Source organism: Triturus cristatus, chromosome 4_2 (assembly GCF_964204655.1).
Source record: "Triturus cristatus chromosome 4_2, aTriCri1.1, whole genome shotgun sequence".
Classification (NCBI taxonomy): domain Eukaryota; kingdom Metazoa; phylum Chordata; class Amphibia; order Caudata; family Salamandridae; genus Triturus; species Triturus cristatus.
Genome location: NC_140586.1, coordinates 328,887,898 through 329,171,931, shown reverse-complemented (window position 1 = coordinate 329,171,931; position 284,034 = coordinate 328,887,898). Strand labels below are relative to the sequence as shown.

Sequence of the window (284,034 nt, the reverse complement as noted above, 5' to 3'; positions counted from 1 at the left end):
AAGGTCACATAATTATAGATCCGAGTTTTCTACTTGATCAGCGTCTAGTGATCGAGGCGTAAAGTAGTTGCAGCTGGAGCAATTTGTGAGGGTCTTGAAGATAATCATTTGTTTTCCTGGTAACCAGGGAAAGCAGCAGAAGATGTGAGTCCGTCGATTAGTATGGCTGCTTGGTTCAGGATCATTTGGAGTTTGAGGATTGGTTTTGCACCATATTGAGTGTTTGAGTACTCTAGGTTTAAGAATTCAAACACTCTGAAATGATGTCTGGCATGAGTTGTGAGTCAAGGGGTCAAGTTTTTAGCTCATTTCATTTCCATAATGGCCTGCCTGGAAACTGTATTCCGGTTCTGGTAGAGAGGACCCAGTGAAATCCTCTGCTGTCCCTGAACCACTAAAAGGGCACATCAAGGTAACAACATGTAGGAAACAAGTGAAAAACACAGAAAGAGACTAGGGAGAGACACAACTGCATTTTTCCTGAGGATAAATTCATCTCAGGCTGAAGGAGGTACAGGTGTTTCTCATCTGCGGGAAACTGGCAGGTCACCAGATCAGCTGTAAGGAAGTGTGAAAATACAAGGGACTTTGTACCGTGTGATTGGAAAAACATAGCGTTTTGATAATATACATAGTGCTAGATTTATTTACTTAGCATTGAAATGAAAGTAGAAAGTAGATCCTTAAGGATGAAATGGTTTTGGGTTTTAGATACAAAAATGGGGCAGACTGACAAACCATGAGAAATACCCTACCTTACTGTGTGGTTAACTAATGCAATATTCCCCACAAGTGAACTAGATCCCAACAGGAAAGCAATAGGACAGGGATAGAACCTCAATTAAGTGGTGCGAGTGTGAGCCTAGCGTATATGGTTGTGTATAGCTTCAAGGTATGTAGATGTGGAGTTGAGAATAGTAAATCTATACTTTTATTACATTTTTCAAACACTTTCTTTATGAATCTTTCCCCTTTAAACATCAAAGACATGTATTCGAGAGGATTGTTGCATTACAGCATAGGTTCAGATATACGCATACAGTTCTTGTTGTAGGCAGTCGTCCTATACATAGATTCCTCCTCAACATTTATATGTTCGGCACAGCTGTCTCCATGTTTCAGAAACTTCATTATTCGCAAGAATACAACTGTCACGTTTGCTAAGGGGTTGTTCTACTAAATTGTCAGATAATTTCACAACGAGTCCCAAATATCTCTGGGCATAGCTGCTCTGGTAGCAGTGCACCATAGTTTACTGAATTTATGCTACAGGTAGTTAAGTCTTTGAGCCAATCTTCATTTTTGGAGGTGGCCCCCTCCCCAACCCCATGTCCATGTCATGGCCACTCTGCGTTTTCCAAGTAATAATGCAATGCTCACAAACTCTCAGTTTTTCAGAACATTTTTCACATATCCTAATATTGTCATTGTCCTTTGTAGGATATTGCCCCTGCCTCTATAGTTTAGAAAGCTGGCTATTTTAGCCCATGGGGGAACTTTGGCCTTTGGGATCGGTGCAATCCTCTTAATTAATCTTTCAGAAGTATGCTATTGGAGACGCCTTAAATCTATAGGATTTTGAGGATCGACGTTTGTACAAAGAGATCAACAGCAGAACACTCAGCTTACTTAGGAAATCCCAGATAATTGATATTGTTACAAAGGGATCTTACTTCAACATGTACATTCCTCTTATCCAGGGCTCAGTGGTCTCTTGTAGTTTATTGATTGATGCTTTCATGTCAGAAACATTTTCTGTGATAACCTCCAAGCCACCTCTGTTGTGTTCATTTGTTCTGCTGTTTTCTCTTTCTAAAGAACAGTGAAACAAAAATATAATGGATCACAGATATCATGGCCACAATATCCTGATGTAAGAAATATCTTGGGGCTTTATATCAAATGTAAGAATATTGCTTTTTCAGTACTTAATATCATTTTATAAAATATAGTTGCATTTAGTATTGTTTTATTTAAATAAGTTGCATAAAATATAATCTTTTTAATTATTGTGGCCAATATTCGTTAAGTAATGTAAGTTGTTAGTTTTATAATAACATTTGTTTTGAATTTGTTTAGTGTAGTCTGTAAGTTATTAGTGGTTTTTTTAAATTAGTAATTGTTAAGGTATTGGTGGGTGGGGTCCTGGTTTCAAGATGGATTCTAGGTCTAGTTCTTCTTCCCCACACCAAGAGAGCAGCAGGCAACAGGTCAGCACAGCCAGGCAACAGTTCCTTCAGAGTGACAGTCCTTTCAGCAGCACAGCAGTCCTTCTTCCTGGCAGAGTATACACAGGTCCAGAAATGTATTGAAGTGGTGGTGTCAGAGGTCCAGTACTTAGATACAGTTGTGCCTTTTGAAGTTAGGTAGATTTCAAAGAGAAGCCTTTGAAGTGCACAGAGTCCCTGCTCTCCCTGCCCTTGCTCCAGGCTCACTACAAGGGGGGTATGCAGCCCTTTGTGTGGTGACAGGCATAGCCCATTCAGTTGTAAGTGCCAACTCCATTCTACCATCCTGCCAGGATGGCCCATCAGGAAGTTGATGGCCCATCAGTCACACCTAAACTCCCTTTGTGTGTGGTTGTCTGGAGAGGATGCATAAAGTCTGTCTGTCACTCACCCCAGATGTGTATTCAGAGACATGCAGAAGGTACAGAATGGTTAAAGTAAGAAACTGCCAACTTTCTAAAAGTTAAATTTTCAGACTTGCAACTTGAAATCCAACTCTACCATAAGTTGTGATTTTAAATAGTGAGTCCAGTGACACCAAACTTGAAAAGTCTATATTTTCCCAATTGGAAATTACATTTATAAAGTGGCATAAGGTAATCCCAATGTTAACCTATGGTAGACACATAGGCCTTGAAGTTTTTCACTACCAGGGCATGTAAAACTAAAAAGTACATGTCTAACTTTTTAAATACGGGGGTGTGGCTGAGCCGGTGACCAAGATGACTGCACGGCATTGAAGCTCTGCCAGCTCGTCCCCGAAATGACTGGATAGCTGCTGATCCAGGGACCATCCACACCACCCGAAACTGTTTCCGCCCTCTCCGTGGTGAAGCAGACATGCGGCTTGTGTAAAGATTTGTCTGAGTTGGAATGGGCAGGGACGAGTGTGCTTGCTGTTCGGGCCCGTTCAGCCTTGGAAACCCAGCAGCAACAGGGGATGTGGTTGCTCTCGAGACCAGGGCTGCTGAGCCCTGCCAGGACCTGCCCCTACACTCACATCTCCATCGCCACCCCTGAGCTGCTCCAACTGATTGGAGCCCTGCTGGGCATAGCAGTGGACTGTTGAGCCCTTGACTGCTGGCTGCGGCCTGCGGGTGAGCAGAGTGGTCTTGCTGCCATTGGTGGCCATTTCGGATCGGGATGGACAGGCTGGCTGGTCTGCCTATCCCGGACTGCCTGAGCGCTCACATTTGCTAGCTGCCACAATATTGCCTGAATCGTTGGCGCCGCGAGAGGTTGCGGCTAGATACCCTGAGGGAGCAGTGCGTTGTGGTCCTGCTCGCCCCCCCAGGATGGGGGATGCTGGTGGTAGTCTAATCCACTACAGCACAAAGCTTTGGGAATTGCCTGGTCCTGGGACGACCACGGTCTGGGGACCCTCTTTACTGCAATGGTGGGCTCGACTACATGGGGTATTATGATCCCATAAACAAGGCATACCCCGAATAGAGACTGGGGGACTCTGTCATTGGCCAGGGACCTAGGATTTTGATCCCCTGGCTTGGCACTGCTGGCTCTGGTGTGTGCCGACCACAACATATTCACTCCTGAATCATTAACAGAATGGGTCGCATGGATGCCACACAGCGGAAACTTCATTTTGGACATGCAGCTGAGCAAAACGAGGCAGCGATGCCTGTCAGACTAGCTGAGATGGCAGAGGGATCCTCCAGGGTTGCAGTTGCACAGCCCATGACCACGGAAGACCTGTTACCAGAGATCCGAGTGGGGTTTAAGGCTATGGCACCCGCTTTGATACATTATCAGGTAGATTAGATGGCATTGGCAAGCGCCTCCATCAACCAGGCTCGAATAGATGGGACAGAGGAGCTTATCTCCACAATCGAGGATGGGCCCTACACCATGTTGAAATGGCTTGAAAATCAGTAATGGCAGGTCAAAACTGTAGCTTTCACCTTGTTGACCCAGGATGCTCATCAACAGGCAGCAATCGGGGGGCTGGGACTGCATTATGGCATGCTGGACCCAGCTCACCTCCGCGTGGATGTTCGGGGTAAACCACGATTCTCCGATTTCCCCTACAGATGTCCTGGCCTTTTGTAAAAGTTAAGCTAAGGAACACTGACCTGATTCCGGAGACTCTCTGGGGTGATCCACCCCTGACCTCCAGTCTAAGAACAGCTAAGACTGCTGCTAACCCACTGGATGAATACCACGGGCCTGCCTTTAGGGAGGCTCGAGAGCGGAACATGGTTGCAGCAGATTACACTATTATGGATGCATTCATTGACTTATAGTTACCAATTTCATCTCACGTGTGTCCTTTATCCAGTTCTATAATTGCTGTTCTGTGTACAAAATGGGGATTTGCCTTTTGATGTGTTGCCTACCCTCTGAGGTGTACCCCACAGTGGTATTTGTACTCATTGTTTTTTTGTTTTTTTTTGCTATAGAATGGGGACTAACTGGGCAGTTTATGGCCTGGGATAGGTGGGGGCTGGTGATGGAGTAGGGTTTGTTTATTACAGATATGATTGTGTACTACACAGGATGCACATTTCTTATTATCAATTGCAAACGATCTATATGGATAACGTAGGGAGTGCCCATGTCACCTAACACGGCAACCAAAGGGGTGGAGGTCCCATATGACTTGGAACATAAGAGTTATTAATAATCCCCAAAAGGGCAAGTTACTACTACAATAGCTGGTCCAGCATGGGATTATGGTAGTGTTCCTACAGGAGACGCCTCTCTCTCCTGGATTATCCCTGTCCTATGCCTTGGCTTGGGGCCCACACAAATTCTTCTCCTCTTTAGCATATACTCTTGTGGGGTCTGCATCTTAATACACCGCCCAGTTCCCTTCACATTCAAAGACTGCTTCAACAATAAAGAGCGGAGGTACATGGTGGTCGTCGGCCACCTGATGGGCCAGAAAGTGTTGTTATTAAACATTTGTGTGCCAAATGTAAATTCACCAGGATTCTGTCAATACTGGAGAGAGTGGATGTAGACCATGTCATAATGAGGGGCGTTCTTAACTTGTGTATTAATCCAGCTCAGGATTCAGCAGCAAGTGACCCGGGTGAGTACCCCCGCGCACTTCAGGTATTGCAAGTTTTTCCTTAGAGGTGCATGCCTGCATTGGCACACCCTAACTCCCGGACACACCTTCTATTCGGCACCACATGGTACCTGGTCACGCTTCGACTATTGGCTACTATCGGTGTTGCGTCTGCCCTGGTTGGGTGAGGTGAACTGCCTTCCCTGTATGCTGTCAGATCATGCTACTTTGTACATAGTGTTAACAATTCCATTCCCGGGGGTGCGGCATATGTGTGGAGGTTTCCATGTCAAGCTCTCTTCGACTCGATGTTCAGTGAAGAACTCTTCTCTGCTATCATTTAATATTTTGAGCTCAACAAGGGCACCATTGCAAGCAGGCCATGGTCTGAGAGGCTTTTAAGACCTATATACGTGGTGTAAATATAGCTAAACAGTGCGGAGTACTGCGTGGTATGCGTCTTTCCCTAGTGCGTGTTGAGGCTGCCCTCCAGCAACTAGATGATGCGATGACCCAGGAACTTGACAGCGCCCAGTTCCGACTCCGGGCAAAGGTGATTGAGTAGTTTCACAAACTTGCAGATCGAGAGATTAACTTCATTGAGAAGTACACTGGGCCCGCAGTTATGGTGAGGGCGAGCACCCTGGCCGCACATTGGCTAGATTGCTCCTCATCTTGAGACATTTGGGTAAGGCTGGGACAATGCTGCAAGTTGGATTTCAAGTGGGTGATCCAACCTATACAGCAGTCACCCTTAATACTCACAGCACAAACCAGGAGGCTATCTTAAACCTGTATTCTTAGAGGCTTTTGAGATGTCAGAAGGGCAAATCCTTATTGGAGGAGATATTTACTTAGTCATGGATCCTCTAAGTGATCAATCACATTAAAGATATAATGGAGGAGGATTGGCCACACCGCTTTCATGGATTGGTTGAAAGAAGCGGTTTTAGTGGATGGGTGGAGACATACACACACAGATCAACTTTTTTTTTTTTTTTTTACTCAGCCTCCCACTAAACATATGCCAAAGTGGATCACTTTCTCATACGAATTAGACTGGTATTAAATATGAAAGAAATAGATATTGTACATATTGCTATATCCGACCAAGCCCAGATTACTATAAGCCTACATACATCACAAATCAATGCCCGAAGACACACTTGGGACCTAAACAAATCCTTCTTATGGGGCCCAGTGGCTAAAGATCAGATTAACCAAGCTATTGTAGTCTTTATGACTCACATTGATAAATAAGACATCACTTCATGCACACTTTTGAACTCCCTTAAAGATTTGGTGAGAGGAAAGTATATTTCTACGGCCTCACACCTTAAAAAGCCAGGTAACCGACAGAAGGAAGCTTAGAAATGCAAATGTCCATTTCAGAGATGTGCAAAAACAGACCACCTAAAATAAAATTTGACAACAAATATTAGCTCTGTGAGCTCAAGTAAAAGCATTACACTATGATAAATCAGTGTACGCACTATTGCATACCAAGCAGAAATATTACTCGGCTAGCAATAAAGCAGCAAGCTCTTGGCATCCCAATTAAATGCAAAGAATAACTCCGAGAACAACAGATCTCCAGCTATGACGGGATAGAACTATAGCAAATGCATTTAGAGGTTTTTGCAAATCACTATACTGCAGACATCAGATCACATTGGCCTAAATTAAAATCTTTCTCTACAAGAACATTAAATTTAAATTACCTGAGACATGGAAAAAGACTGTAGACAAGCCCATTGCCACAGAAGAGTATGGGATGGCTACTTAGCCAATTTCCACAAGACATTCTGTGGTGGCTTGGCCCTCTATACTGACAAAATAATATTATAACTTTGTGAAAACATGAGAGGTAGCCAACTCATTGAAGGACATTGTGCAATGATACAACACACCAATTCTCTTAGCAAAAAAAGGCAATTTTATCAAGAATAGGTTTGTAGCATCATTTCATTAAAATTACATAACACATTATAAAGACCCCAACTTTGCTAATGCATTACATTTCTGCCACTCCTCCACCCCTGCAACTCCTAACTTGATAAACACTGCATCAATAAAAAAAACATACTCTTCCACCTCTTTCCTTTCTTCTTCCACTCACTGCCTTTTCCTTGCATTCCCCAATCTCTCTCGATCAAACCCCAGCAACCTTTTCCCAAGTAAACAGTGTGTTCAAAGCCCCAAACGTTACTCTTCCCGTCCCCTGTGGTCTTCCCTCCCTCTGAGGGATATATACGCCCACTGGAAACTCTCCACCCCCACTAATACCACCACAAAGAAAAAATAACTTGTGTTTACCTGCCCCACCCACCCCATTTTGCTCTGAATACCTTAAAGGGATTGTTCTGTGCACCACAATTTCTCTTTCCACTGTTTTACCAAAAGTTCCATCAATTCTGTTCAGATTTTGATATGTTTATGCCATCGGACCGAAACAGAATTTTATCCTCCTCCTTCATGTTTTTATAAGATAAGACTTTTATTCCAACAGTCATGCAGAAAACCCTCATGGACCTATTTAATTTTCTGCCAACTTTATCCGTAGCTGCATGTTTGCTTGCCCCTCATCATTGTCTCCTAGGAATTAATTCGGTCCATACGATGCACACACCCACGCATTGGCTGTTTATTACTTTTAAGTCCTCTTTCATTTGTTTATTCAATGTTAATCCAGAAAATTTAACCAAATAATTTCCCCCTACAATTAATGACCCCTCTGTTCGAAAAACGTTCAGCTAAAACTGGCATTAAACTGTCCCAATACATTCCAATTTTGTCTCACCATACCACTTCATGTCTGCTACTTGGAAGTCCAAGGGATGAACCATGTCCAGGGCTCGAGTCGGGGTACCACGCGGGTGGACGGCGTCCCCCCACTTATTTTACCGGGTTTTTACCGGGTGGACGCCGTCCACCCTGCCCAAAAGATGGAGCCGGTACCCGAGCCTGCGCGCGCGCTCAGCACTCACCAAACCTAACCTTCTATTGTCGAGAGAGGGCGAACAGAGCTCTTTAAGTTGTTTCACGTTGATGGAGCCGTTCAGTATGACAGACGGGCGCTCGTGGCCGTATATTAGAAAAGGTCAGTATGTGTTTATGCATTTCAGACGGAGACCGGCAAATTTACTGTGGGCAATAAATACGCACCGAACAAGCGCATCTTTAATTTCCCCGCTCCTTTGAGTGTCAATACGGTGACTAATTCCAACGTAAACATTCTCCTTTTCCCTTTGAACCTGCCCCCATCGCCTTCTAACCTTTGTTAATTAGTGGGGACTCCATCTCGTGACGTCACTTCCGGCTGTGAGGTCACTTCCGGTGACACCACCTAACTTGGAGCGTCCCCCTACTTCTTTTTTTAGGACTTGTGCCCTGACCATGTCCATGTAAATATTTTAACTGAAAGGGGGCCTTGCACACAACCTAAAGTGAAAGAAAATGACATTTAGAGAAATATCTCCACAAACAGTAAAAATGCTGATTTCCTCACATATTTTTCACAGCATTTTGATTTCTGTCTTCCAATCCTTTTAATTTCTGCCACTTCAGTTGCTGCCCCAAAGCGAAATGAGTGTGTCCCGTATTTCTCTCTAGGCAGTTGTTTCAATGTACTCAGGTTTGCAATGACTTAATAGCGAATATTTGCAATTTGCTATTCGAAAATCGAAACCAACTATGTGCAACAGTGTGTTTTACACTGTTTGTGATTGCCAGTTGTTCTCAAATTGGCCTACCTCATTAATATTCTGAGGTAGGTCACAATTTGCGAGCTGGGGCCAGGGGACCACCATGTCTATTTTTGCTTTTAAATAAAGCAACAGTTTTGGTTAAAATGCAGCCCATTTTTCTTGAAGGAAAACGGGATGCGTTTCATAAAAAAATATTATAAGTTTTCTTTTAATTTTTTAAGAGCTGGCAGTGGTCCGTGGGGCCACTACCTGCTTTCAAAAACATTTTTGCATACATTCACAAAAGGTAAGGGGTTCCCTGGGCACTCTTTCTGTTAGTGAATGGTTCACCACCTACTTCAAGCAGAGAATCAGAGGGCGGGAATAACCAGAGGTTTGGATCAGTGGGCGGAGTCAGAGGTGTTGCCAGAATGCACAAAACATCCCATGTTTTAGTATTTGTTTGGCATTTCACTCACTGACCATTTACAGCTTGTTATGTTATTTAATTCAACCAATGGATATACAGGATTATTTAAGGTTTAATATGAATTATTGAATACATTCACAAAGTAGGATATGTTTCCAACCACAGTATGTCCCAAATACGCTTAAACGTGGAAGCACAAGCCATATGTCTCCGAGCCATGGAGTTTCTATCATCAGCACTTTTTTCCACAAGAGCAGTTCAAACATGAATAGCAAAATATCCTAGTTTGCAAATGTGCTCTGCCATATTTGACACATAGCGCAACATCTGCTACATAATCTGACAATTTTAACTTATAAACTGTTTGTAGCTCAAATAGATCAAAAGCTACAAAAAAATCTGACTTGTGTTGCTGCGAAGAGGACAGCCCTTCGCAAAGGTCGACTGATCACCTTTCTCACTTCTGTATTTGTATGTTACACTGGTACTTATAAGGCAAACTCTTTTCAGAGACTTTTAGCATGTGTAAAATGTCAAAATAATAAAGTTTCAGAAAATATACTACATTACGCTGCAGCCTTTTTTGCTCCATAATTTAGTCAATGCTGCAGTATAATTTTGTCCTCCTTTGCTGCATAATTCCAGTGCCCCGAAAGCAGGCAGCACATGTTAAAAGTGCTTGTGCATGAAGCAAAGAGACTGTGAAGTTTGTGAACTTAGTTTGGTGTGGGTGCAACTCCTGCATTGCCGAACACTGGTGAGGTACAGCTACAACTGCTGAAATAAGGCCAATGGAGGTACCAATGGGTGAGGCAGACTGGCATCAAGGGCAGGGCTAGCTTTAGCACTGGTGGTGCCCTGTGAAACTATGTTTGTTGGTGCCCCAATGACTACCTCTGCTACGGATTCCCTCCCTACCTCCCTTTAACAGTGCCACCCAAGTCTCCATACCTACACTCTTGCTCAGATGCATTTAATTTGATTTACATTTTCATACCAGTGTAGGGTGTCAGAGCACTTTACATCACACACATTACACAGAGACAATCAATTATACGTTCATAAATCACTGTATAGGAAATGTTACATAAGACAAAGGACTACAAAGTGCAGGAGTCACATGACAACCATACTAGTAGGCAATATGGTTTAATTGTGATTGGTCTGGAGAAAAACAAACTGAGAACTTAAAACGTAACACCATGGTTGGGGGTTCTTTTTAATATTCAGGATTGATTTCCACCTGAATGAACACCTTTTTCAACATTAGGATAATCAAAGACTGGGGGAAAAAACATAATGCTTTAATTTATACCTTGCAGTTTTCACGCAGCTCTTAGATGACACTGACTGCTTCTATGTTAGGATTTTAACTTATAAACTGCAAGTAACAAAAGTTATGCAGCACAATATCCTTGATTCAACATCAACTGTTGCATGGCTAAACACTTATAAGATCCCAAAGGCGAGACCTATTGGCTATGCCAATGCTTGTTACACTTGTTAACACTATCTAGGCATTGGTTACACCTTATTTGTTCCAGTTTAACACTCAAATATAGCATAAGCAACCAGAAAGGTGACCAGTCAAGCTTTGGAAAGGGCCTTCTGGGTCAAGCGATGGGTAAGTCCAGGAGCCTTGATGTAGCAGGAAGCAATCAACAATTTCAGGAAGCTCAAAGCAGGCGGGAATGGGTAAGCCAGGTTCGAACAGAGTGTGGAAAATTGGTTATTGTGTTGTGCAACTCTCACAGCCACAGCTAATAAGTCCTAAACAAGGAAGAACTTTCCATAATCCTAGAACTAAGAAGCATATCGCAGTGGTGATTTTAGATATAGCAAGGTCTAAACTCATGGCTATCACCTACTTTGAAGCATGCACCGTGTACATATCTATGTTCCATTTAACTTGCATCTTTGGGTGACCTCACAAATATTTTGCTATGGACCAATTCAATCTGAGCTAAATCAAAATTGGGCTGACCTCGCAAGCATGCACCTGTAACCTGATTCGCTCGCACAATACTCAATGCATTTCCCTCAGAATGAGAGCATGATTAAACCTTGGGCTCTGTATTAGTTCGGTCCACAGTGTTGCAACCACAACTAGAACATGATTCATTCCCTACACTCTCCGATTCATCTATGTTACAAGTAATTCTCTGCATTTCATTTATTATTGTTTGCGTGGGCAATACAGATTAATATGCAATAACAGATTAAGTGAATCCATGGAAACAATAATTCTGAAAGACCTTTCTAGAGCACACTTGTCATGTTGAGGTAATTGTTGTTCCCTTACAGATGGAACTGGGTTCTTGAACACCAAGCAGCTCTCAGCCCTCAATTTCCACATCTAGTACTGAAAATGAACAACTTCCTAAACCCGATGTACAATACTTTGTATTTATCATCAATTTAACGCACACTAACCTCGGATTGAAATAAACAAGTGGCAGTGTTATTCTTAGTGGATTTCCAGAGACATCTTTTATACTTCGGCAGACCCAGAAATTCTCCCAAAAATATTTTGAAGCATACAGAATGACCTGTACATATTTGTAGAATGTTAAGGAGCTATAACATACCAACTGACCGGAACTGTACTGTACCATCAATCATTACACTGCAACGGAACAAATTATTTTTTGCAGCATCAACCTGACAAAATGTTTATTTGTACTGCTCCCACAGGAGAGTCCAATATTAAACCCAACACATTATCACCTGCAGGTATCTCCTGCATCCAACAACGCATAAATATACTTGCCATACAGTCATCTATCAAAGGTCTTGCAACAACACTCACAAGCCAAGAGAGGAAATTACCCCTCCCTATCGGTCTACTTCTATAAATGCCTAAACCCCCATCAGCACAGCACAAAGATCTCTCAGAACTCAAATGCATAAAACACTGTACCAAAGCTGCATGTTAAGGAATGAGTAGCCAATCCCTCTCACCAAACCCCTCTTCTCAGGCAACCGTCCCATAATCAGTTAAGGAAATATATCTAAGGTAGGCATACATCAGTGTAGCACAGCCTTGCGGTTGGCTATTTATTACCTTCCAGAGAGCGCAAACCACTCCACACACAACGTTACAGAATATGCCACTCAAAGCACACAAGAGGACAGCAGTGCTACAAAAGATGCTCAGCAGCACTGACACTTCAGCCCGAAGAATGATCAAACGCTCCCCTGCTTAGAATGAGATAAAGATCAGAGTCACATGGCACAGGCACCCATACACAAAGTACATGACACAGACCTCTGGCAGGCTTGAGCATATCACAATCACCCCACTAACGTATGTGGACAACAACAAAAATCACAAAAAAATATATTTAACATATTAGTCTCCTCTATCCGAACACGACGACACAATAGCCTCCAGTCAACGAGAAATCCTAGAAAAGCGCTGAAACGGTGCCCAGCCTCAGAACTACAGGGCCATGTATGTAGCAGAAGCAAAATTACTTAGCTATCAGAGACAAACTGAAAAACTAGCAAAATGTTTCCCTCCACTAATTAACTAGCTGTAACGCCGACTTGCATGAAGGGTAACAGCTGAACATTATATCTACAATACAGTAAGAGCTTTTTAATCTGGATAATTGGATTGGGGAAATGCTTTTGCAATAAACGCCAGATGTCTGGCCACAATCATGGACAACTCTAATGCCCCCGACATTACTGAAGAAGTCTCTAATTAAAAACTCTATCGTCATGCTGATGCACCTATAATGCCTGATAGGAGGCCGGGGCTTTGTTAGGTCTGTGAAAAAGCCAGACGAAGCACTGAAGCATTAACGTGTGTGCTCTTTTGTGGCAAAAACCACAGCCAGGTACAGAGAATGCATCGCTCAATGTATAAAGGGATACTGATTCAATTACCGTATTGGGCGCGGGTGGGAAAAGTTGTTGTGCGGCGAAAGTAAAAGCAGCGCGATTTAACGGGAGACGCGGCGGCAAGGGTCGGAGAAGCGTCACAGGAGAGGGGCGCGGGTGGGAAAAGTTGGTGTGCGGTGAAAGCAACGCGATTTAACGCGAGACGATGACCAAGATAAAACAAGTATATGCTAAGAAAGAGAAAAGGACCTGAAAAGTTGAAGCTGGTAGTCGCGGGAGGGAGGGGGGGCACAGGTGGGTAAAGTTGGTGTGCGGCAAAAGTGAAATGCTACCGCCGGCCACAGCTTGCAGTGCATGTGTGCGAGTGGTGCGCGCGCAGCAGTAATCCCTCCATATGGCGCCTCTGCTCAAGCGCACGCCCGCGCACATGCACTGTAGCTCTAGGCTGGCCTGGTAGCACTTTTTGGAGCCCTCTCAATAAGTCTCTCCAGACCAGCGCATGCGCTGGGTCTGGCGAGACCTACAAAAGGATCTCTCCGACAAAAGCTGTAACCCACGGATCTATTTACATTGTGTGCACTTTGCGATCTGCATGGTACATGTTCTTTGCAGCAGGCACATTAACCATCTACGCTACCTTTCCATGAGTCAAATCTTCCACTAGACAAAACTCTGATGTCCCTCTCTCTAGGAAGAACATTAGTCACCAGAGTTATCATGACATTTTTAATGTTTCAGAAGGAAGGAGGCAGCAAGTGCTTTTAAAAGCATAATATACTTGCAAACGCAACGCCCCCACACAAAGTCAGTGCTCAGTGCAGTCATACCGGTCTCACTGCCCTAGAACCGGCCCTTCTCAAGGGTCCTGTGACCTCAGTTACAGAGTCACTGTTGGTCTAGGGTGTGCTGATTCATAGGCCTGCCTGTAAGACTGGAGGTGAACTTCAGTATTACTTGTAGTGGACAGGCATCAAGGTTAACCCACACTTGCCACCGCTAGGGTCCACCTGCTGGTGCTAAGACACCAGGGCTTCTAACGTCCTGCATGCCTTCTAAGGTCTAGCATGGGAATGTGCTCCCTCAGGAGAATGGTCTGGGAGACTGGTCATGAAGGCTGAACCTGGTTCCCCAGTTACAAATTCAGCATCTCTGACCATAGTGCCACATCCTCTCCCCCACTGAACACCATACTGCCCCACTCAGAAAAGCTTGCACTGCCTTCAACTACAACCCAATTGTATTCCGCTATAAACACCTGGATGAGACTCAAATGAAATTACTCACTAGACAAGAGTTATATGCTGCCTGAAAAAAAAAAAGTAACAACATCCTGGAAAAAAGTAAACACTCATAGGGAATGCAAGATTAAGTAAAGCAAGTGAAATGTAAACAGGAACAACATGGTTACCATAACGCTTTTACACTCACTATTCAGAAATGAGTGAGTGCTATGCCTGAAAAGTTAAGGACATGACTACAGGGCACGGAAAGGACCCATTTCAATGTCCATTTCTTATATTCAATACTTTAAATGTGCTGGTACTGCCGGATACGGAGTACCGGCACTTTTTTATTTTGAGAGGGAGAGTACCAGCTCTTCTCAAGAGCGACGTAATACTTTTAATTGTAGAGTACTGGCACTTCTCAGAAAAAAGTAGGTACTCTGCTGCAGAGTACCTGAATCTATTTTGTTTCCATTTCAAGCACTGCTTCTATCCTTACAAAACGTAAGCAGTATGGTTTAAAAAGACCACATCCGTAAACTCAGAGCCGAAGTACACATTTTGTTTACCAATCCACCTATCAATCCAGCATCTCTAGGACTGGTGCACTTCTCCACCCCGGAAAAACAATGCTGTTCAAAGAAAGACAAGAAAACAGAAGTAGCGCTTCACTGGCAAACTCTCTAAAGTGACGCTAATGTGTATGGGTGTGAAGAAAACCAATTGGGCCACTTTGCGACCACTCTGCCTTGCTTTATACCGTTTTTGATTTATTTGTCATATTTTGAACCTTTTATTCCAGAGACTGCATCGTGGAAAAGAAAAATGTCAGAAAAAGACGACAAAAGTGTTATTTTTTGGATCCATTTCACAAGGGAACAAATAAACAAAAGGAGTAAAGAAAGGGTGAGAACCGTTTCTTAAAGTCACGGTTTTCAGTAAGTGAGTAGGAGCTAGTCAGAAAGAGGGAATAAGAGGAAGAAAGAGAGGGGTGGGGGCAGCTGCCAGCGGCAGAGCAGAAGTGGACACTGTCCTTGTCTTCTCTGGGCAAGAAGGAAAAGAGTCCCTTTCCTTCTCTGCCCATCCCTGAACCGCCACGAACGCCGAGCCTTCTCTGCAGGCCTTGGCTGTTTCTTCTGTCCTGGGGTGGATGTTTAAAATTAAAAAGTAGGGGGAACGACATGTATTGAATAAAAGATCCCACCCACTGCGTGTTTCCCTTTAAAGTTAATATCAAGCTATAAACACCTGAGCATAAATGTGCTTAATAGTCTAAAAATTCTCAGGTCTCTAGCTTGCTGTATATTGACCAGTTCTACAACTGTTATGTTATCAACATTGAATATAGCTGTCCAATTTTTAGGTTACATACAGTGCCACAAGCAAAGAGAAGAACTCCAAAAAGACACTGCTGCATCCTTGCTGTAACCAGTGTTGTGGCCAACTCTCAGCACACCACCTACTCTCCCAGAAAATGCCAAAGCCCTTTGCTCCAGCAGCATCAGAATAAATCTGCACCTGGCAAATAGTGTCTTCTTCCACAAAATGCAAAGAAACTCCATTAAAATATCCCAAGTGGTCATCCAAATGCATAGGTCTACCCTCACTGAAGCTGAAATTTGTCTTCCGTGATGTGGTAATGATGCTCCAGACACTGCCATACCGAATCTTCTACAATATGTCCTCCTTGTTCTAATTACCCTGCATGCAACATTTAAATAGCTCAATATTTTCTGTACGCTTCTCAATTCCAAATCTCTTTTTTCAATTACCAACTCTGATTTCTTGCACTTTACCTGCAGGAAGCCTTGCCACCATCTTAATGGTATCTATTTCTATGCTTAAAAATGTGATTCTAGTGCTAGGACCTTCCGTCCTTCTGGGAGTTAATGGTACTCCAACTTCTCCAGCTGCAGTTTGAAAATGTTGTAAAACCTTTACACATTCCCTTGTGTTCTTTTTTTTCCCATAACGAGGAAATCATCAAGACAATGGCATACCAATTTGTGCCCACTTATGTGTGAAGAGCCAATGCCAAAATGTGCCAAATGTTTCAAATAATGCACAGGATATAGAACGTCCTATTGGCAACACTTTATCTACATATATTGCTCCCTAAAATCGCATTCCCAACAAAGCAAAATCAGCAGGGTGTACTGGATAAAGCCTGAATGCTGATTTCCTATCACTGTTTGCCAATTCTGCCACAACTGCTCCAGCCCTGACCAATTTCATGGCACCATCTACAGATGCATAAGTGACGCTAGAATCAGTCTGGGAAAAATAATCATTGATGGTTTGCCCTTTTGGCCATGACAAATGGTGTATTAATCATTACTCTCCTGCAATTTTGGGAGAACACCTAAATGAGACATTATTAGATTGTTTAACAGCCAATGCAAAAATGGGCCTGCAATCATCCCTGCTTGTAGTTCTTTGTTCCATTTGTTTTGCACTATATCTTGCAATTCATTTGCTGATTTCAAATTGTCTACCCGTCTTTTTAATCTAAGTGCCTGATACCTCGATCAAAAGCTTTATGTAAATCCCCAAAACAGCTTCACTGCTCTTCTTTATCTGGATAGTGTAGCAGACATCATATTAAAACTTAGATTTTAATTGGGTAGGAGTCCTTTGCATAAACTGGAGTTGTCCTCTCCCTTTTGTATGCTTCCTTGCTGACCCAGGACCATCTCATCTTCAGGAAACACCTCAAGACCTGGCTATTCGAGCAGTAGCAGCACCCCCTCTCCCTTCAGCGCCTTGAGACCCTCACGGGTGAGTAGCGCGCTCTATAAATGTATTGATTGATTGATTGATTGCTCCCTATATTTAGCCACTGCAAATCACTGCGTGAGAGGGTGTCTGTCCCTTAAATTTGGAGCATTTGTGTGTGTATCAACAGATTTGTCTTGGAAAAATTCTTTATTGAAAACCTACTGTTGATGCTGCTGGCGTTTTACAACAAATGCTTGCATAAATTTAAAAAGCTGAAGTAAAATGTTCTATGTTCATAGATACCTGCGGCCTTCAAGCCTTCTCCCATTCCTTCTGTTTGGATCCTTCTTTTGCTTGACAATAGCTATGTAGTGATTTGAACGTATCTATAAACTCGTGTTTCCAAATGTTGCTCTTTGTTTTATCCACTAAATGCGTCCCTAGAGGCATGGAAATACCCATATATGGTAACCTTTTATTGGGCAGGCTCTTTGTCATTGTCCTCACCTATTCCTTCTCCTTTGTTTGAATTGTCATTTTTGTCACTTTGTATTTCTTTATCACACATTAACTTAGTTTTTTTTTTACATGATCTACTTTTTGCTGTTCTATCTTGTTGATGTCTTTTTGTGTGTCCTCACACCACAATCTTTTACTAGAATTTTGTCTCGCACCACAATTGATCGTTTGGTAATTGTAGCCACCTTATTTTGTATCTCCCAAACAGACCATCATAATTCTCTATCTTTTTGCAATTTGGAACTACGCCTTTGCTCCTTTTCTACCTCCGCTATATTCCTTTTTCTTTGTCTCTTGTCCTTTTCAATGTGTGCTCTGTCTGCTTCAGACTTCTACAATACACCAATAACACTTCCCATTCCCTGTTTTCAACAATATTTATTCAATGCATACTGCTATCACATTCCCAATCTCTCAGCTCCCCTACTTCTCAATACTTTTACCACTCACTCCAGGTCTTCAACCTTCCCCAACTCTCCCGTCATCCACTCTCCATTCTGAAGCAGCCATAATTTTGATAAGGCCCTGCGCTGAAGGGAAATCTGTATGACTTTCCTTTTTCTTCAAACCAATGTCCTAGAGAGGCCTGCTGCTCTGTTGGCATCAGCAAACTGTCACTGCTCCTTGGCATCAGTGTTGCTCGACTCAAAACCCCGAGGCCGCTCTGACCTGAAAGTATACCAGTACCAGTGTCTCCATAAGCCACTCCAACTCTTTCTTCTTGTATTTTATAAACTTCTGTATCTGTCTTACACCCATTATCCTGTTCTATGCATGTCCATACTGTCCTTAGTCTGTTCCTTATTACCTGTATCACTGGATACATTTTCTTAGGCGACGTATTAAACCCCATGTCAATACTTCCAATGCATTTTCTGTGTGTGTATCTGCTTCATGGTTTATTTTCTTCATCCTATTAGCCTCAGTATCGATTATATTGTTTGTTCTGCCTTTTTTGACAGGTTTGTCCTTGTTTTTTTATTTATTGAGTGCTGTTTGGTATAGCTACGGGTGCCGAGACGGGACTACATTTCCAATCCTAACCTGCTGTATTCTGACATTCACTCGATCTCCCTCGTGTGTTTCTTTTGTGCAACCTGGATGCCAGATTCAGCCTCCACTTTCTCCACGCCTTCTATGCATGCTGCCTTGCCTGTCATTCCTGCCTCCGCCCCAGCTTCGTCTCCCACTGGGGTATTCGCGTTTTACAACTACCTGCTTTCTCTTCCCAGACGGCTCCCTCTGGCTTCTGCTAATTACAGACTCCAAAGTTGGGGAGCATCCCCGCTTGACAATGCGGTCAGACTGAGTATGTTCCTCCTGAAGGTTCGTGGTTCTTCCCTTCATGATTGCAACTGGAGGTAATGTTGAACTGCTACTTGTCGCAGCACTTATAGTCCTATTCCGACCTCAAGTGGGTAAACCCACAGTGAGCACAGCCGCCACACTACTTGCCGATTTTCTCTGGGGCCTAATTAAAAACACCCATGCTTGACCGGGAATGACCGGTTTTAGTAAATCTTCCCTGCATGCTTCGCACAATGTGCGAATTGCTTTTCAAACTTGCTCACCCTTATCCATCACCTTTCTTTACAAGTGATGTTGTATACAAATAAATGTGTTCTCTCACACTTTTCCTACCTCAGTAAACAAACATCTTACATTTCCCTGCCTGCTGACTGGTACTGGTTCCTTGAAGTATTTAACTGCCTCATGTCGGCCTTATATATAGCTCTCACCTTAAGCCCGCCCCATCCCTCCCTCAACCTATCTTGTCCATTTGCCTGTGCAATTTGCCTGAAGTCACCCAGGGGGGGGAGACTGACTGTCTCCTTGCTCTCCATGGATGCCTCCACTGTGGTGGTGGTTATCCTGAAGCCACGCAAAGACCCAAAGGTTTATATCTTGTATAGACTAACTTCAATCTTGTACATGGATATTAACATCTTCACTATCATATTGGTAACATACTTTGGGCACTCTGATCTCTGCAGATATTAATGCTGACAAAGCTGGCTCTATTCCAGTATGCCAGTGTGGCAACAATACTGAAAAACTCTTGCATATAATAAAACATACCCAAAGAATATGTAATAGTCCCTTGATACTCTCTTTGGATGCCAAAAAGGTATTTGATAGACTGGAGTTGTGTACGTTTTCCAGGTAGCGGCTTTGGGAGCTACTTCCAAAATTTGGCCATGGATAATTATCAAAGCCCGACCACTCGCATCTGAGTAAAAAGGTTTACCTCAGTTAGGCTAAAGATGAGTGGCAGAAGACGGGGGTGCCGCTCTTCCCCCTCTTATTCACTCTGTCCTTCGAACCACTGGCAAATTCTTAAGAAGCAGAGATGAGATAAAAGGTGTCATGATGGGTTCTGAAGCTTTCAAACTAACCAGGTTTGCCATTGATGCCATGACCTCCCTAAAAAAGCCAACTGATCTGCCTTAGGCTTAAATCAACATCAGAAAGTCAGAGGCCCACGTGTTAAACCCACAACATCAACAAGCCAGAACCCTCCAGAAATCGTAACCCCTTCATTGTGAATCCTATGCTACAATATAATTAGGTATTAAATTAGGTCCAGCAATCCCACAAGTTGCTACCCTAAACTCCTCCCAAGGAGCAAAAGGAATAAAGCAAGATTTGCAATAATGTCATCTACAGTAAAAAGAGAATTTTACCAAAGATTGTATATCCGTTATAACCTCCAAGAACAAATGCTAGCCAATTACATGCAATGATAAATATCATCATCAAAGGCTTTATTTCGATATAAATATATCTTAAAAGCATACATGTAAAAGATACACATTAAAATATTAAAAGACATCAGTACAATGCGAAAAGGCCAAACAATTCAGATTCGCTACTAGTGTCAATAAATTAAGTAAAAACCAGAGAACTAGGATAAAAACGAATTAAACAAGATAAGCAAGCCTAATTGATCTAATACGCCAAGCCCAACCAAGGAACTTGGCTAACCCACAAACAAAAAGGGGACGGGGATCGCTTTTTAGTATTCGGATGGCCTCTATATGAGACCTGGTGCCCAGTTTTCTGCAAAGAGGCTTAAGCCATTTACTTCGGGGGGCTGAATAGGCCAAACATTCAAACAATAGATGGGGTACAGACTCAAGCCTGTTTTCGCAGAAGGGGCAGGAGGAGATTGTCTGCCTTGGAGCTTTCCACCTAGATGTCAGTTCACCAACAGGGAGTAAACCTATTCTAAATTGGAAGTACAAAGCCCTATCCTTGCGGATTGTAATAATGTCCAGGTAAGGTTCGCGGAAAACCACATCCTTGATTAGGAGAAAATCCATGGATGTCCTACATAGATTGGCATCACTATTTCTAGTACCCGCTACCCAGGCCCAATAAATCTTTTTCAGCTCCAGCTTAGGAGGAGCAGATCTGTTGGTCCAATTTTCGCCGAGGCCAAGGTTGAAGAGAAGACGCTTGACTTCCCTCAACCAAGGAATCTTGACCCAGGCTGATGAACCCAGGACGTCGGTTAGGCCGTCTGCGTAGCTGGATAGTTCTGGCGTTCTCCAAATTCTTGCCCATAAGAGGAGAGGGTGAAGCCTTGCTTGGTCTCTCAATGGGCGGATTCCTGTGTCCAGGAACAAGGGGAGGTTTGGGGTACTATAGGGAAGCCCCATTAGGTCTTTTAGAAATTTGTTTTCCGAACGGGAAAGAAGATCTGCCTTTTGGACCCCCCAAAGTTCAGCCCCATATAGAGCGGCGCTTACAGCCCTTGCCTTGTAAATGTCCAGAACAGCAGCGATAGGTTTTGAGGATGAGGCGCGATGTTCCTTGAGCAAGGCCCCCACTACCCTCTTATGCGTCAACAACATCTTTTGGAGGTGGCAGTTCCAGCTCATAGAGTCACAAAGTCGGACGCCCAGATAATCGAACTCTGAGACTCTCTCCAGCGCGACAGAATCTAATGTCGGTGGTTTAGCCAGTTTTTTAGGGGGATTAAGAACCAGATACTTTGTCTTTGCAGTGTTAATGACCAACCCTCTTACATCACAGAAGGACTTAAAATTAGTTAGCAAGCTCTGTAGACCTGCCGGGGATTTTGAGATCAGGAGGGTGTCGTCTGCAAATAGAAGAGTAGGTATTCTTTTGCCAGCCAGGGATGGTGCGTCTGCTGGGTGTTGAAGCAGGTGCTCCACCACTCCATTAACGTAAATGGAAAACAAAGTAGGAGCAAGAACACATCCCTGGCGTACCCCTCTATTTACAGGGATGCATGCTGTTTTTTGCCCCTGGCTACCCCACCTGATCTGAGCAAAATTGTCCGCGTGTAGATTTATTAGCAGGTTTAACAGATAGGGTGGAATACCCAGTTCGTTTAATACTCTCCAGAGCTGGCTACGGGGAACTAGGTCGAAGGCAGTCCGCAGGTCTATAAAGGCGAGATATAGACTGCCCCTAGCCAGGAGAACGACCTTCCAGTAAAGCATCATTAATCTGAAGGATTGCTCTATTGTCCCCGTGCCTACTCTGAACCCTGCCTGGAAGTCAGAGAGGATGCCCTTGTCCTCCACCCACTGCAATATCCTGGTTAAAACCACCTTACCAGCCACCTTTTGAGAGGTGTCTAGAAGACTTATTGGACGGTAGTTAGCCGGGTCGTTCCGACAGCCTTTCTTAAAAATAGGAACGACCTCAGCACCCTTCCATGAGGTCGGAAGAGTTGCCCCTTCAAAGTTGGAATTTAATAGGGCTGAAATGAGTTTTCCCCAGTGATCTGGGTTAGCGCGTAGCAGGTCTCCGGGAATTCCGTCCAGACCTGCTGCTTTATTGGGGACCAAATTGTTTATTGCCCCCTCCACTTCCTTAGGTGTAAACTGGAGCTCATCCTTAAGTTGGGCAAAGTCGTAAGGATGACAGGCACTCAGGGTCGCCCCCACTTCCTGAGGCGTTGAGTAAAGTTTAGTGAAGTGATCAACCCATGCAGTCTCTGGGACATTACAAGTAATCATTGAGTCCACCGGTTTCTCCCTGGATCTCAGGAGGTCCCAGAAGCCCTTTGCATCTTTTCTTACGCTTGCGGCTTTAAGGTCACACCAGAACTGGTCTTCCCAATCTGCCTTTGCTTTAGCTAAAGCTCTCTTATAGTTGCCCCTGGCTATACATACTAGGTTTCTGTTCTTAGTTTTTACAGCCTTTAATAGATCCCTTTTAGCTAATCGACAAGAGTCTGTAAACCAACCGGATGGGCCCTTCCTTGAGTCTCCCTTGGCCCCCTTGCCCGCAATCTTGGCTATGAATAGGTCACCTATAGCCTTTGTGGTTTGGGCAAAAGCTACGGATACCTCTAGTGCACTTATGGAGGGGGAATCTAGGCGCAATGAGATATTAGCCATTACTAATTGTGCCTCCCGCATCTTGGTCTCATTGCCACTGAACGTCTTCCACTTCAGGCGCCTGCCACAGTTAGTAGGACATACTTCATGTGAGGATTTCCACACGTGAGGAGATAGGATAGAGGGGCTGCTCTTCCACAAGTGAGAAAAGGATAAGAGCAGGGGGTTGTGGTCACTATCTATAGACGGACGAACCTCCATGTCCTCCAGGAAGGACCACAAGCAGAAGTTCAGCATGGCATAGTCGATCCTGGACGAATGACCTATTCTATTGAATGTATGTGCCCCATTTTGATCAGATTTAGATCTGCCATTAGTAGCTCTCAGTCCGTATTCCAGACAGAGCGCGTTAAGGTCTATGGCATTTTGAGACCATCTTTTAATTGGAGCAATGGACAAAGATGGAATGCCTCTTCTTGCATCGTCATCTCTACAACCCAACACATCCTCAGCTGCGAGCGGTTCAAAAGTGCAATTAAAGTCCCCCGCTAGTAGGACAAGGGAATTTGAACCACAGTTTTTGAGTTCCTCTTCAATGCCAGTTAGGGTGAGAGTGGATCCTCCACCCCTAGAGCCTCTAACATAGATATTCAGTATTTCGAGTTCCGGCCCTCCACTCGGGCCACGAAGTGATAGTCTCTGTAAATCTGGGGAGATAGTGGCAATGCATTTAGCAGAACACCGCAGGGAAATGCTTATCCAAATTAAGAGCCCGCCAGAAGGGCGGCCCTTACCCTCCTTAGATCGAACAGCTGGGACAAAATAGGTGGTAAAGCCCAGTTTATGCTGTGGTTCTAGGCACCACGTTTCCTGGAACAGGCAAATCCCACAGGTTTCAATGAATGCATTCCACTCGGGGATGGCTAAGTTTCTCATCAGACCAGCAATATTCCAACTGACTACCTTCAGGGGCACAATTGGATCCTTTCCCTGGCTTGGAGCTGTCGCTCCTATGTTGGGAGTGTTTATTACCTCACCAGCGCGTATGGCCGCTTCGTGAGTAGACGAGAGGCTCGGGATCTTTATCGTATCCAATGAGTGATAGGAAAAAATTTTGGGTGAGCTGGGGCACCCAATGGAAGGTGTGGGGGCAGCCGTTAATAAAGTTGCGCGTGGACTCGTGTGTGAAACCTGCGAGGGGGCATGAATGGCCGGCTCCTGAAACGAGGGAATGGGATTAGTATCTGTAGAGTGTTTTGGCAATCATCAATGGATAGAAAATGGCTGGTAGGGATGTGGTCCAAAGCCACCATGCTCTGATTTGTGGATATTGATAGTCAATCCACCGCGTCCAGGCAACTATATCTATTGGACAATGGCAAGTCACTCCATCCTAGGGTGAAAGGTACCGTCCTACCCCTTTGGACCTGCCAGCCATCCCACGCCCTACTGCCAGCCCATTTGGAGTCCTTGAGACCATCCCTTAGTAGATCAGGATAACAAGTAGGGGGAGGATAGAAGAAGGAAAGCCTTCGTGTCTCAATTCCATCCTGCTTAGCACTTTTAGCACGGCGGCAGATATATTCCGCCGTGTATGGATTGTCAAAATTTACAACAACACAATCCCCACGGGCCCGTTTTTTTCCACCACCTACCCAGGACACCCTGCGTACCATTAGGATTTTACTTGCGCAAGAAGGTGGGAGCGGTCTGTTTTGGGTGAGCCAGTGTTGAACCTTATTTTTTAGGGAGCCCAGGGGTTCCTCCATGTTGGGCCTTAGGGCAGGAACACCTGTCATTATAATGACGTAGGGGTCAGCCTCAGGTGGTAAATTTAAGTGCTGGCCATTCGAATCCCTATCGTTGTCAGAATTATTATTCGTTCCCCCAGGAAATTTAGATGGTACAGAATTCAAGTTAACGACTGGGGGTTGGGATTTGGCTGGTTCAACAGCCTTCTCACAATCACCTACGAGTGGCTCAGATCTTATATTCGAGTTATTAGATGATAACGAGCCCATCCCGGTGGGTGGGTTGAAGGGTTCCCTAGAAACAGTCAGCTCACCGCCTAACCCTGCAGTAGGAGGGATAGTCGAGAGAGATTTATTCCCAGATGTCAACAATTTTTCAATATTCAGGAGAGACAGTTCCAAAGGTCGTAAGAGAGATTTAATACGATCATCTATTCTGGACAAAAGAAGATCATTGGCCTCACAGGTCCTGCACCCCTCTCCCAATCTTATAGAAGCCCCAGGCATGATTGAATTCAAAGGGGAAGCTGGGGCATCCATCGGTCCTCCCTGACTGAGGATACTGTTTCTGTGTTGGTGAGAAGTAGGGGCTTTTTTAGTAGATTTGCATTTGCGCTTGATTGCCTCCCTAGCCTTCTTAGATTTGGGGATAGCACCTTTCCCATTACTCCTTGCCACATTAGTATTCGTGGGCGCCTGGCCAGGGCTCCTCAGGAGGGCTGGCGTCCTTGCAAGGGTCGTGCTAGATTGTGAGTCTGTAAATGTTAATGATGCCGAGAGATCAACAGTATTAGGAACTCCATGTGTCTCGGCCTGCACTAACATTAAGGGCCTAGACTCCCTCTGGTTTACAGGAGACTTAGATAGAGCTAGTGCCCCCAAAGAAGAGCGTCTTGCCATGGCCAGATCTTGGGACACCCTACGCTCAAGAAGTGATATGCCTTGGTTAATGGCCTCATTCGCTCTGGTGATATATTGATCGATTGGGCCTGTTACATGTGTTGGGCCATTTTTGCTACCCCTCGTCATCATTATGCTGCTTTACTAAGATAAGCTAAAACAGATCCGGCTCAGAGAGGGGATAACAAGACACCAGATATGAGGTGGAAATCAGTGGAACAACAGTTAAAGGAATAATGCTTCCAAGATAGAAGATACAAGATGGAGTAGCAGAAGGGAGTGTCCGAAAACAGTCTTACCCGAACTTCTGGCGGGTTTAAGCAAGTCCACTGAACGGAAGTGCTGCGTGGAGCCTGCTGGGCTTATGACAAGCCCGGGCGCTGCCTGATGTCGTCAGCGGCAGACGCCCGGAGCTATGAATGCTGGGGCTTGTGGTCTCCTGGCCGTTCACCTCACGGCAGTGCTGGACCACTCCCGGTCCCTCGCGGCAAGAAGGCACGGAAACTCTCCCCGCAGATGCCGTTCCCCTCACGGGTCACCCTCGGTTGGTAGGTGCAAGTTGAATCCTCGTTGAATCCCCGTTGTGTAAGTAGCGCAACTTACGGTGAGACGTATTCCTAAGGCAGTTCGTCTTTTTCAGAGTGCTGTGCCTGGCCCGGTCTCGTCGGTCCACGGAGGGCCACAGAGGGCCCGCCCTTTGCCCGGGCTTAGCCCGGCGCCGCCCGCGCGCGTCCCGCGACGCGGAGGGAGCCGCGTTCTCTTAAGCGCCTCCGGGCGCGTAGATGTCGTCAGCGGGCGCTAGGGAGGCTGGGAGCTGTAGTCTCCCCCTGCTCACGGCCGTGAGATGAAGTGGCGGCAGCAGGGGAGACACACAGCGTGTGGAGCCCAGGGACAGCGGCGTTAGCGCAACAGGACAGGGCAGCAGCGGTAAAGTCCAGCAGGTAAGTGAGGCGAGCCTCTGAAACTGATAAATATCTTCATATGGTATGGCAAGGCCCTGGCCAGGCAAAGAATGTCAGCAAACTTAACTTACAGATTACTGTCACAAGAGGTCATGGCGATTCCTCAGATTCTGACATATTACAGGGCAGTGCAATTTTGAAAGCACATCCTTTCCCTCTCCATATACTCCAATATCATTTAATTCACACCAGTATTTGGCAAAAAGAACTTACAAAATTAGAGACAGAAAAGGTGTGTCACAGCTGGTTCAAATATGGTCTGCAGGAGTAGGAGAAAGAAAAAGAAAGGTTTTGTACCTACAAATAAGAAGTTGGGTACTCCAACGGTTAACCAAAGGAAGAGTCTCTCACCAGCTAACTAATTTTGAGTAATGGTTTAAGATGATTTAGTAATGTCCCTAATGACAAGTATATAATATCAGATTTATATAGGTAGGGACCCTAAAAGGTAACACCCTGCCCCAAAACAGATAGGAGAAAGAGTTGGGAGAGACATTTCTAATAATCAATGGTAGAGGATATATAAGTAGGGTCATATTTCACCTCATAGTTTTAATGTGAGGGAAATACAGTACAAATACTCACTAGTACAGAATCCCTCAAAAACTAGCAGGACACCATATCTGCTGGAGAGGCTGTGGGGCCTCTGGATCCCTGACCCATTTGATTTGGCATTGCTGGAAACTAAAGGAATATGGAAAGGTTCTCAAAGATGTAGACACAGCTTTTGAGGTACAGATCCCAAGAGTTACAGGGACCATCCTTCTAGGTTGCACGAATTCTGGGTGAAAGGTCACACAAATATAGAAGAGACAAGTAACTGGCTATCTTTGTTATAGCAAACCAAGCAATAGTATCTCTTTGGAGTACGCAATCAGCACCAACCCTCCAGGATTGGGTTAAGCAATCCTCACCAACCCTCCAGGATTGGGTTAAGCAATCCTCACCAATCCTCCAGGACTGGGGGTAAGCAATCACCACCAACCCTCCAGGACTGGGGTAAACAATCATCACCAACCCTCTAGATTTTTTCTACCCACGATATGATAAAGAAAGGTTTGGGGGGAAAAAAGGGCAGAACCGACTGGAAGGTAGGTAAATGTTTAGAGCCCTTGCAATCCAGCGATTGTGCTAAACATATTTTACAAAGACCAGGGAACCCAATGAAATGGTCAGGGAACTTGGGTACAAGATTATTTTACTAAAAGGTAGTCTAAATGAATTCATAGCCACCTATCCAGAGAGAAATCATTTTGAGTACCCTACTATACAGCCCTCCTGGACTACCCTAAGCCCAGTTAACTTCGTATTTCTCGTACTCTCTGGATAGGTGGTTCAGAAATCATTTAGAGTACCCTACTATACAGCCCTCCTAGACTGCTCTAAGCCTGGTTAACTTCGTATACCAGCCCATGAGACCATAGGAACACCATCCACTCTGCAGATTAAGGGAACACGCTTGCTCCCTTCGGCATTTGTCTCATATGTCCTGAAGTTGATCCCAGTATTTTTTAAAGGGATCAAAATGTCGTCAACTTCATGCACCTTGACACAATAATATATTGTTTATGATGATGTTCTAAGGTGTAGCGATACATGTTCGTCTGCTATATTACTGAATTGTTTCAAGGCCTCGCTTCTACACATGCCTGAGTTTCTCTTTTCTTTTGTTTGATATTGTCCCACTTGTATGTATTTTTGATGATTGTTTACATTAAATAATTACTGTCCAATTGGACAAACAAATATAGACATCTTTGTGTTTCTATATTGACACAGATCTACTTCCATTTTCAGCCGGGTCTGGTGGCTCAGCGGACTAATGCATCCGCTACAGGGGCCTGTGTTTGACCTCATGGTCACAAGTTCAAATCCTGGTGGGTCCACTCAAACTTTCATCCATATGAGGTCGATAAAATGAGTACCATTGAGTTGGGTAACAATAAACATCTGTTATTCAGCGCCAAGATACCTCCGGGTGCACGTGCGCTTTCCAAATACACTTTAGGCTATGTTATTTTGTTGTGAGGGACCACTGTTTTCGTAAAATAACCAAGATATGGGACACATTAACAATGGAGAGAATAAAACAAGCCATTGAGGAGCATATTAAATTAATTGAAACTGACTGGGCACCATTAATTTCTATTACGTCCCATGAACTAACATGTTCAAGATGCTTTGGAACACTCCTCCTAATACCTAGGAGCCATTCTTAACTCCTGACCTCAGTAAGGTCTCCACCCACTAAGTAACATACGATATCAAAAGTTCCCAATACTAGGTTGCTTAACATTGTAATAGAAGGTGGGAAGAACTATACAGGTAGTGTACAGAGAGGGGGGCAATGGAGGAAAGTTCAATAAGGGACTGGTATTTACTTGAAAAGCAACTAAAGTTACTGATGCACCTCATCGGCAATAGAACGTAGGCGAGAGAATGTGCAGTTGTATAAAACGAATAAAATATTTGGAACTAAAAATAGTTAATTTTTTCTCCAGGGCTAAATGTTAACTTTAAAGTATAAATACTAACTGGTGGCGTGGTGTGCACAGTTAATAAGCATGAAGGCTTGCAGAGGTGTGTCATATATGTTTTTAGTTTGCGTAGCAACACATGGTGTGTAGCTACCAGTAGTTTAAACAAGCATGGGCAAAAGCAATACGTCTGGCATTGGCTGCGTGCCTTTTGGCTACAATTTTTGTTGGGGAGCTGCCAGGTCGTCACCAATATAATAAAAAACACTGACCAAAAGGAAAAATATTTTTGCTCTCAAAAAGCATACATAGTAGTTTCTGACACGGAAGGGAGGCACTCCTTGTGTAAAGGCATTGTGCTGTCACTCACAGTAAAGTTAGCCACTGGATGGATCCACTGCCCCATGCTGTGCTGGAGTGAGCAGAAGAATGATGTGAATGACACAACAACAGACTACTGGATGAAGCGAGCTGGCTGAAAGACCTTTTAAGTATATTAGTTATATCTAACTTTTGGTACAATCAAAGGTTCTGGGCGAACACCAGACCTGCAAAAGATGCAAACATCAGTGTCTCTTTGCAACTGAAGAAAACTGTCATCACTGCCATGAAAGGCCACTCCAGGCAGTGGACTGGTGCTGCATGTAGCTATTCGCAATCCACCCTCCACCCTATTATGAGGCCATGGCATGTAGCCCCATCGCTCGCAGTGCCTTACTACACCCTGACACCTCTAGCCTCCATGGTCCCACAATACACCCACTATGCCACTCTAGCACCCACTGGTATTTGTGGAAAAAAGCAGCCTTCCATGTAGCCATTTCCTGATGCAGGATTTTCCTTCCAGGGATGTTCTAGAGATGGAAATAGTTTTTGGGAAGTGGGGCAGCTCCAGGTTCAGACTGAGAAAATCAGAAAACTCTGGCTACTAATCATAGTAGGCCGAACTTTCAGTTTTTTGCAACAGCACATGCATTATAAAAAACACATGACGCACAGCCATAGTGCTAACTTCCAAAAGCATTTATGACAAACATGCCAACCCTCTCAATTCAGGCGGAAACTATCGATTGTGACGCTAGTCTCCCGCCTTCCGATTTCTGCGTGCAAGGGGGTTTTGGGGGACAGCCGACTGGAGGGAGGTTTACCCCCTGGATTATTGGGGGAGATGGTGCACATGGATGACGGCAACTGGTGTTTTGGGCTGTTTTGGGACGTGTTTGGTCTATTTTATAGCCCACATATAACGTGACATATTTGGTGACCAGCCACCATTTTGTCAGTAGGTGACAAGGTGGCTGGTATGGTCTGGGAGTGCTTTTTGTGCTTTTGAACTGCTTACATGTGTAAAGAGCAATTTTAAATGCATGTTCTGAACTTAGCTGTTTTATGCAGCAAAAGCAACAGGTCTTGCAGTGTCTGCATGAGGGTTGAGACACTAGCCGAGGGCCCTCGTAATGCTCGGGTGACCCCAGCGAGGGAGAGGAAAGGTATGCCACAGGCAGGCCCCGTTGGGCGCACTGATTCCAAAAAGGGTTTTTTGGGAGGTAGGAGGAAGAAGGGGCCCAGTGCCAGGCAAGGAAATTAGACCAAAACGTCAGCATGGAGTGCAAAATATATGGCAACAGGGGTCACCAGAGGAAGTCAACAAGGTGTGTGGGACAGTGGGGAGTATGGGAACAGAAAGTACCAGGGGAAGGGGTTGAGAAGGCTCAAGAACAGGATGCCCCCAGGGACCCAGTCTCTGCCATTTGGCCGCCCACCTGGGTGGAGTGAGGGTGAAGAGGTGTCAAAGGAAGAGCTGATGGGGTGGAAAAGAGGTCAGTGCTTGGAGCGGGGAGGGACGGTCGAGCAGCATTGTGAGGGCACAACTTTCTGAGTGGGGGTCTCAGTGGTGCAGTGTGAGAAGCGCTGCAGTTGACTGGTCGGCAAAGGTACGGAGGACCATAACTGCTGGAAAAAGAGGAAACTGGTGAGGCGGCAAGCTCCGGAGTGAGAGCCGGCCTTGGTGCCAGGAGGGATTAGTGGATGGGGCAAAAGCCTCCAGAATGGGTTCAATTGGTGTGGATGTGAGGAAGGTGTTGAAGAGAGAGGACACTAGGAGAGGAAGGGCCTTTAGTTATAGACACCAGTCTGGGCACAGAGGAGCACAGTGAGAAGACCGAAGCTGTCTCTGCGGGGTAAGGAGATAGTAAGCAGCATGTTAGTACACATGACATAGGGCATGAAAAGGGCAACAGGAGGGCAGCCAACATGGAGCAAAGACTTGGAAAAGGGCAACAGTGGAGAGGCAGGGGAGGGGAAAGTAGATGGTAATACAGAATGGCCAGGGAGCAAGTAGCTGCAGGTCATAAAGCTGCAACACAAGAGAGGGTCCAAGCCTTTGGGTGCACACTTAATGTTGGCCACCAAAAAACTGAAAATATGGAAAGGAGAATACGTAGAGAAGCTAATACTTTTACTCAGAGAATTGCGGGCCAAAGAGGGGTAAGAGGAAGAGCAGTACAGGTTAGCCAAGAGACCTAAAATGCATCTGACCATAGCAGACAGGATGGCGGCCTTCTTAATATATGCCAGCATTTATTGTGAAATGTACCCAGAGAGGTGTATTGTGCTGTTTAAATACATAGATGTAAGAAGGAAGGCACAGATTAATTTTTGGGGCTGTGTGTGGGCCCAATATGAGGATGACTTCTGGGCGTGCATGCCCCTGGATCACGAGACCCAGTGGAGGGAGATAGACTCTGATTAATGGCAACATAAGATGGGGCCATCCAAATTCGGGATGACAATCACTACACCAAGTCGGCTGCCAATATTGTACTGACCCTTCAGGGGCACCCTACCCCGGGAGGGGTGGGATCACAGGTTATGGACAATGTAGTCAGATGGGAGCATGTTGAAACTTCAATAAAGGTTGGTGCATGAGGGAATACTGCAGATTGCATTATTATCCAAAACTGGGGACCAGGGGTTTCGTTGTTTAGAGAGGTCCAGTGTACATACCCCAACTGACTAGCACCAAAAAGGGTACAGAGTTCCTCGTGTGCAGTAGCGAAGAGAAGATGAAGGTGGTGGAGAAGGGTCTCGACCAACCAGTGGTTATCAGAAAGTAACCAAGGGAAGACACAGGGGAATTCCCTTGGTGGAACTAGAGCTCTCACACATGAGGTTCCGTATGACACGGGACCGCAGTTTTTGAGTGGTGACGAATATGGATGAGTTTGGTATCTATGAACCGCAAATGACGAGTATAGTGGGTGTACGAAGTTTCGCTATGCAGCCACGTATGGTTCGCCTCATTTTTGGTTTCGTTCATCCGAGCCCTCGGGTTCCATTTTAGATACAGCGTCCATTTTGTTTCTTGCCCTCAGGTAGCCAGCGAACGGGTTTCTTGTCCGCTTCGTGACCCTGGAACTCTCAAGCTTACACGAAGGACACGTGTTCCTTTGAGGTGACTTTTATGATGAGGGAATAACGCGACTAAAGCAGATGGCCCCGCTCGAGGCTCATCTTGCCGCTCCGGCCTATTGTTTTAGCCACGCATACATTAGACACGAGGTCTTTGACCCCTTTATCGAGTTTCCTTTATTGCCCCCAACACTCTTTTCTAACCTGTTGTGCATCCTTGTCCTTTCCTTACATCTGTTTTCCGTCTTTCCTCTTAATGCGTTTATGGTTAGGATGGAATGTGTTTATCGCGGAGGGGATATGTTTTTACAGTTGGGAACCGGCAAGACTGTTATAATTATGTTCCGGCCTCTTGAAACATGAATGCGACCCTTTTGCAGTTTATTGTGGGAACTGAGTTGTAACCTTTGTTCACCATACTGTGCTATGGCCGAAACCTGTATAAAAGGAGCGATCCACTTCTACGAATTTGAAGCAGTCTCCGAGAACCTACACGTTGTGTACTTCTTGTGACCTCTGTATCCCTGCAGTAAATAAACGCTGATCTCTGACGTCGCTGGAAGTGTCCCGTGTCTCTGTGTTTAGTACGCCAGAACAGGTAACCCACGAAGGTTTCAGGTGTTGTTCCCTGGCACCGCTGGGTCTTTAGAATAACCCAGTCCTTCAGTTGGCGCCCAACGTGGGGCGACATCAACGGTACCGGTCCAAAGCCCGACGATCGTGAGGAACTTCGTGTGAAATCTCCGAGGGAAGGTGCACCCCGCTTCATCGATCCAGTTGTCGAAATAAGTGGCCCGACGTCTTTTCCCGCGAAGATCCCCGCCTCCTGACGGCTGCGACGGACCGATGCCCTGACTGTCGACCTGTTTTGGCGCCTGGTGTAGTCCTTTGAACGGCGAGACGATCAACGGGCCTTCCTGGTGACGCCATTGTTCTTTCAGTTAAGTATTTGTGGGTCGCTCCCAGTGTTGCTTTGTTGGTTGCATGGTTCCATAGCATTCGTGGTTCTTAGTTGTTGGGTTTTATTTGACGATTGCAATTGCCAAAAACCGAGGGTCTTGCATTTTTGCGAGGACATCGTAATCCGATAGCCCTTGAAGTTTGTATACTCGGTTAGTGTGCACGATGCCTGGCCGTAGTACTTTGTTTGGGTTTCTTAAATGTTGCAGCATGGATTCCCGGCTGGAGGATTCATGTCCGATACCTCCAGCTGGAACTCCGCTTTACGAGCTCTATAGTCGCCATGGCGTGGGTCCTATCGTATATAATACATATTGGGTTCGTTACACTAAAAAGGATGGTGTCCTTAGTTGGCCACCTCATGGTAGTTTCGAGACTGCCATTTTAGATAACTTGGAAGCTAAATTATTTCAAAGGAAAGTTAGGCCGGCCATGTTTGATTCCTTCCGGTTATGGCGGAAAGAGGCCAAACAGAAAGAAATCAAACAGAATAAGAAAAATAAACGAGAAGGTGTTATTACGGTGATGCGCAATGCAGAACAATATCAGTTAGATAAAGATGAGAAAGAGCAGGAAGTTAGTGCTCGGCTTCACCACATGGCAGTGGACAAATGTTATCCGGCGCTACCTTCTACGACCGATAAGACAGGAGAAGAATCGGTGGAAGATTCGCTTTTGTCTTATCTGATGAAATCGCCACCTCCCTATGCTCCTGATGTTATGGGTCCCGTTCGTCCACCTCTTCCTCAACCCGCTGGTTTGGCGGCTGCTGGTCAGCCCGCCGTTCCTCCCGTACTCCTGAATCCCCTTGGGCCACAGATCGTACATCCTCTTGTCCCGGCTTCTCTCCCTACTGCGCCTTTCCAAGTTCCTCCTCAGCCTGTCGTTCCCGCTACTCCTGCTGCTGCGTCTACTTCTACCGTTTCCAACCCTATGGCTGCTACGCCTGCATCTTCGTCTTCTTCTCCTTCTGTTCGTAGTCGTCTTTTGACTGCTGTTTCTTCTCTTTATTCTCCGCTTTTTGGGCCGATACTTGGCTCGACTCTTTCAGACATTGCTCAAAGACGCAGTCAGCTTCCTGATGGTAGGGAACGTGAATCGTTGGTGAAAACTGCACGTAGGTGGATTCGCAACCCTGTTAAATACACCCCACGTGTAGTGTTCGAAACGTTTTCTCAGTTTAATGTGCCCACGCAACGGTTTGTGTTCGAAGAATTGTGAAAATCATTGAAAGAGGAGTGGGACGATGATATAGCTAATGATATACCACCTGAGGTTTCCGAGCTACAGCTTCGGTTTGCCACGGGTGTCATTGTAGGTGACAAAGTTCGAGAGGCTCTGGAACGCTTGTTATCCTTTCGATGTACAGTGCAACCGCGTGCGCTGTTTAAGGACGCGACCGCGGAATGGATGGCACAACCTGGCCAATATCCTATGCGGGAAGTTCCCCCGGTATGGATGCCAGGTGACGCTGCTGCTAACCCTCCTGTCCCAGGCCATTTCCAGAGGGTGTGGATACACCTCCCTTGGAAGCGATCGGAAGTTTTGCAAGTGAAGCAATCCCTACCTGATCCCCGTAAGAATCCTGCAGGGTACTATAAAGAACTGTCCCAATTGGTGGATGCTACTGTTATGAACCTAGCCGATGTTGATATGTTGTTTGGCAATGTGGTGCCTCAGCCGATTTGGGCGAAAATTCGTCACGAGAATCACGTAGCCGAGTTAGGCGGTGACTGGGCTGCCCTTACAGCGGCAGATGCCCGGCAGGTCGGTGGGGCTAAACCCGAACAGATTATTGTGGCTTTGCCCCAGAGGATAATTACCCTCATGAAAACGCTTATGCCTGCGATGCGCGTCAATTGGGACAAATTATCGGCGTGCAGGCAAAAGAGAGATGAAAGTGTTTCCGATTTCTTTACGAGATTTGAGGAAGCGTTCATTGACCATAGTGGTCAGGACATGGGTTCCGAGGGTGGTCAGCGGCTGTTCGTTGATAAGTTTGTATCGAATTTGTTGCCCGACCTTAGCAACAAGTTGAAGAATTCTGAGAGTGCGTGGGCTGTTTCTACCACTGCCCAAATATTGGCTACGGCCCAATATTATGAGAATAGAGAAAAGGAGGAAAGTGAGCGTGCAGAAAAGAAAACGAAGGATCTCAAAACTAAGGTCTTGTTGCAGCAAGCCTACCCACCGCGTCCGAATTTCAGTGATACACAGCAGCCAAACAGATCGCAATCACAGTTCCCTAGATCACAGCCGCGAAATGTGTCGCCTGCGCCTCGCCTTGTGCTGGGCTATAATCAATGTGCATATTGCCGTGGGGAGGGCCATTTGAAGTTTGACTGTCCGGTTCTCCGTGATAGGAACAATGGTGTGTCGGCTCGAGGAGGACGTAGTGGCCCTCAACAGGTTTCTCGTGGTAGAGGTCGCGGAGTTACCCAGAATCAGGCCGAACGCTTTGCGACGTCTTCGGATTCGCAAAATTGTTTCGATCGCCGCGACCTGCCGTCCGGCCGGTCTACACAGTATCATGTAGATGATTGTTATGTTGAGTGTGATGTTGATGCGGACGGTATCTACTAGGACAGCCATAGACAAAGGAAGGGAGAAGTATCAGTTCCGGTTGATCAGAGAGGGCCATATGTTGCAGTAGCCACTATGGGCGTTGTTGAGCCTTTTCTGTTGGACACTGGTGCGGTAAAAAGTTCCATTATGCATTCAAAACTCCCTGGCGCGCCTTTGTCTGGCTTAACGAATGTTTCCGTTGGATTTTCTGGCGCCCCCGTTAGTAATCCAGTTTCTAGCCCTTTGCCCCTTACAATTGGGTCTCATGAGCTGGAAGCTCCTTTGATTTTGACTACTGGTTGTGGTGAGAATCTTTTGGGTTTAGATTTGTTGAAAAGGTTACATGCGACTTTGTACTGTTCTCCTACGGGTGTGGAGCTCACGTTGGGTAAGAGCGTGATTTCCCCTATGTATTTATCGATCGACAAGCTCCCATCGGAATTGAGATCTCTTCCAGACTCCTTGTGGGCGACAGGTCCCAATGATGTGGGCCTGTTGGATATACCACCTTATGTTGTCCACCTAAAAGTTGGTGCGCGTTTGCCACGTATACCTCAGTATCGTATTTCCCTTGATGGTGAAAGGGCACTATTAGCGATCATTTATGATTTGATCGGCAAGGATGTTATTGAGGAGACACGAGGTAATGTGTGCAATAGTCCCGTGTTGCCTATTCTGAAACGAACGGATCCCTCCAAGCCTCCCGTGTATCGTCTAGTTATCGACTTACGGGAGGTGAATAAAGTAGTTGTTCCGCAATCTCCTGTGGTGCCAGATATTACAGCTTTACTGACTCTGATTCCAGCCACTGCATCATGGTTCTCGGTCATCGATCTGAAGAATGCGTTCTTTAGCATTCCAATTGCTGAGGAAAGCAGAGATTTGTTTGGTTTCTCATTAGGTGGTCGTAGCTTCAGATTCAAACGCGCTCCACAGGGCTACTGTGAGAGTCCATCAATCTACAGTCAAGCTCTTAAGAGTCAGCTTGATGCGTTTGTGTTACCGGCTGGTGCAGCCTTGATTCAGTACGTTGATGATCTGTTAGTTGCTGCTGACACTGAACAGCTCTGTAGAGCCACTACAGTGTCTTTGTTACAGCATCTCTGTGCTTTACATCATAAAGTGTCACCTTCCAAACTACAATATTGTTGTCAAGAAGTTACCTATCTCGGTCACTTATTGTCAAAGGCGGGAAGAAGGTTGACCCCTGAACGAATTGCAGCAATTGCTCGAATGCCTGTGCCAGCAACTCAGAGAGATGTGCGTGCCTTTTTAGGTATCACGTCATACTGCAGACAGTGGATCCCGAATTTTTCACTGTTAGCGAAGCCATTGGTAGCTCTCACGTGCAAGGACGTTTTAACCCCTTTGCCTTGGACGGAGGAATGTCAGAAAAGTTTTTCTGAACTACGTGATGCGCTGTGTTCGGCTCCTGTGTTAGGTACTCCTGATTACAGTAAGCCTTTCACATTATACGTCCATGAGAGGGACGGTTGTGCGTTGAGTGTTCTAACGCAACAATTTGGTGATAAGCAGCGTCCGTGTGCATATTTTTCCTCGACCTTAGACCCGGTGGCTAGAGCGTTGCCAAGTTGCTTGAGGGCGACAGCGGCAGCTGCGGCGTCTATTCGGCAGTCCGCAGGTCTGGTCATGGACAATATGCTCATAGTAATGGTTCCGCATGCAGTTGATACTCTCTTGAATCGGACAAAGACTCAACATCTGACGAGTGCAAGGTTGTCTGGGTACGAGCTGACCCTTTTGGCAAGTCACGTACAGATCAAGCGTTGTAATGTACTGAATCCGGCGACATTGTTGCCGATTAATATGGAATCAGATGATGTGCTGCCACATGATTGTTATTTACGGACTGAGGAAGAAACAAAAGGTCGTGTGGACCTGAAAAACACTCCTTTGTCAGATCCTGATGGTACTTTGTATGTGGATGGCTCTTGCTTCAAGTTGCCGAATGGTGATGTGACGACTGCGTATGCTGTAGTGACGTTGAGTACGGTTGTGGAAACTGCAAGATTGAACCAGAATTCCGCGCAAGCGGCAGAGTTAATTGCATTGACAAGAGCGTGTGTTTTGTCGAAGGGAAAGCGAGTGAATGTGTTTACCGACAGTCAGTATGCGTTTGGTGTTGCGCACAATTTTGGAAGATTGTGGAGAGAAAGAGGATTTATGACATCGCATGGTACGAAGATCCAACACGGGCATCTCGTGAATGATCTTTTGGATGCACTCACATTGCCTAAACAAGTGGCGATCGTCAAATGTAGTGCACATCGGAAAGTGACGGATGATGTTGGTCGTGGTAATGCATTTGCGGATGAGATTGCTAAAGAAACGGCTAAGAATCTTGCGACTCGAATGTATGTCACGAGTTTAGTGAGGTGGCCGGCGGAGACTGGTATGTGTGAAAATACTGTTGAAAGTGTGAAAGCAATTCAGAACGAAGCTACGGAAGCTGAAAAGACCAAGTGGAAAGAAAGTACAGGGAAATTGGATATGCATGGATGTTGGGTTGACCTGACGGAATGCCAGAGGTGGATGTTACCAGACGCATATGTATTAGCTGTTGTGACGATGGCTCATGGGTTGTCACATATTAGTGCGAAAGGAATATGTAAGTTCTTGTCTCCTGTATGGAGGAATGATGGTATCGCTAAGTGTGCCGAAAGAGTGGTTAAGAATTGTATGGTGTGTTTGATGCATAATCCCGGAAAAGGCACCCCCACTCCACCTGGTCATTTCGCTCCTCCTGTTTGTCCCTTTGAGGTTATCCAGCTGGACTTCATCCATATGGAGAGATGCAATAATCTGAAGTATGTATTGGTTGTGGTTTGCGCGTTCTCCAGATGGATTGAGGCCTATCCTCTTAAGGATAATACTGCCCTGTCCACAGCAAAAATCCTGCTGAAGGAATACTTTCCTCGGTACGGAATGCCCCGGATTGTATGGTCGGATAATGGGAGTGAGTTTGTGGGAAGTGTAATGCAGAGTGTGTGTAAGGGCCTTGGAATTCGTCAGAAATTCCACAGTGCTAATCATCCTCAGGCAGCGGGTTTGGTTGAAGGGTACAATGGTACCCTGAAGCTGAAACTTGCCAAGATTCAAGCTACGACTGGTCTGTCATGGCCTGATGCCTTGCCTCTGGCTCTCCTATCGACCAGAGCAACCGTACACTCTCGAGTAGGGCTTAGCCCATATGAGATTGTGTTCGGTCGCCCTGCGAATATTTGGGGAGTCCCGAGACCTAGGGCTTTTGATAGTCTTGAATATCCAATGTTGATCGATTACTTGCATGATTTGACCACTAAACTACGGTTAATTCACCAACAGGTCTTTGAAGCTCTACCAGCGCAGACAGAGGGTCCTGGACACCAGCTTCGGCCAGGAGATTGGGTGGTTACCCGAAACTTTGGTCGAAAGCGTAATTTGGAGCCAAGATTCGTCGGACCCCACCAAGTCTTGTTGACGACGAGGACAGCGGTTCGACTGACGGGCCGGAAAAATTGGGTTCATGCCAGCCACACAAAGAAGGTACCGATCCCCTTACCAACCGACTGTTGGGTGAGAACTGGGATTTCGGCCGCAGAAACTGAGACTCCTTTGCGCTTTGTGCCATTTAGCGACGCTCACCCTGTGGAGGAGGATTCGTCATTGTCAGATCCACAGGTGGAGTCATTAGTAGCAGAGAACCCAAGGTCCGACTCGTCATCTGTTTCATTGAACACTGTTGCGCCATCTGAACAATTGTTCGTAGAGCAAACTCGACCTGGAAGAAGTCGATACTTTCTTCGTTCAAGGACTAATAAAAATTGACAGTATAGTGGTCTTTAACGTTACGAATATTATGAACAATTACATCTTTTCTTTCTGAGTTTTTTTGTGCTTTCCACTGCTAAGAGACTTGTAATAAATCGAGGAAACCTCGCCATCCGGGTCACCGTAGGGCCGTGCGGGTACTTCTTTCTGTTTAGCAGGTTTCTGACGTTAGGTTGGTTACTTTTGTCGATCTCTGGGAACTCCTGGGGATTGATAATCGCCACTCAGAACGAAGTGCGTCAAGTACGTCACGGACGGTTTGTAGAGGATGGCATTCTCTAAGCTAGTGGACGAAGAAAGGGTGTCAGCGCAGAGATCAGAGTTATGGAGGGTTGTACAAACAAGATGTTTTCTGTTTCAGGTGTTTCTATTGTTTCTAACTGTATCTATGTTATTGGTGGGTGGAGTGTATTTCGGAGTATCGTTGTTCTTGCCTTCTGCTTCACCTACCTCTGCTCTTAACCTAAGTTCCCTCACTACTGTTTCCCCACATTCCTTTCATCCTTTGCCTCAACATGAGCAGGTTAGACGTGCGGAATTTATGAATAATTCCTTTATTCAACTCCTACATCAGCATCAGTTGGTGGTGAATACTACCAATTGTTGGGTGTGTGGGTTAATGCCACACACTATGGATAGGGGTATTCCGTATTTGGTCCTTCCATACAGCTCCCAGGGTTCAGCTCGAGCATTCCAAACTATGTTTCGCAGTGCACTAGATTCCTACCCCAGTCGAGAGCCACGGTCTGTCAACTTTGGTCCTGGGCCGTACCACAAGCCTTTGGCGATAGCCATAGCAGATCTGGATAGAGATGTTATTGATGCATCACTCATTCCAGATGAAGAAGTGCAGGCCTATAAGGATCTGAGCGAGACTGAGTATAGTACGTCAGTGGGTGATAGACAACTTAAGAGCTCGTCCCCAATATGGATTGTACCGCACCTTGGAAATTTCTGTTTGCAGGGTTTGGGTCGAAATCCGAGAGCACAACTTGGGAACAGTGCTTGCACTGAAACGTACGTCCTACCGATGCTCTCCTCCCCTGTTTTTCTGACTGCTAAGGGCACCTATTTTGTGTGTTATGAACGCGCATATACATGGTTACCCCGCGATTTTTCGGGTACCTGTTATATTGCGAATCTTTTGCCTCCAACCTTCACAGTTGCTTCGGACTACCACAAAACTAGAGTCATGAGAGGCGTTATTAGCAAAGAGGATACTGCTGGTCAAGAAGCAGGAGACTTCTTTAAGGGTTTCTTGCCGTTTTGGGGACCTATGGTTAATAGTAGGAACCTAAGACAGTTGACCCGTGTGGTAGAGTCGACTGCTAATATTACTGCAAATGCCCTTGGTAATCTAACGGCTGAACTACAGGCGGATAGACTCATGACGTTGCAGAACCGTATGGTTCTAGACGTTGTTCTTGCAGATAGAGGGGGCGTGTGTAAAATTATCCATTCGAGTTGTTGCATTTTTATTCCTGACAATGCTCCAACTGTTTATCAAGCCATCTCGAAGTTGCACAAGATTTCCGAGTCCATACACGTGGACGAAGGTAATTGGACGCTCCTAGGATGGTTTTGGGGCCTGATGTCAACCTGGGGTTGGAAGATTCTAATGATCGTAGGGGCTGTCGTAGCATTTCTGTTCACGTGTTGTCTTTGTGTGCAGTGTGGTCCTGCCTTATGTGGCCTATGTGCTACGACGTGTATAAGGCGGCCATCTGTTACCAAGGAGACATTGATGGATAGAATGATGTTCCAGCAGCAGCTGAACGAAATGATGAATATTGATATAGATTCCGATCTTGACTAGTGCTTGCCTACATGAGGGCAAAAGGAGCGTCTGAGGTTCCGTATGACACGGGACCGCAGTTTTTGAGTGGTGACGAATATGGATGAGTTTGGTATCTATGAACCGCAAATGACGAGTATAGTGGGTGTACGAAGTTTCGCTATGCAGCCACGTGTGGTTCGCCTCATTTTTGGTTTCGTTCATCCGAGCCCTCGGGTTCCATTTTAGATACAGCGTCCATTTTGTTTCTTGCCCTCAGGTAGCCAGCGAACGGGTTTCTTGTCCGCTTCGTGACCCTGGAACTCTCAAGCTTACACGAAGGACACGTGTTCCTTTGAGGTGACTTTTATGATGAGGGAATAACGCGACTAAAGCAGATGGCCCCGCTCGAGGCTCATCTTGCCGCTCCGGCCTATTGTTTTAGCCACGCATACATTAGACACGAGGTCTTTGACCCCTTTATCGAGTTTCCTTTATTGCCCCCAACACTCTTTTCTAACCTGTTGTGCATCCTTGTCCTTTCCTTACATCTGTTTTCCGTCTTTCCTCCTTATGCGTTTATGGTTAGGATGGAATGTGTTTATCGCGGAGGGGATATGTTTTTACAGTTGGGAACCGGCAAGACTGTTATAATTATGTTCCGGCCTCTTGAAACATGAATGCGACCCTTTTGCAGTTTATTGTGGGAACTGAGTTGTAACCTTTGTTCACCATACTGTGCTATGGCCGAAACCTGTATAAAAGGAGCGATCCACTTCTACGAATTTGAAGCAGTCTCCGAGAACCTACACATTGTGTACTTCTTGTGACCTCTGTATCCCTGCAGTAAATAAACGCTGATCTCTGACGTCGCTGGAAGTGTCCCGTGTCTCTGTGTTTAGTACGCCAGAACAGGTAACCCACGAAGGTTTCAGGTGTTGTTCCCTGGCACCGCTGGGTCTTTAGAATAACCCAGTCCTTCACACACCCAGCAAGCTAGGTGTCATGCTTCATCATATGAGCCCTGCCCCTCGTCAAGTCGGCGCTGCAATCCTTGACGGGCTCCCGAAATCGGGGCTCTTTGTCGGGGTTCTTTTGTTCCTGCCGATAGGTGCATGGGGGTGAGGGGCCTATTGTGAGAAGATGTAGCAGAAAGTGAAGTAAAAAGGGGTCAGTTAGTCCTAATTATCCTTTTATTCAGAAGGTAAACTGCCCTATTAAAATGGTGTAGAGTGGCTAGGTGCTAGGAATTAAGTGTCTAGACATGTAGCTCTACTCTGTTGGATCAACATGTTTCATGCCGTTTGTGTCAGAAGGATCTTATTAGGTGAGTGTGTCCTTGTGTTCTTCCATAGAATCCTTTGCTAACCTACTAACGGTTTTTATCTCTCCCCCTCCCCCCCCCCCTCCACTCCCATTTGGCCCGTCGAGGTACCCCACCACAATTAGATTGTTTTTGCACGCCTCCAGCACGGTGATCCTTGCGACACAACTGTTTTATAAATCATGTACAGTATGAAGAGATTTTATATTTTTAGAAGCGTTATCATAATTTTTTCATCTTCAACAGGTAACAGACCTTAGGACGTGGTATGTAGATGTCACTTTACCCCTAAATGTAGACAGTTTTTCTTGATCCTGATGAATTGCCAAGATCCTTCTGACACAAACGGCATGAAACATGTTGATCCAACAGAGTAGATCTACATGTCTAGACACTTAATTCCTAGCACCTAGCCACTCTACACCATTTTAATAGGGCAGTTTACCTTCTGAATAAAAGGATAATTAGGACTAACTGACCCCTTTTTACTTCACTTTCTGCTACATCCTCTCACACTAGGCCCCTCACCCCCATGCACCTATCGGCAGGAACAAAAGAACCCCGACAAAGAGCCCCGATTTCGGGAGCCCGTCAAGGATTGCAGCGCCGACTTGACGAGGGGCAGGGCTCATATGATGAAGCATGACACCTAGCTTGCTGGGTGTGTGAGAGCTCTAGTTCCACCAAGGGAATTCCCCTGTGTCTTCCCTTGGTTACTTTCTGATAACCACTGGTTTGTCGAGACCCTTCTCCACCACCTTCATCTTCTCTTCGCTACTGCACACGAGGAACTCTGTACCCTTGTTGGTGCTAATACTGCAGATTCCGCCATGAGTGTTCCAAATGTTTAGGAAGACATGCCCTTATCCATTGTTACGGAGCAGGGGTTACAAATAGGTTCATATGTGTAACAGTGGCAGCAACAAAAATGGGTTCAGCAGCATGGACAAGCATCAAGGTTCCGTGGAGTAGGGGGACACATGGATCTGGTGGAAAGGGCTCGTACACCAATTAAATTGGAAAGGTTGGATTCCTGGCTCCAACTATACGATCAGAAAGAGAATGCTGGGTTACTGAGGAAAGGGTTCAACAGGGGATTGAGACTGGGGTACGAGGGTCTGAGGATGTGTAGATGGGCAAACACTCTGAAATCAGTGAGTGAACAGATACAAGTGGGGAGGGATAAGTTGCTTAAAGTCATCCATGAGGGCAGGAGGGCTGGGCTGTTTAGGAAGGTGCCCATGCCTACATTGGTCATGGCCCCAATTGGTGTTGCCACCAAGAAAGAAAAGGGACAGGACAGGCTCATACAGCATTTATCATTTCCTGAGGGAACATAAGTGAATGTCTTTACACCGGAAGTTCCAGTATCAGTGACCTCGGTAGATGTAACTCTTTCCCTGGTGGGAGAGGGGGCACATGGCAAAAAGCGACATCAAGTCCGTTTTTCAAATGATTTCGATAAAATTCAGATGTTGGGCATACAGTGTGAAGGGAACTTGTAGGTGGACAAGGCCCTACCCAGGGGGTGTTCTATATCTTCTGCCCTCATTGAGCGTTTGGGTATGTTCTTACAGTGACTTTTCTATTGGTGCACGGGTGATGTAGGAGTGACGCAATCCATGGATGATTTATTTTTGTGAGTAACCCCCATTCAACGGCACTGCCAGCGGCTGGGGTAAGTTTTCAGGAGCTCATGGGGGATCTGGGGTGCCATTGGTGCCTAAAGAAGACCAGGGGAACCAGAACGGTACTGTCTTTCCTTGGAATAAGAGACCAATTCAGTGGCCATGGGGGCACGCCTTCCAGCAGATAAGAAATTGATTATGGGGTGCCGCTCGTAGGAGCTGACTTGTGTTTGTCGCCTTTGGGACCCAGCATTCAGGAACCAGCGCAGCAGTTCCCGCCCACAACTGCCTCACTACACCTCGCCGCTCGTAGGAGCTGACTTGTGTTTGCCACCTTTGGGACCCTGCATTCAGGAACCAGCGCAGCAGTTCCCGCCCACAGCTGCCTCATTACTCCTCGCGGCCTCCGCATCGCGGAACGCGCGCGGGCGCGTGCTGGGCGAAACCCGGGCCAAGGGCGGGCCCGTCTGAGCCCGTCCGAGCACGAACGAGGACGGGACGGGGCCCCTCTTTTCAATCCTACATTTGATCAGCATATGACGGTTCGTACGCATTTGCTGGATTATGCCCCTCGCTCTTTCTTTATTTTCTTTGTTACGAATTATTGGAGCAGTTGCATTGTAACAAAAGTGGAAAATGACTACAGCCAAGGGGAGAAAGTCGTTATCAGGAGGATCTATCGTGGGTACAGTTGATCGATTTATAACCAGGGCATCTTCTGTGCTGCAACATGAAATTGAAATGACTGAAAAGAGGCTATCTATGGAGCTGATTTTTGATAAGCGGTCGATATTGTGCCCTCTGGTCACACTGGTGAGGGCAACCAGTCATCAAAAGAAGTTGGCAGCTTGTCAAGTCCCCCAACTACTGTGGACTCGGTAGTAGCTGGTCCAGTCATCCCCCCACAAAATCACAAGCTTTCAGGAGCAACTAGATCGAGTTTGTTAACTCGGTCTGCATCTAGTTCTAAACTGGGGACTATTTATCAGGTACCAGATATAGCAGTCAAAGGAAGCGTGGTGGAGCCACACTGAAGAATAAAAAAGCAAAAATCCAGAAATGTGGCAATTAGGGGACAAATCCGATAATAGGATCTGTAACTGAACTCGATATACCCCAGCTTACTGCACATGGGTCTTCGACTTTACTAAGTTCTGGCGACATCTTTTCCACTGAGTCCATGGACGACTTTTGGGCTAAATTGGAACACATATTTACTGAGACCTGTCTTCCTATTTATGACAGACTGAACTCTATAGAACTCAGACTTTCACACCTTCAATCACTGCTTAACCCCGCACAGGCAGAGGGTGGTATGCGGGCTGAAGTTGGTAACGGCAACATAGAGGGGTTGTCTAGGACAACGAATGCAGTGTATTACCATGTAATCCCGCTGGCCACAAATGACTTAGTGGATTTATCTGCCCCAACTGTTTTACCCGATGAACACCCAAACCAACCTAGTGATATTGTTGTGCTCAATGATCCAGCAAACCCTAGAAATGCGGAGGGTGGGGGGGACACAGGGGCAGTAAGCTATGATCGATCAGCAAACATGGCTAAGACCTCTGATGTACGAAAGAGTGTGTTTCCACGTATAGATCTTCCTCCTGAATCTATACCTTATGTGGTGGTTCTAGCAGGGGTTCCTGTTTTAAGCCAGGGAAAAAAGGAGGTCTACAGTGAGCTTAAAAACAAATGTATCCACTGGCTAAACTACAACAGGCCTCTCCCAAACCAGGTTTCTAGTGAAATTCTCTTTGCTAGACGTGTGGACTGGGTGGGGCTCCGGGTGAAAAATATTCGGGGCGATTGTGTTGTAATTAATTTCAGGAATAGAAGGGCCGTCGAGCACATCTGTAACTGGGTGGCAGATAGCTCAGCAACACAAATAAAATCTTTTCCCCTAACTTACTTCTATCCGGCTGCGCCTACCAACTTACACACTGATTCTATTAGAAGAAGGCAGCCTTGGGGGGATAGGGAAAATCTGGGTTATAATTCCAAGCCAGGATATCCTAATTGGAAGGGATCCCAAAATTGTTCCCCGGCACTGGCTATGTTCCATCATAATAACAGATTTAGCATTCTGGATCAGGTAGATTGACGGTCGAGGTGTAGTTCACCCCCATTTGCCAAAGTTGATAATATGAGTTTTTTAGTAGCTAGGGAGGGTCTTGTAATGAAATGTAGCATTTTTCAATATGGTCCTCTGGGGGGAGAGAGCACTCCTGCGGCATCTAGAGGCAACAGCAGAGCGGGTAATACTAGCAAGCACGTTGGTGCCCCGTCTCCAGTAACACAGGAGGGTGTAAGCAGCATGGGAATCAGCACAGCTACGAGAGGGGTCGAGGGAGAAGGGGCCCGACTCGGGGATGGGGGGGTTGCACATGGATGATTCACCACTTGGGGCAGTTAGTTGTACTAGGACACATAAGAATTTTAAAGCATGGGAGGCAAACAGTAACATCAAAATTCTCTCATGGAATTTGGCAGGGATCAAGAATAAATTATTATGTCCAGATTGGGGTCTATTTGTAGAAAAACATGATATTTGTTTAATGCAGGAGACGTGGGCCCTGGAAAATAACCAACGGAGAGGTTTTGCCACTTTTAATATACCAGCCACAATGAGGGGTAGTGGCAGACCATCCGGGGGGCTAAGCATCTGGGTGGGCACGCACCTGGGTGCTAAAGCAGAGCAGCTGCCAACAAATTCCCATGATATACAATGTGTCCTCTTATCCCTCCCAGCTAACAAACAAATTGCCCTAATTAATATCTACTCAAGGCCAATGCAGAGTGGGCAAGAGTCTAGAGTCATTGAACAATTGAGAGACTACTTACTAACTCTTGACCCAGAGAACATTCTAATAATAGGGGGCGATTTTAATTGCCAGTTTGAGCCCCTTAGTAATGTGAGCCTAGATGATTCAGATAGTGAGAATCAGTACTGGAACATCCCGGAACCCCTGATCCCATCTGTTAGAGCGTGGACGTCGTTGGTCCTCCAAATAAATTCATTTATTTTTTCTTTTTCCCTGAGGGCTTGTAATGGGAGATTACCATCAGATAGACCTGGCCTACCAACATTTAACAGAGAAGGGCAAACCTTGACCATAGACTACATTATGGTTGAATCCAGATTTTGGGATGGGGTCTTGGATTTTCAGATTTACCAGCGGAAAGACAGTGACCAAAATGCTCTGGTTATGTCACTTAAGCCAGGGAGTTGGGGCCTGTCTAACTACTCAGTAGTGCCCACTCTAGTTCAACAACCTCTCCTGCTACATAACAACAGGCGGAGAGTAAAATGGCCCTACATATTGGGTTCCCCAAATAAGTTAGCACACATATACCAACAGGTTGTGCCGTATCTTAGTGAAATGGCTGGGGTTGGACCATTGGGCACTCAAGTAGGGCTGGACGCTAGGCCGGTAGAAATACACAATCATCTGACCTCTAAGATGCTTGGGGTGTTCTATCCGGAAGTAAGCATTAAGGAAAAAACGGTCCTATCTCATCCCAGGCACAATGCCTCCTGCCGCAAAACGAAAAGAGATTTATTAGAAGCTATAAAGGCCAAGGATAAGCCGAGGATAAAGGAACTTCGGTTGCAGTACAAGCAGGTTATTCAATCTGAGAAGAAGGGCTGGGAAGCAAATAAATGGGAAGATCTGAGAACTGCTCTCCAGTATAAGGATTTGAAATCCTTCTGGGCAATAGTCAGTGACGGTGGGAGGGATGGTGGATTAGCGATAGTACCAAATATAGCACCAGCAGTATGGGAAGCCCATTTTGGAACCCTGTATGCACATTCGGGCATTGACGATTTAGCACCTTCAACTTTTGGCCCCCTCCATGAGCATCAATTGGGGGGGGTACAGGAGATCACTATTGTTGAAGTTGAATCTGCTATCGCCAATCTATTACCTAACAAAGCGCCCGGTCTTGATAAGCTTCCAGGGGACCTATTTCGGTCAGAACCAAAAATATGGGCCCCTTATCTCTGTGTCTTGTTTAATTCCATCTTAATGGGAATGGATCCACCAGATACCTGGCGAGGCGCAGAGATAGTTCCTATTCACAAGAAAGGCTGCCCCCTACTACCGTCCAACTACAGGCCCATTAGCCTGATATATTTCCCAGAAGCTGATGGGACGAATAATCCTGGAAAGAGTCCAGGCCTGGGTTGAGGAAAACAAGATCTTGAGTACTCTTCAGGCTGGCTTTAGGACGAGCACGTCAACTATTGACCAGATCTTCAGACTTCAGGTCCTGTTTTGGAAAACAGTGAGTGTGGAGGGTGGCAGCCTCTACCTCATTTTTGTGGACCTGAGGTCTGCATTTGATCTGGTCCCTAGGGGGAAATTGTGGAGTGTACTTTTAGATCTTGGCATTCCAAACATACCTCCTGGATGTGTTAATAAGGCTCCACACAGAAACCTATGCCCAAGTCAGATGCGGGAAGCATGGAGAATTGTCTGCTCACTTCCCGGTAAAAAAGGGGGTGCGCCAGGGGTGCGTTCTGGCCCCTACCCTTTTTAGTTTATACATAAATGGGCTTATAGATCATTTATTAGGTATAAAGGATATTGATGCCCCAAGGTTAGTTACAGGCCGGGTACCCGCATTGATGTTCGCAGACGACACCTTGTTGTTGTCCAAGACATCAATCGGTATCCAACATACCTTGGATGGCTTCGCCGATTTCTGTGCATCAAGAGGCCTGGAGATAAATCTTTCTAAAACCAAATTTATGATTTTTAACCCACCCAGGCAGACCCGCCCAAATCCAGTATTGGATGGCATACCTTTGGAACGAGTAAAAACCTTTGAGTATTTGGGCATCATCCTTGTGGAACATTTGGAATGGGATACCCAAGTAGCAACGGCTGCTTTAAAGTTGACACAAACGGTGGGTGGGATTTCGAAAATGCACAGAGTATCTGTGTACAAGCCTGCTGCTCCAGTTATAGAAATGTATAAAGTAAAGGCTAGAGCGGCTTCTATGTACGGGGCGGAGCTTTGGGGGCATTTTAGGCCCACAAGCCTTACAAGGGTGGAGCACTCATTTATGAGGAATCTGTTGGGATTGCCAGTTAGCACCCCGTTAGTACCTCTTCGGCTGGACCTAGGGCTTCTCCCTATTGAGGAGGAAGTGGCCTTAAGGCCACTTACCTACTGGAGAAGAATATGGTCAGTTCCTGAACTAGCTCCCTTTAGAAGTGAGTTCAGGGATGTGTGGGCTGAAATTAGAACTAAGAAAATCCCGTGGTTAATTCATATTAAGGAACTCTGTAATACCCGAGTTATGGGGAACACCAGAAGTAGTGTGCCCGGCAATATCTAGGGCCGAGCTGGTATACCATTATAGGCACCAAAATCTATTGTCGCTTCACGTGAGCTCTACAGTCGGTAGACTGACATCTCAATTCCTCCAAGTAAAAGAGGATTACAAAAAGGAGGATTTCCTTGACCTGATTAATCCAGCTTCGGCAAGGAAACTGTACATGCAATTTAGGATGGGTAGTCTGCCGCTCATGTTATATACTAGTAAATGGGACTTAAATAAAAACACTGAGTGCCCAGCGTGCAAATATCATCTTGAAAATGAGATCCACGTCCTGTTTTTTTGTCCCAAATATCAGACTGTATGCAATCGTTGGGTGAAACCTATCTGTAGGAACCTTGGCTTCAGAGAATGTTATAAGGCCTTGAGAGTATTAAAATATGATACGCGCCCTCCTATCGTTTTCGCCGTCTCCCGCTTTTTAAATGGGATGTGGCTTAAACGCAGGAATTTTTTAATGAAATAAATTGTTGACTTACATATTTATAGGAAATTTAATGTATACCTCCGATAACTACTTTCAATGGTTTAATCTGATTTTAATGTGACGGTTTTAAATTTGTAATGTAGGTGTATATATATGATTGTGATTGTTTTTTATTTGGTGCATGTTATTTATCCTCTGTAACATAGTGTTTGTGTGAATTTTACTCTGTACTTTTATGGTCCGTTGCGACCGAAATAAAGTTATCGAAAGATTATGCATTTGCTGTAGTTGCTGTATTTCTGAGGAACTGAGATCACCAGTGAGACCCAGTACAGGCTTCCTTGGATATTATGATTGGTGGTCAGACCCAGGATAGTGCTTTCTTTCTTAGGTATTGAGATCGATTCTGGGGATATGGAAGCATGCTTTCCAGCAGATAAGAAAATAACAGTGCATTTTCCCTCGGATTCCAAGTTGGCTAGGGCAAAAGATTCCATCCAAGAGATAACAGTGTTGCTTGGGAATCTGAACTGTGCCTGTGGAGTAGTGAGAACAGGGAGGACTTTCTGTAGTCATCTGTGTCTGTCCATTTATGCGCTACCGTTGTCACTTCACTATGTATGACTGACAGCAGAGGTAGGGGAGAACTTATGCAGCTGGTGTTTTTTCTTGGAATCATTCGATGGAGTGCCATGAAGGAAAATCAGGGAGGTTTTTTGGGATGCTCAGGTCTATTCAAATGCCGGTGGGGGGTTGGCTTTGATATGTATTGGCAGCGCCAGTGGTGAGCAGGCGAATGGCCACAGGGCTGGAAGCCGGGGGTATGGCATTTCTAGATTTCTGCTGGTGGTAGTCGCTCTATGTGGGAGGGTGTTGGCACACAAAAAGTAATGTTTAGAATTGATAACATGGCAAGGGTGCAGATGGTGAATTGGCAGTCTGCAAGAGATGCACAGGTGTTGAAGCTGCTGAGGGCTTTTTCTATCATGGTGCCTAAGGTACATTATTTTCTTTTGGGCTACAGTGATTTTTAGGGTACTGATGATATGAGGGTGTGAAGGACATGGATGTTCTTTTGTGCTATTCATGTGTCAAAGTTGTTATGAGGTAAGGGGAATCGAGGTTTTGGTCTGGGGGGTAGTGAGGCGGTCCGGGACGGTGTGAAGTTTGGTTATACACGTTGAAAACAAAGCAACAGGGTAAGAATAGGTAGATTTGCCGTTGGGAATATCCAGTTGACAGGTTTTTGCCTGGTGAAGTGGGCTGTCTCCTTATGGGGTAGGAACAGGGTCACTGTAGGGACAGTCTTCAAACATGAAGAAGGGAAGCCAGGACAGCATTTCAGCGGTTAGTGTTTCTGTGCAAGATGCCTTCTCATTTGGGAGTTGAGCCAAGAGGTTGTGGCATGTATTCCTTCCAAATAGGAATGGAGTCATAGGCGGGTAGGAGGGGTAAGAATTGGGAGAGGCTATTGAGGCTGGTGCAGGTGGTCTTCAGAAGAGATCCGGTCATCCGTGGGCGATGCAGGTAAGAGCGGTGTGTGGGGGTTCAACAGACGACTAGGTTGGCGATGCGTTGAGCACAAGGTAAGTGTTCTTTTTTGTTGTTTTTTAAAAAGTATTTGTCGACCCCCCACCCCGTTCTCCCGTCCACCACTCTTACCTGCACTGGCCGCAGCTGGCTCCGGTAGTATGTTAGGGAGAGGGGAAAGGGATTGGTGAGCCATTTCTATATTCTCACTTGCTTTTACTGTGTTTCAGGTTCAGGCCCGGCCTGGAACCCATGAGTTTATCTATATAGATTGTGGGTCACTCATTCATGAAATGGGCAGAGAGGCGGAGTCATTGAGTGAGCTTGGAGCTGGATCCCATCTTGTTCAGAGTGTTTTCTTATGGCAGGAGAAGAATGTGTGCGCAAGAATTGTGGTCCTACCTTAACAAGCTTTCAGTAGGAGGGAAGTGTCCAGATGAACTAGTCTTAGATGTGGGTGAGAACAACTTGGTTGTCGAACAGGGGTTCAGCAGTGATGAGAGCAATGAAGGAGGGTTTAAAGGAGACAAAGCTGCAGTGGTCAGGATATTAGGTTGTTCGGATGTAACTCATTCCTCGAAGAGCTTGGCGGGTGGGCTATCAAGCCAGCAGCGGTAGATAAAGCAAGGATGAAAAATAATAAGGAATTAAGTGCCATTTGTAGTAATTTTGGTATTGATTGTATTGAGAATGTGGACCTGTGGTACGACGATGTTGAGTTGGTCAAGAGAGACGTAGTTCACTTGTCTCATTAAGATACGGAGTTGGACTTGTTGCAGCTTGGAATGATGTTGGCCTCCATATTGAATTTGCATCTTTAAGCTGCAAGAAGGAGGGGGCAGAAAAGGTCCAGCTAGGGTCTTTTTCTGGGTGGCAGTTGGCTGATGAGTTGCCAGGATTTTTAGCGAAATGTATTGTATTGACAGCGGTGAGCCAGCCTGAAAGGGAACGGGTGTACATGCTCACTCGTGTACAAGGCAGGAAGTTTAAGGCTCATTAGGAAGTTAAGTTAGTTAGAGGCTAATAGCTGCAGTAAAATTGTATGGGAGGTTAAAGGTCTGAATTGAGAGACCTGCAGGTTTAGGTTTTGTGAGGGGATGGACATTTAGGGGTGGGTATAGTTTAAAATATGTGAACATCTTTGCATAGTAAGGTTTTAGTTTTGTAAGGTGAAAAGCCCAGGGATTATATGTGATGTGCAGCTGATTCAATACAGCAGCCTTTTTCAAACACATCTGGTGTCAGTGGTCTGTGCTGTGCTTCCTTTCCAACAAAAACCGGATTCCTCTGTGGGTTTCAGCTGACAGGGACTGGTCTTCTGTCTTGTGTGGTTTGGAGTATGCACTGCCAGTAACCTGCTCCAGGACAATGCACAACATGTTTGTCACATTCCCTCTGACTACCAAAGCCCTTTCTCCGTGCTCCTGACAGGTAAGGGGAAAAAAACATGTTTGCATTTCAGTTATCCGATCCTACAGCTGCACACTTGCAAGGTATACATGCCAATAGACCCGATTCAGGCCTCTGTGGAAGTCAATGGAGGAAAAAGTGCTCCCCTAACAATTTCTTTTAAAACTACCAATTTAAGGTTCTAAAATATTGGCATGTATTTTGTTATGATTATCAACCAACCATTTTACTTTTTTTTTTTTAATTAATCTTTCGCAAATATCAGCTATGTCCTTGTTGGATGCAGGCCCTAAAACTGGGTCACTCCTAGACAGAAAAGGGAGGAGAGCAAGAGGGGATGACAAAGCCGAACTGATGCCCCTGCCGTTACACATAAAATGGCGGCTGCCGTGAATCTGCGCCACCACACCTGTTTTTGGAATTCGAAGGGTGTGAGAACCGTTGGGGCCTTGGCAGGTCCACTAATAAGATTCCACCCGTCATCACAAGGTGTATAAATCAGTTTATGATTATCCAGGATTAGACGTCACGGTGAGATTTGCCACGGTTAGATTTTGTATAATTATTTATCCTTGCTGTTTAATTCACGTTTACGGAAAGCATTGAAAGTAGTAGTAAAATGACTCCCTTTTGTTACCAGGAGTCGGTGTAGACCTGTTCCATTCGCCTACTTGTACAAAGTCGCCACCTGTGCTTATTCAGGCGTGGGGGGGTAGCGAGTTGCGAGGGAAATTGTACCCATCAAACACACACAGCATTCGTCATTCTTGCCTACTCTATGAAAAAATTGCATTGTGCGCCCACAGGTGACAATCAGTTCTAGTTGAACAAAAAACCTGTGAAATTGGCATTTTTTATCCGATTAGAGAGGGGTCCACTGTGTTTCTTACAATGGAGCAGAAACCAGAACCAAACAGCATGAAGTGAAGATAAAAGAAAAGTTAGAGAACAGTGTATTTTACATGCATATAATGTACTCATAACTATTCTAAATGCAGGGGCAAAGAAAAGGGTTGGATTGGCAGCACTGAAAACTGGATCGCTTCCATTGTCAATTGCGTGTCAAGCAAAACCCTCATGCATAATTGAGACAAGTAATTGGACTGATAGAGTACATTCAGAAATGCAAGTTGTGTATTAGGAAGTGACATAGTGAGAAAAAACAAGATGGGAATACACAAAAACGTGATAATTGCTTTAAGCGTATTTTATTATTTATACTACTTTCTAGTAAGTAAGTAAAAAAAATATATAGGGCCCAATGCCAAATGGCGTCTTGGCGCTAAGGTCCTCAAAGAAGCCATAAAGTTGCATCCTATTTGGAAAGAGACGAAAAGAGCCATGTTTAAACATTTTCCTAAATCGTGTCTAGTTAGATTGGGATCTTAAATAAAGGGCTATGGAGTTCCATAGTTAACAGGCGGAGTAGGAACAGCTCTTAGCTCACCATCTAGCTTTAAAAATTCTTGGGATGGCAACCAATTTAGCTGAGCTGGCCCAAAGATCAGGGCTGTTCACATGCCAGACAAAGATTTTTTCAAAGTATTGTGGGCCAGTCTTATGAAGCTCCTTGTAGACCAGGCAAAGGGCCTTAAACTTGGTCTTCTCACAAACTGGCAGCCGATGAAGGCCAAAAATGCTTTGAAAGGCAGAGTTGAATTTTGGGATTTTCAATAGCAGCCATGTTTTGCATCGATTTGCAGAGATTGGAGCTTAAGCAACAAACGCTTCTGTTTACCCATGTACAGAGCATTGCAATAATCGATTCTTGAAATGACAAGAGCCATGATTACTATTTTTTGCAGAGCTAGAGGAATTTAAGGAAAAAACCTTTTCCTGTGCAGATAAAAGCAAGAAGATGTAGCATGATTAATTTCCTCAGTCAAACACTACCCCTAAGTTCTTAGCTTTCTGTACATGTGCAGGAAGTGGGCTAAGATTGGAAGGTTACCAGGAAATGTCCAAACGTGGTATTATTTCAGAAAAGAAGCAGCCCAGGCTTCTCACAGTTCACTTTAAGACAGTTCTCCTCCATCCATGCTACAATTTGTGCCAGGCAGTTGTTAAACTTGTTGGCAACCTTGTCAACATTATGTTATGTTACTGGCTATTTTATTTCTAGAGCACGCGTTCACCGGGAGGGGGGGTGTCTCTTGGCGCTATCACCGGGGTAGGGGGGGCTCTTGGCGCTAGATGACATTAAATGAAACTGGTGATTTCATAACAAACACTGTTATGTCCTTTTAGCTGTTGAGGCTCGTGTTTTCTACTCTGTGGCAGTCGGTCCTGATTCTGCCCACTTGACTTGCTTGGTGGGGGGCTAAAGGCATGTCACAAGGCAGGAAGTTGTCACTGCACACTGAGCAGCACACATTCAAAGAGGGAACATTTTGAAGTTTGTCTGGGCATAGCAGTTTTTACTAGAAGGTTAACCTTCCGTACAAAACCTGTTCGACCTGACAGCCTTAGGGTCGTCTTCCTGCAATTTTTTGCTGCCTCCCTCAATTTTTCTAACCTCGTTTTTGCTGGCTTTATGACTCTGCATACTTTACCACGCTAATCAGTGCTAAAGTGCTTAGCCTCTCCCTTAAACATAATAAATTTGGTTCATCCTCATTTGGCATATTTAATTTACTTATAAGTCCCTAGTAAAGTGCAGTACATGTGCTCAGGGCCTGTAAATTAAATGCTATTAGTGGGCCTGCAGATCTGATTGTGCCACCCACATAAGTAGTCCCTTAATCATATCTCAGGCCTGCCACAGCAGAGTCTGTGTGTACAGTTTCACACTGCCATGTCGACCTGGAAAGTAAATCCAATTGCCAGGTCTAAACATTCTCTTTTTATACACATAAGTCACCCCTAAGGTAGGCGCTCTATAACCCATAGGGCAGGGTGCAGTGTATTTAAAAGGCAGGACATGTCCTTTTAAACTTTGCATGTATTGGTAGTGAAAACCTCCCAATTTTGTTTTTCACTACTGCAGGGCCTATTGCTCAAATAGGATAACATTGAGGTTACTTTATTACACCTTTTAAGTGTAACTACCAATTGTGAAGAGATAAACCTTTCAAGTTTAGTGTCACTGAACTCATAATTTAAAATCACAATTTATGTTGAAGTTGGATTTTATATTCCAATTTAGCAAATGCCGCTTTTAGAAAGTCACTATTTACTTTCTTTAGCGTGCCGTTCTCTTGAATACACTCTGCCAGGAAGAACTGCTGTGCTGCTGAAAGGACTTAACGTGGCTTAACGCTGCCTTTTAAATAAGGCCCCCTGTAACGCTACACTTAGCGTGAAAGGGGCATGCAATAGGTGTTGTGGTGAGCGTTCCATTGCAACACCCATTGATTTTGATGCTGCCCCCTAGTTACAAGAGTGGCGTAAATAGGTGGCAGTGCCAAAATTAAGACCAGGGAAAACCTGGTTTTTACATGGCAAAACAAGGAGAAATGTTTTATTTTTCCTCGTTTTTGCTGTTTCCACGTGTGCTGCATTGTGCAGCACACATGGAAACAGCAAATTGCCATGAACGATTGTTTATGTGCAAGAAGGTGTCCCAGTTTTCATTTTACAGCCATATGAAACTTGTGGTTGCCTCTAGGTAATGTCAGTGTACCTTGGTGAGGAAGACCAGTGCTTGTGCTGAATTTCAATTCTAGAAAGTATGCCTTTAGCCTGCAAAGAGCTAAACCTAGTACCTGCCTCTCTGGATCTTATTAACATTGTAGGTATTGACAACAAGGCTACTGTCAAGAGGGAAACTGAGAGACTTGACATAGTCCAAGGTTTCAAGGATGAAGCTGTCAAAATGATTCATTAATGTCATCCCTTCTCGAACTCAAATGTGTTTGTTGTCACTGACTAACAGGTCCAACTTTGTTTACAGGGGATTCTGTATCAAGCAGGCCTTCTATATGTCCAGGGTTGAATGTTGGTGAATCAGATCTGAGACCTCAAAGAAGAACTGGTTGTCCTTTGTATACTGGTGGATACTGATAATCATTCCAGTAATGACTATGTCAAGGTGATCTGTGTAAAATGTAAAGATGCTTAATGTCAAATGGACCCTTGAGACACATCCCAGTTCACTGGCATGGGATGCAGTTGGCAACTGTTCACTTTAATGATTGGTATCCATCACACAAGAAGGAGGAGAGCCTGTAGGACAGTCCTGCTGAGGCCCATAGGGTGATGCAAGGGTGTTGAGTAGGATTTGATGGTCAAACATGTTAAACTTTGCAGAGGGATGAAGGAGGACCAGGTGACCAGATTCAAAACTGTGAAGGGTACTGCTAACCATCTGGTGAGTTGTTGCTTCTGTATGCAGTGTACCCTGAATCCTGAGTGATAATCCTGAAGGGAGACATTGGTTTTGATTTTCCCATGTATCTTGGATGCAGCAGCATTTTCACTGATCTATCCTTGGAATATAAAGCAGATTAAGAGTTGGCTATTAGCATTCTTCAACAGCGCAATGATCTTTCCTTGGAACGTAAAGTGGACAAACAGTTGGTAATATAATTCTTCAACTGTGCAATAACCTGTTTAGTCTTATAGAGGTAGGGGAGGGAATTGGCCTTGCGTGCTAGAGACATTGGTTTGAATGAACTTAACTACTAAATACGGGATGATGTTGTTTTTCTACGATATAGTCTTGGGGAGTTATCAGAGGAGAGGCTTGCGAAGTGCATCTTATTTGATTTTAGTTTCAGTGACAAGACTGAGCTGCCGGATTGCATACATTTTACTCTTAAAGAACCTACTGCATATACTGCATTTGTCTCTGGTGTGTTTTACTGGAGAAGCATGAACATGGCTATAATGTTGACATTTACAAAGCTGCACCTCATGTAGGCAATGCATACATATATTAGCTGGGACCATATACACAGGTAAATGCTTTTTAATGTAGTTTTGACTTTACCTCAGGTTATGGATATAATCAAAAAATAAAAAACACTTACTGCATCATTCTTACATTTTGGTGGGTGGTCCACTAGCCCAGTAAGGTCCGTGAAAGTATGGCCTCTGCTCCCTGACAGAGGACTGCCCACCAGGCTGCGAGATCCCAGTCTTCTTGAATGTTATCTCTGTGACTTCAGTGGGGCGACTTGTGAGGCTCCTCCATTGAAGGTATTGATTCTTTGCCAAGTGAGTACTATGTTTGATCCTCCTTTTCTGCAAAGTATTTTGTTCTAGCAAGAACAAAGGGGGTCATTATGATGGCGGTGGTCCTTCCGCCATCACGAAGCACATTACCCATTGCCAAATTAGGATGGCAGTGGGTACCGCGGCAAACGGAAAGTCCATCCGCCGCTTCACCGCCAAAGGCAATCATCTCGATTGCCTGGCGGAGGGTGCAGGGCGCCTGAAATGGTGGCGGTGCCTAGCAGGCACCGTCTGCCAAATCAGGATGTGGGTAAACAAAGGCCTTTCCATGGCAACAATGCCGCCATGGAAAGGCTGGCGGGGATTGGGTTTGGGGGCCTGTACTGTTTACCCATGGTACCCCTCTAATTTCTAATTAAAGATGAGAAAGAGCAGGAAGTTAGTGCTCGGCTTCACCACATGGCAGTGGACAAATGTTATCCGGCGCTACCTTCTACGACCGATAAGACAGGAGAAGAATCGGTGGAAGATTCGCTTTTGTCTTATCTGATGAAATCGCCACCTCCCTATGCTCCTGATGTTATGGGTCCCGTTCGTCCACCTCTTCCTCAACCCGCTGGTTTGGCGGCTGCTGGTCAGCCCGCCGTTCCTCCCGTACTCCTGAATCCCCTTGGGCCACAGATCGTACATCCTCTTGTCCCGGCTTCTCTCCCTACTGCGCCTTTCCAAGTTCCTCCTCAGCCTGTCGTTCCCGCTACTCCTGCTGCTGCGTCTACTTCTACCGTTTCCAACCCTATGGCTGCTACGCCTGCATCTTCGTCTTCTTCTCCTTCTGTTCGTAGTCGTCTTTTGACTGCTGTTTCTTCTCTTTATTCTCCGCTTTTTGGGCCGATACTTGGCTCGACTCTTTCAGACATTGCTCAAAGACGCAGTCAGCTTCCTGATGGTAGGGAACGTGAATCGTTGGTGAAAACTGCACGTAGGTGGATTCGCAACCCTGTTAAATACACCCCACGTGTAGTGTTCGAAACGTTTTCTCAGTTTAATGTGCCCACGCAACGGTTTGTGTTCGAAGAATTGTGAAAATCATTGAAAGAGGAGTGGGACGATGATATAGCTAATGATATACCACCTGAGGTTTCCGAGCTACAGCTTCGGTTTGCCACGGGTGTCATTGTAGGTGACAAAGTTCGAGAGGCTCTGGAACGCTTGTTATCCTTTCGATGTACAGTGCAACCGCGTGCGCTGTTTAAGGACGCGACCGCGGAATGGATGGCACAACCTGGCCAATATCCTATGCGGGAAGTTCCCCCGGTATGGATGCCAGGTGACGCTGCTGCTAACCCTCCTGTCCCAGGCCATTTCCAGAGGGTGTGGATACACCTCCCTTGGAAGCGATCGGAAGTTTTGCAAGTGAAGCAATCCCTACCTGATCCCCGTAAGAATCCTGCAGGGTACTATAAAGAACTGTCCCAATTGGTGGATGCTACTGTTATGAACCTAGCCGATGTTGATATGTTGTTTGGCAATGTGGTGCCTCAGCCGATTTGGGCGAAAATTCGTCACGAGAATCACGTAGCCGAGTTAGGCGGTGACTGGGCTGCCCTTACAGCGGCAGATGCCCGGCAGGTCGGTGGGGCTAAACCCGAACAGATTATTGTGGCTTTGCCCCAGAGGATAATTACCCTCATGAAAACGCTTATGCCTGCGATGCGCGTCAATTGGGACAAATTATCGGCGTGCAGGCAAAAGAGAGATGAAAGTGTTTCCGATTTCTTTACGAGATTTGAGGAAGCGTTCATTGACCATAGTGGTCAGGACATGGGTTCCGAGGGTGGTCAGCGGCTGTTCGTTGATAAGTTTGTATCGAATTTGTTGCCCGACCTTAGCAACAAGTTGAAGAATTCTGAGAGTGCGTGGGCTGTTTCTACCACTGCCCAAATATTGGCTACGGCCCAATATTATGAGAATAGAGAAAAGGAGGAAAGTGAGCGTGCAGAAAAGAAAACGAAGGATCTCAAAACTAAGGTCTTGTTGCAGCAAGCCTACCCACCGCGTCCGAATTTCAGTGATACACAGCAGCCAAACAGATCGCAATCACAGTTCCCTAGATCACAGCCGCGAAATGTGTCGCCTGCGCCTCGCCTTGTGCTGGGCTATAATCAATGTGCATATTGCCGTGGGGAGGGCCATTTGAAGTTTGACTGTCCGGTTCTCCGTGATAGGAACAATGGTGTGTCGGCTCGAGGAGGACGTAGTGGCCCTCAACAGGTTTCTCGTGGTAGAGGTCGCGGAGTTACCCAGAATCAGGCCGAACGCTTTGCGACGTCTTCGGATTCGCAAAATTGTTTCGATCGCCGCGACCTGCCGTCCGGCCGGTCTACACAGTATCATGTAGATGATTGTTATGTTGAGTGTGATGTTGATGCGGACGGTATCTACTAGGACAGCCATAGACAAAGGAAGGGAGAAGTATCAGTTCCGGTTGATCAGAGAGGGCCATATGTTGCAGTAGCCACTATGGGCGTTGTTGAGCCTTTTCTGTTGGACACTGGTGCGGTAAAAAGTTCCATTATGCATTCAAAACTCCCTGGCGCGCCTTTGTCTGGCTTAACGAATGTTTCCGTTGGATTTTCTGGCGCCCCCGTTAGTAATCCAGTTTCTAGCCCTTTGCCCCTTACAATTGGGTCTCATGAGCTGGAAGCTCCTTTGATTTTGACTACTGGTTGTGGTGAGAATCTTTTGGGTTTAGATTTGTTGAAAAGGTTACATGCGACTTTGTACTGTTCTCCTACGGGTGTGGAGCTCACGTTGGGTAAGAGCGTGATTTCCCCTATGTATTTATCGATCGACAAGCTCCCATCGGAATTGAGATCTCTTCCAGACTCCTTGTGGGCGACAGGTCCCAATGATGTGGGCCTGTTGGATATACCACCTTATGTTGTCCACCTAAAAGTTGGTGCGCGTTTGCCACGTATACCTCAGTATCGTATTTCCCTTGATGGTGAAAGGGCACTATTAGCGATCATTTATGATTTGATCGGCAAGGATGTTATTGAGGAGACACGAGGTAATGTGTGCAATAGTCCCGTGTTGCCTATTCTGAAACGAACGGATCCCTCCAAGCCTCCCGTGTATCGTCTAGTTATCGACTTACGGGAGGTGAATAAAGTAGTTGTTCCGCAATCTCCTGTGGTGCCAGATATTACAGCTTTACTGACTCTGATTCCAGCCACTGCATCATGGTTCTCGGTCATCGATCTGAAGAATGCGTTCTTTAGCATTCCAATTGCTGAGGAAAGCAGAGATTTGTTTGGTTTCTCATTAGGTGGTCGTAGCTTCAGATTCAAACGCGCTCCACAGGGCTACTGTGAGAGTCCATCAATCTACAGTCAAGCTCTTAAGAGTCAGCTTGATGCGTTTGTGTTACCGGCTGGTGCAGCCTTGATTCAGTACGTTGATGATCTGTTAGTTGCTGCTGACACTGAACAGCTCTGTAGAGCCACTACAGTGTCTTTGTTACAGCATCTCTGTGCTTTACATCATAAAGTGTCACCTTCCAAACTACAATATTGTTGTCAAGAAGTTACCTATCTCGGTCACTTATTGTCAAAGGCGGGAAGAAGGTTGACCCCTGAACGAATTGCAGCAATTGCTCGAATGCCTGTGCCAGCAACTCAGAGAGATGTGCGTGCCTTTTTAGGTATCACGTCATACTGCAGACAGTGGATCCCGAATTTTTCACTGTTAGCGAAGCCATTGGTAGCTCTCACGTGCAAGGACGTTTTAACCCCTTTGCCTTGGACGGAGGAATGTCAGAAAAGTTTTTCTGAACTACGTGATGCGCTGTGTTCGGCTCCTGTGTTAGGTACTCCTGATTACAGTAAGCCTTTCACATTATACGTCCATGAGAGGGACGGTTGTGCGTTGAGTGTTCTAACGCAACAATTTGGTGATAAGCAGCGTCCGTGTGCATATTTTTCCTCGACCTTAGACCCGGTGGCTAGAGCGTTGCCAAGTTGCTTGAGGGCGACAGCGGCAGCTGCGGCGTCTATTCGGCAGTCCGCAGGTCTGGTCATGGACAATATGCTCATAGTAATGGTTCCGCATGCAGTTGATACTCTCTTGAATCGGACAAAGACTCAACATCTGACGAGTGCAAGGTTGTCTGGGTACGAGCTGACCCTTTTGGCAAGTCACGTACAGATCAAGCGTTGTAATGTACTGAATCCGGCGACATTGTTGCCGATTAATATGGAATCAGATGATGTGCTGCCACATGATTGTTATTTACGGACTGAGGAAGAAACAAAAGGTCGTGTGGACCTGAAAAACACTCCTTTGTCAGATCCTGATGGTACTTTGTATGTGGATGGCTCTTGCTTCAAGTTGCCGAATGGTGATGTGACGACTGCGTATGCTGTAGTGACGTTGAGTACGGTTGTGGAAACTGCAAGATTGAACCAGAATTCCGCGCAAGCGGCAGAGTTAATTGCATTGACAAGAGCGTGTGTTTTGTCGAAGGGAAAGCGAGTGAATGTGTTTACCGACAGTCAGTATGCGTTTGGTGTTGCGCACAATTTTGGAAGATTGTGGAGAGAAAGAGGATTTATGACATCGCATGGTACGAAGATCCAACACGGGCATCTCGTGAATGATCTTTTGGATGCACTCACATTGCCTAAACAAGTGGCGATCGTCAAATGTAGTGCACATCGGAAAGTGACGGATGATGTTGGTCGTGGTAATGCATTTGCGGATGAGATTGCTAAAGAAACGGCTAAGAATCTTGCGACTCGAATGTATGTCACGAGTTTAGTGAGGTGGCCGGCGGAGACTGGTATGTGTGAAAATACTGTTGAAAGTGTGAAAGCAATTCAGAACGAAGCTACGGAAGCTGAAAAGACCAAGTGGAAAGAAAGTACAGGGAAATTGGATATGCATGGATGTTGGGTTGACCTGACGGAATGCCAGAGGTGGATGTTACCAGACGCATATGTATTAGCTGTTGTGACGATGGCTCATGGGTTGTCACATATTAGTGCGAAAGGAATATGTAAGTTCTTGTCTCCTGTATGGAGGAATGATGGTATCGCTAAGTGTGCCGAAAGAGTGGTTAAGAATTGTATGGTGTGTTTGATGCATAATCCCGGAAAAGGCACCCCCACTCCACCTGGTCATTTCGCTCCTCCTGTTTGTCCCTTTGAGGTTATCCAGCTGGACTTCATCCATATGGAGAGATGCAATAATCTGAAGTATGTATTGGTTGTGGTTTGCGCGTTCTCCAGATGGATTGAGGCCTATCCTCTTAAGGATAATACTGCCCTGTCCACAGCAAAAATCCTGCTGAAGGAATACTTTCCTCGGTACGGAATGCCCCGGATTGTATGGTCGGATAATGGGAGTGAGTTTGTGGGAAGTGTAATGCAGAGTGTGTGTAAGGGCCTTGGAATTCGTCAGAAATTCCACAGTGCTAATCATCCTCAGGCAGCGGGTTTGGTTGAAGGGTACAATGGTACCCTGAAGCTGAAACTTGCCAAGATTCAAGCTACGACTGGTCTGTCATGGCCTGATGCCTTGCCTCTGGCTCTCCTATCGACCAGAGCAACCGTACACTCTCGAGTAGGGCTTAGCCCATATGAGATTGTGTTCGGTCGCCCTGCGAATATTTGGGGAGTCCCGAGACCTAGGGCTTTTGATAGTCTTGAATATCCAATGTTGATCGATTACTTGCATGATTTGACCACTAAACTACGGTTAATTCACCAACAGGTCTTTGAAGCTCTACCAGCGCAGACAGAGGGTCCTGGACACCAGCTTCGGCCAGGAGATTGGGTGGTTACCCGAAACTTTGGTCGAAAGCGTAATTTGGAGCCAAGATTCGTCGGACCCCACCAAGTCTTGTTGACGACGAGGACAGCGGTTCGACTGACGGGCCGGAAAAATTGGGTTCATGCCAGCCACACAAAGAAGGTACCGATCCCCTTACCAACCGACTGTTGGGTGAGAACTGGGATTTCGGCCGCAGAAACTGAGACTCCTTTGCGCTTTGTGCCATTTAGCGACGCTCACCCTGTGGAGGAGGATTCGTCATTGTCAGATCCACAGGTGGAGTCATTAGTAGCAGAGAACCCAAGGTCCGACTCGTCATCTGTTTCATTGAACACTGTTGCGCCATCTGAACAATTGTTCGTAGAGCAAACTCGACCTGGAAGAAGTCGATACTTTCTTCGTTCAAGGACTAATAAAAATTGACAGTATAGTGGTCTTTAACGTTACGAATATTATGAACAATTACATCTTTTCTTTCTGAGTTTTTTTGTGCTTTCCACTGCTAAGAGACTTGTAATAAATCGAGGAAACCTCGCCATCCGGGTCACCGTAGGGCCGTGCGGGTACTTCTTTCTGTTTAGCAGGTTTCTGACGTTAGGTTGGTTACTTTTGTCGATCTCTGGGAACTCCTGGGGATTGATAATCGCCACTCAGAACGAAGTGCGTCAAGTACGTCACGGACGGTTTGTAGAGGATGGCATTCTCTAAGCTAGTGGACGAAGAAAGGGTGTCAGCGCAGAGATCAGAGTTATGGAGGGTTGTACAAACAAGATGTTTTCTGTTTCAGGTGTTTCTATTGTTTCTAACTGTATCTATGTTATTGGTGGGTGGAGTGTATTTCGGAGTATCGTTGTTCTTGCCTTCTGCTTCACCTACCTCTGCTCTTAACCTAAGTTCCCTCACTACTGTTTCCCCACATTCCTTTCATCCTTTGCCTCAACATGAGCAGGTTAGACGTGCGGAATTTATGAATAATTCCTTTATTCAACTCCTACATCAGCATCAGTTGGTGGTGAATACTACCAATTGTTGGGTGTGTGGGTTAATGCCACACACTATGGATAGGGGTATTCCGTATTTGGTCCTTCCATACAGCTCCCAGGGTTCAGCTCGAGCATTCCAAACTATGTTTCGCAGTGCACTAGATTCCTACCCCAGTCGAGAGCCACGGTCTGTCAACTTTGGTCCTGGGCCGTACCACAAGCCTTTGGCGATAGCCATAGCAGATCTGGATAGAGATGTTATTGATGCATCACTCATTCCAGATGAAGAAGTGCAGGCCTATAAGGATCTGAGCGAGACTGAGTATAGTACGTCAGTGGGTGATAGACAACTTAAGAGCTCGTCCCCAATATGGATTGTACCGCACCTTGGAAATTTCTGTTTGCAGGGTTTGGGTCGAAATCCGAGAGCACAACTTGGGAACAGTGCTTGCACTGAAACGTACGTCCTACCGATGCTCTCCTCCCCTGTTTTTCTGACTGCTAAGGGCACCTATTTTGTGTGTTATGAACGCGCATATACATGGTTACCCCGCGATTTTTCGGGTACCTGTTATATTGCGAATCTTTTGCCTCCAACCTTCACAGTTGCTTCGGACTACCACAAAACTAGAGTCATGAGAGGCGTTATTAGCAAAGAGGATACTGCTGGTCAAGAAGCAGGAGACTTCTTTAAGGGTTTCTTGCCGTTTTGGGGACCTATGGTTAATAGTAGGAACCTAAGACAGTTGACCCGTGTGGTAGAGTCGACTGCTAATATTACTGCAAATGCCCTTGGTAATCTAACGGCTGAACTACAGGCGGATAGACTCATGACGTTGCAGAACCGTATGGTTCTAGACGTTGTTCTTGCAGATAGAGGGGGCGTGTGTAAAATTATCCATTCGAGTTGTTGCATTTTTATTCCTGACAATGCTCCAACTGTTTATCAAGCCATCTCGAAGTTGCACAAGATTTCCGAGTCCATACACGTGGACGAAGGTAATTGGACGCTCCTAGGATGGTTTTGGGGCCTGATGTCAACCTGGGGTTGGAAGATTCTAATGATCGTAGGGGCTGTCGTAGCATTTCTGTTCACGTGTTGTCTTTGTGTGCAGTGTGGTCCTGCCTTATGTGGCCTATGTGCTACGACGTGTATAAGGCGGCCATCTGTTACCAAGGAGACATTGATGGATAGAATGATGTTCCAGCAGCAGCTGAACGAAATGATGAATATTGATATAGATTCCGATCTTGACTAGTGCTTGCCTACATGAGGGCAAAAGGAGCGTCTGAGGTTCCGTATGACACGGGACCGCAGTTTTTGAGTGGTGACGAATATGGATGAGTTTGGTATCTATGAACCGCAAATGACGAGTATAGTGGGTGTACGAAGTTTCGCTATGCAGCCACGTGTGGTTCGCCTCATTTTTGGTTTCGTTCATCCGAGCCCTCGGGTTCCATTTTAGATACAGCGTCCATTTTGTTTCTTGCCCTCAGGTAGCCAGCGAACGGGTTTCTTGTCCGCTTCGTGACCCTGGAACTCTCAAGCTTACACGAAGGACACGTGTTCCTTTGAGGTGACTTTTATGATGAGGGAATAACGCGACTAAAGCAGATGGCCCCGCTCGAGGCTCATCTTGCCGCTCCGGCCTATTGTTTTAGCCACGCATACATTAGACACGAGGTCTTTGACCCCTTTATCGAGTTTCCTTTATTGCCCCCAACACTCTTTTCTAACCTGTTGTGCATCCTTGTCCTTTCCTTACATCTGTTTTCCGTCTTTCCTCCTTATGCGTTTATGGTTAGGATGGAATGTGTTTATCGCGGAGGGGATATGTTTTTACAGTTGGGAACCGGCAAGACTGTTATAATTATGTTCCGGCCTCTTGAAACATGAATGCGACCCTTTTGCAGTTTATTGTGGGAACTGAGTTGTAACCTTTGTTCACCATACTGTGCTATGGCCGAAACCTGTATAAAAGGAGCGATCCACTTCTACGAATTTGAAGCAGTCTCCGAGAACCTACACATTGTGTACTTCTTGTGACCTCTGTATCCCTGCAGTAAATAAACGCTGATCTCTGACGTCGCTGGAAGTGTCCCGTGTCTCTGTGTTTAGTACGCCAGAACAGGTAACCCACGAAGGTTTCAGGTGTTGTTCCCTGGCACCGCTGGGTCTTTAGAATAACCCAGTCCTTCACACACCCAGCAAGCTAGGTGTCATGCTTCATCATATGAGCCCTGCCCCTCGTCAAGTCGGCGCTGCAATCCTTGACGGGCTCCCGAAATCGGGGCTCTTTGTCGGGGTTCTTTTGTTCCTGCCGATAGGTGCATGGGGGTGAGGGGCCTATTGTGAGAAGATGTAGCAGAAAGTGAAGTAAAAAGGGGTCAGTTAGTCCTAATTATCCTTTTATTCAGAAGGTAAACTGCCCTATTAAAATGGTGTAGAGTGGCTAGGTGCTAGGAATTAAGTGTCTAGACATGTAGCTCTACTCTGTTGGATCAACATGTTTCATGCCGTTTGTGTCAGAAGGATCTTATTAGGTGAGTGTGTCCTTGTGTTCTTCCATAGAATCCTTTGCTAACCTACTAACGGTTTTTATCTCTCCCCCTCCCCCCCCCCCTCCACTCCCATTTGGCCCGTCGAGGTACCCCACCACAATTAGATTGTTTTTGCACGCCTCCAGCACGGTGATCCTTGCGACACAACTGTTTTATAAATCATGTACAGTATGAAGAGATTTTATATTTTTAGAAGCGTTATCATAATTTTTTCATCTTCAACAGGTAACAGACCTTAGGACGTGGTATGTAGATGTCACTTTACCCCTAAATGTAGACAGTTTTTCTTGATCCTGATGAATTGCCAAGATCCTTCTGACACAAACGGCATGAAACATGTTGATCCAACAGAGTAGATCTACATGTCTAGACACTTAATTCCTAGCACCTAGCCACTCTACACCATTTTAATAGGGCAGTTTACCTTCTGAATAAAAGGATAATTAGGACTAACTGACCCCTTTTTACTTCACTTTCTGCTACATCCTCTCACACTAGGCCCCTCACCCCCATGCACCTATCGGCAGGAACAAAAGAACCCCGACAAAGAGCCCCGATTTCGGGAGCCCGTCAAGGATTGCAGCGCCGACTTGACGAGGGGCAGGGCTCATATGATGAAGCATGACACCTAGCTTGCTGGGTGTGTGAGAGCTCTAGTTCCACCAAGGGAATTCCCCTGTGTCTTCCCTTGGTTACTTTCTGATAACCACTGGTTTGTCGAGACCCTTCTCCACCACCTTCATCTTCTCTTCGCTACTGCACACGAGGAACTCTGTACCCTTGTTGGTGCTAATACTGCAGATTCCGCCATGAGTGTTCCAAATGTTTAGGAAGACATGCCCTTATCCATTGTTACGGAGCAGGGGTTACAAATAGGTTCATATGTGTAACAGTGGCAGCAACAAAAATGGGTTCAGCAGCATGGACAAGCATCAAGGTTCCGTGGAGTAGGGGGACACATGGATCTGGTGGAAAGGGCTCGTACACCAATTAAATTGGAAAGGTTGGATTCCTGGCTCCAACTATACGATCAGAAAGAGAATGCTGGGTTACTGAGGAAAGGGTTCAACAGGGGATTGAGACTGGGGTACGAGGGTCTGAGGATGTGTAGATGGGCAAACACTCTGAAATCAGTGAGTGAACAGATACAAGTGGGGAGGGATAAGTTGCTTAAAGTCATCCATGAGGGCAGGAGGGCTGGGCTGTTTAGGAAGGTGCCCATGCCTACATTGGTCATGGCCCCAATTGGTGTTGCCACCAAGAAAGAAAAGGGACAGGACAGGCTCATACAGCATTTATCATTTCCTGAGGGAACATAAGTGAATGTCTTTACACCGGAAGTTCCAGTATCAGTGACCTCGGTAGATGTAACTCTTTCCCTGGTGGGAGAGGGGGCACATGGCAAAAAGCGACATCAAGTCCGTTTTTCAAATGATTTCGATAAAATTCAGATGTTGGGCATACAGTGTGAAGGGAACTTGTAGGTGGACAAGGCCCTACCCAGGGGGTGTTCTATATCTTCTGCCCTCATTGAGCGTTTGGGTATGTTCTTACAGTGACTTTTCTATTGGTGCACGGGTGATGTAGGAGTGACGCAATCCATGGATGATTTATTTTTGTGAGTAACCCCCATTCAACGGCACTGCCAGCGGCTGGGGTAAGTTTTCAGGAGCTCATGGGGGATCTGGGGTGCCATTGGTGCCTAAAGAAGACCAGGGGAACCAGAACGGTACTGTCTTTCCTTGGAATAAGAGACCAATTCAGTGGCCATGGGGGCACGCCTTCCAGCAGATAAGAAATTGATTATGGGGTGCCGCTCGTAGGAGCTGACTTGTGTTTGTCGCCTTTGGGACCCAGCATTCAGGAACCAGCGCAGCAGTTCCCGCCCACAACTGCCTCACTACACCTCGCCGCTCGTAGGAGCTGACTTGTGTTTGCCACCTTTGGGACCCTGCATTCAGGAACCAGCGCAGCAGTTCCCGCCCACAGCTGCCTCATTACTCCTCGCGGCCTCCGCATCGCGGAACGCGCGCGGGCGCGTGCTGGGCGAAACCCGGGCCAAGGGCGGGCCCGTCTGAGCCCGTCCGAGCACGAACGAGGACGGGACGGGGCCCCTCTTTTCAATCCTACATTTGATCAGCATATGACGGTTCGTACGCATTTGCTGGATTATGCCCCTCGCTCTTTCTTTATTTTCTTTGTTACGAATTATTGGAGCAGTTGCATTGTAACAAAAGTGGAAAATGACTACAGCCAAGGGGAGAAAGTCGTTATCAGGAGGATCTATCGTGGGTACAGTTGATCGATTTATAACCAGGGCATCTTCTGTGCTGCAACATGAAATTGAAATGACTGAAAAGAGGCTATCTATGGAGCTGATTTTTGATAAGCGGTCGATATTGTGCCCTCTGGTCACACTGGTGAGGGCAACCAGTCATCAAAAGAAGTTGGCAGCTTGTCAAGTCCCCCAACTACTGTGGACTCGGTAGTAGCTGGTCCAGTCATCCCCCCACAAAATCACAAGCTTTCAGGAGCAACTAGATCGAGTTTGTTAACTCGGTCTGCATCTAGTTCTAAACTGGGGACTATTTATCAGGTACCAGATATAGCAGTCAAAGGAAGCGTGGTGGAGCCACACTGAAGAATAAAAAAGCAAAAATCCAGAAATGTGGCAATTAGGGGACAAATCCGATAATAGGATCTGTAACTGAACTCGATATACCCCAGCTTACTGCACATGGGTCTTCGACTTTACTAAGTTCTGGCGACATCTTTTCCACTGAGTCCATGGACGACTTTTGGGCTAAATTGGAACACATATTTACTGAGACCTGTCTTCCTATTTATGACAGACTGAACTCTATAGAACTCAGACTTTCACACCTTCAATCACTGCTTAACCCCGCACAGGCAGAGGGTGGTATGCGGGCTGAAGTTGGTAACGGCAACATAGAGGGGTTGTCTAGGACAACGAATGCAGTGTATTACCATGTAATCCCGCTGGCCACAAATGACTTAGTGGATTTATCTGCCCCAACTGTTTTACCCGATGAACACCCAAACCAACCTAGTGATATTGTTGTGCTCAATGATCCAGCAAACCCTAGAAATGCGGAGGGTGGGGGGGACACAGGGGCAGTAAGCTATGATCGATCAGCAAACATGGCTAAGACCTCTGATGTACGAAAGAGTGTGTTTCCACGTATAGATCTTCCTCCTGAATCTATACCTTATGTGGTGGTTCTAGCAGGGGTTCCTGTTTTAAGCCAGGGAAAAAAGGAGGTCTACAGTGAGCTTAAAAACAAATGTATCCACTGGCTAAACTACAACAGGCCTCTCCCAAACCAGGTTTCTAGTGAAATTCTCTTTGCTAGACGTGTGGACTGGGTGGGGCTCCGGGTGAAAAATATTCGGGGCGATTGTGTTGTAATTAATTTCAGGAATAGAAGGGCCGTCGAGCACATCTGTAACTGGGTGGCAGATAGCTCAGCAACACAAATAAAATCTTTTCCCCTAACTTACTTCTATCCGGCTGCGCCTACCAACTTACACACTGATTCTATTAGAAGAAGGCAGCCTTGGGGGGATAGGGAAAATCTGGGTTATAATTCCAAGCCAGGATATCCTAATTGGAAGGGATCCCAAAATTGTTCCCCGGCACTGGCTATGTTCCATCATAATAACAGATTTAGCATTCTGGATCAGGTAGATTGACGGTCGAGGTGTAGTTCACCCCCATTTGCCAAAGTTGATAATATGAGTTTTTTAGTAGCTAGGGAGGGTCTTGTAATGAAATGTAGCATTTTTCAATATGGTCCTCTGGGGGGAGAGAGCACTCCTGCGGCATCTAGAGGCAACAGCAGAGCGGGTAATACTAGCAAGCACGTTGGTGCCCCGTCTCCAGTAACACAGGAGGGTGTAAGCAGCATGGGAATCAGCACAGCTACGAGAGGGGTCGAGGGAGAAGGGGCCCGACTCGGGGATGGGGGGGTTGCACATGGATGATTCACCACTTGGGGCAGTTAGTTGTACTAGGACACATAAGAATTTTAAAGCATGGGAGGCAAACAGTAACATCAAAATTCTCTCATGGAATTTGGCAGGGATCAAGAATAAATTATTATGTCCAGATTGGGGTCTATTTGTAGAAAAACATGATATTTGTTTAATGCAGGAGACGTGGGCCCTGGAAAATAACCAACGGAGAGGTTTTGCCACTTTTAATATACCAGCCACAATGAGGGGTAGTGGCAGACCATCCGGGGGGCTAAGCATCTGGGTGGGCACGCACCTGGGTGCTAAAGCAGAGCAGCTGCCAACAAATTCCCATGATATACAATGTGTCCTCTTATCCCTCCCAGCTAACAAACAAATTGCCCTAATTAATATCTACTCAAGGCCAATGCAGAGTGGGCAAGAGTCTAGAGTCATTGAACAATTGAGAGACTACTTACTAACTCTTGACCCAGAGAACATTCTAATAATAGGGGGCGATTTTAATTGCCAGTTTGAGCCCCTTAGTAATGTGAGCCTAGATGATTCAGATAGTGAGAATCAGTACTGGAACATCCCGGAACCCCTGATCCCATCTGTTAGAGCGTGGACGTCGTTAGTCCTCCAAATAAATTCATTTATTTTTTCTTTTTCCCTGAGGGCTTGTAATGGGAGATTACCATCAGATAGACCTGGCCTACCAACATTTAACAGAGAAGGGCAAACCTTGACCATAGACTACATTATGGTTGAATCCAGATTTTGGGATGGGGTCTTGGATTTTCAGATTTACCAGCGGAAAGACAGTGACCAAAATGCTCTGGTTATGTCACTTAAGCCAGGGAGTTGGGGCCTGTCTAACTACTCAGTAGTGCCCACTCTAGTTCAACAACCTCTCCTGCTACATAACAACAGGCGGAGAGTAAAATGGCCCTACATATTGGGTTCCCCAAATAAGTTAGCACACATATACCAACAGGTTGTGCCGTATCTTAGTGAAATGGCTGGGGTTGGACCATTGGGCACTCAAGTAGGGCTGGACGCTAGGCCGGTAGAAATACACAATCATCTGACCTCTAAGATGCTTGGGGTGTTCTATCCGGAAGTAAGCATTAAGGAAAAAACGGTCCTATCTCATCCCAGGCACAATGCCTCCTGCCGCAAAACGAAAAGAGATTTATTAGAAGCTATAAAGGCCAAGGATAAGCCGAGGATAAAGGAACTTCGGTTGCAGTACAAGCAGGTTATTCAATCTGAGAAGAAGGGCTGGGAAGCAAATAAATGGGAAGATCTGAGAACTGCTCTCCAGTATAAGGATTTGAAATCCTTCTGGGCAATAGTCAGTGACGGTGGGAGGGATGGTGGATTAGCGATAGTACCAAATATAGCACCAGCAGTATGGGAAGCCCATTTTGGAACCCTGTATGCACATTCGGGCATTGACGATTTAGCACCTTCAACTTTTGGCCCCCTCCATGAGCATCAATTGGGGGGGGTACAGGAGATCACTATTGTTGAAGTTGAATCTGCTATCGCCAATCTATTACCTAACAAAGCGCCCGGTCTTGATAAGCTTCCAGGGGACCTATTTCGGTCAGAACCAAAAATATGGGCCCCTTATCTCTGTGTCTTGTTTAATTCCATCTTAATGGGAATGGATCCACCAGATACCTGGCGAGGCGCAGAGATAGTTCCTATTCACAAGAAAGGCTGCCCCCTACTACCGTCCAACTACAGGCCCATTAGCCTGATATATTTCCCAGAAGCTGATGGGACGAATAATCCTGGAAAGAGTCCAGGCCTGGGTTGAGGAAAACAAGATCTTGAGTACTCTTCAGGCTGGCTTTAGGACGAGCACGTCAACTATTGACCAGATCTTCAGACTTCAGGTCCTGTTTTGGAAAACAGTGAGTGTGGAGGGTGGCAGCCTCTACCTCATTTTTGTGGACCTGAGGTCTGCATTTGATCTGGTCCCTAGGGGGAAATTGTGGAGTGTACTTTTAGATCTTGGCATTCCAAACATACCTCCTGGATGTGTTAATAAGGCTCCACACAGAAACCTATGCCCAAGTCAGATGCGGGAAGCATGGAGAATTGTCTGCTCACTTCCCGGTAAAAAAGGGGGTGCGCCAGGGGTGCGTTCTGGCCCCTACCCTTTTTAGTTTATACATAAATGGGCTTATAGATCATTTATTAGGTATAAAGGATATTGATGCCCCAAGGTTAGTTACAGGCCGGGTACCCGCATTGATGTTCGCAGACGACACCTTGTTGTTGTCCAAGACATCAATCGGTATCCAACATACCTTGGATGGCTTCGCCGATTTCTGTGCATCAAGAGGCCTGGAGATAAATCTTTCTAAAACCAAATTTATGATTTTTAACCCACCCAGGCAGACCCGCCCAAATCCAGTATTGGATGGCATACCTTTGGAACGAGTAAAAACCTTTGAGTATTTGGGCATCATCCTTGTGGAACATTTGGAATGGGATACCCAAGTAGCAACGGCTGCTTTAAAGTTGACACAAACGGTGGGTGGGATTTCGAAAATGCACAGAGTATCTGTGTACAAGCCTGCTGCTCCAGTTATAGAAATGTATAAAGTAAAGGCTAGAGCGGCTTCTATGTACGGGGCGGAGCTTTGGGGGCATTTTAGGCCCACAAGCCTTACAAGGGTGGAGCACTCATTTATGAGGAATCTGTTGGGATTGCCAGTTAGCACCCCGTTAGTACCTCTTCGGCTGGACCTAGGGCTTCTCCCTATTGAGGAGGAAGTGGCCTTAAGGCCACTTACCTACTGGAGAAGAATATGGTCAGTTCCTGAACTAGCTCCCTTTAGAAGTGAGTTCAGGGATGTGTGGGCTGAAATTAGAACTAAGAAAATCCCGTGGTTAATTCATATTAAGGAACTCTGTAATACCCGAGTTATGGGGAACACCAGAAGTAGTGTGCCCGGCAATATCTAGGGCCGAGCTGGTATACCATTATAGGCACCAAAATCTATTGTCGCTTCACGTGAGCTCTACAGTCGGTAGACTGACATCTCAATTCCTCCAAGTAAAAGAGGATTACAAAAAGGAGGATTTCCTTGACCTGATTAATCCAGCTTCGGCAAGGAAACTGTACATGCAATTTAGGATGGGTAGTCTGCCGCTCATGTTATATACTAGTAAATGGGACTTAAATAAAAACACTGAGTGCCCAGCGTGCAAATATCATCTTGAAAATGAGATCCACGTCCTGTTTTTTTGTCCCAAATATCAGACTGTATGCAATCGTTGGGTGAAACCTATCTGTAGGAACCTTGGCTTCAGAGAATGTTATAAGGCCTTGAGAGTATTAAAATATGATACGCGCCCTCCTATCGTTTTCGCCGTCTCCCGCTTTTTAAATGGGATGTGGCTTAAACGCAGGAATTTTTTAATGAAATAAATTGTTGACTTACATATTTATAGGAAATTTAATGTATACCTCCGATAACTACTTTCAATGGTTTAATCTGATTTTAATGTGACGGTTTTAAATTTGTAATGTAGGTGTATATATATGATTGTGATTGTTTTTTATTTGGTGCATGTTATTTATCCTCTGTAACATAGTGTTTGTGTGAATTTTACTCTGTACTTTTATGGTCCGTTGCGACCGAAATAAAGTTATCGAAAGATTATGCATTTGCTGTAGTTGCTGTATTTCTGAGGAACTGAGATCACCAGTGAGACCCAGTACAGGCTTCCTTGGATATTATGATTGGTGGTCAGACCCAGGATAGTGCTTTCTTTCTTAGGTATTGAGATCGATTCTGGGGATATGGAAGCATGCTTTCCAGCAGATAAGAAAATAACAGTGCATTTTCCCTCGGATTCCAAGTTGGCTAGGGCAAAAGATTCCATCCAAGAGATAACAGTGTTGCTTGGGAATCTGAACTGTGCCTGTGGAGTAGTGAGAACAGGGAGGACTTTCTGTAGTCATCTGTGTCTGTCCATTTATGCGCTACCGTTGTCACTTCACTATGTATGACTGACAGCAGAGGTAGGGGAGAACTTATGCAGCTGGTGTTTTTTCTTGGAATCATTCGATGGAGTGCCATGAAGGAAAATCAGGGAGGTTTTTTGGGATGCTCAGGTCTATTCAAATGCCGGTGGGGGGTTGGCTTTGATATGTATTGGCAGCGCCAGTGGTGAGCAGGCGAATGGCCACAGGGCTGGAAGCCGGGGGTATGGCATTTCTAGATTTCTGCTGGTGGTAGTCGCTCTATGTGGGAGGGTGTTGGCACACAAAAAGTAATGTTTAGAATTGATAACATGGCAAGGGTGCAGATGGTGAATTGGCAGTCTGCAAGAGATGCACAGGTGTTGAAGCTGCTGAGGGCTTTTTCTATCATGGTGCCTAAGGTACATTATTTTCTTTTGGGCTACAGTGATTTTTAGGGTACTGATGATATGAGGGTGTGAAGGACATGGATGTTCTTTTGTGCTATTCATGTGTCAAAGTTGTTATGAGGTAAGGGGAATCGAGGTTTTGGTCTGGGGGGTAGTGAGGCGGTCCGGGACGGTGTGAAGTTTGGTTATACACGTTGAAAACAAAGCAACAGGGTAAGAATAGGTAGATTTGCCGTTGGGAATATCCAGTTGACAGGTTTTTGCCTGGTGAAGTGGGCTGTCTCCTTATGGGGTAGGAACAGGGTCACTGTAGGGACAGTCTTCAAACATGAAGAAGGGAAGCCAGGACAGCATTTCAGCGGTTAGTGTTTCTGTGCAAGATGCCTTCTCATTTGGGAGTTGAGCCAAGAGGTTGTGGCATGTATTCCTTCCAAATAGGAATGGAGTCATAGGCGGGTAGGAGGGGTAAGAATTGGGAGAGGCTATTGAGGCTGGTGCAGGTGGTCTTCAGAAGAGATCCGGTCAGCCGTGGGCGATGCAGGTAAGAGCGGTGTGTGGGGGTTCAACAGACGACTAGGTTGGCGATGCGTTGAGCACAAGGTAAGTGTTCTTTTTTGTTGTTTTTTAAAAAGTATTTGTCGACCCCCCACCCCGTTCTCCCGTCCACCACTCTTACCTGCACTGGCCGCAGCTGGCTCCGGTAGTATGTTAGGGAGAGGGGAAAGGGATTGGTGAGCCATTTCTATATTCTCACTTGCTTTTACTGTGTTTCAGGTTCAGGCCCGGCCTGGAACCCATGAGTTTATCTATATAGATTGTGGGTCACTCATTCATGAAATGGGCAGAGAGGCGGAGTCATTGAGTGAGCTTGGAGCTGGATCCCATCTTGTTCAGAGTGTTTTCTTATGGCAGGAGAAGAATGTGTGCGCAAGAATTGTGGTCCTACCTTAACAAGCTTTCAGTAGGAGGGAAGTGTCCAGATGAACTAGTCTTAGATGTGGGTGAGAACAACTTGGTTGTCGAACAGGGGTTCAGCAGTGATGAGAGCAATGAAGGAGGGTTTAAAGGAGACAAAGCTGCAGTGGTCAGGATATTAGGTTGTTCGGATGTAACTCATTCCTCGAAGAGCTTGGCGGGTGGGCTATCAAGCCAGCAGCGGTAGATAAAGCAAGGATGAAAAATAATAAGGAATTAAGTGCCATTTGTAGTAATTTTGGTATTGATTGTATTGAGAATGTGGACCTGTGGTACGACGATGTTGAGTTGGTCAAGAGAGACGTAGTTCACTTGTCTCATTAAGATACGGAGTTGGACTTGTTGCAGCTTGGAATGATGTTGGCCTCCATATTGAATTTGCATCTTTAAGCTGCAAGAAGGAGGGGGCAGAAAAGGTCCAGCTAGGGTCTTTTTCTGGGTGGCAGTTGGCTGATGAGTTGCCAGGATTTTTAGCGAAATGTATTGTATTGACAGCGGTGAGCCAGCCTGAAAGGGAACGGGTGTACATGCTCACTCGTGTACAAGGCAGGAAGTTTAAGGCTCATTAGGAAGTTAAGTTAGTTAGAGGCTAATAGCTGCAGTAAAATTGTATGGGAGGTTAAAGGTCTGAATTGAGAGACCTGCAGGTTTAGGTTTTGTGAGGGGATGGACATTTAGGGGTGGGTATAGTTTAAAATATGTGAACATCTTTGCATAGTAAGGTTTTAGTTTTGTAAGGTGAAAAGCCCAGGGATTATATGTGATGTGCAGCTGATTCAATACAGCAGCCTTTTTCAAACACATCTGGTGTCAGTGGTCTGTGCTGTGCTTCCTTTCCAACAAAAACCGGATTCCTCTGTGGGTTTCAGCTGACAGGGACTGGTCTTCTGTCTTGTGTGGTTTGGAGTATGCACTGCCAGTAACCTGCTCCAGGACAATGCACAACATGTTTGTCACATTCCCTCTGACTACCAAAGCCCTTTCTCCGTGCTCCTGACAGGTAAGGGGAAAAAAACATGTTTGCATTTCAGTTATCCGATCCTACAGCTGCACACTTGCAAGGTATACATGCCAATAGACCCGATTCAGGCCTCTGTGGAAGTCAATGGAGGAAAAAGTGCTCCCCTAACAATTTCTTTTAAAACTACCAATTTAAGGTTCTAAAATACTGGCATGTATTTTGTTATGATTATCAACCAACCATTTTACTTTTTTTTTTTTAATTAATCTTTCGCAAATATCAGCTATGTCCTTGTTGGATGCAGGCCCTAAAACTGGGTCACTCCTAGACAGAAAAGGGAGGAGAGCAAGAGGGGATGACAAAGCCGAACTGATGCCCCTGCCGTTACACATAAAATGGCGGCTGCCGTGAATCTGCGCCACCACACCTGTTTTTGGAATTCGAAGGGTGTGAGAACCGTTGGGGCCTTGGCAGGTCCACTAATAAGATTCCACCCGTCATCACAAGGTGTATAAATCAGTTTATGATTATCCAGGATTAGACGTCACGGTGAGATTTGCCACGGTTAGATTTTGTATAATTATTTATCCTTGCTGTTTAATTCACGTTTACGGAAAGCATTGAAAGTAGTAGTAAAATGACTCCCTTTTGTTACCAGGAGTCGGTGTAGACCTGTTCCATTCGCCTACTTGTACAAAGTCGCCACCTGTGCTTATTCAGGCGTGGGGGGGTAGCGAGTTGCGAGGGAAATTGTACCCATCAAACACACACAGCATTCGTCATTCTTGCCTACTCTATGAAAAAATTGCATTGTGCGCCCACAGGTGACAATCAGTTCTAGTTGAACAAAAAACCTGTGAAATTGGCATTTTTTATCCGATTAGAGAGGGGTCCACTGTGTTTCTTACAATGGAGCAGAAACCAGAACCAAACAGCATGAAGTGAAGATAAAAGAAAAGTTAGAGAACAGTGTATTTTACATGCATATAATGTACTCATAACTATTCTAAATGCAGGGGCAAAGAAAAGGGTTGGATTGGCAGCACTGAAAACTGGATCGCTTCCATTGTCAATTGCGTGTCAAGCAAAACCCTCATGCATAATTGAGACAAGTAATTGGACTGATAGAGTACATTCAGAAATGCAAGTTGTGTATTAGGAAGTGACATAGTGAGAAAAAACAAGATGGGAATACACAAAAACGTGATAATTGCTTTAAGCGTATTTTATTATTTATACTACTTTCTAGTAAGTAAGTAAAAAAAATATATAGGGCCCAATGCCAAATGGCGTCTTGGCGCTAAGGTCCTCAAAGAAGCCATAAAGTTGCATCCTATTTGGAAAGAGACGAAAAGAGCCATGTTTAAACATTTTCCTAAATCGTGTCTAGTTAGATTGGGATCTTAAATAAAGGGCTATGGAGTTCCATAGTTAACAGGCGGAGTAGGAACAGCTCTTAGCTCACCATCTAGCTTTAAAAATTCTTGGGATGGCAACCAATTTAGCTGAGCTGGCCCAAAGATCAGGGCTGTTCACATGCCAGACAAAGATTTTTTCAAAGTATTGTGGGCCAGTCTTATGAAGCTCCTTGTAGACCAGGCAAAGGGCCTTAAACTTGGTCTTCTCACAAACTGGCAGCCGATGAAGGCCAAAAATGCTTTGAAAGGCAGAGTTGAATTTTGGGATTTTCAATAGCAGCCATGTTTTGCATCGATTTGCAGAGATTGGAGCTTAAGCAACAAACGCTTCTGTTTACCCATGTACAGAGCATTGCAATAATCGATTCTTGAAATGACAAGAGCCATGATTACTATTTTTTGCAGAGCTAGAGGAATTTAAGGAAAAAACCTTTTCCTGTGCAGATAAAAGCAAGAAGATGTAGCATGATTAATTTCCTCAGTCAAACACTACCCCTAAGTTCTTAGCTTTCTGTACATGTGCAGGAAGTGGGCTAAGATTGGAAGGTTACCAGGAAATGTCCAAACGTGGTATTATTTCAGAAAAGAAGCAGCCCAGGCTTCTCACAGTTCACTTTAAGACAGTTCTCCTCCATCCATGCTACAATTTGTGCCAGGCAGTTGTTAAACTTGTTGGCAACCTTGTCAACATTATGTTATGTTACTGGCTATTTTATTTCTAGAGCACGCGTTCACCGGGAGGGGGGGTGTCTCTTGGCGCTATCACCGGGGTAGGGGGGGCTCTTGGCGCTAGATGACATTAAATGAAACTGGTGATTTCATAACAAACACTGTTATGTCCTTTTAGCTGTTGAGGCTCGTGTTTTCTACTCTGTGGCAGTCGGTCCTGATTCTGCCCACTTGACTTGCTTGGTGGGGGGCTAAAGGCATGTCACAAGGCAGGAAGTTGTCACTGCACACTGAGCAGCACACATTCAAAGAGGGAACATTTTGAAGTTTGTCTGGGCATAGCAGTTTTTACTAGAAGGTTAACCTTCCGTACAAAACCTGTTCGACCTGACAGCCTTAGGGTCGTCTTCCTGCAATTTTTTGCTGCCTCCCTCAATTTTTCTAACCTCGTTTTTGCTGGCTTTATGACTCTGCATACTTTACCACGCTAATCAGTGCTAAAGTGCTTAGCCTCTCCCTTAAACATAATAAATTTGGTTCATCCTCATTTGGCATATTTAATTTACTTATAAGTCCCTAGTAAAGTGCAGTACATGTGCTCAGGGCCTGTAAATTAAATGCTATTAGTGGGCCTGCAGATCTGATTGTGCCACCCACATAAGTAGTCCCTTAATCATATCTCAGGCCTGCCACAGCAGAGTCTGTGTGTACAGTTTCACACTGCCATGTCGACCTGGCAAGTAAATCCAATTGCCAGGTCTAAACATTCTCTTTTTATACACATAAGTCACCCCTAAGGTAGGCGCTCTATAACCCATAGGGCAGGGTGCAGTGTATTTAAAAGGCAGGACATGTCCTTTTAAACTTTGCATGTATTGGTAGTGAAAACCTCCCAATTTTGTTTTTCACTACTGCAGGGCCTATTGCTCAAATAGGATAACATTGAGGTTACTTTATTACACCTTTTAAGTGTAACTACCAATTGTGAAGAGATAAACCTTTCAAGTTTAGTGTCACTGAACTCATAATTTAAAATCACAATTTATGTTGAAGTTGGATTTTATATTCCAATTTAGCAAATGCCGCTTTTAGAAAGTCACTATTTACTTTCTTTAGCGTGCCGTTCTCTTGAATACACTCTGCCAGGAAGAACTGCTGTGCTGCTGAAAGGACTTAACGTGGCTTAACGCTGCCTTTTAAATAAGGCCCCCTGTAACGCTACACTTAGCGTGAAAGGGGCATGCAATAGGTGTTGTGGTGAGCGTTCCATTGCAACACCCATTGATTTTGATGCTGCCCCCTAGTTACAAGAGTGGCGTAAATAGGTGGCAGTGCCAAAATTAAGACCAGGGAAAACCTGGTTTTTACATGGCAAAACAAGGAGAAATGTTTTATTTTTCCTCGTTTTTGCTGTTTCCACGTGTGCTGCATTGTGCAGCACACATGGAAACAGCAAATTGCCATGAACGATTGTTTATGTGCAAGAAGGTGTCCCAGTTTTCATTTTACAGCCATATGAAACTTGTGGTTGCCTCTAGGTAATGTCAGTGTACCTTGGTGAGGAAGACCAGTGCTTGTGCTGAATTTCAATTCTAGAAAGTATGCCTTTAGCCTGCAAAGAGCTAAACCTAGTACCTGCCTCTCTGGATCTTATTAACATTGTAGGTATTGACAACAAGGCTACTGTCAAGAGGGAAACTGAGAGACTTGACATAGTCCAAGGTTTCAAGGATGAAGCTGTCAAAATGATTCATTAATGTCATCCCTTCTCGAACTCAAATGTGTTTGTTGTCACTGACTAACAGGTCCAACTTTGTTTACAGGGGATTCTGTATCAAGCAGGCCTTCTATATGTCCAGGGTTGAATGTTGGTGAATCAGATCTGAGACCTCAAAGAAGAACTGGTTGTCCTTTGTATACTGGTGGATACTGATAATCATTCCAGTAATGACTATGTCAAGGTGATCTGTGTAAAATGTAAAGATGCTTAATGTCAAATGGACCCTTGAGACACATCCCAGTTCACTGGCATGGGATGCAGTTGGCAACTGTTCACTTTAATGATTGGTATCCATCACACAAGAAGGAGGAGAGCCTGTAGGACAGTCCTGCTGAGGCCCATAGGGTGATGCAAGGGTGTTGAGTAGGATTTGATGGTCAAACATGTTAAACTTTGCAGAGGGATGAAGGAGGACCAGGTGACCAGATTCAAAACTGTGAAGGGTACTGCTAACCATCTGGTGAGTTGTTGCTTCTGTATGCAGTGTACCCTGAATCCTGAGTGATAATCCTGAAGGGAGACATTGGTTTTGATTTTCCCATGTATCTTGGATGCAGCAGCATTTTCACTGATCTATCCTTGGAATATAAAGCAGATTAAGAGTTGGCTATTAGCATTCTTCAACAGCGCAATGATCTTTCCTTGGAACGTAAAGTGGACAAACAGTTGGTAATATAATTCTTCAACTGTGCAATAACCTGTTTAGTCTTATAGAGGTAGGGGAGGGAATTGGCCTTGCGTGCTAGAGACATTGGTTTGAATGAACTTAACTACTAAATACGGGATGATGTTGTTTTTCTACGATATAGTCTTGGGGAGTTATCAGAGGAGAGGCTTGCGAAGTGCATCTTATTTGATTTTAGTTTCAGTGACAAGACTGAGCTGCCGGATTGCATACATTTTACTCTTAAAGAACCTACTGCATATACTGCATTTGTCTCTGGTGTGTTTTACTGGAGAAGCATGAACATGGCTATAATGTTGACATTTACAAAGCTGCACCTCATGTAGGCAATGCATACATATATTAGCTGGGACCATATACACAGGTAAATGCTTTTTAATGTAGTTTTGACTTTACCTCAGGTTATGGATATAATCAAAAAATAAAAAACACTTACTGCATCATTCTTACATTTTGGTGGGTGGTCCACTAGCCCAGTAAGGTCCGTGAAAGTATGGCCTCTGCTCCCTGACAGAGGACTGCCCACCAGGCTGCGAGATCCCAGTCTTCTTGAATGTTATCTCTGTGACTTCAGTGGGGCGACTTGTGAGGCTCCTCCATTGAAGGTATTGATTCTTTGCCAAGTGAGTACTATGTTTGATCCTCCTTTTCTGCAAAGTATTTTGTTCTAGCAAGAACAAAGGGGGTCATTATGATGGCGGTGGTCCTTCCGCCATCACGAAGCACATTACCCATTGCCAAATTAGGATGGCAGTGGGTACCGCGGCAAACGGAAAGTCCATCCGCCGCTTCACCGCCAAAGGCAATCATCTCGATTGCCTGGCGGAGGGTGCAGGGCGCCTGAAATGGTGGCGGTGCCTAGCAGGCACCGTCTGCCAAATCAGGATGTGGGTAAACAAAGGCCTTTCCATGGCAACAATGCCGCCATGGAAAGGCTGGCGGGGATTGGGTTTGGGGGCCTGTACTGTTTACCCATGGTACCCCTCTAATTTCCATGCACCAAATGGCAGGAACCACGTGGTGCCTGCCACGTAGTGCATGGAAATGCTGTGCACACTCTTTTGACATTGCGTGCGGTGCTGCAGCCAGCAGCACCGCCCGCAATGTCAAAAGCCCAGGATGCGCTCGCCAGTATGGTGGGTGCATCCTAATCGCATTGGTGGGACCGCTGCATGTCTGGCGGGCGGTCCCACCACCACCACAACAATAGTGGGTGGACTGATGTCTGCCCGCCATCGTAATGAGCCTCAAAGTGAGAGTTTGTTCTTGTAGAACAAAATAGCAATGGCGCTAACGGAATGGAAGTCTTCCCCCTGCATTTGGAAGCCACTGTGTGATTTCATTATCAAGGACCCTCTTGTATGGTGGTCCCAGCTAGGGAAACCTACTGCCATTTTCATTCACTCTAAACAGATGTATCAACCACTGCTAAGTCCTGATGGTTCTATAGTGCACAGACCACAAGGGCACAGGTTTGTGCTGGCAGATCTGACTGAGGCTCTGCCGGTGGAACCCAGCATTCCTCCATCTCTACATGATGTACAGGAACTGGATGCTTGGCAGAATGTTGCATCCGCCATTCCATCATTTTATGAAAGATGCACACTGCCACCAAACTCTAAATTACTTTCTATAAGCACTTTGCAACTCTAACACTACACTGAAAGACTGCACTACCTATAGTACACATCTATCTGGAAAGAACAAATATGGGAAAAATAAATTAATAAAAAGTATTCCCCTTTCGCCATTTTATTTTGGCATCATTCAAATGTATTTGTATGTGTTCATGAAAGAAAACACTATATTCCAAGAAGCAGGGAGTGAGAACTGATACAGGCTTCACTCACCCTCCCAAACATCTAACCATTCAAAATTGTATGTTTTCTATTATGCATTCAAAAACAACAGGGTTGAAAACCTTCTGTGCTCTGTAGCCACCCAAGGGGATCACCATTTAGCACCATAGGATGATTCCCTTAGGTGGGTACGGAGAGATAGGTCGGTTGTTTTATAGTTAATAAAAGAAAACATACACAATTCTCACTCTACCTCTTTTACACATTCAAACATCAAGAATTTTCTAAGCAAAGTGAACTTCTTTGATATGCCTACGCTTGTTGCTTTGCAATTCAAAGCTTACAAAATGTGTTTGCTGCTCTATCAACCCAAAGGAAAAAAAAGGAAAAAAAAGAAAAGAATCAGTATGTAATACTTTTTATTGGTCTGACAACATGAATAGAAACATGGGAGGTTTGTAAACGGGAGACAAGTTTGGCTAAATAAAATTCTTCATTATGTGGTCAGAAAATTGCCTTTACAATTTTTTTAAATTAAAAATTCCCCAAATATAGTCACATATCCCATGTCACAATTCTAGCCTAACCTAGAAACTTTTGAAAATGTTGTTCTTAGCTTAATTATTCAAATATGCTTTGTGCTGTACATGATAAACCTTTACCATGATACTGTGTCCTGTACTCACTCATAGGCAACATTAGAATTTTAAACTTTGTTTTTCCTTGGCTCAATCAAAAGTACACAGAATGATGAAAGATGCAAAACTATATTGCCAATCATTCCTCAGCAGATTTTTATCACACAAATGTAGGGGGCATGCTTGTACATTATGTTTCATAACATAGGCACCTACTCTTCTAATCACACTTCTGGGGCTGGGCCCACTGGAATATTCACTGAGTTGTGACAGTAAAAGGGATGGACATGTTCCTCAAGTCATAGGAAGTGCCTCTTGGCTGTCTAGAGAGTATAACATGGAAGAAGGATGCCAATCATACCCCCTAAGTACACAATCAACCATTATTCCCACAACAGAAAAACAGCAGCTACAAGAAATGGCAGGAAGAGAACTTGAAGCAATTGGAATATTTTCATGCTGTTAGACTTGGGCACGACTCGTGTTCTTGTGGCTCGGTCTGTTCGCTCCCACTGGCCCAGTATTGCTTTCCTGGCTCCATCCCACTTGCCCGGTCCAGTCAGGCGAAACTGGTAGGGGCTGGCGGGTCCAAAGAAAACTTCACAGGCCAGTCTTGGATCTGTCAAGAAGAGGTAGGGAAGGTTCAGCTTTGCTCCAAAGAAGGACGTGACCTCATCCATGTAGACAATGTAATCAGTTTGTAAAGTGTTAGAGAGGCCAAACCTAGAAATATAAAAGAAACAGTGATACTCCAATAGGGGACCATGTTCAAGGAAAAAGATAAATCTTTTTACATTCGATACATCCTACCTAAGCATAAGTCCTCTTAACTTACATTTGAAATGTGTAAAAAGCAGTGGCATAGAGAGCACCATGAGTGCATGCTCACTATATTTATTCATATTTATATTTTCATTTATTTGGTATATTCCATCAAATTTACAGTAAAATCTTAAATATCAATAAAATATTTGAAAAGTGTATACACACAGTCATATATATATATATACTAATTCCAGCAAACATAATTAAATAATTGCATCAGATCACATTAGAATCCTTAGTTTGAGCAACATTGGTGAAATATTGTTGACGTGTGGTTGCTAAACCAGGACAAACAAACCAACATGCATTAAATCTAGTGTTGGACAGGAGCAGTGAGTACAGTTTCTTCCTGAAATGGAGGAAAGGCTGGACCATAAGTTGTCAGCCATTTGTAAACCTCCAGTCAAAAACTTGTATAGTAACCTGAGTCATGTGATTCTCATATAATAATTAAAATCATGAGTGTGACTCTGGGCTTTGATACATCTCTTGATCCATTGTACAAAACTATCCTTAGGCATATCATTTAGTAAATAAAGATTAAAAGTCAAATTATTTGTAGCAAGGTAAAGAGTGGTTTGTGTCATAATACAGATTTGTCTGTATAGACAATGTGCTTCAAAGAAGTAGAATGACTTATTCTTAAGTAATACCTCTAATGTGTAAATTGGCTAAATTCTTAGTATAAAATTGCCACCATATCTAACTTTTACCCTAATACTTCAGTTGAGCAACTTCTGCTCACCATAAACAAATGCTTCCTAAATCTACTTTTCACCAGAGGCAATGTTTGATAAATGGCATTTTTTCAATATTCACAACCAAGTAAAACTCCAGGAATCTCAGCTGTTTAAAAATATAAAAATGCACCAATCAACCGTGTGTCTACCCAGAGAGCTGAAAACCATTTCCCACATTTACTTTTTTAGCTGCCCAAATCTTAGCGAAGTCCTTGGCAGATGAATTATTGCAAATTAACCGCCCCATATAGGTTAACAATCCCCTCAAAGCACTGAAAGTGGGTTTTGGCTGCCAAATACCGTTATAAGTTTTTGCTAAATACTTCTGAAATATATTCAGTTTATTTTGTAAACCAGTGGTAGGAGTAAGCTCAAATAAGACATGTAGATGGCATATATTACTAAATTGATCTGTCTCCCACTCAAACTTTGTGGATAGGAACAAATGAAATCTAGAAAAGAGAGGATTCTGATATATATCTATATATATATATATATATATATATATCTATATAGATATATCTATATATATATATATATATATATATATATATCACACACACATACTCAAAACTCAAAAGAAACTTGTCTTCCCTGAACGATCCCAGGAAAAAGAGCCAGCCACTCCAGAGTTGTGCTAATTACAGCAATTTATTTTAAGGCAAACAACAGTAGATAAAGCCACTCTGTAGTTAAAATTAGGATTCCTAGGTACAGGAAAACCTTGGAATTTTGGTAGCTAATGACTTTTTCCCAGTTTTATGAATCCCCACAAAACATTCCAGGCCTATAGCTTTTTCCACATTGGCAGAGGATGGAAAGGTTTCCAGTGATTGGTCAAGGAGGGTGCAAAGATAAAAAGGAGCGTCCCAAAACACATTTTTCCACCAATGCATTTTCCAAATAGCTTTGTATCTCACGTAGTGCAAAAACAGCTGAATGGATTTTCATGCAATTTAGCAGGATTACATATTATGGTGCACAGATGTTCCTTTTTGGTACTACAGGTAAGTAGAGTGAGTATTTTTTAAGTTATAAAGCATTTTAACTTAGTGATATATGTTGTTGTGGTACTTTCGTGAAGTATTTCATGGGAGTACCACGGTACATAATGATAAGTCATTATGTGATTGGCTAACGACTGCCTTTACAGAAGCCATGTTTTTTTTAGGTATACTTAAGCTGTGTTCTAGATTAATTTTTAGATATAGGTAAGTATTTAGTAACGTTGTGGGAAAAATATTTGTAAGTTTCTATATATTTTTGAAACAATGTATAGAGTACTGTTGTACCGTCTCAGTAGTACTGTAGTACTTGAAAAGATGTAAATCAAATTCAAATACCCTGTACTACACTTTATTTTACAAAGATACTTCATTCTCAAAAAAAAAGTCTATGGAGAACTGCATTAATACCCAAAAATGCCTGTGCTCCCTAAACCTTTTTTTTTAATGTGCAGTTCTCACTAAACTGCGGTACAAATATATAGAAATGTTAAATACATTTCTCCACCTATTACCAATTTAGTAAAGTGGTAATAGGTAGAGAACAGCAATAAAACATACTACTTATCTATATCTAAGACCCTAACCAAGTACGCAGAAAAACACAGAACGCTGCCAAATTATAATAAAAATTAAATGGCTACCTTTTACATTTGGTAACTACAGTAATTAGCCAATCAGATACTTCCTTCTCATCCACATATACCATGGTATACCATAAACGTACCATGGTATACCAAGACACAGTATATAACTAAGATTTTTATTCTTATAACTATTTACACACTATTTACACTGTTAAAACATACTACCACAAATTCTCATTTACTCCTCATACTGTATATTACTGTATATTCCTATACTATACTACTACTATATATTCCTGTAATATTAAATCGAAATCCATTTACAGACTTTCACACTATGTCTCTAGCGCCACACTCTACTATGCACCACTCCACTTTATGCTCGCTAATACACTCTTTGCCACTTCACTCTACAGCACTCTACTATACCCCACTCCACTCTATGCCAAGCCACTGTATGCCACTCTACTCTACTCCACTCCACATAACACTCTATGCCCCTCCATTCTATGCCACTCCAGTCTACACCACTCCACTGTTTGGTATTCTAGTCTACAACACTCCACTGTAGGCCACTCCACTCTACCCCATTCCAATCTACGCTGTCTTAAGTATGCCACCACACTGTACCTCACTCCACTCTATAGCATTCCATTGTAGTTTTCTCTACTATACACCACTCCCCTCTACACTATTCCACTATATTCCGCTCCACCGTACGACCCCTCAGTGTATGCCCCTCCCCTGCATGCCATGACTACACTGTACATCAATCCACCCTACACTTTTCTACTGTAAGCAACTCCACTGTACAACACTCCATTCCATGCTATTCGAGTCGATGCCATTCCACTATACACCACTCTACTATATGCTATTCACTCGTACCTCTCTCCACTCTAAGCTACTTGACTCTACTCTACCCCACTCCACTCTACGCCACTCCACTCTTCGCCACTCCACCCTACGCCACTCCACTTGAACTCTATGCGCTGTACTCTATACCACTCCAATCTACGCCACTCCACTTTAAGCTAATCCACTCTAATCTACTCCACTCTATGCTATTCCACTCTACGTGACTCCACTCTATGACACTCCACTATTACACTCACTACCATTCCACTCCATTCGACTCTATGCTATTCGAATCTATGCCACTCCAATAAATGCCACTCCACAATATGCTACTCCACGGGGGAACATGGCGGTCTGCTAGGAAGTCTGGTCGCCAGCTCCGTCCGAACGAGGCACATAAACTATGCGAAATTCGACTGCCACAACTCAAAACAAGGAATCTTCATTTTAAAAAGAAAGGAACTTACTGGTTCCAAAAAGGGCTATTCTTGCATCGGTATACCCCATGAAAGATACGCTGGGATCGCAGCAGTGGATCTCTCGTCAGTGCGGTCTGGAGGCAGGAACCAGGGGAGAGCTGTGCTCAAGTGTCCCAGGAGCGCACACGCACAGGGAAGGTGTGCGGGAGAAAGCTGCAGCGGGACAGCTTTGCAGTCGAAGAGCCACAGCCAGAGTGATTTACCGAGGCCCTACAAGCAATTGGCTTACCTGCCCCACGTCAAACCTAGGGGCCGGTAGCCACAGGGAAGAAGGCAAAAAAGTGAGTAGAGGACTGGGAGAGCTGAGAGAGCTGGAGTGCACAAAACCAGGAAGGGGAAGGGGGAGGTGTAAAAAGGGGATTCAGCAGTTTTGAACTCCCCTGTCAGACCCCTGGGGGAACACATTGCACAATCCGAAGCAACAGTTCAAATTAGCGATAAAGATCAAATAAACCCCCCGTAAACAATCCACCTAAAAACAGATCACGGCTTATGCTACTTCCTGAGGAGCAAACCTTTCCTTTTGGAGGCCACTGAGAGGACAGGCCATAGCTCCACAGGGGAATACCAAGAGAAAACCCCCATTAACCTTGTAACAAAAACAGCAGAAGGGTGGGAGATAAGCAGAAGGTTCAAAAATCAAAGGGGGAAATAACATCACTGTATTATTAACTTAAGCTGCTAAAGCCGCCTAAGCCGATCAAACTAGACGAGGGTAAAAATTCAGGGTGATGCCATCCCTCTGATCCTTTTTCAAAATACAAGAACAACTGCCACCTAAAATACCGGTTTTTGAAGAAAAGAACCGACCTGGTAAGGCTAAAGAAATGCAAACTACGACACTACTCCCCATGGATGAAGGAGTTGAGGCACATAACTGATTTCAGGCCCTGGCACCAAATGACCTTGAAGAGTCAGAGATAAATTCTCAGATAGCCGCACAGGGAAGTCCAGAGGCAGGTAGCATTCTGTACCAGAGTACACCTCAATGCAGGCAATGGAAGATTCCAGAGCAACTCCCACAAGCTGGGATGGATAATCTGCTGCGGACTCTAACCGGAAAAATGAGGACAAATTTTGCTAAGTCGGAAACAAATCAAGAAAAAATTCAGGCAACTTGTGAATCGCTTGAATCAAAAGTAAACTCCTTAATGGACTGAGTACTCGTCATGGAAAGTATAATTGAACAAACCGGGAAGGAAGTAAGAGCCGACCTAGGGAAAATTGGCACGTTAAAATCGAATGAGAAGGAGCTCAGAGAGAAAATTGAAGTATTGGAAAATAATGCAAGAAGAATCAACCAGCGAATATTAAATGTTCCGGAGGGGTCAAAAGGACAGAACATATAAAAGTTTGTGGTAAATTTCTGAAAGAATATATAGCTGGGTTGGATGAGAAAACGCTGGAAAAAGACACCCAGAGGGTGCAATGAGATCCTTTCAGGATAGGTAAGTTGAGGAAAAATGCTAGGAAGATCTTAGTGAATTTTAAAACCTACACCCTGAAAGAAAAGATCTTAAGCGACACTCTAAAAACAGGCACTTTTACTAAAGGAGATTACAACTTCAAAATCCGTTCCAACCTATCAAGAGCCACACAAGATAGGCAATGTGAGCTGGGAAATCATATACAAGAACTTAAATCACTGGGGGAACAGTTCAAATGAAATTCCCAGCCTCACTAAGGATCTTGTGGAGGAACCAGACCTATAACATCAGAGAACCAGGGGCAGTGGTCAATCTAATAGAACAGATTATATCACAAAAATAGGGGGTGAGCCTCAGTGTAAAACTAAAGCCTTGTGATGATGGCGCTCGAAGAGGACAAACCAGCTTTGTCCAATGACAGCAGGGAGGGTTCTCCAGGAGAGGGTGGGGATTTTGTTTAGTATGTACACTTGTTTCTTTTTTCTGTTTCGGTGGGGAACATTAGAGAAAAAAATCACAAAAAAAGTGCAGAATATGAGTTCAGACAAGATCATCATATATCAAGAAAAGCTCTTAAAAGATGAAGATGACATGAGAGAATTAATAAAAAGACAATGGCTAGTATTTTAGGCAATAACAAAATTAAAGTTATATCATGGAATGTAAACGGCCTTAGGGTTAAGAAGAGACTCCAGGAACGTTTTGAATACTTAAAAATAATAAAATGTGATGTTATAATCTTGCAAAAAACTAATCTTTTAAAAACACAGTGGAGAGAAATACCAGACCTGGGTTGATAGCTACGTCTGCACAAACCAAGCTTGCAGTCTAAAGGGGGTAGCAATTATCTTTAAACAATCGTCAAAAGTGGTAATTTTAGAAGAGCATACTGACTCAAAGGGAAGATGGGTTATCGCTAAAATAAAATTAGAGGGAAGCCCATACACTATAGTTGGGTATTATGGCCCAAATATGGACGACCTGGACCCGCTTCAAGTCTTATATGCTCAGTTAATAGAGGCCTCTTCTCCAGAGAAGATTTTAATTTATTGCTAGACCCCAAAAACGACAGACATCCACCAGTAAGAGCGTTATACCTTCCAAAAATGAGAGAATGGCTGAGTAGATATAGAGAAGACTTGGGATTGGTGGACATGTGGAAAACTAAAGGTAACCAAAGAAATAAACTTACATATAAAAATTTAAAAATACAGGCACGCATCAAGAATTAATTTCTTTCTGATAGAAAAAACAATAAGCAATATTGTCAATAAGGTAGAACATATATCCGCATACCTATCCGACCACTCTTTAGTTTAAATAGAGATTACTCAAAATCCTTCCCAGGGGTGCGAAAAGATCGACTTTAGATCGCATACCGTAGAATATTTTGAAAATAATATCGGTAATGAAATCTTCATCTAGGTAGTTTGGGATACGTATAAGGCTGTGATAAGGGGATCCCTTACTGGTTTGGCGGCCGCAAGAAATAAGGAGTCTAGACAGAACATACAACAGCTAGAGACAGGGAACCTAGATCAACAAAGGATCCTAGAGGCTGCAACCTCCAGTCTAGAACAAGAAAAGGCAAGGGAAGAAATCTATAGAAAGAAGTGTGACTTGTCAAGCCTATTAGAAGAGAGGGTAAGGAAAAAGTGGGAAGCCAGTCGCCTGGCAAATTACGAATAAGGGGAAGGTAGTGGGAAACTTCTCGCATGGAAAATTAAAACTGATTTAAACAAAAACAAAATCACTGCAATCCAAGGGGATACCATGGGAGAACAGGTTGTGGAGGATCAAAGGATCGAGAAGGCCTTTACGGACTTCTTCCAAGCTTTGTATAATGAAGATCTTGTGGTTTCTAGCAACTTAGCTGACTCCTACTTGAGAGAAGCTATAATTCCAAGATTTGAAGTAGAACTGTGTGAGAGGCTCAACCCAGAAATGACCTTGGAGGAAGTCATGGACACAATAAAGAGACTGAAGAGAGAGAAGGCAGCAGGACCGGACGCATTACCAAAGGAGCTATGTAAGGTCCTAAAAGAAACACTGGCTCCCAGACTAGTAGATCTTTTTAACATGGTTTTCTCTAAAGGCCCAGCTCTCCTGAAAACCTGGAATGGCGCTACCATCAGTTTAATTTTAAAACCAGGAAAAAAAAACTGAAATGCGAGTAATACAGACCAATTTCCCTCCTAAACAACGATTACAAAATTTATACCCAGATTCTGGCAGATAGACTAAGGCGTATTACTAGCAACTTAATCCACAAAGACCAGAAAGGCTTAACTAAGGGGAGACAAATGCATGACCTCACCCATCAATTAATTGGAGCAATCGATATTGCCACCCAGGAAAACATCCCACTTGCTTTTCTAACATTCGATGCAACAAAGGCATTCGACCGAGTAAATTGGATGTTAATACTTCACTATGGTTTAGGAGACAACTTTCTAAAAGTAATAACAAACATTCTCATAAATGGAAAGCTCATGAAAGAAATTCAAATAAGGAGAGGCACGGGGCAAGGTTTCCCTCTCTCTCCTTATTTATTTAATTTATACATAGAGCCTTTAGCTAGCCAGATAAGAAGATCGAAGGCGTTATTTCTTTTTAACTTTAATGGTTGGGTTTAAAAGTGGCCTTATAAGCCGACAACTTGATGGTATTTACAAGTGATCTGAATACTTCCCACCATTACAAAACTGCTAAATGACTATTGCAAGATCTCCCGATACCAGGTTAACCATCAGAAAACAAAAATAATTCAGTGGAATTCCCAATTACCTCCAGTAAAGACACAACATAGAATAAAGTATCTGGGGATTGAGGTTTTAAACAACATTGATGAGCTCACCAGAGTAAATTTTGACATGGGAGTAAAGGAAACAAGGAAATTGTTAATCTTGGAGCAGCTTACCCCTTTCGTTCATTGGGAGATCAAATATCATAAAAATGTCTATTCTGCCTAAGTTTTCTTTTATTTTTAATGCGATCCCACTGGAGTTTGGGACTCAGTGGATTAAGAAGATCCAAGGAGAAATCAATGGATTCATATGGGCCTCGAAGGGAGTGAGGGTTGCGTGGAAAAAACTATGCAGGAAGAAAAATCAAGGTGGTATTGCCAGGCCCGGTCTCCTCTTTTACTATAGAGCCTTCCAGTTTAAAAAATATCAGGATTCTTCTTAAAGCTCATTCCTTCTATACACATTACTTACAAGCTGTCACAGACACTGAGTGCTGTATATATAAATGTGGCCATCCAAAATTCTTCAAAAAAATCAAATTGAAGATTTTAGGTGCGGCTTGCAAACAGTGGTATGAGATTAGAAGAATCTTGAAGATTCTGTACTATAGTAGTTTAGCTCCCATCTGGAACTCACCAGGAACTCCTGAATGCTTAAAAGACACTCTGGCAGGATCTTTAGAAAAGGCTGGTATCATAAAGTGGGGGCAGTTGATTCAAGCTAGTTCTTTGAAAAGCTGGGACTCCTTATCAGCAACTACCAATAGGAAACTGTCCAGGTTTAAATATTATTAGATGGTAAGTTGGGCAAAAGACCTGAAAGAATTTCGAGAAGATGAAATGGAGCTGGAAAAAGAACTACAAAGCGAGCCAGCAAGAAAATAAGTATCAAAATGGTCCTGGCGGATGATAGAAGCAGGAGAAGAGGAATTCACTCTACCGACGGACTTATGGAAGAAAAATGTACCTACACAAGATCTGCAGTATTTATGGCAAGTATCCTGTTCTTTATTATGGCATGTAGTAGTATCTGCACCTCTCAGGAAAAAATATATTTTCACTTTACACAGGGCATACTGGACACCAGGAAAACTAACCAAAATGAACAGGCAGGTGGTAAAAAGCTGTCCGAAGTGTGGTGAAGCCAAGGCAGACGACATCCACATGTTCCATCAATGTTCCCAACTTGGAATATTCTGGAAAGAAGTGGGTATAACTATTAACAAAGCATTAGGACAAAATATCGAGGTAAGCACAACCAACGTTAATATTTGGTGCAGTGGAAGGTAACGTTTCTTCTCCAGTCTTAAATAATAGGCAAAAACAGTTGCTGTTTATGTTGATCTTACTGGCTAGGAGAGAGATATGTATAAAGTGGATACTTGCCAACCCTCCAACTTTAACTGAATGTCGTTTCTCCGTGGAGAGATTTAGAAAACTGGATAAATCTAGAGGGAAAAACAATAGGACTAAATTCTGGGAAGTATGGGACAAAAACACACACCAAGACGATACATAATGTCAGGGTAGGGAGGGACGTCCGATGATTACTTACAATGCAACAAAACAAATTTGGGGGATGGTCATCTTGGTGGCTCCAGGTGAGACCATCCTGGGAAATTTGAAGATTCTAAGACATAATCCCATTGCAAGGCGAGAAGGCAGTCCCTTCTTCAAAAATATGAGAAAAAGGTTTTCCACTCAAAACAGGTAAAAAAAAAATAAAGAAATGGGATCTTGTCTACTCATATCTCAATTTTTGCATAAATAAGGACTACAAAAAAAATACTCTATTCCACTATACAGCACTCCACATAATTCCACTGTACGCTATGCTATTGTATGTCAGTACACTGAACCTCACTTCACTAAACATCACTCAACTCTAAGCTACTACACTCTACAACACTCCAGTGTATGCTATTCCACTCTACACCACCCCACTCTACGCCACTCCACTCTGCACCACTCCACTATATGCTATTTCACTCCACACAACTGCACTCTACGGCACTCAACTTTATGCTATTGGACTTTATGCCACTCCACTCGAACGCATTTTGTGTAGTTTAACTTTGGTTTCAAGTTAAAGAATAAAATTATATTAATTTAAAGATGGTGCATACATTATAACTGTAAGGTATATCTATAACTTTAGACTTTGCATTGTTTGTGTATTTTAAATTGGGTTGGTATAGAAAGAAAAAGCAACGTTTTCTTAACTATATCAAATGATTAGACTGTTTTTTAAACGGGGGGGTGCTTCCATTAGGGCGTTGGGGTGTTGCCTTGCTTATATTATGGCCCCCACCCCCATTGTGAGCAAAGTGCAATTTTAAAAGTGGAGTGTGGGTTTTATGTTTGCATTCTGCCTGCAGCAGTCAGTCTTGGCCACGGGCTGGTTGGCAATCGAGTCAGGTCCTAAGTCAGTGCATGCATGAGGGAGGTGGGGCTTCCTTAACATATTGACAGACACTCCTGGGCCCTAGTGAGCATGTCAAGTTGGATGGCTGCCTTTCTCCCGCCAGCCCGACATGCTTACTAGAGGTTGCTCTACCTGTGCTTCAATGAGACGGGGTGACTCAAAGCTGCAGCCCCAGTGAGTGTTGAGATCTCCTGCCCCAGCCAATCCAGGCACTGTTGTAACAGCAGAAGCAGTGTCTGGATTGGCTTAGAGGCCCTTTCACATGCTGGGCCTCTGCTCTGGTGTAGTCTGTGTGCACATAACTGGGGTAGCGTGGCGTGGGGGGAAGCTGTCTCGCAACGAAATTGGTGCAGGGTTTACCTGGCGGCCTGACCTGACTTTTGTGTATGAGAGAAAAGCTCCTTGGAGGAGAAGGCTTTGGGGTTTGTGTACCCCCATGTGCCTTGGTGTGGGATCCGGTGGTGTGATGTAGATGGCTACATGTGCCCAATAACTGCGCTGTCACCGCCTGACTCCGATGTCTGCAGTGCTGATCGAGGAGTTAAGGAGCTGTGTGGGGCTGGTTACCACATGTTAATGCATGGATACCATTGATGACACTGCTCAGGGATTTGAAGTGGTTAACAGAACGGTGTCACCCGTAGCCTTAGGACTCATGCTTGCCCACCTCTAATGCAAATGGGTGAATTTTCTGTAGGCTAGTGCCTCAAAGGGCAGTATCTGATGTGGCTAACCAGGCCCTGCTGGCCTTTCAGTAGAAAAGGCTGCTGCAAAATCACCTCATCCATGATGACTAACAATGCATGTCTGGGTACCTTTATGGGACGATTATTAAAACATATTTTTATGGTATATATTTGTTTTAGGTAGAGTAAGAATGTGCAAATTCCACCAGTGCAAAATGCATGTGATTTACAAAAGCAGAAAGTGTTGTTGCCTAGCCTCATGCGGGTGACATTGGCTCAAACTGTGAGTAGATGTACACGTTGATGGAAAAATGACTGTAATTACACAAGGGCTGTTATTGCACAATAGCCTAAGCTTCATATGCATTAATAGCAGGCACCAGTAAGCCGTCAATCATCATAAGCAAAGGGGTTAGTACCACAGTTTTTCCAAGGATCTTCTCCCAGAACTTTACCAGATCGGTTTTTAACAAATCAAGTTGTGGACACCCATATAACATATGGATCTTTTCTGCTGGTCCTACCCCACATCTAGGTCCTTTGTCGTCCTCCCTTTTCCCCCATTTAAATAATTTGGCCAGAGTAAAATACAAATTATAAATCGTTTTATAATGTTGTGACTTTAGATTGGCAGATAAGAGCGTTTCTTTTACTAACCGTAGTGACATATCAATATCGACGTCTTCATCCTCTAATCTACTGGCCCATTTAGTCTCAGTTTTTTCAATATCATCCAGAGCTAACTCCATCATCATACTATAAAGGTGTTTTTACAGGCAGTTCTCCCCATGGTTTCAAACAATGCAATTTTAGCTTTAGAGATTGCCTGTCTCCTTTTGCCAAAACACCCCTTTATTTGTAAATACTTAAGATAGTGCCCATCCAGAATTCCGAACTCTCTTTGTAGGTCACTGAACAAATGTAATTGGGCATTTGGTTGAATATCTCCTACTGTCCGTAAACCAAGTTGCTTCCACTGCTTAGCTATAACATCATAAAACACAGGGGGAAATAAGGGTGATTTCCAAATGGGTGTATACTTAGTTATCTTCGCGATATTCATATGTTTTTGTATTCTGCCCCAGATTTGCCATGCATTTAATATAATCTTAAATCGAACTTTCTTTTAGTAACTGGGTTCCAGCTCACGTAAAAACAGTGCTTTTGCCCTTTCCCCAAGTGCCAACTCATAAATTGTTGGGAGATCCTCAGCCTGAGTCCCACTGGCACTGCCAGTTGTTTAAAAAAAAAAGTATAATCATTTGGTGTAACAAAGCTGCCCAATAATAAAAGGTTAGATTAGGAGCGCCCACCCACCACGTACTTGTGGAGTGAGAAGCTTTAGCGATCTCCTAACCTTGCCATATTGCCAAATAAACCTACTGAATAGAGAATCTAAAGCTTTTATTAAGGATCCTTTTCATTTCAACCGGAAGTGCCCTAAACAGGTACAGCACCTTAGGAAACATAATCATTTTAAGGACATTAACTCTGCCTATAATGGTTTCATGAAGTGGGTTGATTCCCCTAAGGCCTTTGGCAATCATACTAATCACAGGGTTTAGATTGATTTTGGCAATCAGGCTGATATCTGAAGTGATTCTGACTCCAAGATAAGTAGCTATGTTTACTCGTCGGTTATCCTGAAAAATAACACTTTTGGTGCAAATTATTTGTGTCTTAGTTTTATTCAATAAATAACCCGATTCCTTTCCAAAAATAGTAGCAATAGCTTCAGTCTCTCTCATTGCTTCTTCAGGGTTAGGTGTTAGTACCGCGATGTCATCTGCGTAAGCAAGTACTTTAGTACTAAATTCCTGGGTCATCACTGGGACAATTGCCTGGTTCTCAATCAGCGATTGGATAAGTGGATCTATGTATAGGGCAAATAATATTGGGGAGCAGGGACAACCTTGCATTGTACCTCATAAAACCCTTATGTCAGATTCCCTACCCATCAGCTGTAATTTCGCGTAGGGAGCCCTATACATCACTTTGATTGCAGTGATGGCCCGAGGGCCGAACCCTTTAGCTGCTAGGACACCCCACAGATATTCCCATGACACGTGATCGAATGCTTTTTCCGCATCCAAGAGGATCATTGCCAAATGTCCATTAGTCTCCCCAGTGATGTCAAATAGGGCCGCGGCTCGTCCTACATGGTCAGTAGTATCTCGACCTCGTACGAAGCCATGTTGCCAAGGTGATACAAGGCTCGCTATGATCCTCTGGAGACAGTTCGCCAAGATTTTAGAGTAAATTTTTGCATCCGCTTTTATTAAAGAGATGAGCCTATATGAGGCTTATCCAAAGGTTTATCTTTCTTGGGGAAAATGACAATATTAGTACCCCCCCCCACCCCCCCCAAGAATATGGTGAATTTCCAGAATATTGTACCCCCCAAAAAAGGTCCCAGAGCAAGGGAGCTAGCTCTTCGTGAAAGGTTTTATAGAATTCAGATGGAATCTTATCCGGGCCAGCTGCCTTACCCGAAGCCAATTGCTGTATCGCTGTTTGTGTCTCTCCCCCCACGTCCTATATTCTTTACTAGCCCTCACAAAGACATCCCCGTGAGGGCCTTGCTTCTCCTCCATATAAAGCTCTTGATAGAATTTATGGAACACATCAACTATGTCCCCCGGATCTGTATATGAGGTCCCCCCACTAGTTATTAGGCATATCTGACTCTTCACTGATTTTTGTCTAGTCTTTAAGGCAAGTAATTTTCCAACTGTTTCGCCATACTCATAGCTCTCCACCCTATGAATCTGGTAGCTTGCTGCAGCCTTTTGAGAATAATAAGACCCTATCTCAGCCTTAACCATGATTATATCTAGCTGGGTTGTAGCTACCTCCATCCCCCGCAGTATCTTACCCAGATGCTCTCTCTCCAAATCCCGAAGCTTGGCATGTAGTTGCCTCATCTTCTTCCCTTGTTGCTGTCTCTTGTTAGCTACGATGCTTACCATCTCCCCCCTTACTCCTGCCTTAAACGCATCCCAGACCACATTACGTGAGGTGCCAAATCTATTTATATTAAAAAATTATTTGATCCAGGTTCTAAAATGACAGACAAATTCTTGATCAACCAACAATTTCCGGTCAAACGTCCACTGTGTTGGGTACATACGGATTTGCGGCAATCTTAGCCCAAGAGTCAAGGGGTTATGATCAGATATCGATTTCGCCAATATTTCTATTTCTGCCCCTCCTAAAGTCTGCTTGGATATAAAAAAGTAGTCCAACCTGACATATTTCTGGTGGGGGTATGAAAAGTATGTATATCCTGGGTCGGAGGGAAACTTGGATTCCCATACATCTATTAGCCCATGGCTTTTAATCAGTGATCCTAGTGCTCGATAAACTTTGGGCTTTCGCCCTTGATATCTATTAGGCATCACATCACCTACTCCTAAATGTATATTGAAATCCCCGCACATAACTAAAGGTGTAGGCAAGGCAGCTAACTCCATTTCCAGATCTTCAAATATTTTGGGCTCATCTTGATTTGAGCCATACACCGTCACTATTGTTATTCCATATTCAAGCTCCACTAGGGCCCACCTCCCTCCTGCGTCACCCAATGTCTGCCTAGCAGGTCCTACTCGGTTCTTAGCTAAAATAGCCACCCCTCTAATATTGGAGGTTTGCGTAGAACAGACCATTAAGGAATATCCCTTTATCATAATTGACCCCCTCTTTTCCCATGGTATATGTGTTTCTAGAAGTGCAATTATGTCGGGGTTTTTAAATCTCAGCATTTCCATAGTCCTATTTCACTGATTCCTGTCCCCTAACCCACCTACATTACAAGCAAACAGTCACCTTACCCATTTAAGCTGATATGTCCCCTTTTCTTTTGTTTTGCCACTTTCCTCTTTTAGGCCAAAAATCGAACCTAAGTAGCAGTAATTTACTCTCATTTCTGTCATTCTTAACATTTTAGAATTTTGTTTGTTTTTTGCCTATTATCCCTCTGAACTCTTTTACCCTGTTTTGTGCCCCCCACCCAAAGCCCCCTGAACCCCCAACCCACTCCTCCCCGCCCCACACCCCTAGTCCCTACCCTACCCCCTGCCCCTGTCCCCCCGCTTCCCTCCCTCTCTCCCATCTTCGGGAAGTGCCCAGACCGAGAATCAGTCTTTAGGCAGAGATGGAGATGGAGAGCGGTTTGCCAGCACCGTGATCCCCTTATACACACCATGCTATCTTTTTGAGGGATAGACCTTTTCAGTGAGGATTCATCATATCAAGGAAAGAGGTCGGTAAAGGAAAAAAGTGAAGGAAGGATATCTATCTAATAGGTTTCAAACCCTTGACACACCAGAAACAAGGTATCCTGTCCCCCCCACAACACTTCATTCTTCTCCCTGACCCTCTAGGATGCTAAGGTTTCAGCCCGGCCAGGAACTCTTGAGCCTTTACCTCGGATGTGAAAAACTTTGTTGACCCTTGCTAAACTACTTTTAAGGAGGCAGGATTATTCAGAAACACTTTTTCCCCTTTGTCCTGAAAGGGTTTTATCAGTTGGCGCAAGCGCCACAGCCTCTCAACAGTGACATGACAAAAGTCAGGTCTTACAAAAAAAGAGACATAATCAACGCTTCTCCTGGCCTCTGGCCTGGCCTTCTCAAACACAGCCTGTCTCAGAAGAAAATTGCCAAAGAAAACCAGAATGGCTCTTGGCTTGGATCCTTCCCTGACTGGATAGTAAAGGGTGTCCTATGTACTCGCTGAACCTCTTGTTGCCACTTCCAGTCTCTGAGTTCCGGGAAGGCTAGTTGAAAAAGATCCAGCACATAAGTCTGAATGTCTGATCCCTCCTTCCCTTCAGGGACCCCCAGGACCCTGAAATGTTTGCGTTGCTGACGGTTCTCACTTTCTTCCAATTTCCATTGAATATCTGTGATTCATTTCTCTTGTTCCTTGGATTGGTTAAGTTTTTCAGTTACTTCCGCCTCAACATTACTGACTCGGGTTTCAAGCTCCGTAAGCCATTCGCCAATAATGTTACATGATTTTGTCAGCTTCCTGACTGCCCCCTGGACTTTCCGTGCGGCATTCTGCGCTTTGCGGGCATCTGCCCGTGTCTCATCTCGATGTTGCATGATTGTCTGTAAGACAGTTTCCAATGTAGGGGCATGTAGACCAGAGGTGTCCTGGGGTACTACATTTTGAGTAAGGTTAGTTGAGTCAGTTAGGGAATAATCCCATTTCAGGCTTGCTGTCCTTTGCGCATGAAGCCCAGTTTTCTTGCCGCTAACCCGACGGGCAGTCATATATAGAGAGTCTCCTGCTTTCTCCAGCTCACTTTCATCTTCATTTTCACTTGATATCATTGAGGATCCAAAGTCATTACCTGACCATTCAGGACCATCAGATAGGGAGAAAAAGCAATCATTAGGGTATATATCCACTTCGGAATTTGCCTGCAACGCCCCTTGCCCCCGACTTTGAAAGGTTAGCTGGACTGTGGGGGTCCCTGGTATTGACAATACTGCTGTTCCTGTCTCTGTTGTTATGGCCTGATGTTCATTGTGCCCTCGATAGTATCCCCCTGGGCTATTTTTTATTCGCCCTCATTTTCCCGCATTGTTCTGACAATCCCCCTCTGTGTCTCATTTGGTCTTCCGTTATGCCCCCTGATACATTGGATTTCTGCCTTGTCTCAGCACTTACTTTCTGGCTTCCAGCAGATGAATCCTCGGCCGGGCCGTCCTCCCCAGCCATCGCTAATTCATTTTCCTGTTCAGGCTCATGAGGGGTAAACTCCTTTTCAGCAGTGCTTGTATCTTCAGTGATACTCTCTGTCTGTTTATCACTGAAGGCACGGAGCATTTCGAGTACTGAGCCCCCCAGCACACGCCGTCCAGCCGAGGTCCCACCTCTTGCCCTAACCAAAACTGTCTCTCTCTCTTTCTCCGGAGTCGGCTTCAGTGTCAGCGGTGCCCGTCGGCCGCCTCATTTTCCCTCGGAGCTTGCAGGATCCACCGTTGTACCCGCTTTCCCCTTGGCTAAGCTGGACGCTTTAGGAGCCATTCGGGTCACTCTTTGCCGGCAATGCCGGCAGCCAACGGATGCGAGAGCTCGCGCCAGAAATCTTGTTGCCAATGTAATCCCACGGCTGCTCTTCCCCGAAGCTGCCTTTGGATCCAAGGTCGATGTCCACCGCAAAGTCGGAGCCTCCTGTGTCCACAAACATTAGGCGGGTAAGTGCTGGTTACTTTCCCATCCTTTCGGTTTGTCTCCCCACTCTGTCCATCCTTTGGTTCACATGCTCTTGGCAGGTCCGCTCCTACAGCCTCAAGTGGCCGCCATCTTGCTTCCTGCGTACACCTCAGATATGGGGCAATTTTTAATGTGTTTAATATTTCAAGACTTTACCCCACTGCTTTATAAAACTTGCTTTCTCCCTTGGCTCATTTGCTTTCAAATTAACCATTTGCGTATCTTTTTCTTGGGAGGAGGACCCAACCTCGACCCCAAGTTTGTGCATTAAGCTTGCTTGCAACATAAGTCATGGCCAACTTTTTACACCTCGCCACTTTCAAATGTCACCAGCCGCCACTGTAGCAATCGCAATGCTGCTGTCATACTGGCGACTGTTCCAAAATAGAAGGGTTGGGCCTAAACTTCAGCTTACTAATGTACATCGCTTTTTTTGCATTAGCTGAAATTATTCACACCAGTTAAGTATTACGTTCAGTATATTACTTTCCTCAACCCTGGATTTGTATTCTCAAGTTACCTATTTCTTTCAAAGGCTTTTTTTTTACATCAAACCCATTAGATCCCATACACAGAGGTTGTCTAGCCTTTTAGGCTTTTCTGCAGAGATTACGCCCCAAGTGCAGAGACTTCGCACTCGTAACTTTAGTACACATAAATTACTTTGTAGATCATGTCCATAATATTTTGCGGGTGAGTCTATTGTCCAATACTTTGTATTTTTGCCTCTTCTGCCCTTTTTCTCCAGCACTTCCTAATGGAATCTTGTACCTCCTCACGTGGATCTCGACTCATTGAGTTCCTGTCAATTCACTTTGTGTTTTAAATCAGCAATCAACTGTGCTCTTTTGAATGACTTTTTCTTATTTTTTGTTTTTTTTGCCCAATTTGGGATTTTGTTTGAGCCCCTTGATGATTAAATGCAACTGAAGGGTTTGTACCTTTCTCAGGTTACCTAAATGGCAAGTTTCACCTTGCTATCCAGCACTTGATAACAGTGTGCAATGTTATGCTGCTCTATTAGTATGTTGCAGCTTGTTCAACGGTGAATTTCCGAAACGTTTACTCATTAACTCCACTGACAAAGTCATACTTTGAAAATGTTTTTCTTCTGACATCCCCACACTTACGTGCTTCTAAGATTTTCTTCCTACATAAACTGAAATGCAAGTATAGTTGGCAGTTGCTGTTGCAAGGCCACAGCTTCCACAAAAAGTATTAGTAATTACGATGACAAATATTTTTATTATTGTTTGTTGTTGTTAATCACCATTAAAACCAATTATTATAATTGCACTTGTAAATATTAGTAGTATGAATAACAATAATAATATAGTATTGTTTGTGTTTCACATTCATCAAATGAATATAAAATTGTGTGTTTATAATTTAGGAAGAATTATTCATTGTTATTACATTGTTATGTATTAGTGGCAGTTGTGCGTTAATGGAATGTTATAATTATTATTGTTATTCTCAATATTATAATTGTGCCATAGGATGTTAAACTAGTAATGCTGATATAAAAATTCCAGATTTTCGAATTTGCGAAACGTTTGTTGACACAGCAATTTAAAACAGCTGAGGTACTGGTTGTTCGTCAATCAGATTTACCTTAGTAATGCTGCATAACGGTTAAATTCTTTAACTCTTCCTCTGCTGTCAGTGCACCGTTATTTAATTCAATGTCATACAGGACATAATTGCACAAAAGCAAGACAACAGTTCGGGACCCGTATATACCTTGTTCGGGGAAGAACAGAATTGATTTTGTGTACGGTTTTTACCTGCTCCTTGTAAGAATCATTAGCAGGAAGCGTGACTTCCATATTTTATGGGTCTCCTTAATAGGGTTGGGTTATGTACTGAGCCACACTTACCACGTCTTCTTTTTCCCAACTTTCTCTTCATTGTCCGCCACCATGACACTCCTGGGTGGTAATTTGCAGGACCCTGATGGAGAAATTAGCAAAGATATACCTGTATTACTAGCATAATATACATAAACTAGAACAATGCTAAATGCACACTTTCCATAACGCACTCCACAACCTTAATTCAATTGTCTCTCCTGTTAAGTCACAACACAATATCCTATTGACTACTGATGGATTAGACTGGTCTACCGGGATTCAAACATGTAAATCGCAGATTAGACACCAATCTCCATAGCACACGCCCAAAGTGCATCCGTATTATCACAGTGATATTGGCTCACTGAATATTAAAATCCATTATAGCAGTAAAAGAATATTGCACCCTTTTCACTTTTGCTCTCCACAATCTTTACTGTAATGAAGGCAGTCCTCCCTTCAAATCAGGCAACAACATTTGCCTTCTAAAATTGTTTTTAAGGACCCATAATAACCCCTACCCACCTTCTTGGAGTGTGAAAGACCCAAACCTCCCCATCCACATATCCTGTTTGATCGTTGTGCAGACGGCAGGCTCCACGTTTTAGCAGTGGCCAGGATTCAAACTTCTACAACATGTGTCATGTGCTTTCTGGTGCTCTAGATGTGTCATCTTCTGACTTCACTATTGGAGAACACATTGAGGCTGTCACATTACTGTTGTAGGCTAATTCTTTCTTTTTAGTTGTTCACAGATGGGCCACCCTTCAAGAGATGGCATCACAATTAATACCCTGGTTACTTACCGGTAATCTTCATTACTCCGAGTCCTGGTCTTTCTGCCAGAACGGAGAAGTTTCTCATGCGTAAGGACTGCATCCAGGAAGACAGACGAGTAGGTAATGCCCCTTGTAATCCCTGCCTGATGTTGCTGTGTGAGTGCAGTGAAAGGCTGGCTTTTGGATATGAGATAAGGTAATGGGGATGTTGGACTTGGTCCTTCTTGCAGGGTCATCCCTAAACTTTTTACCTTCCTCCTGTATTTTTTCTGATCTGGTGTTGGCTGTTTTATGACTCTGGGCACCTTACCACTGCTGACCAGTGCTAAGGTGCATATGCTCTCCCTATGGTAAAATGTATTATGTGAATTGACTTCAATGTTTGGCTTATTTGGTTTACTATCAGTCCCTAGTAGAGTGCACCAGGGGTGCCAAGGGCTTGTATATCCAAATGCTGCTAGTGGGCCACCCACAGAAGCAGCCTGGTAAAATGTGTCTAAGGTCTGCCATTGCAGAACCTGCATGCAGTCTGGTACTGTCATGCTGACTGGGCAAGTGTCCACACTTGCCAGTCCCTAAACCTTCCCTTACCTTCATATTAGTCACCCCTATGGTAGGCCCTAGGGCAGGGTGCATTGTAAGGATAAGGTAGGACATGCCCTGAGGTGTGTGGCATGTCCTAATAGTGAATTACAGCCATTTTCTTTTTTCATTATTGTAAGGCTACCTGCTCTCCATAGGCCAGAATGGGCTGCTAGATTATAACACTCTATAATCCTAGCAGGCTCAGGAAGCATGGTAGAAATTCGTGTTTAGTATGCCTGAACTCAGAATAATAAAATACATATTTTAGTAAAGGTTATTTTAATATCCTGGGTTTGCAAATGCTACTTTTAGAAGACCCCCATTTCTAACAGGGGATCTATGTGAACATATTTTATTCCTATAACATCTACCGGTATCAGTTTTCCATTTTAATTTGTTATGCCCAGTCCATGAAGCAAGAGGTTAACCAATATAGGCCATTTCCTTCAATGTCCATGCATTCACTGAGAATCCTAATAAGCAAGGAGCGATTCACTGTATCAAATGCCTCTGAAAGATCTAGAAGAACCAGGAGACATGAATTGCGACGAGTCAAAAATGCATCCTGAAGCAGGGACATTTCTGTGCTTCAGCTCAGTCTAAATCCAGAATGAAACTCATCAAAAACTTTATCTGATATGTGTTGTGTAAGTTGCTTGCAACACAATTTCTGTTCATTTTTGCACAGTTTGACAGACCTGACAGGGAAACAATCTCTGGCATTAGCAAACATTTGTTTCAGGAGAGGAGTGACTTGTCTAGTTATTAGGCAGTCAGGTAACACTACTTGTGAAATAGAGAAGTTTACCAACTTGGTCCAATGCAGGAGAATGTGTACAGTTTTCTGTACCAGTATTCCTGAGAACCAGGTCCAAGAAGTGATTTGTAGGCTTAATTTTGGCTGTGATTTTAAATAGATTTTTTCCGAAAGAGGGAAGAACTTAAGACATTTAGACTTGCCTTATCATAAAATGTTCTTGTCCTTATTTGTGTCTGGGAGATTCAGCAGTGAACGTTTGATGGAGCTGATATTCTGTTTAAAGAACATGATAAACTGTTTGCATTTGGCCACTGGAACTTCAAAAATAAGGAGGGAAGATTGCCTGCAGTTTAGAATATATCAAATAGGTGTTTAGGGTGGCTCTTGGTGGTATTAGCGTTGAATCATTTTCTGTTTTTCAAAGTTCTCAAATACATTTTTGAAAGAGATCCTTAAAAAACCAAGGAGTAGAAAGTTTGAGCCTTTCCTTTAGATTTCCTCCAGCATCTCAGAGAATCAGTGATTAAAACGAGAGGCGGAGGCATTGGCGTCATCTTTAGGAGTGACGGGAGAGAGGTTATTTAGAGCCTATGCACCGAAGAGCAAGCTTTTTTTTCCTGGAATTAAGTAAGTTCCTCTTTAAGTTTTGCCACATATTGTGTTTATATATTTGGTAACCACTGAAAGGGGGATAAAGTAATTATTGTAGCAGTCTCAAGGAACTGAGTCAGATTAGACTCTTTTGCATAAAACTTCAGCCTCTCCACAAGGTCTGCCCTCTCAATCATGTCACATGATAGAGTGGTTATCAGGGACTAGAATATCTAAAATGCTGTGAGATGCTTCATTAAATCAAGTCTCCGAGTGAACTAGTATGTCAAGAGCATAATGAAAATCAATGTCAGTGATATACAGTCTGTATTTATCTGCAGATCAACAATTATGTTGCAGCTACCACATTAGATGTGACTGTTTTGTCCAAGGTAGTTTTCTCCAGTCTCTACTTGTACCCCAATGAGGTTGTTGTGTTCCATTTTTCTTGTGGAGCAAATTTCAGCAAAGGCCTGTGTTCATTACCAAGTGGAATGGACATTTTGGAGACAGGCTGGATTTATTATGGGATCCACTGAGGTAGAATGGCGGCAGGAGAGGTAGAGCCTAGGCCTTTGAGGAGGTCGCGTACGGCACTTGAGGTGGGGAAGGAACAATAATGGGCTTGAATTGTAGGGCACAGTAGATGCCACCCCAAACTTTGAAATAGAGCCTGCAAGAAACTGGAACAACCACTGACACAGGTGACTTACTTCACACTAGAGTTTTTCTCACACACACATTGAAAGTCAAAGGATGACACCAACTCCTCCAGAAAACTAACAGTTCCACTAGACTTACTCCATTACAAGAGGGAGGGTTTGTATACTCTCTGCTAGTTACACAATGGCTGAGACGGCTTCAATGGTCATACTTCATTGTCTGAGGCAAATCTGCATGACATTTCCGTTTCTTTCCATGTGAGCTAACCCACCCTAATATGGCTCCCAGCGCACTCCTTTGGTAGTTGCACACCATAAAGCACTTCCTTTCCCAGCGGCTCCACCAGAATGGATGACTGCGGATAAATGGTGCTTTAAAAGGAAAGCAAACACATGGGTAAAGATAAAGCCTGCAGGCCCGTAGAAACCGCCAATGCCTTCCCATTAAACGAAATAGTGAAACAAAGAGGACTCTTTGCACATGGGTGGAGTACTGCTGTGGTCAAATTAACATTACAATAAACAAAATACCTCTGACACCATTGATCACAATATTTATTTTGCCACACTAGTCCTTTTTAATAACTCTGGGCTTAAATTCTTAATTTTTCTTTTTTCAAGCCTTATTTTCAAATAAGAATCCCTTCATCAAATAGATTTTCACCTCTCCTCAATATTTTTCAAAACACATAGAACATTTATATACAAAACATATACACATTATGTTACTGACTAAACAAACTCAAAACTTATTATACCAAAGTAGACTAATAAATTGACAAATACTGTAAATATAATATTTCATTTACATCACACACCGGAAAATTCACAGACTAAAGTACATATTCCCTTTCGTGTCCTGCTGTTTTATGTACAAATTGTGCTGGGACCTTATTTCTCTTAGTCCTCAGAGCTGTCTATTTGTATGGTCCTATGCAGGGTCAGAGACTGTTTGCAAAGCTAATGTGGGAAAACAATCCACTACTATTCAACAAGCCGGAAAACAAGATTGCCGTATTGTTTTCCTAATTTGCTCTGAACCATCCTCATACTACTTTAACACACATGCAGGTATCAATGGGACCCTTATTCCAGCATGCTGACTTTTTCGGTCACCCTTTTAAAACATACTAATACCACTGAGAATAGGATCTGCATGAACTGCTGACTCCAGTGAAGGAGCCATGTGGAGTTCCCAAAAGTCTGTAAATGAGGAGGTTACACATACTTTTGGAAAACTTGAACCAATGCACCTAACATTTCAAAGAGCAGCTGGCCACCTGCAGTCTAGAGTTTACTTCCTTCTAAATCATCGCCTCTGTAGAACTATTGATAACAGATGATGTTAGAAGCAGGTTAATACAAACCTCATCCATCCATAGATAAACAAGAACAGAGCTCTAAAGGGCTAGCTTTCCAATAGGAACTTCACTTTGTGAAGCATGTACACAGTGACAAATTCTGATGAAAAGGTAAAACCATGAAGAACACTAGTGTTTCGCTTCTTCAAACAGCCTACTCATTCTCTGGGAACATGCCAACAGGGGCGGCAATGTCCTCTGCATGGCAGGACAGACGTGCAGCCCTGCCCGAATGAGTGCAACCGTACATCATGTGGTATCCTGATGTATTTGAGCCCAGCACAAGCGATAATCCTGCATGCGTGCTGAGGCCGCTGCCTTCAAGCTGACCATGATACCCAGGAGACCCATGGCCTAGCTCTGTTGAGGTGAACCAAGATCACTCGCTAGTCAATACGGACCTCCCATCTATGTCATGGGACATATATATTAAGTGGTTGTGGTAGCGTACTGTTTTCATGAGTGATAGCACTAAACAGATATTTTCTCCTGTTAAGGGATGAGTGTGTCAACTTCAGGCCATACTCAAATAAAGTTAATCTAAGATGTGATTCCCAGAGGCTGCACTGACGTCGTCATATGTGTGCCACGCGTGTGCTGCATGTATGGTGACTGTTACCGGGACACCATAGTTATTGCGTGTGTAGGGTTGCAGAGACCGGTGGGATCAGTTTGAAATGCCCCTGTTATTACACTGCACACGATGAAGGCTGTGTAACAACCTTCCCATACAGCACTGGCATATTGCTTGCATTCCAGAGAAGAAACAAGTAACCTCAGGCACTGAAAATTGGGAAGAAGAAGATATGGATGCTTTAGAAATGCAGTATGACCTTTGTTAGCAAAGGTCTGCTGACCATCCCTCCCTATGCACTTCCATTTGGCTCATGGTGCCCCCTTGTCTCTCCCGTGAGTGCTACTTCATAAGGCTGACGACAGCCAGGTGCAGAGTCTTAATGCTTGTTTTGGGTGCTTCAGTTTGGAGACAACATTGCCACACCTTCTCCGTGAGCCAACATCATCAACAAGCACTGTATCTGCTTTGCAGAATGTAATGATAATATTGAAAGGAAACCTCTTCAGATAGTTCCAGAACAGTGAAAGTGGAATCAACAACTCCTATCTGCAAAATGGATAAAAGAGCAGGACCTAAACTTTACCAGTTGGTTCCAGCTCAGGTTTTGTCATGATTGCAGAGTCTTGTTGTTTGGGGGTGAGACCAACTGAGCCTTCCTGCCACTTTGGTGTAGTCTCTGCATTCTGTAAACACTGAGTAAAGGAGGCAGGACCACCCACTTGTACCGCTGCTGTGCTCGCACTGCTGTTGTTTGTGGGCCACGCGTTCAGTACTCCAAAATGCCCAGTATTTTAGGTTAAAAAAAACAAGTGACTTCCAACATTGAGTGTTCCTCTAATGCTAAACAAAATGGTTATTTTTGTTCTTTACACATTGAAGTCCTGAGTGAATGTTTCATTATGGGATACAATTGAACTCAGCTATGGGCTGTAGACTAGGAAGGTTGTTGGAATGCCCTCATGATCTCATACCTGCTCCGGAATCTCGCCAAGTCATATTCTGTGGTCATAATCCTGTAGCACCTGAATTAGAACCCAATGTCTGATGGACCTTATCTTTGTGTAGTATTTCATTTTGATGTGTTATAAAACTACTATAATTTTTCTAGAAAGAAAAGCACTGGACTAGACAGCATTCAGTGTCTCAGTTGCATAACTGTTTGAGTTCTATTAGATCAGCCCACAGGACATCAGTGGTAAAACGTCCCAGTCATCATAGTTGACACCTGGTAATCCCTGCTTGACCCGTGGCCCATGAGTAGGTGCTGACAATGACTGTATTGCTAAGTGCATTCTATTACTATTCCTGTTGCTGAAACTCTAGATAGCAGAGCACAGCAATAAATGTACAAGATATTCCTAGCCATGATGTAGTGCCACAATATTTTGTTTTTAATGTCATCCTACAAGAATATTAAGAGCAGAATATCAACTACAGCTATACTGTCACAGTAAGTGTATATACATATATATATATGTATACGGACTTCCAGCCCCACAATGCATCATTGATAAAGGTACTCACCTGTGATTGTTTATGATGAGAATAAATATGGGAGAAAGACTGGATGGTCTGTTTGTTAGCAGTCATTTGGGAGCGCACAGCCTATGAGGAAGGGTGGAAGACCCGAAACGCGTCAGGCCACTGCTGACGCCGAGTGTGCCCTACTTTTCTAACCTGGAGCATGCCGAACAGTGAGTGCGCCCCGCCTTTGGGGTAATTGTAGACTTGTATGTTAACGGCCGGCCCGGCCGTGGGACGCACCGCCGTAGATGGTAATGGCTCCGCTGCTGGACTGCTGTTCAGCGGAACTAACTGGCACATGGCGTATTGAGGAAATACTCAATGGGCACACCCGTGATATTAATATTTTCCCTGATGTACTGCTACCAGCCCACTGGGGTATTATTTACGGACTTCTTGCCCCACAATGCATCATTGATAAAGGTACTCACCTGTGATTGTTTATGATGAGAATAAATATGGGAGAAAGACTGGATGGTCTGTTTGTTAGCAGTCATTTGGGAGCAGACAGCCTATGAGGAAGAGTGGAAGACCCGAAACGCGTCAGGCCGCTGCTGACGCCGAGTGTGCCCTACTTTTCTAACCTGGAGCATGCCGAACAGTGAGTGCGCCCCGCCTTTGGGGTAATTGTGGACTTGTGTGTATATATATATATATATATATATATATATATATATATATATATATATATATATATATTCACTGAAAAAACCATAGGTTTCACACACGTTATAGTTAGGAATTAGCATTTAAAAAACCTTGCAAATTCACTGAAAAAACCATAGGTTTCACACATGTTATAGTTAGCTGTACATTTCACTCGTAAAAAACCAATGAAATTCCCCCGTTATAGTTAGTGCAGGCAACTATAACTCACGCGACCGCAATCTTCTGCTGATGCTAATACTGTATTTAGACACTTATTTGCCCATGTCTTCTTCCATTAAATTTTAGCTATACATATATTACAAATATTTTTTTCATAAAGACACATATGTCATCAGCAGAAGATTGCGGTCGCGTGAGTTATAGTTGCCTGCACTAACTATAACGGGGGAATTTCATTGGTTTTTTACGAGTGAAATGTACAGCTAACTATAACATGTGTGAAACCTATGGTTTTTTCAGTGAATTTGCAAGGTTTTTTAAATGCTAATTCCTAACTATAACGTGTGTGAAACCTATGGTTTTTTCAGTGAATTTGTCCGGTTTTTTAAATGCTAAGTTACTTTACGCCATTCGTGGCGTGCGCGCCCAGTTAACGCAGTTCGTTGCGTGCGCGCACGGTGCGCCTCGCGCACCGCGCGCCCACTTTACGCAGTTAGTGCCGTGCAGTGCCGTGCACGCACGGTGGTCACGTGGTGCGCTGCGCGCACCGCGTGCCCACGTTATGCGGGATGGGCCATGTACGCACGATGCGCTTCGCGCACCGTGCGCACATGGGGGACATATTATGCGCATCTTTGAGAAATGTTTTCTTATTAATTTCATATCTGTGATAAGCCATGCACAAATGGTGCACTTCGGGCACCATTACCACACGGGGTGGGGAGAGTGTGGATAATTTTTTTTAAAAAAAATTTTTACCGTACGCATACGGTAAGCGTAATCGCCGATTTTCCGGAAAAAAAAATATTTTTTTTTTTGGGGCTTGGGGTTTTTTGGGGACCCCTATATCATTGATGGGTGGTTAGTATCTGAAGAAACTGCCCCTTTAGACATTTTTGGGCTTCATTTTTGCTGCCCAACTCTCAGAGCGAGAGAGAAAATGGCGGCCGCCGCTTCCTGGTTTCGACCGATTCGAATGTTTACTAAGATCTAAGAGCCAATCAGAATCGCGCTCGCGCACGTCACCGTACGCGTACGGTAAGTGCACCGTAAGCGCACCGTAAGCTGGCTCAGATATATATATTGATTTAAAGGCTATTTTCTCAGAATCTACTGAACAGATTTACACCAAACCTACAAAAGGCACTTCCTTGACCTGAGGACTACCTCTCTGCCAAATTTCAAGTAATTCTGTTCAGCCGTTCGGGCTGTAGCTGTGTCTAAAGGTCCTATGGAAAAATGCATGGGAAAAATTCGCGAGGATTCGTCGACCGGCGCCAAAGTTATTCAAAATAGAATGTTGCGGTTTTCCTATGGAAACGTGGTCCTAACTATAACTACCTACTGGCGACCGCCAGTAGGTAATATATATATATATATATATATATATATATAAAAAATATATATATATGCGTAAGTATAGATTTACTATTCTTAACTCCACATCTATATCTCTTGACAGTATGGAGCATATATATGAAATTAGTGGCACAGAGCAGCATAGCCAGTCACCTAGCTGCACTGCCCTGTCCCACTACGAAAGGGCAGGAATGCGCTGTATTTATCCAATAAAGGTGCTTTACTTTACTTTCCCCGAGTGCCGTTTTGGCAGCCTAGCGCCAACGCAAAAACAATCCTGCATAGGTGCAAGGGTGTCTCCATTGCATACAGGATTGCTTTTGTGCAAGAAGGGGCACGTTAATGCCAAAATCAATCCTGAGATGCTTTTTCCTCTTTCTGTGTGTGCTGCAGAAAGCAGCACCCATAGAAAGAGGAAAAAACATGAGAAATAAAGACATTTCTTCTCATTATGCCTCAACTGGGGAGGCTTAAGATTTTGGAGCATTCCCAGGTTTACAAGTCCTTATAAATCTGGGAATGCATCAAAAAAACATGGGAGTTGAGTGGGAACACCCAATGCAACTCCCTTGGAACACCTCACTTGCACAGGCTATGGCAACGCAGCGATTTGCACCCCCTTGCCGTACTCCAGATATTCGAAGCCACTCAAAACCACACAAATTGGCTTTGCCTGGCTTCATAAATCTGACATAGAGGCTTGTGTCATGCATATACCACTTTGCGTGGCGCAATAATAACGCAAGCCTCTCATAAGTATGCCCGTATGTATATACTCAAAACATCTCCCTTGCTGTACAATTTTGGCCTCAGGCACAGGAACGCATCACTCCATGTGTCTCGAGCAACCGCTTCATGTGCTGTGTTCCACAAGCAGATTGCCCTACTTGCTGTGCAGAGTGCGGTTCACTCACACCACTGAAACAGCTCATACCTCGTGATGCGTTTCAATGAGAATACTGTCTGGCACCCTCCTTGTAGAATGTGGGGCACACCATGCACTAGTACTACCTCACCAATCAGGCTAGGTGCCTTGATTAAAACCCCCTCCATCCCTGTGGAGTGCAGGGCTCAAACGCCCCCTTTAAACAGCTCATGTATCGTGTTGTTCACCACAAGAAAACCATATCCCTCCTTTTGAATTATGCGGCTCTCCACGCCCAAGTTAATACCACAGAGGTCAGCTAAATGGCATGCATGTGTTAAACACTGCTTGGCAGCGTGTCTCACATACACATCTAACTTAGACTTTACACCACACTCTTTACATGTAGCACTGCAAGGCGTTTAACTTAACTAGCCTTGCTTTGTGAACGGCGATGTCTGACTTTACTTGTCACTCACGGGAGACCACTTTGAGGTTAAATCTCTCAGCCAGTTGTGCAAGGTGTAAATCATCAGCAGACTGCACGCCCAATTTCTCTGTGCTGTGCACAAACGTCTCCAACGTCATAGCTAATTAACTGAGCAGCTGCCAACTCCCACTCTAGTCAGTATGTTAAGCATACTTTTATTATCTTGTGAAATAAAACAGACTTTTTCCAAAGTTGGAAGTCCTTTTGTACTGTGCACGCCTTGACAGTATGCACAGTTCACAATGTTCATATTTGTACAGGTAGTGACACAGAATTGGTTTGGGATGGATTCCTTTTTTCAAGTCTCTTCCTAGGCTGTTTTGTAGACACATCCTTTGTGCAGCGTGATGTTCCTCACAGCAGGGTAGTCTCAAGCTTGGAGCACCCACAACACAGGTACAAAGTGGTGTGAACCAACTGAACCAGGCTATCAACAGCCACAAGGACAGTGATCCTCAAAGAGACAAAGGCTGGTCTCACCTAAAGGACCCTTCTAACTTCTCATTCTGAACAATAGAGAATGCAGGCCTTCCTTCACCAAATGGCACTGCTACAGATAGACTAATTAGCAGCTCCACTCAGCTAAAGGACCTAACAGAATTTCTATAGGAGCCTTGTTTCCTTTGTTCCCACTTCAGTGTCTAGGCCTCCTCCCTCCTGGTACACTTTCAACTGTCTAGGAAAACATTGTCAACCCCATCTTGTGCACATGGATTTCCAAAATGAAACCCACAGGCCTCCATTACTTTGCTTCACTTATACATATCCTGCATTCACTACTCTAGCCAAGTACACAAACACCTACAACATACACTTGGGAAGTAAGCTGTAAGTACCTTTGCATCAGCGGTTGCTCTGCTGTACCATATAAATAACCTAGAATGAGATTAGGAAACAAATAATGCACCAATCTAACCATGCAATGTCGAGACACTCTCAGTGTCAAATAACTCATTTGTAGCAAGTGAAAAAACGTTACAAAAGAATAGTAAAGGAAGATCTTTAAATGAGACTATTTCATTTTTTCTGCGCCAACTCACCTTGTGCAGCATACAGACCCTCTAACAAGGTTGGCGTATTCCAGACTATGTTTAAAAGGGCTGTTAAGGCCTGAGTAGGCTTAGACTGCTAATTTTTAAATTATGTGTACACTCGGACTTGCATGCTAAGCTATCTTCCCCTGATATGGAACATTGTGTATAATGTTTTGTCTTTCTACAGATTACATCCAGATTGTTTGCTATCTCACAAAGACATATCCCACTACACTTCTAAAACCCTGCATGAAAAATTGACCTTGACTTACTTCCGCTTGAGTACTCTCCTTCTTTTCTTCAGAGTGACTCTCTTCTTACCTTCCTATCCTATGCATGCCTTCTATCTCTACGTATAGCCACCCCTCAGTCACATGCCTGTCTGTCTGCCTTAATCTATTTCACTGTAATGCTGCAATTGCCTGACACCTCATTTCATAGTCCACAAACTTTCCTCTGAAAAATCCTTTCACTGAAACCTAACATTACCTAATCTCCACAGCCTGTCTATTTCACCCAAACATTCACTTTAAACCACATAGCCCAAACGAGCACACCTAACTGGTATTGATATAATGTATCGCAAAGTAATTGGGGTAAATACATGCATTTTTATAGTTCGAGCACAGGACTAATTGCAATTACTAACAATACACTTGATTAACAACTAATCTTGGGTTCCGAAATAGCGTACTACTCACCATAAAGCACTTCAATGCCTCATCAGGGGTAGTAATCGTTATAGAAATATAATTACAATAATATAACTACAATTCATCTCAGCCACTGGTAATTACTAGTGGCTGCATCCCAGTCCATCAATTTTTTCCCCAGCCTTCCACCTCAGATTATACCAAGCCATATGCAAATCAGCCTTTACCCTGCTCTAATATTGTAGAAAATGGGCTTACTGGTTGAGTGGGGTGAAACCTTACTCAAGCAGCAACCGCAATCTCTCTCAGGGTGGAACACAAACAAACCCCAAATTAACCTATGCAGAACCCTCTGGGAGCTTGGCACAAAAGCTTAATTTAGAGGTGATGTGTAAAGTATTTGTATGAATAAGTATGTGTTTCTATAAGTGATTGTTTAAAAGACTAAGTATGTGTAAGTTTCTGTAGAAGTAAGTGTGGTGGTGTGTGTATAACTGTATATGCAAGTAAATGGATGTTTGATTCCTTATTAGCATGAGTGACTATGTGTGTGAGTAACTCTATGGATGAGTGGTGTTGTGTAACAGGATGTATAGGTGTATGAGTACATATGATGAGTGAGTACATGTATGAGTGACTGTATAGGAATGTTAGTGAATGAGTGGATGTGTATGTAGATCTTAGAATTACTGAATAGGTTGTTGTTACTGGTATTGGTATGTCCATTGTTTTGAAAATTTTAGTTTCTATTTTTGAATGTGTGTATCAAAGGTTATATTAGGGGGAGAGGAGGTCTGCCACTCTATCACAAGGATGAGGTCATCAGTGATGTCATTTGAGATGTCATCAGTGATGTCATCAGTGATGTCACTGACCAGGTCATGAGTGATGTAATATGTGACGTCATCAGCAGTGCATTGCGGGCGCGCGAGTTATAGTTAGCTGAACTAACTATAACGGGGGAATTTCAATGGTTTTCTACAAGTGAAAAGTCCAGCTAACTATAACGCCCCTGAAACCTATGTTTTTCAGTGAATTTCTAAGGTTTCTTAAATGCTAATTCCTAACTATAACGTGCCTGAAACCTATGTTTTATTAGTGAATTTCAAAGGTTTTTTAAATGCTAATTTCTAACTATGCCTACAGAGATAGGACATATGAAGAAAGAAGAAAAAACGCACAGAAAGAAAAAAAAGAAATGCAGAAAGAAGCAACAGAAGTCCTCTAAGATGAACAAAAGTGCAGGAAGAAGGATAACGTGCAGAAAGAACAAACAGAACAGCAGAAAGAAGCCTTGTTGCAAAATCATCCTGTGCCCACAACTTTTTCAGACGGGTACTGGTGTTAACTGACTCTGATTAACCAGGCATAGAGCCAGTGGTATGCTAAAAGACACTTAGAATACAGTGAAAACACCTACATACACTAGGGAACACTATGCGTTGGGGTACCCCTGTGATTAGCATGACCTCCTCTGTAAGCCCCTAGTACATATTAGGGCAGAGGGATTAAAACTACCTCTTAAAACACGCCAAGGGGTGCGTTTGCACACTGGTGATGGGAGGGGGAGAGCCTGAGGTGACATGTGTGCAAACACGCCCTGTGGGCCTTTTAAGTTGGGGGATAAAGTCCCCTTGAATCCTGAGCACCACAAAGCTGTATTACAGAGAGATGTAAAAAGGGGCACGGCCAAATCTTCCCGAAATTTTCAAAACTCGTGGGGCGCTCCGGTCCACTCCTACCTTGAAAGTTTTGGGTTGCTTCGGCAAGCGGGGGCCAAGAAAAAAGGGGGGTCCCAAAACGTGTTTTCCCCATGCAATTTTCCATAGGAAACGACACGGCTACAGCCCGAACTGCTGAACAGAATTACACCAAATTTCACAAAACGGTAGCCCTTGGTTCAGAAAGAACCCTTTTTTTTAAATGGTGTAAATCCGTTCAGTAGTTGCAGAGAAAATCAAAAGCAAAAACACATTTATATCTATGGCCGCAGGGGGATCCGCAGATCCTTCCGATGACGAGCTGCATGCTAATTGGCTGTCAACACTCCAGGAAGTGTTGGCAGCCATCTTGTGCCTAGGTAGAACCGAGGGACAAGAAATCAGTGAAAGAAAATGCGCAAAACGCAAAAAGGGGGCAGGGTAGAAATGCCCTGACCCCCTAGTCCTGCTTAGGGGGTCCCACAAGAAACCCCAGTTTTATTAAAATGGAAAAATTCACGGAGGATCCACGGATCCGGCTGCGGGGGAAAAAAACGAAGCGTGGGCTGCCGCGCTTCGTTGCTATTTATCCCCCCGGGGGACCAAGTCCCAGGGACAATATTGTTATGTAATGGGGGGGCCCCCCAGCTCTGGGGACCGCCACCCCCAGGGCGTTTAACAATTATGTGGGGGGCTCACAGCCCCCCAGCCCCGGGGACCGCCACCCCCCGGGGCTACAAAAAAGACATGGGTGGGGGGGCTCAAAGGCCCCCCAAGCCCCGGGGACCGCCACCCCCGCGGCTTTAAGAAAATATTTGCAGGGGGCTCAATGCCCCCCCCGCAACCCCGGGGACCGCAACCCCCCGGGGATTTTAAATTTTAACATGGGGGGCACCCAAGCCCCCCCAAGCCCCAGGGCTTTAATTAAATAATTGTGTAGTGGGGGCACACGGCCCCCTGCTGCCCCGGGGACTGCCACCCCCCGGGGCTGTTAAAAAAAATTATAAACCTGTGTGGGGGGGCTTGAGCCCCCCCCACACGCCCCGGGGACCGCCACCTCCCCGGGGCACTAAGTCTTTAAATTTGGGAGTCTGTTAAGGACCCCTAATTCCCGGGGACCACCACCCCCCGGGGCTTTGAAAATGTTGGGAGGGGGGCTGCGCACCCCCCTCCTGGAGCCTGTGATGACCCTGGGGACCGCCACCCCCCAGGGCTGGCTCCTGCAGTGTCCCGGGGTGCCCACCCCGGGACACTGTCATTTGATATGGCAGGGCGGGAGCCTCACGGCTCCCACCCTGCCATAGCAAACTGCTTTGGTTTTTGGAAGAGAGAGCAGGAAACCTGCTCTCTCTACCAAAAACCATAGACGATTGCTTTTTCACATGGGGAGCCCCCATGTGGAAAAGCAATGCCGGCTCCTGCAGGACGCAGGGAGCCGGCGGGACCGTGGGGGGATTGGGGACCCCCCATGGTCCCCAACGGAGAGGGCCAGCCCTGGGGGATGGAGTCCCCGGGGCTACAAGTGGCCCAGTAGGGGTGCCACGCGGCCCAAATTTTTATTAAAAAAAACAAAAAGAAACCAAAGCCCGGCCCTGGGGGATGGGGTCCCCAGGGCAATAAGTGGGCTGAGTAGGGTGGCAACGCAGCCCCCCCCAAAGAATTTTTAAAAGAAGCGCCACAGAGCTGTGTTGTAGAGTGTTGTAAAAAGGGGCATGGCCTCTGAACACCTCTCTGCAACGCAGCGCTCTGGCATATACTGGAGGTACCTGGTGGGCTAGTTGTCCCCCAGGGACCCTCAGGATTGAGGAGGAATTAATTCTCCAACTTAAAACGCGCCACAGGGCGTGTTTGCAGACATGTCACCTCAGGCCATGCCCCCTTCCTTCACCATTGTGCAAACGCGCCCCGTGGAGAGTTGTAAATTGAGGAATTAATTATCTTTTCATACTGAGAGTCCCTGAGGGACAACTAGCCCAACAGGTATCTCCAGTATGCGCTAGGGAGCTGCGTTGCAGACAGGTGTTCAGAGGCCACGCCGCTTTTTACACCTCTCTGCAATGCAGCTCTTTGGCACTTACTGGAGGTACCTAGTGGGCTAGTTTGACCATAGGGACCCTTAGGATTCAAGGGGACATAATCTCTCAATTTAGAATGGCCACAGGGCACGTTTACACAGTGGTGAAGGGAGGGGACGGGGCTTGAGGTGATGTGTGCAAACACGCCCTGTGGCGCGTTTTAAGTTGGGGAAATAATCCCCCTTCAATCCTGAGGGACCCTGGGGGCCAACTAGCCCACCAAGTGCTTCCAGTAAGCGCCACTGCGCTGCGTTGCAGAGAGGTGGTGCAGGCCGTGCTCCTTTTTATACCTCTCTGCAATGGCGCTTACTGGAGGTACCTAGTGGGCTAATTTGCCCCTAGGGACCCTCAGGATTCAAGGGGATTTAATCTCCCAACTTAAAACGGCCACAGGGTGCATTTACACAGTGGTGAAGGGAGGGGACGGGCCTGAGGTGACATGTGCAAACACGCCCTGTGGCGCGTTTTAAGTTGGGGAAATAATTCCCCTTAAATCCTGAGGGACCCTGGGGGCCAACTAGCTCACCAGGGGCTTCCAGTAAGCGCCACTGCGCTGCGTTGCAGAGAGGTGGTCTAGGCCGTGCCCCTTTTTACATCTCTCTGTAATACAGCTCTGTGGTGCTCAGGATTCAAGGGGACTTTATCCACCAACTTAAAAGGCCCACAGGGCGTGTTTGCACACATGTCACCTCAGGCTCTCCCCCTCCCATCACCAGTGTGCAAACGCACCCCGTGGCGTGTTTTAAGAGGTAGTTTTAATCCCTCTGCCCTATTATGTACTAGGGGCTTACAGAGGAGGTCATGCTAATCACAGGGGTACCCCAGCGCATAGTGTTCCCTAGTGTATGTAGGTGTTTTCACTGTATTCTAAGTGTCTTTTAGCATACCACTGGCTCTATGCCTGGTTAGTCAGAGTCAGTTAACACCAGTACCCGTCTGAAAAAGTTGTGGGCACAGGATGATTTTGTAACAAGGCCTCTTTCTGCTCCTTTGTTGGTTCTTTGTGCACATGTCTTAATTCTTCCTGCACTTTTCTACGTCTTTGAGGACTTCTGTTGCTTCTTTCTGCATTTCTTTTTTTTCTTTCTGTGCGTTTTTTCTTCTTTCTTCACATGTCCTACCTCTGTAGGCATAGTTAGAAACTAGCATTTAAAAAACCTTTGAAATTCACTTAAAAAAACATAGGTTTCAGTTACGTTAGTTTGAAATTAGCATTTTAAAAAACTTTAAAATTCACTGAAAAAACCATAGGTTTCAGGCACGTTATAGTTAGGAATTAGCATTTAAAAAACCTTAGAAATTCACTGAAAAAAACATAAGTTTCAGGGGCGTTATTGTTAGCTGGACATTTCACTCGTACAAAACCATTGAAATCCCCCCGTTATAGTTAGTTCAGCTAACTATAACTCGTGCGCCCGCAATGCACTGCTGATGACGTCACATATTGCATCACTCATGACATGGTCAGTGACATCACTCATGACATCACTGATGACATCTCAAATGACATCACTAATGACATCACTGATGACATCATCCATGTGATAATTTGATGCATCTTCTCACACCCTAATATAACCTTTGATACACCCACTCTAAATTACAGACTGCCATTCTCAAAACCATAGACACTCCAACACCAATAACTACATAACCACTCACTGATTCTTAGGTTTACACACATATCCACTCACTCATCCGTACAGTCACTCATACTTATGGTCACTCAGTACAGGACTATCATATTCACTCATACACCTATATAGACACACACACCACCTCTTATCCATAGAGGTACTCACACACCTAGTCAGTCATGCAAATAATTAATCACACTGTCATTTACTCACCTATACAGTCATACACTCACCAGCTCACTTACTCATACAAATACCAGCACATTCTTATGCTCTTATACAATCACGGATACAAGCACACACTCATCCATACAGCCACTCTCACAATCACACACTCTCACTTATCGCCATTTATATACTCCAACACACATATATACTGCCTTTCACATATGTAGTTACTCACACATGTACCACTGAGATATACATTCACTCACTAACACACCCATACACACACTCACCCACCCATACAGTCCATCACAGATGCACTCTTTAAACCATGCACCCAGTGAATCACCCACTCACACATCTATGCACAGTCACACACACCCCACCCACACAAACACTCAGGTACCCATACAGATACTCAGACAACCAATCAATAACCCATATAGACACTCATGTAGCTATTCACAAACCCATGCAGCCGCTTAAACACCAACAGACAGACGGATACAGACATTCACACAGTTTAGTCACTAACCCATGCATTCAGTAAGATACGTTTAATCACTCACTTATAAAGTCAGTCACGCACCTACTAAATCATCCATTCAGACACTTATACACCCACTCATTCTTCAATACGCCTTTCCCTATATATATATATTTTAAACATATTTAAACTTTACAGAAACACAGTCACTGGATGATGTCATCAGTGATATCAGTGATGTCATCAGTGATGTCACTGACTATGTCATGAGTGACGTAATCGGTGACGTCATCAGCAGTGCATTGCAGGGGGTGTGAGTTATAGGTAGCTGAACTAACTATAACGGGGGAAGTTCTCTTGTTTTGTACGAGTGAAATGTCAAACTAACTATAACTTTCCCTAAAACCTATGTTTTTTTCAGTGAATTTCTAAGATTTTTTAAATGCTAATTTCTTTTTTTTACGTGCCTGAAACCTATGGTTTTTTCAGTGAATATATATATATATATATATATATATATATATATATATATCACCAAGGAAGTAACGCTGTACTCTCGTGAGATGTTCTCATGGGGTGTAATAAAGTTATTAGTTCCAACTTTTCCATCTTGGTTAATGACCCCCTTCCTGTATCCTGGCCTGACCACCTTTTGACGTATTTTTCTTGGGTGGCAGCAGATACTATTCCATCAACTCGGTCTAATCACGAACCTGCCTTTGGCAAAATGTATCCACTTGTGTTTAGCCAGGCCCTGGTGACCTCCAGGCCCGTCCCTACAAATGATCTTGAAAGGGAGCTTGTTGGCTTTACAAGTTGGATTTCAAATATAATGGATCTTTTATCTCCTGCCTCCCTTTATAGGCATTTTAGGGAGTCACCCACAAAAGCATGGTTCACGTCCAATTTGAGAGAACTAAAACAGGAGTATAAGAAATTAGAGCATGACTGGCGCAAGGATTTTTGCCCTCTGGCTAAGCTCATGCTTAGTAAAAAACAAAAAACGTATTAGAGTGCCATAGCCCAGGCCAAAAGCATCTACTATATGACCCGTATTGATCTGGCTAGGAACAATACTAAGGACATTTTTTCCATTGTCCAGAGCTTCTTGGCTCCCAAAGCCCAATTAAGCTCTCTCCCTTCCTCAGGTGTGACAATCTTTCCAGTTTTTGTATGGACAAGATTCATAATATTCAGGCTTCATTTACCCCCTGTAGTAGGGACATAGCTGCCCCCTTGCCTTCCGGAGCTCGGCCTGTTGCTCCCCATCACTCCTTGTCTGCCTTTGATTCCATCGACCTGTCCTGCTCTCTTAGAATATTTAAGAGTTTGAAATCAGGCTCACCATCAGACCCCTGCGTGGCCAGATTGCTCGCAGCTGTTGCGGAGACCATGAACCCAGAAATTAATAGACTTATTAATATGTTCCTTCAGGAGGCCCTTGTCCCAGCAGTCTGGCAGCAGGCTAAGATATTACCTTTACTGAAAACGCCATTACTTGATTCTCTGTCCCCAGCGAACTACAGCCCCATCTCCCTCCTGCCTAGGGTGGCTAAGGTGTGTGAAAAGGTGGTTTACCAAACAGCTCACAGAATTTATTGAAAGTGCGGACCTCTTACGTCCGGCCCAGTCAGGGCTCAGAGCTTCCTATAGCACTGAGGCAGCCCTTGTGGAAGTTTCTGAGGCCATCCGGGAGTGTTAGGGTGCCGGCGGGAGGGCAGCCCTGATTTTGCTTGACCTGTCGGCGGCATTCGACACTGTTCCACACTCGCTGCTACTCACTCGACTCGCTGAGATTGGTGTATCTGCCACTGCATGGGGCTGGCTCAGGTCCTTCTTGGAGGGTCCGACACAACAGGTATGGCTTCCTCTTCTCCACAGAAGGTGTCTACGGGGGTTCCTCAGGGGTCCTCCCTCAGCTCCCTTCTTTTTAACATTTATGTCAGCCCTTTGCTTCATTTGGCAGAGGATCGGGCGCCAAGGTAATTGCCTACGCGGACGATACCCAGCTCTTGTTTACATGGGGAAAAATGAGTGCTCGACTTCAACTGCAAAAAAGTGTCTGACCTCGGTTTTTCACTGGTTGGCTGCCACACAACTTAAATGTAATGAGGAGAAGTCGGAGATCCTTCTTTATGGAAAGTTATCCCCTCAGTTTTGAGAAATGCTCTGGCCATCGAGCTTCGCCATACCAGCCTTTACGGGGCAACCTGCTAAGAATCTGGGGGTTCGGTTTGAGGAGTACCTTACGTTTTCCACACAGATCAAGAAGTTGGCTGGGAACTGTTTTGGGCTACTCAAAACCCTCAGGAAATTTCTTCCACTTCTCCCAAGGGCTGCTAAAGAAACGGTTACCCGAGCCCTTATTTTATCTCGATTGGATTACTCCATTGCCCTGTATGCAGGCATTCCTGGTTATCTGCTTAATGAACTACAAGTAGTTCAAAATGTGGTGGCCAGGCTTCTTCTTAACATCTCTTCTAGAAGCAGTGTGAGAAAAACATCTTCGCGCTTTACAGTTGATGTCAGTGGCAGAACGGGTTATATTTAGATCGCTAGTCATTACACATTGAGCCCTTCATGCTTTAGATCCAATCTACTTACAAAAGCGTTTTTCCTTCTATACCCCTTCGAGACAGCTACGCTCTGCATCTCAACTCCTGGCTCTGGTGCCCTGCTTCAGACTGCAAAGGATGGGCGTCAGTTCCCTTGCCCTGAAAGCTGCCCTAGCCTGGAACGCGCTGACTTTTGCTCTGTATAGTATTCAGGATCCCGCTCTCTTAAAAAACAACCTGAAAATATTTCTCTTTGTCTAAGCAGGACCTCCATACTCCTCAAGGTTAACGCCGGGACACTCCTCGGAGTATCTGCGCATGTTATAAATACAAATAACTTAACATAACATTATAAAATGTGCACTTATATTTCACCAGACATACCAACGCATTTCAACTTTCCCAATCTTGATCATGGTAAGTGAGTCCAAATAAGATATATAGGGCCTCATGTAGGTAAATAAATTTTACCGTTTCTTAAATACCGAGCCGTACCGAATCGGTAAATTAGAATCGGTAAGTTATATGTAGGTAAAAATTCGGTAACAGTTACCGATTCGGTAACATTCGGTAATCACGAATCGGAATTCACCGAATCGGTAAATACCGAGGTGGTATTTACCGAATCGGAAAATACCGAGGTGGTATTTACCGAATCGGAAAATACCGAATCGGTATGTACGGATTCGGTAAATAAAATCACATGACTTGACGAAACAGCTAATCCTGTGCAACCACAGCCCACCCAACCAGGAAGTGGCCACACCCAGGCAGGTGTACATAATTAGCCGACCCTGGAGAGGCTTGGAGTGCAGAGGAGAGGCAGGGAGCCGGTGCCTGTGCGAGCGGGAAAACGAACATCATGTCCAGCCAGAGAACACAGAGAGACGGAGGGGAAAGGAGGAGGAAGCTGGAATTTAGCCCCAAGGAACTCCAGGTGCTGGTGGAGGAGGTGGTGAAGCAGCACCAGAAGCTGTTTGGAAGGCAATCCCTGCAAGTGCCTGAGGCTGAAAAGCGCAACATATGGCTGGCCATCCAGGCGCAGGTCAATGCTGTGGGAGTGACCCACAGGGACATAGAGGTCCTCAAAAAGCGCTGGTATGACCTGAGGATTGTAACCAAGAGGAAGATGGGCGACATCCAGAAGGAGGCCAGCCAGACTGGAGGTGGAACCAACAGGGCACCTGCCCTCACCGAACTGGAGGAGCTGGTGGGGCCCACAATCGAGCAAGAGAGCGTCGTGGGTCTTGGGGACGCCGACAGCTCTGCCAGAGCCGCCACACACCAAGGTAAGACGAAAGCACAGCAATGTAGCCCCCCCTACCCCTATCCCACATCCCCCATTGTGAAACGAGAATCACACTGCAGTCCACACGTGTCAGTGCAGACAGGCAATGCATTCCGGGAGATGTAGTCAGGGAAACACTAACCATGACGTAAATGTTACAGGGCAACAAGGCATGTCACGCACTCGAGGCACAAGGAGACAGAGGACATTTTGGAATGTGAAATGATTTATTGTGACGCTTTCAATGCAGCCCTTCGGGGACACTGAGCCAATGTTGTATTTCTGTCCACAGATGTGACATCATGCAGGACAGGGCATGCTGCAGGAGAGACAGCACAGCGGCCACAAATATCACCTCTAGCCAGCACAAGTTCAGACCAGGGAGCAGGCCCACTGGCAGCCGCACCACCAACACAGGCAGCCTCGCCGCACCCAGAGCCAGCATCACCTCACCCAGAGCCAGCATCACCTCACCCAGAGCCAGCATCGCCACTCATGTTTGAATCACCGGCCACATCTCCGCTTGCAGGTGTGAGAATGAGGAGGCGTCCAGCAGCCAGGCTACGAGCCTTAGACACCTCGTCAGACGACAGCATGGGCCCAGAAGAACTCACCAGGCCCCAGGAAGGGAGCCATGCCACTGTGCCCCACACCTCACAGGCAGCACAGACGGGAGCAAGAGGGCGCCGCAGGTCGCGTGTCCAGAGTCCACCAGCACCCATTGACGGCCATGGTGTCTTCTTGGGTCTCGAGGGCCAAATGTTGAAACAACAGCGCCTGCAATCAAAGGCAGTCATGTCAGTCCAGAGGCACATGCGGGTGATGAAAACTACATTAGTCAACATGGACAATAACATCAGCGGCATGGCTGCGGGCATTCGGGACATGTCCCAGTCAATCCAGCAGTTGTGCAGCAAATTAGATGCTGACATCGAAGCACGGCGCCGGGAACGCCAGAGAAGGGACACTACCAACAGGGCACTCAACCGTCTGGCAACTGCGACTTCTCTACTGTGCCGGCGCTCTGTGACGATGCAGGAGGGCCTAACACACTGCTGCAGCAACCTGTCTCGGGGGATGGTGCAGGTGACAAGTGCACTAGGGGTGCTATTAACTAGTCAGGCGTCGACAACTGCTGCAGGGGATGCTGCGGAGAGCATCGACACCAGCAGCAGGAGCAGCATCACACCCCCCGTCCCAGAAGGACGCAGGAGCAGCAGGCGGCTTGGGGTTGGCTCTAGTGAGGATGCACAGGCCGTGCCATCCACCACTGCGGCGCGTATGCGCAAACATTGATGTAGCCCTGCTTAGCCACTTCCCATTGGGTGACGTAACCCTGGACTTACTCCTTGTATAGATGGTATATTGCCAGATTGGCTTGTTCATGTGTTCATGGCGTGGTGCCACATTAAAACTACGTCATGACTTCTCACAACTGGCTGTGTCCCCTTACTTACTCAGAAATAGTTGCATGTGATCTCTGCCCGTCTCTCTCTCCCATCGATTGCAGTTGGCACTCTAGCTGCATTGCCCTCTGGCTGGCCTGACTCATCCTCGTTGTCCTCAAAATATGTTAGTTCCACATCTGTACCTTTTTTCGTGGCAAGGTTGTGCAGCATTGCACAAGTGGCAATAATCTTGCAGCAGGTGATGGGTTTGTACTGGCGTGCGCCTCCGCTCTTGTGGAGGCAGCGGAACCTGCTCTTCAGTAGTCCAAACGTGCGCTCCACCACATTGCGTGTTGTTTTGTGTGCCACGTTGTATCGTCTCTCACTCTGGGTTGCTGGGTGTAGGTAGGGAGTGAGGATGAATGACCGGCATGCATATGCACTGTCGCCTAGATGAGTAAAAGGGTAACATCAGTAACATGCCTCTATACACTATGATTTGCAGGTTGCAAGGGGCGTCACTGTTACTTACCTAGCAGGTATCCCTCTCCGAATTCTCCGGCACTCAGTCGTGTGTAGATCCCACTATTCTGGAAGATGTAAGAGTTGTGGGTGCTCCCAGGAAACTTTGCAACAATATCTGTGATGATGTTCCCTGCATCACAGATCACCTGCACATTGATGGAGTGGGTGGACTTCCTGTTCCTGTAGATGTGCTCTGTGTCAGCTGGTGGACAGATTGGGATGTGTGTACCATCAATACAGCCGATGACATGGGGGAACTGTGCCATGTGATAAAAGTCTGTTTTTGTTTTCTGCAGTGCAGCCTGTGTGTTGGGGAAGCTGATGTAGTGGTGCATTCTCTGCATCATGGCATCCAGGAACTTCCTGAAGAAACGTGACAGGCAACTCTGGGATACCCCACCCACCGCAGCTATCACCACCTGATAACTGCCGGATGCCAGCAGATGTAGGCTGCAGAGCACCTGCACATGTGGGGGTATGGCGTGCGCCCTTCTTATTGGCTGGTCCAGGAGTGGGTGAAGGTCCCTGATTAAGTCCATGATGGTTTCGGGGTGTAGCCTGTACCTCTCATGTATCTCTGCATCAGTCAGCTGGAATAGTGTGATGCGCTGTCTGTAGATGCGTTCCTCCCGTCGCCAAACCCTCAGTCCTGCTGCCTGTAGACGTAGGCGCCTTGCAATGACATACATAGCGGCCATGTTGTCCACGCTGGTGCATTTTGGGATTGCTTATATGCACTGTTGATGGTTACCACCTGCTTTCAATCCGTGTTAATTACCGACTCTTATTTACCGATTTTCTTGGATTTCTTAATGACCGAGTGCTCCTACATGTCATTTTAATTTTTACCACTTCATATTTACCACTTCATATTTACCGATTCGTTAATTATGTATTCGGTAAATCTGAATCGGTATTTTAGAATTCGGTAAATATGATTCGGTATTTACCGCCTCATATTTACCGAAAAGTGGTTTTTGGACTCCTACATCTCACTTGTCTGAATACCGGTCGGTAACGGCATATTTACCGAAAATCGGCCGTTACCGACCGGTATTTGGCTACCTACATGAGGCCCATAAAGTATTACATCCCCATTTACCACTCGGGGGCATTGTGGGAAACAGTATTTTTTTCTTTCCCCAGTAAAGCAATTGCTGGAAGTATGCATTCCTCTTAGCACACTATGCAGTGTTTCTCATTTTCGTGCAGGCATTGTTTTCATTCACCCTTGGTATTGGTATTTCTTTTTTTGCCAGCATTCACTTTGCTTTCCTTTCAAATCATGGTTAAAGTCAATTTCCCATATTTATACTCACTGGTCAGGTGAGTTAAATGTTCACTGAAACTCACGAGCCCACTGTTACTGATACCATCTCCAGTCAATGGGCCGCATCGGTTCCAAGAAAATGTCACTGGACATGTGCTCACCATTATCCTCGGTGAGGCTGTCCCATTTAAAACACAGTTGCTGAATATTGCTCATGGCGTATGTCGAAGTCTATCCAATCCAGGGTCCATTAAGTATCCGCGCGTTTAGTACACGGCGCAGAAGATTAGTATCGTCTTGCAATCCAGCTGCTCGTTTTTCTCTTCTCTTGGAATCGGGTGCTGTCATCCTCAATCAAATTTCAAACAACGTGGTCACAAGATGACGCACTCTGACTGCTGGTGCAAGCGAGTGGGACTTGACCACCTGCCCCACATAAATAGTAATCACCAAGGAAGTAACGCTGCACTCTTGTGAGATGTTCTCAGGGTGTTTAATAAAGTTATTATAAAATGTGCACTTATATTACCAACGCGTTTCAACTTTCCAAGTCTTGATCACAGTAAGTGAGTCCAATTTAGATATGTAAAGTATTATATCCCCATTCACCACTCAGGGGCATTGTGGGAAACATAATATTTATTCTTTCCCCAGCAAAGCAATTGCTGGAAGTATGCATTCCTCTTAGCTCAATATGCTGTGTTTCTCCTTTTCTTGCAGGCATTGTTTTTGTATTCACCCTTGGTATTCTTATTTCTTTCTTTGGCAGCATTCGCTTTGCTTTCCTTTCAAATCATGATTAAAGTCAATTTCCCATATTTATACTCACTGGTCTGGTGAGTTAAATGTTCACTGAAACTCACAAGCCCACTGTTACCGATACTATCCCCAGTCAATGGGCCGCATCCGTTCCAAGAAAATGTCACAGGACATGTGCTCACCATTATCCTCGGTGAGGCTGTCCCATTTAAAACACAGTTGCTGAATATTGCTCATGGCGTATGTCGAAGTCTATCCAATCCAGGGTCCATTAATTCTCCGAGTGTTTAGTACACAGGAAATTGACTTTAACCATGATTTGAAAGGAAAGCAAAGCGAATGCTGGCAAAAAAAGAAATAACAATACCAAGGGTGAATGAAAACAAAGCCTGCAAGAAAAGGAGAAATACCGCATAGTGTGCATAGAGGTATGCATACTTCCAGCAATTGCTTTACTGGGGAAAGAAAAAATACTGTTTGCCACAATGCCCCTGAGTGGTGAATGGGGATGTAATACTTTATATATCTTATTTGGACTCACTGACCGTGATCAAGACTGGGAAAGTTGAAACGCGTTGGTATGTCTGGTGAAATATAAGTGCACATTTTATAATAACTTTATTAAACACCATGAGAACATCTCACGAGAGTGCAGCATTACTTCCTTGGTGATTACTATTTATGTGGGGCGGGTGGTCAAGCCCCACTCGCTTGCACCAGCAGTCAGTGTGCGTCATCTTGTGACCACGTTGTTTGAAATATATATATATATTTTTTTGTGCTTTTTTGTTTTGATTTTTCTATTTTGTTTTCTTTTCTTTTCTTTTCTTTTGGGTTTTTTGGGGGCTGGGTCCAAACTGGGGTGACATGGTGAGCAAAGGAATAATGGATTAAGCCCAAATATGTGACGGGGGGGAGTGTTTGAAAGGTTTTAGCATTCCGTCCATCCTCTTGTTGTGTAGCTCATTATATATATTTAACATCCAAAACTTTTAGAAAACACACTTAATGGATGATGTTGTCAGTGATGTCATTTGAGATGTCATCATCAGTGATGTCACTGACCATGTCATGAGTTATGTAATATATGAGCTCATAAGCAGTGCATTGCAGGGGCGTAAGTTACAGTTAGCTCAGATAACTATAACTGCTGAATTTCACTGGTTTTATACCAGTGAAATCTGAGCCTTACTATAACGCCCCAGTAACCTTTGGTTTTTTCAGTGATATTGCCAATATCTTTGGCGCCGTTTGACGAATCTTCGTGACATTTTTAAAACTAATGTTTCACTCAGGTCAGCTCCTGTCTTGAAAGTTTAGGGTTGATTCGTCAAGCGGAGGCTGAGAAAAAAGGGGGGTCCCAAAACACGTTTTCTCCATGTTCATTTCCATAGGAATTTTGAAACAGGTTACAGCCCGAACTGCTGAACGTAATTGCACCAAATTTGGCAAAAAGGTAGGTCTTGGTCTAGAAAGCATGCTTTTTTTAAATGGTGTAAATCTGTTTAGCAGTTCCAGAGAAATTTAAAAAATAATACTTTATATATCTGAGCACCGAGGAGGATTTGCGAACCCTCCCGAGCACGAGCTGACTTCTGATTGGCTGCCAACACTCCAAACCTAGAAGTGTTGGCAGCCATCTTGTGACTCTGTAACCGAGTCACAAGAAAAAGGTAAAAAAAAAAGGTGAAAAAGAAGAGAATGGGGCAGGGTAGAAACACCCTGATCCCATAGGCATGCTCAGGGGACCGCCACCTCCCCATTCATTATTTGCGGGGGCATTCAGCCCCCGCAGCCCCGGGGACCGCCACCTCACGGTGCTTCTGAAAGTAATGCATCTGCCCTGGGGACCCCCACCTCCCCGGGGCATTTATTAATTTGTGTTGGGGAGCCCCGGGGACTGCCATCTCCCCGGGGCTTAAATTAAAATAAAGAAGTGTGGGGGGGCTCATGCCTCCCCACACTGCCCCAGGGACCATCACCTTCCCAGGGCACTAAATATTCAAATGCGGGGGTCGGGGACCTCCACCTCCCCGGGGCTTTGAACACTTGGGACGGGGGGCCCCTCCTGGAGCCCTTGATGGCCCGGGGACCCCCACCTCCCAGGGCCAGCTCCTGCAATGTTGCCATTTGCAATGACATGGCAGGAGCATGGCTCCTGCCCTGTCATAGCAAACTCTGCTTTGGTTTTTGGACGCGAGAGCAGGAAACCTGCTCTCGGTTCCAAAAACCAAAGCAGATTGCTTTTGCACAAGGGGAGCTGCATGTGCAGGAGGCGGGAAGCCGGCTGGGACTGTGGGGGCATTGGGGCTCACCCCATGGTCCCCAACGGTGAGGCCAGGCCCCGGGGGATAAGGTCCCCGGGGCCAGAAGTGGCCTGAGGAGGGGGTCATGCGGCCCCCCTCCCCTATAATTAAAAAGAAAAAAAACTAAATTTAAACGAAAAGGGTGGCCCTGGGGGATGGGGTCCCCGGGGCCATAATTGGCCTGAGAAGGGGGGCCACACGGCCCCCCTCCCAAAAAAACAATAAATAAATAAGGCTGGCCAGGCCCTGGGGGACGGGGTCCCTGGGGCCATATTTGGGCTCTGGAGGGGTGCCACGTGGGCCCCCTCCCCAAAATTTCATGTAAAAAAAAATAAGGATGCCAGGCCCCGGGTCACGCAGCCCCCCTCCCATAAAATAAGAAAAAATTCAAAAAGGAAAAAGTAACCGGCAACTCGCCAGAGGCTCCGCCTCCTCCCTGCATGACTCTGCAAATGCACCCCCTGGTGTGTTCTAAGTTGGGGAATTAAGTCTCCTTGAATACTGAGGGTCCCTGGGGGCCAAGTAACCCACCAGGTACCTCCAGTAAGCGCCATACAGCTGGATTGCAGAGAGGTGGTCCGAGGCCATGCCCCTTTTTACACCACTCTGCAAAGGCGCCTCCTGGTGCACTGCTGGTGGGGTGATGAGGTCCTTCTGTGTCCTAAGGACCTCAGGATACAAGTGGACTTCATCCTCCAAGCAGCAGTGTGCCAGGAGCCGCGTGTGTAGAGTGGTGTAAAAAGGGGCGTGGCCTCTGACCACCTCTCTGCAAGCCAGCTCTGTGGTGCTTACTGGTGGTACCTGGTGGGCTAGTTAGCCCCCAGGGACCCTCAGTATTCAAGGGGACTTAATCCCTCAACCCAGAATGCGCCAGTAGGTGCGTCTGCAGAGTGGTGGGGAAAGGGGACATGGCCTGGTTTAAGAAGTTAGCAATCCTGCTGTGTGGGACTTAATGGAGGTAATAGGAGGGGTAGTTGGCCCCCAAGGTTGACGTTGAGGGCTAACTACCCCTCCTGTTACCTCCAGTAAATCCCACTGTGTTGGATTGCTAAGAGGTGTTCGGAGGCCATGCTCACCTTTCTCCACCGCGCTGCAAACTTGACTGCTATGTTATAGTTAGAAATTAGCATTTCAAAAACCTTAGAAATTCACTGAAAAATCATAGGATTCAGGGACATTATAGTTAGAAATTAGCATTTAAAAAACCTTAGAAATTCACTGAAAAAACCATAGGTTTCACGGACGTTATAGTTAGTTGGACATTTCACTTGTATAAAACCAGAGAAATTCGGCTGTTATAGTTAGTAGAGTTAACTATAGCTTGCACCGACGCAATGCAATGCTGATGATGTCACATATTACATCTCTCATGACATGCTCAGTGACATCACTGATGACATCACTGATGACATCTCAAATGACATCACTGATGACATCATCCACCTGATCATCTGATGCACCTCCTCACACCCTAATAAAACCTTTCATACACCCACTCTAAAATACAGACAACCAATAGCGAAACCATAGACGGACCAATACTTGTTAGTACATACCCGCTCAGTGATTCATACATCTACACACACATCTACCCACTAACCCATACAGTCACTCATACACACAGTCATTTATCAATACAGCCACTGATATATCCACTCATACTCCCATATAGACACACACACTGCCACTCACTCAAAGAGTTACTCAAAAACCTAGCCAGTCACCCTGAGAATTAATTATACTGCCATTTACTCACCTATACAGTTATACACACACCACATCACTTATTCATACAGATACATACTGTCTTCAACAATTACTAACAAAACCATACACTCATCCATGCAGCCACTGTCACATTCTCTCACTGTCACATATACTCACTTATATACTCCAACACTCACAAATACTGCCTTTCACATATGTAGTTATTTACACATATACCACTAAGACATCGATTCACTCACCAACACAGCTATAGGTACACTCACTCACCAACACAGCTATAGGTGCACTCACTCAACCATACATTACCTAACGCATGCACTCATAAATGCATATACCCAGTGAATCACCCACTCACACATCCATGCAGGGAGTCACACACACCCCCACCCACACAGACACTAAGGCACCCATACAGGTTCTCAGACAACCAATCATTCTTCAATATACCTTGGCATATATAGATATAACATTCTTGAACTTTTTAGAAACACTCAGTCACTGGACGATGTCATCAGTGATGTCATTAGAGATGTCATCAGTGGTGTCACTGAGCATGTCATGAGTGATGTAATATGTGACGTCATCAGCAGGGCATTGCGGGGGCGCAAGTTATAGTTAGCTCCACTAACTATAACGGACACATTTTTCTGGTTTTATACGAGTGAAATGTCCAACTAACTATAACATCCCTGAAACCTATGGTTTTTTCAGTGAATATATATATATATATATATATATATATTACCTACTGGCGGTCGCCAGTAGGTAGTTATAGTTAGGACCACGTTTCCATAGGAAAACCTCAACATTCTATTTTGAATAACTTTGGCGCCGGTCGACGAATCCTCGCGAATTTCTCAAAATAGGTGGGGCGCTACGCTCCGCTCCTACCCTGAAAGTCTCGGGGGGATCCGTCAAGCGGGGGCTGAGATAAAAGGGGGGTCCCAAAACGCGTTTTTCCCATGCATTTTTCCATAGGACCTTTAGAACGAGCTACAGCCCGAACGGCTGAACAGAATTACTCAAAATTTGGCAGAGAGGTAGTCCCTAGGTCAAGGAAGTGCCTTTTGTAGGTTTGGTGTAAATCTGTTCAGTAGATTCTGAGAAAATAGCCTTTAAATCAATATATATATCTGAGCCCGCTTACGGTACGCTTACCGTACGCTTACGGTAAGCGTACGGCGGCGTGCGCGAGCGCGATTCTGATTGGCTGTTAGATCTTAGTAAACATTCGAATCGGCCGAAACCAGGAAGCGGCGGCCGCCATTTTGTGTATTTCACTCTGAAAAAAAAGAGTGAAAACAAGGAAAGGGGGCAATGAGGAGAGTTACAGACCCCCTTACATTTGTGAGGGGGTCAAAGAAGGACTGTAAAGTACAAAGAAAACATTTATTGATTTTAAAAAAAATCACGGGGTACGCGTACGGTAAGCTTACGGTAAGCGTACGGTAGAAAAAAAAAAAAAAAAAAAAATGAAAATCAGATTTAGTGTTTAGATATTAGGGGGCTCTAAAAAGAGCCATTGTGTTTATGAAATGATTTTTTAGTGGTACCTACAAGTAAGTACAGATTTGTTGACGTGCTTTCTTGCTTTGTCATCGCACCTCGTGCCCACCGTGCGTGCACGGCACTAACTGCGTAAAGTGGGCGCGCACGCCACGAATGGCGTAAAGTAACTTAGCATTTTAAAAACCGTACAAATTCACTGAAAAAACCATAGGTTTCACACACGTTATAGTTAGGAATTAGCATTTAAAAAACCTTGCAAATTCACTGCAAAAACCATAGGTTTCACACATGTTATAGTTAGCGGAAATTTTACTGATAAAAAACCAATGAAATTCCCCCGTTATAGTTAGTGCAGGCAACTATAACTCACGCGACCGCAATCTTCTGCTGATGACATATGTGTCTTTATGGAAAAAAAATATTTGTAATATATGTATAGCTAAAAATGTATGGAAGAAGACATGGGCAAATAAGTGTCTAAATACAGTATTAGCATCAGCAGAGGATTGCGGTCGCGTGAGTTATAGTTGCCTGCACTAACTATAACGGGGGAATTTCATTGGTTTTTTATCAGTAAAATTTCCGCTAACTATAACATGTGTGAAACCTATGGTTTTTTCAGTGAATTATATATATATATATATATATATATATATATATATATATATATATATATTATCTACTGGCGGTCGGCAGTAGATATTTATAGTTAGGACCGAGTTCCCATAGGAAATCTGAAAATTCAATTTTGAATAACTTTGGCGCCGGTTGACTTATCTTCATGAAATTTTCAAAACTAATGGGGCGCTCCGCTCAGCTCCTACCGTGAAAGTCTCGGGGTGATTCGTCAAGCGGGGGCTGAGAAAAAAGGTCGAAGGTACAGCCCGAATGGCTGAACAGAATTACTTGAAATTTGGCAAAGAGGTAGTCCTCAGGTCAGGCATGTGCCTTTTGCATATATGGTGTCAATCTGTTCAGTAGTTCCTGAGAAAATTGCAGTTAAAAGTTTATAAATATCTATATCCCCCGTTATAGTTAGTTCAGGTAACTGTAACTCGCGCGACCGCCACTCTATCACAAGGATGATGTCATCAGTGATGTCATCAGTGATGTAATCAGTGATGTCATCAGTGATGTCACTGACCATGTCATGAGTGATGTAATATGTGACGTCATCAGCAGTGGATTGCGGTCGCGCGAGTTATAGTTACCTGAACTAACTATAACGGGGGAATTTCAATGGTTTTTTACGAGTGAAATGTCCAGCTAACTATAACATGTGTGAAACCTATGGTTTTTTCAGTGAATTTGCAAGGTTTTTTAAATGCTAATTCCTAACTATAACGTGTGTGAAACCTATGGTTTTTTAAGTCATATATATATATATATATATATATATATTATTTACGTCTCATACAGGCACATCTTCGGGGAGAGACATCTACAGCTTTCCTTAGGAGCTTCATTCAAGTGCTGTGTTGTAAACATCTACAGTGAAGGCCACAGACTTTCATAGCAAGACCTTATCTGTGTTTCTTTCATCCCGAGAACACCATAATGGAAACCAAAAAGATGATGATCTCTGTGGTGATGGATGCTGCCTTAAGGAAAGCTTCTGCAACAGCCATGATAATATATAGCAGGCCTTCTGCTGTAATCATCATGGTGCAGGCAGTGCCACTGATAATCTAGCCACCGTAATACCAAACATAAAAATGTTAAATTTGAATTTTTGTGTTTTTGCAACCATAGAGCTTCTTACTAGCAAAAAACTCAGCCTATGAGCATACTTCTAACTTGTCCAAAAGGACTGTGCTATCATAGTAATTTGGTTTCTCACTTGACCATATACTTTCTCCTTCACATATTTTGCACTTACCCTCAAAGACTCTGGCAGCCCAGCGAGCCTGCACATCTGCTGTTGCAGGAATGCCTCCAAGTGACATGACAAGCCCAATGATGGCCATTGTTGGCTTCTCCAGGTTAGGTGGAAAGATGTCCTTGTATAACGAAACCTGATTATTACTGTCTCGCACGTCAGATTCATCCAGAAAGGGGTAAGCATAGGTATATCCTGTTGAAAAGATGACAAAGTCGACATTCTCCTGCACTGAACCATCCTCAAATATGACAGAGGTTTCAGTGAACTCCTTCACGTTGGGCTTGACCTTGACAGTGCCACAAGCAATGCAGGTAGCAAGGCTATCATTGAAGACGGGCTCTTTTCTAGAGAATCTGTCAAGGAGTCGACAATAAAAAACATTTTCATTACATCTTCTTTCACTGGTTCTTGCAGTCCAAAGATAAATTTCAAGCACACTATAAACCTCCAGTTACAGTTGCCTAATACCAACTTAGGCTATCAAAGGAGGATTACTCCCACACAGTTTATAAAGCATGCATTAATTTGTTTATGGGGGGGGGTACCACAATATATGCTTGTAGGTCACTATATTACAGAGACAGAGAAATACAGTCAAAAATCGGCCTACAAAATTATTGCATCCACTACATTTTAAAACACTACATTGTCATGGTAAGCATACATTTATTATTCTTAACTCTATATCTACTCACCTAGACTTACTTTGTGATCTGGTGGAAAGGCTGATACAGTGAATGAGATTTTTGTGTGTCAATATTTCAAGTGAGACATTCTGGTAAAACAGAGGCAGAGTTGATGGATGCACAGTGAGAAATGATCCCTACGAACCTCTTATTACAGATTCCACTACCAGTAAAGGAGCATTAGACAATTTAACTGTGACTTCTAGAAGTGTGGTGGCGGGTTGAGGTTTTATTTTCAGAATCAAGATTTAGTGGTATGGTGAGAAAATATGATGTTTCTGTAGTGATACTCTAAGATTCTAAGGAGTGATGGTTATCCCATGTCCTTCCTCTGTATGTCAGTGTCCAAACATACTGTGAGGAAAATGTGTTTTTGACCTCTAAGTGGGATGTAGGAATAATCCTCAATGCATTGGTGACCCACGAGATAGATCACACCTCTAGTTTGTTCAACACTCACATGTAGAAAATCCCTATGTAGAAGGAATCCGAACCAACAGATAGTGCACAAAAGGCACTCAAGCCCGGATTTCAGAAGGTGCAGGATATAGCTAGATGGAGACAACAATTTCCTTACTCATCCATAGAAGGATAAAACACCAGTTACATGGCAGTGATGGCATGCAATAAAAGATGAGAAGTCAGTTTGTGGCATGAAACCAGACGCAGAACTGTCTTTTCTAAACCATATCTAATGCAGCCTGTGCCACTTGGTAGATAGGGAGCTGTTTGAGGCTGGAGAAATTTACACCACCCAATTGGAAGAAAACCGAAGAAAACACTAGTGTGAAATGCTTTGACACTCTGTAATAGGGCAAACTGGAAAGAGATGCAGTTAGTTCTCAATCCTACTCACCAGGAAGCAGAGAAGGAGATAATCAGCAGCATATAATAACCCCTTATGTTTTTTAAACAACTAGAATCAGGAAGTTAAACATATGTGAATTCATTTTTATCTAAACTTCTCATAAAAATGCACCTCCTATTGCATGCACACATACTTGTCTTTCGGAATTAGACCAAAGATCCCGTGGTCAAACCGTTTGTTCATCATTCTTTCGTACATCCAGTCAGACAGCCATCGTGGCAGGAGATATTTGAGGAAGGTCTCATAGCGTGTGAGGTAAACCATGTCCCAGGGGTAGCCATTGTCCCACACCCGGGTCATGATCCAGCTTCCGCTTCTGGTGCTGAGGTAGACCTGTCAGTCATAGAGACACAAGATTTTACTTGAGTTCATGCTCATTTATTATATCGCAAAATGATAAGTAAGCTGGTTTAAGACAGCAAGTCCCAACCATGAGATATAAGTAAGTTCAAGGTAGCACTTCCCAATAATAAGATGTAAGCAGGTTAAAGGCAGCAGTTTCCAACCATGTGATGTAACAAGGCTTAAGGCAGCACTTCCCAACCAGGTGATGTAGTCAGTTTCATTTCATTTAGCTTTATTTCAGTTAAAACCATAAAAGCATCTCAGGAAGGTGGTAACACATTTCAAACCGGCATCAGTATTAAACAACATATTCATAATCGAACCAACTATAATCGCCTAGATATATTATGGTCGTCCTACACTTCTCATAAGTAACAACTGTACAATCCAAATACATATAAAATCGAATCGTTAGTCGAAACAGTAAACTCTACACTTGAAAACATCTTACAATTAAAAAGAAGTCCATGCCAACTTACATGTACATACCTATGTCTGATATGGTATGCTTGCCATAATTTTGTGTTAATAAGACATGAAAGTAGTAGGAGCATCACAGCATGCAGCTACGATTTGCTGAGCTGTATAGATTTCAACAGAATATTATGTATTAGCAGCAGCAAAAACTTGATGAAAAGCGGAACCTCACTAATGCATTTTGACTATGTGCAAGTGAAAAGCTCTTTACAATTATCAGAAGGCCGGGATTTCAGTTTTTGGGAAGGACCTTTAATCTCAGTAGCCACATCCAGCCCAGGAACTTAGCAACTGCAATAGCTTTTGTTAATCGGGGATCAGTCGTCAAAATTCTGAGTGCGTTAGTACTGCGTCTGATCCCCAGATGTTTGCAGAATGTAGTTTGAGCCATTTCCGCTGAGGAGGCAAATAGCTGGGGCAAACTAAAAGGACATGGGCAACTGTTTCTAGGTAAGCGTTGCAAGCAGGGCACATTGCGCCTCTTCCAGCAGCCCAAGAACTTGGGAAAGCTCTCTAGGGCAATTTACCAACCCTGAATTGAAAGTACAGCTTCCTGTCTAATGGTGCCAGGATTGTATCCCAATATGGTTCCAGGAGGCTGTAGCATTTACAATCCATGAACCTGGACTGCACATGCCTCACGTCGGAAGATCCATGACCAATAGTTTGACTTAATTACATCTGGGGATGGTATGGGTTTAGAGGATTGATTGTTCCAGAACCCCCTCAGATCTATGTTGATTAGCAGTGCTTTAATCTGTCGTAACCATGTTATCTAATAAAACTGGTTTACAGCTAAAACATCTCTCAAAGCCATTGCATAGTGTTCTAATTCGGGGGTGGACCGTAGCCTTCTCCAAAATAAAAGTGGGCGCAATCTTACTTTAGGAGCAATTTCTTTTCTGCCCAGATCTAACATTAAAGGTTTCAACAGAGAACTAGCAGGGAGGTGTGTAAGATCCCTTAGAAACCTATTCTCAGCAGTGGTTAATGCTGCAATATCAGAAAATCCCTATAGTTCTGAGCCATACAGGGCAGAGCCCAAAGCCTTCGCGTCATACATTTTTAAGTCCCGACCTATTGGTTTAGTATGAGAGGAGCTGTGTTCCTTCACAATGACCCCACTCATTTGCCTAAGCTTAATGGATGAGGCATCCACTTGAGGTTTCCAAACCATAGCAGATGACAAAGTGACGCCTAGATAGTTGAAAACCTGTGTGCATCAAGTAGCATACATCCCAATGTTACTCTTCCCCTATAACTTCTAGGTTGATTAAATTACATTAATTTGTTTTTAAAGTATTGATCTCAAGGCCCGAGCTTTGCAGAATTCCTCAAAGAGAAGCAGCAGATGCTGTAGGCCTCCTGGTGTCCTAGAAATGAGCAGGGTATCATCCGCAAATATTAATATTGGCGTGTTGATACCTGCCATTACAGGAGCTTCAGTCACACTCTGGAACAAGAACAATACAATGTCGTTGAGAAAAAGTGAAACTAATGTAGGTGGCTAAAAGGCAACCCTGCTTAACATCTGTAGGGAAGCACTCTGGAGGTCACCCTGGCTACTCCATCAAACCTGCAAAAAATATGCCTTATGGAGGCGTATCACAAGATTCAACAGAATCAGTGGCATCCTCATAGACAGAAGGGTATCCCATAACGTTTTTCGAGGAACTATGTCAAATGCTGACTATAGATCCACAAAAGCCACATACATAGAACTCTTTCCAATTACCACAACCTTCCAGTACAAAAGTAAAAAAACAGGAGGCCTGGTCCAAGGTGCTAGTTTTATTCTGAAATCCAGCTTGAAAAGGGGAAAGGATGTTGTTGGAGTTCCAAATCAGGATTTTAGTCAAAAGTAATGGTGCAAAGATTTTTTTGTATGCCATTGATTAAACTAATTGTCTGATGATTCATTGGGGAGGCCCAATTATTCTTTTTATGAACGGGGATTACTTCAGTGCCTCTCCAAGACTCAGGGATAGGAGCACCACCGGCATTGGCATTTGCCAGCTTTAGAATGTATTGTGATCAGTTGTGTCTATACCCCAGGAATACATCCGCAGGTATGCTATCAGGTCCTCAGTCTCTACCTCTAGCTACTGCATCTAGTGTCTTGTAGATGTCAGTTAAATCAAAAAGGGGTTCATTTTGGAGGGCTGGGTAGTTGATTATCAAATCAGTATAATCGACTCCAGCATCCACTATACAAGAGCCTTCAGCATATAAATGTGTAAAATATTCAACCCAGGCTGCTGGGGCTATGTGATTTGGGGGAGGAGGTGCTACACCATTGTTGCCCCATGTAACTAAGGCCCAAAACCTACTAGAGTCCTTGGCAAAGCAAGCAACCCTAAGATCCTTCCACCTCCTCTTATCCCAGTCTCTCTTGCTTTGAGCCTGGGTGGATTTATATTGTATTCTTGCCTCACGGATGCGCTGCACATCCTTATCTTTGATTGATTTAATCAACAAGGAGCGCACCCGTCTGCATTCCATATTGAACCAAGTGTTTGGTACGTGGTGGAATCGGTTGAGGGAAGGCTTCGGAGTGAGAAAGTATAGGAGGATTCTCTTGAAGAGCTTGTTGTGTCGGGCTTTAACTATACTTGAATCTTCCTGGTGCGGGGGATTTGTCTGGCCACTCAGTCAGACAGGAAGATATGTCATCACTAATGCTAGATAAAATTTCTGCAGAACTAACAATCTGAGCCCACTTAACACGTTGTTTGTCATTAGAGAGTTGGATGCTACTACTGGGAGCTGAATCAAACCTATTTGTTTCACGCCTACTACAAAAAGATTCCATCAAATGGCATAGGGGATTATGGTCACTCTCCAGCCAGGTTTTAACACCCACATTCCTAAGTGATGGCCACAGTCGAACGTCCAACAAAATTTAGTCTATGGGACTTGAGCATAGTGTGTTATCAAAAGTGTTAGCCCCATTCCTGTCAGACTCTGTTCTACCATTGACTGCTCTTAAGCCCAGTTCTATAGAAAAAGCTTTGAGTTGCAGGGCAGCCCCTGTCCATGTTTTGATTTGTGTGAGCTCTAGTCTTGGAATGATCCACATGTAATCCTCATCCCTTGTTAAGTCAATGTCATCGCTGTCCAGGGGTTTAAAGGTTGTATTGAACTCCCCTGCTATCAAAAGATAAGCACAATGATTGGAAGATGCCAAATTGGCTTCAAGGGACGAGATTTTGATTGATTTTGCACCCCCCTTGACACCTCTAGCATACACATTGCAGATTTCTATGCTAGTGTGTTTAACATTTACCAGGCGTATGGCTAAGACATCCTGTATGTCAGTATCTATTGCTGTATTTCACAGGAAAGACTGGTTCTGGTCCAGATGGTTAACCCCCCTGCAGGTCAACTAACACGTCCGCACCATGCTGGGGTAACCAAATGTAAATAGCCCAACTTATATGTCAGTTCCACACTCCATGTTTCTTGGAACACTCATATGTCATAGTCCTCGTTGAATTTGTTCCAGTCTGGGAGAGAGATCTTGGAACATAGACCTGCCACATTCCATGAAATAACTGTCATCAAAGGTATGTTGTGGATGTCAAAAGAAATTGTGAGGGGGCACTTTTTGGTGTTTAAATCTACAGTGCCCACTGTGACATAAGTCTCACCCTCGTCCTGGACAGACGATGTCAGGTTTTATAATATAGATGGGGGAAATTTACCAGGGGCCTCATGGCCACTGTAACAAGAGGCCGAATCAGGATTACAGATGGAAGGAAGTCAATCAATATTCCATGTCTTGCAACCAGTGAATGCAGGGATGTTTGGTTCTATTGGGGTGTGATGCTCTGGGCGCCTATATTTAAATCGTATTTTAGTGTCACATCGATCCAATGTGCGAGTGTCCAAAGCTACTAGGCTGTCAATGAGGTTCTTGTTCCTCAATGTTAACTCAATGATGTCAAAATCCGACTCTTCTAATGAAAATCTTGTTGTCCTCACGTATGAGAGAACGACATCCCCTAACTTTCTGTATCCAATGGGATACCTTGTTAATCAATGTGTCCTCGCCCTCACTGTGTGTGGACTGGGTGGGTAATTAGGGTGGGTGGGTAATCAGTTTCAAGGCTACACTTACCAACCATGTCATGTAATTAGGTTCAAGGCAGCACTTCCAAACCATGAGATGTAACCAGGTACAAGACAGCACTTAAAAAAACAATGAGATGTAAGTAGATTTCAGGCACCACTGCCCAAATACGAGATGTAAGCAAGTTCAAGGTAGCACTTCCAAACCGTTACACATCATATTCCTTAAATCAGCCAATGAGACGTGAGTATATTCATCCCACAACAAGGCATCATGTCTTGGATAGTGCCATGTTGTCTGCCTCTGTGAACATTCCTAGCTTAAATGGAGTCACCTTCTGCAACAGCCCCGCAAAAATAACATGTTTTTGAAGGAGTCAACAATTTGGGATGAGGAATGGAATTTTACAATTATGTACCAAAAATACTGACATAACGTGTTTCATTTTATCAAACACAGTCCGTTTCCAAGCACAGTTTAACTAAATTATAAATCTCTGAAGTGATTTGGTATTAAGCTACAAAGTCCCTATCAGTCGTAAGAAGTGTCAACAATACTGCTGCCCCCACCCCCTTGTCGCACACATAACTGTGTTCATCTCGACTGAGACCATACTCTAATTTTTAATAGGCTAATATGATGATTGATGTCCATGGAATCAACATACTCTTCCTTTCATTCACACAAGCTATCACCAGATGCGCAACGCCCATTGGGCTCAGGGGGCTTCAGCCCCATTCCCCCCGCCTCCCCATCTTGTGTGTCAGCCCGGACTGAGACATCTTCCCGGGCACACATACAGACAGTTTTTGAGCTTATCGCAGCCACACAGAGCACTTCACAGGTCTTTAAAGACCATTTACGTGTTAACGAGGATTTGATGTTTTTTCACCCCTTCATCTCCACTCTGCCTATTGCTAGAAAAATTAGCCCCCCTCACCCCCCGCAGTTTTAAGTACCTCCCCCCCCCCATAATTTGTCTCTAGTTGCGCCTCTGGCTATCACACATCTCTGATATACACAGATTCAACCAACGATCCAAAGAGATGAAAAAAAATCTGTAATATGCTCCCAACACCCAAATCGCTTCACAACAACCAGAGGCTATGGAAAGCGCGAAATTAGAGAAGTGCGCCATTAGAGCTCGGCACCCCGGGGTCCAGGCCCCGCCCACCTCTTGCGCCGGGGTAGCCCGATTGGCGACAGGGCAAGGTAAGTACTTCCGGGGCAGGCGGTGACGCACATTCGGCGGGGAGCGGCGGCCTATTTAGGGCATGGCGCCCAGGCCCTTGTCCTCTCTTCCTACAGCGCCGGCCCCAGTCGCATCGCGTCCACGAGGACTCTTGAAGCGGGTTTTTTCTTTTCCCTTTTCTAAATGGCGGTGGTCTGTCAGAGGAGCGAGGGAGTCGACGCGATGTTGGTAGGCCGGCGCTCGTCATCGAAGAACAGAGATCGGCATAGGCGGGCTTTGCGGCGGTTCCAGGAGTCCGGAGACCAAGGGAGTGTGGCACAGATTAGGAGGATTGCGGTAAGACCAGAAAGGCGGGTAGTGATAGTGTACTCGCGGTACACTGAGGTAAAGGGAGGGGGGCCTTGGATTGTGGCACGGGCAATCACGGAGGAGGCTGTATTATTGTGGGGCTTGGTAACTGTTTGAGAGATTGTTCCAGGTGATCCAGCATGCCTTCGGTTCCTGTGGCTGCCCGGTGAGCACAATTACCGACGCGTGTAGCGGGTGGTGCCTGCCAATCATAGTCGGCCGCTCTCCTTCCTCAAAGTATCAACTAGAGCAGGAAAGTAACTGTGTAAGGAGATTGCACCAAGCGATCCCGCAGTGAGATTATTTATAGATGCGCGTAGCATAGAGTGCGCACCAATTTTAGACTGCACCTCTCCTACCTCGTGGTATCAGCTGCTTGGCTTTTGGGGCCAGCTTGAGTAGTAAACTTGCAGCAATTAGAGGGTTAGACAGCGAGGAAAGGGGGCAACATGGGCAACAAAGCACAGGGCAAGGCAGGACTATTAGCTTTGTGCAGGGAAGCTAGATAATGCCTGCCAAAGGGCGTAATCCAAAGAGAAAGGACAGCGATCCCGATCTGTCCCAGCTGTTGAAACTTGTCTTGGCTAAATTAGGTCAGAATGAAGGAAAAGAGGATGAGAGAGTGGGGCAGGCCCCAGAGCAGGGACAGGGTACTGATGGGGAGGATCGCCCGCATAGAACTAATGTCCCTTCCAGGGCAGCATTCCCACCTTTAGAAAAATGCCCAGAACTTGTCCTAGTAAAGAAAAGAGTAAGAGTGGGAGAGGGGGCAGGAAGAATAATGATAAGGATGGAGAGGGAGAACGGGGAGACCAGCTCCCATCCAATGACGCACCCCACGGGGCACTCATTCCCATGCCAGCGCCAGTAGTATCTAATGCAGCTTAGCAAGGTGATGTGGGGGCAGTATTGGCAGAGATTAGGGGCACATTGAGGGCATTAACGCCCGCGCCTCAACCCCCAAGCACCGTGGCAAATGTTGGGCCCCGAACAGAGGGAACAGGGTATGGTACTCAGAAAGATGTAGCTCCTGCGGTTGTACTGGCTCCAGCGACACATGGTGTGTTAGGAGGGGGAGTGCCAGCCCAGGTCAATGCATCAGGGGGATGCCTGCCCCCGCTTCAGGGAATTCTGAGGGGTCAGCAGGGCTAACACAAGGGTCCACAGCAAGCATATTAGCCTCTGTGGTGATGTTATTAGCACAGTTGGCAGCGCCTGCGTCAGGGAGCCAGGGCAGCAGCGTACCAGTCGCTCCAGGGGCATCGCCACCAGCCTTGGGGAGTACGGTCAGTGAAAGTAGTAGACAAGTGGGTCTCATGGCGAAGGCGCAGGAAAATGATGCGAGTACAGCCCCTTCAGCGGTGGGTCAAGTGGCCCGGCACAACCCGTTGCAGCAACAGTTGCCCCAACAGGTAAGGGGGCAGAGAGTGCAGGCAAAAGTATCAACAGCGGGGGGAAAGCCATTGGGGGGCAAGATACACTACTGTACACGCCAGGGAAATTGGCTTCGCATGTTGCTTTGGATGTTAGGGAAAAGATTTGGAAGGGCAAATTCATAGATATATTCTCATTAATCAGGCCAAAAAGGAGGGAAGTGGAGGCTAAAGATAGGGATGGGAAAGAGGGCTCTTTCAAAGACAGGAAACCAAGGGTCAAGGAGTCAATTACGAATTGGCTGTTTGGTTTTAATGTGTTTACAACGGTGATGCTTGAAAAAAAACTTGAGTTGGCGGTACCATTGGCATTTTATGCGAATAAAATCCTGAAGGCTCACACAGTGTACGGCGGCATGCATGGCTGGATTATGACAGGGATTTCAGATGGGCTAAGGTTGAGGACCCAGACATGGGTTGGGATCAGACAGAAGTGAATGTGTACTCAGCTGGCTGGATCGTGTAAGTTTAAGCATGCCTGTGCCTTTTGTGGTCACTCATCCCACCCTGAATTCAAATGCATCAAGAAATCAAAAGACAGAGGAAGGGATCCCAAGGCATCCTCACAATAGGTTGTTGCCCACCACAGTTGAGATTGAGAAACTGATTTTCTGGCTGAATCAGTATCCCAATAGGAGTGCAGCCAAGATATTGTACCAGGCGGTTTCTACAGGTTTTCACATTCCCGTGCAAGGGGACCACCTGTCAGCCATTGCAATAACCTGCTTTCAGCACGTACACATTCCAGTGTGGTTTCTCAAAAGGTTGGTAAGGAAAGCGCATTGGGGCGGATAGCGGGCCCCTTCGCCACTCCCCCATGGCCTGATTATGTTTGTTCACCATTAGGGGTAGTACCTCAGAAGGACCCAGGCCAGTTTTGGATGATACATAACTTATCCACACCTAAGGGGGCGTCAGTGAATGATGCAATAGACCCAGCATTATGCTCTGTGACATACTCTTCCTTTGACATGGCATAGCAGAAGTTGCTTGACCTGGGCCCCAACGCCTTCATGGAACAAACAGACATTGAGTCAGTCTTCCGGCTCATGCCTGTACACCCTGAGGATTACCACTTGTTAGGTTTCCAGCTAAATAACCAGTATTATTATGACAAATGTATGCCAATGGGGTGTGCTGTACCTTGTAAATATTTTGAGCTATTTAGCTCCATGCTACATTGGTTGTTTACTTTCAGAACAGGGCACACAGACATCGTCCATTATTTGGATGACTTCCTGGTCATGGGCCCGTCCTCGTCAGAGACGTGGGCAAGCTTTGAGAGAACTGGTGTCCATGTTTGAGGAAATTGGGGTGCTGTTGGTGCCCGGGAAAACAGTAGGCCCTGTGACATGCATGTCATTCCTGGGGATTGAGATAGACACAGTGGTAGGAGTGTGCAGGTTACCAAGGGACAAAGTGCTGGCCTTCTCCCAGGCGATTGATTCGGCCCTTGCAGGAGCAAAAGTGATGTTACATCAACTCCAAGTGTGGGTAGGCCAGTTGAATTTTGCATTGCGTATCATCCCTATGGGGCGCCCCTTCTCCAGATCAATTGCAAGAGCAATGGCGGGCTTGACATAGAAGCACCACCATGTGAGGCTGCGGTCTGAGGTGAGGGAGGACCTGAAAGTGTGGCGCAGTTTCCTGAAGGATTTTAACGGTAAAGTAGTGTGGCTGGCGCCGGCAGTCACCAGTGAGGTCTTAGGTTTACTCACCGATTCAGCAGGTAGTGTAGGTTTTGGAGCAGTGTTGAGACCTCACTGGTGTAGGGACGATTGACCGGCGGCTTGGCATGAGAGCGGGTTGACCAGGAACGTGGCCTTCTTAGAATTGTTCCCAATTGTGGTAGCAGTTACAGTGTGGGCCGACTTCTTTAGGAATAAATCTGTAGTTTTTTGGTCAGACAACATGGCTGTAGTAGAGGCTATTAACAGGCAAGGGGCTACTTGTACTCATGTTTTGAGGCTTTTAAAACACTTAGTGCTGTTATGTTTGAGGCTAAATTTGCTGTTCAGAGCTGCACGTATCCCAGTTGTAGAGAATCAGGCGGCTGATGCTTTGTCTCGCTCCGCGTTGCAGGAATTCCGGAGGTACCATCCACAAGCAGCGGACCAGATGACAGAGTTCCCGACATCTCTGTGGAAGAATGGAGCCCTGCATTAGCGGGTCTGGTGGGGGCCTAATTGCGTGAGCGCACTCAGAAGGCTTATCAGCAATTTAAGGTCTACAGGTTTTTCGTGCAGCACACAGGGATAGTAGGCCTGTTTACATATGAAGCCATATGCAGTTTCTTACAGTCATTGAGGGAGCAGGGCAGGTCTGTGTCATATGCAAGGGCTCACCTAGCGGCAGTGGGTTTCTTTGCAAAATTGGCAGGAGTGCAGGATGCGGGGAGTTCATTCTTAGTCAGAAAGGTGTGCTCTTCTCCTTATGAGACCACCTTATTTGCAGCTGCTTTCACACTAGCCTTTTATGGGGCATTTAGATTGAGAAAATTGGTGGGGGCCTCCAAGGTAGATTAACTGGCAGTCTGCAGTGGCAAGATATGAAGCAAGTCCAGGGGGGGCTGTCGGCTACATTGCATAAATCTAAGACAGATCCTTTGGGCAAAGGCACCACGATTCGGCTCAGATCGGCATCCGGAGCACAAGTGTGTCTAATAGTTCGAATAGGAGCATACTTGGCTATCTGCCCACAGGGGAGAGATCAGGCCCTGTTCATCCATAAACAAGAGGGGTGCCTGTCAAAATACAAATTCAGGGTGGTGTTCATGAGTTCCTTGAGGTGTTTGGGGTTAGATCTCATCAATTACTCGCCCCACTCATTCAGAATTGGGGCGGCGACTTTAGCAGCAGGAGCAGGCCTGTCAGTGGATGAAGTGAAGCGGGTAGGGCGATGGTCTTCCTCATGTTTCAAGCGCTGTGTGCGGCCGGAGTTATTGTAGTATGACGCATGAATGCACAGGTGTGACTACTCTAATGACCTTTTTCTCTTTCCGCTGTAGTATGGCCTCTATGGTGATATGGGTGTTGGGACACTTTCGTACGGCGGGCCGCTTGCCGATTGCAGCAGCAGCGGGGGTCGAAACCGGCGTGTTTGAAGGAGATGTCGTTCCATTGGCGAGGCACGGGGGCCTGTGAATCTGGCAACTGCGGCGTCTGGTGGAGGAGACGAGGGCACACGAGGGACTACAGTCCCCGGATTTGATTATCCTGCATTTGGGCAGCAATGACATGTTGGTTCTTGGTCGGCAGGCAGTCAGAGAGGCATTGCTGACTGAATTCGCATGGTTGGGACGGGCATTCTCTCGGGCGCGGATCGCATGGTCATGCATGATCCCGCGGCGGGCATGGGGCCCAGGAGTGAGATCGAGAGCATTGAATGTGTTAGTAAGGCGACTGAACGGGGAGTTGGCAAAACTGTGCACTGTGCCATATACCTCACAGACTGATCAGAGGTGAAAGATGTTTCATCGCGACGGCGTACATGTGTCAGACATTGGGACTGATGTTTGGATCAACGGCATTTGGTCATTTGTGCGGAACTTGTTCTTTGGTGGGAAGGGCGAAGTACCTTTGGGCCCTGGTTGCCCTTGTGGCGGTAAGGAGGCCTCAGAATATTGACTCACATTGTTAACGGGAGTCCTCTTGCATACTCCCTAGGCCAGCACTGAGGGGGAGAGATGGTAAGGTCTCCGCAGAGAGAATGGGGACACCGGCTGGGGGGCAAGGGCGCCAGGTTACAAGTTAGGGCATGGGGCAGCGGCCCCTGGTTATACCCTCCGAGCCCCCTTGGTCAGCCTGGTGATAGAGGGGTGGGCCCTGAAGTGGTGGACAAGGACCAGAGGGCTGGGGCTCACCTCTCAAGAACGCAGGTGGGTTGCGCCTTGCGTGGTTATCAGTTGGGGGACGTGAGCCGGAGGGCCTCTTGGTGCTGGAGCAATAGAATGTGTGTAGCTAATTAAGTCAGTAAGTTAGGCTGATTCTTCGCTATGCTAAGTTAAAAGTGTAAATATTGATTAGTGATCAATTCATTAGGTCAGTTTCAGAAATGTAAATGAGTCATTTTTCATTTGGCATGTTTATGTGTGATTGTGTGAAATAAACATGGCCGTTTTACCCACAGCTCTGATTCAGGTATTGATGTGTGGGTTCCGTGGTGGCAGGGCAGGGAGCAACCTGGGGGGTCTGGGCTCTAATACTCACAAATGAACAAAGCAAATAGGCCCATGGTCTTTCCAACCTGCAGCCAGCCAATGATTTATTTAAGCTTCTGGAACCACTGGCATGGCTGTTGCCCACCCCTGCCTAACAACCACATCACGTATTATGGTCACTCATGTAGGCCACACACAATTCTAATCAAGACGAACAGTCACCTAACGACTGACAATGATCTTTCACACATGACACTCACCTCATCTTAACAACAGCTTACAAGCGTACATCTAAGGCCAAGAATGGCCAATAGTCCATTGGCACCACTGTCAGAGAACAATGGTTTGCCTCACTACAAGAGGGCACAACCACACTTCGATTACCCTTCCAAACCAAATGATCCTTCACTTTCCCTGTACCTAGGAGTTTACTTCTTTTACCAGGCAATTCACTCTCTATAAGAAGATACCTTTTTGGCAGATGCTGACATCCCCCACTCCACTTTACTGGGCTACTGCCAGCAGCACAATGCATTAAAGCAGATTATTGGTAGGAACCACTAAACACTGATTCTGGACCCCTCAGAACTCGAGTTTCCCCTCTAACAGCTTCCAGTCCTACTCCTGGGCTGTGCCATATTCCTTGTGGAGCTCACCTTGTGTCACATACATTGCTTCATTGGTGTCAACCCTAATGGTTTCGGTGTTCTCCCTGGTACCACAGGGATCCAGGCACCTCGAATCATTTCCATACTCATGCTGCTCAGGAATCTCCATCTTATCAGTCACAAAGGAAGCTAAAGGGGCCCCCTCTGCTACCCACACCTCCTATCACCGTGATTGGATCCCCTTTTACAACGTATGCATCGCTGTTAGCTAGAAGATCCCTAAACCCTGTGCAGCAATCTGCACCCATGCAGAACCTCGCCTCTACCTGGATTGCTGGAACGAGCAGTTAATTTGTGCCGGCGGGAAAGGTAAGGGTGGCTCCTCTTTAAGGGAATTGGGGTAGCACCCCCCCCCCCATATTTGTGTCCCCTGAGTGCCTGTTTGTGCCCCCCGTACTCAATCAATTCAATTATTTTTTTCATTCCTGGCCATGGCGGACAGCCTGCTTCAGCTGCCGCAGGCCAGTTATGGTAAGGCCATGAGAAAGGTGGGGGGGCTTATAAATAATTGACAGCCACTGACTCCACATTCACCTACCTTGCCCAGTTGCGCCACAGTCACTCACTAACTTTTGAAAGTGCCAGTGAGCATGTCGGGTTGGACAGCAGCCTTTCTGTGGCCAGCCCAACATGCGCACTAAAGGCCTCTCTCACATGCTCAGTTAGTGAGCTGGGAGAATCACAGCTGCAGCCCCTTCTCCTAATGAGCGCTAACTTAGCCTGTCCAAGCCAGTCCTGGCACTGCTCTCATGCTGTGTTGATAACATAAAAGCAAGAAAGCAGTGTCTGGATTGACTCTGAGAGGCGCAGTTACCAAGCCTCTGGTGTACACTGAGTCAGCGAGGTCAACAGAGCTATTGACCAATCACAGCATGTATTTAATTGTAATGCCATGCAGTGATTGGCTCTTAGTTTCTGCCGTTGGGGCGTGCTTTAGTCTCTTCGTCTAGTTCAGAAGAAACTTTTCGTGCACTGCGCGCATTTGTCACCATCAGCACCACTATGACAAGCATTGCAGTTGCTGCAGTAGTGCCCACGGCCAGTGACTGCGTCAGCCACGTCAGGTCAGGCAGAGCCCCCACGGTACAAGACAACGTATGAAGGGAAGCTGTGGAGTCGGAAAGGTATTTCTGCTTCTGAGTCCGTCTCGCATACCCGGGCCTGGCCTCAAGGAAGGCAGCAGCTCTTGGAGTCGGAGATTGTGATGCAGTGTAAAAACAAATTAAGAAAATAATCGCAAATAAAAATTATAAATTATGTTCAGTGAGTCTGAGTATGAGTTGATTTTGATTGATACTAGTTGATTTGAGCGTACTTTACTGTTTTACAGTTTTTTTCTGTGGTCATTCACTCGATTAGAGCAGTTGCTGGTCAAGTAATGGCTTGCGTAGCTAGCTTTATTATAAAACCAAGCCAGCAAGTGTGATGGGCACTTTGGCATTGGTGATTGTCGGCCGTTAGTTATTTCTAGGACTATTTCTGGAACTTTCTTTCTGCCAACGTCCTGCAGACTGCTGTTGTGGTGTGCTCTTCAGTCTCTCAGATGTTCGTCGAAGTCTCCAAGAGAGAAAGGAAGGCATTTCAGAGGTCATTTGTTTATACTTACCCATGCGCCACCGACACGCAGTGTGGGGCATATTAACAATGAAGTGACGGAGAGCAGCGTTAGCCGCTTTGACTTAACCCCACGCTCCGCCACTTAAGAAACGCAGGGCAGCACCATATTTACCACAATATGGTGCAGCCCTGCGTTTCCCCCTGCGCTGGTGATGAATTTAGCAGCCTAGCACCAATGCAGGTACCCTTGCACCATAGCGCAAGTGTGTCTGCTTTGAGGGGAAGATTTTTTATGTGCCGGAAGGTTACTGCAGCATACACGTTGAAAAACGTAATTTTTTATTGTTTATGTGCAGGAAGGGCCACCTTCCGGCACATAAAAAATCAATGGCAATTTGCTGTTTCTATGTGTGCTGCGCAACTCAACACTCATGGAAACAGCAAAACCGAGGAGAAATAAAGCATTTCTCTTTGTTTTGCCTGTTTAAGACCAGGTTTTCCCTGGTCTGAATTTAGGTGCTGCCTCCTATTTACGCCACCCTTGTAAATAGGGGGGCAGCATCAAAATCAATGGGCATTGCAGTGGAACGCCCACTGCAACACCCATTGCCCTCCCCTATCTCGCTAAGTACAGCATGAAAGGTGGCTTATTTACAAGGCAGCGTTAAGCCAAGTTATGTGGCCTAACTTTGCCTTGTAAATAAGGCAAAGCCCCTATTGCTATCACAACGTCACGAAAAGTGACGTTGTGGTGGCGATAGGGTCTTTTAAATATGCCCCTTAGTTTGCACTTGCCGCCATGGCATTAATATTATCATTCACCACCACTACGGCATTACTATGCAGTAAAAATATAAAAAAGAGTCTCGAGCATCTCCTCGTGCTAGCTCCCCCAGCGACAGTTCTCCTGTCCAGCTTGCCGCAGAACTCTACTCTCTGCTGCCTTAGGTTTGTGCCTCCTCTTCTCATTTTCTGCTCGCTTTCTGCTAGTTTTTCTGCCTTTTCTACCCTCTAACTTTGCCTCTTTGCTTGTTCTGCTAATTATTTTGCCTCTTTCTGCTCATTATTTTGCCTCTTTCTGCTGGTTTCTGTCCTTTATTTTTTCTCTTTCTGCTCATTTCTGACCTTCAGTTTTCCTCTTGCCGCTCATATCTGACCTTTATTTTCCCTCTTTCTCCTCATTTCTGACCTTTACTTTCCCTCTTTCTGCCCATTTCTTCCCCCTTCCCGCTGTTTTCCTCCTCCCGCCTCCCAGCACCCTCACCTCCTCCCAGGACCTACTTACTGGAAACCTAAGCACAACCCCATTGAGCAGGTTCTTGTGCCAGCTCCCCCTGAGACAGTTCTCCTGTCCAGCTTGCAGCAGTCCACTACCCTCTGCTGCTGTAGGTTTGTGCCTCCTTTCCTGCTCACTTTGCCCTCTATTTGTGCCTCTCTCAGTTCATTCTGTCCTTTATTTTGCCTCTTTCTGCCCATTTCTGACCTTTATATGACTGCTTTCTGCTCGCTCCTGAACTTTATTTTGCCTCTTCTTGCTCATTTCTGCCTGTTACTTTTCCTCTTTTTGCTCATTTATGACCTTTATTTTTCCTCTTTCTGTTAGTTTCTGACCTTTATTTTTCCTGTTTCTGCTCATTTCTAACCCTTATTTTTCCTCTTTCCATTTGTTTCTGACCTGGCCCTTCAACTGAGATGTCGCATCCACAGGGCCCAGATGACCCTAGTGGTGACAGTGCTGCGCTATAAAAATGTTGATTGATTGTGGCACTTGAGGCATTGGTCTCAAAGCATAAATTATCTGATGACACAACTGTCTCGGCTAAACGGAAAATTATGTGGAGACCGCATGGAGTCCGTGAAAGCTGGTGCTCGGGCTGAAAGTGCTGACAGTCATAGTCACAGTTTGAATCTCACCAGCCGTCAAGCCTCAAGGCAGCAGCTCTTAGAGTTGGAGACAGTTGACCAGGGCCGGACTGGACGTAGCGGGCACCGGGCAATCCCCCGATGGGCCGCACGAATGGGGGCCGGTTTTGGGCCCCTGGGGGCCGTTTTTATTACATAGCTGCAAAATCGGCCCTGCAACTAAATCGGACGAAAACCGGCCCTGACAAAGAGCTCGGGAGCACCCCCAACCAGGGCCGGACTGGGAGCCAAAACCGGCCCTGGCAAAGTGCTCGGCTGGCCCCCCCGGGGCTTGGGGGTGCCGCCAAACTCTTTGCCAGGGCCGGTTTTCAGCCGATTTTGTTACAGGGCCGATTTTGCAGCCATGCTGCAAAAACGGCCCTGTAACAAAAACGGTTCCCAGGGGCCAAAACTGGCCCCCACCCGTGAGGCGCACCGGGGGATTGCCCGGTGCCTGCTACGGCCATTCTGGCCCTGCCCCCAACCCCTCGGGAGGGCCGGCCAAGCACTTTGCCAGGGACGGTTTTGGTTCCCAGTCCGGCCCTGGTTGGGAGTGCTGCCGAGCTCTTTGTCAGGGCCGGTTTTGGTTCCCAGTCCGGCCCTGCAGTTGACCCGGCATCTGTTTGCCTCACTCTAGTTGCATATCAAAGGCATGGAATTTCTTCTCCAGAGTCCAAAGTAGTTTACAGCCTGTCTTGAGCCCAGTGTTTATGGCCTGACACATGGCTTTGGGGAAAACAGCCTTTTCGGACCCTCCCAAATGCATGCAATAAATTTAAGTAATTTGTCAGGGAATGAACAGAGGCTTTGTAACAGAGCAGTTTGGCAATGGTAAGAAGTATGTATGGCCTTCGGCTACAGTGTGCTGTATTGTAAACTTCCAGAAAGGAAAATCCCAGGAGGCCCTAGTCTTGCTTTTGCTGCGGGCCTTGTGACCAGGACAGTGATTCCGCAAATGTGTGTATGTAGCTGGTGGTGGTTTTTGGGCACACTGTCCCAAATCCATTACTAAAAGATGAGACTGTAGAGTGGCACACTGTCTCTAATATATAGCCCTTTTCAACTGAATTGATCACTAAATTTGGACAATCATGCAGTTCTACTGATAAACCCGTAAAGCCTACAAACAATAAAATATGGAACTTGGGTTTCAATCACACTTCCGAATTACAAAAAGTGTCATATTTATTCTTTCCTAACTGCTGATACATTTTGAAATATTTGTATAGTTTATTTGCATGTATTTAAATGTTATTGAGTTAGAAATGTGTTTACATTCAACAGCCTTTCCTAACACACTCCCTGCACCACAGCAAGACTGTCACACACTTTACATTATAAAATCTGCTCATTTTAATAGTGAGTAACAGTAACAGGTTCTTTTGACTACCATTAATTTAAATTATTTGTCAACACTAAAACTAGGGAACCTCTTCTAAAGAAATCTTTTTTATCTGAAGTGATTTTCACCTGAGGCATATTATGAATTCACGATTTCTTCATCCCCTGACTGAGCGCTAGTTACAATACACAAGGTCAGATTAATTTTTGGGGGCATTTTTATAGAGCACAAACTTGACTGACCCAAAGGTATTAAAGCACTTTACAAAAGCACCAGTTACATCACAAAAGGTCAGATTTTTTTTCCAGATGTGAGGAGATTAAGAGACGCCGACACGGTCCCTGTTTATTCATTATGTCCCCTCTACCTGAGAAATGGGAGCAGAATTCATCCCTCCCACCTCCTCCCATGTCGCTGAAGGCCTGTCCTCTGCCTCTTCCTGTTGTTCTCCTCCTCTCAGAGCACTAACTTCAAAGCACATTCACTGCAGCTCCCCAGGGACTGTGAAACATTTGTTATTATATAATGTGAACTCGAGTGACCGGAAGGTGTTGTATGAGCACTTGTTACATTACACAAGGTCAGATTAATTTGGGGGGCATTTTTATAGAGCGCAAACTCGACTGGCACAAAGGTATTGGGGGACTTAACATAAGTGATGGTTACATTACAAAAGGGCAGGTTAGGTTTTTTGGTTTGAGGTGCACGTAAATTAAGTGATGCTGACGCCGTCCCTGTTTATCCATATTTCCCTCTACCTGACAAATAGGAGCATTTTGTTGTTGTTATGTCTCGTGCTTCTATACACAGCGGGCTGGGACAGAGGGCGGGGTGGGGGCTTGCTGGTAAACGGATGGTGCGAGCAGTGTTTTGAATGGGAAACTCTGGAGAAGGTTGCCTGGTGAATAGATGCCCGGGGGAGAAGGGATGCAACGTCTGTGCGACTGGAAAGTACTTCTGTTTTTTTCCGTAGACTGTTTAATACTCTACTGATGCAGTCTCGCACAGAAGGTTATAGTGATGTTGACTTGCATCGAGGCACTTGCTTTCTGTCTGTGCGTTAAAAAGCCTTGGAATGTGTCTATAAATGTTTCCTGAGGCAAGCATGTATTCCTGATCCACACTGCATGACCCAGTGTGTAGTAATTATTTGGCTCTTAAATCCCTGGCAGCACACCACCAGAATAATGCTTGTTTGGTTTTTCAGTTCTGTGCCAGCCTCCCATTGTTTATCTGCGGTGGCTACCTGCCGTCAAATTCCACACTGCTCCGCTCACCCCAACGTGGTGGTAGTCTACATGGTAAACAAACAGATCCTGCATGCCTGGGCTAGTGCCATCAAAATCAGAGTACAAATATTATGTAAGTTCAGTACAGTGCTAAGTTTAAGTGTATTTCTTTAATGCGACAAAGTGTTTCACTTTAGTATAAATTTGTTGTCAACTTCTATGAGGAAAAGCAGCGCCTGCCTTAGCGTGTGTGAGCTGGGTCCATGCCAAAGGCGCAGATCTTTAGAGGGCGCAGGACCTGCCTGCAGCAGTCTTCTTCCAAGGTAGCTACAAAGAAAAGTGCATTCAAACACTGTTTCTGTAGGCTGATGTTGCCATTGTCTGCATTTTGGCTTCTTATCTTCTCATGACTTTTTTACCTCTTCCCCCCTCACTTTCCTTCTATCCCTCCATTCGTTTTCAATATACATACAATTAAGAAAAAATGAATTTGAGGGGGTGTCAGATTTATTTTCGGCCAAAGTACTCTCTGAGTAAGGGCCTGCTCTTTTGAAAGGAAAAGGCAGTGGAAGCTCCTCCATTATGGCAGCGGAGCGTCACCCCACTGCCTCAGTTAGCAGATAAAAAGTGTATAATAAAATGATAATAAAGCAGTTTTATTAGAATTTGAATTTACATTACCAATGTGGAGCCAAGTCTTGAGGGTGGGGCCATCCTCTGACAGAAGCAGGAGGAGTGGTGGGCACAGGGCACTGCAAGTGTGCATGACCGCTTGGCCGGCTATCTTAGGACACCCAAACTGTCATGCGCACTTAGATATCGCCAGGCTATAGCATGGAGAAGAAGCAGGCACAGGCTCCCAGTCCCTTTGGTAGCAGAAAAACAAGCCCGCCACGTCGAGGTCCGAGCGCTGCTCTCATGCTCGGTAATAAAGTCATTGCCTCAGATGATCCAATCTTTCATTGTTTAATACTGTGCAATTCAGCCAATAGATGGTATCTCTTTCACTCTGCCGTTTTAGATGAATTGGTCATGTTTTCTATTTAACTCTTTGAGGAGCTAAACCAGCTCACTTTGTTAAATAAATATTCACTATTACTTCTAAAATCAAGTTGAAGCAACAAAGCTTTGCTGAAAAATACAGTTAAGGGAGGCCAGGATACTCTATTTTAATAATGATATCACTTACTTCCCCTGAAATAGCAGAGAGAACAATTTCGGAAGAGGCTCAATACTTTTAATGAAAGCGATCTGTAGTAATGAAGATCAGATAGCCGAAGTGTAGTTTATGACAATTTATTTTATCTGAGTTGCAGTTTGGTAAATCCATGTGAAAAGCCCCACCAGGAGCAGCCTGCCTGCTACTCAGCCCTTACTCCAACTGCCACACTTCACCTCGCAGGCACCCAAACATTCCATTCAGCATCACCACTCCAACATTCCACGCAGCACATTCACACTGGCTGAGCAGCTAGGGACCAAGCAACAGGGGAGAAGCATAGATACATATACAAGATACTATATATCCTACCCCTTTATGTAACACAAGAAATTAAACTGCAAAAGGGAATAAAGTATTGACACCATGCAAAGAGAAATTACGCCAAAGTTCACAAATGCAAGAAGGAATAAAATTAACCTGAAGAACCATAATAAAACATTGAGAAAAATGAGGAAGAGGCATAGAGAAATATACAAGATATCACATATCCTCCCCCTTTATAAAATTCATAACATTTAACAGAAGAACCACACAATCGCACTAATTATCACCACCAACCACATCAACTGGCCAGACACGCATGAGAAGTGGCACAACATGGCACAACATGAGCTAACAGTGGGAAAGACTTGCACACACCCAAAGAAACTGTAATAAGAATACTAATTCAACGCAAACATGTCAAAACATAGATGTAATACGTGAAGTCCACCCGACCAAACATCCCCAAACAAGAACAAGTAGAGTAACATGTAACAACAGGTGATATTCACAAACATTCTACAAGTAAGGACATGTAGCGAACAATGTAGAAATGGGAGAATCCCAGCCACACAACTACTCCTCTTGTAAGGGCAGCAGATGAAATGTGTAGCACAGGGTGACTTACACACCGTCCAATTATTCCTCATGTAAGGTTATGAAACTGTAATGATAGGTGACTAGCAACCCATCAAGACATCCCCGCAAAAGGGCATGTAGCAAACTATGTAAATATGGGTGACTTCCACCCATAAAACCATCCCTCCTGTAAGGGCAGTAGCATGCAATGTAGATATGGGTGACATCCACCCATATAATCCACCCTCATGTAAGGGGCATGAAGTATACAATGTTGAAATGGGTGACAACCACCCATACAATAATCCCTTGTGTAAGGGCCTGCTAACATGTAATGTAGTAAAGAGTGCCTTACACCCACGTAGCCATCCCTCATGTAAAGGTATGTAGGCTAAACTAAAGAAATGGGCAATCCACACCCATAGAGCAATCCCATGTGTGAAGAGCACTCAGTGTAACATGCGAACATGTTGGAACTCAACATGAGATAACCATAATCAGCGACATGTGAACCTAGAATACAGGAACACACTTCCCAGACTGGATAAAAAAAAATCACTACAGCAGCAACACCAATGTAAAAGTGAGTTGACAACACTAGGACACATGATCACAGCAAAGAAATTAAATACGCAAAAGTAAAGTATGACTTGGCAAGGTAAATTGAACAATGACTTTATGACAAAAAAACACTTCGCCGGTGAGCGACCTCTCACCCATGTAATGCCACACTGCAAAATCTCATCTAATGTGCCTCTGAACTGGAATACAGTCCCTCTCCCAAGTGTAGAAGAGGCGAGGGATCCCCAAAAGGAACGTCCTGGAAAACTTCCCAATACTCAGCAGCTGCAGACAAGCTCGTCAAAGTACTGTTACTGCATGCAAATTCTGCAGTAGACAAGAATGTTCCAAAACAAGCTTCTCAAACTGTGGTGCTGCAATGAAGTTGTCTCACATATCTCACAGGATTTACAACCAGCAGTATTTGCTATGAGTGTTACCAAGCTGTCTGAATAACCACTAGCAAATCCAATGTCAAACTTGGAAAAAAACATTGGAAAGTGATAAATGGGTGACCAACAGACACTAGTACATTACCGAAGGTAAGTGGATCCCTCATAGTCTGTAGACGTTCATTTTCTTCAGTAGGAAATGCGGTGCAGCTGTACCCCGGGATGCTGTAACGTGTGAGGTCGGTTTTAAAACTCCATACTACCTTACCCGCACTGCTAGCGGGCTGGCCAAACATGCTAACAAACATCCCACGTAGTCCAGCAAACATCATAACCTTGGGATTTGAACACTATCTCAGTCCCGAGATGGCAGCACGCAGGTATGACCCTCACCAGGTGGCCCCAAGCGTGGGCGTGCACCTAGCGTAGCCGCACAATGCGCGTTCCTGAACAGAAAGAGAGCAGACGTCCAGCTGCATCTTCTCACCCCATGGACGTGGCAGAACTCCACCATGACTGACAGCATCCATGCGGCAAATTGAATAAGGTAAGCCTCGGGCCAAAACTCATGCAGAAGTTACGGTTTTTGTCCTTCTTTTTTTTAACGTACGCAGACCAGCTCCAAAGTAATGCAAATAAAGTAATGTACTCATAAAATAAATAGCGCGCCAAAATACGTGAATCCACACGCACGAATGCTGATTAGATGTAGCTGCGCACTCCCGGGACTTAAACCATTCACTTAAATCCACAGTTGTGCCTGTCATTCTGCCTGAAGATTTATGGAAAATACCGACTTCGTATAAACCCATGCCCTGCCTGAGAGCGGTATGACGAGACAGGAATAATTTCCTTGTCAGCATAAGCAGGCTCCAATAATAAGACACAACGTGGCTGTATTGAAAGCTGTAACAACACACAAGGGAAATCCAAACGATGTAAACAGATGTATGCCCTGGCTGGGGCTGATTGATGTAGAGGTAACTGGTGGGGTTGAAGGGCTGCAGGGCATTCTGTCTCTATCTTTACTTTAGGTTTCCTTTAAAGTTCAGCTTTCTGTAGATTCTTCTGTACCTCGCAGGGTCTGAGTCTTTTTGTTTCAGCATGTATCTTCAGACTTTCAGCGTACTTTTACATGTCAGATTCTGTAATTTCTGTAAATGTTTTCAGTCTTCCAATCTACTTGTACATGTGATCATCTGTAATTCCAGAAGTAACACATGGGTCGGTCTCCAGATCATCGCCAAAATTTAATAATGAAGACCAGACTGCCTAAGTGTAGTCTCTGATGATTTATTTAGTCTTAGTTGCAGGCTGGCAAATCCATAGAGAGCAGCCCCACCAGGAGCAGCCTGTCTGCTGCTTAGCCCATACTCCAACTCTCCCACTTCACCTCACAGGCACCCACACATTCCATTCATCACCAACCCAACATTCCACGCAGCACATTCACACTGGCTAAGCATCTAGAGACAAAGCAACAGGGGAGAAGCATAAATACATATAAAAGATACTACACAATCACACCCATTCACAAAACAAAGGTCTGAGAGAGCTCAAGGAGTTGCAGCCCTCACAGTACACAAGTGAAGTGCAGAGCTTGCTGCAGGCAGACTTTTACACAGAGCCCCCACCATGCAGTTATTGTCACGTTTCATTAACCCCATTGGGGGGGGGGGCACCTTATAATATTGACTGACCATCAAGACCTTGTAGAGTTCTTGAAGAGGGACGTTTTTGTAATTTTTTTAATTGAATGCTCTGACAGTCTCTGGACCATCATTATCAGAACATCCCTTTCCACATACTTTCACAGCAGCTCTTCTCTTATCCCAGCCTTTGCCTTCCCCCCAAAACCGAACTATGAAAGTACTTGAACAGTTCATGTATCTAATGCTAGTGGTTAGGGCCTGTTTTTGAAGTTGGCAGAGCGAGTGGGGGAATGTGGGCAATGCCCTTAGAGGATTTGGTCAGCACCATTGGAGAAGTGGGTGTAGGACTGCTGAGGAGAAATGTGGGCACATACATTAAGGCAGTGGCTGGCCGTCTTGGTCATGAATAGAGAAGAATAATTATGGCCACCAGGGGGTCCTTCGGAGCCACCCTGCTGAGCATTCATTTCTTTTATCAAAAGACTATATTTCTCTAGCACTTCTTACATCATTATTCTTGATTAGATCAAATTTTCACCCATAGGGTACTAGCTTAGAACATGCAATGACAGCCTAAGAAAAATGTTCACCAGAGACCAACTTGGTGCTGGTGCCCAGCCACCACTGTGCAAGGCCTTCAGCACGCAGCAAGAGTTAGATGCTAGGCCTGCACCCACCTGCCACAACCTCCCAATCCCACTTATAAATGGCGTTTGGCTGTGCCCAGGGGGTGTTGGGTGCAGAGCCCAGCCTGTTGCCAATGCCCAAGAGTTAGTCAATAGTGCTTGGCATTTGGCTAGGCCTTAATTTAATTTTTTTATATTTTTTTTAAGATTTAAGAATCCTAAATAGGACTTGTGAATCCAGTACAATCTTCTCACCCTGAAGCCTGCAACTGGATTTCAAGACAAAATGTGCTAATAAAATACTACATAATTAGTTGTTTCCTGTCACTTTCCCTTCATCTTGAGGATTGGACTGAACTGTTTTTAAATGTCAATGGGGTGATATTTTTGAACTTATTTAACATCCCACGCTGGCCGCCAGGCCCTATCCCCAGTCTGCCGCTGTTGCAGAACTTCCGCTGTGTTACTCCTTTGGCCATGCACAGTGGTTTTTGAGACAAGGGCCAGGTCCTGTGCCCAACTCGCTGTGGGTGCTTAACCCCGGTACAGGGACTCTCACACCCAAAAGCTTGCACTGCGATTGCAACTCGTATTTCTGACTCTTGAATTCCTGACATCTAAAATGGCAGCCAGGGACCGTGGTTTGAGAATGGAAATACGGTGCCCGGCCACCATTTTAGGTTTAAGGGATTTGCAAGTCAGAAATCTGAATCATGGATCCAGAGACGTTTTTCATTTTATTTTTGAAATCTAACCTGAAAGAGTCCCTTTAAGGATCTCACCACTGTGGCCTGGGGGTCAGGATGTGCTTGCACTGCACCCTTATTTTTCATTTTTTTCAAAATTCAGGGCACAGGACTATGCCCTATATGCTGTTAATCCTACTGCATGATAAATTTTTCTCTGGCGGATGTCATTCAGATGCCTCAGATACACGCTACCAACTGTGGAACTGTGGAACTGCGGATCCATAATGGGCGATAGGAGGCAAGGCTCCCTCATCCAATTAGTTTTTTTTTTTAATTTTGAAATCCTGGACTACCCTTCTATACCTCTCAGCATCTTTAAGCACTAGTATCTCACAAAACAACATAGTAGATTTACACCAAAACAACAAACGCATGCTTTCTGAGTAGAATTCTGCTTACTTGCCAATTTTATTGCAAATCCATTCTATAATTTGAACTGTAAATGGGAGGCAAAATGGAAAAACACTTCATTGTTCAACCCCCTTAACTGTTTGTCCCATAAATGGATCTTCACAAACTCGACATGCTGAAGCGAACTACGCTGGTAAACTGCCAAATTTCGTGCAAATCCATCCTTGGCGTAAAATGTCAGTCAGTTAAAAAAAATGCCTTTTCAATGAAAATTGCCTCTGACTCATAAATTAACCGAAACCTCTCTCCCCACCCTCGAACCCTTCACTAAACCTGTTGTTACCTTAGTCAATGAGTAATAAACATTTGTTGAGCACCTTTATCCAGCAGCGATATTTGCTATGCAGGAATCCTCCTTTCAGCTTTTTAGGTCTCGCCTGGCATAGGCTGCGTGCATGCGCAGTCTCGCTGGCGAGATTTAATGAGATGTGGTATTTTCTGAAAGGGGTATGAAGCCCCGCCCCTCTTTTCCATTGGCTGGCGTCACCGTTTATGCTAAACGGAGGCCAGCTATTGGAAAAGAGGTGTCAGTGACGTATTTGCTTGGCTTGGTGTTTTCTGTAAGGGGCATTAAGCCCCGCCCCTCTTTTCCATTGGCTGGCGTCACCGTTTATGCTAAACGGTGGCCAGCCATTGGAAAAGAGGTGTCGGTGACGTATTTGCTTGGCTTTCTGAGCCGTGCCATTTGGACGGCCTTGCCTGCTTTGCGTTCGTCGCAAAAGGTTTCTTATCTTTATGGGGCCAAACACATGGCCCCATAAAGTCAAGAAACCTTTTGGCAGAAGCCGAGCAAATACGTCATGGCGAGCGCTTGTGTGATGTGAGCATGCGCAGAGCCTTTTGGTCCTAGCGTCGCCTCTTGTTTTTTTTGTAGCGTTTGAGGTTGCAGCGGCGCTGCAGCTGGATGGAGGGAGCCGGTCTTCGGCTGCCTCTCGAAGTCTGCTCGCTTCCAGCCTTTGAAGAGCTTTAATATGAGGGTCACGCAGGCAATGTTCGATACGATCAGAGCGCCTTCCTCCTGTGCAGCCCTCCCCTGGCTGCCCTGCACAGCCTGGCCGAGAGGAAGACCCCGCTCTACCCGGCCTACCCGCTGCCTTGGCAGCCCATCGCCCTCCTCCTTGTCGCCTGCCTCCAGTACTGCCTGCCCCTCGCCACCCCAGGCCCCTCAAGCACGGGTCCCCGCACCACCCACTGCAGCAACCGGCAGACACGCCACACTTTAAACGACATCCTGAGCATGTCTGTCCGCCCTGAGCCCGGGGGCGCCGGCCCAAGGGGGCTGCTGGCCGGCCTGCCCCGCTTCGCCAGCCTCAGCCCTCCGGACTCTACTTCAGTCCTGGTGGCGCTGTGGCCCGCTATCCCAAGCCCCTGGCTGAGCTGCCGGGAAGGACGCCCATCTACTGGCCCGGGGTGGTGCAGGGCCCGCCCTGGAGGGTCGCCAGACTCGCCTGCGCCCCCGTGAGTACCTTCTGCTATACAACGCCTGGAACTTAGGTACAGTGTGTGTCTGCGTGATGTGGCTGTCTGTGTGTGATTGCTTCAGTGTTTGTTTGTGGACCTGAAGCAGTGTGTGTGTGGTATAGTTATGCAGTGTGTGTGTTTTTTGTGCTTTGTAGGACTGTTTATTTTCCTCTGTGTGTGATGTCTGTATACGTGTGCCGGCGCCCTCCTGCGTGGGAGGGTGTGTGTGCATGTGTGTAAGTGGTATAAGGGGTGTGTGGTTCTCTGGGCTTCTGTGTGTTTTATTCATGTGCCTGGTGATGGTTCGTTGTGTGTTCCTGCGTGTGGTGTGTTTCCGTCTGTTCCATGTGAGTGGGTGTGAGTTCCTCTGTATGATGCGTCTGGTGTGCCTTTGTGAGTCTATTTCCAAGTGTGTGTGATGCCGGTGTGTAATGTGTGTCGGGCGAGACCGGCTCAAATGTTAAATTGGGCCTTAGCAGGGTCAATTGGGAAGGCCACGAGGACAGGTGATGGGGGGGCGATTGGAGCTCTACGAGGAGGGTTGAGCACAGGCTGAAAGTGAAGGAAGGGGTGGAGGGGCCTAGTGTACACGTGTTAAGGTCAGACTGGGACATAAATTAGACAGGGCCACAAAATAAAATGTGGCCCATGTTTGCAAATTAGGTCAGTAAAGGTGCTGTGGCAGTGGCCCGCTATCCCAAGCCCCTGCCTGAGCTGCCGGGAAGGACGCCCATCTACTGGTCCAGGGTGGTGCAGGGCCCGCCCTGGAGGGACGCCAGACTCGCCTGTGCCCGCCGTGAGTACCTTCTGCTATACAACGCCTGGAACTTAGGTACAGTGTGTGTCTGCGTGATGTGGCTGTCTGTGTGTGCTTGCTTCTGTGTTTGTTTGTGGACCTGCAGCAGTGTGTGTGTGGTATTGTTATGCAGTGTGTGTGTTTTTTGTGCTTTGTAGGACTGTTTATTTTCCTCTGTGTGTGATGTCTGTATACGTGTGCCGGTGTCCTCCGCCGTGGGAGGGAGTGTGTGCATGTGTGTAAGTGGTATAAGGGGTGTGTGGTTCTCTGTGCTTCTGTGTGTTGTATTCATGTGCCTGGTGATGGTTCGTTGTGTGTTCCTGCGTGTGGTGTGTTTCCGTCTGTTCCATGTGAGTGGGTGTGAGTTGCTCTATATGATGCGTCTGGTGTGCCTTTGTGAGTCTATTTCCAAGTGTGTGTGATGCCTGTGTGTAATGTGTGTCAGGCGAGACCGGCTCAAGTGTTAAATTGGGCCTTAGCAGGGTCAATTGGGAAGGCCACAAGGACAGGTGGTGGGAGGGCGATTGGAGCTCTACGAGGAGGGTTGAGCACAGGCTGAAAGTGAAGGAAGGGGTGGAGGTTCCTAGTGTACACGTGTTAAGGTCAGACTGGGACATAAATCAGACAGGGCCACAAAATAAAATGTGGCCCATGTTTGCAAATTGGGTCAGTAAAGGTGCTGTGGCGGTGGCCCGCTATCCCAAGCCCCTGGCTGAGCTGGCGGGAAGGACGCCCATCTACTGGCCCGGGGTGGTGCAGGGCCCGCCCTGAAGGGACGCCAGACTCTCATGCGCCCCCGGATGTACCTTCAGCTATACAACGCCTGGAACCTAGGTACAGTGTGTGTCTGCGTGATGTGGCTGTCTGTGTGTGCTTGCTTCTGTGTTTATCTTTGTGGACCTGCAGCAGTGTGTGTGTGGTATAGTTTTCGGGGAGAGGGTGTAGCCTAACGGCCAGAGCTGCCATCCTTGGAGCTGGAAAACCAGATTCGAGCCTCTGCGTCGGCTCAGCATCCTGTGATTCTGGGCAAATCACCTAATCTCTCCGTGCCTGCCAAGAATGAATGTGTCCCTGTGTAACGTTACTGGTGCTCATGTAAAATGCTCCAATATGTTTGGGTCGATTTTTCGCTAGATAAAACTGCAAAAAAAATGCCGTGCCATTGCCCACATAATGCACCCTTCGCGTGACCTTGACTAATGCTACTGCTGTTTAAATAACCAGTGATTTTACTGTGCAAGTGCTGCGCTGAATAAAACCGTGTCCTAAAGAATAAATATGTGCTAAAACGAAATGCATGTCTGCTGTTGGCAGCGCGCAGCTCTTTACATTGCCTTTAATTTAAAGGGTAATTCCACAGTGTAAATGTTGCTGTGTTGAATGGGCCGCTGTAATTACCCCACCCTTTCAATGCGGCATTACCAAAGGTTCAGAGCCCGACTCAAATCATTTATAAGAACCAGGAGCAGTGCTACAAGAGGACGCCCTTACATACTATCACGGGCCTCTGTGAACTGACCACACGAAATGTCCACGCTGGGTATCAATAAAAGAGCAAAGATGCACAGTGTTTAGAATTCTACTAAATGTATCTGAATATTCCCATTTTATTGCCATTTTCGATGTTTAACATGCTGTCAATAATACTACTTTGTAAGCATTTGGATATTTTGGGCCAATTTGCGAAGGCATGTAAAAGTACAAAAAATACGTATTACTAGAATAACACTTTACATACTCTAAAAGCCCTCGGTACATAGGGTCTCTTAGACTACTCACTTCTAAGGGTCGCCCCAATGGTTTTATTTCCCTGGGAAACCTGGTTTCCAGTCCTACCCTTTCAAGCAAAACAAACATTGGCAAAGCCAATAGGTTTCACCTTTAAATACGAAAGCCAAGCTGTTAGTTTTGCCAATGTTTGTCTGTAAAGTATCGTGAGTGCACGGTGTGGTCCATGTGAGTTTTTGTGGTGCTGAGTTTTGTATGCACGGTTTAGGTGTTTTCTTTTAGCACGCCTGGTGGTGTGTTCAGTGTGCGCGCTGTACACTGTCATGCATAATTGAAGTCGTGTTTCTGTGTTATGTATGTATAGGAATTTGTGTAGTAGTTTGTGTGCCTGCCTCTACTATGTGTGCTAGCAGGACGGGGCTGTGAGGGGGTAATATAAACTTTCATAATCATTGTACGCAACAGGGAGCACGGCCCGCTCCAGACACAGTGGTATGAACTCTTCCATTGTGTGAAGGTTCAGCGCTGCAGTCAGACATCCTCTCGGGAATAATTTTTTTTTAAACAGAACAAACAACTTTCGGTGCGGACAAAAAGCAGCGGAGTTTGCTGATATTTTCTCGGAAACTAAAATACTGTAATGCAGTGGTGGTGCGTCCATTGGGGCGCAGGGACGGAGCCCCACTTAACGCACGCGACGTGGAGTGCTTGCACTTTGCAGCAAATCCAGCAATTAAGCTCAGCTCTTACTGTGTAGCGGCTGGGAGTCAGGACATCAAGGGGGTGGGGCCGGGGGGCGAGCACTGACACTGACTGACAGCGGCTCGCAATGTATTTGCGCATGCTCGAGTTTGGCTCACGACAAGCACGAGCATGCACATTCGCCGCACTGTCTGCCATGTACTATGTACTGAGAGGAGGGGGCCGAGAGGCCGAGGGTTGCCTCATGCAGCAGCCCCTTCTCTCGGTATCCGGGCGAGCCCTATCCGTGCTCTTTAGCCAATTAGCTATCCTGGCTGATGACGGCTGATAGCCAGAAACCGGTCCTAGGATGCTTGATTCCGGTCCAGGGAAGACATGGCTTGGCAGTTCGGGCTGGACTGTTCCCATGAGGCACAGGGTCAAGACTGATTTGCATATGGCCATGTCTAAACTGGGGTGGTGTAGTGGGCAAAAGAACGATGGATTTAACCCAGATCTCTTGACTGGGGGAGAATGTCTGCATTGTCAGCTTTCCGTCCATCATTTGTTTGTTGTAACGCTTTAGCCAATCCAGGGCAGGCGCTGCTAATGCAGCGTCTCTGGATTGGCTGAGAGCCTGAGACAGTCTCAGACCTAACCCCGCGCGGCAGCCTACGACGAAACTGCATTGGGTGCCTCGCAACTATGGCCAATCACTGTGGCTTATGTCTGAACACAGTGACAGTGATTGGCCATGAGGTGCGCAGCGCACTCTCTGCAGTCCGTTGCGTCATCACGCACGCGGTGCCACACTGTCTGCATACACACCTCGTGGCGGCGGTGTACAGTGTGTGTCAGCTCTCCCGGTGTCGGACCCGTCGTGTGACTCGTGTCGTCGAGGACTAGTGACTGACGTGACTGCCAGTGCCATCGTGACCGTGGTGTTTGTCGAGAAAGGAAAATGATTAGATTCGATTCTGTTGAGATTCTAGGTGGTGCGGACGGGACATGCATCTACATTGCTGCTAATACACTGAATAATATATGCATCCCATGAACTTACTACTGTGGGAGATGTAAAAAAAAAAATCGGGAGAATGGGGCCTTGAATCGGGTTACTGTGACTGTCATGTGTGGGCTTTGTAAGTGTGCTGCTGCAGGATCAGACATTTGAAACGCAAATGCACGTTTTCGTAGATGCCAACATTTCAGAAGAGCAAAGTGGGAGATTTTAAAAAGAAAAGCGGGAGAATGGGGCCTTGAATCGGGTTACTGTTACTGTCATGTGTGGGCTTTGTAAGTGTGCTGCTGCAGGATCGGACATTTGAAACGCAAATGCACGTTTTCGTACATGCCAACATTTCAAAAGAGCAAAGTGGGAGATTTTAAAAAGAAAAGCGGGAGAATGGGGCCTTGAATCGGGTTACTGTTACTGTCATGTGTGGGCTTTGTAAGTGTGCTGCTGCAGGATCGGACATTTGAAACGCAAATGCACGTTTTCGTACATGCCAACATTTCAAAAGAGCAAAGTGGGAGATTTTAAAAAGAAAAGCGGGAGAATGGGGCCTTGAATCGGGTTACTCATGTGTGGGCTTTGGAAGTGCATGCTGCTGCAGGATCGGACATTTGAAACGCAAATGCACGTTTTCGTACATGCCAACATTTCAGAAGAGCAAAGCATCCCTTCTCGCCGCACGTGTATCTCAGATGAAGACAGATGGCAAAGGAACACAGTATAAAAGCGGGCACGCGCCGAGCTTTCCGGTGTATTCTTTGATGCATGAATCACTGTTCGAAACAACATACTACAAAGATCCACAAACATCTAATATACACTAAACCTCTTGATACAATTGCTATATACACTATTAAGATGTTCAAGACATTACAACAATGGTAAAAGTCTATTTTTCAAATTAAGTGTTTGCTTTCATTGTCAAATCCACTATACTATGTTGTTAGTGATGAAGACAAAACCATAGAAACGCCATGTTCTCATCTGGATATTTTTAGCAAGTCATCATTTCTACACTGTATATTCATCGAGCCTGCATTGCAAAATCATGAAATGATAGCATCAATGAAAAGGGCTTAGAAAAAGATCTAACAATTTCTGTTAGTAGCCTTTAGAAATGTGCTGGCAGAAATCTTAAGTTCTATTTTATGCCCAATAATTACTATTTGTAGCTAAAGCTAATGAGAATGAACAGTATAATTCGTACTGAATAAGCAGCTACCTATGTTATATGACATCTCTTTATTAATGTTATAACTGCACTTTCACAATTGCTTTATTAACCTTCCTGCTTTCTCAAATTTGCTTGAAAATGCACCATTTCTCTTCTCTTTTTTCAAAATGTTCTCGGGGGGTTCGGGCTCGCTCGCTACGCTCGCTCGCAACGGTGAAGTATACCAATCATTTTACGCCCACCACTTTTAAATGTCACCAGCCGCCCCTGCTGTAATGTAAAAAGTTGAACGTCTGTGTGACTTGCAGTTATATAGAACACGCTGCGCTTTCAGAACACATAGGAAAGGGTGAACAAGACGAGGCCCTGGCGCGAAGTGCCCTCAAAACAGAGGGTGTGGCCAAACAGGTAGAGCGGTCCAACTCGAAGCTGGGGAACCACGTTGGAGTCTGGCAGCGACTCTCACCATCCTGTGATTCTGAGCAAATCGCTTAACAAACAAGCATTTGCAATGCAATAGGTCTCGCCTTTGTAAGAGTTTGAGCTATTGTCATTGTAAATGACAATGCCTTTCATTTATGTGTTTTGAAAACCTGTAAGCGGTCCGTAAACACACAGTTTGTACTAATAGCTGGCAGTGAAAGAGGCGCAGTTACTGCCAGCCTTGTAAGAGACGACTATAAGTACAAAGTGTGTGTTTACGCACCGCTGGCAGGTTTTCAAAACACATAAATAAAAGGTGTTGTCATTTACAATGCCAATAGTTCAAACTCTCGCAAAGGCGAGACCTGTTGCATTTTTTATGCTTTTTTGTTTCCCTGGGAGTTTTACTATGCCCTTCGGTGAGGTGAGGGTTTGGTGGACTGGGTGGGGGAGTGCCCTCCCCTTGCCCTTTCCCTAACCAGTCCCACTTTCCGCTATCATCATGGGGTATGGTTCCGGGGTGATTTGGGGCAAGCTGCCTGGAGTTACCAGTGCTTATTTGACATGACAGAGAAACGACTTAGCTAGAGAAAACAACAATTTCCATATTTTGTGGTAGGGACAAATGTGTAAACTGTTAGTCCACAAGAAGTATACTGACTCCCAAAACAACGAGGTGGCTTCCAGATCCCTTGTCACTGAAGTCTTCAAGTTTCCTTCAAAGCTAATTGTCCGGTTGAACCTCTCTCCCGGTAAAACATTCTCTAGGCCTATTACACACTCTTGTTTATTTTTACATGAAAATGCAATTGCAATGACTGTAATGGTATTCAGTAACGGCAGCAAATAGCAGATTAAAGATATAATATCGTTACTCTGTAAGATTTCCACCTTCCAAAGCAAAGAAAGCTGTCAGTCTTGGGACTAAGCATAGCACAGTTCTGCAACATGTCCAATGGTGTGATCTCTATTCTAAGCTTTTTATTATAAGGCAGAAACACGAGGCAATGGAAGCCTCAGGCTTTTACCGGTGCTCACCTGCTCTGCTGTATTACTGAGCTCCGTTGCGATATCCGCGCCCGTGTTCCCCAGTCCAACCACGAGCACCCTCTTGCCCTGGAATCCGTCTGGGCCCTTGTAGTTCCGGTTGTGGAAGTGCTTCCCTTTAAACTTTTCAATACCTTTGGAAAGAGAGAAACACATTGCATTCTGGGTTCATTGTGATTGGAATGACTGACTCGCTTAAGGCCTCCCGGATATTTTGAGGGCCGGTCCCTAGAGCCATAGATATTCTCTCTGGAGTGACTGTGTATACTTCTTCCAGAATCTAATGCTCTGCTAGTCTCAAGTGGTTCTGGAGCACATTGAAAGTGCAAGGTCTGTGGATCGCGTTCTAAGAGTGCTTACAAACATGGACTGTCCCGCAAACCACCCTTCAATGTCCTCATAGTGAAGATGCTGAACAAATGCGTGTCAGAAATTGATTGAGACGAGTCAGCTCTGCTCCTTCTTCGACAGCAGCAAAAAGTGATGGATGGGTGCATACTCCTAATCCCAATGACTGTGAATCTGATTGGATGATATTCGAATCCAATGGTTTTAGCTAGTCTGCACTATTACAGGAAGTGGCCAATCATATGCAAATCAATCTTGGCCTTACTCCACAAGGAGTAGTCTAGCCTGGGCTGCTATCTCACATCACCTCTGAATAGGAACAAATGCACCCTTGGGCACTTTTTGCCCATGTTTGGCCCAATCAGTGGAGGGCAGTGGGATCCTTGTGGCACTCCGTGCTCACTGTGCCATTGGGTTGCTTGAAGAGAACTTGGTCTGGAAATTCAGGCTGGACCGTTGATATTGGAGCAAGCCCACGGGCCTGATTTAACATTTAGCCGATGGGTGCTCCATCAGATGTGACGGATATCAAGTCTGCCTCATGACATGAATATAATGCACTTTTAATGCAGTAGATGGGATCCCTGACACGCTTGTGATGAGTTCTCTGTCACAAATGTGACATATATTCCATCCACATACTACAAGTGCTTTCGAATATATTGCACTTGTAATAAGATGGACAGGATATCTGCCACGTTTGTGATGGAGTACCCATCTGTCAAAGGAATTCAGTTTCCCAATCTGATTTGCATTGGGTGGGCTCATCTAGAGTTGAATAGTGGGCAAAAGCATAATGGACTGAAAAGTGGCCTGTGCGATTATCAGTGGCTGAGATTAATTCAATCATTTACCCATCCTTTTTATGTTGTTCTTACTCCAACAAAAGCCACAATTGGTATATAAGCAGGTAGGCATTTCTTCAAATGCATTAGTGTCCAAAGGTTGCAAGTAATTTCACCTGTGTTTGCTCCCACTTGGCAAGTTAAAAAATTATTCTCTCTTATGATGCGAGACCTCAAGGGCGTTCACCTGCATTGCGTAAAAGTAATATTTGTGGATACAAATTGAGCTCAAATTTCACAAAGCCCACAAGATGATCCTGGAATGATGAAATTCTGTTTCCGCTAGGACGTGCACGTACATTAGGAGTGTGTATAGATTGTAAGCAACCAGGCGTTGTACCTTAAGGGGGAAGTAAAATAAAGAGGAGTTAGGAAAAGGGACACTGGAAGACAAAGGTATCAAGAGGGGGGACGTGGGAGGCACACTACAAAGCTGGGAAGAGAATGGAGTGAGGCGAGCAACAGAGGGGAAGGACACATTAGTGTGTTTTTATTGCATTTAAAATTGGTATCAGTCTTAAATTAGGGTTTCTGGGAATGCCATTGGAGCGGTCTGCCTACTGACCACAACAACCACCAGTTCCTTTAGACAAGAAACATTAACTTAGGATCAATATTGGTGTGCATGATGGTCTGTAATAAGCACATGGAGGAAGTGGGACTAATTTTTTTAACATTGGAAATAAAGGATAGAAGATGCCCAGGAGAACTGTACTCCTATCTGAGGTGAATGCCTATTTTAATTAATTTGATATCACATTGCTGTCAGGTGATAGAGAAAGAAAGGGGGCGGTAGAAAGAGATATAGACAAAGGAACAAAAAGGGAGGTGCGAGAGAGAGAAAGAAAAGAGAACAAGAAAGAGGGAATGGGGTAGGAGATGGAGAGAGACAATGGGAGAGAAAGAAAGAGAGGAGAGGGGTCGGGCAGGAAAGAGAGAAAGAGAGTGCAAGAGGAAAAAGCAAGACAGGGAAAGTGGACAGATGAGGGGAATGGAGAGAGTAAGAGAGAGAAAAGAGAAGACAGAGAAAGCAGGAGAGAGATTAGAATAGAAACAGTGAAAGAAAGGAGGAGGCAAGATAGATAGAAATAGAAGATTAGAAAGAGAGGCTGGGAGAGAGAGAAAATATTAGAAAGAAAGCAAGCAAGAGAGGAAGTAGAGAGGGAAAGAAATAGGGAGAAGAAAGAAAGAGGGATAGAAAGAGAAAGGATGGGAGGAGGGTGAAAGGAAAAGAGATATAAAAAGGGGAAAACTGTGTGAGATGGGGAGAAAGTAGAAGAAAGAGAAAATTGAGTTGTGATTTGCAAGGACAGAGAGGTGAAGGGAGATGTGGAAGAAAGTGAAATGGACAAAGATAAGGACAGGGAGAGACAGCTAGAAAGGGAAAGAGAGGAGCGAGTGGAACACCAATCCATAGGAGGACATGTTCTCTCTGACTCAGTTGCTGACCTTAGAACCCTGATTGAAACCAGGATGCCTGGGTTCTGTAAAGTTGTGGGTTCTAGGCCCACATACTATATAAATAATAGACCCAGACACAGTGGGTATGGTTACTAAACTGGCCATAAGCTCGAGCGCCGGGCCCGTTTATTAACAGGTATACGTCACTTGTGATGCATGTGTTGAATGGGTGTGGGGTGGGAGTAAAAGCTAGCCTTCTGAGAGTGACTGGTAAAAACACTAGAATGTGTCCAATAGGACACAACTTTCCTCCCAAACTTTAATGAAACAAAAACGAGTCCAACCTGAGGGGAATAAAACAAAACACAAGACACCACTTAGTCTCTCGGTCCTGAGAGGCAGTCTGTAGGACAGCAGTAGGCAGATGCAGCTGGGACCACCCTGGTATCTCTGCCCGCGTCCATGCTTTAATCAGCTGACACTGGGCACGAACACTGTGTAGATGAGTCAAGATTCTTTGACACCATATCAGTTGCATCAATGTCCACTCATGCACTTTTGGATGTTTCTGCGTGCTCTTGCGGTGATGTGGTTGGCATCAACACTTCAAACTAGGTGCATCAGGAGCGCCGGTGGAGTCCACTGTAGAGCTTACTCTTGGGGCATCCTGACTCTTTGAAGGACACATCTTGTCAAGACTGTGACGGCGTTGCAGATGTTTGGGACGTCTTCCTCTGATGCCCCGCTGCCACCCGGTACCCATCAATGGAGTATCTTCCAGAGCATTTCTCGTGCAGGGATTCCCTAGAGGCCCATGGCAGATGACACAATGGTCAGTGTGCTTACCAAAAGGACCCGGGTGCGGGTGGGCTTTCAGATAGTCTTTGGACAATTAGTCTGTCACATTGCCCGGAGAGCCTCTTTGGTCTCTTGATGCTTCTCGGGTATAAGGTTCCACCCTGGTGATGAGATGTTCCTTCGCTGGTTCAGGTGATGCAGATGGCAAGTTGGTGTGGTTGCCATTAGACGACCTGGACAACAAGTGGTATGGACTTGCAGAAGAGCGGTTGACTGGGGAGACTTCGTGGCCACTTTACTTGTTACATTGTTGTTGCAGTTCTTCTTCTTTGGCATATGTGGTTACTAGCAGGGATGCAATTTGCTTCAAGCAGCCGGTGACAGGTGGCTGGATGGCTACATTGTACAGTGTGGGGCAGATACGCGGTTTGCGCATTCAGGCAGCTTATGTTCGGTACTCCCGCTGGGCTATCTCCAGTGACGTCTTTGCACCCCACTCTTGGATAGTGCCACAAGTTCTCTGTCTCTTCACCGTGTGATCGTGTGCACATGCTCATCTGTAGTCATCCTGTTCTTCACTGTGACATGATTAGTCACAGGCCCTTCCTTCTTCTATAACTCTTGTTTGCAGTGTGGCATCCTGCCATGCATTGCACTTGTTCTGAACTTCAGTTTGTGTGAGGTGGCATCAGGCCCAATTTGTGCCAAGTGACTCCATGTCATGTATAATATCGTTGACCAATTCTGACTTTTTAGCCAACGGAACTTTGCATGCCTTTTTAGCTCATAATGACAGCGTTAAAAGCAAAGCTATAAGTCCCACAATGCGACATGCTGTTGGCTAAATTGCCATTATTGGCTGAAGCTGTTGTCATAGTGCCACTGGCAGACTTGCAAAAATGCAAATTAAAATGAAGCTCTTGACGTTTGGCTTTTTTTTCCAGTAGGCAATCAAAAGTTAAACAGATCAGTGTGAGAGAGGATAGAGATAACCTTTCAAATACAGATGAGAGCATATTCTTGCTAATGGGATAACATTAACATTCCTTCAAAAAAGCAAATCAAAATGAAAGAGGATGTTATTTACTGAATCAATGGAAGTTATGGCTCATCAGCCAGGTGTAGCTTGGTTCCAGTGGGCGTATCTAAAGTGGCACTGAGAAAATAAAAACAATTTAATGATATGAAGCAAGGAGTAAAGCCTTACTTTAGCATGTTCCTCAGCAGTGTGGCACCATTAACACCTTTTTGCACAGGATCTGGCCTCGTCATGCACCATTTTGGCCACTGATCACTAATGTAATAATTTCAGTACTCTTGGTATGTGATTGTATCTGTTGGCTTAGACAGTTAAGCATGAAACCACATATCTGCACAATCAAATATTTACATGATCATGAGGAAAAGGGTTCATGATTAATTATGCAAGGTTCGATGGGGAGCTAAAAAGGAAATTGTTTTACAAATAATTTTTTGTATGTAACATGAATGCAGTGGCATGTGAAGTGAGGGGCGTGGACAAGTTGATGGGAGAACCCATGTTCTTCCAAAAGTGGATTTTATCATCAGTCCAACTTGGGCATTAAAAATGCACGCCTTCTGTCAGCTATGGGTGGCTGCTGAGTCACCCCTGCGCCTGGAAGTACTGGGGTTTATTGAACAAACCTTTTTGGACAGTCTAACAGCAGGTCTACGTGCTTTGTGTTTAACGTTTGTGGTGTACTGTATTTCTAGCATTCAAGCCCCATGGCTGTGGGGTGGGGGAGTACTGAAGGGCATTCTCTACTATGGGCGTGGATGTTTCCTTTACCTCAGTCTCCGCATTTCCACCGCGACTTCCCGCCGCTGTTTCAGAAAAAACTCGGAAGTGCACTGAAGCGTCCCCTCTCCGATTCTCTTTCGGTGCATTGGAATCTCACTGCCCCGTTCTTTTGCCCATCGTCTTTACTTCTCGCCGTCTTCTCCCTTGCCAGGGCTTAAAGTGCTTTTAAGCATTTTCTGAGGCGTTATATTAAACAATAACCCCAGAGAGCCCCTTGTTTCCAGTTGAGGTAAAACACACATATCACTATCGGCGTGAATGAGAGGTAGCGGAGAACAACACACGCGTTTATCTTTGCTGTCCATCTGCACAGAGTGAGGAAGTTAGAAGTTAGTCGCAAAATACTGCATCTGCGTGGTGGCGCTTGAGGGTGAGGAGAGGGAGAGACCCTGGGGGGAGAAAGACGACAAGAATCAGAATAGTGCCACCCAGGGTAGTTCAGTGAACGGACCTTCTTTTCAGAATTTCCACTCTGCCGCCAGCAACTACCTGTTCTTTGCAGGCAGCTTCCTTGTAGTGTTCGGTAAACATCTGTCTTTTCTCATCACTGTTCGTTTCCGGGTGGTTAGTTTTCGCTAGAGACATTTTACCCTCTCAATGCAATACCTTAATATTATTTTGGAGCCCTGAAAGGTGCCCAGATGGCACTGTAAGAGCACCATATAATATTTGTCTGTCTAATCTGTGAAGCCGTTTAGCAGTCCAAAGTGGTCTGAATGGTTTGTGTCAATTGTTTGTGACCGCCAATTTGTTAGCCACCAACTCCTTAAAGAAGGTTGTAACAAAATAGGAAGGTGTCCAATGTGGGGCTGTTCGTTGATAGAATTGACCACGTTGGCCTGGACCCTGCTTCTCACCTGCGTGACACTGCAACTTCTGGGGCTATCGGCTTCCTGCTTGCTTTCACGTCTCCCTCCCGCCGTCGCCTGTCACCGCGACCACTGTGTGGGGGGAGCGTTTGACGGACCACAACACCCAGGATTCCCTGCGACCCGGAAGCGGGAAACACGAATTTCGCGCGCCCGGAGGCGCTACTTAATTGATCACGCCCCCCGCGTCGCGGGACGCGCGCGGGCGAAGCCCGGGCCAAGGGCGGGCCCGTTTGAGCCCGTTCGAGATCGAAAGAGGCCGGGACGGGCCCACCCTCCTTCAACCGTAATATCCATCGCCTTCTTGAGGGTCAGTGAGTAGACCATTATAATACTAAGTGTCACCAATTGATTGAGAGTTTGGTGTGGGGAGGATAGTATCTATCATCTGTTGCCGTAATGGCTGCCGTCCCAGTGGTTATCAAGGAAAATAGTATGGACAAAAAAAGGCTTACAGGGGGAGCACTAATGGGTACTCTGGACAATTTTTTAGTCAGAGTATCCTCTGTACTTGCCAAGGATATTGAACTTACGGAAAAAAGGTTATCTCTTGACATCGCTTTCAATAAAAGATCTTCGATGGGATTGTTAGCTGAAGCCCAGTCCCCAGAGTCCTGTGGGACTAAGACCCAAGACTCTTTAATTTCCCTGGGTTCTTTAGACGAGGGGATGAGGGGGCTTCCGGATACACCAGGCCTACTGACTACTGAGACCCTTCATAACCTGTGTGTAACAGGTAAATCTACGGGTGTTGTGATGCCCGTTGGACCTGAGGACGTGTGCTCCTCGGGTATCAAGACTCGCCCAAACACTAGCGCAAAAGCCAAATTATCCAAGTCGGATTATGCTCCCCAATCGAAACGGTCCCGCCAAAGTAATAAATCTCAGACTGTGGGAAAGAAGTTGAAACCCTGTGAACCCCAGAGACCTGATAAATCGGTATCTCAAGGGTCACTACAAAATCCTGGAAATGTTTGTACTTCGGAGGAGAATGGGGATACCTGCAATTCTACTGGGGGAAGGAATGTGAGCAAGTTGGACCCTTCCTTTTGGACTAAGATGGAATGTTTGATCAAAAAATCTTGGGTCCCAATCGCGCCACGTTTGGATTCAATAGACTCTAGACTGACTTGCCTTGAACTACAGTTAGCCTCTTCACGGGGCAAGGAAAAAGATTCTCTTACTGGCATAGGCAGAAGTCAAATAGAGTCTGGGAAAGGTGGTAAGGGCCCTAATATCATAAATACAATAGAGAAGCCCCCCTCAGTAGGTAAGCAGCCTACATTGTTCAATAAAAGCTCGGCACCTGGTAATTTGACACATCCCCGGGAAAGTAGCTCTGCTTTGTGTATTAATAATCCTTCAGGGACTGACCCTGTTGAAGAGAATAGTTCTAGGTCATATAGTAAGCTTGCTACTTTGGAATCACAAAAGTAAGCATTATACACAAAGGGAAAGGGCGACAAAGAAGTCACTCTTCCACATATTCAGCTTCCCCCAGAATCTGCACCATATGTAGTGGTCTTGGTGGGGGTCCCTCCATTAGGTCAGGGCTAGAGGGAATCACACCAGGAGCTAAGAAACAAATGTATCCACTGGCTCAATAAGAATCGCCCATTACCAACTCATGTTTCTGCGGAAATTCTTTTATCAAGAAGAGTAGGATGGGTGGGGTATAAACAAAAAGCAGGAGAAGGTGACTGCATTGTTATCAATTTCAGGGACCGGAGGGTGGTGGATTACATTTGTGACTGGTTCCATGATGACAAAGCTACCTCAATTCATCCCCTTCCCCTATCTTACTTTTACGTAAATAGAAACACTGAGAGGGGGGGCATACAGCACTCTGATTGGAAAAAAGTGAGTGGTATTGGAGGGAGGATACATTTGAGCAACAGTTATGATGCACTATCTGGCCTGGAAGACTGTGATTGACTCATAAATAATATGAGAGGCCAGATGGCGACTAATGTTGCTCCCAATCACGTAGAGGTGGATAAAGTTCAAGCAATGGAAAGAGTAAAGGACACCCTCTTTCAGAACAAGGTTAATATAGCCCCTAAACAGTCAGAGATAGAGGTTATTCAAGACATAACTATCCTAGATAGATTAGTGGACACTGTGCAGGAAATGTCCCTTGCCAGATCCCCCCCTATGGGTAGCACTCAAGTTTACCCCATTGGGGGTGATACAGTCCATGGTTACTTGGTTGGGGAGAGATACCGGGACAATAATGGCACGGTAACTGAATTTACATTGGTAAGGAATAAGGCAGGTAACCCTAAGGACCTCACGCCGATCATTCACATGGATCCCTCAGATCTGGAAGGGATAGGGGGTATAGAAATGATCTCCTGGAATATTGCGGGGCTGGCCTCCAAATTCCATAACCTGGAGTGGAGACAGTACGTGGGCAAATTCCGCGTAATTTGCCTACAGGAAACCTGTGTAGTGGACCACAACCCTTTTCATCTTGAAGGGTTTAAGTGTTTTTCTGTGCCTGCAAGGAAATCGGCACCAGGTAGACCAATGGGAGGGTTAATTATATATGTGAATCTACAGCTCGAAGGTGCTTGGGTCGATTTGCAATGGAATTCTGTTAATATACAAGCTATCGGATTCGAATCTAGGAAGATGAATATCGTTCTGATTAACTTATATAATGCTGTCTCAGGTAATGGGAATAGTTCAATAATTTATAATTTGGACATTTTATTAAGTGATGAGCTAGCATCGAGAAAGAGTGTAGTAGCCCCATACGTGATCTTAGCGGGGATCTAAATTGCCACCTCTGTCCCAATTTAAGATGGACAGATGGGGCCTGGACTGGTTGCACAGTGGTAAAAGGCCCACATCTCGAACACACTCCTGAGGGATTGGAGCTAGAAAGGGTTCTGAACAACCATGCACTCAGGCATACAATAGATCTGATGGGGCCTAAAGTTGGTCATAAAATCATACCAACATTTAAGGGAAGAGGGTGCTGCTCCATTATAGATTACATAGCAGTCTCTATTCCCTTTGTGAATTGGCTACATAAGGCTAGTATAGAATGGAGCATATTTAGCGATCACAACCCTCTAGTCTTGCGGATTAGGAATTGGGCTCCCTGTAAAAATAAAAATAAAGAAAAAGTTAATGCTAACAGCACATTGAGGGCTACGGACCAGGGGAGAAGGCTCAGATGGGCTAGGGTGGACGGGGACGCCTTCTATAGATCCTTAATGGAGGATGGTAAGGAATTGATTGGGGTTTGTTTAGACCCATCTTATGTGGGACCTACGGTGGTTAAAGCATTTGAGGCAATGGCACGCCTCATCGATGGATTATTAAAATCACCCGCGCCTTGACCGACGAAATGCTCCCCCAGATGGTTTAATAGAGATTGCTCGAGGGCCCACAATGATCTAAAAGTAAGCTTAAAAAGGGGTCCTAGAGATAAGGGGCGCATTGCACATTGTCGGTTAGCTTATAAAAAGGCCATTAAGTTGAGGAAGTTGGCCCTTCAATCACAGATATGGGGAAACTTACGGGAGGCTGCTGATAGAAAAGACTCTAGGGCATTTTGGGAAATAATTAATAACCCCTGTTTCCAGGATGCGTCTGCACCGGTAATTGGCACTACCATTCTCCCCGAACAATGGTTTGACCACTTTAAAGTTTTATATAATCACGCTGACGAGCAACCGAGGGGGGTGAGGTAATTTGCCCATGGGTGACAAATGTTGAATTCTCGGTAGATGAACTGGCAGTGGGGATCAAAGGGCTGACACAGAATAAGGCCCCCAGTCCGGATGGTATCTCCCCGGATTTATGGGCACCCATCCTCACTAGAGTAATAAATACGGCTGTCTCGACAGGCATGCCAAGATCCTGGGCTGCAGCCACGATAGTCCCAATCTTTAAAAAAGGGAAAAAGGATGATCTCCGGTGTTATCGCCCGATCTCCCTGATTGATGTAACGGCTAAAGTATTGGGGAGAGTTGTCCTGAATCGTCTTTTGGATTGGGCAGAGGAACACCACATAATAACTGACTTGCAATATGGGTTCAGATCAGGAAAGTCAACCACAGATCAGTGTCTGAACCTTTATCTTCTAACGGCCAAGTATACTATTGCAAGCAATCAGTCGATCTATATGGGGTTTATGGACCTCACATCGGCTTTCGACCACGTTAACAGGGAAAAGCTCTGGAACCTGATGATCAAACTAGGGGTAGAAGAAGGCCTGGTGGTTATTCTAAGAGCACTCCACTGGCACACCTCTGCCAGAGTGCGTTATAACCTAGAGGGTGATACTACAGCTCCCTTTCCTTGCACCAGCGGGGTGGGCCAGGGTTGCATTCTGGCCCCGTTTCTGTTCTCTTTATACATAAATGGGCTAGAACAGGCATTATGCAATCTAAATGCAGATACCCCTAGAGCAGGTGAACGAGCAGTACCGGTGTTGTTATATGCGGACGACGCGGTACTTTTAGCCCGAACACCGAGAGTTCTCCAGATCTTGCTGGATGGGTTTGTCAGCTTTATGGCCAGTTTTGATCTTTCAGCTAATTTAGCCAAGTCATATGTACTGTCGGCAGAGCCTAAACCATGTAAAAATTTCTGTTTTAAAATTGGCACATATATAATGGAACAGGTTAAATCCTTTTCCTATCTGGGTGTTTTATTCGACGGGCTTTTAAATTTTACGTTTTTAACTGAAGGTAGAAGTGCAAAAGTAGTGGCCTCTACAGGGGCCATAATGAGTTATGGACATAGGCTGGGTAGGTGGTCACCTGAACAGGTCATGCACCTGTACGGCTCAGTTTGTTGCCCCAAAATAATCTTTGGGGCAGAAGTTTGGGGCTTTGCAAACCCCGCATCAATTCAAACTGAGGAAAACAAATTCCTTAGGAAAATCTTACAAATCCCACAAAATACGTCAGCCTATATCACACACGCTGAATTGGGAAGGGTGTACATAGAGGACCTGATTAAAGTCAGACCACTTATGGCCTGGCTAAGAATATGGACCAATAGTGAGGCGGGTCTAAGTAGGCAGATAATTAGTGATTGTATGGGTAGAGATAAGGGGATGGACATCCCATGGATGAGTTACGTAAAGGGTGCTCTGATTAGATTAGACTGCAAGAACCTCTTTACTGATCACACAACAATCACTGCTGAGGATAAAACCAATATTAAAAGATCTTTTTTGGTAAAGGAGGCTGCTCGTAGAGCCGCCTCAGAAGAAAGCAAGTCTACTGTCCGCACTTTTAATTTAGTCAAGTCTGTAGAAGGTATGGAACCCTATCTTGCCTTGCTATACAATGCACAAGATAGATTTTTAATTACTCGTTTTAGGCTCAACCTTTTACATCATCTTTTGGCTGACCCGTTTGGTTTCACGGCCACGGTTGAGCAGAAGGGTACCTGCGGCTGCGACAATAGGTCTCCGCAGGATACCCTTCATTTTGTACTTCTTTGCCCTTTTTATTCAGTTCCCAGACGTCGTTTCTTAGTAAGGTTTTTAAAACAAATGAAATTCAGACATGCAAAAGCTGCTCTGCTATATTTACAAAAGGTTGGGAACCCATTGACGCTAGCTTGTATCACGAATTTTATTAGATTTGCTTTAAGACTGAGACACACTAGAGGGTTAATTTGAATGCTTTGATGCAAAAGGCCCCTTTCTTTATGTCAATATAAAATGAATTGTATTGAAATGTTTTTAACTGTATCATTGTAATTTTATGATATTTTCTAAATATCGAATAAAGGATTTTGATTGATTGATTGACATCTTCCCCTATGTAAATGGAAAAGTAGTGGGCCAGAGAGGGGCAATGCCAACCCTTAAACTTTAAAAAAAAAAAGACGGTGTTCTGCTGACATTAGCAAGCCACCGTCCTTGTGATGGCATCTAATTAGAGTGAGTTGCAATTTGCAACCTACCTCATGAATATTGATTAGTTAGGTCGAATTTTGGACCACTATAAATTGTTTTTTTGTAAACCTACCTTTTAACACATAGGTTGGTTCCCAAATACAAAATTGCAACCACTTTTTGCGAATCTGTTCTTTGTACATCTGACCCAGAATCCTGCAGCCAGAGTGTGATGATCTTGGAGTTAAAGTTTAACTTATATCTGATTGCATCCTGCTACTTTTACCAATCTATCTATAATGGGAGAAGTAAAATTACAAGAAGCAGATTGCAAATGAGTGCACTTTTAACCCCTTCAGTGCCCATGACGAGCTGGACTCGTCATGGGCTGCGGTGGCGCTGTGCCCATGACGAGTCCAGCTCGTCATGAACTCCGCCCGCTAATGAAAGGCGCGGCACTGGGCGGGGAAAGGGGCGGGCATGCAAGGGGTTAAAGGCCATGACTGGCTGTACATATAACACATGTCAGGTGTCAACTTAAAAATCTCTTCAATTACACGAAAAGGGGAAAACCAATGTTTGACAGGGGGCTATAGAAGCTTCCAAATAAGATGTTTGCATTGTGAAGCCTCACTGCTTATAGTAAATGTTCACCATTAGATTTTGATCTAAGGTTAGACGTGTTCGTAGTGCTTAATTTGTGCTGGTGGTTTCAGGTGGTGGGCAGGAACACTCATTTTTGAGGACTGGGACTTATTTTTCATCATGGAACTTTGACCCAGAGAAGAGAAAGAAAAGCAGAAAATGGGGAAATCAGGAGGAAGAAATTAGAACAGTTTGGGGTTGGAATAAATAGGCACTGGCAAAGTCGATGGGCAGTGGCGGCTGCTACAGCATTTAAGTGTTGTGGCAGCACAGGGTGGGGAGAGGGCACTCTCCGCCCATCTTTTGTATTGACTTAGGTCCTAAATGCAGCCTGCCCATTGGTTTTAGGCTTGTTAGTCCCTCCTCCTGACGGCCATGTCGTCATTTGTGTCCTTCCATGGCTACTGGCCCCTTTACTGTCAACACTATTTTGTTCCCGTGCCTCCCCCGTCACCTCCCGTAGCCCTTGACTTCTCCGCCCACCACCCTCGCACTCCCGTTTGTGCCTTTTTGCCCGCACATACTTCCTTTTAAAATGCAATAGGACTCGCATAAATGCGAGTTCTATTGCATTGCAATGCTTGTTTTTAAAGTAGTGCCTTACATAGTACGCATGCATGCCAAAAGTGCAACGTGCTTTGTTTATATTCATCGCGCTGTACGTGCTTTCACTTTCCATGCTGCCAGGACACTTGCGATCGCTTGTTCATTCATTAGTCAACAAATAGTCCCCTTTCTATGTCCATGACACTGTTTCCCATTACTTGCTTCCAGATACACTGTGCTGAGTTGAAGACGAACTTCGCTGCCGCTGATTCTGGTCAGTAAGTATCTGACTGTCTTTCAGCCTATATTGACCCCTCCGCCCTGTGTACCAACCAACCTATGCATACTCTGCAACACAATTGCTAAAGTAGTAAAGATGTTAACGACGTCGTTAAATGTAGGCTGAATTCTGGGAATTTCTTGAGGGTAAATAATAAAAAAAACACACTAATTGGTCACATTTATAGCATATTTCAAAAGATGGAATATGTTGGGTTCAACACGGAGAGTAGGAGTGTCCCTGCCGCACTATTTGGGATCTCAATAAAATAACAAATTACATAATATACATAATATAATTGTGCTGGGGCATTCAACAACATTTTCAAACCAAGTACCACAGTTAGGGACGCAAACAGGAAGTGCACAGTATTTAATCTAAAACGCGTTAAAATCTGTGTTGAGGCTTTGAAACCATAGGAAGGTAGTTCGTACCCCTCGCTGTCAGTAAATCTAAAAGTTCAGGTAACTCCAGCAAATAAAAAGCATTTTTAGGTCTAGCATTTGAGATCTCTTGTATACACTTTAGTATATACTTTAGCAGAGGTCAGTAAAATACCAGAATCACTTTAGCATTCTCTAGTTTCCAGTCCATATAAATTGTCTTCCACAAACACCCGTAGACAATACATTTTTTTCCAAATCTTGTATTTTCAGTGATATGACCACCGAAGGCCCTGCTTTTATATTAAAAACAGAGATTTGAACTATACCATTTCCGGCTGAAAGGCAATATTTCTCTCCATGTGTTCCCATACCTGCCGTGTCACGCAGTTTGGTGCTTACTTTCCCTCCATGTTAAAGAACAGTAGATGTTTCAGCACCCAGGCTAATGTGCTGCACTACTAAATACATATAAGGTCTCAAAGGCGAGACCGTTTGCATTGCAAATGCTCGTTTTAGAAGTAGTCAATGATAAATTGTGGGTCCTAATGAGAAATGTAGCTCCCCACTTATTGGTGTTCTGATTTGATTGTTACTCTGTGAACGGAAATCCGTTATGGGAAAAAAGCATAAATATTTGGAAGTTAAAATACAACAGTTGCCATTCAGCTTATACAAAAATCCCAAAGGAAGTCTAAAATAACTACCAAGGAATAAAGAAACAGCAAGATGAGAAGACAAAGATTTATTGCATCACAGAATGTTAAAAATGTAGGAATAAGTCGGAATATGCCATTTAAATTTGGTAAGGCATTGCAACAGGTTGGTTCACCCTTAAAACTGAAATGGTCCAAGTCAGAGGCTGCGTGCAATAAGCAAACCCAGACAAAATACTTTAAAATGCAATATAAGTATGTATATTTCTGTAATGAGTAAACATATGTAATAGAAACAGCAACTTTTTGGCATGCAGTCTGTTCCTATCCCAGTTATGCGTATCTTCCTCCCTATAATACTATAGAATCTGTAATTGTTCCCTGAGTCGTTTCCCATACCTCACTTCCTCATGTTTGAGATGCACAACCTTCTTTGGTCTGTCAGGCTGCAAGCTTCTCTTGGGACTTACCTGGGAAGGCCGGAATATTAGGGTACACGTGATGCCCAGTGCAGACCATGACTGCATCAAAGATGAGTGACTCTTGCTTCCCGTCCTTTTCTGTGACCACCTCCCACTGGCCAGAGATGGAGTAGTCAGACCGCTTCCTAACACTGACCACCATTGTCTGGAAGGCAAACCAAGGAATCTTTACAGGTAAACATTTCAGGTGTTCTGATTGACTTACAGTCACCATGGGAACATTGCTATAGAAAACTTGTACAAAGGCTAGAAGCGCTTCTTGTGGCAGTTTGATGATCACCAGATATTTAAAGATATCTGTCAATGGATTATCCATGATGGTCTTTCTATGTTTGATAAGGTGTCCAAAGAACATAAGATCCAAGGATCTTAGACAGAGTAAGCATCTACAACCAATCATCATCTGTCGCAATATAGAGAACATGTGCTGCACAGAGCGTTATAAGCCAAAATTGGTCACTTACATCCTACAGAAAACTACAAGCCTTATTTTGAGTTTTGCAGATGGAATACTCCGTCACAGCATATTCCAAGCACTTTATTGCACTTGTAATATGGGCCACGGGATATCTGTCACATTTGGATGGAGTAGCCCATCTGATAAGTGCTATACTTTGCCCTATGCATGTTGTATGTAAATAGTTCCTACAGACCCGTCAATCAAAAGCACATGAATAGTGGGCTCCCATTTATTTTTGGATATGGCATTCGGCTACGACAGCAGTGTTGGGACAAAGAAAATACATCATATTTTAATTTTCACTAATTCGGCTATGTCTGATATTCAAATTATATGTTAATGGTTCTAGCATTTAAGGGATGTGAACAATTAGGGCCCAAGTATGAGTTCTCTGTCATCTCTGTGGAGAGATACCAGAGCACAGTGAGATAACAGGGATTTAAAGCTGTTCTCTCCTGAATGGGGAATTACAAGTGGAATTTGGAATACCGTTGTTGGTCACTATAGTCAAGGCAGAAATGTCCAGTGCTTATTTATTACCAAATTCTTGCTCGTTGATATATTGTTTACTAGGCCGAGTTGCAGTTCACGAAGCTATCCCTAAAGAATTTCGTTCTTACCTCCTTTACCTGAAAATCTGACTTTATATATTTTAGGCTCAACCTCTATAAAACGGCTTTACCCACCCCACCCACACCATGCAAGGAGTTAAAGTTTTCTGCTGAAACAACTCCACTCATTTCCCATTCCACATATACCTTGAACTTGATGTGTCTCAGGAGATCAAAGTGCTGTGCGTACAGGTGGAGGTACTTGAGGAAAAGAGAGTTATGCAGATAGTTGGGGTAATCTTCTGGGATGGGGAGATCGGGGTAGCACATCATCTCCCGGCAAGCGTTGGTGAATACAGTTCTGTAGATGCTGGCTCTGCCTTCCACGACCTCCTCCTAGGAAAGACACAAAAGAGCTGCATAGAATACAGAAAACTGGGGTGGACTTGTGCCTTGGAAATTGACACCTTCCCTCCCACAAACCCTAAGATTGTTAGTGACAGTGATTAACATGCACTCATTGTACCACCTTGCGCATGCACACATTTCTCTTTGCTCACTTCTTACAGTAATATCCCAGTCCGATACCTGAGACCAGAGTTGCCTCCCTCATCCACATTGGCAGGACTCTGGGTGCTCATGAAGACTTTGTCATTGTGGAGGACATTTTCAACAATGGGAATATCCGGCCACTGGTCCACTCCTACTAGAAGATTCATGATGTTTCACCACTGGGTGTACCTAGCCACCCCTTCTAATACATACTCTTTCAAAGCCTGCGGAGGTACTTAGTTAGTAGTGCATTACAAAACCCCACAATAAAATAAAAAGCAATAAATATACAAAACCTGTTCTCCCGACCAAGTCACATTGCCCTCTGTCCTGAGCAGTCCACTCCTCTATCTCTGTGAGAAGTTGTCCTGATGTATGATGTCACTAGCTCTAGTGTACACCTTATATCAGTCCAAATACCCTTATGGTGATTGGTTGTAAAGTCAACCTTATAGACCAGCTATCCTAGTGGTAGCATGGACAAGAGCAGTCTTAGGCTAAACTCTGAATGGCATGTGAAGCCAGCTGTGATACCATATATAATCCCTTGAATACCAAATGAAAGGACACCACAACAGATATATATATAAAATAAAGTGTATTTATTCTAGTCAAACCCTCAGCACTCTTTATGAGATTAGAGGTAAGTACAACACAGTCTTATTTAAGCATACATTAAGTCACACAGGTAAGTAATACAGTTAGGCCCTAGGGGCCACGCAAACCATATACTAAGTAAGTGGTATAAGGACCACCGTCACGGAAATAGGATAGGCCTAGGCCTAGGGAATCGCTGGGGCTACACTACACTAGCAACAGTTAGGAAGTGGGAGGCCCACGGGATTCAGGTGCAGAGTGAAAACACTCACGCGTAATGCGTATAGTCGATAGAAATAGTACAGTTTAGATATAAACAGTTTAGGGACACTTCTGAAGCAGCTAGAGAGTCGAGACTCGGAAACTAGACCTTAGGATAGTCACTACCCTTGTGAGCACCGAAGTACCCAAGTTACCTAGCCCATGGGCTGCGGGTGCATAGGTGTGAACTTGCGTCGGGTTTCGTCGTGGACTTCTATGGATGCCTGAAGGAAAGTTGCTGACAGGCAGTCAGTGAAGAGTGCCCGGTGGATCCCAAGGCTGGGATCAAGAAGAGAGGAGACCTGCAAGCAGAAGGGACAGAGTCAAGGTCACTAGCCAGTGACCACGTGGAACCAGGAAGGAACCAGGCGATGTCGTGAAGATTGCAGGTGAAGGTGAAGCTTATCGCTGCAGCCACGAGGACCAGGGAACGTCGAGGACAACCAGGACCAGGAGGCGAGCTGTCCCACGAGGACTCTTGCTGTCGGCGGCGTCGAAGTTGGACTAGGACTCACCAAGCCTTGGCAAGCGGAACCCACGAAGAACGGAGGACTTGCTTCTGGTGCAGACCAGGAAGGTCTGGGGTGCTTCTCTTTTTCAAAGAAGCAGGAGCCAGTCTGGAGGAGCCAAACCAGCGGTGAAGATTTCAGGATGCGTCGTCACAAAGGCCACTAGCCAGCGGGCAAGCAACCGGACATACGCGGCAAGCAGGAAAATGCAGAAGGGCCCCACGCAGGACTCGTGGAGTGTGGGGGGCTGATCTTCGGTGCAGATGGTGCTTGGGGTTGGGGCTTCTCAATCCCCGGTGCACAACTTCGAGGGTGCCTCAGAAGCTGCGCTTGAAGATACTAGCCACTTTTCCCAGATAGCCGGTCCCACGTCTCTCGTCGCCTCCACGGATCTCAGCTCGGCTGTGGATGTGGATCAGGGTCGGAGAAGTCTGGAAGTCAAGGCTCTGGTCGGGCTCTGCAGTCGGTCCCTCGTAGAACTTTAGCAAAGCAAAGGGTAGTCTCTTGATGGTGCCTGTTTGCACAGGGTAGCCACTCCTTGGCCACAAGGGAGATTCTTCAGTCTTCCTCTTTCGTCGAATGTCGAAGGTCCAGAGTTTCTGTTCACGTTGCAGGTTCAGGATAATCCAATCTCCTGGGGCCCAGCCACCACTCTTATACTAATCTGGGGGGCTGGGTTGCCTGCTAGGTCACGCCTTATGGGTGGGACCTGGGAGGGGGGTGGTTACACCCCCTTCCCTTTGTCCAGTTTCGCGCCAGGACTGGGGCTGGAGTGCCCCAGCACCGGTTTGAACTGGACTATGCATGGAGCACCTTGTGTGCCCCAGGCATGTCTTATTCCTTTCAGCCCTCCCTGCCCCAATACACTAAAGTCTGTCTGGGGAGGTGCTAGCACCTCCCCAAGCAGGAAACCTATTGTCCAAGCCTCCCTTGCCGGGATCACTCCCAGCAGCAGAAGGTCAGACTTGTGTCTGTGGCAGCAGCATCCATTTTGTGATGCTGAGGCTTTGGTTAGAGTTAAATAGCAAAGTAGGATTTGAACATGTTTCTCCCTCTAGAAGGGAGGAATAAGATCCTCTTCACCAGAAATGGTATGGGGGTATTATTCCAAAGTGTTAGACACCTTACACGACATGTTTTGATAAAGCCAAACCATAGTTACCATAACCATTTAAGATTATAAGGCACTTCAAGAGTATATGGTAGGCTATATCATAGAACAGCTATAAGGACATGGTTCCGAAAGCTGCAGACAGGCTCAGCTCATGCTAGAGCACCATCTCACATGTTACCAAGCACTCTGCCTCCAGGATTGTTAAGGCCTGCCATAGGAGTGGCTGATAGGTACACATGTGTCTATTTTAAAGGTAGATATAGGTATACTATATCTAAGCAAGGGGTGATTACACGACCTTGCCCCAGCTGAGTGATCAGCCAGTTGTGTCTGATTGGAAGGCCAGACCAGGGGTGGCATAATACATGCTGCAGCCCCTGGGAGGCCTAGGGTACACCTATGCCCTGGGTACCTAGGGTGCACTGTACAGGGTCCAATAAGGTGATCCTTACCAATTGGGAATGTACCTAGGGTACATGGAGTCCATTTTAAAGAGAGAGCAGACAGCCTGAGACCCTGAATGGCAGGATCTCAGGCCAACTAAGTCGAAAAACCAGCTAGACACTAGGCAAAAAGTTGGGGGTAACCATAGTCAGATATCCACCTTCCTACAATCTCCACAACTAAGATCTCCTTCTCAAATCCTCTCACTAGAATGCACCACTGACAGGAGGTGAGGTATACGAAAAGTGTTGAAGTCTAGATAATTGCCCTATACACTCAACTTTAACCCCAAGAATCGCGCATGGTACATTCTACTCTTGTTTTTACTGCATCTGCTCTGTTTAGGGAAGAGCGGGCAAAGGCTGTTTTAACCAATCTAAGTAGCCAAAACAATGACCAATCAGATTGGTCAAAAGGAATGTACGAATTGTTGCAGGACCAAAACATTTCAATTCTTGCCTCTTTCGGTGTTCCTTGGGCTGGGTGTTCCGCACAGAACATGATATTCTTTCGCATAAGGATGTTCATAAGACTTAACATTCTCTTCTGATATCCAAAGTTTTACAAAAGATTTGCATCAGGTTTGCATTACTTTTTTAGTGCCAACCTGATGCAAAACATTTGGGGATTTACAAACCAATGCAAATTGGTATTTGCTTTGGTTTGTAAGGAAAAATAACACAAACCAGCGTGAAGCGATGCTTTTTGTTTCTTAGCGTCAAGCCGGAGTTAATGCGTGGTACATGGGCATTCCCTGCAACCACCCGTGCTTTTTGATGCAAAACCCTATCTACTAACATTAGTACATAGGGTTTGGCGGCAAAAAATAATGCTGCTGAAAAGCAGACTTTAAAAGGAGAACTGTTTTCTTTTCTCCTTTCTTTTCCGACTTTGCACGTGTGCTACATTGTACAGCACACATACAAAGTAGTAAAGGTTTTAAAACTTGTCTAGTCATGGTATTGTGCACTGAAAGGATACTCTTCCAGTACAAATCCTATGTTGGACTAACGCACCCACCCTTGCACAATGGCACACAGGTGTGTGCGTGGTGTCTGGCAGCAAAATTCTGCACTGGCGCTAGGGAGAGGGGAGGAGATGGCGATAGTTTTGCAGATATGGCGCTCTTCTGCTCTCTCCCTGTCACGCAACACAGCGCATTACCTTGTGGTGCTGCACTGCGTTTTGTGTCAGCTTTGTAAATCTGGGCTTATATGTGAAAAGGGATTGCTCTCACTGCCGTTTCTCATTTACCCTACGTGCCCATGTAGCCAGGTTTTGAGGATATACTCTTCAGATAAATTTGTATGTAGTAAATCTCAATACAAGTCATCTTCATAGCCCTGCTTTCCGAAAAATCTGGCATTGATTTAGCTCTCTCAGGCCTATGCTGCAAAGCCCTGATGAAGAGGCTTGTAGACTCCTTCAGCAGAACCGATGTAGAGGAAACAATATTCCTGCTGGTCTCCTCGTTGGCAGCAAAGTGTCATCAGCACGGTCAATGGCTCGCTGGAAAGTGTTCCCATATTTAAAAGTACTTTTGCACTCACTACTGTAACTGAGGCTTTGCTTTAATCATCAATATTGCTTCATGGAACTGTGATTTGTGCAGCAATAGATCCTAAATGTGAATGTCGGATTCTTGGGTAAATCTTTGTTATTGCCTAAGTTCTAGAAGCTGTTGAAGAGGAACTTGTTCAAGAATAACCTGAAAAAGGGCTTTGTTTTTGGAATTAAATTATCTAGCCAACTTAGGAAATGTATATATAGGCCCTAATGCAATGAAGCTAACATAAAGGGTCAACATGGTTCATCGCTTTTTAAGGCCTGGAGGTGCTCCCCCTGTGCACTCAACTGCGGTCATACAAACTGTTGACTCAAAGCTGCTGTCTAATATCACTCAAACGATGGGTGTCTTTCTGTGGTTAGAACATTCAATACTGTATTCTCATGTCTCTTTCACAGGCCACTGAATTGTGGGTAAAATACTATATTTTTTTCAAGAAACCATTATGGGCACGGCTGGAATCATGGCATCCAGATCACGTTTTACCAATTGACATTCTCTTGCTAAAAGAAAAAACGTAGGCAGGAATGCATTTGTGTTTTGGCCCACCACTTTGCCATAAGGAGTCTTTTCTATAGGAATTTTTCACCTATCAGGGGCAGCTCCTCCGCTAAGGTGGAGGAGCGCTGCCCCACTGTTCTCAGAGCAGGAAAAATAAAATGATAGTAACGTTGTTGGTATCATTTTATTTTTCGTAAGTCTGGGGCTAGGTTAGGGAGGGGCGGGCCTGATGGCACAGGGGAAGGAGGGGTTTGCTCACTCCAAGTGCGCATGATGGTTTGGCCGGCCGTCTTCGGCCGGCCAAACAGTTATGCGCACTTTGCATGTTCAGGCTGTAATGCACAGCCTGGTTGGGAACATGCACGGGCTCCCTGTCCCCGTCGGCACTCAGACCAATCACATTGCAGTGTTGTGATTGGCTTAGGGGAGCCTGTGTGCTTCGGGGACCTGCCGGACAAGTGGAGAGACAACGGTGAAGAGATGGCGGTTGTGAGGAGGTAAGTTGTTTTTTTTGGTATTTTGTCCCCTTGCCACACCTTGTCCAACCCCATTCCCTGATAGCTGCTACTGCTTTCTATGTCTCCCATATTCGTGGTTTTATCAGGATCTGACCTCAAAAGGGGGTTGACAGAGTGGGAATCTGACCCAGACACTTTCCTCTGGTTTTACATACCAACATACCACAATTCTTTCTGTGTATGGAATTTGCCATGCTATGAGATAGTACTAGTTGTTAAGGGTTACTATTGGTGGAATAATGGATGTTGTGTCATATCTGCCCTGTGCTATCAAGATGTAAGTAGGGTCAGTAGTAGTCCTGGGACATGAGAGGCAGCCCACGAGAAACAAACTCATGAAGATAACTTTTGGGAGTATGGAGGAACTGTGAAGTTTGGGGAATCAAAATAGCTGCAGTGTGTTTGGATTAAAAAATATACAATAGCTTGGTATGGCTCCAAGACAGCATGTTCAGTATAAAACCAATGTAAAGCTTGATTAGAGCTAAAACACTGATCTTCAAAATAATGTCTTGTGGTCAGGTCCCAATAAAGAAAGGGTCAGCCTCATGCTTTGACATACAATGTGGCATTGTGATGCTGCTGAGCTATGCTCTGCACATGATGGGATAAACAAAGTGAGGGATGGAATGCCTGAATTATTCTCAGCCACTGGTAATTATTTGGGGCTGCATCCCAGTCCATTGTCATTTTGCACACTATGCCACCTCGGTTTAGATCCAACTATACGTAAATCAGTCTTGACCCTGCTCCAATGGGAACAGTGAAGCTCGAACTGCTAAGCCAGGTCTTCCCTGAACCAGACTACAAGCAACACACAACTCGTTTCATCCTAGTTATGAGCTTATCAGCCCGACATAGCTTGGTTCCTGTAACACGGTGTGCATGGGACCCACTTCTGGGCATACCCTTCACACTTAGGGCATTAAAAAACAAAGTGATGGATAGAATGCTTGAATTAATATCAGCCACTGGCAAGTGCTCTGGGCCACTTCCCAATCCATCATTCCTCGCCCAACATGCCACATCAGCTTGGACCCAGCCATATGCAAATCAGTCTTGACCCTTCTTAATTTGGAACAGTATAACCCACACTGTCAGGCTAGGCCCTCCTTGAACAGGAACACAAGCAACCCAGGACCAGTGTTGCGCTTATAATGGTCTCATCAGCCAGGTATAGCTTAATTCCAGTGCACAGTGAGCACAAGACCCACGTCTGGGCATACCTATCACACTTAGGTCATCAACTAAACAAGGTGATGGGTGGGATGCTTAAATAATCTCAGCCACTGCTGATCGCTCTGGGCTACATCCCAATGCATAATTTCTTTCACCTACCATGCCACCTCAGTTTGGACCCAGTCATATGCAAATCATCCTTGACCCTTCTCCAATTAGAACAGGCCAGCCCGAACTGCCAGGCCAAGTCCTTCCTGAGCCAAAACACAAGCAACCCAGGACCAATTTATTAGTATTTTGATTTTGGAAAAAAAATGAATTTTAGGATCTACAGGTCTGCATCAACTAGAATGAAGTTAAAACTCAAAGGACTGAAATGTATGTTTAAATATAATACTGATAAGGTAAACAAAGGAAGCCCACCCACAAGATGCCCTACAGTGAAAATTGTAATTGTTTTGTAGGAAAGCGCACTGCTGTCTCCTGGCACTTTAGGTAGCCCATATCCGAACGTGAGACAGGGCCCTTCCTGACACATGTAGTGACTCTAACATGACTCCTGCTTCCTCCCAGTCTGTAGCTCTTCTTTCAGAGGCTCCGTTGGTGTACGGGATGGGTGAGGCAGCTTTCATTAGCATGGCCGACTATAGACCGAGGCGAAATTTCAGTTATGCCAGTGCAATCGCACTTAAGCTCTCGTAATTTGGCGAATTTCTGTGTTACGCTTGTTCTGTGAACTTCCTGAAATTACATTATTAAAACACATTTGCAAAATGGCACAGGGACAATGAGAGCGACCTGAGTATGAGAGGCTGCAGTGTGGTTTTTGCGGAAAATGCATGTTTATGTCAAAATTGGGCGGGAGGAAGCATTTTGAGCTAAAATATAGTGTCAAATGTGGGTTTTGCATTTCTCCAAATTTTAAGTAAATACGCAAATGAAAATGATGTACATTTTGCACACCTCTGGTCGACAAGAGCATGAGTCCGAGGCCAAGAGGCTCAATTGTGGCAGAGCACCAGCTCTCTGCACTGGCAACAGCGCCTGGAAGGTTGGTGGTTCCTGGCTTTGTTCTTTAAGCAACACTTACAATGCAAGAGGAAGGCTTTCCAAACACGTCAACAATCATACTGTGGCTCTCAGGCCTCTGCACAATCCCTTTGTGTTATTTAAAGACCACAGCTCGGTGCTGTACTTTATCTGTCGTCTCTCAACCCCTCTTATCTTTTGCTCTACACTCTCTATCCCTACTTTACTTCCTTACCACTTACTCTTTTGACTCATCTCCTCCCCACTATCTTTCCATAACTCGTCTATTCAAACCTCCTATCTGCTCCTCCTTCATTTCTTCTGCTTCATTGTTTCTTCTGTTCCTCATACCCATTTACTCTTACCTTCTGTTTTTTTCTAAATCTATTTTCTACTTCCCCTTTCTTCATCTTTTACCTTCTGTCTCTTTTTACCTCCATTTCCGGTCTCCTCTTTCCTCTCCTTCCTCCCGAATCCAACTGTCTTTGCTTCTCTCATCCTCAACCCCTCTTTGCCGCCTACATCCTCACTCGCCTACTGTTCTGTCTCTCCAATGCTCGCATACACTTTATTTTTTTCTGTTCTGCTCAGTATCTTTCTTTCCATCCCCTACAGTTCACTCTGCTGCTTCCGCTTCCCGTCCACTATTCTTCGTGCAACCGATTATCCCTTAACTTGGCTTTCTCTCCTTCTCCTTTGCGTAATATCCTTGCCGTTTCTACCAGCCCCTCAGGTAATGTTTGCTTTACACACTAGCGGATAAGGGGGCATGCGAGGGCACCGACCCCACTGTGCAATCACTCTATCACTCAGTAACCTGAGCGGGGTTAATAACCAGGCCCTCCTGGCTATGCCCTCTTCTGAGAATCCGAAGATCTAAAGAGAGAATTTCAAAAGGCCAGATGCTTTGACTAAAAGCCAGCAGTGCGCAGTGGTGCTGAGTCAGGCACCCCAAAAGAGATGCCATGGCTGAAAAGTCCTCTGATCCCTCCCACTGGATAAAGCTAAAAGTGTTTTTGTAGGATGTAGGACACAGCTCCATATGAAAGAAGTCTGCTTTTTGAATTTGTTTGCTGTGTTTTGCACACTGTAATAATATTGCTAAGATGGGTTCTAATTCCCCCACAGAAGCAGCGATGCAAAAAATCACCCGGAAAAATGCTGCCAGTTTTTGTATTTTTTTTACCTGAGCCTCTAGACAGCCTCATATCTCGCTTCGTGTTCCTCTTAAAGTGACTGCATGGAAGTTGGTCTGCCGTTTACGGATGATCTGCAGGCAGCCTTTGTCTATATGCAAGTTGACCTCACAGTAAGCGAAATGCTGGCACATAGGTGGCTATACTTGGGGGCATATGTACAAGCCCCATCGCCACACAACGTCACTTGTAGCGACGTTGTGGTGGCGATAGGGGCTGCGCCTTATGTACAAGGCAGCATAAAGCCACTTAACGCGGCTTAACGCTGTATTGTAAATAAGGCACCCTTTCACACTATGTTTAGCCTGAAAGGGGCGTGCAGTGGGTGTTTAACTGCAACACCCATTGTATTTGATGCTGCCCCCTATGTACAAGGGTGGCGTACATAGGAGGCAGCGCAAAAATTAAGACCAGGAAAATCCTCGTCTTAAGTTGGCAAAACGAGGAGAAATGCATTATTTCTCCTTGTTTTTGCTTTTTCCATGTTTGCTGCCTTGCGCAGCACACATGAAAAAAGCAAAATGCCATGATTTGTTTATGTACAGGAAGGTGTACCTTCCTGTACATAAACCAACCTTTCAAAAAAATGCCATTTTGTCACTTTCATGAAGCACACATGGAAGTGACAGAGTGGCATTTTAGGATTGTTTATGTGCAGGAAGGGACACCTTCCTACACATAAACAATCCTCCCCTGCACGCAGACACCCTTGCCCTATGGTGTAAGGGTGCCTGGGTTGGCGCTAAGTTGCTAAATTTAGCGCCATCGCAGGGGGAAATGCAAGACTGCACCACATTTTTGTAAATATGGTGCTGCCCTGCGTTTCTTAAGTGGCGGAGCGTGTCGTTAAGCCAAGGAGGCTAACTCCGCACTCCGCCACTTCCTTGTACATATTCCGCTCTGTGTAGCTCAAATGGCAGGGCCTCTCCCCATGTATTGCCCATGGGCATCATTTTGGATTAGGTCACAGTCAGTATCGGTCAACTGTTACCAACTCCTGATATATTCCTTACCGAGCTAAACGGTTTCTGTTACTATAGAAAGCGATCCTTAAGTCTTTCCTCCTGTTTGCAAAATGTGATGACCCACCCTCTTCTGAAGGGTGTCTTGGAGTTTCTTACCTAAAATATATGTTTCTAAGCAAGGCCTTGCCTTCGCGAAAAGGGTCAGGCTTATATGGAAATGTATTTTCTCATTTTGCTTGGGGACACCCAAAATCAGAATAATGCGACTTGTCTGCAATTAAGTCCAAGCATTTCCATATAAATATAGTTAGGAAAAAAAGAGAATGTGAAATAGAAAGTCAGAACAAAGGGGACACTCCAAAAGGGGTTTAAAGAGGGTTAGGTTAGGTTTTCGGAAAGGGTAAGGGTCCAGGTAAAGGTGAGGTTGTGTATTTGCGTTTTTTGCATTTGGTAACTGTTGGGTTGTGTTTGGGAACCTTACAGTATTAGTGAATCACTGTAAAAGCAGCATTTATTATTTTAGAAATTGTAAAAAATTCTCTCTTTGCGTTTACATTTATTGCCAGTTACATGTACTGAATCAAATTTCGAACTAAGGGGCACATGCATGAAAGTTGCATTTTGCGATTACCAAATAGCGATTTTTAAGAAATCGCTATTTTGTAAGCGCAAAATGCAATGCAACCAAACAGGCAGCAAATGGCGATTCTCTAATTGCGATTCCTTAAGAATCGCAACCGCGATTAGGTAATCGCTATTTGCAATTGCGACTCCGTTCTTTTCAAATGGTCTTGCATTACCTAAATTGTGAATACCTATTTGGTACTTGCAAATTAGGTAATGCAAAGGCAAGGGTGCCCGGGGGCCTAATGTCCCCCCTGAGGCGCCCCTAAAAAAAAAAGGTGCACATGTCAGGCACACACATGCCCTTGGGGCATGTGTGCACCACATGGCACTTTGACAAATGCAGTTTTGTGCATTTTTCAAAGTATGCACATGGTTAACATCAACTTGAAGTTGATGTTAATTAGCGTTTCCTAAATGCACAGTTCGCATTTAGGAAAGGCTTCTTGCATGTGCAATAGGGAATCGCAAATTGCAATTCCCTATTTGCATTTGCAATTTAGGGAATCTAAAAAAAAATTGCAATTACCTAAATTGCGAAAGCAAAAAACTTTCATGCATTGGGCAAGGTCATCTTGCGATCGCAAATGGACGATTTTTGCAAATCGCAATGTTTGCGATCGCAAAATAGCTTCTTGATGCATGTGCCCCTAACTGTTTCCGACATTTTTAATTGGACTTTTGGTATTTCTAACTTTTACATTCCGAATCTCGTGAAAGAGATTGCATTTGTCAGTTTATTCTTATCTCGGGTTTCTGTAATCCAGCACTCACCGCCTGTACCTCTTGCAGGGAATTAACCCTTTGCTACTCATGCTGGACATTACATTCCGGGACCTTGAGGTACTGTAACACCATCTACTTTGTGCTGCACAATAAAGAATAAAAGCAGCAACTGTAGTGTGCTAATATATATCTTGTTTCTTTAAGTGGGTCTTCGAATGGCTGTGAGTCACTGACGGTTCTGTATTTTTGTAGAACTTTCCCGCTGGTTGCCCGGTGAGGGTCAGTTATTACTGGTCCTTCGCCTGAGCAGCGGTCCTTAGCTGTGGGTCTCTATAAATGGACTTGTGGAATAAACTACTTTACTCAGATGCACAGATGATAATATACAATAGAGCACAAGTTCCTCTTGATGAGGATTCCATTTTTTACATGTCTCCTGGGCTTGCGGCTGCCAGGGAGGTCGCTGCCGACCGTGCTGCACGCCTTGTGTTCGCAGCAGCAGGATTTGCCCAGCCCCGGATGAGCATCCAGGCCGTTGGGGGAGCACCTGCTGGGCTGTGGCACAGTAGTCTGCTGGGTGCATGCGCTGCGGTGCTCGGCTGAAGATTGAGGCCACGGCTCCTCCAGTGCTGCCGTAATTGAATGATGCTGTGGCGCGCCCCTGGGGGCGGCTACGGCCGATGCAAGGACTTGCTTTGGGGCGCTGATGCCCCCTGCAGTAAGTTGACAGCCTTCTCCCTCCTTCCTAGTGTCTCTGCTTGTCATCCCTGCATGTGGCCTACTAGGGACAATCTGTGGAGTCCGCTCTCTGGTGGTGGGCTCTCTCGGTGTGACATGGGGTCCCCCCCTTGAATATGTGTATATCTTATGACTCTGTGGCCACAGGACAGGGGCATAATCTAGGGAGGTGCAACTAGCTCCCACCACAAGCCCTGGTCCGGTCATGGAGGTGAGAGGCTGCAGGCACTTTTTTCCTGTGCCCTGCCTCTGCTGCTAGAGTGTATCCTTACCGCAATGGAGTGAACTGCATGGGCTGGTCCATACATCCGCTCCTGAGACCACTGTTGTGTTGCCCCGAGTATACCACACTGTCGCCGACCTACTTACTCCTTTTAATGCCTGGCATTGGTCATGGTTCAGAATGGGTAACACCAGGGCCAAAATTCCGCAGTCACTTGGCCTCACCCACTCTCAGTCTAACCCATCAGGCAGCTCCTCCATGATGGCGACTGAAGACTGTATAGCCCCCACGTTGACCGCCCCTCCATTTGACAAACTTGATGTCATTCTGTAGGAGATTCGCAACTCTAGAGATGCCATTGAACAAAGACTTCGCACTATTGCCACTGATCTCAGTCTCCTTTAGGGTGATCATCGTAAACTGGTAAGCAGGGTCAAGACCACTGAAACGGCCCTATCATCACTGACATCCTGGCAAGCAGAACAAACCTCTATCATTGACCAGCTCCGTAAGCAAGTTACTATGATTCATGAACAGATGGAGGGTGCTGCAGGGCGGGCGAGCCAGAATAACGTTTTCATCATAGGCATGCTGGAAGAGTAGAAGGCCCTAATGCCACTCAGTATATGGAGTAGAGACTGCGGATTGTGGTGGTGCTGAGTGGCTTATCGGAGCTGTTCATGGTCAAAAGGGTGCACCGGGCCTCTGCACGGAGACCACCTCTGGGTGCGCCACCAAGACCATTTGTGGCCCGTATACTGAACCTCAGGGAAAGTGATGTCATCCTCCGGTGTGCCAGGGAGAATACGCCCAACACAGTGGACAACGTACAAATATCTATGTTCCCAGACTATTCGCTCACTGTCCAGAGCCAGCATTCCTCTTAGCAGTCAGTCAAGAAGCAGTTGTGAGCTGTAGGTCTGATATACACCCTCATATTCCCAGCCAGACGTAAATTACCCCATGACCATCAGGTTCTCTTTTTTGACACACCGTAATCTGCATGGGATTGGGTGAAACAGCAGTTTCCCAATTACGATAGGCCGGAGGGACCTGGGCAGCCGGCACCTAAGGCTGAGTGTGCCCTCCGAAGCTCCACCATGGCCCTGCTCTCCGCGGCAAGCCCTGGAGGGTCAGAGGGCTGCACTGGCCTCAGTGAATTCCATTAGAGACCAACATTCGAGGGTCTTCTTCGGCTCTTCGCCTAGTAGTGCCTCTGACTCTGACTCATGGGGCAATATGGTGGTGTTCCCCTCAGTCACACCACAGACAGCCAATGGAATCCTTTGATGACTATTGTGAGGACCAGTGCAGTGTGCTGTCTGCCCCTCATCCTGTGGTATGGACTGCAGGATGGCCTCTTCTGGAGATTCTGACTTGTGAACTCCATGGGCCCCCACGGGCTGGCCTGGTGCTCCTCCCGGTGTATGCTGAGTGTGAATTTGTGCTGCTTGTACATTGACACTGCTCGTGTATGTGAGCCCCCGCTATAGATATCTTTGACTTATTTGTTACTTGCAGTTGTTGATTTCATGCAGTATTGCATTATGGGTTCCGGGGCCCTTGGAGCTGGGAATGTACCGGACTCTTGATGTTTCTTTCTTCCAACCTGTTCATCTATGGCATGTCCGATGCCACACACCCCAGCAGCAAATGCACCCCTTGTTATTTTGTTCTAATGTTTTTCCTACAGTTTGGCCAAACTTTCGTTCTTCCCTGGACCTTGTACTGGGCTATTGTTAAACGGTGGATGTAATCGTCACCTGCTGTTCATGTAAATGGTACTATTACACACTGGGTGGGGTGTGGGTACATACGCCCAGTTGTATTTCACAATGCTGGATACTGAATGCAAATATAACATGATAACTTGGAATATCGTTTAGTTTTGTTTAAAATCTTTATCCGATCTATTAAAAAAAAGATCATAAAAACACAAGTTCATCATATCAAACCATTAAAACCATAAAACAATTTACAATCATGATTTTAAGTAACCTTTACAATGATTCAAGTCAGCGTGCCCATCGACTTTCTTTTTCTCACGCAAGCCCACAAAAAAGATGCTACTGAAAAACAGATGTACTGATTGGGTAAAGACTTCAAACAGTACAGTGCCACCCTGCATTGTTTAAAGTTTTGAAGTTTTAAAATGGGTAATATAAAAACTTCTCTTTCTCTGTGCTAAAATTTACAAAACAGTACCTAATGTAAGTCAGTTTGGGGTGAGTAGTATGGTGTCGGTGCAGAAGAGTTATAGGATTTTAGTGTAACTGCACTGTCGCAAGGTACACATAGTTTATTTGCAGGAGACACATCTTACTACCTCTGAGGCCTTTACACTACATAAAAAATGGAGTGGTCAGCTTTTTCATACATTTTACTCAGCATTCGCACGAGGAGCAGCGATCTGGTTGCACGCAGGGGTCCCCTTTGCAGCATTGGACACTAGAATTCATATATATGGCCGCTATGCTTTCGCTAGGGGTACACTAGATGGGAAGCCAGTGATACTTGGCAGTGTTTATGCACCTAATATGGAGCAGGATGTTTTTTGGCACACTTGTCCCCACCGTCCTCACGGATTGGGCACAATGTTCCTGGGTGATAGGATGGGATTTCAATGCTATTCTAGATGTTCACTTGGGCACTCCCATCCCCCCTCCCTAGCATATGCTCTGTCAGGCAGACCAGGGCTGTGCAACAATGGGTCACAGGGTGGACCTTGTCTGATGTTTGCCGCAGTAGTAAAACTAGTATGCGTGAATATTCATTTTATTCGCCCCGACATAAATTACATGCACGCCTTGATGGAGTTCTTTGCACTGCACCTCACCGAGGATGTGTGACTCACGCGTCATACCTGGGTAAGGCGCTGTCTGATCATAACCCTCTAAAATTCACACTATCATGGGGTCGGGTACAAGCTCTTATGAACCACTTGGCAATTTCAGCCTCAACTTCTGGAGGGCGGTATCCATTAAAACCAGTGGTAGGGGCCCAAACAACAGCCCTCCTTGACATTTCTCACATTGAGAACAGTTTGGGTCCACAGGAAAAGTCTGCAGCTAAGGATGAGGCATGTGGGGCTCAGTTGCAGAAAGCAAGAATTAATTATGCTGAGATCCTTGAGTGGCTGCGAATTATCAGCTTTGGGGCTGATATGCAGAGGATGCACACCGAGGCTGTCAAGTCGGTGTACTGCTGGCACGTATGATCAGACCACCGCTTTCACCCATGTCTATCCTATCAGTACTCACGCCTCAACATAATCGTGTAACTACCCAATTGGCTATTGATGTGGCCTTTCGGGACTGTTATGGTAATCTTTATATTGCGCTCACCCCTTGCCACCTGACCCAACTGCTCTTCGTTCATTCCTGGAGCCTTTTTCTCTGTCTAGGGTGTGGAATGCAGATGGGGGGGGGGGGGGGGGGAGTTGGGCGCTTCATTCACTCAAGGTGAAATTCGGAGTACCATCAATGAACTCACTTGTAACAAGACGCCGGGATCAGATGGACTCCCCATCATATTTTGTGCCACCTTTGCTAAGCAGTTACACCGGCTTTATAAAGCATCACTGGAGGCGGGAATACTGCCCCCAACCAGTTAGGTGTTGGTCACCTATTAAAGCCAGGCAGACCCCCAGAAGATATGACCTCTTACCAAGCCTTGTCCCTTCAATACTGAATATAACATTTTGAGCAAGGTGCTGGCACACCGTCTGCTCCTTCTCCCACATTTGATACACGCTGATCAGTGTGGATTTGTTTCACTCCATAACACTTCACTTAACATACACCGATTCCATCAGATCATGGATGTTGCCCATGGTCAGTACCTGGCAGCTGGATGCCTATTGCTACACCTACAACAGACCTTCAATACCCTGGGGTGGGATTTCATGTTTGGTGCCCTAACATGTTGGGTTAAACTGTTGTAAACTCACCCCACTGCAAGGGCTAATGTGGGGCGACATATCTCCTCTTCATATCCGGTGTTGCTCGGCACTAGACAGGGATGCTTGCTTTCACCACTGCCGTTTGTTCTGGTATTTGAGCCTCCTTAGCAGCTTAGGCAAGCTGCACAGGGATAAAGAATCCCCCAAGATCCAATGATGCATGCCATATCGTTGTACGCTGATGATATGTATTGTATGTACGGGATCTCCAGGCAGGTCTTGAAAAGAAAGAAAAAAAACAAAAGAAAGAAAGGAAAAAGGAAAAAAGAAAGACGGAAAGAAGAAAAGAAGAAAAGAAAAGAGGAAAGAAAGAAAAAAGGAGAGAAGGAAAGAAAAAGAAAGAAGGGAAGAATAAAAGGAAGAATGAAAGAAAAAAGAAGGAAAGAAAGAAAGAAGTAAAGAAAGGAAGGAAGAAGGAAAGTAGGATAGAAGAAAGAAAAAAGAAGGAAAAATCAAGAAAGAAAGAAGGAAGGGAAGACAGACAGGTTTGAGAAGCAAAGAAAGAATGAAGGAAAGAAGAAAAGAAAGAAAGAAATTCAGATAACGTTGCAAAGTTTGAGCACCATCTTGAACCCATATTCAGAGATCATGTGAGCTGCTGGTATGGTGTGAAAAAGCAGCCACAGAATAACAGCCATTTTAAAAGGAATTTTCAACGGCACTGGCAAGAGACAGCAACTGATAATCCAAGAATGGGCCCTGTGCTCATATCTGGTATAATGGTATAACACATCCTGTTATCACACCAGGATCTACAAACAAAGACAACACTAAAATAATAATATAGTAAAAACAAAAACACTGGCACTGAAGGGAACTACCCCAAGAGAGGATGTGCTTCTTGTGTATGGCGAAATGCAGCCTGTGCAAAGAAAAGCTATTTCAGAATCTTTGTGATGTGTGTTTTTGTAAATCTTTTGGATGTCCAACCTGGAGAAGGAGTTGCTCCTGGTAGTGCACATTGCAGCAGATACATTCAGAAGCAAGGCTCTATGTGTGACAAAGCCTGAATAAAGCCTTGTTACTTACCGGTAATTTTCATCCCTCCATCAGTCCATGTCTTTCTCGCCACAGTCCTTCCGTTTAAGTTTATCTCCATTCATGCAAAACATAAGAACAAAACTTGACTTTTTCTTCCCAATTCCAGTTGGCCCTTATCCATTTGAATACAAATACCTCACTTCCTGGAAAGGACTTCCTGAAATAATTTAGCAATGAAAAAAGGTTTTTGACCACCAAGGAGAGGAAGATGGGAACCCAGGACTGTGACAAGGAATACATGGACTCCGATTAATGAAAATTCCCAGTAAGTAAATCGGCATCACCTTATCATCCATCTTCCTATCACAGTCCTTACGTATGAGTATATAGCCAAGCCAAGAAACTGATTTTGACAAAATACATCACAAATAAAGCAAAACAAGTGAATTTAATGCAATGACCCAAACATTACACTGCAGGAGGACCCACAGAACTCAAAACAGCAGCGTGAAAATCAGAGGATACATCTATACCCAATTGCAAACAGTAATGTGTCCTAAACGTGTGGAGCAGAGCTAGGTGGTAGCAAAGCAAATGTCGTGAATGGAAGCCCCCTTGAATTCCAACCAGGAGGCAGAAACACTGCTATTAGACCTCCCAGGAAAAGACTCCGGGACAGGTTGGGCAGTCAATTAACAGGAATGAGAGATGGCCAAATTAATTAAACTGGCCAAAGTAGAGAGAGAAGGCTTGAGACCCTCTTCACCAGACCATGGGAGACAAACAAGGCATCTGAATTGTGAAACACAGCTGTGCGTTGCAAATACACAGAAAGAGCACTATGTACCTCAAGAGAATGTAAACGTACCTCCACCTCAGACACAGGAGAAGGAGAAGAAAAAAATTTAGGCAAAACAATATCAGAATCCAAATGAAATGAGGAAACCACCTTAGGGAGAAAGGTAGGACTTAGAACGCAGCACCACCTTGTCTGGGAAAAACCTTAGGAATGGAGGGGAGGACATCAAACATGCAATCTTCCCCACCCATCTCCTGGAAGAAATGGCTATTCAGAAACACAACTTATGCTGACAGATGCTGAAAGTCGGCAGACTCTAAAGGATCAAATGGAGCACCCTACAAATCTATCAGAACCAGAGGCAAGTCCCACAATGGCACTGGGGAACAAACAACAGGACGCCTCAGAAAACAACTGCACAGCAAGCAAGCCACCAGAAGGCAACAGACAACACCCTATACCCACAAAAAGCCAGAACAGTCTCCCACTGGCTAGGGACGGAAAAGATAGCCAAGCCCAGTTGAAAACCACCCCAAAGAAACTCCAATACAGCTGTAGGATCACAAGAGGAAGAGGACAGACTCTTGTCCCGACACCAGATGGAAAAAGTCAACCATAAGCCTTAATAGTAGATGGCCACTGGGACTGTTGGATCTGTGCTATAACATTCAAACACTCTTGCTCTAGGAGGGACTGTTTCTCAAGTGCCAGACCACAAGCATTCAACCTGCAAAATGTGTCTAGAAGACGAAGAGGCTGACGCAGGGCAGATGGATGGATCGACAACACCCAGTGTGGCCAGACTGACAGATGAAGAAGACAATGGAATCAAGGGCTCCTTGTCCAAGCCGGGGTAATCAACAGAAGCTCTGCCTGGTCCTAGATCATCTTCTGAACCACCCGAGGGAGAAGAAGGATGGGAACAAATAATACAGAAGACTCCTGGACCAGGGTACAGTCAGGTATCCACTGCCTAAGCTCTCAAACAACGGACCAGACTGCAAAACTGGGGAAGAAGGGCATTACCTTCTGTGGCGAGCAAATCCAGCCATGGGTGACTGAACTGAAGAAGAATAGAGTAAAACAGTCATATCCAGACACATCATCACAAAGGATGGAAACCGCAGACTCAGAGCATGGGCAGGGCCATTCTCCCTCCCCGGAAGGTAGACTGCCAAAAGAGCCAGAAGATGGGACTCGGCCCAAAGACAAATCCTCCAGGAAAGGAGAAACAGAGAGGGGCACCTACAGCCTTGCTGATTCAGATAGACAAGGACAACTTAGTTGACTGTCTGAACACACACAGCCATGTGCAACAATAGGGTCCAAAAAACAAAAAGGCCTTCAGAATTGCCGCCAGCTTTTTCCAATTGGAAGGCTGAAGCGTCTCCACCCACGTCCACAGCCCCTGTGCAGCAAAACCCCCCAGAGTGGCACCCCACCCTATTCCACTGGCATCAGTCGTAAGAATGTGTACAGGAAGAGGAACCAATGAAAAATCCTTGTTCAAATGAGGGGAGTCCAGCCACCACTGAGATCCCTGATGATCTGAGGAGACACCGGAACCAGAGTCTTGTACTCCCGAGACAATGGGTTCCAGTGCCTCAGGAGATGGTGAACAAGTGTATAAAGGTGCATTCCCATGGAACAAGAGCCAAAGTAGGGTACATCTCCCTCTGACCGCAAAGCTAGGTCCTCACCAATGCAAAAGGCACGAACAAGGAGAGAGGACAAATGGGAGAAGAGACTAACACAACGGTCCTCCGATACAAAGACCTCCCCCAAGTCCATTCTAAAGCGGGCCCTGATGAAGAGCAATTTTTGGGACAACTGGACCTGGGAATTCTTCCAGTTTTTCAAGAAGCCATAGTCCTGCAATAGGCTTGGTCACCCTGAGAACCAGACCTAGCAATAGATGTCCGGCTCCTACCTGAACACAGCCCCGCCCTGATGAAGACCTTCCCATAAACACATCATCTTGGTTCCCCCCCCTTAATGAAGGTTGAAACTAGTTGGCTCTTATTATCAAGAGGTCAAGAGCAAACAAGGACAATAACACGCCAAACAATAGGCGTCTTGAACTGGAGTGTATAAGCCCGAGAGTAGAGTTTGAAAACAGTCTCTGACCTCTGCAGGACCTTGTGAATAGACAATATTGAGGACATAAAGGAATAAAGGTCCCAATCCTAGACACAACTTAGTAAGACTATAAAGTTCGGATGAGAATTTTCTTCTTTTGAAAAATTGAAAGTATCATTACAATTGTGCTTAATATTGTTATATATGTTTTTTATGTGTGAAAAAAACTAATTGTTGTTAGTGATACAGCATATGTATGTGGTGTAAATATTGTTTTTGTCAGTTGCTTTTGCCAAAACATAGAGGGTATGTTTTAATATATTTTGTGATAGGATCCTTCAATTTAAAAAACTGAAAGAGAAATAGAAAATAATTGGAGCCCAGAGTTAATAAAAAAGGACTACTGTGGCAGATGTAAAGTCTCATTTATGGTTTCAGAGGTATTTGCTTGTTTAAACCCTTTTATCAACACAGCACACACTTAACGACCGCCAGGCTTCATGTTTCATGAAGCTCAGTGGCCATGAAGTGGGTGCCATGTTGCTAAATAATGCCTCAGGCTCCAGGCCGTTTCTCAGCTCTTTTCATGAAGCTCAGCAGGCATGAAGAGTGCTGTGTTGCTAAAACAATGCATGTCCTCGCTGCTCTGACGGCCCTGTAAATCTTTCTTTCAATATAAACATGTCTGCCGTGAAACGTTTTTTCTGTTTGCAAGTACCGACCGACTTAAACGTTATCAAGGAGGCAAGCACTGAAAATATTCCAGTTGATACAATTTTCCAAAATTTTACCCCACATCTCTTGTGCCTTTTTTGACACCCCCTCATCATAACTGCTATTGTGCTTTCAACCCTTATCTTTGTTTTTTCTCTTCGCCCCTCCCTTCACCTCCTACTCTCGACTATTTCTCTTACCATTTGCTCCTTTCCTCCTTATCTCTTCTTCTTCACCCTCGTCCCCTCCATCTGATACTTCTTTCAACACTCACAAACCTTTCTCCCTGCCATTTTGCCCCTCCTTTCCTTTGCACTCCTTCGGTCCTCTTTATCTCTCCTACCTTTTTCTCTCCCACTTTTTGCTCTCACTTATTTCTAACACCTTTTGCCTGTCCTTCCTTTATGTGTCTCTTACTTCCTTTCAATCTTTTCTTCCTTCTTCTACTCTTCCCATCCTCCTTTCTTTCCCAAATCACTTTCTCCCTTTGATTCCTCTTCCCCCTCACCCTGCAACCCCTTAACCTTTTCCCCTTATTTCTCCCCACCCCGTTCGCTCCTCTTCTCCCAACCTTACTCCTCCCCCCGGTATCCTGGAAATTACCATTTGAGGGACAATCTCCAGCCCCTCATGCTAGAGGAAGTGGAGGCTAAGGGGCCGGGCATCCTCCACTGCCCCCTCAGTAGTGTTAGCTGCATCACCACCCCCACCTCCAATGTCAAGCACATTCCTTTCTTTAAGAAGGTAATGCCCAGGCCAGCAGAGGCACTGCTGCAAGCACCTGAAGGAGGGGTAGTATCTCCTCTAGCATGCACCATGCAGGGCACAGCGGTGTGTAGCCATGTTTGTTGCTTTTAGTGTAATGTTTTCACTGGAAAGCATCCTTTGCAAAAACACAGACTCAAAAACAGACCGTCCAAAAATATCTCCACACAAAAAGTCGACCTGCACTTAAATCCCTGTCAAGCACATTTCCCAAATTATAAGCATAAATCATCCACAAATATAGTGCGCATACATTTATCTATTTCTTGATACTGTGCATCTCGATCCCAAGAGGAATCAGATCACATGGTATGATAAAGACAGATAACTTCTCTGTACACACAATTCCATTATTTCCTACTAATATGTTATGTTATGTTATGTTACTTGGGTATGTGTTTAAGCGCACGTACACCAGCAGGTTTCTTGGCGCTGAGATTCTGAACAGGGACCTGCCAGACAAGAGAGCCACTAGTTATAAACCAAAGTAAACAGCCATGTTTTGAGCTGATCCGAGTCCCACCGATGCGTTTGTGTTTGAATCTGGGAACCATCAAAATATTCAAGTGCATTGATCTCAAGGTACACAGGGGAGAGTAGTTACTAATTCGTGAAGAGATAAAATTAGGTCCTGTTCCCTGAATAGCTCTAAAGAGAATGTCGCCAGTTTTAAACATAGCTCTCTGTTCCACTGGAAGCCAGTGGAGATCTTTTAACAGTGGGCTGATATGACATCGTCTATCCTGGAGATGGATGATTCTAGCTGCTTGATTTTGAATCATCTGAAGACGATGTTTCTGCTTTTGAGGGAGGTCAAGATAGAGCGCATTGCCGTAATCAATCTTAGATAAGATAAGTACAATCACTATTTGAGTGCAGGCCTCTTTGCTGAAAAAACGTCTAATCTTGCGCAGCTTGCGGAGTTGGACAAAGCAAGAGGAGGTAACTGACCCAATCTGGGCAGTCATGGAGAGACCTGAGTCAATGTTGAATCCCAGACTCTTTATCACTGGTTTAGGGAGTGGGATCGCCCTAAGTTCCAGAGGCCAATGAGAGGGTGTCCAGTAGCTGTACTTATTACTGGGTATGATTATCTCAGTCTTGTCAGAATTTACTTTTAATTGATTATCCATCCAGTTTTTTATGTACAGCATGGAATTCTTAACGAAATTTTGGATTCATCTGAGTTCTCCAGGGAGAAAATTAGCTGCGTGTCATCAACGTAGTTAAAAATCTTTACCCCCATCTGCCGAAGGCTGGAGATCAAAGGCCGCATATATATATATTAAAAAGGATATTTGAAAGAACGGAGCCCCGCGGGACACCACAGCTCATTTCTACCGTATTGGATTTAAAAGGGGAAAGCTACACAGACTGTTCACGATCCTCTAAAAAGGATCCGAACCACTCCAAAGCTGGTCCCCCGAGACCTGCTGTGGCTATACGATTCAACAGAATTTTATGGTGCACGGTGTCAAATGCCGCAGATAGGTCGAAGAGGACCAGTCAATGCCTGCATGTCTTTTAAGGTCATCCATGACGGACGGAATCACAGATTCAGTGGAATGCCCGGGGCGAAAGCCCGCCTTGTGGGTATCCAGAAACATGGTTGCTTCTAAGAAAGTACTGAGACAAGTAGCTACATGAGCCTCCAGCAATTTAGCAGGAAAAGGGAGTAACGATATTGGCCTATATAGTTCTCCAACTTTTTCGGATCCATACGCTGCTTTTTTTGCATCGGGATGACCACTGCTTCCTTAAAGACTAGCGGTACAGTACCATGAGACAGGGACAGATTAAGAAACTCCAAAATAGTATCAGGGAAGGCCCGATAAATTATCTTTAGTATATTAATAGGGCAGTCTTCCTTGGGGGAACCTGATTTAATCTTCATAACAAGGTCTAAAAAAAGTTTCCTGTCCAATTTAGGAAAAATATTAAGGGAAGAAGAATTAGAATAGGCCAGGCTGGCTTCTGTACTCGGGTTATTGGAAACAATGGAGTGTTCAATTTTCCTTTTAATGAAAAAAGAATTCAAATCGTTACAGAGATCCTGGGTAGCCGCGACAGACGGAGTCATGCGGTTGGGATTTGATAGCTCTTTCACGACCTTAAAGATTTCTTTGGAGCTGTTCTCCGAAAAGAGTACCTTATTCATGAAGAAGGTCCTCTTAGCCTCCAATATGGCATTTTTATACATTTGCAATTTTGAAGTGTATGTCATTTTATCCTCCACTAGATACGATTTACGCTATTTCAGCTTGGCGAACATGAAGTTTTTGGATTTTCAGTTCCTTAGTGAACCAATATCTGCTTAGCTTCGTGACCATGCCTCTCACACCCATGTGGTTTTTTGCCAAAGTGGAGAGTGGGGTGACCTTTTATTGTCCTTCGTATTCACACAGCACTTTGCTACCGCTGGTGGTCCTCAAGCACTGTGCAGACGTTGTGCACTTGGTTTCTACTTATTAAAGTGCATCCTTTCTGGGAATCATTGGATGTTGCACGTGAGATCCAGAGGGGATCGCCATTGTCACTGCAGACTTGACACCGTGCTTAATTTGTGCTGGTGGTTGCAGGTAGTCCTCAAAACTACAAAAAGGTATCCCGCCTGTGGTTACAAGGAAGAAAGTATGTGTAGCATAAGGCACGGTTGGAGTGTCTTTTTTAATAGACCCCTAGTGGGAAAGCTTAACTAGAGATTGCAAATCCCTCACGTTCTCCTTGGTCAACAAAACATAGGGTCATAGGACCATAATAGTCCATATTACCCATTCCCTATTTTTTAGCTTTCCCCACTGCCTCCACTAATAAAAGGATACCTTGGAGAAGGCGAGGGATTTTTAATCTCTAGTTAAGCCCCCTAGTCACCTTTAAAGCTAAGTGCTCCCTGAAATATGGTTGAGCCCCCCCTGACCTTTAGGAGTCAGGGTGAACCCGATGATGAAGCATGACACTAATATAGTGTGTGAGGGTGAATATAAAAAAATGATTTTTTTCTTCAGCCATACGGAGCTACCTTTCCCACTAGGGGTCTAGTAAAAAAGCCACCCCAACCGTTCCTTATGCTACACATACTTTCTTCCTTGTAACCACAGGCGGGATACCTTTTTGTAGTTTTGAGCTTTAAAGGGAGGACATATCCCCCACTACTCTTCAACCGTCCAAACCATATATCCGTTTTACGGCCCCAGAGAGTCAAATCAATGCTGTTCACGGGGAGGCGGCCCTGTGCCGATTTTCACTGCTTCTCCGTTTGAGGCAGTCAATGATACCATTGAGGGAAGTCTTAACCAGCGTGCCACCTCCCTTCAGGGAATATTTCAGTAGGTTACTCTTGCCTTCATTTTTGATTGACTTCAGGTCAGGCGTTTGAAATCCAGGTTTATTAGACATTTTGTGTGGCACCTGGGTCCCTCCAACATCAAGCAAGGCCCCTCTATGGCCACCAAGCATTCAATGTCAATCCATGCAGCTCATTTTCAAACACTGCTACATTTTTCACTATTAAATTGTAACATTTTCTCATGTGCTCCCTCAGTTGGCTGAGTGCTCAAATTCTCTGTGGGCACGTCTGTGTTTGATAAAGAAGAAAAATAAATAATTTTTGGTCTAAAGTACTTTTATGATCACTTTAAGAGAAACAATTATGAACCTTCACTTTCAGAAAGTCCCCGGAAATATTAATTGTGAAATAATTTAGAGCTCAACTGCTATCACCAAAAATGCAAAGCTGTCCAAACAATTACATGGCACACAATTCAACTCCACACTACCTAATTCGACACCAAACCACATAATACGGCTCAACAACACAATTGCTAAACACACCACCTAGAGCCAATCCACACCTCAAAACTCCACATTGTGTCACAAAATTCAACAGCACACCACATAATTAAACTAACAAGTGGTATTGACCAGAGAAAATTTATCCAAATATAGGGAAACCACAATGTCCTGTATTTCTCCCTATATATAAGTACTGGGGATTTGTACAAAATTGTAAGGCAGGGCCTCACGCACCACCCTGGATGTTCTGCCTCATCATCAGCCTGCCTCACTCACCAGGGAATGATCTGGGGTAGTGGAGTATGGGATCCAATACAAGAGTTAAAAATCTCAGGCACCTTCCCAAGGTATTCCCTTTATTTTAAGAAAGTCCTAGGAGATGGTTGAAAAGAGAGAAATTGTGATGCCCTGGGGGCCAATTTACCCTGCATACGCTTGATCAACACGTTTCAGCCTTGCGCAGCATTGGCCCTTGACTGGGGTACCTGCTTTCGTCAGGACAGGGATCGCTAGTGTCATAACACACTGGATAATCACATTCACTCTAAACCAGCCTACATACATACAGTACCCAATTATGAATGTCAACTGGGAAATGTTCGCCTGCTCTCTGGTCTGTTGGTGTTCCCTAGTCTAAAATGAGACGGACCCATGGATGCGCTAATGTAGGGGAGCCTTTTTGTCATACCTTCGTCAAAGGCTCCCACCGTGCTGCCACACCTACAGTCATGAATACTGATGTATACAAACTGAACTTATACATGTCTTTCATGTCCCAGTATATCCCCTCCAGATAATGGTTTCACGCACCTTGAAATTCCACAGGCCCCCGAGGCTGTCGTTGCCTTCAAAGCAGGTGGCATCTAGGTGGACTTCCAGGCAGCACTTGAGGGCTGCAAGCCCACTAATGCCGGCCCCGATCACCGCAACAGTCTTCACCATGGCTACCGGTCCTACAACGAAAGAGAAAGTGCACACCATGATGGCCTGATCATGAAGGCATACTGTGCCTTGGACAGCAACACTACACATTTTCCAATTGGAAATCATTTATTTAAAACTGTAACACAAACGTAATGAACCCGTAATGAACCCGTAAAGCCGGGAGTAAGCTAGTTTGCTTTTAAATTTTGAGTGTCACATATATTATTGGTTTTAAAACTGTTTACCTTGTTCCTGGGCACTAATTGGGGATCCAAGCTCGCATTTGTCAGGGATTCGTGGCGGTTCTTGGCGCCGCTGTAGGACCTGCTTCGCACACCTCGCACGCCATCACCGCTCGATCCCTCAGGCCACGCCCCCTTAGTGTGGACACGCCCCCTACCGAGACTATTTAAGGTCTCCGACCTCAAAACCAGTCAGAGAACTGTATCCTCCTGAGGCGGAAGCCGGGAGTAAGCTAGTTTGCTTTTAAATTTTGAGTGTCACATATATTATTGGTTTTAAAACTGTTTACCTTGTTCCTGGGCACTAATTGGGGATCCAAGCTCGCATTTGTCAGGGATTCGTGGCGGTTCTTGGCGCCGCTGTAGGACCTGCTTCGCACACCTCGCACGCCATCACCGCTCGATCCCTCAGGCCACGCCCCCTTAGTGTGGACACGCCCCCTACCGAGACTATTTAAGGTCTCCGACCTCAAAACCAGTCAGAGAACTGTATCCTCCTGAGGCGGAAGCCGGGAGTAAGCTAGTTTGCTTTTAAATTTTGAGTGTCACATATATTATTGCTTTAAAACTGTTTACCTTGTTCCTGGGCACTAATTGGGGATCCAGGCTCGCATTTGTCGGGGATTCGTGGCGGTTCTTGGCGCCGCTGTGGGACCTGCTTCGCACACCTCGCACGCCATCACCGCTCGATCCCTCAGGCCACGCCCCCTTAGTGTGGACACGCCCCCTACCGAGACTATTTAAGGTCTCCGACCTCAAAACCAGTCAGAGAACTGTATCCTCCTGAGGCGGAAGCCGGGAGTAAGCTAGTTTGCTTTTAAATTTTGAGTGTCACATATATTATTGCTTTTAAAACTGTTTACCTTGTTCCTGGGCCCTAATTGGGGATCCAAGCTCGCTTTTGTCAGGGATTCGTGGCGGTTCTTGGCGCCGCTGTAGGACCTGCTTCGCACACCTCGCACGCCATCACCGCTCGATCCCTCAGGCCACGCCCCCTTAGTGTGGACACGCCCCCTACCGAGACTATTTAAGGTCTCCGACCTCAAAACCAGTCAGAGAACTGTATCCTCCTGAGGCGGAAGCCGGGAGTAAGCTAGTTTGCTTTTAAATTTTGAGTGTCACATATATTATTGCTTTTAAAACTGTTTACCTTGTTCCTGGGCACTAATTGGGGATCCAAGCTCGCATTTGTCAGGGATTCGTGGCGGTTCTTGGCGCCGCTGTAGGACCTGCTTCGCACACCTCGCACGCCATCACCGCTCGATCCCTCAGGCCACGCCCCCTTAGTGTGGACACGCCTCCATTTACCCTCCCACCTCCCTTATAGTCATGTGCATCTTCCGGTCGCGCAGCGGACGCGCGCAGCGGGCGCGCCGCCGGCGCGTCGCAGGCGCGCCAAAGGCAAGCCCGTCTGCGCCCGTCCGCGCCTCGCCCGTGCCCAGTGCCACCCCCCCTGCACAAAAAATAATCTATTCAAGAGAGGCCTTATTAAAAATCAAACCAGACCCAACATCCTGCACCAGATCCCTTGACCTGACCACCTGGTCTGGTGCTTGGACCTGCAGGTGCTGTAGTTTCAGCCTTGGCTTCAAAGCAAGTAATCAGCCACCCTTACAAGCTAGGAATCTACGATGTGGACTGATCAATGTCAGATCTATGGGAAAGCACGCCGCACATATATTTGATCTCATAATGGAGAATAAACTTGACTGTCTCTTTATGACGGAAACCTGGCTGACACCAAATAGTAACCCTGACATAACAAACTCCTTACCCCCAGGATATCTAATCTCTAGAGAGGATAGACCCTGTCAGAGGGGTGGAGGCATTGCTATTGTCTATCGCGACACCCTCAATTGCCAAACTTTCCTTATACCTGACCTCAAAGGGGCGGAAAATGTTGGCTTTGCTCTAAAAATACATGACTCTTTCACCTTTACAGGGGCCCTGATCTATCGACCACCTGGCTCACATACTGACTTCATTGATAGTATCGGTGAAGCTCTAGGCCACTTAGTCCTCAAATCAGCCAATTTCACCATCCTGGGAGACGCAAATATACATCTAGACGCCCACTTGGATAAGGCTACAATCTGCTTCACCGATACTATGGATGTAATCGGTCTAAAAACTCTTACCACCTCCGCCACTCACAAGGCGGGACATATACTCGACTGCATCTGCTCCAATATAGAAACAATTAAGGTAGATACCCCGCAAATACTAACTTGGACAGACCATAGATATATCCCGTTTGAATTCCCCGTAACATCTCATCCTCGGACTAAGAAATCCAACGACCACCCAGGGTCTGACATGAAAGGACCCCGTTGGAAAGATCTGATAGGACAACCAGATCTCCTGATAAAAGCTGATACATCTAGACCGACTCTGTCGGGAACCCCGACAAAGACAGCCAGGCCTTTAAGGAATGGATCAACTCACTCATAAAGGGCCAGGAGTCTACCCTTCCATGTTTGAGGACCAGGAGAAAACAGAGACCTATCGCCCCGTGGTTCTCTCTCACTCTAAAAGAGGAACAACGGAAAGTTAGGGCTCTTGAACGAAAGTGGCGACTCAACTACACAGAGTATGACCAAGATTTGTACAAAATCGCCCGTCGTCAATACCACAGGTCGATTAAAACGGCCAAAAGGGAATACTACAAGGAAGCCATCGATAATAGCAAGAACAAACAAAAAGAAATTTTCAATATTGTTAACACTTTCCTCAACCCCAAAACTATGCAGAAAGTTATCCCCCCCTCACAGAGTCTCTGCAACACTATTGCAGACTACTTTGAGGGAAAAATCTTAACCTTGACCAAAGATTTCCCACAACCCCACAGTAATGAGGAGAACAAGGTCATTAATTCCGGACTAAAAATCAATACCTTTGCCTCCTTTCAACCGGTAAGCAAAGAAGAAACGCAGACAGAAATCCTTAAACTTACATCCGGATCTCCCTTTGATCCCTGCCCTCCGCTAGTGCTTCATGCACTAATAATGGTTGTTAACCCATTCATCAATAGCATCATAAACTCCTCACTCACCCTAGGTCTGGTCCCTGATGAATGGAAAATCGCAGCAGTCAAACCCCTGCAAAAAAAGCACTACCGGACCCCGCTACCCTTACAAACCTCCGTCCGATCTCCCTACTCCCAGCCTTCTGTAAACTTACAGAGAAAGCTGTTAACAAACAACTTACTGTCTTCATGGAAAATAATAACATCTGGCATCCCAACCAGGCAGGTTTTAGAGCCCAACACTCCACAGAATCAGCCCTGATCTTTTCCTCCGAAACTCTCCGTGGAGCATTAGATCAGGGAAAGAAAGCAGTCCTGGTTCTATTAGACCTTTCCGCGGCGTTTGATACGGTGTCTCATGCCATTCTATTAGACCGACTAGCCGCGGCAGGAATTGTTGGAACCGCATTGAACTGGATAAAGAGCTTTCTCGTGAATAGAAGACAAGTTGTGGTCTTAGGACAGTACAGATCAGAGGAAAAGTTAGTAGGATCTGGAGTCCCTCAAGGATCCTGCTTAAGTCCCACTCTTTTCAATATATACATGGCCCCGCTAATCACTCTTATCTCATCCTTTGGCATAGACACCATTGCATATGCAGATGATACTCAGCTCATCCTAATACTGGAAAATGATACCCAAGAAGCCGAAAGAAGGCTCCAAAGCTGCCTTACCGCCACTTTCAAATGGATGAACTTGAATCATCTCAAGTGCAATACTGGGAAAACAGAAATCCTTCCCTTTGGTAAGGATAATTTCTTCAATCCCTCAGTATGGTGGCCGGATGATGCTATTGCTCCCCCTAGCACTGCCTCCTCAGTCCGTAACCTAGGGATCAAATTTGACCCCACCCTGAGTTTCAAACAGCAAGCCACAGCCGTAGCAGGGACCTGCTTCGGAATCATTAAAGGACTCAGGAAATTCTACGACCTAATTCCCCTTTCTGCAAGGAAAACGGTCGCAGTAGCCCTTATCACCTCCCGCATCGACTATTGTAATAGCCTATACGCAGGGACTAACAAAGAAGTCCGCCATAAATTACAAATTGTACAGCATGCGGCTGCCAGATTAGTACTAGGGTGGAAAAAGAGGACCTCAGCTACGGCAGCAATGAACCTCTTACACTGGCTGCCTATTAACAAAAGGGTGCTCTTTAAAATTCTACTGATCACCTTTAGGGCTTTCAATGGAAAGGGACCCAACTACATACTAAAAATGTTTAAACATTACAACCCCACGCGATGCCTTAGGTCTCAAACGGCCAATCTTCTTATCATTCCTAAGTTCAGACTCAAGACTAAAGGAGGAAAATCTCTGGCAGTACTTGGGTCCAAGGCCTGGAACCTTCTTCCCTCCTCCCTCCGTCAAATCTCTACAGAAGCGACTTTCAGAAAGGCCCTCAAGACTTGGATTTTTGCTCTCCCTGAATGGCAGTGCAAGAATCTAGTCTAATTACCTTCCGCATGTATCATCATCAGGATCTGATTCTTCTCTACAGCGCAAAGATGCTCCCTGGAGTGCAACCTGCGCTTTATAAAAACCCCATTACATTACATTACATTACATTACAACCTTGTGATCCACACTACTGCGCAACTTAAGTATGAAAACATTTTGTGCGGATCCAGTGGCTCAGAGACAAAAAGATGCACAGCTATAGACAACCTTACAGGAGGACAAAAATGTCAACAAGCATGGAGCAAAAGCCACAACCTGCAAGTGCAATAAGTTAATCAAGTCAATCACGATGAAATTCCATTCATAAAGGATGGACACACTGCACACAAATATTATTTTGTAGAGAGACATGCCAAAGTGTGTTGGCAATATCTTATTCTGGTCAAGAGCCCTTTTTAAAGTTACAAAATGTATACTCGGCGGCCAATATGAAAAGAAAATCTTCCTGCAGCTCTAGCTCAGATAGTCATACAGATATAAAATGACTATGTTAGGTGTGAGTAATGGCTGTTAATATTCTCTTACTACAAATATAACTACTCAGAATGTGTGGAACAAAAACATTCATTTAACATGTGCCGGGTCAGTTGCATTAAATTCCTGAATTTTTACTGAGGATATTCTACCGATGTTTCTGCAATAAGCTGTCTCTTCTTCCTTCCCAGCACCCTCAGATCGATTCACAAAAGAATGAGTAAATCTACATATTTGAATACATTTACACGTGTTGGTGATTTGATAACGGCATACAAAACCTACAAAAACCATCGATTTCCAAGCGTACTCCTATTACTCCAGTGAACTCCTGTGCATGTCCAAGTTGGCGAAAATGAGAAAAAGGGAACTGTTTATCTTTTATTCACTTATTCTCCATAGGGAAAACATTTTTTCACAAATATTGAAAGTTGCTCTCTGCGCATCAGAAAATAAGTAATGTGTAATCTTCCCCCCCCCCCACCCCACCCACCAACAAAAAAAACAAAACAAGGCACCTACTCCTGCCTTTAAGAGGAGCAGTTTCTGGTGCCTCTCGATGATGGGAAAGGACCTGCAAAATGTACCTATTTATTTATCTAAAATAACCAGCAACACATTCAATTAACCGCCAAGCACTTCAGACACACACATTTTCTGTTGTGCATCCTGTCTTTCTAATGGGAAAACATGAATCTCCTGATAGGGAAAATCACACAAATCTCTTGATAAAAAACCCTCAACTAAGAAAAGAACCCCTTCTGTGTTACACTGTGGTAGTTAAAGAAACATTGTTAAAAAGCCAGGCCATGAAAAGCACACTTGTGCCATTTATCCATCTACAAGCTATGGCAATGGAAAAACACTAATCTAATAAATCAGAATTGTGCTGAAAAATGCGTGTTGGCTACCTCTTTTTAAGTGAAATTGTATTTGGATCTTTTTAAAACACATCATCTTCAATACAAAATTAGTACTTTTGAAATTTGAAAAACTGGATCAAGATGCCTCCAAAATGTTTCTTTTGAACCACTTTGGAACGTTTGTAAAGCGAGAGTGCTGGCACTTCTTGGCTGTACCGCTAACATGATCACAATGGGGTAGTAGGGCACTTATTTGCACCACATTAAAATCATAGCAATGGGACAGTGCTTCCAAGTCTTAATTGTAAAATATAAATATAATCCCAATGGGACAGTACTGCTCTCTCTCGGCTCCCTCCCATTCAAATATTTGCAATGGAACTGTGCTGGCACTTCTCGGCTCAGTAATCTTAAAGGGACATGGCCAGCATTTACTGCCTCCAAGACATAAAAGTAATCTCCATTGAACAGTTCTGGTACTTTTCAGCAGCACCACATTTTTGGAACACCTCTGGCACCGTTTGGCTGTACCAGATTAAAACATTTTTAAAAAGCAGTTCGTGTTCGCACCGCTTTACAAACCATCTCATAATAAGACAGTAATGGGATATCATTGCAGGGCTTCTGAGCTTTTAATGAGACAGCACCAGCATTTGATAGTAACAGTCCAATACATGTATTGGAACAATAGAAAGAAGCAGGCATTGTGCGCAGAGAGTACGGGGCATATCATCAAGCCCCGGAGATAAAATTATCGCCACTTTAGCGTCCGCTTTCGGACGGAAAGCGGCGATAATTTTATCACCTAATCAGCAAGGTCACACTATTGCGTGAATCCTTGCATTATCGCCCTTTCCCTCAACGCCCATCTTTGCATCTCTAATGAGATGCAAAGTGGGCGTTCCTGCCCTGACATAACTGGAGAAATGTCGCTAAATTACATTTCTCCAATTATCAATGGGCACGCTAACCTGCAGAGCGACAAGCAAAGTAGCGATAAACTCTGTTATTGCTACTTTCCTTACACCTGCTTCAAAACTGACTTAGCAATGATATCCTATGTAAGGTGGATATCATGGCTAAGTATGTGTAGCCCTATCAGCAAGCTTTTGCCAAACCTTGTGCGATTATCGCTGTATTTCCATTGATAATCGCACAATTGGCAGCTTGCGTTCTGAATTTTATCGCTTTGGAGATAAGAGTTGCTGATAGCACGCTATCTCTGCGATAAAATTCAGCGTTGGCCGATGATAATTATCCTCGCGCTAAGAGCGCTGAGCGATAATTATCGCATGGCCTTGATGATATGCCCCCACCTCTTTCCTTTTACCATGCAATTCACAGTTCAGATCCCCCCGGGTGGCGTCTATGCGATTTTGCATCATAAAATAACGGAACAGATTCCACCGGAAGTGCATTTAGCATCTATAGAGGTAGATACAGCTAAATGTTGTTTTTTTAAACTTCCAAGGAGTATTACTCATCGGCGCAGTAGACATCATTAGAGGTATTTTGGGAAACCAACAGACCTCCCAACTCCAGCCTCTTTTGTTGCGAAGCACTTTGGGTTTTTGGATAGGTTGTAAGATGTGTTATCATTCTGGGTCTGATTCACAAATGTAACTTAACAGTTTTGTGTGATTTTATGGTTGGTTGCTATTAACAAAGTTATTTTACAATTTGGACCTTTATGACTGCAACGGTTCCACAAATAAAAGCATAGTGCTGTCATGAGGGTCCGAGGTTCTGGTAACAGGAGCCCAGAAACCTGCTCTGAAAACAATACAATACAATGAAACATTGTGCAGTGTGGCTAAAGGAGGGTCGGGAGAGGCTGGGGGTATCTTCTTGTGATCCGACATGAAAATAAGTATTTGAAATTTATCCGAGAAAATAAAAAGTGCCAGGTCTTAAATATATGTAAAATCCCAAAATGTATTGCACCTTTCTGATTTTCTCTTTTCCACAATTCTGAATATTTCTCTAGGGGCATTTTGATGGTCAAGACACATATTATATAAACCCAGCAGAAACTAAACCAAACACCCCCTTCGGATCGTCTTGCATTGCCTGATCTCCAGATGTGATCGGAGCGTTGGTCTTCTGTGAGGCAGCTGAGATTTTCTCTCCTTTCAATGAAGCTGTTATTTACGCGACTGTTTGACATTGATTTAAAAGTTGAATAAATTATTAAGGCAGACGTGTTCCATTTTATCATGGGCTGTAGGAGAGGGGCAGTGAGTGGGAATCTTACTGGCAAAACAAAATAATCTCATTGTAATAAGTGCCCGTCTTGTGTCGACTTGTTGAATGTACCCTGTGTTATGGAAGAAATTAAATATGAAAACATGGTGTGACAGCAGACAACAGTAGAGAGCGTCGTACAGCTATGCATGGGGAAAGAGCAGTGCAGGCCAAAAACTTGTGCTGATGTGCGGGAGATTGAATTAGCTAAGAACACACAGAATCTGACCAGAGATCTTAGGAGCACAATGATAAAGCACACACAAATATACAAGAGTAGGAGAATACTTAGCTTGTTAAGCAATGTTAGAACTGCAGTTAACGATTTTTAGACAATTAGGATAAAGTTTATGGTCACAGGTAACTTCGTGATTTGTGACCAATGTGTAACTTTTAATTAACTTAATGTTTAATCTTTTTCAACAAATATTGTCTGACTGTGTTTAAAAATAGCTGCCCGTAAAGCAGCAAATTGGCCCTGGGGCCGACCAAAGCAGTCATGCGCACTCTACATTTTCTCTATGTAGGCTGCATGCAGCCTTCATAGAGAAAATTGCTTCCCAACAGGTGCCCGGCTGGCCGGGACTCCGCACCAATCACAACGCTGTCATTGCAGCGTTGTGATTGGCTACAGGAGGGGAGGAAGCATGCTTGTTCCTGTTCAGGATCTGGCCCAGAAATAGAGGCGGCGCGGGACCGGGATCACGTACGTTTCATTTATATTTTAACCCCCCCTCCCTCGGTAACACCTGTGCTATAACCACCGCGTGACCCCCCTACCCGCTAGAATTGCGAGCCGCAACTGACTCGTCCCCGGGCCCACCCTACCCCCGCTCCCTGGCCGTTTTACACAATATCATCTCTGCGATCAGATATTTATTGACGGGCTATTAAGATTTCAGCTAGTTTACACCTTTATTTGAATGCTCATGAATTATTAAGATGGTATAACTCTTGCCCCGTGTATTGATTCACCCCAAATGACCTCTGATAAAATAATTACAAGGCGTTGTATTCATTGTGAAGGGCATTGCGTGTGGAAGGGAAATATGTTTTGCTGGTTTCTTGCACTAAAACGTTGCTCCTGCTGGAGCCTGCATGTTAATATATTCTTTTTTCTTTATTACATTTGCTAATTCTACTCACTGGTTGGCTGTACCTAGGCTATCCGGTTTTAGGTTTAAACCTATAACAACTGATAAAAACCCACCGATAGGGAATTACCCTTCACCAGTGTAAACATATAAACACTGAAAAAACACCTGCACAACCACAAACTAAATGCAATTCAAAGACAGGAAAAGGAAAGTGAAAGAGTCATTTTTATTTCTTCCAGAAGGGGTCAATACAATGTAACTTTGTTATACAAGCTAGCATCAAGAAAGACTGGGCTAACATTTATTCTGCTTGAGTTTTGTTGTCAAGGGATGTCACTAAAATATTGTTTATTCTGCCATTTGCTTTTTTCAGTTTTGTGGTCTTTAGTCTAAAGATGCAGGGTTTAGAAGCATGTTTTAGGTCGCATTTAATTATTTTATATACTGTAGAGAATCGGGAAATATCAAAATCATATTTGATATTTTGGCTGCATTTGATTCTTTCACTGATAGGTAAAATTGCTGGTTTCATAAGACTCTTTCCCAATTTCTGCCATCACATTTACACATTGAGAATGGGTAAAGCCCCCAGTTTCTAGTGAGTCCGTATTGATAGTAGGTGAATTGCCAACACCTAAGCCTTTAAACATTCAATGCAAGGTATAGTGACAAGCATATGTGAAAAGAGTGCTATCACCAAGCATCTGGAATAGTGGTGAAAACATGAACCCAGACGTTTGGAAAACATGGAACACAGTCTCACTTGGAATGCTGCTGCAAAAAAGGTTCTTTCCAAGTTCAACAGAGAGTGGAGTGATATTGTTTGTATTTGCAGTGATTCAGCTACATATATGAAAGAGTTCTGTGATGACCTGTCAAAATTGATGCTGAAGTGCTTCCCTGTAAGAGATCCTTGCCACTTGTTAGATGGTCTGCTGATCTTACAATCTTCAGAGGTATTGAAGAATGCTACTGACTGTTTAGTCCATCCTGGTGCACTGTTTTGTTACGTGCTGGAACTAAAACTCAAATATGTCTCATTTTGGGCTTTGTGTATCATCAAGGAAAACGTCATCCCAACTGTGTCACTTAGCTCCTGGTTCTCAGTCCAAGGGGCTCTGAATGCCATATTATCCATGTGTCAACCGTTTACAGCATTTTTGCTGAGTGATGATGCCAAGGGCAAGAAATGTGAGGATATTTGCTGTAGAGGAAATAATTTTAAAAAACTAGAGTCTGAAAACACCCCTGTCTGCCAAGTGTTCAGCATAATTGGTGTAGATGTGAAACATCTCCTTGAGAGTACGCTGGGGACACCTTTTGGTGACTTTGGCACTGCAACATGTTCCATGTTAGAGCGCTTGCCACTTGGTAAGCAAAGCAATGTTGAAGAACAGTTCAGGAACTTTTATTTTACAATTTATGAGAAATGGCTTGCAATGGTCCCTTCACCAACCATGGCATTTTAAGCCAATGAAACCTCACTATGGTACTCTGTACAAGTTCTAGATCCCTTCCATAAAGGGTCATTTTCTCCGTGGTTTTTAGAGTGCTGCTTTATTTTTGACCACTTCAATAACTCTGACCAGAGAATCGCAATCTTCAAGTGCACCAGTATTAGCATGGAAACCTATGTCAGTGGCCAGAGTTAGCAAATTGTATACTGCCATTATGGCATTGCCCGTCTCAAGTGCCAATGTTGAGAGGGCCTTTTCACAGAAAAAGGTTTACATGGAAAGGAAAGAGCGAGCACACATGGCCAAAGACTCATTGAAGATGTATTGTATGGTGTACTACAATAAGTTTGATTTGCAAAAATATATTTGGATCTCATATACATGGTACATACACTGTCTATATACCATGCACTATCAGTGCAGAAAGCAAGCAATAATAAAAGCAAAACGTTCCATAAACACAGGAAAAACACTGTGTCTGTTGTTTTTAATGGCCTGAAAATGTGCAACCACTGATAACCACTGTTTTTTAAGGGATTGAAATCACTTGAAAACACTGAAAAACCCCACCAGAATTTACCAAAAAAAGAAACTGAAAACAGGAAAGCCTAGCTGTACCATAATACCAATTATGTACTCGAATTGCAACACAAAGGTGATGGCTATACTGTGATGCACATTTTGCAATTCAAATAAAATATAATATTTTATAAGACAGTGCACTTATACGGTTGATTACATAGCTGCCTGAGCATGACGCGTGCTCTAAAAACCACATTTTCCAGAAAAAAGCATACACATTATCTGGAAATCGTTACACGTGTAGTTAAAGCTGTACTCGTGATGGAATGCAGTGCAGTCCACCTCGCCTAAATGAATAACAAATATTAAGCTCCAAAATGGAATACACCGATTTTGCGTGAAAACATGCAACCTTGACATGTGTTGTAAATGCCATTGCTTTGCTGTAGTTTGTCGCACTGCTTATCAGCATTTTCAGAGAGAGTTATCCCAACAAATATATTGCAATAAATTTGAACATTTCTAATGCAGAAATGTTGCAATTTATACAAAAAGTTTAATGCAAGATATCTACTCTCAAAAGCAAATGCAAACTGCGTAAGAAAAAAAGATGTTGGATTTCACGTTATGGAATGTAATAAAAATGCGTCTAACCTTAGTGAAGGGTGTTAAGATGCGAGTACTGAATTTGCAGTGTAAATAACGCAAAATTGAATGCGTGCAAAAAAGTGAAAACTGCTCCACGCGTGGATTTCCCCACCCACGAAACTTGTGCTTAGTAGTTAGACTCCTCGATTCCCCCAGCATGTTTGGAATAGCACCATCCTAATAATGGGCAATTTGGGTGCGAATGTTACTGTGATCAGTGCATTTTGGCACAGTTTGTCATACACCTTTCAAAGGGACCCCTTTGTCGACCACAGCAAAGGTTAGTGGTTTGGGAGTGTGTATGCTCCTCTTTTTACCCTGTCATGCACATATTGCACTCATTCACTATCAGTGCGGGTAGTGGGTCTCTTTCCTCACTGGAAAGAGAACATTCCCGCATGTAAGCTTTGCACTTTTGAGCATGTTCACTTCTAAAAACACAACGGCGGTGGGCAGTTACACATCAAGAATGGAGCTGAAGAAATATTTGCACATGTGGAGCATGAAACAAACTATTCTTGACATCATTAACAATAAAGCAAACTATCTAAGGTAATCTGGGTCAGGGAGAACAAGTTTGTGCAAGTTTTATTACAAAAGTGAGTGTTTAATAGTAATAGTATGAGTGGTTAAAAGTATTTTCCATACCTCATTGTCTCCTGTTAATAGAAAAACAAATTTGGTGAACATAAAGGACTGTTTTAAAAGAAGCATAATCACTCTTGCTTCCAAAATGGGATGTAAATAATTTACATTCCGTTTTGGAAGCAAGAGTGGCGTGCTTCTTTTAAAACAGTTTATTATGTTCACCAAAATTGTTTTTCTAGTAATATGATACGCAGTGCCTACCTCGCGCATGAAAGTTGGCTTCTGCCTCAGTCGGGTTACAGCCAGTCCGTACCTATCTAGTTGGACAGTTTACATTTGGTATCATTCGCGAGCCTTCACTGCCATTACATTACATTAAGAGTGATGATGGAAAGAATGAAAGATAATGAGGGAGAAGATGAAAGGTGCGAATATATAGAATGGTTTATTAATATTCTTGCTTTCTGAAATGTGCTTGAAAATGCACCATTTGCCCGCTCTTTTTCAAAGTTTTCTCAGGGGCAGAACCCCCCCGAACTGCCCTTCATAGGGGCGGTTCAGGGGGGTTCACGACATTGCGCTGCCTGTGATTTTTATGCCACACCTCTTTCAAATGTCACCAGCCGTCACTGCTTCTTGGCCTCAACTGACTGCTGCTAGTACCGGAATACAGCCTACCCATGCTGTATAGATCATTGCACATCTTTGATGAGGTGAGCAGGCACAGTGTTATCTAAAGTTCTGCCTATTCATATGCGATGGGTAGGACCCGGAGATTGTCATCTTTAAGGTGAGGACAATGCAGATTGTGTTCCATGTGTTCATATATATTGTATAATATATCTCTTTGGCAATGGAAAACACAGATGTAGATATAAGGATATAAAAGATATAAGGTTATTGCATGCAAGATTGTGTACATGTGTTGCACAATATTAAGCTGAAGGCACTTCATAGTCAGTTAACATGTTTATCCCAGTATAAAGTTGGAAGTGGTCAATTTGGGTGATTCAGAGTTGGGTTGCCAATATGTGTTCCAATATTTGACATAGAGGTACAGCTGAAATGCTGATGCTGCTAAACTTTACCTAGAAGTACAATCTGAACACTCGAGTTGGCACTTTGACCTTCTGTCCAGATGTGATTCCATGGTCTATGAGACGCATGGTTTTAGGGTTATCCTCTCTAAGTGCAGAGCGAAGTGGCCAGTGGTTGCTGACTGCATTTACCATTTACAGTTAGTAAAATGGTGATTCACATTTAGAAGTAGTTGAAGTGCTTTAAAAATTTTGATGGTGAAATACATGGGTGCGTGTGAATGGAAATGTGGCCATAGAGTGATGTTGTTGTTGCATAATGTTATTGTGATGCTTAATGTTTTAATATGATTGTTTTGACGCACTGACATATTTTCTTTTTTATGAGGACTAGTGTGAAATATTTTAAGAAAAGTTAATATTGACCAGTCAGATAAAATCTTTTATTGTAGGTGTTATTTAAAATACAAGAAATTATGGAGACTTACTTAGAGCACATGCAAAAAACCTTTCCAAAGGATCAGAGAAAAATACAAAATAATTGTCAGGAGTGGTTTAAAGCCACTCAGAAATATGCGTATCCCTGGCCAAAGGAAGAGGCATTTTAAAATATTAGAGCATTTTGTTCCATATATTAGAAATAAATATGTAGGAGCAAAATTGCAGAAGCGAGAAGCCACCTTACCTTTATGACAAGTATTTTGTGAGAAGTCTAAGAACTTCTCAAAAGTTGATAATCCTAGAACCACGTCTACTCCCCCACCTCCACATGTTCCTAAACTTACTTCTCCCAGGGTACCTGGCATGTATCCACTGGCACAGCTACAAGAAGCCGCTGTGGAATATGAGAACCCCCAAGTTGAGACCCCTTCACAATCCCCAAAAGAACTCCCTAGTGTTGCCATAAAAATGTTAAATCCAAGACACATGAGCACTCACAAACACCAAGTAAGAGTGGGTGAATCCCAGTATTCAGTAGGGGTGGGCGGAATTTGCGAAAGTGACTTTCGCAAATTATCGCGAAAATGTAAAAAATCTCCGCAAACAAGTGGAAATATCGCGAAGATGCGGAAGTTTTTTTCCTGCCTGTTCGGGGTATTTTCTGCGTGGTCGCGGCTCGCCAACTTACACATGCGGTTGCTCGCGGGCACGGCCATCTTGTTTTCACTCTTCTCGCGTTGCATGATCGCGAGAAGAAAGACGTGATCGTGCGACCAATGACATTACTGCGGGCGCGAACTGTCGCGAGACAGCGCAAATGGCTACCAACAATCCAACATCTCGTGGAGAACGCAACCAGATCGTGAAAACTTGTCGGCGAACGCGGGGATTCAGGTAAGGCGATCGCGTGCGTGCGAGAATGTATTATTTTACAGCGCGAGCAAGAAACAAATTATCGCTAAGCTGCCGAATGCGGATATTTTTACATTTTCACGCTCTCCGCGGAACGCGAAAATGTCAAATTATCGCAATTTCCACGAGCGGAACGGAAATTTAGCCCAGGCCTAATATTCAGGTCAACTAGAAGCACAGTTCACATTTCATTTAGATTCAGACTCTCCCCAGGAGGATAGATGTGAAGAGCAAATTCCAGGAGACAGTGATGACTAGTCACATGTTTCATCAGCCACATCACACTTACAGAAGAGAGACACAACGGGAAGGGTAGTTAGGGAACGAATATACACCCCACAGTGAAGAGATGCAGATAATGCTAGATGCAGTGACTATGTGACTAGCGCTGCTAGTATGGCACGATGGCCAGTATCCCAAGGAAGAGATAGTGTAGAAGCCGCCTTTATAATGTGATACCAAATATCTAATTAAAAGGCCTGTAGAACGTTGACACCAAATAATTAATTAAAAGTTACTGAAGCTGCTGAAAGTAAAGATGCTTTTGTAATGCAATGCTTGCTCAAGAACCACTTTCAGACAGTACATGACGCTAGCTTAGCCACATCGTATGGACTCACCAAATGTGGAAGTGGCACTGTCTACGTGCACGGTACTAGAACAGATGTCGCAAATCACTTCTGTAGAAATTATGGTTACTGGTACATTGTGTTACATTGGAAAGTCCCAGGAGCTGCCTCCTTAGGACACGTGGTCAGCAACAGTTTATTTCAGACCATAAATGGTATAGTGCAGCCTAGGCCTTTGCTAATTGGTAAAGTAGACCATGCTTAATTTATGCTACGTGTATTATGATGCTGCAGCCTCTTGTGGTCTGTGTCTATAAATGCTTCTGCTATTCGAGCACTCAGCACCCATCTGAGGCTCCCGTGCACGTTAAATAAAATCTCTTTCTTTTACTCAAGTTGTTGTGACGGAGTTATGATTTTGGGTTCTACAGATCTTTTCAGTTTCCGCAATGGGATTGAAGATAATCTACCACCTTCTTAGAAAGAGAAAGGGAAGATAATAGTTGCACCAGAGAGGAATGGTTGTCACAAAGTGAGTGTAGGAGAGATGTGAGAGAAGTAAGGAGAGAAAGATATTGTGATGATCTTTCAGGGCAGATTCCGGGATGTTTTGAGAGGATGACAAATAGAATAGAGTCCATACATAGGTGTGTACATAATATGGATGAAATACTTAGATCCCCAAAGGCTAGGCATAGAACATATGAGATTAGCACTCAAGAAACACCCCTCATCGATTTTATTCACACAAAGGGTGCAAGGGGATTGCCTAATCGCAAAGAAAGAAAGCGGGACATGATCTCTAAAGCCGGGAAACCCCCGCAACAGAGCTTGAACGGATGTGGTTTCAGGGAACGCACGGCCAGCCAGACCCCAGGATGGGATCTTGTGAGGCTATGGGAGTATTGACACTATATGATAGGCCAATGTAGCAAATGAGTGTTCATTCAGTCTTGTGCAGCACAATCTCACCCCTAGTGAGATACTTGCTGAAGGAGATAATAGTTGGTACAGTGCTGTACCAAAAATGGATATTTTGGCCAAATTGACACAAGGGTTAGCTCCACGGAGGAGCCCATGGCCGTGCTAATGGTCCTTTGATCCATTTGATATGGTAAATGCTGAGGATTGCATTATTAATGGTGAGGGAGATCCAGACTGGGATTATCCCTACATGCGGAAACATTTGTGCGTGTGGCAAAAATATGCCAGACAGCACAATCCCCAACATTCTGCCATTTCCGTATATCACATGCCCTTGATAAGCGAAGGACCTGGGGCAACCCATTATGTTCCTTGGCCACAGATGGACAAGGCGAATCTTAAGAAATTGTTACCACAGCTTACAGAGGGAGCAGGGAAATGGATTAGAGCTTTTTTTTGTATAAACTTTTTATTGATCACAAGAGAACATAAAGAAGCGATACAGCAGTGTATCAAGGTCACAATGCACATATACATATCTTGATTTGGTTGGTATTCGGGAATCACATTGCACAACCCCACGCAAAATTACATTGTCAATTTCAGATATGTCCACTAATTTGAATACCAAGGTCGCGATATACATATACATGTCATGTGTTAGTCGGTAAATAGGTAATCACGTTACCCATCCCCATTCAAAATCACATTATCAATATCAGATATGCCCACCAGTTTGAGTCGTTAACGTCGCAATTCAACTGTCGGAGACAGGCATATGTCTCCTCTGTATCTGTTCCACCCACCGGATTTGCAATCCCATTTTCTGGGGCATCCCCAGTATTTGAAGACGTCTTTTGCAGCTATCATTGCTCTATCCATATCAACATACCCCTACCCCCCACTTCTGTGCAATATTCCATTTAGCAATGGCCCATTCCGGTGAGGCCCATGTATTCTCAGTTTGCGTAAGGTCAGTGGCATCCCAGATGTTTCATAGGCAGAGCTGTGGGGAAGCCTTCAGAGTCTTACCTCCCGCCCTTTCCATCTGCTTGGTGACACCATCCCAGTATGTTTGCACAGCTGGGCAATCCCAGATGATGTGGAAATTGGTTACCTGTTGGTGGCATTGTCTAAGGCACAAAGGGTCAACCCTTATACGCGGTGAAGGATCTTCAATAGGACCAAGCGTAATTTCATGGGGATAGGCTCCTCAGTGGGGGAGGCCAGAGCTTCTCGCCAATCATCATCATCAAGGTCGCCCCGGTCCGTCTCCAAATATTGCCACAGGCGTACCAAGGTGTCTGGGCGGTTATTTAATAACTTTTTATACATGAGGGATATGGCTATTTTATTCATAGGATCAAGTAACAACCTGTCTTCCAGTGGAGAGGCTTCAGACAGTGGGTCATCCTTGGGCAGCACCGCTTTGATTGCATGGCTGATTTGTAAATATCGAAATGTTTCAGTCTGTGCGAGTTGGTATTTTTGCTGGAGGTCTTCAAAGGTGGCCAACCTCCCCGAGATCCACATATCCCCCACCATTGAGATACCAATAAGGTCCCATTTATCAAACCCAGGACAGGTGCTGAGGTGACCCAAGACATCTGGTTCCCAAAATGGTGTGGCTCGTGTAAGTTTATTTTGCCAGTCCAGTTGCCCGTTCACCCTGTGCCATGGGTCTACTACTGTACGCGCAGTGGGCCCCATGAGGTTTATGTTCCGTGGATTTGTGCACAGTGCCCTGTTGTATCCCCCCTGTCCCATAAGCCACCGGTCTGTGCGGAAATTCGGGTCATTGTGGTCCCCATGTACCCATTTGTTGGTTGCGACCAATTGGGACGCCTGGTAGTAGAGTCTAATGTCAGTTAGTGCAATGCCCCGTCGTACCATCCTGTCATTTATTATTTCATGGCTATCCGTGGTGCTCGGCTGTCCCATAGCAACGCGCGCGCACGGCCCTTTCGATGTTGGGGAAATAGGTGTCAGGGATTTTGTCTGGGGTGTTTTGCAACACATACAGGAAGCGCAGTAGTGCTAGCATCTTAAAGAGGGCTGCACATCCCAAGAGAGTGAGAGGGAGGGAGCGCAATGTTTGACTTCGGCGCGAAAATGTGCCAGGGATTCAAGCAGGTTTGGCTCATAAAATAGGGCCGGATCGAGTATGATGTATATGCCTAGATATCAGAAGCCCCTCAATGGCACTGGGATATCATATCCTCTTGGGTTGCAAGGTGGTGTCCCCCATAGTACATAGAGCTGAGACTTGGTCCAATTAATAGTGTACCCTGAATGGGTGCCAAATATGTGGAATATGTGTAGGACCCAGCGGATGGACTGCGATGGTGAGGCCATATATAAAAGGATATCATCCGCTTATAGTGAAATGCGGTCCTCATAGCTCTCTGTCCACTTCAGACCATGGATCAATGGGTCCCCCCTGACCTCGGCTCGAGCACCAGGGCGAAAGGCAAGGGCGATAGAGGGCACCCCTGCCTGGTTCCCCTTTCTAGTTGAAACTGTCTAGAGGTATGATTATTTACCACTACCTGTGCGGTCGGGCAGGCATACAGCAATTAGATCCATTTTACAAAGTTAGGTCCAAATCCCATCCTCACCAGTACCGCAAAGAGAAAGTCCCATTGAATTGTATCGAAAGCCATCGTGGCATCCAATGATAACAGGGTTGCGTCCTCCCTAATTGTATTGCGTCTACCCAGCACCCCATGTAATCGTCTTAAGTTGAGGGCCGTATTCCACCCGGGCATAAAGCCGGATTCGTCCGGATGTACCAATTCGGTGATATAGGGGATGAGTCTGTTGGCCAACAGTTTTGCTAATATTTTTGCTTCAACTGTGAGGAGTGAAATGGGTCGTTAGGCCCTACAATCATCCGTCGGGTTAACCCTGTTTATGAATAACCACAATAGAGGCCACCCTGATATCTGCTGGAAGCACCCCTTTTTCAAAGCTTTCGGTGTACATTTGGAGCAAGTAGGGGGATCGTTTGGTAGCCACTGGTTTAAAGAACTCAATCGGGAGTCCGTTGGGTCCCATCGCCATACCCGAGCAGACATTTTGAATAGCCAATTGAATTTCTTGTTCAGTGAGTTTACATTCTAGGAAGTCCCTATCCTCAGTGGACAAACAGGTGACATTTATAGTCGAGAGCAATTCTGCAGCTGCAAGTGGCAGAGTTGTTCTGGTAGATGTGTATACTGATGCAAAATAAGTAGCGAGTGTGTCCGCAATCCGCTGGGGATTCGTGATTGCCTCCCCATTGGACCCATGCCGTAAATTAACCCATCTTGATAGTTGTTCCCTTTTTTTCAGCCAGACAAGAAGCTTGCCTGCCCCCTCTCCATGTTCGTATATCTTATGACATGTTGACTTGTACCCCGCCTTGACAGCGTCTGTAAGGAGCTGCTGGTAATCAAGACGCACAACTGCTAAAGAGTGCTGCACCTCCTGGTCAGGATGAGTGCAAGTGCCCTTTCCCTAAGTAGGATATCTTCCTCGAGCCCTTCTGTGCGTTTAGCGAGTTCTCTTTTATGGCCGACCATCAATGCAAGGGTTCAACCCTTCATCACTACACCAAATGCCAGAGCTTTTGAAAAAGCAAACTACAGGCATCACCTTGGCAGTAGGATACATAAAAAGTTTGCTTAGCTCTCTTATAGGCGATGAAACAGAAAATGATTTTCAGAAAGCTGGAGTGAGAAATGTTACTCTCACTTAGATTAGATTTGATTGATCTCCATTTAACTTAGTTAGGACAGTAGTTTGGGATCAGCTAAGGAAAATGCATTCTGACAGGCCAAACATTGGGTCCCTTGTGGCTCAATCAATGCAGCCAAATGAGGACCCCGCTCAGTTTTGCAGCAGAATGAAAGAAAAGTGGACCCAAGAAGTAGGTCAGGTTTAGGAAGTAACAGGAGGAAATGCTGTTCTAATTTACAATGTAGTGAAGAAAGAGTTACCCTCTGATGTACAGGATAACCATGATAATATAGTGGTATTGGAAGCCAAACCCTGGACAGCGATACAGGCACATATAATCCATTTTTGTGAGAAAAAGAAGGAGAAAGAGAGAAACAAGCAGTTAGTGACAGAGAACGCTACTGCAAAATAAGTGCAGCAAACGTTGTCAAAGAAAGAATCAGTGGAAGGAGCTGTGGTAGCAGCCACCACTCAGATGACTGCAATGTCTGTGGGACCAGTCCCAGGGACCACCCAACCACAGTGCCCACAACAGCAGGAGCTTGTAAGGGCACAAGAAAGCAGAGGAGGAGGATGAGGAGCAATAGGAAGAGGCAGAGAGGCAGGGTAGGTCCTGAAAGGAGGGGTCAAGTATGTCATTACTGTCACAGATATGGACATTTAATTAGTGACTACAGAACTAAGAGATGGGATGAACAAAGTGAAAGGACAGGAATTTACAATCAGCCAGGAAATCCAGTCTAACCTACAAATAATATATGTGCCTTAGATGCCATCACAAAATGTGCAGCAATCAGTAATACTTTGAGCACAAAATGTGTTGCCACAGCAAAGTTACCATCCACCCCAAATGGTGGCTGCACCTCAAGTTGGACAGGGAGGTATGATTGTGAGAGGAGGAAATCTTCTACAGAAAAATTATATGGGAGGATGCCCACAGATTATTTCCAAGTGTCCAGTATTGACAGTGACACACAGGCCAGATGAGGAGCCCACTGTGAGGGTAGTTATCAATAACAAGAGGTATGCATTCCTCTTAGGTACGGGAGCAACCCGATCTTGTATTAGAGCGGGAGATTTTCCAATCTCTAATAGATCATAAGGATTCTCTGGGGAAGTAATGAGGGTTCCATTTACTAAACCAGTAGAGATGGAATTAGGAGGGAGGTAAATTGATGGCTGTTTTCTGTTTTCTCCAGCTGTCCCAGCTAATCTGTTAGGTAGAGATCTTGTGGGCAATTTAAATATGGCCATTCCTTTTGAATCTGATGGCACCATGCTTTGTTCTACCCCTGGAGTTTCACCTTCTGGATCACAGCCATACCAGTAGATTCTTCTACTGGAGATCAAATCAGAGTGTGACCTGCTGATATGGAAGCATTTACCACAGCAATGTATACATTCATAGCAGAGATGCCAGAGTTACTAGGCAGAGAGGTCCATGTCCCAAAGAGTTCCTTTTACAAAGACAAGGGCAAGATTCTTATATACCTGACACTGAATTAATGTTGCAAATAGAGGCCTTAGAGGTAACACTAACCTATGGCACTCTGACAGTTACTGACCAGAACCATGTTTTATGGGTATGCATTATATTCATTGAGCCAGGTAAAATGTTTAGGGAAATATTGGATGATCAACTGTTTGATGAGAATTCCATGAAAACAGTTGTAATCTTTCAGGATGGTATCCATTGAGGACAGTGCTGAAAGCAAGGACGCCCACACCAGGTAGAACTTTTGATTCTGTTAGGGAAGCAGATCTTTCCCTAGTACCAGACACCTTGTGGACTAAGAGTTCTTATAATGTAGGTCTTATTCGTACTGCTACAACATTTAGAACTACTTTAAAGAAAGGTGCTATCTTACCGAGAGCAAGGTAGTATCCTTTTTCCAAAGAAGATGAAGCCATCGCCCCTATTATACAGGTATTGTTCGAGCAAAGGAGTAAGTTACCCTGGAGTATCTCTGTGTAACACCCCAATTTAATCTGTTAAGAAGTCTAAGGATATCTGTAGATGGTCACTGCAACACATGGGGTGGTGGGCTAGCCTAACGAAGGAGACACCCCTTTGGCACAATGGTCTTCCACCTCAGCTGATGGGACTACCTGGTTTTTCAGGCTGGGAGGCTATAGGTATATCTACAATAGGAGATGTTCTTCATGGTCGGACTTTAAAGTCCATTCAGGAACTACAGCAAGAGTATGAAATGCCCCGATCACAATTCTATAAATACCTTCAATTCCGTCATGCCTCTCCCCATATCTCACACACCAGGAGGCTCTGCCTGATTTCAATCCAATAGAGTCTAAGGTGTTCATGGGGGAACTTGGTGAACACAATATCTATCGTACATTAGTGACAAATATCCCCACTACACTTAGTAAAACACACAAGGTTTGGCAGGAAGATCTGGGCCACCTGGATGAAGACGACTGGGCAGAGGCATTGGAGTCCCCATGTGGCGCTGCTATTGCGGCACAATTAAGATTCATACAATTCAAATACCTACACCGGGCTTATTACACTAGATATAGGCTCTGGCGTGCTGGGCTAGTTGAGTCCCCTCTCTGCCTGTGCTGCCAAGCTATGGATGGCACCCTCATACACACCGTATGGCAGTGCAATACACTCCCTAGGTTCTGGCGGGGTGTATTCACATGTATGTACATCCCCTATTCACCTCGGCTAGTCTTGCTCCACATTACTGATGGTATTGGGGGCAACATATATAAACGTCACATATTGCTCCTGGGCTTCACGCTGGCGAAACGAGACATAGCCAGGGCATGGAAAGATGCTTCCCCACCACGGGTTGGGGTTTGGAAAAAGGGCCTTGATTTCGGCATTGGGCTGGAACTACCAATATATAAAGCGAGAGGATGCCCCCAGAAACATCCCAAGATCTGGAAGAGATGGGTAGAATATTGGGGCCCCTACTTGGAACCTATCTCAACTGTATCATTAGATTAGCGATGGATGTAAAGGTGTTGCTGGGGGTTGGAAACCATGGCTGTTAATCTATAGTTATGCGATTGGGATGGCAGGAAAAGACATGATTTGTAATGTATATTAGAAATATGACACTCTTGTTTACTGTTGGAGAATTGTGTTTGATTATATTCCATTTTCAAATGTTATATTGCAGTCAAAAAGTCGACATCATCATTGCTACTTTGTATATTGTGCTATTGGATAACCTGGCTAGGCCAGGCTTGCTACGGCTGTTGACAACAAAATTTGTTGTGAAAAAAAAAGAAGTCTAAGGATAATACTTGGCATATGGTTCAAGACCTGCGCCCCCTGAAAAATGGACTGGTACCAGAATTACCAATTGTTCCTCCATCATTCTGACAAATATACCTCAGGATACTAAATATTTGCCCATTATAGATCTGAAGAATGCCATTTTCAGCATCTCTCTCTATCCAGACAGACATTATTTGACAGTGTTCTCCTATTGTAGGATGTAGTATTTGTACTTTTTTTTACCCTAAGGGTATTGTGAGTCCCCTAGCATTTTCAACAGAGTGGTGTAAAATGATCCGTCAAACTTTCAGTGTGACAGTGTTGCAGCATATTGACTACATACCAGTTTGTAGTCTTACAAAACAGCAGTGTAGGAAAGATACCATATCACTTTTGGTTAGTCTTGCACAGAGAGGAAACAAGGTAGAGAGAGTCAAAGTCCTTTATTGCCAGGAGAAAGTCCGTTATTTATGGCAATTGCTGTCAGCATCTGGTCGACAAGTAACCCCTGAGAGAGGTGCATCTATTCATCAAATGACTGAGCCACAAACCGTTAAAGGAATGCAGTAGTTTCTTGGTCTCTGTAATTATGTCAGACAATAGGTTTGTGATTATAGTAACCCAATAGTGCCTTTGCTAGCTTCTATCAAACAAGCAAAAGACAGGAATGACAAGATACCATGGATACCAGAAATATCCTTTAGGACACATGCCCGTTGCATAATTTAGTAGACTTTTATCCTTGAGAGCAAGCCCTTACCACTGCAGCCTTTGCAGTGAAGAAGACCACCAATGTTGGGGATAAAACATAGACCATATTCTGTTTATCATCCCCAAAGTAAGGACATTGTTGATCACCTAAATGGCCTGCTGAAGTGTAAGATCAGCTAGCTATATGCCATGTTGCATAAGAAGTGATTGTATTGCCTACCACTGGCACTCTTTTCCCTTAGGAACATGCCTAGATCTGATCTTCACCTGACACCCCATCAGATAGTGACAGGAAGACCCATGAATGTACAAATACCTACCACTAGAAGTAACATGTAGGGAGAAAGCATGGCAAAAAATCTTAAATGATGAAATGCATGTGTACCTCTATGAATTAATCAAGGTTGCAAAGTTCATTTCTAAACAGGTAACCTAAGGGAAGGAGAAGTGCGCCACCGCTGAGGTCGACCTCCCAGTTGTGCACATAGGCAACAAGGTTTTTGTACGCAATTTTGTCCGGAAATTAAGACAACCGAGATTTGACGGACCATTCACTGTGACCATGTTGATCTCCACTGCCCTCAAGATAGAAGGCAGGAAACCTTGGACCCACCTCACCGATATTTGTCTGAATCCAGCATCATGCCAAGCATCGTCAACAAAGTAAATTGAACTAGAGGGGAAAAGAAGATTGTCGTAGTAAACATACCTGTCTCCACCTTTCACTTTGTACAATTGTTTGGATTAATGGCACATTTGCAGCTACATCTGTATAAAAAGTCTATGGAAAATGCATTGGTGGAAAATCGTATTTTGGATAGGGGTGGGAAGAGCTCGCTGAGTTTCATAAGGCAGAATTTAGCACATCGCGCTATTTGCACTGATTTTTTGTGCCAGGAACGTGCTCTGTGTTGTACTGCACGAACAGCACCGCACGATGTGCCAGAGGGTGCTGCTTCTTTTTGTGACTACAGTAGATTTTCTACTCCAGCGTCAGCTTTCTCAACGCGAGCAGTTGCGACCTGCCATGACAGCTCGCCTTGAGAAAATATCACCTGGTGGTGTTCCAGGTGCCTGAAAATCATTCATGGGGACGGAAATTCTCGCCTGGGCTAAGTTGGCGAGTCACATGTGAGAAAAAACTCAGCCACACGTTGGTTGGCGGAGTTTTGCCAGATGTTCTCATTACAAGTGTAATGCGCATTGGGCAAAACTCCACAAACTCCACAGGCGGAGACGAGTTTATCACCCACAACTAGTTTTGGAACCCGCCTTTTTATTTACACCCACTTAACTAATCACCATGAAAGTTTACATCATGAGCCAATGTAGAAAAGGAATAGGTCTGCAAAGTTTTGTGAGCGTTTGAACTTTAAATCTTATAAGTGTTTTGTAAAGTATTAAAGACCGGTTAGATTTTACAGCGCAGAACAAGCTCCTGGTGCTAGAAATCAGTGTGAACAGCGCGACGTGCCAAGGAACTCCAAGTACCGCAATTTATTTAAAGCAAACGTGGCAAACTCTAGAGTTTCAACTAAAAAATATGTTTCCATGGGGGAAGACTCTTTCAGTCAAAACAGGTCAGTCTTTGCTACATTTAGCTTTCAATAAATTGCTTTACTTGGAGTTCCTGGAGTGCAGCGTAATTCTGTTTTGTGTGAACTATATATATAAACTAAGGCGGTCTGAGATTTGTGGGGCGCTCTTACTGCTGGTGCTGACAATTGAGAGAGACCAACCCTCATGAAGTATTTCATAAGAATAATGCGTATTGACAAAAAAAATGTTTTTTCACGGGGAAGACTCTTTAAGTAGAAAAGCATTGGTGTTTGCTACATTTTGCTTTAAATTAATTGCTTTACTTGGAGTTCCTGGAGTGCGATGTAATTCTGTTTTGTGTCAAATATATGTGTATGTTTGTGTGTGTGTGTGTATGACTACCAATGTAACAGCCTGCAATGGGTAACTACTGACATTCAAACTCGAGAGTCAGCTGCACATCATGAGGGATGAGGAAAGAGGGATTTGGTGAGTAAAGATGTTTTAGCAGTAATAATGCCTGTGGTTTTCTGGAGTTTTGGTTGCTGGCTGTGTGTAGGTGTGCTGAATCCTCTAGGTGCACGGGGTCATCCTTTATGCAGCCTTTGCAAGCCCTGAGACGTTCAGCTGTACACAGATTCTCTGTTGTCAGTGGGGACGTGGCAGAGCCGGGCTGGCCTATACGGCAATCAGGCTGTGCCCGGCGGACTGACAGGTTAGTGTGTGGGACAGTTTTTATGAGGTTTGTGGGACTGTTTTAAGGTCTGCTGGACACGTTCTTACAATTGATTTCCCTGATATTAAAACAAACATTGCAGCGAGCTTAAATACTTGCAGTCTTTAATACTTTGGCTAAACAATTAGACAGCTTTAAAGTTCAAAACTTCCCCAAATTTGCAAACATGGATCCCTTTTTTCGCTATCTAATTCACAAATGGGTCCACTTTTATTTTGGTGCCGGGGCTTATTTTCTCTGGCTGGCCAGTCCGACCCTGTCTCTGTCCCCCATCCAACCCTTCGTGCTAGTATAGAAAAAAGTCTGAATAATTCCCAGTCAGGCTCTTTTAAACTAATGCAATAGATAAACAAGCCCCGAATGTTTCACTAATCATTAAAGCAATGTGCTTGAGGGAAGAATGGGGTCAGGCCATTGAAGGGAAACTAAAGTAGGAGTCTGACGTCTTTCCTGTTACAGGACAAGGCTGGCGAAGTGAACATGCCCAGAGGCTACCAGCAAATCTTTATTTGACATCATTTTGATAGGCAGAAAGAATATTGGAAGCAGACCACCCTTGGGCAGAAAGAATATTGGAAGCAGAACACCATCCTACATTCTGTCAGCATTTTGATACATTTTTCTTTTGCTGCAATGTTTTGCAATAGTTCTTATTTAAAAGTAGTCCCATCTCTTTTCCTTACAGAGTGCATTTCTTTGTCTTATTGTCCACCATTTAGTAAATTTAACTTCAGGGAAGATCAGGGGTCTCTTTCCGAAAATTAGAGTTAGCATACCGATTGAATTATTTGTAATTACAATTCACTGTAAATACCAAGTGCAGAAGTAAATGACGCCCACTACTAAAATCAGCTGAGCAAATGTAACTACAATTTAACTACAGAGGAAAAACTGCTGCTGAAGAGAAATGCATTACGCAGTCAATCCCCATTACTGAAAAAATGCTGAAACTGATGAAATGTACGTCCCCTATAACATGAGTGGTTAGTGAACACTTTCATATAGACAAGATAATTGGTTGTTTTTTTTTACTGGTTTATGATATGACGTTGATTTTACATACAGTGCGACAAGGTATTGTAACAAATGTACTGTATCTATTTGTTTAATTCTTTTATGGATTCTTGTTAATTCAAATAAAGATTTATGATGATGATACTGAACACTCAAGCCATTATGCAACAGGCTCACTGGCCCTATTTACTTCCCATGAAATAGGAACACTTTATTAGGTCTGGCGTTAGCCAAGACCTTTTAATTTTACTAAAATATGTATATACTTGCATATAGGGGCTTTCAGCTTCCTCTCTCCACCCATTAGTCTGTTGTTGTGTTATTCACATTTTTGCTTTCACCCACTACAGCATATATCATGGGGCAGTATGCCAACCTACTTAAGCCACTGGCTAATGTCCCTTTGATTGATCGCATTTTGCTGTCTCACAAGTAGCACATCCACACAGAAGCTACTTTTTAGTTTTTACTTTATAATTACTTTAGTTTTGCCTTTGTGTTTAAAGCCTGATCTGATCGCTGGTCACTTCTGACTCATGTTCGTTCTTCATCAGATCCCATCTCCTGCCAATGCTGTATTAAATTCATTTTGAAGTATTTTGCTGTTCTGACTGCTGCTATTTCATAGTAGACCAGATTGTGTCCATTTGAAACTGTTTGTATTATTATATTCTTTTTACATTTTTCTTTCTCTCCTTTATTTCTTTCCTAATTTCTTTCCTTCCTTCCTTCTTTCTAACTTTCTTTTTCTTTCCTTCTTTCTTTTCTTGTTTTCTCTTTCTTTTCTTCTCTCCCCCTCGCTAATTCTCTCTCCTCACTTTCTCCATCTAACTTTCCTTCTTTCATATTTTCTTCTTGCTGTCAATGCCAGACTAATTGACTTTTTAAGTAGCTCCCTTCAGTGCCAGGGATTGTGTGTTTTCTGGGACTAAAAATCTTTTTTTTGCCTGTATAAAAAAAAAATGTTTTTTAGATTGATAAGGTCCTGCCATATTCCCAAACAATAAAGTGTTGCAAAAACCACTAGTCTGGTAGTCAGACCTATGTGCCTTGCCAATGCGTGTTGTCTGATGGCATTTGTACTGTCTGGTGGTAAATTGTATCACCGTCAGTATTTGTTTATCTGCTAATTGTCTGGAAAATTCCCCTGGGTGTATTTTTTTCATGGATGGTGTTCAGCAGTAGCAGCTGCTACCGGACCTGGGCTGTGGGGTGGGGGCAGGAGGTGGGGGGGAGACGAAAAAAGTTTTAATTAAAAAAAAACCTTACCTGTGATGGCTGGCCGGCCACCACCTCTCCTCCATCCTCCTCTTCCTGACTTTGGTCCTACAGCAGGATACAGGAAGCAGCAGGGAGCACCCGTCTCCCAGTAGCCAATCACAACGCTGCAATGCAGTGTTGTAATTGGTCTGAGTACCATGGATCGACACTTAGCCAGGGAATGGGGGCCTGGGCATGTTCTCCACGCAGGCTGTAATGCAGCCTGTATGGAGAAGATGCAAAGTGAGCATGATGTTTGGCCGGCCCAAGAGGGCCGACTAAACAGTCGTGTGCACTTAGAAGTGGGCAAACCACTCCTCCCCTGCTCCTACGTCATCAGAGCAGGCCTGCCCCAAACAAAAAGCTGCAGCAGAATATAACATAAAATGATAATATTGCAAGTTATCATTTTATGTTTCTTTACTTCACTACTGCGAAACAGTTGGGCGCCGCTCCTCCGCCTTAGCAAAGGAGCCACCACTGGTGGTCAGTATCTTCTTAACAGTGTATAATTTCAAGACTAATGGGTGGCTAGCCTAGCAGACCAGTAAGTTATTCCTGGTAAATATTTGTATTCAATGAGATCCCAAAATCTACCAACAGAGCTCTCTGAAGTTCCATAACTCAGCTTCAGGATTCTGCAGCACACCCACTACCAGCTTTATGCAGACTATAAACAGATCTAACATAACTAGACTTGCAAAATCCTAAAAGTATTTACTGGTGCCTTGGTGTGTGTGTGTGTGGGGAGGGGGGTGAGTGCGTGCATGTGTGTGTGTGTGTGCGTGTGGTTCTATTGATGAGGGTGGGTAAATGTTAGAAAGACTAAACATTTGGATGATGCATGAGTGCATGAATGGATGAATTTGTAGCTGAGTGCATTGATAGATGAATGAAAGGGTGTCGCAATGATTGATGCAGCCAGGTTACATCGATCTTACAGGCCAGTGTCACAGACTGTAGCGGTGATAAAATTATAAACAAGTTAAGAATTGCTAGTATTATTCCAGTGCACACATTACACCAGGGTTAGTCACCATCAAGATAAGAATGCCCACACATTTTATAGAATTAACACCATTAGGTCAGTGGAAGCATTGTTGCTCGAATATGAATTTACCTTGAAAAAATGAAAGACAAGATGTGTTTGGCAAAACAGGAACAGTTGGTTTAATTAAATGCAGCTGCAGGGAGAACAGACAACAGAGTTGGGGTCTGAAGACTGTCTCAAAGTACTTCGGTTCAGAAGTCATTTTATACATTACATGAAATGTCATTATGTAATTTGTACATTCCTTTGGAGACAGAAATCTGGACCTAGTCGCAGGGCTATATTTCTGGTCATTTGATATGAAGCACGGGTGGGTCTCGACCTTGCGTGGACACAATGGTGGACCAGTGGGTACGTGTCCAGATGTCCAGCATGGGGAGCGCGTGATGACTGTGGGTAGTGTGCATGCTGTGTTCTGATTGGCTGAGTGTTCCTAACTTAGTGTGGCATCTGAATTTATGGTGTTTTTTTGGGAATGGGCACCCCTCCAGCCAAGCGTGCTTTATTGGGGCTAATCACCTAAGACCATTGTGGTGTTGTTGCGTGTCTGTGGGATCGATCTGGGTTTTCCTGCTTGCACGTTTGTACAAGGGTTACGTGTCACCCGACCTGTGATCTGTCAATCAGTTGCTTCAGGCCTATGTTGCAGGGCCTGCCTGACCAGGCATTTCTGACTCAGGATAGATGGGCAAGTTCTATCGGGTGGATTCGACAACAGTTCGTTATTATACGTACATATATCACGGCGCACACCGACATTGTATTTATCAATATTAACATTCCCCCCTTTAGTTGAATTTTCAGCAACATCAATTGCCCCATATTTCATGACAGTCGCATTATTTGAGATCCGGTGTGTTTCTGTTGTGTCTGTTACTACCTCCCAAGTTACTTGCATTCTACCTAATTGGAGGACTGCGTTTTTACAGCAGGAAACTCCCACTTGTAGGAAACCACAAAAAAACAGCACAAAAACGACACTCGCAAGCAATGACATGCACAGTCTGGTCACCCACCGGGGGAACCAGGAAAACAAATCGATAAACCAGCCCAGCTCAGTGGCATTCCCTCCTTCTTCATGTAAACTTGTAGATGATGCAATGCTTGGATGGTAGGAGTTAGCGTCCTAATGTCCATATAATTTCCAGGGATAAAAGTACAGCAGGACGCACCGATCTTGGCACACACCGCATCCTCCATCACAGTCATCAAGTCCAACACATACCAATATAGCATCACCATGGGGCGGCAGTCTCATAGTTTTTCCTTGATAGCATTCAGGCGGAGCTCAGTATTATTGATCATCTTTAGCAGTTCCCACCTGGTTATTTGTAACCAGTGGGTGTTCCCCTATGTTTGCAAGGTGAAAAAGGGTATGGACACTCTCGCATTTACTTACGTGTCAGAAAACAGTCGTAATTCTACCGTAATGTCCTTAAACTAAATAATCATCAGTTCTTTTTTCTCGAGCCTGATGCAATAGAGTTGTTTTCTTCAGTGGCAAATGTTTGAACAACTTGGACAGGTCTTAATCAGTGATGTCCAGTGTCGGGTGTATATGGTTACAAGGGTGCCAAGGCTCCGCCATTCGAGGACGAGCTGAGCATAGGCAATCTCCTCACATTGCGAGTAGATATCCCTCAGTGCAGTGATGTCCTTTTGCATGTCTGGTACGTGCAGTGTTTCTCCACAATGTTCATTTGTGCCAAGCAGAGTGGTTCCTTTGCCTCTCAAACACAAGTAATACAGTGTAAGTTTCCATACAATTAGGGGTTACCCCTTCCCTTCTAGCCACGTGTACCTATCTAGCTCAGTGTCCCAGATTTCCTAATATGGAGTATCTATGCTAGCATTCATCGCTTCCCTTCTATACTCATTTCCCATTGTATCATCAAGGTGGATGGCCCTGCATTGGATCACCATGCCTGGGGTCCATTTGTTATTAAAGAAGAACTGCTCCAGACATGCTAAGGGCCAGCCTGGGACCACAGACAAAGGCGGGAGAGAACGTCTTTGTGCACTGGTGCAGTGGTTTTCTCTACCTCCAAATACCTCTTTTATGGAAATTCAAGTGGCCAAACAGTGTCCTCCCCTATGGTGCCCTGCCTACACACCGTGTCTAGCTCGGTTTGAATATCACTAGGCTTGGTGAGAAGGTACAGTGTGATGGGGTTGGTCTCATACCAGGTGACGTTTACTACTACTCTATAGCGTTTTAATCTACTCGGTTGTGTCTTGGCTCTAAACCTACACAGGTACAGGTGGATGAGGTATTTTGCTTTTTAAGAGCTATTTCTTGGGATAAGTAAAGTCTGTCTGCACCCTCGGCGTGGGATATCAGCGAGCAGACATATCACCACCCAACCGACGTCTGGGCCCCCATGGCAGTCATGTGCTGATACGATGTATTGTGTAAGAGTGCGCTGTGTAGTTAGTGTGGATTATTAGTGTTTGGTTCAGTGTAAGTGAAAGTGAGGTGGGAGAGGTCCCCCTACACAAGCACTGTAGAAATGTCATGGTGGGCTCCATGTGACTAGATAGATTTCTCACTATGGATGGATGCGGCCACACCCATGCTAAGCAGATGGTGTACAAAGTGTAATAATACATAACTTTTGAAACACTGCAGGTCTTGGGATGGTATCTGGAGGGGTCATCTGCAGCTTTCTGGCATCCGCGGGTGTCTTTGCCTGGCATAGTGTAAAGAGTCTGTTTGTGAAAAATGACTGTAAAAAATAGTCTGTGATCCTTTTTGGCATGATCCCTCTGGCCTCGTTGGGACTTCGAAGGTTGCTGCTAAAGTGGTGGTGGACCGCAGTAAAGGTGGTGCACGTAAAGCTTGATTGCAAACATGTTGGATATAGGCTGTGGGTTGTAGGTTAGCTTTTAGGAAAACATACATCATTATTTGGTCTCACAAATTCCTGTGCCTTTCCTTTTTGGGACATTTCTGTGCATCCATTATGCACATCTTTGGAGGTGTTGGATGGGGGGCCCCAGTTTGGATGCTATTTTAGGAATCAGTGAGTTTTTGGTCATGGGACGTCTGAGTTTTATTTTGCAGGTCAATTGGTCCTCCCCCCCTTGCCATGACATAGGTGATCATTTTAGTGGGGTGATCTTCATGGGTGTATGGATGACTCTTTTTACCTAACCATCATTTTCTGGGCAATGTCGTCCATCTAATACCCTACTTTCCCTAACATGTGCGTGTGTGTGTTGTTTTATCAATACAAATGGTAGCTTTTGACCTACACATGCACGATGTGCTTTGAATGGAAAGAGGCATGTTACAATTTAGGGGTTTTGCACCATCACTCAGAAATCTTGACAGCATCATCGTTTTGTCTAAAAACAGTGTGCCTATGGGAATCTTTAGGAGGTGTAGAGCTCAAAAACTGCATTTCTCTCTGTGCTTCAAGGTCTTTGGCGGTGGGCAGTGGTGTCGTGGGGAGAAGGGGGGAGGTGGGGTGACAGGTGGCTTTTATGAACAAGCTGTAATTGTTCTGCACTACACTTGTGTACAGTGCTTTCAATAGAAAAAAATACTCACCAACTTCAATGGAGGGAGCGGGGATCGGGCGGGGCTATGGGTGTGGTTAGGAGACAAACATTTAATGTGAGATTTTCTTGGTGTGCAACTGTGCACACTAATACAACAGTTCTGCCATCTGTAGAGTCTTCTTTTTGTCTATGTGTGTACAAAAGAGTGATTTTAGGAGGAACTTTCAGATTTCCTGTGTGAAATATGCCCCAGCAGATATGGCACATGAAAGATATTTGTATTTTCACATTATGCAAAATTATGGATACTGTGAGCAATTTATGAAAGAAACATGCATAATGACAAACCATGATCCCTTTCTAGCTAGGAGGTTGTCAAATCTAGACAAGTTTCCCCACTGCAAGTTAGTCTACGCAGTGATAGTTCAGAAGAGTGAAAGAGGCATTACATATGGGGTAGTGTGCTGGAGAAAGTTGTTGAGTTCACTCTCCAATGACATTTTGATTGAGATCAAGCGATTAGTCCACGTGGGTCATGCAAAGAAGGCCCTGTAAGACTCAAGTGTTTTTGTAATGTTGAGGGATGTTGAGGGATGTCCAGTCGATTTACATTTCCTTGGTTACAGATTTGTCTGAGCCCTCAAGCCGAAGCCGTACTCACTTGCACAGTTATGCACACAGTCAAGAGGATGGAGACAGCGCCATATCCCAACACATAGGCGTGTGTATTAGGGGTGGGCGGAATTAGCGAAAGGGCTTTCGCAAATTATCGCGAAAATGTTAAAAATCTCCGCAAACACGCTGAAATATCGCGAAGATGCTGGAGTTTTTTTCCCGCCCGTTCGCGGTATTTTCTGCGTGGTCGCAGCTCGCCAACTTACCCATGCGGTTGCTCGCGGGCGCGGCCATCTTGTTTTCACTCTTCTCGCGGTGCATGATCCCGAGAAGAAAGACGTGATCGCGCGACCAATGACATTACTGCGGGGGCGAACTGTCGCGAGACAGCGTAAATGGCTACCAACAATCCAACATCTCGTGGAGAACGCGACCGGATCTGGAAAACTTGTCGGCGAACGCGGGGATTCAGGTAAGGCGATCGCGCGAGAATGTATTATTTTACAGCGCGAGCAAGAAACAAATTATCGCTAAACTGCGGAATGCGGAAATTTTGACATTTTCGCGCTCTCCGCGGAACGTGAAAATGTCAAATTATCGCAATTTCCGTGAGCGGAACGGCAATTTAGCCCAGGCCTAGTGTGTATACTGAAGGGACAGGGCAATGTGCCATTGAAAGAGCAAAGTATGGGGCCAGCTGTTTTGAAGGCTTAAGCTGTGGCACATTTATTAATGAGAGTAAAACTCACTGAATAAAAGTATGTTTTCCATTTGAAACAGATTTTATACTTGCATCTATATCCTTTATATTTGTTTATAGATCAGCATTTAAATGGGAGCTGCGAAGCAATTGAGGTGCCTATATTAGAATAGATTGCTTGCATCCTTACAACATTCTTGCAGGGCTCATATTTAAACACCGGACAACTTAATTGTCATGTTAGGGTAACCAGATGACCAAGTTACAAAGAAGTCTTTCCTAGAGGCTTCCTTTGTGATGACATTCGTCATCTTCTGAAATATTTAAACACAACTAATAAATTTCTAATATGATCTAAAGTAAGTAACCACCTTAGTTACTATACCTTGGGGACAAAAAACACAAACAACCAGTCCAAGCTACTTCACAAGAAAACTAGACATTGTTGTACATAGCACGAATATAGGAAGACTATCATTTTTGGTCAGGAATAACAGATATCTCCTTGAAGGATCACCTGTCCAGTTTCTTGTAAAAATGTTCACCACCACAGCAACTAAAAAACAGTGAAGGTTAAATATTATTATACCTAAAAACTATTAATACTTCATTATTAATTATGCTTCTAGGCAGGGTAAAGACAGATCATTTCTCAGCGCAATGACACTTATTAATCTCAGAAACATAAACGACTATGCTTGTATTGTTGAAATGCTAAACTATGACTTTCCCATTGCAAATGTGTACCTGCATCAGTTGTATAACTATTGAAATAGTCGATGGACTGAGAAAGGCAGTCTTTACAGGGGCTCAGTGCCAGGGTGTGTTGAGAGATACCTGGCATGGACAGCTGAGGATGGTAGTGCTGAGAGAGGCCTAGATCAGCAGGGACCTATGTAAGTGCTAATTACCAATAATATGGCGAAAAACAAGGGACTGTGGGGGGAACATGGAGAAAGGAATGATGGCAAATGCCTTGAGGGATTACTGATAGTGACCAGGAGGAAAGAGGAGTCTGAAAAAAGGGACTGCTGACAGGTGTCTCAGTGAAGAGAAACTGATGACTGAAACCTGGAGAACGCAATATTTATTTTTGCAGATGTATATAGCGCGAACTCGACTCGAAGGTATTGGAGCGCTTTAAATGAGCACCAGTTGCATGCTGATAAAAGTCTGATGCAAGGGAGTACTTATAATGGCCCGGGAAGTGACATGTTGGCAAAGGAGGTAGCGAGGAGCAGGGTCACTAGAGCTCAGAGGCAGGTATTACTGGTGGAGAATCTGGGGAGAAGCTAGAATGATAGCCAGGAGGGAGTACTGGCAGAGGGTATAGAGGGAGGGGGTACTGGTAGAAGGCTTGAAGGAGGAAGTTAGGGAGAGATAGAATTCTGGTACGTTGAAGTGAAGCTGGAAGGAAATAGTGTTGCCACGTAGCAGTGGCTACTAGAGACCTGAGGGAATGAAGGGAATGAGTGCTGGCACCCAGGGACTAGATCAATGGAGAACTGGGCAGTGGGCTGAAGGGAAAGTATGTATATTTCTCAGCCTCCATATCGCCCAGAGAAGGGGGGGGGGGCGAAAGTGACGTGTGCTACTTAAGCGTGCTTCGACCCCCGTGGCATGGGATGTCGTGTTGTTATGGATTCCTGACTGTCCCAGCCTCTATAGCACCCTGAGGAGGAGGAGGAGCAGGAGTGGCAACAGTGACACTTGCACTACTTACGTGTGTTCTGACCCCCTCAGCGCAAGACATCTTGCTGTGGGTCGCTTGGGGACTGCCTGTCCCAGCCTCCATAGTGTTCAGAGGAGAGGCGAGAATGATACTCGTGCTACTTAAGTGTGCTTCGAGACCAGTAGTAGAAGTGGGGGGAAAAAGTTGGGGAACTGTGGGCGGAGAATCAGAGGGCAGGAATAACCTAAGGATTGGGTCAGTGGGCGGAGTCAGAGGTGTGGCCAGAAAGAGCAAATCATTCTAATTTTTAGTATTTGTTTGGCATTTCACTACCCAATTACAGTTTATTATGTTATTTAATTCAACCAATGCATACACGTTTAAGGTTTAATATGAGTTATTGACATTAAAATACATTCACAAAGTGGGATACGTTTCCAATCACAGAATGTCCCAAATACACTTAGAAGTAGAAGCACAAGCAATTTGTCTCCGAGTCATGAAGTTTCTGTCATCAGCCCTTCTCCATTTTGCCTCAAGAGCAGTTCAAACATGAATGGCAAAATATCCTAGTTTGCAATTGTTTTCTATATAATTTTGGCTATGCAATATGTGCCACATAATGCATCATCTGCTGCATACTTTGAAGATTTTAACTCATAAATTGTTTGTAGCTCAAATAGATCAAAAGTTACAAAAAAATATGACTTGTGTTTCTGCGTAGAGGAGGGCCCTTTGCAAAGGTTGACTGATCACCTTTCTCACTGCTGCATGTGTAAGTTACACTGGTACTAATGGGGCAAAATCTTTGCAGAGACTGTTAGCAGGTGTAAAAATGTCAAAATAATAAAGTATCAGTAAATATACCGCATTACGCAGCAGCCTTTTTTTGCTGCATAATTTAGTCAACACTGCGGTATAATTTTGTTCTCCTTTGCTGCATAATTCCAGTGGCTCCAACGCAGACAGCACATGTTAAAAGTGATTGTGCATGAACCAGAGACCTTGAAGTTTGTGAACTTAGTTTGGTGTGCGTGCAAATCCTGCATTGCCAACCCCTGGTGAGTTGCAACTGCTACTGCTGAAACAAGGCCAATGGAGGTACTGATGAGTGAGGCGGACTGGCTTTAGTGCTGGTTAGCCGCAGCCCATGCAGGTAAGAGCGGTGGGGCCAGTTGGGGTGGGGGGAGAGAGATTTCGACAGATGACGATGAGGGAAAATGTATTATTTATTTCATTTTCCCTCGTGGTCGTATGTCAAACTCCCCAACACGGCCCCACCACTCTGACCTTCACGGGCCGCGGCTGGTGCAGCCCTGTGCAGCAATGTTTGTTGGTGCCCCCAAACGGCTCCCTCTGCCACGGATTCCCTCACTACCACCCTTTAACAGTGTCCCTCAAGTCTCCAGAAACACACTCTCGCTCAGATACATATAATTTGATTTACAGAGCCACTGATACCAATGTAGGGTGTCAGAGCACTTTAAATCACACACACTACACAGAGACAATTATACATGTGTAAATCACTGTATAAAAAATGTTACATAAGACAAAGGACTACAAGGTGTAAAATTCACATGACAACCATACTAGTAGGCAGTATAGTTTAACAGTGATTGGTATGGAGAAACACAAACTTTGAATTTAGAATGTAATACCATGGTTAGGGCTTCTCTTTAATAACCAGAATTGATTTCTATCCAAATGAACCCTTTTTGCAATATTAGAATAATCAAAGACTGAAGAAAACTATAATACTCTAATTTATACCTTGCAGTTTGCAAGTTTGCATGCAGCTCTTAGATAATAGTTAATTGCTCACTGTTCTATTTTAGGATTTTGACTTATAAACTGCAAGTAACAAAAGGATCTCACTGACCAAAGCAGTAAGCCACCGACCTATTTACATTATGTGCACTTTGTGACCTGCATGGTACATGTTCTTTGCAGCATGCACATTAACCCTCTGTGCTACCTTTCCACCAGTAAAAACTTCCACTTGACAAAACTCTGTTTTCTCTAGGAAGAACATTAATCACTGGCATTATCATGACATTTTTATTGTTGACACACATTGCTGGAGGTGAGGAAGGAGCCAGCAAGTGCTTTTAGAAACATAATATACTTGCAAACATGATGTCCCCACCCGAATTCAGCAACCAGTGAGATCACACCGGTAGCACCGCCCTAGAGCCGCCCTGCTCAAGGGTCCTGTGACCTCAGTGACAGAGTCACTGTCGCTTTAGGGTGTGCTTCATAGGCCTGCCCGCAAGACTGGAGGTGAGCGTCAGTAGGTATTGTGGGGGGACAGGTCTTCAAGGTTAACCCACACTTGCCATTGCTAGGGTCTACATGCATGTGCTAAGACACCAGAGCTTCTATGGTCTTGCGGGCCCTTCTAAGGTCTATCACGGGAATATGCTCCTCAGGTGAGTGGTCTGGTGGACTGGTCAAGAAGGCTGAACCTAGTTCCCCAGTTCTAAATTTGGCAGCTCTGACCATAGTGCCACATCCTCTCCCCCACTGTACACCATACTGCCCCACTGAGAGAAACTTGTACTGTCTTCAGCTACAACCCAATTGTACCCCGCTTTAAACACCTGGATGTGACTCAGATTACTATGCTGACTAAAAAAAAAAAAAAAAATATCCTGGAAAAAGCAAACACTCAAGGGAATGCAAGATTAAGTACAGCACGTGAAATGTACGCAGAACAACATGGGTTACCTTAACGCTTTTACACTCATTCAGAAATCATAGAGTGCTTATGCACGAAAAGTTAAGGACATGACTACAGGGCCCAGAAGGGACCTGTTTCAATGTCCATTGCTTATATTCTTACAAAACATAAAAAGTATGGTTTAAAAAGACCACATCCCTGAGCACAGAGACACAGTGCACAATTTTATTCCCCATCCACCCATTAAGCATGTATTGCACAGTACCTCCAGGAATGGTGCACTTCCTCACCCAGGGAAAGACGAGAAAACAAAAGTAGCGCTTTACAGGCAAACTCTGTAAATTGGCGCTAATGATCGTTTCTTGAAGTCAAGGTTTTCAGCACCTGAGTTCAGGGCACAAGTCCTAAAAAAGAAGTGGGGGGACGCTCGAGTTAGGTTGTGTCAACGGAAGTGACGTCACAACAGGAATTGTCACGAAATTTGCTGGTCTCCGTCTGAAATGCGTGAATACATACAAGATACAAGTAGAAGTATAATACTTCAATAAGTGGCAGTCACTCAAAACACAAGAACACACTATACACAGGACCCATTCCTCGGATTACACAGTTATTACAGACTCGGGCCGTAGGCAGTACGGGCATCTGTCGGGGTCCCTAGAAGTGACATGCTCGGCGTGTTGATAGCGCAGCTCCTTGAAGCCTTGGCGCCTCGGCTTGGCTCTGAGAAAGGCTGGCAAGGGGAGGGCGCGAGGTGGAAGGGGAGATTATTCTGAGCCTCGGGTGCATTTGAAAGGCATTCATTCGCACGTAGGTGCAGACTCGGATACCGGCTACATCTTTTGGGCAGGGGGGACGGCGTCCACCCGGTAACAACCCAGTAAAATAAGTGGGGGGACGCCGTCCACCCGCGTGGTACCCCGACTCGAGCCCTGCCTGAGTTCAAGACCAACGGAGCGAGACCGAAAAAGCGGGAGGAGGAGTAAGGGGGGGGGGTGGAGTAAGCTGCCAGTGGCAGAGCAGATGTGGACACTGCCATTGCCTTCTCTGGGCAAGAAGGAAAAGACAGAGTCCTTTTCCTTCTCTGCCCACCCCACCCGTCCCGAATTGTCACGAACGCTGCTTAGGCCTTGCATATTTCTGCCGTCCTGGGACAAGTTTAAAATAATCAAAAAAAGTAGGGGAACGGAATCAATTAAATTTAAGAAGTAGGGGCACGCCGTGCCCCGCCGATCCCGCCCACTTCTACCACTGTATCGAGAACCACGGCACAGGGCATCTTGTTGTGCTGAATTCATGGGGAACTGTATGTCCCAGCCACCATAGTGCCCTGAGGAGGTCCAAGAATGACACTCACGCGTAAAGGCATATGCATGGTAATGACTTCGTGGTGACGGTCACACGTGTTTATGACCGCGTTGGAATAGCTGTTTCCCTCGCGCTACTTAAGCGAGCTCCGTGGCAAGGGACCCGCACGGGCGAAGACCGGGCCCGTCCACATCCATCGTAGCCCAGAGGAGGCTGTGTACCTTTCTAACATTTTTGGCTTTGGATCCCTTCCTCGCTGCTTTCTATCAAGTAAGAAAATGCACCCAAATCTGTGTGCTAACAGCGGGCCTTGCCCCCTCTCCCGCTGGCTCAATTATCAAGTGAATAATATTTCCTCAAGGAAGGACTCTAATTTCCTTCTTCTTAATTTGTTTAAGTTCTCACCAGAGCCTTTGGCTATATACTATATGAACCTAAGCTGCTCAAGCCTCCGATTTAATTGTTTCACCTTTCACGAAATTGCACCTTAATTGGTGTAGCGGGTCGGCCCACGAGTGAGGAGTGTCCTTTCCGGTACCCACAAAACACACACGACACAGTTAGCTTTCTCTGTGTGGGCAAAGACCCCGTGCTGTCTTTTTTCCGTCTATTTATCTCCTTGGGGCAAGCCTGCCCTGAGGAGTGCTACAGGTGAAATAATGCTGTGGAGAGGCCGTTGGGCTCTCTACATCCCTCCTTTTCTTTAGTGTCCATCACTCACATGGTTCTTGCTATGGAGGCACGACACACACACGTCTCTGAGGCGCTGGCTGCGAGCAGGATTAGGCCGGAGACCATACATCTGGCGCCGGGGGTTGGGCTTGGGCCTCACTCCATCCGGGCCGCTGGCCACGGGCATGCTCGAGGTGTCCTGGCATGCCGTATCAACATCTGGGACAACTCCACTGGCCCCGGCGAGGCCACGGTCCTTTACGGCCGCCACAGTGGATGGTGTAGGATCCACAAGTGAGTCGTCTTCAATCTCCAGATCGGCATTCCACACCTGACTGGGGCAGGGCCCGGCCACCTTTTTGAACCACTACACATTTTGGGTCACCAGTCGCTGGCCCCTCTTGGCAGAAACCATGGTCCCTTGGATGGCGATGACTCTCCACACCTCAGGCTCATAAGGCATCCGGAACATCCACCCGGGGTATCCTTCACAACAGCATAGTCGCCCACACACAATGAGGACGATTGGTCCCCTCATGCGAGGCTTGCCTTCCGGTTGGTGATTTCTCTTCTGATCTGAGTGGCTTCACAGTCCAGTTTGGCGGGGCGCCAAGCAGGGTCTGCCAGGATGCTATCTCGTGGGGCCTGCCGGAAAAGCAGGTAGGATGGTGCACAGTGGGGTTTGTTGATATGAGTTCAGGAACTTATGGAGAGATCTTCCCCCTTTTCCACTCCAATTCTCAGCACCCCGCTGAGGGTCTGCATAAAGCGTTCGTCCTCACTATTCGGTTTTGGCCATTAAGGAGTGATCTTCCGGTGTCGTATGACCTTTTCAGCTAGGTAGTCCTTGAACTCTCTGCCCTGAAACGGGGGTCCATTGTCAGGTTTAATCTCATAAGGAAGGCCCAGTAGCACAAACGTCTTGTCTAGGATGGTTTGGACTTGAGGAAATGCAGTGGAAAAAAACACCTTGACAACAGGGAACTTCGAGTGTGAGTCCATCAAGACTATAGTACTGCGGCCATTGGGAAAGCTGGTTCGGCGCAGTGCTCCTCTTTGATGACCGGTGCCGGAGCTGGGACACTTCCGATGATCGTGCACAAGTGGCAGTTCCGAATCCCTTCTTCTACGAGGACATCCATGCCTGGGAACCACACTTTGCTGCGGAGGGGTGCTTTGGTCTTGGCCATCCCTTGGTGTCTGATGTGTGCAAGGTCTATGACCTGACTCTGTAGCTTGCTCAGTATTATGATGGCATGGCCACAGAGTATGATTCCGTGTTCCCCCTCACTCAGTTCACTTTGAACTCTCCACAGCTGCTGCCTCGAATGGTGACCCTCCACATTCAGGGAGCGTGCCCGGTCTAGGAAGTGTTGCCAACCTCTCGACAGCAGTACCTGTTTGTCTTTTGCCAGGTTCTCATCAAGTGTTGTTGCCGCTGCGATCTCCTCCAGCATTAGTTCCTTGGGGCACGCCTCCTGGGAAATAATCCTTATGAACTCTTCCATGCTCTCTTCATCAGCATGAGGCTGTCCCATGTTGGCCGCGACAGGATGCCTCGATAGATAGTCAGCCAGATTGCTGGCACCGGGGCGAAACACAACCTCGAAGCAATAAGCTTGAAGTTGCATGACCCACCCTTCTAACCTGGGATGGACCAGCCTGGACGTTCCGGAAAACAGGGGAATCAGAGGCTTGAGTTTGGTCACCACCCGGAAGTCATGCCCGACCAGGTACAAGTGGAAATGCTGGCATGCCCATTTGATGGCGAGAGCTTCCCTCTCAATTTTGGCATACCTCATCTTGGTGTCTGAGAGTGCTCTGCTGGCATAGGCGACGGGCGTCCACTCCTTCTCTTCACTTTCTTGGAGAAGAACAGCTCCCAGGCCAACCGGGCTCACATCAACCACCAGCCCGGTGCGCCTCCATGACTGGAAATATGCCATGACTTTCTTGTCGATTAGTACCTGCTTGATGGCGTGGAAAGCTGCATTTGTTTTGGTGGTCTAGTTCCAGGGTGCACCACAGTGTGTAAGAGCTTGCAGCAGCTCTGACAGGGAGGCCAGGTTTGGTATGAAGCGGCCGTAGTAGGCGGCCATCCCCAGGAAGCTGTGGACTTCGGTTGGACTGGTGGGTACTTGGGCCGCCCGAATGGTGACAGCTTTCTTCGGGTCTACCTGGAGTCCTTCGCTTGAGAAGATGTATCCAAAGAAATCCACAGATTCCTGATAGAACTAGCACTTCACCTTATTAAGGGTGAGGCCACTGACTGCCAGCCGATGGAGTGTGTTCCACAGGTGCATGTGCTGTTTCTCTAGAGTGTTCGAGAATACCAGAATGTCATCGCTGAGGTTTATGACTCCCTATAGATCTGACAGAGTGTTCTGGATGTCATTTTGGAAGACTTCTGCAGCCGATGACACCCAGAAGCTTAGCCGCTTGTACCTCAGCAGACACACGTGGGTGGAGAACGTAGTGATGTATCTGCTCTCAGGCGCGAGCTCCAGCTGATGGTATCCAGCATTTCGGTCGAGCTTGGAAAACCACTTCGCCCCGTTGAGATTAGCCACGATGTCATTCATGGTGGGTGTCAGATGTCGTTCTCTCTTCACAGCATGGTTGGGAAGACACATGTCGATGCATAGCCGGAAGGCCCCCGGGTGCTTGGGCTTTGGGGCGATGACTAGAGGAGACACCCATGAGGTCGGGTCTGTGACTCGTGCAATGACGCTGAGATACTCAAGTTTCTTCAACTCCTTCTCCACCTGTGGTCGTAGGTGAAAGGGCACCCTTCTGTGCCTCAGTGCTGTTGGTCTGATCTAGGGGTCAATATGTAGTTTGAACTGCTTCCCTTTTAGCTTTCCTAGGCCCTTGAACAGCTGAAGAAATTCACGCAGGATGGCGTTGGCATGGGAGTCATGGAATTGAGTGGCAAAGAAAACCAATCCCAGGTCCTCCGCCGAAAGGCAGCTGAGGAGAGTGCCTTTCTTTCAATCTGTCACATGGAACCTTGCCCGTGTAGTATGCTTGTCATTGACTACCTCCTCCTCTATCACTCCTCTCAGAGGGAGAGGGTGGGTTCCGCTGTATGTGTAGATCCTCGCATTGGTGGGAGAGAGAGGCGGCATGGTGTGAGGTGTTCCTATTGTTCTGAATCCATGACATTCACCGAGGCACAGTCAATGAGTGCTTGCACTGTAGATCCTGCCACTCGGAGAGAGCACATGGGGGGCAGCCATAGCAATCGATCAGTCGATCAATCCCTCCGTGTCGCAGCCATGCCCTTGGAGTGTGGTGTCTTCTTGGGCGAGCTGATCATCGATTGACAACTGCCTGAGGTTGGATGGGGTCCCGCATGGTCTGTTGAAAACAGCCCCAGATCTCCCGCTCCGTCATACTTCGGCTTCCCTTTTGCGTAGCAGGGACCTGTTGGGGGATGTTCAACTCCACAGTTTCCACTGGACCCGCTCATCGGCGCCTTCGGGGGAGTATGGAAAGGGCTCAGGCATTTCTGAATGGCCTCCACTCTCTCCTCTTTGACATGGACATGTGGGGTGGTGCTGGGTGTGACCGCACCCCTGTTGAGGGCTGCCTCCATTTTACCCAGTCTGGAGTTTGACAACTCATGTGACCTCGCCAATATCAGGATGTCGTCAAGGGACATTCCAGGTTGTCGCAGGATCTGCCTCCATAACAGCACCAACTGGCACCCTTGGATGATCTGGGCCCGTATTTCTTCCCTCTGGTCTTCCAATGTGCATGTGCTGGTGAGCCTCCTCACTCGGGCATAGAAGACATTGACTGACTCGGTTTCGGACTGTTTGGTCTGTCTCATCTTGAAACGTTCAAGGCCGCTTCCACAGCATCAAAATCATCCTCATCTCCCGTGTATGGGAGGGTCTCAAAGAGGTCATAAAGCTCTCTCCCGCCGTAGTGCATGAGCAGTGATCTCTTGACGGCTCCATTTGTCTCTCTTGTGCCCCTGGAGTAGTGGCTGAGATGCCCTATCCAGGATTTCCAGTGGGGGGCTGCCGTTGTGGGATCGGCAGCTCATTGAAAGACAGAAGCGGTGTCACTGCAGCATGGCTGTGATGTTAGGATGGTGCGGCTGCGCCTGCTGATGGGCCGTCTGCGCTCGCTGGAGGTGGTGTGCTCATGGTGGCTTCCTATCTGCTTAAGCGTTACTCTACTTTTCCTTTATTCTGGATGTCTGCACATTTTACTTTGTCTCACTCCTTTTGGTCTGTACTCTTGGTTTTTATATCTCACTCCTTTTGTTTCTGCTCCCTTTTCTTGATCAGTCTGAGCAGTGATTCCTTGCCTGCTCTGTTTTTGCCCTCTCTTTCTTTTCTCTGTTTTTTCCACTCTGCGCTTCTTCCCTTCATTCGGGTGGTGTTCTGCTTCTTTTGTGTTAGTTGTCAAAGCTGTGTGGGCCCTAAGAGGTGCAGCAGGCCAACCTCCCACGTGAGAGGGACTGGAAGCAGCCCACCTGATGCCCACGAGTCACCGCTTTGTGGCCGGGTGCTCGATCGTCTGCTCAGCGGGGCCTGGCTATATGGAGAGCGAGCACTACCCTGTCCTCGAGCGTCGGGCGGGGCCGCGAGCTCTGTGAGCCGGCAGCGCGCGATGACAGTGGAGGGTCGCAGGGGACATACCCACCTGCCAGGCAGTCACGGTGACGGCTGGACCTCCAGCAGTCACCACTGGGGCTGGAACGGGCAGCGGGCTCCTCTGAGCACTTGATGTTGCTGCAGACACGGATGACCTCAGGGTGTCCTTCACCACACTTTCTGCTGCCGGGCAACACTGCAGAATCAGCAAGGAATCAGACAAGGCGAAGAAGATGAGCAGGCGAGACTCGGTTTCAGCACTGGCCTCATCACCAGTGTAGCGGGTTGGCCCACATGAGAGGAGAGACCTACCCCATATCCACAAAACACACACAACACAGCTTATTCTGTGTGGGCAAAGACCCCGAGCGGTCTTTCGCCCGTTTATTTATCTCCACTGGGCGAGCCCGCCCTGAAGAGTGCTACAAATGCAACAATGTTGTGGAGAGGCCGGATGGCTCTCAACAATTGGCACACCATGGGGAAACGTAACAGCACTATCATCTCTAACTAAGCCACCTTTCAACTCTTCAATTCACTGGTTTATTGGCCGTGGGAGTGATCAACAAAGAGATAGAGTTGACTGGAAGTCGTCTTTCACTCACATCCGAGCTGTTGCCAGAACTCACACAGCCTCCACTGGAAAGTTCTAACTACCTTCAAATTTTTTCCAGGCTCTCCCAACGACATCTACAAATTTAACTGTGGTAAATACACCTGACACTATTCTTGCTCCAAACCAGAGTCAGGAGACAAGCGTTTTTTCTAATGAGGGCCTTCCAGTCAAATGTAAAAAGTGCCCTCTTGTATGAAAATCTAAAACTATGCGCCCTTGCCCTTGTGTATCAGTATGGCCACCTTTGTTGAATAGCTGTTTCAGTCACCTGATTAGAGGACTTGTTCTGTAATAAATTGCTGAGTAAACTTATTGGCACTGTTAAATCGTTTCTATGCCCATTGGAGGAACAGCTTGAGGCCATTTAATGGAAATTGTGTGCCCTTTTCAAATGCCCATGACATTCTAATGGTTCGTGGGGCAAAATGGGAGGGCCAGCTACAAAAAAAACAAGAAGGAGATTGTGTGATAATCAACTTCAGGTTTTCAAGGCTAGCTCAAATTCTTCGTGTAAAACACAGTCAAGCCAACATGCCGAAGAATGACAAAGTTATTACCCTTAGGCTACTTCTATTGCCATCTCCAGTAAACGCCTTTGAACAATTACTATAGCAATGACTCTACCCCAACCCAGTCCCAAATTTCCACTGGCAATTGGTTTGCACCCGTTGCATGCCTAATGAAAATGATTGACTGTCTTTTGATGGTAGAAAGTTCATTTTAGGTACTACACCCCCACCCCGGTCTGGCATATTCAAAGAAACTTAATCAAATACCCATTTGCTAATAAAGAAATGAGTCCTTTCATTATTAGATGATAACCAGGCTACAGACATCGCCTGGCCTCTTAATGGTCAGGCTGACTCCACCACTTGTGCCAGCGCCTACGCACTATGCATTTTGGCCATGAATGCTTACACACCTAATAAGGGATTGGCATTAAGGGTGGGCAGAACTCACAGAGTTTTACTCAGCATAATTTCATGGGGTTCTGCCAACGAATGGAAAATATGCAGCTCGTGCCGCAATTTAGCACCTTTAGTGCGAGCAGCACTGAAAAGTCAGAATAATTAGCACCATGCATTGCACAAGATCAAGTTGATTTTGCTGCTGCTGTCCTCGAGGAGCAGCAAATCTATTTGAGTGGCAGCCATCACACCGCGATCGCCCGCATTAGAAAATCGCCCTAAGGGACGCCAAATCTCACTCGCTTGCAGGGAGACCCTCAGGGTGTTAAATTAATATGGGTGAACCTTACACGAAATTGGTTTATTACAGAGTTGTCACTTCATTCCCCCCGATCTGTAGGGGCTTGTTATAACACAATCTACTAAGACTCCTAATTGTTAATCAACATATATAATAGAAGCATGGGTAGGTAGGAAGAATCAAGAACTATAGTCTTATTGGACACAATAGTATCCTCATATGTAGCCTCCGATAATATCATCATTTAGGGAACTTATATTTAACTTTGAGTACAAACTAATAGCACAAGACTTGTACGCAGAAGAGGATGTGGCATGGAATATTCCAGAGTTACCGGCTTCCCACCCCTCCCCCCCCCCCGAAGTAATTTGTCTATGGCCACTCTACAAATGGTGGCCTTCACTCGTACCCGTGAATTATGTACTTGCAATGATCGTTCTGTCTCGGATCGAAGACCTGCTCCAACATCCCACAAAGGAAACTACACCAGCTCCATAGGTTATATCTTCTTAGATCTCTGCATCTTGGGAACTATGGTGGCAAGGCAAAGAGTTGAGCGGGACCACAACCTTCTGATATTAACAGTACTTAATATTTTGTCTTACACAATGATGGAGGGTCCAATGTCTGGTGGGAATACTTTAGCAGTGGCCAACAATCAAAGGAACATCAAGTGGAATGTTTTTTGTCCAACTGAGGACGGCGTGAGCCCCAGCATTTATGATAAAGTGGCTATCTAACTGGCAAAGATGCTTGGCAACTGGGATTGCCCATATTCCACATTTAAGGAACATAGCCACCTCTTTTGACCCTTAAGGATTGTTTTATGAAAGGCTTCAAAGAGGCTGTCAAGAACCTAAAATTTCAGGAGTGGTTCTCCGCCACCTGTAGGGAGGCAAGGAGTAATTTAGTAATTACCCTAAAGTCAGGCAATAGGACTGCCTTTAGGGAATCTAGAGCAGCATAAAGGGTAAAGGGAGACCATAAAATTGACCAGAATAACGTGTAGACAATCAATTTGGGGACATCTTTTGGAGGCCTTATTTAAAAAGGACTCAAAAACATTCTGGCAGATAGTGAGCCAAGAAGAGAAAGATTGGGTTAAACAACCGGAATCTTTTATTCAGCCCAGGGAATGGGAGGGATATTTTTTATTGTTGTATCATAACCCCGCTCAGTTGTCCAACAGCCGGCCACCTTTTCTGAGGGACATACAGAAGTTCCTCTCATTGAGAGCCTGCCACTTAGCTTCTGCCTTGAGGAAACTTTCGCTCCAATTTGCTCCAAAAGACTGGAGAAGGCCCCAGGGCTGAATACAGTTCTGATATGTTTTGTTCTAACCTTTTAATCGGGGCGCCATACATTAATATCATCTCTAAAACAATAGCTGGAGGTGCACCAATGCGATCTACGTGGAAAGGAGGAGAACTTTTGCCAATCCACTAAAAAGGGTGTTATAGCCTCCCGAGTAACTACCGTTCTATTAGCTCATTAGACAACCTGCAGAAAATTTTCTGCAAGCAGTCTTGGGACAAATAAAGTCTTGGATAGAGGATGATAATGTAATTTTCCCCCTCCGAGCAGGCCTTTAGGCTTCTTATGACTAAATGGAAGACAGTAGACGCTGGAGGTGGTTTACTCTTTGTTGCTTTCTTTGATTTGTGAGCAGCATTTGATTTGGTCCCAAGGGCAAAATTGTGGGACGTCTTAGCCAACATGAACCTCCAGGACAATTTGCTGAATATAAATTTGTGTTTCCTGTGGGGACCACATGGGGAACTGAGGGACAGGATAGAAGCATCACAAGGTGTTGGTCAAGGCTGTGTTTCAGCTGCTACTCTTTTTATCTTTTTTATAAACACATGCATAGATTACTTGCTTTTTTTGTAATGATTCCCTATCTCTGGCTAGTTAAAAGCCAAAACAAGCATGGGTTTCCAGACACTTATGGATAGGTTTTTACTTTTTGTGACACAGATGTTTTCTCAGAGAAGAAGAGCCTGGGTGGTACTATTGGACTAGGTGGTGTTCCTCTTGAAAGAATATCAGAATTTGACTATTTGGGGATGAGATTGTTGAATAAGGAGTCTTGGGGACACCAAATCCAAAAGAGCTGTTCACTAATCAAACACAGAGCATTTGCCATCTTCAGCTTTTTCAAAATAAATACATCTCCCCTGTGATACAATTTTATAATGCCCAGGGTAAGACTGCCGCTTTTTACAGTGCCGAGATGTTGGGTCAGAGCAACTGCTCGCTTCTTGGCGTGGGTGAAAATAACTTAGAGTAAAATGTAAATAAAGGTAAATGCCAGCATTTGTAAAGCGCACAGCTACCTCCGGAGAGGTGTCCTGGCGCTGGGGGCCGTCGGGAAGATTAAGCAAGCTATTGCCCAGAGTCACATGGTGCTGGGCTAACCTGCCGCCGGAGCCGAGGATCGAACCGTGAACCCTGTGGTCCGGAGTCAGGCAACCTGGCCGCTGCGCCACACCTCTTCCACTGCCATGTCGATTAAATCCCCTTGCCAAGTTTTAAACTCCCCTTTTATTACATTTAAGTCACCCCTAAGCTAGGTCCGAGGTAGCCAAAAGGTCCGGGTTCTGTGTAATTAAAAGGATTGACATGTACTTTTAAGTTTCACGCGTGCAGGTAGGGAAAAACTCCCAAATTCATTTTTCACTACTGTGAGGCCTATCCCTCCCATAGGATAGCCTTGGAGATTCCTTATTACATCTAATATGCTGTAATTCCTAATTGGGAGCAGGTAGATCTGTCATGTTTGGTACCAATGAAATTGTAATGATACATCCTCTTTTATGGTAAAGTCAGATTTTTCATTACAATTTTGAAAATGCCACTTCTAGAAAGTTGCTGTGGCAACAAATGATTTCCAGAATGCTGAATAAATCAAACATTCACTCCAGTCAAGGGATCTGGGTTAAATCCATTGTTCTTTTACTCACTACGCCATCCCAGTTTGGAATCAGTTTTGACCCTACTCCTCATGGGAAAAGTTCAGCCCGAACTGCCAGGCCAGGTCCTCCCATGGATGTCTGCCTATCCAACACAACGGTAGCCGAATTGGATAATGACATGTGTGTGCACCCCCTGTTGGCCCACGACCAGGAGTGTAACCGTGATACCCATTCATGGGATGCCTTGATATTTGGTGTATGTGCTGGCAGTTGGGCATGGGAGATTGCATAATTCCTCGTGTGCAGTGACCACATCGAGGCGCTCCCCTATTGGGCTGTGTTGCGGATTGGTGAACGGAGCACATCTGTCCAGACCAGCTAATGGATTGGCTCGCACTCGTGTTCGTTGAAGTCGACAATAACGTACTCTTGGAACTGATTGCCTATGAAGCTGCACTTGCTCTCATGGATGAGTAACTACGTTCCTGCAGTCACAACTGATTGTAACCCATAGCACAGGTCCCATCACCCTTTTGCATCTTGGAGAAATGGTCACATATCCCTTCATTTCAGTGGACATGTCTGCATTCACCTGGACTCAGAATGCATGTACGTGCAACGCTGCGGGTTGACACACACCCGTGCAAGGTGAGTGGACAGCGGCGCATGGCAACGTTCCTCAATCTGACACCTTGCTGGAGGGAGTGTACACACATGGCAATGTAGTTCTACATGTGACCCTTTTGGACTCTGTCACCTGTTCAATGTCAGCAAAGCAGACAGTCAGCGCAGTCCGGTGGTACAGGACTATGCAGATCCTATGGGCTGTGAGTGGTGTCCCCTGACACGGTGCAATGAGCGTATGCAAAACATCACATGACTCGTCCAGCAAGGCAAGGTGGGCTGAGACCGTTGCGATCCGTGATGATTTCTGTCCATGTTTGCATCCACATGTCTTGCACCTCTACATGTTCCTATGCTGCCTGTTAGTATATGTTGCATTGGTCTGCATGTTGTGGCCCTTGTCTTGCCATTACTGACACGCACATGCTAATAAAGGGTACGCAACTTCACTAGTATTCAACTGTGATGAGTGTTGATTAGAAGGCCAAATCATGTGCCTCAATGAGCATTGTCCATACACAGGGAGGGACTGACTGACACATTTCACTTAGGGGTGAGTCCCCATTGGCAGCTCCACCTCTTTGAGCCAGATATTGTGGTTGGGATAGTTGCTGGTAGACCTGTGCTCTTACGTGTCTTCAGCAATGTGAGTATGGTTTCCAACTTCCTGCCATGTGGATCAATGTTATCCATCAAAACAGGCTGTGTCTACACAGTTGAGTGTGTGTAGGTATGCAAAGAGATGTACTATTGTCACATGTGATGGGGGACACTACTTTGGTCCTGCTACCGACTTTGACATTTTCACACACAGCCACATTTCATACATGGGGCTACGTTGGGGGATTGCGAGATTGTTGTTAATGAGCAATGAGGCCACAGCTAGTTCACACCTTCACAGACATATGATTGGCCATGTGTGTCACGGTCAAACATGCGCATTAATGTCATTTCCCAGGGTGTACCTTTCTGTGAAATCGATGTACCCACGTTCATCCATACTTTTATTCTTGACTGAACATAGACATGACGCATCTGTGTGATTTGGAATGTTTTATTCACATTCTGTGGAGTGTCGGAGCTGGAGCAGTACATGGCCATGCACACCCCAAATTACATGGTTGCACAGTGGAATGCCAACCAGAGACCTTTGGGGAATGACAAGTTAGTCGGAAGAGGAAGAGTCCAGTCCGCAGCCTGGATTGCTGTGTCATTGGTAACCAGTGCAGATATGGCAGTCCATGTCGGGGTCAAGGCGAATGTCACAGAGTGTTTGGGGGGACAGTGGAAGGTGTTGTTCCAGGGCATGATGCAGAGGGCTGAACCAAGCAGGAACAGGCCAAATGGTGGGGAAGAATGCTACAACCTCCTTTTTGACACAGAGTCATTACCATCCACATCTTCGTCCTCTGATATGTATTCTGTGTCAGGTGTTACGGGTGTGTGTATGGCTGCATTACTGTGTGCCACAGACACATCAGGGGGTGGAGATGTGTGTGTCGAAGTTCCTGCAGCAGTCATCTGGGACAGGCTCTGTGGCAGCAATGGCAAGATGAGAATCTGCAGGGCATGGTAGATCCCAGCTACATCTCGCTGGTGTTCAGCCGTGGCAGCCATCCTTCCTGCCTGCATCCGCTGCATGTTCTCCATTGTCCTCCGCATCTGTGCCAACTCTGTGCTGTCGTCGCTACAGCCTGTCTGACTAGACAGTTCTTGTATCCAAGTAATGGCTTCAGCGAGGTCAGCCAAGGATTGTTGTAGGGCATAGAACAGACTGTGAGTGTCTGTTAGGGACTGTAAGTGGTTCCTGATGGGAGTTATACACCCACGTATGGCATTGAGTTTGGCTGCCTTGAGGTCGAAACCCACCCGCACCTGTTCAGCCACCTCCTTCTGGCAGTCTAACACATGAAGTTGGAATGCCATGTGTTCTTCGATGAGGTGATGGGAGCCAGCCTTGGTGGCGTGTGCTTCCTGCTGTGTGGTCTGTGCAGGGGGTGGATCACCTCGATGCAGCTGGGCTGACCTGCTCCTGGAGGTGGGGTGCGGAGGCTGTCCATGAGCCGTTGGAGGGTGGCGGAGCAGATGTCCAGGGGGTCCTCTTCATTGTCATTGGAGAGATGTTTGGTCTGCTCTGCAGGAGGTGTTGTTTGTCCCTCTGCAATGTAAAGGGGAGATTCAGTTCAACAGTGTGTTCCATGTATGTGCACATGGTGTACATGTTGACATACAGACTGCATGACAATGTACATTGTGACTGTTCTGGAGGAGCTAGGTATTTGATGGGAGACAGTGGACATTTCGACTACATGATGGATGTGAGGTTGTACTTGTACAGTATCATTTTATAGTTTCCTGCTATGCCAGATGTGATTGGTCAGTTTCTACGCACAAGCGGCACAAGTCGTGTCCTCTGTTCTATAGCGTGAGTGTAGCACTTTGTACCACATTTTCGTCAATGTTGAGGTGCTGTGTTTGCTATGTGTGTGTGCTGCATTGTGGGAGAGTCGCCCCTGCAGCTCTGATTTGGCGGCCCCTTATCCCTTTGAGGCGCTGTGCCTTTGACTTGTGTGCTTTTACGGTGCTGAGATGTTGGCAACTTGGGTCATTTGTGCTTTTGGACTGATTTTGGAGTCTTGTGCATTGTTTGTCTGCAGATGTGTTGTTGATGTCAGGGGTTTTATGTGCACGTGGATGTGTCAGAGTGTGACCTGCTCCTTTGAGGATGTGATCCACACTGGGCCACCTCAGTGTTGTGGCGTGCACCTAGTCATGTTGTTTGACTGCAGCCATGATATTGGTCATGCAGTGTCACTTGCATTGTCAATGTGTCTCACAGGGCCGCTGCTTTGCTGGGTTCAGCACATGTGCATGGGTAGGTTGTGAGGGGGGCCTTTGTGCACCAAGTGGATAGGGTCCTACTTGGTGTTTCTATGTGTGCTGCTGTGTGTCAAGGATATCAGGGACATGTTCCACAGTCATTGTGGGTGTGCAGTGTGCTACATATGATTGTGCATGTGTGCCATTGTGCCCATCTACCCCGTCCCCCCCCCGTTCCCCCAGTCCCTGGTCGTTGCTCACCCTGTTGCTGTAGGCTCAGGACATATCGTGCAGTGTTCATGCCCCGACTCCTTGCACCGTCTCCAGATGACTGTGGCCACCATTTCCTCCAGCTCATCCAGCTCCTCCTGTGGCGCAGGACTCCCACCTCCAGTCGCCGTTGCTGCTTCCAATTGGCATCAAGTTTCTGCTTGGTTTGGGTTGTCACATCATGCCAGCGCCTCTTGACCTCCTCCATTGACCTCCTCAATACTCCGACTGCATTGACGTTGTTCACGATGGACTGCCATATTTCGGTTAGTGTTGCCAATGACACAGTGGAGGTGACGAACAGTTGTTGGTAGTGTTCTATCACCTCCGTGATGATGATCCGGTTTCCTGCGGACGAAGTTAGCTACGAAAATGTTTTCAGCAATAACATTCGCAAAAGGCATCTGAGGTAGATGGTTAAATGTTTGCAAATGTGTGTGCGACTAGTATTAAATAATGAAAGAAATGTAAGCGCAGAGAAGCCGATTTAATAGATAATGTTTTTTGCGAAAACTATGCAACTTGCCACCACGCTTGAAATGCGTGCTAAGACAAACTGATGCATTCATTAATTTTAGGATAAACTAAGAAATATAGCCGTGCTTGGTAACAAAAAATTTTTGTAAGCTGCAATTTAAAATAAATAAACAGACTTTTTTTTAAAGAAGTTATAGCTGTAAAACAGTATGAAATATATGTAGCTTATGAGCATAGTATAAATTGATGGTATCAGGCGAAGCTTAGATGTAATATTTTTTTGGCCAAAGAGCAAAAATACACAGACAAATGCGTGCAGATAGGGAAAATTGAAGAAAGGCCCAATCAAAAAGAATTAAACTGTCATTCCAACAACCAAATGTATCCGTGCATGCTGCTACAAGAGTAATTCTTCAAATGCATTGTCAAAAGTAAGCAAAGCTCAGTTAAAATGAGTCCAATGCCAACACACGAACAAATACGTGCAACATACCTCCTAAGTCATACGGTGCTACCGTGTGACACACGATATCGGCTCTCATTACACAGTCTCCCGGTGACGAGCCAATATCACATGGTGGCAGGGAAAACAAGCTGAAAAGCACTGTAAACAGTGGATTTTCATCTCGTTTTCCGAGGCTTTGAACTGCTGATATCCATTAAAGGGTGTGAAAACACACAAGGACATCGGCACCAGCCTCAACAAGCCTTTTTTTAGAGGAGGGGGCGAGGGGGCTTGGGGACGGGGTAGGGATCAAAAGTGCCTCCTAGGTACTTCTGTCACAAGACCACGCCCCCCGCCACGCCCCCTTCAAGGCCCCACCCCCTCCTCACAAGGTGAGATTGTTCTTCAAGTTGGCAGATATGGTGCAGACCGGGAAAGTTCATGAAGAGCTTGTTCTGTGCGGTTCAAGTTGAACCCAGTCCAGGGTTTGTAGCTCACATTCATTCACAGAGGACAGACAGCAGAAGCCGGTAAAATGGCTCACGTGGCTATGGGAGCCGGAGGGAGAGAATTTTTTTTATATTCTTACAAAAATCCTTAAGGAGCATGAAAATTATGTAAAAGAGTTGGAGCCTGCGAATAGTCATTACTTATGTAGCTCAGAAGCACAGTACAAATGGTGCTGGCAAAGTAATTATAATATTTTCGGAGTTAGATTGCGGCAATTTTTGAAATGCGTAAACGCTGATGCACAACATGGCTAAAATACATTGGAAAAGGCAATAGCACTCACATAGACACAATCTACTGGCTTTGCCAGTGCTTGTTTATTTCGACACCTACATTTTCGCCTACACCTGAAGAAAGTATTGGGAAGTCTGGGTGGTGTTACATCCAGTTTGAGCATTTACTTCAGGTTTTTGGGCACAAAATTAAGCGTGCAAATTGAGTGTGAAATGCATTGGGGATAATGGTGAACACACATAAATTTACAAATTTGTGGAATTTCTTCAACATTCCCAACACCAACCACCAGGCGTATCCCTGAGAACCCCCCTCTCCCGCTAACCTGAAACAGACCCGCCATACTTGCAGATTTTCCAGCGCTGTCTTTTCCATCTGCGGTCACTTATGTTGCACGGCATATTTATGCAATTATGCTGATCGGAGCTGCGCTAACGTGTGTGAATAAAGCTTCAAATACATATTTTCGTTAGTAATGGAAACCATTGCTGGTCTTCAGTGCTTAATTTGAGCAGGTGCTTTCCGGTGCTCGGCACCGGCTCTTAATTGTGGGCACTAGCACTTAGGACAGCTGCTCATTTAAAGATGAGCTGAAAAATAGTTGTTTAATAAATCAATAGATGTTTAAAAGAACTGATAACAGTCACACAAACAATTCTTAAAGCTTGGGGGGCTCGATCAGTCAGAATTGTCACACTTGAAGCAGTGTGATGGTTAGTAGTTGTGTAAGCTCTGACATTGGCAGCGCTGGCAGTGGCAGTGTGTGGTGCAAACTGCGGTGGCCTCATCACGAGGGCTCCGGCATTTATTTCTTTACAAATTAAGCACTGCTGGTCTTGCACAGAAAGCAAGAAGGTATCAAAGCGCCCGGGTGGGTGAGAGATGTTTGAGGCACTTCACAAATATCACACACAAATGTTGCATGAAAGATAGCTCAGTGGGCTCTGCAAACTAATTATCACAGGTTCAAATCATGATAGGGTTGACTTACTTCTTCATCCTGCCAAGGCTGTTGTAATGTGCATCATTCACTCAGTTGATAATAACACCTATTTCTAAACGCGTTTAAAAATCTATTTTAAAGGACGTTCTAGTTGAAGTGGGTTGTGTGTACTGAAACAGGGTGCATGTATGAGGTCTAAACTCCATTGATGTAAGTGATTACATTCAAATATTTTAGAACAGCCCAAAAAAGTGTGAATATTTAGCAATAAATTAGTGATGTCTCTCAAAACACAAGACAGGGCAGTAAGGTTGTAATGGCCAGAAAGGATAGAGGGAAAACCTTCGATCATATCATAACGTATATTTTGTAAAGAGAACATTCATCCAGAATGGGATCTTGGGGCTGAATAACAGATGTTTATTGTTACCCAACTCAATGGTACTCATTTTCTCTACCACAGAAGGATGAAAGGCTGAGTGGACCAGCTGGGATTTAAACCTCTGACCTTGAGGTCAAACACAGGCCCCTCCAGTGGACGCATTAGTCCATTAAGCCACCAGACGGGCTATATCACAACAGTGCGAGGATTTTCAGCACTCCAGCAGGCCAAACATTATTTTGCCTGCTTGAGCGCTCCCCATGCACTGAAAGGAAAAGGGACTTTTCCAGGACGCTGTAGTAATTTACCATCACTAGGTGGCTTCCTGTGCTGCCAGCCCTTGATTTATGGAAGCTCTTGCCCTGGGTAACTCGGGGCACGGACGGGCAAGGGACTGCTTTCAGAGCTGGAGAAGCTGAGGGAAGGTGGGCAGGGTCGAAGCAAGGATAGGCACATGAGGCAGATTTGTTGCCCTCTGGAGGCAGACAGCACCAGGACGCAGTCTGGGGGCTTGCTTCCGCTTTTTACAACCTGACAAAATACTCGTATGCTGCTAAAAAAGTTAAAAGTGGCTTCATGGCTCCGAATTGTTTCTGATACCCCACCATCCTCACTTTCCTCAGTATCTCTGAAGAGACACGCCGAGCTCCCATCAATCTGCAGTGAGTTAAGCACTGTTGCCCTTTGCTTTCTGTACTCCGACTCTGGAGAGGCAAGACTTGCCACAGGCACATACACGCCTCAGACCTTGCAGAAACCTGCAAAAGGTGGCCGGCCCCTAAGCTTCAAATAGGTTCTGGCCAGAGGTAGAAGTGGGAGGGATCTGTAGGATACGACATGCCCATACCTGTTTCAATTTAACAAACACAGATTTGTAGGCAGGCAACTGTCTGTTAGGATTAATTCCAACCGCTGAGATGCCCTAGGTGAAGTGGAAGGGAGAGAGCAGAGCACAAGTCCTAAAAAGTGACATCACAGGAAGTGACATGCATGTTCAGATGGTCTATCATGAGTACACTTGAATATATAAAGAGATTTAGCAATAAGTATGCAGATCAGTACTTACAGGCATACTAAACTTGTCACCAATACCAAAGCAGTTAACATATTGTAATATAGATGCTAGAAACTGCAATTGTGAACTATAAAATGCAATTATCTACCCAAGATATCACCATTGCATACACCGACAATTACAAACTCTCTGATCATTATATGAAAAAATGCAAGTGGCACATTGTATTTGATATTCTGAGCATGGCGATCTGTGTTGTCTCCTGGGTGTTCATGAGACCCAACACGTCCATGCTGTGTTGGAGGATGGACCATGGCAAGTGTGAGCAGGACTGAGAAATGGAGTTTCAGTCAAACACATAAGCAGGGAGCTCTCTTTAATTGGGTGGCTCCTGGGATAATGTCTGTAAGCTGTGGCACATAAAAAGAACACTACATATATTAGAAGACCGCCAGCATTTTGGTAGTTGAAGGACTTATGACATCATGCTGTCCCGGTTATTCATTTCTTAGAAAGGCTTCAGAGGCATTCTCTGGTTATCCATCAAGCTGGAACCCACAAATATTAATATTCCAACGAACCAAAGGGATTTTGGCTGCTGAAGGAGTGGGATGTTGCATTTAGTGAAAATTAGATCAAGTTCCATGGAGCAATTTGTGGTCCCCTGGTACAAGGAATAATGAAAATAGATTGGAGGTTTGGCCTCATAGCACATGTCCACAAACTGAGACAGGTACAGGTGGAAGGGTATTCATATAAATACTGGGACTGAGGAGTGCAAATCAGAGTGCTGATGATTACCAGTAAGTAATCAAACCATTACATTCTCATCCCAATCCTCATCCCATTCCTTACTTAATGAGGATATAGATATGTGACATGCCTTCATCATGATCCACCAAGACACTGGCAACCACTGCATCAAGACACCGGCAAGCAAATGACAGCAAACAAACCCTCAGTGCCATTTGTATATAAACTACTACAAATTATACACTCAAAATGACTCTTACAAATTAGTCTGAGGGACCTGGTTGGATGGTGTTTCTGCAGCTGTTAGTTTAAATCTTACGTGAAGGACATACCTGAAGATATAAAATGAGTAGCAAAGGTCTTAAGTACACAGTTCCTTGAGCTTTAACCCCCACACCTTACACTGCTGTGAGCAACAGTAATAAAGGAAAATATGAAGAACATTTCCACATATAATAATGCAGTGGGCAACATCAGTAAATAAGCAAACTCAGCTAAAGCTGGTATTTCTAGCCTTTATCTGTACATACTTCAAACAGCAAATATAAATACAAATCACTTTTAAATGTGTTCTAGAGCTTTGGTAATGATTTATGGCTACTAATTCATGTTTTGCCAATGTGCAACATTCCGTCCATCATCTTGTGTGTTTTGCTGTTCGCTCTATGTGGGAAGGGTATGCCCAGACGTGGGTCCCGTGCTCACTACGCCACTGGAGTCAAGGTATCCTGGCTGAAGAGGGGTGAAACCCCGAAACTGGTCCTAGGATGCTTGATTCCGGTCAAGGGAAGACATGGCTTGGCAGTTCGGGCTGGACTGTTCTCATGAGGCACAGGGTCAAGACTGATTTGCATATGGCCATGTCTGAACTGGGGTGGTGTGGTGAGCAAAATAGCGATGGATTAAACCCAGATCTGTGACTGGGGGTGAATGTTTTGCTAATGTGCAACATTCCGTCCATCATCTTGTGTGTTTTGCTACTAATTAAGGTAAACAAAGACAGAATTTTTTTTTTCACAATACAATACATACAATTTGGTTTACAATCCCATGTAATATCATGTGCTGGAAGTGCAGACCCTTAAAACAACACCAAACCACCACCTGCCCTCTAACTGCTTTTCTTTGAGTATCCCTGACCCTTCCGGTACCCACAGGTCCTCCACTCTAAGCGCTTTTATATTTCTTTAAGGAGGGCGCAGCACTTGTTTAATAATTATGGTTCATGGTGGGGCGGGGCAGAAAAGGCTGATAAGATGGGACACCAACAAGAAGCAATGCAGGCTAGGGCAGGCCTTTAAAAACAATTTCAAAACACCACAAACTCCCTTTTTGTTATCCATATGACTTATTCACGATCAGGTGGACAACAGGCTATCACTCATTCCAGGGAATTTTACTCAACCTTCAGTTTTAAAACCTACAAGACATCCGCGTAACAGTAGCACGTGGTACAATTGGAGGCACCAGTTATGGCACTTGGATTGGCTTTTGGAGAAATGCTTGCCTATCAAGATTTCCAAGTAGCTTGGAGCCAGACTCCCAATTTTTTTAACCTCAGTAAGGCATTTTACCTCTATGTGTATCTCACGCAAACTAGATAAACGTTAATGGGATCACGCAAACTGGATAAACGTTAATGGAATCACGCGAACTGGATAAACGTTAATGGAATGTTACCAACTGATGAATGACTAGCCTATTGTGGTAAACCAGCAACACTTTCATGCATAACAGATAACGGGTTACAGTGCCAACAAAGTAGAGGATTTTAAACTGGGTCATAGTGATATGCTATCACTCAGTGTGAACAGTTTATCATTAACCTGAGAATCGTGCTTAGAAGCTTCTGCAAATGCAGGTGAATAACAGGTTACTGTGAAAATGTGCGTGACAAAGCTGCTTTTTTAAGTGCTTCAATCACACTTTCTTTTGGGTGGCTCTGTGCTGACTGGGAATGTTACCAACAAAATTTCTAGCTCAAGGCCCTGAAAATAGCACAAAGGCATTAAAAAAATTCTAATATTTGCCGAACCCCACAAATCAATGTTTCCTCTTAGGACACAAGTTCTAAAAAAAAATGTTTTAAAGAAGTGGTGGGATTAACCAAGTTAGGCAATATGCAAGTGACATCATGGCACTTGACATCAAATTGCGTGATATCATGGGGCGTAACATTGCATATGACATCATAGCCCATGACCACACAGGAAGTGACATCAATGACAAACTGATGAATAGCTAGCCCAGTGTGTTAAACTAACAACACTTTCATGCATAACAGATAACAGGTTCCAGTGCCAACAAAGTAGAAGATTTTTAAAAAGATCATAGCGACATGCTATCGCTCTGTGTCAACAGTTTATCATTAACCCCTTCTGTGCCACGCCCTTTCCCCCTCCTGTGCCGGGCGTTTCATTAGTGGGTGGGGTTCATGATGAGATAGTCTCGTCATGGGCACAGCGCGACCGTGCTCCATGACGAGACTATCTCGTCATGGGCACAGAAGAGGATAACCTGAGAATCGTGCTTAGAAGCTTCTGCAAATGCAGGTGAATAACGGGGGTGGATTAGTGTGAAAATGTGCTTGACAAAGCTGCTTTTTGATGTGCTTCAGTCACATTTCATTCCGGGCAGCTCTGCGCTGTCTGAGAATGATACCAGCCCATGACCTCACAGGAAGTGACATCAGATCTTAATACCTCACATATGTTTAGCAGGGCTATCATGAGTACATTTGAGCGCAATACAATATTTAACAAATTAGATTTTGCATTAGGGTTGTACCAAAGTAGTAAAGTAGCCCAATGCTAAATCTGGGCCTCAACATATACGCTTGTTTTTTTTTTTTAACCTTGCCACAAAGAAATTGGCAACCAGGAGAAATGTGGCAGTAAATCTGTTCTGCTTAATAGGTTGCAATGTCTGCATTTTAAAATATCTTATCAGGTTGAAGCACCTGCTGCAGAGATCTTTGTGTGCCAGCTAAATTTCAGAGAATAATAATAATGGTAAAATAACTCTGGAGGATAACAGATTTGCTGGAGAGATCTGTGTTTTGCCTAATCCTAGTTTTGAATCAAAGTAACATAGAGGGTTAATATGTCTCCTGCAAAGCACTATATGTAACACACAGAATTTTGTTTTATGTAAATGGGTAAGTGGGTTACTGCTTTTGAGACAGAGGGCCTCATTATGATGGGGGAATGGGACTGTCCGACTAGCTGTCGGTGGTCTCGCCATTGGTATTAGGATGCGACCGCCTTCAAGATGGTTTCAATGTGTATCTTTGTATTGTGGCGTGTGCTGCAGGTTGCTCAAGAACAAAATAACATATCTAGGCAGTAAACATGATTAATAACATTATGAAACAATATCAAAATTCTAATTAATTAAGACAGTGTACTCACACTACAATCAAAATGATTTTAGATCATTTTATTTATATTGAATAAAACATCAGATGATATGTGCAAAGAAGCAGAAGCAATGAAAATAATAACAATATAGAATAGACATTACTGGCACAAAACAGTGTTTCCAACATACTATATAATAACAAGAAAATAATGATGCATATATTGGCTTGTAAAGCACGAAAAGATAAATGGTAATTTTAGTAGAAAACTGAAATTATCACATAAAATAGACATAACTAGCACAAAACAATGTTTCCAACAAAATCCATGATAGCAAGGAGAAGATAATACATATACTGGCTTGTGCGGGTGCTACCAGCTGAACCCTCACTGTCTTATGTAACACATCCTTTATATTGATGTACACACACAATTTATTGTCAATATATATTCTGTAGTCTGATGTCAAGCGCTCTGACACCTCGCATTGGGATGAGTAGTGGCACTACTCAACCCAATGCAGGGTATCAGAGAGCTGTACATCACACATACACAAGTAACAATTTAAATATCTCTATTTTGTTTTATTTATTTTATAGCGCTTTAGCACTACTGTAGTGCTAAAGCGCTTTAAAAGAAATATAACAAAATAGTGGTATTTAAATTGTTACTTGTGAAAATACTGGGGTGACCAATACATATGACATTCTTACATGTGTGCATATCTCTTATATACGGGGACTGAACAAAGTCAAAAGCATTTGTCTCTTCAGTACCTGTGAAGTGATAAGATGTGAGCCTTTGTTTCCCCTCCATTGCATCTAGGTGTGAGGCTCCCGATAGCTCTCAGCCAGGATACTCCAACATAAAGAGGCCTGATGGCCCCTTAACTTTGGCTTTTCTTATGGGTGAAACTGGAATCTGATAAGCCCCTACCCTGCCTGCACGTTGCTGCTCTGAACACATTCAGAAAACATGCAGGCACTGCTGAAGTCTCCCAGTGTCAGAAAATTACACCGGTACGGGTTCAGCATATTTCTGTGAATTCCAGGAGAAGCAGGAAAAGAAAGGTGGCACTCCCCTGACAGCAGCGACGTCCACTCTTTGAAAATAGTGGGTAGACGGTGTCTAGCCGCGTCTAGCCTGGACTCACTACCTGGGAGAGAGTCTCTTGTTCTGTGAAGCTGAGGGAGGGACAGACAGCTAAACAGGAAACAAGCCTGATTGTGCTACGATTTTATAGTATTATGATGTATTGCTCTTTTGTTTATGTTTAATAAAGGATAATTTTATATCTACTAATTGAACTGTGTGTCTTTACACCATGGTGCCTGCTGCCTGTAAGAAATGTAATTGTGTGCAATTGGTTAATCTGTAAATATATGACCGTTTTAACTTCATTGATGGAATTCACTTGAAGCTTTCTGGTGACAAAGATGTATTCTTTCTTAGGGGTGTTGTAAGGGTGCTACCAGCTGATCTGTGGGGTGCATGCTTTTAATGGACAGTTATAAAAAATACTTACTCTTGGCATGGCTGTAAGTGGGCCGGGTCTCACAGTTTTTTAAAAGGGGCCTCGAAACGGGTCTCTATCGGGCTCTGTTTTGTGCCCTGGCACAGGCGGTCCGTTTTTTTCCGAACTGCAGTGACAGCAGGCACATCCATGTGTGCGTGCTCACACTGCGCACTTCTCAATAGTGGAGAAGTTACGGCATGACGTCATGCCAGGTGAGCGTTGTAGGGGAAGGGAAATCCTTTAAAGAGAGCCATTTTCTCTCCGGGTGTCCCTTCTCTTTTTGAAACTCAAGAGCAGCAACATTGTCGTGGTGTCACCAGGGCTTTAAGTGGAAGCTTTTTGAATATTATATGCAAACCATAGTTGCTGCTTATTTATCTTATGCAACTAACAACCATTGTTGTTACTGGTTGTATCATATATCTGGATGCAATGACAGAAACAGCAAAATACAAGTTGGGCGGCAACCGATGCTGAGCACAGATTTTTAGCTCATCTGTTTTTAAGCCACGCCCTTATGTACATTGCCCACGCCCCTTTGAGAGACCCCCCCAGTTTTTTCATCCCACTTAAAAGTCCTGACTCTTGGTGCAGTCCCCCTCTTCACCACTGGGGTTCAATTCTGTGGCTCTCTGGATACACACACAGAAATCTACAGTGATCACATTAAGCAACATAAGTTTATTTATGTAAAATAGTGCATATCCCACTGATTAGTTTACCTTGCATTTATTTTCCATTTAAGATGTGTATTATTTTATATGTCATTATCTGTAGGTGAATGGCCAACAAACGAGTTACAGAACGTGTTCTTTTTAGCCTCACCTTTGACCTCGCCTGCACTCCCTGATCTCTGGAAAGACATGTTCTGCCTGAACCAGTCTCCCGTAGGCAAAAAGGAAGAAAAAAAATGTGCTTGTGTAAAAAATGTATGGCCCTCCGGTACATGGCCCAGTGGATGCATTTTTACTTATTCTGTTACATAATTAGGTGCTGCAGAGAAATTACGCTCTTGGGTACTGCATATCCATTGCCCACAACCTGAAGTACTATCTTCAGAAACAGCTGTAAAACCTAATGCTTCTGCGCTGATATATTTGAGAAACCTGTAGTACATTCGTGTGGCTCGCATTAAAAAAACATAATTGGAGAATTAAACTCTTCCCCCAAAACTCCCCTGGAGAGGGTAGGGCAGGGCTGTAGCGCCTTAGGGCGTCCCGTGAAACGAACGGTATTCATGCTGTGAGATTGTGTTTGTCATTGTATGGCCATCAGAACAAAAGCTGCAGATTAACCCCCCCCCCCCCCCCCTTATTTTACTAAGAGTTCGCAGTACGAAGTATTTTTGTGATGAATATTTTAAACAACATCAACACGTTCTTCTAGTTTTACTGTAGTTTGGAAACGTTTCGCTTTTCCGTTACGGGGTTTTAAGGATGGAAATCGGGGAGCCCAGTGTGAACACGTCCCCGCATTGTGTGATCCTGGTCATAATCCCTCTAGTTTAATGCGTCTTGGTTCCCGAAGGAGCTCTAGAGACCGGTACTAGTAAGGAGATATGTTTATGAAGCGTAGATGTTTTGTCATTTAGCAAAACAGGTGTTTTCTGTAGAGTAATACACGGTCTGGGCAAACACTGACGTCTCTCCGCTGATGTATAGCGCTCTGACACCACCATGTCCTTGTTTCGCGCTCTACACCATTAACTGAACATAAATACATGTATGTGCACAGCTGGCACCCACTCACCTGTGCCTTTCTCTTATATAAAACCTTCACTCCAGGGTCCCTCCTGTGTCCACGGCGTATGTTTGGCTGCTGCTATGTAAGTGGTTAGGAAGACATGGCAAGAGTCGAAGCTACCTTATTATATAGTAAATAAAAAAAACAGCTGCCAATCCTTTTTTTTTTCTATGATCCGAGGGTGGTAGTAGGCGGTTCTCTTAACCCTTCAGGAGCCGGTTGCAGTGTGCCCATCTGGCACGGCAGGGGGCACGAGCCTGCTTTTCAGACAGAGCCTTTTCCCTGGAGCACACAAGCGCTGTCATGGACCGGTATAGCTGTATCGGTGCCAAACGGGGAGGGACGCGAAAATATCGCAGTGAGGCGGGCGGCGACTAGCTCGGACTCTCAGACCCACTGCTAAGTGGCATAACGAAACTTGAGGGCCCCTGTAATGCACATGGACGGGGGCTCCTAACCCAGTCAGGAGCTCTCAAGCCAGGGGCCTGTGCAACGCCCCCCTCCCCCCAGCACCGCGGCGGCTATTGTTGCGCCACTGCTCTAAATTTCTCTTGCCACGGTACAAATCCCCGTTTCACCCTCCCTCAGTCGCAGGGGAGTCCACCTCTATTGCGCCACCTCTTCTGATTTGGGAGTGTGGTGTTGCCTGGTTTGTGACAACCCAGGGCTTTAAGTGGGCTGGGTCCTGCCGGTGCTCAACCTCGGTAGTTCTAAAAAGCAGGTGCTGAGACTGGCCCCTATCAGGCCTTCCATTTTTGCTCTCACCCTGAGGGTGCGATTTTTTTTTAACTGTGCAGCAGTACCCTTTATCACTGCCTTTGTGGTAACTTCTAAGAGATTCTGTAGTTCTTTCAGTCTCATCTATTCAGAATGGAAGCATTTTCACTATTATATACAACGAAGCCATAGTTGTTGTAGGTGTAATGTTACTTATTGTATTAAATATTAGGATAGAATGATAGAAGCAGCTTAATAGCAGACAGGCGACACACGACACACTATTCTAAGTACAGATTTTTAGTTTAGGTGTACTGTTAATTACATTGGCCACGCCCATTTGAGGGAACCCCTCCTCCCAACCAGTTTTTCATCCCACTTAAAGCCCTGGGGCACCCTGTTCGTTTCTAGGGCCCTCCAACCTCAGCTCTCTTCTGTGGGCAAGTTATCAAATTAGTTATGAGAAACAGGGCCTGGGTTGGCTTTAGGAGCCATAACCTGAGCGGAACCAATGACTTATGGTACAACCAGTGCTTAATTTGAGTCAGTAGGTGCAGGTGGGGGCGTGGAGCCCACCACTCTCACTTAAATGGCGGTCACTTTGGGGACAGTCACTTAATTTTCATCGTCACCCTTTAACTCCGAACAATAGAGAGAAAAATCCAAAAGGGGGAAAGAAATGCAGAGAAACAATGACAAGGAAGGATGAAAAAGAACCTGTAAGTTTTAGAGAAAGGAGGTGAGCTCCTTACACACCCAGAAGCGATAGTCTTTAGTTTCGCTTCCCATTTCAGGGTGGTTTATGCCAAGATCGAGATGATGTTGAGCACACAGATCGAAGAGTTCGTACAGGATCTCCCGCTTCAGGCCCTCTCTTCTGTAGCTCATGAGGCATTAGATGTGGATATCACAAAAGAGGAACTTGTGTCGGTCATTGCTAACTACAGTGCTTAATTTGAGCCGGTGGTTTCTGGTGCTCGGTTCTTATGACAGCTGCCACATGGTGGCGCTGGTTGTGTGATGTAGAGATAAGCAGAACATCAGTTGTTATAATAATTCAATATATATTAAAAGCAACCAACACCTGCAACCTAAGCCATTGTAATAGCTTGGGGGCCTCAAACAGTCTGAATTGTCACACTTGTAGGAGTGTGATGATAATAGTTGTGTAGGTACTGTGATGACAGCGTTGACAGTGGCAATGGGTGGTGCAAGCTACGGTAGCCTCCAGATGAGTGCCCCGGCACTTCTTTTTTTACAACTAAGCCCCTGCTGACATGAACACTGGCAAGACTCCTGGGCCAACCGGATTGCCATGCAAAGTTCTTCAAAACTTGCATGCATTAGCTCCAAGATCATTTACTGGGAGCATTCTTATCCGTCTTGGACGCAGCAGTGATGCCACCGGACTGGCGTCATGTGGAAATTGTGGTCTTCTCCAAGCTGAGCCGCCCGGTAGATGGTCTCACCTCGTACTGCCCCATCTCCCTATTGAACCTGGAGGTTAAGATTTTGACTGAGGCATTGGCAAATCGACTCATCACACACATGCCAGATCTGGTCCACTTGGATCAGTCCAGGTTTATGCCTCATCGGGTGACCCACCACAATATCTGCCAGATGTACAACACAATTGCACTGGCTGACAGGCTGAAGGAGCCAGCAGCGCTCTTTTTGGCCGACTTAGACAAAGCTTTTGATTCCGTAAGCAGGGAGTACTTATTCAGCTTTCTCCGCCGTCCTAATTTTGACCCGTTATTTACCTCATAAATTCAGTTGTTGTGCACAGATCTGACAGCATAAGTAAGAGTGGCAGGGGCCTGGTCTTACTCCTTCCATATGCAAAGATGGACAAGGCAAGGTTGCCCTCTGTCCC

General features: G+C 45.0%; 1 protein-coding gene across 2 annotated transcripts; it reads right to left on the bottom strand.

Moving 5' to 3' along the window:
• Nucleotides 1-84,859: 84,859 nt before the first annotated feature.
• LOC146833814 (flavin-containing monooxygenase 3-like) lies at nucleotides 84,860-281,906 on the bottom strand. 2 transcript variants are annotated; one of them, XM_085601699.1, is made up of 10 exons: nucleotides 281,448-281,906; nucleotides 255,286-255,424; nucleotides 215,951-216,093; nucleotides 189,514-189,702; nucleotides 188,284-188,440; nucleotides 173,343-173,485; nucleotides 139,983-140,182; nucleotides 138,293-138,648; nucleotides 104,981-105,053; nucleotides 84,860-85,818 (listed from the first exon to the last, which is right to left on the bottom strand). In XM_085601699.1, the coding sequence occupies exons 3-10, from the start codon at nucleotides 216,080-216,082 to the stop codon at nucleotides 85,479-85,481; spliced, it is 1,590 nt and encodes a 529-aa protein (XP_085457825.1). In that variant the 5' UTR covers nucleotides 216,083-216,093; nucleotides 255,286-255,424; nucleotides 281,448-281,906; the 3' UTR covers nucleotides 84,860-85,478. The 2 variants fall into 2 exon arrangements, with proteins under 2 accessions (XP_085457825.1, XP_085457824.1); XM_085601698.1 differs by lacking the exon at nucleotides 255,286-255,424 and having other exon boundaries at nucleotides 281,448-281,905.
• Between the last annotated feature and the right edge of the window lie 2,128 nt (nucleotides 281,907-284,034).

Coding starts and splice junctions, on each gene's coding strand:
- LOC146833814 (XM_085601699.1), bottom strand. CDS start 216,082: ATGGTGAAGACTGTTGCGGTGATCGGGGCCGGCATTAGTGGGCTTGCA. Junction 140,183..173,342: donor TCAGTAATACAGCAGAGCAG/GTGAGCACCGGT, acceptor TATGACTGACAG/GTCTACCTCAGCACCAGAAG. Junction 138,649..139,982: donor GGTCTAATTCCGAAAGACAA/GTATGTGTGCAT, acceptor ACTCCTTGACAG/ATTCTCTAGAAAAGAGCCCG.